General features: G+C 43.3%; 2 protein-coding genes across 12 annotated transcripts in view; both read left to right on the top strand.

Moving 5' to 3' along the window:
* The first annotated feature begins 87,473 nt into the window (after positions 1 to 87,473).
* Positions 87,474 to 226,365, top strand: EPB41L3 (erythrocyte membrane protein band 4.1 like 3). Of its 6 annotated transcripts, none has more exons than XM_065932543.1 (20): positions 87,474 to 87,683; positions 132,900 to 133,099; positions 136,389 to 136,586; positions 168,582 to 168,686; positions 170,161 to 170,203; positions 176,667 to 176,742; positions 178,854 to 179,072; positions 179,650 to 179,737; positions 185,370 to 185,522; positions 191,340 to 191,437; positions 192,421 to 192,596; positions 196,902 to 197,122; positions 206,290 to 206,343; positions 209,318 to 209,509; positions 220,126 to 220,509; positions 221,282 to 221,413; positions 223,048 to 223,146; positions 223,574 to 223,654; positions 223,929 to 224,045; positions 225,225 to 226,364. In XM_065932543.1, exons 2-19 carry the CDS (start codon positions 132,911 to 132,913, stop codon positions 224,037 to 224,039), a joined length of 2,619 nt encoding a protein of 872 aa, XP_065788615.1. In that variant the 5' UTR covers positions 87,474 to 87,683; positions 132,900 to 132,910; the 3' UTR covers positions 224,040 to 224,045; positions 225,225 to 226,364. The 6 variants fall into 6 exon arrangements, with proteins under 6 accessions (XP_065788615.1, XP_065788617.1, XP_065788616.1 ...); XM_065932545.1 differs by lacking the exon at positions 87,474 to 87,683 and adding an exon at positions 88,089 to 88,197; XM_065932544.1 differs by lacking the exon at positions 87,474 to 87,683 and adding an exon at positions 88,122 to 88,192.
* Positions 226,366 to 282,788: 56,423 nt separating this feature from the next.
* Positions 282,789 to 288,358, top strand: part of ZBTB14 (zinc finger and BTB domain containing 14) — a 7,234-nt gene continuing 1,664 nt past the window's right edge. The window contains exons 1-3 of one of the 6 annotated variants that reach the window (XM_065932542.1): positions 282,789 to 282,933; positions 285,134 to 285,217; positions 286,330 to 288,358. The exon at positions 286,330 to 288,358 is cut by the window's right edge and continues 1,664 nt beyond it. In XM_065932542.1, the coding sequence (XP_065788614.1) occupies positions 285,215 to 285,217; positions 286,330 to 287,676 (1,350 nt within the window). In that variant the 5' untranslated portion in view covers positions 282,789 to 282,933; positions 285,134 to 285,214 and the 3' untranslated portion in view covers positions 287,677 to 288,358. Of the gene's footprint in view, positions 282,934 to 283,701; positions 284,772 to 284,949; positions 285,218 to 286,329 lie in introns of those variants that run through there. The other 5 variants (XM_065932540.1, XM_065932541.1, XM_065932537.1 and 2 more) reach the window with 5 other exon arrangements.

Raw genomic sequence — 288,358 nt, 5'->3', positions numbered from 1 at the left:
GGGAGACGTTTTTGGTTGACTGGATCACTTCCTAGAGTGGGATTTTCATCCTTTTATATGCTTTTCTCCTCCGGTAGACTTTACCCAAGGAATTGTCCAGAAAGCGTGACTTCAGGAGGTACTAAGCGACAGAGGGAAGGGTGCGCATGAATGCCTGGGCGATGGCCCAGGAAACTCCTGTCCCAGTCTCCAGGGAGGCAGTGGGAGGGAAAGAAAGATCAGGCGCCCTCTGTTTACTTAAAAGGCCCGGGTGTGCAAAACGCAGGCCTTGTGCACGCACGGGCGTGAGTGTTCTCTGCCTGGACGCAGAATCAAGCAAGCACGTGGCTGACGCGCTGGGCCTTCCTTCAGGCCTGGGGGCTCGGTGGGCACCGGTAGGGGTGAGTGGCTAGGGGGTCGCTGGAGCCCGAGGTGCTCCGCGTCGGTGGTGCAGGTTGGGTGAGAAAAGACTCGGATCCCAGGACTTATCGTCGTATTTTAGCGCTTCGTGTGCACTCGTGTGAAGCTTAAGCGGAAACAAGCCTCCGAACACTTAAGAACTCGCATCCCCGCCGCTTCTGCCGTGACTTGAACTCTTTTCAGAAACTGCAGAGATTTAATACCAGCAAAAGGAGCCGAGTTATCGGGTCCCCTTCAGGCGCGCGAAGGGTTTGTGTCACACCGTCTCTCTCTTCTCCAATCCGCGGCCGACACAAAATTGCGCGTGTGTGTGCCCGATCCTTCCCTCCTTGCCAAAGCCCAAGCAGCTTTCAGCACTCGCGGGCTATAAAGCCGGGGGCTGCTGGGCAGGAACCCAGCACCGCGAACGCAGCTCGCGGACGGAGCGGGGCGGGGCCGAGCGCGGGGACCGCCCAGGCTCGGGGAGCAGCCAACCAGCGGCCGCGGAGGGCGGGTCGGCGCGGGCAGAGGGGCGCGGGCTGTCACAGGCGCCCGGCGCGCGCTGCAGGTGGCAACTTGGAGGTGCCGCCGCCGCCGCGAGAGGGCCCGGGTCTGGCGGCCCCTTCCGGCCTCCGAGAGCCCTTTCCCGCCACCAAGCCGGAGATCGGACGCGGGAGAATCCGCAGGAAAAAGCCGCTGCGCAGGGACCCCTGAGCAGCCCTACCTCTCTGCCCTTCTCTACTTTTTTTCTTCGAAGAAGGTTGCGCCGGGGAGCGGCGAACAGGCTCCGGGAGGGGCCGGAGAGGGACACTACCGGTGACCCAGGTGAGCGCCTTTCCTTCCCCTATCCCATCCCTTATCCCAGCCGGGCGCAGGCCGGGACGCTGGCTCGCGCGGTGCGCAGGGGCCGCGGCGCGGGCGCCTGCCCTTGGCTCGAGGTCGAGGAGGGAGAAGGCGAGGCAGGGGGCGAGGCTGGCCCGGCCGGGGGCTGCTTGCCCGGAACCACCCGGAATGCGCAGAGACTCCCGGTTGAGCACCTGCGGCGAGGGGTGGACGGAGAGGGGCTCAGCGGTGGTCGGAGGGCGGGCAGCCTGCTTGCCGCGGGCCGGGATCGCCCCTGTGCGCGCCGTTCGGGAGCCGCAGCGGGAGCCGGGCGCGGCGCCTCTGCGAACCCCGGGAGTGAGCGCGCGGGTCCGGCGAGCGCAGGAACCTTCACTCTCTGAGAGACCCGTGCTGCGAAGGATGTCATCCCTCCCGGCCCCGCAACTCCTCCGCCCGTCTCGCCTCCACCCCTCCACATCCGCGGCGCAGCCTATTCGGAGATCCGTGCCTTCGCCGGCGCGCTGAGGGGTTGTTGCCGTCACTCCCCTCCCTTCCCTCGCCCGAGTTGGAGCGCCCCGGGGTCCCGCTCCTCGGCCCCGACCGCCCAGCCTGCGCGCTGGAGGCGAGTGGGGCGGGCCGGTTTTCCGCGCCGAGGGCGGAGGTGGCGCGGGCTCGCTCTGTAGTGCTCCCTCTGTCCATACCACCCGCCCCTCCTGCAGTTTGAACCGCTGGCCCAGGGAGCGAAAACTCTGTAGCCAGATCCTCGCTCGCTCTGGGAAATTGGGGCCTCCAGGGATGTTGGAAACCTCGGAGAAGAGGCGAGAGCATCTGCCTCCATCTGGGCGTTTCAGACCCTGCTGTGAATTGGGACAGTGGCTCTGACCTCCGCGTCCGGGATCTGGCGTGGGGGTGCTGGCGGCCGTGAGCGTGTGTGTGTGTTCCTCCGTGAGGCAGAGGTGCAGGGGCCGGCTCCCCCTGCCCGGCGGAGACGCAGGGCCCCACCACGGTCTTCGCCAGCAGCGCGCAGCTGCATCCAGCAACTCCGCGCTGCTGACTCTTCTCCTCCGGCTCCAGCTGCCCGCCCCCACCCCCACTCCACCTAGGCGCGTCCGGGGGTGGCTATCATCTGCCCAGAGGGTGCGCCGGAGATCCAGTTTCTCCCGGGGCGAATGGGGAAGGTTTCCAAAATCCAGAGGAATGCCCCTCGCCCGGGTGTAGGGACCTCGAAAGAGGCCGGCGGCGGTGATTCCGCGCTTTGCTGAGGGTGTCGTGTCCCTCGGGAAGCCGAAGTTGGGGTCGCTGAGCCGCCGAACTGCCTTTGGCGCGTCCGGGTCGGAGGCGGAGGAACCGGCCGGCGGGGGGCGCGCTGCGCAGGCGGTGGGGGAGGCTGGGGACCAGCTGTGGAGGGCTCCCGGGGCCGCGGGTACAGGGGAGCTCGGCGCCGGTGTGTGTCCAGGGGGCGCATCCGGGCTGCGGTGGGCTCCGGGGACGCCCCACTAGCGCTGAAGTTGAGGTCGGGTTCGGTGCCGCGTGGGGATCGCCCTCGCGGCCGCTGCGGATCCCAAGCAGTAGCCACGCGGCGCATTCGGCCCCCAACTCCGCCCGCGGGCCGCGGCTTTCGCTTTTCATTCTGCAGAAGTGAAGCTTCTGCGCAGGGAAAGCCGGAGATGCTGGAGGCGAAATCCTCGCGGGAGCGAGGGCGGCGCCCAAAGACGCGGAAAGGGAGAACGCGGGTAGCGCGGTGAAACGCCAAAGATTCCCGAGGCAAGGCGAGGCTGGCCCAGGCCAGAGGTCGGGCTCCCGGCCCTGGCCGCCTCTCTCCTAGGGGACCGAAGGCTCCAGTCTCCCGCGCCCCCAGCCCCGGCTCGTGGTCAACTCCTGTGTAATCCCCTGCCAAGTGCACTGGATTAAGAGTGGGCGGGGAAGGGGCTAGAAATCACGAAATGAATGAAAGTGGAAAGGGCTGTAAATCCCAATTTTAATTCCGGCTTAAATCTAAACTCCATTTGATTAGAAACAGACTCTAATCTGGTCTGGATTCATTTCTGCTAATGATAGTTCCTGGAGGGCCGGGCGAGGTTCGTCCTCCCCAGACTGGAATTGTCCTCAGATGGAGATGGGCAGGGTGCACCCACACTTCTCTTACAGCAGGGAAGCGGTCAGTTCACGTTGGTTTGGAAGTGACCTTGCAGGCCTTCTCTTATCTGCCACAGGCATTCATTCCCTCCTGGATCAATTGCAGACGTTCAGAGACTTCATGACACAAAGGGGTTAAAATCCTTGCCTGTAACAGTAGTTTCCAAGGAGGGCTTTTTAATGGGCTCCTTAGAACTGCAGTAACCTCAGGGAACATTCTCAGTTCCGAGGAGCAGGGGTATAAAACCAAAATTGTGTAACTACGCTATGATGTCTACGCTATGATGTCTAAGTCCCCTTCAGGGAGGGTTCCTCCTGCCTGTGGTGTAAGTTGTTGAGGGCAGGGCTTTGTCTGATTCTTTTTTCTCCAGGCCGGGGAATATAGTATGTGTTCAATAAACACATATAGACTGGTGCTTATAATTAAAAATGTTGGCCTGAAAAAAAATTTTAATAATTTCGAGGATCAATCATTATTAAAAATCTGAATCTTAAACCAAGTTTTACAGTCATTTTGAGGCCTATTGTGCGCAGTTTAGTTACATTTTTTAAAAACCACTTGTGATTGATGAAATCACTTACAGAATGCGCTTAGGATGTTGCTGCTGTTTAGTCACTCAGTTGTGTCCGACTCTTTTGCAATCCTATGGACTGTAACCCCGACAGGCTCGTCTGTCCATGGGATTTCCCAGGCAAGAATACTGGAGTGTATTGCCATTTCCTTCTCCAGGGGATCTTCCTGACCCAGGCAGGGACCAAACCCGGGTCTCCTATGTTTCTTGCATTGGCAGATGGATTCTTTACTGCTGAGACACTGGCGAAGCCCACTTAGGATGTTAGGAAATCTAGAAATAACAGAATGACTGTTGTGTGTTTAAAGCCCCTCTGTAACAGTCTCAGATTAAATACCTCCAGAAATGGAGACCTCACTACTTTCACAAAGGTTCAATCCACTCTAGATAAACTCATTATTCAAATATTGGGAGCTCAAGGTTGAAGAGGACAGGGCCTCTGCCCTCACATGCTGGTTGGAAGGCCGAAAAGGAAACGTGATTTTGGTCCTGCTGTGTAGACATATGGGAAAGTTAAGAGATCTCAGTGCTTTGAGTGACAGCAGCAAGGGGCACCTGACTGAGGATAGTCCTGTGGTTTGGATTTGAAGGAGGAAGAGGAGTATATAAACAGACTAATAAGAACTTTCTCAGTACTTCCCTGGCAGTCCAGTGGTTAACACTCTGCCTTCCAATGGAGGGTGCCCTGGTTCCACCCCCCATCAAGGAACTAAGATCCCACATGCCATGCCGTGCAGTGTGGGAAAAAAAGAAAAAAATTAATTATATATTTAAAAAACAACTTTTTTGAAGATAGCCTGCCTATCTATTTCTTCCAGAGCCATCTCCTGAGCTGTAACACTCAGGCCTTCTCTCTCCTCCACGCCTACCCTTCCTCTCTTCTCTTCTTGAAGCCTAAGATTCTTCATGCTACACCTCACCCCGCGTTGCCAGCTCCGCTCACAGTACACTGAATATTAATGTGCTATCTCTGAAAATTAAAAAATGGGGAAGGGGAGCAAAAACTCAAGCAGGGGATGATTTGTGTAGGACTTGAAGTCAGAGCGGTTGGTGGTGAATAGTTCATTAAAAAGATCCAGGGAGCGGGATGAGTCATGGTCCATTCTGGGCAGCCACTTCCTGGTCTGAAAGGAGAGTAATCATTTTCACCTGCCATGCGGTGAGAATCCGTTTATGGCTCCTGCGTTATCAGAGATGCTGGGAAGGCGCCGGTGAGAGCGAGCACATAGAACCTAGAATTTTCCAATCAGAACCGGTTAATCAGGAATAGCAAGACCCACAATTAGTAAGAAAACAGGACTTTCCCTGGAGAGCTGCTGAAGGGGCTGGAGATGCTGAAAGCTATTGAACCATGATCTTCACAGTAAAGATGGAAGAAACGTCAATGGCTGTTGTACAGTTTCTGATTTATCATTTTGCCAGGGAGTCATTGAAACAGTGATGGAGAAATCAAAGTGAGGCTTTTTTTGGGCAGCTTTTGGTGTCGTGATGACATGATGTAGAAAGCAGGTCTGATAGATGGACCACCTGTGTTCTGGTCACAGGGCCCAAAGCTAATACCAGGGCTCCTATCCTGTTGGGATGCTGGACAGAATTCAGGACACCAGAGCTAAAAGTACAGTATCTTGGAATCCTCAGTAGCAGAGAGTGAGCGGCTAACTAGGTTAAGAGCCGTGATGTGATAGGGAATGGCACTGCATATAATCAGGGCCGATTAAGAGGGTTTCAGTCAAGTGGAATGAACCCAGATCAGAACGGGAGGAAAGATATGAATGGGCGCAGGAGCGCCTGGTAGTACTTGGTGCCTGGGGACTCGGGACCAGAAGGAGGAGGAGAGCTGTCCCATCTTGGTGGGAAAGCAAGGGCAGGGGGTGGAAATCAGAGCCCTCGCTGCCTCTCCAGTATGTTGTTATGTAAGGTCTCTGAGCCACAGCATCTCCATCAGGAAAACGGGGATAAGGATGCTTCCTGATGAGGAATCAGTACCATGTAAACCCCTCACATCTGGTCTGGTTTCTAGGTTAACTGCCCTGGCAACGAGCTTCTGGTGTGCTAGTCCAGGAATGTAGGCTGACTAGATGAATTATCACCAGGTTGTTCTCTTCAGCCTCCATCAGAAGTCCAGTCACATTTTCAGCTGCCAAGTAGCTTCCCCCATAGCTCAGTTGGTAAAGAATCCGCCTACCATACAGGAGACCCCAGTTCGATTCCTAGGTCAGGAAGATTCCCCTGGAGAAGGGATAGGCTCCCCACTCCAGTATTCTTGGGTTTCCCTTGTGGCTCAGCTGGTAAAGAATCTACCCGCAATGCGGGAGACCTGGGTTTGATCCCTGGGTTGGGATGATCCCCTGGAGAAGGCAATGGCTACCCACTCCAGTATTCTGGCCTGGAGAATTCCATGGACTAGATAGCTCATGGGGTTGCAAAGAGTTGGACACGACTGAGCAACTCATTTTCACTCACATTTTCAGCTACCAGGTAGATATTTTTACCCTGCTGTTCCACAGTCACTTGGACTCAATGGATCTCAATCTTTCATTCATCTGTTCCATGCTTCTCTCCCTTATACCAGTGTGTGCCCTCAGTCTCCAGGCAGGAAGCCTGGTCTTCATTTTCTTCGCCTTCCTCTTCTCACGTAGCTCCCCTGCAGATACACGGAAATGCCAGTAGTCATGTTGTGACTCCCATTGTCACTCCCTTCCCCAATCTCTTCCTGCCTGGACTGTTGTGTCGTCATCCCAGCCTACTCTCATCCCACCCCCTAACCTGGGCTTCCCACTCAGTCCTTTGATTGGACAATTTTTATGACATTGCCAAACCTCAAGTCTCTCCTATTTCCTGAAGGGCAAGCGCTCAGCCCTTTCAATCTGGTTCACAACCCTGTGTCAAACACTCAGTGTGACCTCCCACTGGCCCCCCGCAGGAAACACATTACACCTATCCCTGTTCGGTTTTTTTTTTTTTTTTTTTTTGCACACCTTGGTATGTGGTGCCTTAGTTCTCTGGCCAGGGATCAAACCCACACCCGCTGCATTGTAGGCAGAGTCTTAACCACTGGACCATGAGGAAAATCCCTGTCCCTGTTTTGAATGTACATCTCTAGGTTTTGTGTCCACATCCTTTGCTCATCTATTTCCTTCAACCGAGATCCGCACCCTCTGTATTTTCATCTTGAAATCCCACTGGTTTTTCAAGGTCCAACTCAAACACCACCTCCCTTCTGAAGTTTTCCCTGATCATGTCTCCCTTCCCCTTCAGCAGATCTATGCTTCTTCCTCACACAAATACCACATTTTTATTCTGTGGTATGTTCCTGTTGATTGAGAACTTATTCATCTTTGTCTTCATCACCCTCCAGAGTGGAGGCTCCATCACTTTTCATTGAATGATTGATTGTGTCGTGAAGTCTGGGAAAGACAATGAAAGAAGGATGCTTGAAACCCAGGTCAAGACAGTAGGAGGAAGAAGAGCCTTTATCAGGCCTTTGCAGACAAAGTGGAAAAGAGGCAGTTATCTGGAGGGTTCACAAACCACCCTCTACCTCCTTTTGGTCTAGTTACATGAGTAACTCAAGCTTTGGCAGCCAGAGGAACCTGTAGCATTATTGACATTCTTCATTGTAGACATCAGCTTCTAGTCATGTGAGTTGGACAGAGCTTTCCAAAGCAGGCTGGAGTGTGGGAAAGCCAAGCTGACAGTGATTGGGATGAAAGGAAACAGATATCCTGGGCAAGATGCCTGTAAATGCTGGATGCAACCAGAAAGAGGAAAGAGTCTTGGTCTGGGACTCAGGAATGTCTGATCTAGAATTCCTTTTAGGAAGCTTTTCATCTGATTCCTCTCGAGGCTCCTTGCTTTACAAGATATACATACTATATTATCAAAATCTATAATCATGCATGCGTTCATTAGTATGGGTAGTTGTTTGAATGTTTCTGATGGAGAAGAATGAAAAGACTAGGCCGATCCTCCTGTGTATACAATATGTTTGAGGACAGGTGGAAAAACAAGTTATTATAAAAAGCTTGCTAGTTTGCAAGTTCCAGGAACAGAAATGCTTCCAAACAGTCTTAAATATACAAGCTTTCAAACCTGAGAGGATAAATCCATCCTCATCAAATAGTTATAAACAGCCCATTGCACACGAGGAATGAACCAGTAGGGGAAAAAAAGGGCACGATCAGGTGCTGAGGTTTTGAATAGTCAGGAATGAGACACTTTATTAAATAATGTTTGAATTATACTCTCAAACTTCTTCTGAAATCTGAGCAACTGGATGATCTAAGTGATCAAGAGCTACTGTGTCTGTGCTATATAGACTTTAACACATGGTGTTTATACAGTTTGCATACATACATTACAAAATAGAAAAGATGTTGGTCATTCAGTGTGTGAGAATATTTAGCCACATGTTTGATTCCTATCTAGGACACTGTCCAAACTGGCTAATAGAAATGATAGTGTTCCTACATCACAGAAACAACAACAACAAAAGTACTGAATGGCATCTCAGAGACACAGTATTTTAATTACTACTCTGATAGTTTAAAAAAAAATCAGCATTTTACCATACAAATCTCTTCAACTCTGTAACCTCCTCGATATAAAAGTCCATTGTGGAAGATTCACAAGAACTAATTGAAATGCAAGCAAATAATTGTTTTTTAGGTTTTATTGACGTATAATTGATTTATACTGTTGCATTAATTTCTGCCATACAGCAAAATGATTCAGTTACATATATAAATGTGTGTGTTTGTGTATATATCCTTTTTCATATTCTTTCCCATTATGGTTTGTCTCAGGATATTGAATATAGTTCACTGTGCTATATACCCTGTTGTTTATCCATTCTAGATATAATAGTTTGCATCTGCAAATGGAAAAAGAAAATATTTTTTAAAACAAATGTGATTTCTTTTTGGCACTTTTCACCTTAAAAAAAATTTTTTTAACCAAAGTACAATTCAGTTAGGAAGATAAACTTGCCGCTTCTACTGCAAAGTGTCTCTGCGTTTTAAGATCAAATAGAAATAATTATTTTGTAGATCTACCTCCTCTGCATCATTCATGTTGGAAAAATAATGTCACAGACATTTGTCTCTGCACTAAAACAATCCACGACAAATTCATTTAGACTCTTTGATTTTGAAGTGATCCATACTGATCATGTAATAACCAAGATAATTAGGTAAAACTGCTCACCTTCTTTTTTCAACTGGGCAAAGCTGATCTGCTTCTTGAAAAAGCACTTCAGTTTACAGTGGATGCACAAGTAAGCCATGTTTCCCAGGCCAAAGAGCTTAATAACCGTAATGCAACTCACTCTATCGCCACCTGCAATCATGTTAGTTCTGAATAGAGTCAGATTTCGCCTACTGACCTTAGGAATCCCTGGGGATCACTCCCCGGCTTGTGAAACCAAATTCTTCTGGGCTGCCTGCAACTCCGCCATTTACACTTGCTTTTATTCAGGCCACCATGATGTCAAATGATGACATTTGACAGATGCACCCAAGGATGCTGTTAAACCCACCCTGACTTGAACCCAATAGAGAGGTGGCCAGCAGGTGACATGCTCCCCAGCTTTCTCAAAGTCTGGATTGAGTACAGGTTCAGTAGAAAAGTGAAGTGAAAATGTCAGTCATTCAGTTGTGTCCGACTCTTTGTGACCCCACGGACTGTAGCCCTGCCAGGCTCCTCTATCCATGGGATTCTCCAAGCAAGAATACTGGAATAGGTTGCCATTCCCTTCTCCAGGATATCTTCCCAACCCAGGGATCAAACCTGGGTCTCCTGTATTGCAGGCAGATTCTTTACCATCTGAGCCACCAGGAAAGCCCACAGATTCCATGCTAGTAGTGATTGGATCACTACTCAGCTGGCAGTATTATCCTCATGGCCCCATGAGGTCCAGCATTCAGCCCTTTGTCTTGGAGACACCAGCACACAACATGCCTCTTGGCAGATTCTGTGACTGAGGGGAAGTGGCTCTTTCACTCAGGACCCAGACAGAGGGAGCCGGGCATACTCTGTATCACACTCCAAGCCTGTTACAGGTTTCATGGTTTCATAAAATATCCCTGGCACATAGTAAATGTGTGAACAAGGATACCAAGCTTGTACACTTATGAAATTGTGTGTATGTGTGCACGCGCGCACACACGTACACGCGCTCAGTCACATCTGACTCATTGCGATCCATGGAGTGTAGCCCACCAGGCTCCTCTGTCCATGGGATTCTCCAGGCAAGAATGCTGGAATGGGTTGCCATTTCCTACTCCAGGGAATCTTCTTGACCCAAGAATCAAACCCACATCTTATACATCTCCTGCACTGGCAGACCGATTCTTTATCACTGCACCATTTGAGAAATCTTGGAGTTTATCAAATAAGCAATGGAGACCCATGGAAGGAATTTGTGTAGAAGAGTCATATAGGAAATTAGAAATAGAGGGGTTACTCTGGCTGTGGGTGGAGTAAGCTTGATGGCACAAAAGGACAGAAAGTTAGATGGACAACCAGGAAGCTTTTCCACCTTGCACCACACTCCTTGCTGACCTTGGACCTTGAATCTCTTCCGCTTTGATCTGGGTTCTTTCCTAGGAGGCCCCTAACATTTTCTCCTATGATTAGATGCTACAATAACAGAATCTAAAACATAGATATCTCATTCTTCAAAGGTTGGGTGACTTAGATACTTTCCTTCATAAATTTTATGAATCTTGGGGAATATTATCATATTTCAACATTATCTACATTATATTTATAAAGGATGAGTAACTGGTGCTATTCTTAGTCATTTGCTTTCTTGGGAAAACATATTAAAGATGAAAATGAATTAGGTAATTCAACAGTGAGTAATGCTGCTGAAGTGTATGTGCAACCCAGATGTCAAATCTTTTCACTCAGTGAAAAATATCATGATGTTTTGATGTATGTCTTATACCTTCAATATACAAGTATACACTTATCTTTCAGGTTATTTCACATAGTATTTTGTCTTAAGTGTAGCTTTGTCCACCCCCTAGATACAGTTAGGAGATAACTGTTTCATGAAAAATAAACAGTGATGTAATTTTCCAGATTGTGGGTTTATCAGCATTTAATTTCCCTGGATGACTGTTTATTCATCTTTAGGATGGAGTTACAGCTGCTCCAGCTTTCAAATCTACAATCTGAAAACATCATCATAGATTAAAAACCTTTTGTTTTCTAAACCTGATAGCATCACATAAACTTCATGATCGATTTTACATGTCTGCATTATTGAAACATAATTTTGGCCCAAGGAAGTGAAAATATCACTTTGCAAGGGTCTGCTATACAAAATTACTAAATTCACTATATAGTAGAAATTAACACAGCATTGTAAGTCAGTGACACTTCAGTAAAATAAACTACAAAGGAAGCAAAACCAAATACTAAACAGTTCTTTAGTAACAATAATAATAGTATTATTATTAGAATCAGAGGTAGTATAGTTTTGTTCTCTGGCTAATTGATCTCATTAGTCTGATGATGATGTCCTATTTTTCGGAACTGGTTCAACACTTTCTTTAACCACATTACCCAGAATTTCATTTTATTTTCCTCTCCTTTCACCTCTCCTCCTAGATTTGGATGGTCTCAAAGATATTCTAAGTAATCTTTACAAAGCCTGGGAAGATTATTTATCTGTGTGGTTTTCACTAAAATCTATTGGAGTGATCAACACAGGCTAAAGTATAGCACATCTTTCAGAATGCTTTCTCCTAGACTCCATTTGGCCTCAGGAAAGGGGGTGTTGATTACATCTGGCCAGCTTTTAGTCTAGTGGAAAGTCAAGGTCCATTGGGCAGGGTTGGAGTGTAGCAAATGGCTCTAGCGGTGAGCTGTTTGAAGCTTCAAAGAGCAGCTGGGCTGGGACTTCCCTGGTGGTCCAGCGAATAAGACTCCTTGCTCCCAGTGCAGGGGGCCCAGGTCCCATGCTTGGCCAGGGAACTAGATCCTGCATGCCGCAACTAAAGACCCAGCACAGCCAAATAAATAAAAAGAACAGCTGGGCTGAGCCACTGGTGACTTTCTATGGGAGTGCGGTTCACTTATTGCCTAGAAATGAGAAGATTTGGGAAAAGTGACCCTTAAAATTATTGCTCTGACCAAAAGTATAATTTTAACATGATTGAGAAATACAGTTGAAAAATAGGAAAAAACAAAACAAGGAAAATAACCATTTCCTCACATTATACTTCACTGTGTTGGATGAAAGTGAGTGCCGGGTGTCATGGATGAAATAAAGCAAGTCGCATTGTGTTCACAGAAAATTAGTCAAAGAAATATGCTCTTCTTCTTTCTCTGCCCATTGCTTCTGAATATTGCCCCAGACCTTGCCTCAAAAATAGCAACAACAGGGACTTCCCTGGCGGTCCAGTGGCTAAGACTCGGTGCTCCCAATGCAGGGAGCCTAGGTTCAATCCCCAGTCGGGTAACTAGATCCCACATGCTGCAACTAAGACTCGGCGCAGCCAAATAAATAAATAAAAATAAATAATAAAACAACAACAAACCCGACCAAAACTCTTATATTTTTCTGATAGTTTTATTGAAATATAATTGGTCTACAGCACTTCCCTGGTGTCTCAGTGGTAGAGCCAAGGCAGGGGATGCAGGTTTGATCCCTGGGTCAGGAAGGTTCCCTTGGAGAAGGAGCTGGCAGCCCACTTCAGTGTTCTTGCCTGGAGAATGCTGTGGACAGAGGAGCCTGGCGGGCTACAATCCATGGGGCCACAAAAGTGTCAGAGTTGTCTTAGTGACTTAACCAACAACATCAACAATTGACCTACCACACTGTGTAAATTTAAGGTGGACAGCATAATGATTTGACTTACATACAACATGAAATGATGACCCCAGTGAGTTTAGTGACCATCCAGTATCTCATATAGATACAAAATAAAAGAAAAAACTTGTCTTCCTTGTAATGAGAAGTCTTAGGATTTATTCTCAATTTTCATATAAACTATACAGCAACATTCAGGTCTTCACTATATGTATCATATTGTGCATTATATCCTAGTGTTTACTTATTTCATAACTTTGTACATTTTGACCACTTTCATGCACTTTCTCCTTCCCCCGCCCCCACACCCAGCTCAGTTCAGTTCAGTCGCTCAGTCGTGTCCGACTCTTGGTGACCCCATGAATCGCAACATGCCAGGCCTCCCTGTCCATTGCCAACTCCCAGAGTTTACTCAAACCCATGTTCATCGAGTCAGTGATGCCATCCAACCATCTCATCCTCTGTCGTCCCCTTCTCCTCCTGCCCCCAATCCCTCCCAGCATCAGGGTCTTTTCCAATGAGTCAGTTCTTCGCATGAGGTGGCCAAAGTATTGGAGTTTCAGCTTCAAAATCAGTCCTTCCAATGAACACCCAGGACTGATCTCCTTTAGGATGGACTGGTTGGATCTCCTTGCAGTCCATGGGACTCTCAAGAGTCTTCTCTGACACCACAGTTCAAAAGCATCAATTTTTCTGCGCTCAGTTTTCTTCACAGTCCAACTCTCACATCCATACATGACCACTGGAAAAACCATAGCCTTGACCAGACGGACCTTTGTTGGCAAAGCTGAGACACACCCAGCTCAGGAAACCACAAATCTGATCTCTTTTTCTGAGAGTGTTTTTGAAGCATAATTGACCTACAATGCTGTGTCTGTTCTTGGTGCACAGCATTGTGATTTGATATTTGATGGCATCACTGACTCGATGGACATGAGTCTGAGTAGGCTCTGGGAGTTGGTGATGGACAGGGAAGCCTGGCGTGCTGCAGTCCATGGGGTCACAAAGAGTTTTGTACAACTGAGTGACTAAACTGAACTAGTATACTACACGATGATCACCACAGTAAGTTTAATTACCCTCCTGCACTGCAGGCAGATTCTTTACTGTCTGAGCCACCAGGAAAGCCCCAACATATTGTACAAAGATTAACTACATAGTGATTGGTTATATTTCCCGTGGCGTAGATTTCATCCCTGTGACTGGTTCATTTCACAACTGAAAGTTCCTACCTCTTCACCTCTTAATAGCCAAGAGCCAGATTTTTGTGAGCCTGTCCTTTTATATAGAGCATATGAAAGTGAAAGTGTTAGTCAGCCAGACATGTCTGACTCTTTGTGACCCCATGAACTGTATCCCTTTAGGCTCCTCTCTCCATGGAATTCTCCAGGCAAGAATACTGAAGTGGGTTCCCATTACCTTCTCCGAGGGATCTTCCCAACCCAGGGATCAAACTCTGGTCTCCCATGTTGCAGAGCACATAGTAGGCATTCAATAAATCAAAGAATCCTAAAAACTTGATTTAGCATCATGAACCAGGATGCAAACTAAGCGTGTCTGCTCGTGTGTTTTCAAAAAAATTTAAGTGGCTAAGTTCATCAGAGTGATATTTTAAAGATCCTTGTCTCTGTTAAATTTCTCCTTGTATCTGCAGTGAGGGGTTTGAATTTCCCTTTAAACCCAACAGTCAGAGAGCTGTGAGCATGTGTGTTCTACCCAGGCTAAAAACATTGCGCTCAGTTCCAGGTGCCTACTTGTCTCAATGGTCCGATATGAAGGTCTGATGGTTTCCTGATTGTAGCCACAAGCAGAATTTGTCCTTGTGAGGTTGCTTGCTTGAGATTGATGGTATGGTTCTCCCCTATTCTGTGTTGACTCTTCTCTGCTCACACAGAGAGACACTGAATTCCTAAATTGGCTTTTTGAGGCATTGACCTACCAAAGTATCAGTTTGTTCCTGATGTGAAAGCCAGCATCAGAGATATGAACAGGATGAGGTCAGTGACCTTGAACATCCTGAAGCCTTTTATTTTTCAGCTGTGCCCACATGGGGAGAAGCCTGGCTTCAGAAGTCCTGTGCCCTTTGGAACAGGTTGAGCAAGGTTGCCAACAGAGTCTTCTTCTTTTTTTTTTTTTTTGAGCCCTTGGTCTTCTTTGAAACATTTATACCTCTCCCCACCCTCCAACCCCATAAGGAATTGGACTTCCCTGGGGGTTCAGCAGTAAAGAATCTGCCTGCCAATGCAGGAGACACAGGAGACTTGGGTTGGATCCCTGGGTGGGGAAGATCCCCTGGAGAAAGGAATGGAGAAGGGAATTCTCCCCTGGAGAATCCCATGGACAGAGGAGCCTAGTGGGCTACTGTCTGTGGGGTCAAAGAGTTGGACTTAGCGACTGAGCAGAAGCTCATGCCACAAGGAATGCATGCAGTCATATACTTTGACAAGTTCAGCACTCCTTTTCTGAGTTATTTTTCAAAGCAGAAGGCAAGCAATGATCATAGAGCCCTTTAATGGATGTAGTGTGTTTTGTTTGTAAGAGCACGGAAATGCTTATTTTCTTCAACCTCTGGCCTTTCATTCCTAGGGGTGAGATGATTAGATTGATAAAAGGCAGAGACCTCCTTTTTGAATATAGTCATTCCCCGTTTTACAGAAGAATCGTTTTTCCAAAAGTGCGTTTGTCAGTATTTGTTTGGAATTTTGAAGATATTGAAAATTATGGTTAGGTTTCTAGGCTAGTTCAGACAACTGTACTCAGTTTGTGTCAGGAGCATATGTTGGAATTATTAGGACCACTGGTGGGACTCAGACAGGAAGCCAGTGGTGCCTCATCATGGGGACAGCCCGAGGTGAAAATCTTTGAATTCATCTATAGCATCCCTTCTTGATTCTAGCATCCCTTCCTGATTCCTCATTCATCTTCTCCTGCCCACTTCTCTGAGCTCTGATGTCCACATACTTTCTTGAGTCTCATTTCTATGCTTTCCATTAAGCTTTCTTCCCCCAATACATTCCTTGTTCCTATTGTATTACCTTCTTTATTTCCCAAATAAAGCTATCATTTCCTTAGTTCTGCTGATCAATCCTGATACGAGTAGGAAAGCCATCTGATTGAATTAACTGTAATTGTATGTTTGTATGGGATTGATAACCCCATAGCCCTTTCGTGCTATTTCATTAAAAAGGAAAATGTCTCACAGATGGCCAACAGTCACATGAAAAGATGCTCAACACTGCTAATCAACAAATGAATGCAAATTAAAACTGCAGTGAGATACTACCTCACACTGGTCAGAATGGCCATCGTCAAAAAATCTGCATATAATAAATACTGGAGAGGGTGTGGATAAAAGGGAACCCCCTTACACTGTTGGTGGGAATTAAATTGGTACAGCCACTATGGAGAATAGTATGGAGGTTCCTTAAAAAGCTAAACGTAGAGTTACCATTTGATTTAGCAATCCCACTCCTGGGCATATGTCTAGAAAAGAAAACTGTGATTCAAAAAGAACCCCAAAGTTTATATCAGCACCATTTATAATAGCCAAGACATGGAAGCAACTTAAGTGTCCACTGAAGATGAATGAATAAAGATGTGGCAAAAAAAAAAAAAAAGATGTGGCAACATATATATATGATGGAATGTTATGAGGCCATAACAAAGAATGCAATAATGCCATTTGCAGCAACATAGATAGGCCTAGAGAGTATCATATTGAGTGAATTAAGTCAGAGAAATACAAATATTATATGATATCATTTATATGTGGAATCTAAAAAATAACACAAATGAACTCATTTACAAAACAGAAACAGACTTACAGACATACAAACAAATATGGTTACCAAAGAGGAAAATGGAGGAGGAGGGATAAACTAAGAGTTTGTGATTAGCAGATACACCCAACCATGTATAAAATAGATAAACAGCAAAGATTTCCTGTATTACACAAAGAAATATATTCAATATCTTGTAATAACTTAATGGATATATATATATATATATATATATATGTATAACTGAATCACTTTGCTATACCCCTGAAACTAACATAACATTGTAAATCAAGTACATTTTGATTAAAAAAAAAAAATAGACTGTCTTCTACCTCAAATCAAATACAAGGTGTTGTACTTACTTCAATTTGATTTTCACTTATTTTTTACAAGCAAGGTACTGATGCAGGCCATGAAAATAAAAGTGTGAATTAAAAATGGTGCTTATCATCTTACTGGGAGACAAATATATAAATGCCAATAAACATGATACAAAATGTTATGAATTTCTAAAGATAATTTTATTAAAATATTACATCTTATACCTCACGGGAGTGAAGCAGATAAACTGATAACGATAATATAGAAAAACAAGGGACTTCCCTGGTGTTCCAGTAGCTAAGACTCCACGTTCCTGACACAGGGGGCCCGAGTTTGATCCCTGGTCGGGAACTAGAGGGGCTTCCCTGGTGGCCCAAACCGTAAAGAATCTGCCTGCAGTGCAGGAGACCTGGGTTCAGTCCCTAGGTCAGAAAGATCCCCTGGTGAAGGGAATGGCCAGCCGTCCAGTGCTTTTGCCTGGAGAATCCATGGACAGAGGAGCCTGGTGGGCTACAGTCCATGGGGTTGCAAAGAGTTGGGCTCAAGTTAGCAGCCAACACTTTCACTTTAACTTTCCCCGGGGGTTCAGCAGAAAAGATTCCACCTGCCAATGCAGGAGACACAGGAGACCCGGGTTCAATCCCTGGGTTGGGAAGATCCCCTGGAGGAGGGCCTGACAGTCCACGCCAGTGTTCTTGCCTGGGAAATCCCATGGACAGAGGAGACTAGCAGGCTGCAGTCTATTGGGGTTGCAGAGTCAGACAAGACTTAGCGACTAAACAACAACGACAAAACAACATCCTAAGTGCATTCTTATAAGTGATTTCACCAGTCCCAAGTAGTTTAGACGTTAAAATTGAAGAAGTTTCTAGAAGTCAATCAAGTTACCACATCCAAAGCTAGATGTCAGGGGGACTTCCCTGGTGGTCCAGTGGTTAAGATTCTCCACTTCCACAACAGGGGTCACAGGTTCCACCCCTGGTTGGAGAAGTAGGATCCCATTTGCCATGCAGCGAAGCCAATAAATGAATGAATCAATCAATCAATCAATGAATAAATAAAGTTGTCAAAATCAGCTGTCAGGGAGGAGCGTTTCAACTAAATCATCATGAGATAAAGATTTCTATTTTTAATCTATTCATGAATCACAGCCATCTGTCTTCACTGTATACACGTTCCTTCAATTCTGTTTCTCTCTCTTTTACTGTAATGCTTACCTAAAAATTGAACAGCTCTTGGATAGTGGGTTGTGATGTGAAGGAAAAAAGGGAGGAAACCAAGAAACGAACTGCCATTTACTGAGCACCTGCTGTGCTCCAAGTATTCTGACCGAAGGGCTGAAAATGCCCTTATTTCTGACCTTTCTTACAGCTCTGCAGCGGTGAGCAAAGACAACAAAATCAAGGCTTGCCCAGGGCAAGTGACTCGCCAAGCCAAAGTCAATTCAAAAAGACAGACTATCTCTGTGAAATCATACTGGTTCCCTCTTTACTTTACACCCCTTAAAAAAAGAGAGATAGAGAGAGAAACAGGGAACCATATTCAATATCCTATGATAAACCATAAGGGAAAAAAATATTTTAAAATGTATAGAGGTATGTAACTGAGTCACTTTGCTATTCAGCGGAGATTGACACAGTGTTGTAAAAAAAATAAATTTCAATTTAAAGAAAGAAATAAATTTTGAAAGAAAAGTTTTAATTAGATCCACTCAGAAGTTTAACTTCCTAAGTGGCTCAGTGGTAAAGAACCCACCTGCCAAGGCAGGAGATGCAGAGACCTGGGTTTGATCCCTGGGTTGGGAAGTTCCCCTGAAAAAGCTAATGGCAACCCACTCCAGTATTCTTGCCTGGAGAATTCAATGGACAGAGGAGCCTGGCGGGCTGCAGTCCATGGGGTCATAAAGAGTCAGACACGACTGAGAAGTTTAAGTCCATGGGTTTTTTGCTCAGATGTCTTTAGCATTTTTTATAGGTCTGCCCTCCTCTCCTGACATTCTACCATCTCAGTCTTGCTGGAAGGCTTCAGCACCTTATCAGTTTTGTTTTGTTTTTTAAGATACAGACTATCCCCTCAGTGATGCTGTTCCAGCAGGCGTCCCTGGAGAATGCAGTTCGTTAAAAACGTTTCATGTGACCAGCCTTGTTGCCTGGCTGCATTCCATCATCTCCTTCACACCCATCTCCTTACCTGGATATGCCTTAGATCTGTCTTCTCTCACTGATGTTACTAACATACAATTATTTTCTTGTTATTAAAATCATAATCACGCTTTTGGTTGCTATTTATTCCTGGAAATTGCATATTAAGGTAATTATTTTTATCTTGCCGACATTAACAGCTCATAAATTTTATAGTCGTAAATATTAACCCCATAGCTGCCTGCTTCTAGCTCCTTGGTGAAGAGAGAAGTGAGGTTTGTTTTTTTCCCTAAGAGTTAGGGGAATGCAGAAGGGACTTGAGGATGGATAAAGCTTGCAGCAGCTTCTGAGGTGACAGGTACCAAAAAGCCAATAGGGCTAGCAGGGAGGGTTTGCAGGCAGCACAGAAAGGCTCACGTCCTCATAGCTCGGTTGATCAAGAATCCGCCCTGCAATGCAGGAGACTCCGGTTCAATTCCTGGGTTGGGAAGATCCCTTAGAGAAGGGATAGGCTATTCACTCCAGTATTCTTGGACTTTCCTGATGGCTCAGCTGGTAAAGAATCTGCCTGCAATGCGGGAGATCTAGATTCTATCCCTGGGTTGGGAAGATCCCCTGGAAAAGGGAAAAGCTACCCACTCATTATTCTGGCCTGGAGAATTCCATAGACTGTATAGTCCATGGCATCACAAAGAGTCGGACACAACTGAGTGACTTTCACTCGCTCAGAAGGCCTCACTGCAGTCAGAAAGGACCACCTATCCTGGAAGCTCTATTTCTTCCCGCCCCACAGAGCATCCTCAGAGCAATGACTCTGATCTTGACTCCACTGGAATGCGGGCTCCTCTATAAACATTTCCCACTTCCCAATTAACCATAAAGTGGGTTTCAAAAAATGAGCACAACACAGACATTGCACCAACCACAGAGGGGAAGTTATTCTTTTTGAAAGCAACCTTGAGATTCATTATAGGGTGATGAAGCTTTATGTTGGAGCTTTATAAATTCATCTTCTATGATGAATCATTAAAAGGTAGAAAAGTAAGCTGAGTGGTGAGTAATTCTTTACGTCCATCCCAGGTAGGGAAAGAAGCTGTAACTGCAGCCTCCAACATGTGCGGACCACACTGATCTTGCTCTTCTGTAAAGACCAGAATCACACACGTGGCCCCCAGGAGCTTCTTCTGCATCCTTCTCAGCCTCATCGTTTACCCTTCACCCTCCTGATTTCCTCTGTAGACACTGCGGTACCCAAATATTTTGGTCTTAGGACCTCTGTCCTTCAATCACTCTTAAAAATGATTGAAGAACCTTTGTTTATTCATGGCATACTTATTGATATGTACTGCGTTCAAAATTACAACTGAGAAAATATTCAGATATTTGTTTTTAATTCATTTAAAAATAGTAAATTCCATACCATGTGAATGTAAACATTTTTGAAATTTATGTTTAACTGGAGGTTAACGAACATGAATATTTTTATGAAAGTTACCTATATTTCCAGAATAAGAATAATTTAGGGTAAAGAGTGTTACTGCAATTCTATTTAATGTCCAGCTTAAGAGAGTGAATTCTTATATAGATTCCTTCTTCCCACTTAGAAACTGAAGGTGAGACCTCATAGACCATGTAGCTTCCAGAAACTTCCACTGTATGCAAAAGGCAAATTACTCTTTAGTATGACTAGGGAAAGGGCTTCCCTGGTGACTCTGGTTAAAAAAAAATCCACTTGCTGCTGTCCAAAAGTCTACAAGCAATAAATGCTGGAGAGGGTGTGGAGAAAAGGGAACCCTCTTACATTGTTGGTGGGAATGCAAACTAGTACAGCCGCTATGGAGAATAGTGTGGAGATACCTTAGAAAACTGGAAATAGAACTGCCATATGACCCAGCAATCCCACTCCTGGGCATACACACCAAGGAACCCAGATCTGAAAGAGACACGTGTACCCCAATGTTCATCGCAGCACTGTTTATAATAGCCAGGACATGGAAGCAACCTAGATGCCCATCAGCAGACGAATGGATAAGAAAGCTGTGGTACATATACACCATGGAATATTACTCAGCCATTAAAAGAATTCATATGAATCAGTTCTAATGAGATGGATGAAACTGGAGCCCATTATACAGAGTGAAGTAAGCCAGAAAAGATAAAGACCAATACAGTATACTAATGCATAGATATGAAATTTAGAAAGATGGTAACGATAACCCTATATGCAAGACAGAAAAAGAGACACAGATGTATAAAACAGACTTTTGGACTCTATGGGAGAAGGCGAGGGTGGGATGATCTGAGAGAATAGCATTGAAACATATATATTATCAAGTGTGAAACAGATCGCCAGTCCAGGTTGGATGCATGAGACAAGTGCTCAGGGCTGGTGCACTGGGAAGACCCAGAGGGATGGGATAGGGAGGGAGGTGGGAGGGGGGATCGGGATGGGGAACACATGTACACCCATGGCTGATTCATGTCAATGTATGGCAAAAACCACTACAATATTGTAAAGTAATTAGCCTCCAACTAATAAAAATAAATGAAAAAGAAAAAAAAAATCCACTTGCCAAGCAGGAGACGGGGGTTTGATGCCTGGGTCAGGAAGATCCCCCGGAGAAGGAAATGGCAACGCACTCCAGTGTTCTTGCCTGGGAAATGCTATGAACAGGGGAACTTGGCGAGTCAGTCCATGGGGTCACAAAAATGTTGGACGTGACTCAGCAACTAACAAAAACAACATGCCTAGGAAAATTGTTTTGACCTCATGGGCCTCCTGGAAGAGGCATAGGGACCTCCGGGAGTCCTGGACCTCACTTCAGGAATAGACTCATGGGCCTTCGGGGGGTTGAAAATAAGCCTGTAGGGGTGGATAATGAGAAATACAATTGGAAGTTGAAGTTGAGGCTACAGCATATTCTATTTCTACATTTCTTATCCAAGGAAGGAACTGAGCATTCCTGCTGAGAAGCAGACAATAAATACTCAACAACAGTCCAAAGCCCACTCTGAATTTTTCCTGCTTATTTCCCAAAGGTCTTTTCCAAACATCATTTCATTTCGTCTGTACCATAACTTGATGAGAAAACCAGGACATAATTCTCCTTTTCCACTCAGGGAAACAGAGATGTTTAATGACTTGCTCAAGCTTCCCCCAGTTCCTTTAAAGGACCCCTGAACCCACAGTTCAGATTCCCCAAGCCTCCCCCTACTCTGAGCCACCTCCCCTCACTGTGAGATCAACCCATGCACTCAGGGGCCAGGTTCATAGGGTGATGGAAACTGTGGGCAGAAGGTGAGTGAAACCAGATGTGTAAGCTCACTTCTGTGACAGTGATTCATATATACACCCACATATTCCCTTTCCTGATTCTCTAGGAAAGAAAAATAGTCAATATTATTTTTATCCACAGAGAGGATCAGCTGTGTCCTTTGGCCATTACCAAGGAAGTCTGCGTGTTCTGAGAAGAAAACACCATTCACTATTAGAACTAGGAGAGTGGATTAAACCAAACGCTACCCACAAGTCAAGTTCTTAAACTTTTTAAATATCCAGAGGACGTTAGGAAGACCTTGCAGGGGCACTTTGCAAGGTTCCGCGGACTCGGACGGATCAGGAGGGGGCTGTGGGCTGAGTGCTGACAGCTGGCTCCTCTCTGGTCTTTGCAGGCATCTGTCACACTTCATCCAGTGCCCTTTAAGTAACTGCTCATGTCCCAGACCTGCTGAGAGGAAGACCAGGTTTCTTGAGTATGTGCTAAGGCTGCTTTTTTTTCACAAACTGCAATATTTTTAACACTTTAGACTCTTATTCTTTCTTCTGAAGATTGGGTCTACAAGGGGTGACCAAATAGTTCCAGTAATCATTCTAACAATAACTGTTTTGTTTTTAAGTGTGGTAATGTACTGACGCACTAGAAAAGACCCTGATGCTGGGAAAGATGGAAGGCAAAAGGAGAAAGGGGCGGCAAAGGGTGAGATGGTTGGATAGTATCACCGACTCAATGGATAGGAATTTGAGCAAACTCTGGGAGATAGTGAAGGACAGAGGAGCCTGGTGTGCTGCAGTCCATGGGGTCGCAAAGAGTCAGACACAGCTTAGTGACTGAACAACAACAATGATATGCACATAACATAAAATTTAGTATCTTAATTACCTTTAAGTTCAGGAGTGTTACATCCTTTTGCACTGCTGTGGAGCTGACCCTGAGGACACTTTTCATCTTCCCATTGAACTTCAACTTCCTGTTTCTCCCTCCCCCCAGTTCCAGGCAACCACCATTCTATCACTTGCCTTCTTTAGGAATCTGACTACTCTAAGGACCTCATAGAAGTGGAATCACACAGTATCTGTCCTTCTGTGTCTGGCTTGTTTCATCTAGTATAATGTCCTCAAGGTTCATTCATGCTGGAACATGTGTCAGAATTTCATTCCTTTCTAAGGCTGAATAGTATTCCCTTTTATGTATGGACCACATTTTTTTTTATCTATTCATGCACTGATGGACATTTGGGTTGCTTCCACTTTTTGACTATTGTATACAAGCCTGCTTTGAACATGGATGTGCAAATACAACATTGCTTTCAGTTCTTCTGAGTTGATAATAGCTTTTAAAGTAGTGGGCTCCCCAGGTGGCGAGGTAAAGAATCTGCTTGCTAATTCAGACGCAAGAGAAGTGGGTTCAATCCCTGAGTCCAGAAGATCCCCTGGAATAGGAAATGACAACCTGCTCTAGTATGCTTGCCTGGGAAATCCTCCAGTCCATGGGGTCACAAAGAGTTGGACATGACTGAGCGACTGAACGCATTTGTAGTTTACATCTGTAAGGCAGAGACCCAGGAGGTCCTGGTAGACCCAAGGCTCACAGACTTCCTCTAGCATGACTTTGGCATGGCCTGGTCTTCCAAGGTGACTTCCATGTGGCAAGCCTGTGACAGATGCTCTGTTTTAAATGAAGCCTCTGGGGAGTTCCATTGGCTGGACGTTATGTTTCATGTGACTTTACCTTGTGAAATTTCTTCCCTAATGGAGCAACTATTATGGCTGATAGGATTGAAAAACAACATAGCCTAGAAATTTTGTAGCCATAAAATTTTTTTCTGGCCCCTATAAAAAGATAATAAAACTTATTTCTGTGGTCTTTTCATTGACAAATTCAAATTCTGTTCTACAGCTGTGACCTGTAGCACATTCTAAATGAAAGTGAAAGTCCCTCAGTCGTGTTCGACTCTTTGCGACCCCATGGACTGTACAGTCCATGGAATTCTTCAGACCAGAATACGGGAGTGAGTAGTCTTTCCCTTATCCAGGAGAAAGGGAATTAAAGCCCATTAAAATGGGCTATAATTTATGTTCTTAGAAAAGGGATAATTGGAGCTATTAGTCAAATGCTTGTGGGAATATGTAAATAATTTTACTGAGTTTTCTGATTTTGATTTTGAAATAGCCTAAATCTTTACTTGGCCACAGTGCCTGCAATGCAGGAGACCTGGGTTCAGTCCCTGGGTTGGGAAGATCCCCCGTAGAAGGGGATCTTCAACCCACTCTAGGATTCTTGCCTGGAAAATCCCACGGGCAGAGGAACCTAGCAAGCTCCAGTCCACGGGGTCACAGAGAATCAGACAAAACTGAGTGCCTAACACACTTACTTGACCATAGTCTCAAGCTCCTCCCCCTTTCCCCCATTCTAGTCCATATTGCTTTCATTATTTTTATGTCCCTGTGCGTTCATACAACTCTTTCATCGTCCCTTTCTGGAAACATCTGTTATATATTCAAATGTGGCTTGCATGTATTTTCTCTTATTTGCAACTTATTTGTGTTCTCTTGTCTGCTCGTTGAAAGGGTTAACAAGAGATCCCTTTGGGTCTGTCATGAATTATCTGCCTTGTTTTCTTTTTTTAAATTTCTATTGGAGAATAGTTGCTTTACAACTTTGTATTTGTTTCTGCTGCACAAATTATGTATACATAGACCCCCTCTTTTTCGGATTTCCTTCCCATTTGGGTCACCAGAGAACACTCACTAGAGGTTCTCTGTCTATACAGTAGGTTCTCATTAGTTATCAGTTTATCATAGTAGTATATATTTGTTAATCCCAATCTCCCAATTCATCCCATCCCCTTCTTTCCCCCTTGGTATCCATACATTAGTTCTCTGCCTTGTTTTCCTATAGCAACTTTCTCCTTAACCCGCTGTGTCTTGGCAATGGGGCAGTTTCTAGAAAGGAAAGAACTCTTACTATCATGCTCAGAATGGGGATGAGTTACCACTAGGTGTAGAATTACTTCTAACCTATGTTTTCTTCTCCTTTTTGCTCACCTCCCTGTCTTGCTGCCCCTCGGAACATGGCACGGGACCTGCCCATCATCTGGAAAAATGTTATCTCTGGGTGTGCGACACGGACGATGTGGGTGAGTCCTGAAATTAATGTTTAAGCTGTTGATTTCTCTCTGTGTTTGGAGAAGAAGAAAACTGCCAGATGAAATTGTTTGTTGGGAAAATACCTTTAGCATCCTGGTGCCCACATGCATGCACCCTATGCGCCTTCATGTTTTGCTCTTGGTTTCCTTTATTTCTGGAAGGAGGGGGTTTGTACAATTTTGAAGAATAGTTCTTTATAACAAAGTAATTTGAAAATATCCCAAACAGTTGGAAATGGAATTTTCTAAGGCTCTTGTTTGGCTCTTTCTATAAGTTATACACCACGGATATTCACAATTACCATTTGTGGCAGATATGTGTGTTTGTTTTTGTGATGCTGGCATTGTTTCTAATATAAAGGCACTGGAAATGGTACACTGTGGATGTATTTATATTCAGTGAGTCATGAATTTGACATGAAATCGTCCCACTTTAATTGGTTCCACTTTAATTGGTCCTCAAGGTAGCAAGATTCAAAACATCAAACTTTGTTCTTCCAGAAGGGGGCAGTAAGGATATACTGGGCACCCAGCTATTCCACCTGTGGGACCAGGGAAGGGAGAGAGGGTTGATGTCTGCTGGTGGATTTCTTGTTGTAGAATGGAGACCAGATGACAGGCAGGTTTTGAATACAAAAAGTAGAGTTTTAGTTACATTTCTTTCTAGTTATCAAGCAGGTGGGAAATAAGATCCGCCCCCCCCCCCAACAAAAGCCTTTGATTAGCATGATACTGTAGGAGTGGCTGGTTCAATAGTGTCTATCCATTTTTAATTTCTTTATTTTTAATTGGAAGATAATTGCTTTATAATATTATGTTGGTTTCTCCCATACATTAAGATGAATCAGCCATATATATATATGTCCCCTCCCTCTTGAACCTCCCTCCCACCCCATCCTACCCCTCTAGCTTGTCACAGAGTACTGGATTTGAGCTCCCTATATCACACAGCTAATTCCCACTGGCTATCTATTTTGCATATTGTTATGTATATGTCTCAGTACTACTCTCTCACTTCATCCCACCCTCTCCTTCCCTCACTGTGTCCACAATCTGTTTTCTATATCTGCATCTCCATAGCTGCCCTGCAAATAGGTTTATCAGTACCATCTTTGTAGATTCCATATATATGCATAAATATACGATATTTGTCTTTCTCTTTCTGACTTACTTCACTCTATATAATAGGCTCTAGACTCATTCACCTCATTAGAACTTCTATCCTTTTTTTAAAAAATGTCCCTAACCTGGCTGGTTCCTGGAAAAAAAGAAATCCTTTAGGGTATTCTTCTGTAGGAAAATCATTGTCTTGATCATCCATTGCACTTTCATCCTGGGTCTCCCTCTACACAAATTCCAAATAAATTTCAAACTGTCGTCTTAGCGAGCTGAGATGGCAGGATTTCACTTGCTGGGAGCTAATGCATGTTACTGTTACAAATGCATAATGCCATCTGTTATTTCTGGAATCTCTAAAGCTATATTGAATGTTAGCATGAAATTTGGCATGGATGTTTGTGAGATTTTCTATTCTGGTGTAAGTAATTTGGGAATCTTAATCTTAGATGATTTGGTTGCCTGTAAATATCCTTAGGATTACGTATCACTTGAGTTTACTCTGTTGAGCTCCGAGTTGTTGATTTGATGCAATTACCACCTAATCAGCAGTTTTGCCTTTTGGGTTATGCTATGATTTTCCAGTTCCACATCTAAAGTCCCCTTTTGGGATTCACACTCTGTTTTCCTCTGTGTATGTCTGTAGGTCTTTCCATCATCCTTCTCGTTAACGAGCGGTCCTCAACCTAGCACCCAGGGATCGGTTTTACGGAAGACAATTTCCCCACAGATCAGGAGTGGGATATGGTTTCAGGATGATTCAAGCGAATTGCATTTATTGTGTACTTTATTTCTATTGTTATTACATCACTTCCACCTCAGATCATCAGACATCAGATCCCAAAGGTTGAGGACCCCTATTGTAAACGATAACCTGCTGGACAACCATCCTTAAAATCTCACTTTCTCTTCCAATAATAATCAGTATCTAGAGCCTACTTCTTTTAAGTTAATCCTGTGCCACATATTGTGAATTCTTTCTTCTAGGACTCAGAAAGTGCGGAAGATAGCATTGTGTTTGTGAGATGTTCAGGGGATCTTCTGAAATCTCTAGTCCTAGAAGCAGCAAGATATAAGCCAGAGTGTTTGCCTGTTTTCTCACATTCGACTCTGTTCCAGAGCATGCGTGTCCTCATCAGTTTCTCCTTTTCTTTCACTTTCTAAGGTTCCCTTCTACTCTATTTAGGAATCTTTTGATGTGTGTGTCATTTGGGCTTTTTAAATTTGTTTTTGCTCCATTTATAGAGAGGGGACAGGCTGGGTCTGCAGCCTAGAGATTTGGTCGATCTGGGATCATTTTCTTAAAAAAAAAAAAAAAAATAGCCAATAGGCTTGTCACCTGACATGGTTTCCTTTCTGGGATGTGCATGATCAGATATCATTAGCATCCTCATTTTTGGCATCACCTTCATCACTTCCTCTTTCCCAGGTGCTGGGCGATGGACTGCACATGAGTCTCATTTAATCTTCATAACCTCATGATAGGAACTTACCTATCATCCGATTTCATGGATGAATAACCCGAGGTACAACTTACCTGTAAAAGCCACCAGGGTCCTAATCATAAACTGTTTTTGTTTAGATTTATTTCCTTTTAACAATTTTAATATACTTTTTGACTCTTCCGTACCTTCAAAAACAGAATTTTGGTGCATCTCAGACAATATTTTGTCACATACAACTAAATCTGTCTTTCATCTGTAAGTATATAAAACTCTCTCATTGTGCAGGGGGTAGGGGAATTAGAAGGGGTTATAGTAAAAAAAAATGTGTCAATTAGTAAGGTGATTTGCCCTATGAAAGAGATTTCTGTTTCTCGAGAAGTTGCTATCCTCAACAGTATAATATTTTGATAGAACTAATAGTGGTTTTGCAGGGAAAAAAGTCAAACAGAAACTAATTTTCCCCCCAATTCATATAAAGCCTTGTACCTACAAATTCCATTTAGATTTTCAACTCTTGCTTTTGAGGGTTATTGAGCTTCTAAACCTAACCATGAATACTTCTCTAATAGCTAATTTTCTGCTTTATTAGTCAGGGTAATAAGGCCCTTCTCAAAATCAGAGAGACATGAAAAGCAGAAAGTTATCTTGGTCAGCTAGCTCTTCCTGCTTGAATCTCCCAAGGGTCTCCATTGAGAAGGACAGGAGTTGATGGAGCCAAGCCATAGACATCTTGGACCAGAAGCCTGGGATTTCCAGTTGCCCAAGGTGTGCAGATTCTCATCATATCTTACCTGAGTTTTGCAACAGCTTGCCAAATCCTTCTTTTCATCTTTACGCCATCCTTCATCTGGCTCCAGAGACACATCCAAGCTATAAATCTGCCCATGTCTCCCTCTTGCTTTAAACACCCCGTGGTTCCATCTTGCTTCTGGTCCTGCTTCTCCACCATAGTTTTGTAACAGCCTGGTGAGCATTAATCATTTGTGTGGGTGTCACAGGTAAGGGACTGCTAATAATAAGTCTAAGTATTAGAGCTTAAGAAGTATTTATTTCTAAAGTAAAATAGGCTGGATTCAAGTTTATCTCTATGGCGTTATTGTCTGTACTCACTTTTATTCTGTACTATTTCATCTGTGTGTAAAATAAAGATCTGTTAATATCTATCTGTGCTGTGTGCTCAGTCGCTCAGTTGTGTCTGACTCTCTGACCCTCAAGGACTGTAGCCCACCAGGCTCCTCTGTCCATGGCATTTCCCAGGCAAGATACTGGAGTGAGTGCCCTGTCCTCCTTCAGGAGACCTTCCCAGCCCAGGGATCAAAGCTGCATCTCCCACATTAGCAGGCAGATTCTTTATCAAGAGCCAGCAGGGCAGTCTATCTATCTATCGATCAGATGCCATATCTGGCTATGTACTGGGGATTGTGTATAAAATCATCAGCCCTCCTTATTTGTCTCATCACCTAGTGGTTGCTGGTGTATAGCTAGTAATTCTGTTTATCAAGAATTTCTGTAGCACTTGTGAGTTGTAACTTTGTAGTTATTGACTGGGTCTATGTAATTTTACTTGTGGATAATTTCTAGGTAAGAAGGAAGGCAACTATCCCTCATAGCTCAGATGGTAAAGAATCTGCCTGCAGTGCAGGAGACCTGGGTTCGATCGCTGGGTCGGGAAGATCCCCTGGAGAAGGAAATGGCAACCCATTCCAGTATCCTTGCCTGGAAAATCCCGTGGACAGGAGCTTGGTGGGCTGCAGTCCATGGGGTCGTAAAGAGTCGGGCACAACTAAGCGACTAATACACACACACAAGAAGGAAGGCAAGGATAGTTGAAGAGAATCCCAACACTGTATTTATGTAATGAGGTTATAAACATTCTGACCCAAATGACAATAATTTCTGATGACCACATAAATATCAAAGTGATGATAAGGAGTAAAACTTTCAAGAGGACAAGTTATATAAACAAAAAGTTAAGATCTGTACATTTCGTGTGTTTGAGTAACAAATAATACAGTTGCTCTTCCAGAGTCCATGTTTATTTACTTTTTTAACATTACCCATGAAATGGAGGTTTAAAAAAGAGGGACAAAGTTCTTTTTTCAAAATAAAATATTTTGAAAAATCTTATGTGCTAAAGATTTTTCTTATAAAATGTTTAATTCTGTGCAGAGTAGATAATGTCAGAAATTACATAATTACACAAATGTTTATGTAAAGTGTCCATACCACCCTCCTACTCCTGAAATGTCTGTGCTGCTTTTTGCTTTATATTCCCAAGTAATTTTGGTGGAGGTGAGGAGTTGGAAAAATCTGGAAGTGTAGATTGCATGAAAGTCATCTCATGTCTCCTGTCTCCATCTAAAAAAAGGTCAAGAACAAAGCTCTTTACCATAGCCCGCAAGTTTTCCCTGATCCTATTACCACCTACCAGATGCATCAGCCAGGTGGCTTTTGGCTCCAGGCTTGTGTCACTTGATACTCCTGCTGTGTCCCATGTGTGTCCTGTCTTTAGCATCCCAGGGACTTGCATGTATCCATGATTTTTCTCATTTTCTCTCTCTTGCTTTCAACTCCTTCCCTTGTCCTTATCTAGTAATTCCTGCTTGCCTTTTACACACAGCTCCCCAAAGAATTCTGTCCTAATAAGCATCCTCTTCTCCCATCCTCCTTGGTATGAGAATCCATCAGATTCTTTCAGCACCTGTGTGTGTCTCCCTGTATCTTTGGATGCCATAAGGAGTGATGGATTTACCTATAAATGCCCCTGCTGTTTTATAAAACCAGAAAGAACTGAGACTTCCTCTTCAACAATTCCTTATGTCTAACACCTAAAGTCTACAGGGATGTCATGGGTTATTTCTTGAGGATAGATTGTGAAATGGACATTGATGACCCAAGTGTTTATTAGCAGGATATCCCTGAAACCAATGCCAAGGAGGAAGGCAGGACAGAACAGAGGGAGAAGTTGTGATCCGCACAAAGGTCTCGGCTCACCCTATGGGGACCCTTAGAACTGCGCTGACCTCCAGGTTATTTCCAATTAGAGCAAGATGGCCCGAGCACCCTTACCTGCCCCACTGGAAGGATGTATGACCTCAGCAAGGCAGCTGTCTTCAGTGGAGGCAACTCCACAAAGGGCTGACAGCTGAGAGCTGCTTTTTGACAGCACTTCTGGAAGCTGGACGATTATAAATCCTTTGTTCCTGGAAGGATATCATAGTGCCCACATGCTTGCATGCTCGGTCACTTTAGTCATGTCCAACTCTTTGTGACCTATAGACTGTAACCCGCCCGGCTCCTCTATCCAGGGGATTCTCCAGGCAGGAATATTGGAGTGGGTTGCCATGCCCTCCTCCATGGGCATCTTCCCGGCCCAGGGATCAAACCTGGGTCTCTTTCATCTCCTACATTGGCAGGCAGGTTTTTTTTACCACCAGCACCACCTGGGAAACCCCTCATAAAGTCCACTGTAGGGTTATCATGGTGTCCACTGTATAGGCTCAGAACTCTTGTGACATTGACTGGAGAAGGGCCAAATGCCTGTGAATTTGGGAAATTGGGGCTGAAAAGAGGAAATGAAACACGTGGGTGATTTCTATCTGCTCTATTAATAGAAATGGTTTTAATAAAAATGGATTTCTCTCTGAATAAGGAGATATGATTTTTTAAAGACCCTTTAAGCTCTAAGCCTTCCAGCCCTGAAAGCAGCAAATGCATTGTTTGTAACTGTTCCAAATAGTGAAACTTCTGCTGCTCATTCCACCAACATTTATTGAGTCCCCAAAAGATACACAGCATGATAGTAGCTGTTGAGGGACCCAAAAAATTGTTTAAAGAAAAAAACAATCAAATATCCAGGAGATTTCAACCCATTGGTAGATAAGGTCACAAAGCAGAGCAGAATGAAACTCTGGAGCGAGATGTTACATGAGCTGAGCCTTGAACCTCCAGAACCTTGAGTCTGACTCTTCCAGGAAATGGTAGCTTTTACTTTTCTACCCTCCCCCCCCCCCCAAAATATCTCATTTGACTTTTATAGCCTCTGCAACCAATGACCTCCATTTATTGAAAAGAGAGGCACTCTTATCAAAACCTACAGTGGCCAATGAAAACCGAATCATAACTCTTTCTTCTCTGTTCCATTCCCAGACACTAAAAATGAAATGATGCTTGTGCCTTTTAGCTGTGATTTCTGTGGGAAAAAAAAGCCCCCACATGTGGGGCTATATATACATCAGTTCCAGGGCTCGGCCTACAGAGGCCTATGGGTCTTGCTTGGTGATGTTCGCTTCTAATCACCTCTGAGGTTCGCTGTGGGCTCTTGTCCCCACTGGTGACTCTGAGCCACCTGTAGGGTGGAGGTGTGCCTCAGCTCATTTCCACTGTGTTTAAAAGAAAATGCCTTTGAGGACTTTCTTGGTGGACCAGTGGTTAGGACTTGTGCTTCCATAGCAGGGGGCGCGAGTTTGATTTCCTGGTTGGGAAACTTAAGATTCCACATGCTGTGCGAATCAAAAAATAATAATGTTAAATATTATCAAAAAATAATAAAAAAATGAAAGAAAGTGCCTTTTCACCTTGCTTTTATAGAGGATTCTCCCTTCCTTTTAGTGACTTCTATGTACATCATAGATCCTTTCTTTCCCTGCCTTATCTTTAATTACTAAGATGATGACAGCGTTGATGAAGAAGACATATGATTCTCTCTCAAAGGTTTAGTAAAAAGGAAAAAAAAATGAAGCAAACTGAATTACAATAGCAGAGTTCTCAATTATGCTTATGAGACAGTGTTGGTGATAAGGAAGTAGTTAAACATTACTTTACTTAGAAATTGTTCTCAGGACTATTACCAAGTGTCAGCAAAACGAACAACAATTGATCTATCAAGTTCTTTCCTCCTTGGCATATACAGAATGAGATTATTAGCTTGGCAAAGTTATTCTACAGTCTACTTTAGTGTGTAGCTTTCTCTACCCACCATTTTTTTTTCCTGATGGTCCTGAAGTCCCATATTTAAAAAATTTTAAAGCATCAGTTACCCAGTCTCCTCTGCTGACTCTTCTAAAGATGTTACCCTCGAGATAAAGAGAGGAAAGCTGAAGGGCTGTAAACCTGTCGAGTCTGTATTGATCCTTCCTGTTGAATTTAGCATCACTTTCCTGGTATCCATCGGGCAGGAAGTAGATACGAGATGCCCAGGTCACCTATCTTTTAGGGAATAATTTGAATATAAGTTTTACTCCATAAGACTCTATTATCATAGTATCAGTACTGGCTACAAGAGGGCAAGAGAAACGGGGAAAGCACAGGGTTTGGGGGAGTGTGTGAGTGTGTATTTTCTGGGCTACAGAGTGGATTTCACATTCTCTCCCATCTGAAAAGCTAGTTGGGAAACCCCAGTACATTGCAGCAGAAGGACAAACAGCCATCAACATGGAAACTTGGTTTGAAAATAAAAGCTTAATGTGCAATCTTACATGAAAGTTGTCACTTTTAAAGGTATCGAAAAAGGCTCATGTAGTCTGTCCAGTTCATCTAGTCTTTGTTTTAGTCAACAAACAGCTTGAGAACCCAAAGCTCAGATCATTTCTCTTCTTTTTAAATAAATCACCTGGGCCTCCCAGGTGGCCCAGTGGTAAAGAATCCGCTGCCAATGCAGGAGACGCATCAGATGCCGGTTTGATCTCTGGGTCAGGAAGATCCCCTGGAGTAGGAAATGGCAACTCACTCCAATATTCTTGCCTGGAAAATTCCGTGGACAGAGCTACAGTTCATGGGGTCGCAAGAGGTGGACATGACTAGAGATTGAGCACACATACCGTCATCAAAGATTATCCGCTGAGTGCTATTCTTCTTTACTCCTATTAATTTTGCTTCTGTAAATCATTTATGGTAGCAGAATAATTTGAACTTAGTAAATAGCTTGAAAAGGAGGGGATCAGCTTGCTTATGGACAATATGAAGCACAAACGTCGAAAAACATGATATTTGATATCTGTTTTTTATAGCGGTTCTCTTTAACGGGTATAAATTCCCGGTTCTGTTGATGCTGGAACTGCCTCCATGCCTACCTGACCCAGCCTGAACCTGACTCTTGGATTTTCTGAGGAAGAATTTATGTGAGGTCAACGATTTGTACTTGTTCAAAGGTTACCGTGCTACACAATTTGGCTGTCAGCAGAGCAGGTCTGTCCTGGCCCAAGACTGTGTATAGATCTGGAAAAAAATAAAATAAAAACAGACTACACGACATTTTACTGCCCAGTAAACTGACAGAATCACATAGGCTATGTCAGCACAGGCGCTGGGCAGTTGGGCAAGGGTTCCTGCGGCTCGTCTGAACTTTGTATTTTGAGCACGTGGCGTTGGAAAGATAGCCCCGGGGGAGCTGAACCAGCAACGATGCTCAGGAGATATTTGTGGGGCTATCATGGTGTTTTTGTCCAGCAGCTGTGAGTGATGACCAAGTTTGGCCAGTTATCTCTGAAGTCTTATCTCCTCCAGCTTGAGTCCATGGAGAGGCTCAAAACTAGACAGAGCCTATTTTTAACAGCAAGTCCTATAGACCCATAATTGAACGTGTGTGTGTGTGTGTGTGTGTGTGTGTGTGTGTGTGTGTGTGTGTATCGGTTCAGAAGTCACTCCTAAACCGAAGTTCAGATATTCCTATATGTCTGGTTAGGGCTTCCTGTATTTCTTAACCAAGAACAACGTAGAGATTTGAATGTATTTTGCTTTCGTTTTGATTTATTTTACTGCAGTCTAGTTGATTTACAATGCTGTGTTCATTTCTGCTGCACAGAACACTGATTTAGTTATACATATACATACATTCTTTCCCGTGATAATTTATCCCAGGATACTGAATATAGTATCCTGTGCTATTAATTTGGATATTTTGTCTTTTACTCATGATGATGTTTTCCGTCCTCCTCGTTATTAGTCGCTCAGTCGTGTCTGACTCTTTGCGACCCCATGGACTGTAGCCCACCAGGCTCCTCTGTCCATGGAATTCTTCAGGCAAGAATACTGGAGTGGGTTGCCATTCTCTTCTTCAGGGAATCTTTCCAACCCAGGGATTGAACCCAGGTCTCCTGCGTTGTTGGCAGATTCTTCACCGTCTGAGCCACCAGGGAAGCCTGATGATTTTTGAGGTTTGTCTTTTACTCTGATGTTTTTGAGTCTTGGTTTTCACAACAGTTGTGTCTCTAATTAGAATGTCATGGTGTATCTGAGGACTGTGCCCACTTTAGACACAGGAGAACATTAACATTGTCAAAATATTTTTACAAGTGTCCAGAAAGGATTTATTCCCCAATCCCTGTATGCCTTCTCCTCAAAGGAAATGTAATATTTGCATTGAATTCAAATCCTTACAGCTCTTGACTCGGTAACTTTGTACCTGGTACTTCTCCATAATAAACATTAATGATCCTATTCATAGTCATGGTTTTTATTGTTAGAAAGAAAAACTCTTTTCTGATGATACTGTAGATTTTAAAAGTGAGAAAATAAAAGTGCCTTTTGGGTTTTGCTTTCAATTGTTTTTTCTTTCCCTTTTTAAAATCATTCCAAATTTTGAACGTGGGGCTCCACCTAGTGTAAGTTTTAGGTTAAAAAAAAATAGTAGGAATATAAGGAAAGGCAAAAATGACCAGAATGGACTTCTTTATGATAAGAATGCAAAACAAAAGACAGTAATATTTCATAAAATGCTTTTGTGGTTCCAGATGCTTCACAGAATTTAGGAATGCAGAAGCATTCTTTTTCATTCCATCATTTTCCTCAAATTCTTACTTTTATACCTTTTTTTAAAAGCAAAAATACATTACAGATGCATGTAAATAAGGTTTTAGGTTGTAAACATTTTCTTTGCCTATGGTAAATGGATTTAGATTCAATTTTCCAGTGGTGTAACAAGACAAGAATCTTAAATAAAACAGTTTGGGATGTCTTCATAGTTGGTAAAGTTGATACCTGAAATTGCTTCTTTTTTTTCTTTTAATAAACAAGGACTTAAATTTTAGGCTAATATTTTAATTTAACACTTTCCATAATACCATCTGATTATATTTTGGAAAAAAAAATGTATATTGCATCCAGCTTAAAGATTGAGTTTTTTGTTTGTTTACTTGATAGTCACTAAGTGGAGTTGTACTACTGTCACTAACATAGGTTTTTTACAGCTTTGAGATGATCACTATAGTATAGTGCTCAGTGTCTTTATATTTTGTTCTCACAGAGGGGAATTTGCAGTGCTTATGTCTACTGTCAGTGAGTACCAACAGCAGACTGTATATACGTCTCTAAAGCACCAAGTACCAGACTGAAGTGACACATACAGGAAACTGACCTAGATTCACAATATCAACAGCCAAGAGATGCAGAGAGTTGAGAAATTCACTTGAGAAATATGTCCCCTCGATTGTTTGGATTTCCAGATAGGCAGCATTTGCCCTAGAACTGACCCGTGGTGGTTTCCAGGGGAATATTTCCCATGTGCCCCCTGCATGACAGGTGTTGTATATATAAGATGTATCTAATTTTCCTAACACCCTGTGAATTAGGAACACAGAGCTATTTTACAGAGAGAGAAACAAGCTCAGAGCGTCAAATAACTTATCCTGGGTTTGAACTCAAGTCTGTGTCTCTACATACTATGTTTTTTCTTCTGCATCATATTACTAAAACACATAAAACTTCTGAAGTCTTTCATGACAACAACTCTTTTTTAAGATTCCAACTAATGGCTGTTTTTATTCAAGACTGAATATGTGCTAGGGAGTTCCAAGAGGGTTAATACTATTGTGTCCTCAAGAAACTCAGTTTAGCTGAAAAGGTTGAGCATAAGTTGTTACTGTTGCTATTTAGTGTCTAAGTCGTGTCTGACTCTTTTGTGACCCCATGGACTGTAGCCTGCCAGGCTCCTCTGTCCATGGGGATTCTCCAGGCAAGAATACTGGAGTTGCCATTTCCTTCTCCAGGGGATCTTTCTGACTTAGGGATTGAACCCACCTCTCCTGCATTGCAGGTGGATTCTTCGCCATTGAGCTACCAGGGATGTCCTGAATTTCAGGGAGATGAATTCGCAGGTCCCAAGTCAGAAAAGAGGTTATAGGACAGATCTAGAATGTGGATCAGAGATCCTAGAAAGATGAAGACCAATGCATGAAAACCAAAACTGGCTTGAGGAGAGGCTGATGGCATTGAGGGCAGGGACAGAGGAATTAGGAACAAACAGGAGACTGAAGCTAGACCCCTGGCAGTCTCCGATGGGAGAAGACAGGTGAAACGCTGGTCAAAGCCAAGTCCTGTAGATCTTGCTATTATCTATGGTCTTATTTAGTTATAGTGAGGGTGGCTGGGAAAGATATTTCCAAATGCTGGAAAATATATTCCTTAAAAATAATTGAAAAAATAAAAAGCTTGGCTAAAGGTTTATAGAAAAACATGTCATTATTAGAACCCTTTGAAAGTGACCCCATGAAAAGAATCTTCTCTTTGCATTTTCAGAAGCATGACATAATGTTTTTGTTGCAAAAGAACATTTTAGCCACAACAATAAAACTGCCACAGAAATTTGTCATTGAGAGGAAGGGAAAAAAAATTAACAAAACTTTTCATCCTCTGCTTGGAATGAGCAGAATAAGAAATTCTTTTCTCTTCATATCCTCTATGATTTCAGGTGAAACTGTGAAACTAGCATTGCCAACTAGTCAGACACATTTTTTTGTGTGCTTGTGCTGGTCATCTACAGGCTTCAGAGACCCAGATGTCACCACATCTGTGACCCAGATGTGGTCTACTAATCAGAGGACCCCAGCATCAGAGTATGGTTAGCACCAGGGTCTCCAACTTGGCAGTGCTACTTTGGGTAGGTCACACCCAGCTTCTGAAGGTCTCCATCATGTATACAGCAGGAAATAAAAACTAGATCATTGGTTCTATGCACCGACAGCGTCAACATCACTTGGAACTGGTTAGAAATATGTTGTTGTATTTCTAACCAGTTAGAGGAGAGGCCCCTCTAACTTTCTGAAGCAAAACCATAGGAGCAGGACCCAGAAATCAGTTTTGACATGTTCTCCAAATGATTTTGTGCATTCTGCAGTTTTTGAGCCATTAACCTAGCTGATCTCTTAAGTTCTGTCTACTTTCAATGCTAGAAGATTCTAAGAGTCACGTGGCTCATTCTGGCCCTCAGGGAAATAGTTGTCTGGAGTCATCAGAACAGAGAATCATTTTTCTTTAATAAATATCCAGAAGACAGAAACTGCCATGAGTGGCTCACTGTGTTATTTAACCATTTCAAGCTGTTGTGCCTTATTGTTTATTCAAAATATATGTAGGACAGTGATTTTTTTAATTTATTTTTGGATTATGGTTACCTTAAAGACAAAAAGAGCTGTGAGGATTCTGCAGTGGGGAAGGTGATTGGGAGGGAAGGAGAGCCACATATTAGAATAAGCATGTAGTTGACACACAATTTTAAGTGGTTCACAGATGCCCTAACACTCATCCCTGGTACTAATTTAGACTTGGTTAAGAACTGACTTGGAAATTTTTCAGTAATTGTTAAGGAAAGTAAGGACATTTCCAGTGATTCTAAAAGAGAGACTCATTCAATACATTTCCTCCAGTTTCCATCAGTTTGTCAAATCCATTTTAAATACTTACTGATGGGGAAGGTGCAATTCTGAGTCCTGGGGTGGGATATATCCTATTCTTTGTGAGCTTTCACACTTACCTGCAAAAGTGGTCAGAACAAGTAGCAAATGGACCATAGATTCCTTCTGCCAGAAGATATTTCAGTGTGTTTGTGTTGGGGGGGGGTGGCGATTTTCAAAAGAGGTAGCACATGAATTGGTCTTGGAGATGAGCTAGATAGGCATTTGCAAGCTGAGATGATGGCAGGAAGGAAGGCTGGAGATCCAAGGTCGTTCAGGAGGCCCAATTGATGGAGAAGCTTTAAACAAATAGCCTCGGGCTCCTGAGTTTTCTTCAAGGGCTACATGGAAATTTCTAGGAGATGAAGTAGAATCCTTTCCTTCCCTCACTGATGTTAATACACACAGCTGTCAATTCTCTGCTTTAGCTCCAGGGATTCTCTTGGAAACAATTTCTTCCAAGTAATGATATTGGATCTTAAACAACTGGGCTGTTCTCCTAAAAGAGCAAGTTATAACCACAAGACATTTGCCCGTAAGACCTTTTTGGTAATTTTAAGCTGTGTTTTTACTTCAGCTTTCAAGAAGCAAATGGAGGTGTGCGTGCTCAGTCATGTCCAACACTTTGCAACCCCATGGACTGTTAGCCCACCAGGCTCCTCTGTCCATGGGAGTTTCCAGGCAGGAATACTGGAGTGGGTTGCCATTTCCTCCTCCAGGAGATCTTCCTGACCCAGGGATCAAACCTGCATCTCCTGCATTAGCAGGTGGGTTCTTTACCACTGAGCCACCAAGGAAGCCCTCAAGAAGCTAAGAGTTGGGTCATTTTAGAGAGCTGGTCACTAATCATTTGCTTAGCCTCAAAGTGCCTGTGTGAAATGATTAATTCTATGTACTTAACAGGTGCTCATAAGGCGTAGCCTTTTAGTCCTTTAACAAGATTTTAATTAATTCTTGCAAGAGTGATAATTTTCTACTCATTTCTTAGACCTTTCCAATTATAATGACAATAGTTGTGTCTTGATGACCTCATGTAGTGCTTCATTTCTTGGTTGTTTAATTTCAGAAGGAATAGGGCAGTGTGAAAGTATCTTCTGACTTGATTGAATTTTCATCCTTGGTATTCACTGCTAGACTATATTAGGACTTCATTACTGACAGAAACTGCTTACATTCCCTGCAAGGGGAACAGTTTAATCTCTTGAGGTTTGCTCAGATTGGTATCCATTGAGTTTGTGATGCTATCTAACTATCTCATCCTCTGCCATCCTCTTCTCCTTTTGCCTTCAATCTTTCCCAGCATCAAATTCTTTTCCAGTGTGTTGGCTCACTGAGCCAGGTGCCAAAGTTTTGGAGCTTCAGCTTCAGCATCAGTCCTTCCAATGAATACTCAGGGTTGATTTCTTTTAGGATGGACTGGTTTGATCTCCTTGCTGTCCAAAGGACTGTCAAGAGTCTTCTCCAGCACCACAATCCAAAAGCATCAATTCTTTGGCGCTCAGCCTTCTTTATGGTCCAACTGCCACACCAGTACATGACTACTGGAACCATGTCTGGTGGTTTAGTTGCTAAGTCGTGTCCGACTGGCAACCCCACGGACTGGGAACCTACCAGGCTCCCCGCTGTCCTTGGGATTCTCCAGGCAAAAGTACTGGAGTGGGTTGCCATTTCCTTCTCTAGGTGATCTTCCTGACCCAGGAATCAAACCCGGGTCTCCTGAATTGCAGGCAGATTCTTTACTGACTGAGCTACAAGGGAAGCCTGGAACCATGTCTACACAGGATGCTAAAAAATCAAACAATACAAGGTCTATGGTGTTGCCATAGCCATCATTACAATCAACTAGGGAATTAGAATTATTGCTGTCTGGGCCCCATCAATTAAGTTCATGTCTCTGAAGCCTGGGCCCTGGTGTTGGTTTTTAAAGGGTCCCAGGTGGTTCTCAAGTGCAATTAGAGCTGAGATCTGGTCTTCATGAGACCTGCGTGGTTGTCACATTTGGACAGTGATGTGATTGATGGAAAGATGTCAGCAGTTACAGCCAGAAGGTATCGGGTTTTTTTTCTTTAATGATATTGACTTGAAAACATCCAGAGACTCTTACATAAAGCAGGAGATAACATAGCGTATTCCCGGAGATATGACTTTCTAGGCCCCTTAAGTTACCCATGGCGATGGACAGCTGGGGTAGATGATGCCCATGTGGAATGAGGGTCTCTGGGGAGTGGGAGAGAGCATCACTTGGTCCCTGAGTTCTGTGTTCCTGCTTCCCCATCCATATGCCCCTCGCCGCCTCTCTTCTGGGCAAACTGGCTACCTGTTTGCTGCCAGTGCAACCTCCCTCCTCCAACACATTCCTAGGCTTGTGCTGCAAAATTAGACAGACCCAGAACCCCTGAGGGGCTTCCTGGCCAGCCCCGCCAGGATCCCCAGACAGCTGAGGGCCATTCTTGCAATGGCCAGTTGGCAGTCTATCTTGCTTCTCTCTTTAAAAAAAAAAAAATATATATATATATATATATATATATATAATTTTTTAAATTTATTTTATCTTTGGCTGTGCTGGGTCTTCATTGTTGCACAGGCTTTTCTCTAGTTGTGGCCAGCAGGGGCTACTCTCTAGTTGCGGTGCATGGGCTTCTCGCTCTGGTGGCTCCTCTTGTGGAGCATGGGCTCTAGGGTGCTAGGGCTTCCGTAGTTGCAGCACGTGGGCTCAGTAATTGTGGCTCCCAAGTTCGAGAGCCCAGGCTCAATAGTCATGGCTCACAGGCTTGGCTGCTCCAAGGCATGTGTGATCTTCCCAGACCAAGGATGGAACCGTTGTCTTCTGTATTGACAGGTGGACTCTTTATCAACTGGGCTTCCCTGGTGGCTCAGCTGGTAAAGAATCCACCTGCAATGCTGGAGACCTGGGTTCAGTCCCTGGGTTGGGAAGATCCCCTGCAGAAGGGAAAGGCTACTCACTCCAATATTCTGGCCTGGAGAATTCCATGGACTGTATAATCCATGGGGTCACAAAGAGTCAGACACGACTGAGCGACTTTCACTTTCACCAGAGAACCACTCTTAACTTCTCTTTTAAAGATTGGAATGATTTTTCTACTGTTTTTTGGGTGGCAAAACGTTTTAGGTAAATTATTGATCATAATAATCAAATAGCTCATTTCTCTTTGTTTTTCAAAAATGAGAGACAATGAGGAAGTTCATCATAGTTTGAAGCATTTTTAAGTCTAGACCATGCCTAGCTTAGTATTCTTTTATAGGCAATTATTTCATTTTTCTGGCAATTATTTCATTTTTCTGGGAAGGGGAAAGACATAAAAGATGACATCATGCATCTATTTCTTGGTGTTCTCCCTTTCCAGAAAATGACATATTGAAATCTTTTTAATGTTTTTATTTAATTTCTCTTTTCTTTCACTCCTGGCATTTCTTTTTACCCTATATAAAGGGCTTCCCTTGTAGCTCAGTCGGTAAAGAATCTGCCTGCAGTGCAGGAGACCCGGGTTCAATCCCTGGGTCAGGAATATCCCCTGGAGAAGGAAATGGCAACCCACTCCAGTATCCTTGCCTGGAAAATCTCATGGACAGAGGAGCCTGGTGGGCTGCAGTCCATGGGGTCACAAAGAGTCGGGCACGACTGAGCAACTAACATAACACACTAGAGATCAAAATAAAGGTGAGATTTTCATATAAGTTTTACCAAAGAAAAATGACAAATTCAAACTTTTAGCAATCATTGCAAATGCCAATTGAAATTTTACTTTCCTAATATTTTTTCCACTTTTTTTTCCTCTCAAGCAAATGATTTCTCATGTTTGCTCACCACAAAAGCTTTGTGGCCTTGGTTGATGTACTTAACAAGAAAATATTCATGACAAATGAGCATTGGATATATCCTCATGTCCAGGGCTGTGAGAAGATAGTAAGCATCGCAACAAATTTTTGTTGGATAAATGAATGGATCTACCATTTAAATTTTTCATTTTTGCTCAAGAGGACTTCATAGAAACTTTTCTGGGATGTACATACTCATATATTTCAAACTTAAAATTATTTTATTTCATCATAATAACAACATTCTTAGCTCACTCGCTTATAGTTGGAAAAAGGCCATTTCCACATTATGGACGGTATATTGAAAACATCATTATGCACACAACTTTTTTCTCTTTCCACTGCATCTTGAGGGCACCAATTCTAAAGTTGGAATTACTGGGTCTCAGGCTGTGGGCTTCCCTAGTGGCTCAGCTGGCAAAGAATCTGCCTGCAATGAGGTAGACCTGAGTTCGATGCCCAGGTTGGGAAGATCCCCTTGAGAAGGGAACGGCTACCCACTCCAGTATTCTGACCTGGAGAATTCTGGGGACTGTATAGTCTGTGGGGTCGCAGAGGTGGACAGGCCCGAGTGACTTTCACTTTCACTCTTCAGGCTGTGCTCAGCATCCTGACTCTTTCTGAAGATTGCATGATTGTTTCCCAAGTTATTGCACTCCTTTACAGGAATTCATAGGGCTCCTAGCAACTCCTGCCAACATTAGATTTATTATTTTAATTCGTGTTTCCCAGCTTGGTAAGTGTGAGATGGTACTTTATTTAAATGAGTGCTGTCTTCGTTGTCTATGAAGCTGAATATCATTTCAAAGTGTGTTATTTTAGTGCCTCTGTGTGTGAGCCGCATTTTACTCTTGTCAAATTGAGGTTAGGTATTATCTTAAGGGATTTAAGGAGGTATTTCTAAGAGGCTTACGTTCATAATATAGAGAAATTTATTGTGATCATTGCAGCTGTCTTGATTTTCATCTTAGTTCTCATTTTTGTGTCCTATGGAATTATTTTGTTTCATTATGTTAAAGCCACTAATAGATTATAAGAGTCAAACAAACTCTAGATGCCCTCCAGAATTAAAATTCTCTATCTCCTTCTCTCCCCATTTCCGGTCTCTCTCTCCACCTTTTAAGCTTTCATTGGTTGGTTTTACATCTTAAGGAAATTTCATGGATGTCACGTGAGGGGACAGAATCAGGAAGGAAAGAAGGACGTTTTAAAGGCTGTGCGTGGTCTGCACTGCCCGGGCACTCAACCCTGGGTGGTCTTTTTCTAATTATAAGGCCCATTGCTGTTTGATTAATTTCTAACTTCCCTGATTCTTCCTGATGATCCCTATTTCTCAAAGTTGCATCAAAGTATTCTTCTTACTAATTGATTTCTACAGATAGTGACAGATGTGAGTTACAGTTCATTTCCAAGATGTATGTTAAAGTCTGTTCTACTGAATTTTTTAAATGTTATAAACTCAAATCTGTAATTTATTCACATTTGCTCGGGACACTTGAACGAGTTCTTGCCATTGCTTCTTGTGGATGTAAAGGGCTAAAGAATTGTGAAGGTTCTGAAGATATTAAAAAATGACTGTAATTACCTAGGACACCAAGGGTTTGAATACCAACTGTTTTTCCAGCATCTGCCTATAAATATATCATGTTGTCAGGCTTCATAGAGCTCACTGAATAACCAAGCTGCCAAATAATTATCTTTGGAAATCATTTAAATGACCACACAGGAAATCCTATTTATCTTAAACAGCACCACACACAGAAAAATACAATGCAATGTAATTGTTGACATTTTAAGAATATTTAGACTCCTGATTCATAACATATGATCCTTGAATCTTTCAACTTCTCTGCCTAATATGGCCTGGTCAAATAAATGACTTAAAAATACATGACATATGCCACAATGCAGAACTTTGCTCTAGCTGAATTATTGAAGTACAAACACATTTTAGCTATGTTAGCCTCATTTGTGGATGTAGCCATCAGGACTGCCCCAGGAAGCAGGAGGCACACGCGGCTATGAATTTCAGCAGGGAATTTTATAGAAGCCAGCAAGAGATGTTAAGGCACCAAGACCAAAAGAGGAGGGAGCCGTAACCACCCCAGGCTGACATGGTGACGGGAGGAAGCTTTTTACAGCATTCACTGTGAGCGGAAGGGTAGGAGAGAATGCATCCAACAAGAATGGTGCCAACAATAGTTCCTTCCCACTTAGGTCCCCACAGAGCACTGAGTAGAACCCCCTGGGCTGTAGAGTAGGTTTTCATTAGTTACCTATTTTATACATAGCAGTGTGGTCAATCCCAATCTCCCAATTCATTCCACCCCCCACTTCTCCCCTTGGTATCTATATGGTTGTTCTCTACATCTGTGTCTTTCTGCTTTGCAAATTAGTTCATCTGCATAAGTCTTCCCTGCTGGCTTAGTCGGTAAAGAGTCTGCCTGAAATGTGGGAGACCTGGGTTTAATCCCTGAGACAGGAAGATCCTCTGGAGAAGGAAATGGCCACCCACTCCAGTATTCTTGACTGGAGAATTCCACGGACAGAGGAGCCTGGTGGGCTACAGTCCATGGGGTCACAGAGAGTCAGACATAACTAACTAACACACTTCATCTGCACCATTTTTCTAGATTCCACATATAAGCAATATTATCAGATATTTTTTCTCATTCTGACTTACTTCACTCTGGATAACAGTCTCTGGGTCCATCCACATTTCTGCAAATGGCACGGTTTAGTTCCTTTTTATGGCTAATATTCCATTGTATATATGTACCACATCTTCTTTACCCATTCCTCTGTTGATGCACATTTCAGTTGTTTCCATGTCTTGATTATTGTAAATACAGCTGCAATGGACATTAGGTGCATGTGTGTTTTTGAATTATGGTTTTCTGGTTATGGGCTTATGGGTTTATGACCAGGAATGGGATTGCTGGGTCATATGTAGTTCTGTTTTTAGTTTTTTAAGGAGCCTGCAGACTGAATGGTCCTTGGAGATCAGGTCCTTGGAGACAAATGCAGCCCCTGGGAAGCACATGGCACCATAGCCAGGAGGAAGCTGGGGGAAAGTATCCCAGCCTCTCTCTCCTCTACTTCAGTCCTGGTGCTATCTCCCAAAGTCAAAGTCAATCCGAGCAGAGGGTCAGGCAGCCTGAGTGATGTGGTAGGTACTAGGAGTAGACCCTCACCCTATCCCCGACTCCCTGGTATGGAGGCACGTGGAAAATGGATCTGGGTTCCTACAGGGAAATAATTAGCATGATAGAATTTTGAGTTCCCTTTGAGGAGATCTATTGATAAACACATTCAGAAGAGAAGTATACAAGAGAATCATCTACCTTTTAAATAGATCTGTACATGCATTGGGGCTTCCCTGATGGCTCAGTGGTAAAGAACCTCCCTGAAAATGCCAGGAGACTTGGGTTCAGTCCCTGGGTCAGGAAGACCCCCTGGAGAAGGAAATGGCAACCCACTCCAGTACTCTTGCCTGGAGAATTCCAGGGACAGAGGAGCCTGGTGGACTACAGTCCATGGGGTTGCAAAGAGTAGGACACAACTTAGCAAATAAATAGCAACAACAACTCTAATGCATAATGTGATAATTAATAATACAAAATAGTATTATAATATAGCTTCTTTAGAACCATTAATATAGAAAGAAATTCTTGTCAAATCTAGTGTCAATGTCCCAAGAGGAGACTTAGCGACTGAGTAGCAGCAATAGTATTTGCATTACTTGTTTCAAAGATAAATATTTAAGCTCTTTCAACATTATTTGAGTAGCAGGAATAAATCGAGAGATGATCATGTATTGGCAACAGCATCCACTCCTTGTAAATTACAATTGCAGACACCAATTGGGTGAATTTATAAGTCAAAAAACAGCAAAAACTGAAATTAAGCTACACCTAGCATGTTTATTTATTTTTCTCTTTCTTTTAAATTTGGGTTTGCATGTCTTTCTTCAAAAGTTTTACACAGTTCTTGAAAGCATAAAAGGGTATTTAATTGGGGGAAATTGCACCCTTCTCTACACAAGGCAGCCATTGATTGTACAGTAAGAGTCACAGAGGCCTGCAGTCCAGTTTTCTGAGTCATCGTTTCATGCTGGACTTAGTATTATATTCATCTTTTTTAATTCAAGTCAGCCTTCTCTTTGAAGCCGTGTGCCTTCGATTTTAATTTGCTACAGATTTTCACTTTGAAGCAGATGAAATACTTTGATTCTTTGGAATGTCTCACACTTGGTGGTTAGGAGTTATTCTCATATATTTATCGAATACAGTAACTGAAATTCTCCCTTTTAGGATGGGAAAAAGCATAAAATATTACTCAGGGAAGGTAATGAACGGTTATTGAACGCCTATCATGTGCCAATCTTTTCATCTTTCTCTTTGTTCTGTAGTCTTCATTTTATTTCACAAAGAAGTTTGGAATAATTTTTGTTAAGAGGTCACAATCTTTTCTATAGCTCTATGCAGCAGGTACTATTCATTTCACTTTTTTAGATAAGGAAGAAAGATCCAGAGAATTTAAGTAACTTTGTAAAGCTATAAATGAAGCAGTGTGTGTGTGTGTATGTGTGTTAGTCACTTAGTCGTGTCCGACTCTATGAAACCCCAAGTTAAACCTTGCTATTTCCCCAGTAAAAATAAGATGATCTACTAATATTAAACTCAATCCCAGAACAGCATCAAAACATACCTCACTGCTACTGCTGCTAAGTCGCTTTAGTCGTGTCCGACTCTGTGTGACCCCATAGACGGCAGCCCACCAGGCTCCGCTGCCCCTGGGATTCTCTAGGCAAGAACACTGGAGTGGGTTGCCATTTCCTTCTCCAATGCATGAAAGTGAAAAGTGAAAGCGAAGTCACTCAGTTGTGTCTGACTCTTCGTGACCCCATGGGCTGCAGCCTACCAAGCTCCTCCGTCCATGGGATTTTCCAGGCAAGAGTACTGGAGTGGGGTTCCATTGCCTTCTCCGAATATACCTCACACCCCCATCAAAAGCTTTCAGTCACACCTGTTTCAGTGAGATGTATTTTACCGCAGCAGATTCATTCAAGGGATTTTGGATCTGCCATGGAGAGGCCCTAGCTGAGCCTTAGTGACTGAATCTAGGAATAAAAGGCCTCAGCTTTTTGTCAGTTTATGCCATAGCCTCATTTCCAGTAACTGATGGGTAGAGAACCTATAGACAAGACATGTTCCAGGGCAGAAACATGCCAGATAAGCATGTGAGAATGGTTAATCTGAGTTTTCAAAGGTGTTTGTCCTCTAAAAAAAAAATACAAATGAACTGATTTACAAAGCAGAAACAGACTCATAGACTTAGAGAACCAACTTACGGTTGCCAGGTGGAAGACTGGGGAAAGGGATAATTAGGGAGTTTAAGATAGATAACCAACAAGGAGCTACTATATAGCGCATGGAACTCTGTTCAATATTATGTGGCAGAGCCTGGATGGGAGGGGAGTGTGGGGGAGAATAGATACATGTATATGTGTGACTGAGTCCCTTCCCTGTTCCCCTGAAACTATCACAACATTGTTAATTGGCTATGAAAAAAATGAAAATGTTAGTCACTCAGTTCTGTCCGACTCTTTGCGACCCCATGGACTGTAGCCCACCAGGCTCCTCTGTCCATGGAATTCTCTAGGCAAGAATATTGAGTGGGTAGCCATTCCCTTCTCCAGGGGATCTTCCCAATGCAGGTAATCAATCAGCTATACTCCAATACAAAATAAAAAGTTAAGGAAAAATACGATGACTCTTCAACTTTCAGCTGCTATATGATTCAGCCCATCAATTTAATAACAGCTTTGGGGGTAGAAAACACTGTCACAGTGAATATACAACTCAGTTTCACATCCTGATTTCAAAGATGTTGAAACAGTCAGAGAAAAAGCACATGTTAGAAATGAGGAAACAAAAGAGTTCCTGCTGACATCATTTTCGGAAGTAAACTTGTTCCTTGTAGTCAGTAAACTTGTTCCTGGATCCAGACGATACTCTGGGGGGAAAAGCAAAGAGGAAGAAGAAGAGCTGTTGATTTTGAATTGTGCTGCCCTGGATAACCCACTAAGATGGTGATTCTAATGGGTAAATGGGTCACGCCTGGGGCACTGTGTCTCCTGGGCTGGTTCCCGGGTCAGTACACTTGGATTAAAATCAAGGCTCAACCACAGTGTCTCTGAGATTCCCCAGGCTTCGTATGTACAGTGGGCAGGCAAATGCCTTTCTTGTGAGACTGGTGGACATTTGAAAGAGCTCGCCTCAGTGGGTTACCTTGTCAGGTGGCTGGGACTGTTGTATGTCTTCTACGATGGTTTTGTGACCTATTGGTCTCAGCCACCCTGCCTGGGAGTCACAGTAACTGAAAGAGTCAGAAAAGATTATTTACCTGATTCATCCCTTTGCCTGAATCTCAGGAATTCCAGAGCCCTGTCCAGATTCTCCCTGTCTATCCCCCCACCCCTTTTTTTCGGAGTATTTAAGGTGCATCTCATGGGTTCAGGGTCTTTAGTTTCCCAGTGGCATCCGCCACCTTCCCCTCTGCTGCTCTGGGTCCCTGCCATGACATCAGCAGCAGCTCCCAATTCCTGGGAGAGGCCAGCCACTTCTCCAGGGACCCTTCGCAGGATCTGCTGAAACTCCAGCATCAGTCCTGCCAAATTTCACGTCTGAGAGATAGTGCAGGACAGGGAAGCTGGCGTGCTGCCGTTCATGGAGTTGCAAAGAGTTAGAAACCACTTATCGACTGAACAACAACAGGGGTCCCCAGGGTCCGGCTTTTAGTTGGCACTTACACTTTCATGACAGTTCCTGTAATTCCAGGGGACATTTACGTTTTTATGAGAGGTTAGACTAAGTGAAAATCACCACTCAGGTTCGACTTCCTGCTCAGTCACAAACTACATAGAATCAATAAGTCATGTAACTATTGGGGTCTCAGTTCTTCCTTCCTAAAATGAGGGCTGGAAGAGCTTATTTCCTCGGTCCTTCCCAGCACTGATATTCTCCGCATTAAAACCATTTTGGCTGTTGTAAGAAAATATGAAGCCACATTTGTCGTATTTAGAAAACATTAGTCTTAGAGCCTCCTTAAACATATACTGTTTAGCATTTTAAAAGTAAGCATCTGTTTGATGTTGGGAGAAATTAACTTGTAGGCTCCAGATGTGATCCTGTTCTCTGTGGAAACATCTATTTAAAGCTCACGTCTCTAACCAGCCTGGAGGCAGCTGCCAAGATCTCTTATGTTCCTTTACCTGTTTTCTAGTCTTTGCAGAATAAAGATTTTGTGAAACTTTTCCTTCTCCATTGGCTTCTTTTCTTCCATGTTGAGAACTTTTTCTAGATTGAGATCATTCTCAATCTCCCCCTGCACTTCTTCTGTGATATAAGAGCAAAATGTAGTCACTGCGGACCCCCATGGTCTCGGGGTTCAGTTTGAGAGCAGACCCCAATGGTCTTTGGATCTGAAATCACACTGGAGGGCTTTCTACTGAGACACCATGAAGCAAAATTTTCTAGTTTGATGTGAAAACTCAACATTCCAAATCTTTACTCTCTTTTGCTTTTCTGTTTCTGCCTTTTCTATGAAAGGTTCAGTTCAGTGCAGTCACTCTGTCATGTCCGACTCTTTGCGACCCAATGAATTGCAGCACACCAGGCATCCCTGTCCATCACCAACTCCCAGAGTCTACCCAAACCCATGTCCATCGAGTCAGTGATGCCATCCAGCCATCTCATCCTCTGTCATTCCCTTCTTCTCCTGCCCCCAATCCCTCCCAGCATCAGGGTCTTTTCCAATGAGTCAACTCTTCTCATGAGGTGGCCAAAGTATTGGAGTTTCAGCTTCAGCATCAGTCCTTCCAATGGACACCCAGGACTGATCTCCTTCAGGATGAACTGGTTGGATCTCCTTGCTGTCCAAGGGACTCTCAAGAGTCTTCTCCAACACCATAGTTCAAAAGCATCAATTCTTCGGTGCTCAGCTTTCTTCACAGTCCAACTCTCACATCCATACATGGCTACTGGAAAAACCATAGCCTTGACTAGATGGACCTTTGTTGGCAAAGTAATGTCTCTGCTTTTTAATATGCTATCCAGGTTGGTCATAACTTTCCTTCCAAGGAGTAAGTGTCTTTTAATTTCATGGCTGCAGTCACCATCTGCAGTGATTTTGGAGCCCCCCAAAATAAAGTCTGACACTGTTTCCACTCTTTCCCCATCTATTTCCCATGAAGTGATGGGACCAGATGCCATGATCTTAGTTTTCTGAATGTTGAGCTTTAAGTCAACTTTTTCACTCTCACAGGTTGTTTAAAAAAAAAATTCAGTGGAGTCCATTTGAAGATCTAATTGGCTTTATTCAACGATTCATGAATCAAGAGGCATCCCATCTGACAAAGTTAAAAAAGCTCCAAGGAGCTGAATCAAATGGGAGGTTTTTATAAGCACATGGGGTGGGGAGAAAGAAAGAGCAGATTCCCTTACTTCCTTTGGGGGATGGAAAATGGGCCAGTAATCAGTGGATTACCTACTTCTTCTGTCCAGGCAAGTCTAGATGAACTGGTGTAAGATTACAGATCTGGGGGAAGCAGAAATTGCAATAAGGTTGGGATTTAAGTCTTGGTTTGCTGACGTGAGGCTTTGCACACATGACTCCATTTGGAGTCTCTATTTTTTAACAGGGTGAAACTACAACATCCTAAGTTTTTGGAAAGGTTAAGTGTTTGTGTTTGGAAGGTCTAAGTGACATTTGGTAGAATGTTTGTGTGTGCGCTCAGTTGTGTCCAACTCTTTCTGACCCTACAGACTGTAGCCCACCAGGCTCCTCCGTCCATGGGATTCTCCAGGCAAGAATACTGGAGTGGGGTGCCATTTCCTCCTCCAGGGGATCTTCCTGGCCCAGGGATCAAACCTGCATCTCTTACATTGGCAGGCAGATTCTTTACCACTAGCGCCACCTGAGTGGTTGATGGAATGTCCCAGAGCTAAATAATGAAGTGTATACCTGTGTTTGGGGGAGTAGGGTGTAGCAGTGATTGGGGGAAAGGGAGTTCCATGCACCTTTTCCCTGGTTCTCACCTATCTTAGAGATTCAGAGTTTGTAGAGGCTTCTTTGTTGTTGCTTTTTGAACATTTTTTGCATTTCTGTATCCCACTCCCAATTCACATACCCATCTCACTTACTTACAACAGCAGCAAGTACTGGAAATTGTAGCCTATTTACTCTTTCATTATTCTCTGGAGCCTCTAGCTTTTAAAATCCAATTTGAGAGAATGTTCTTATAACTGAGCCTGAATTCATAGGAGAACTTCACATTTAGACACTGTAAGGTTGTGTGTGTGTGTGTGTGTGTGTGTGTGCGCGCGTGTGTTGGGCGCTCAGTCGTGCCCAACTCTTTGTGACCCCATGGACTGTACCCACCAGGCTTCTCTGTCCATGGGATTCTCCAGACAAGAATACTGGCATGGGTTGCCATTTCCTTCTCCAGGGGATCTTTCTGACCCAGGGATCAAACTGGCTCTCCCACACTGAGACAGATTCTTTACAATCTCAGCCACTAGGTAAATGCCCCAAACTAAAAACCTCCAAAAGTAAGATCTCAGAAGCCAAATTTAGGAAGTCTAGACTCTCTGTGCAGAGAAGGCAATGGCACCCCACTCCAGTACTCTTGCCTGGAGAATCCCATTGACGGAGGAGCCTGGTGGGCTGCAGTCCATGGGGTCGCACAGAGTCCGACATGACTGAGGTGACTTAGCAGCAGCAGACTGTCTGTGAGTGAAGATAATAGTGAGTCTTATTTTTTATAATATTAATGAATGTCATTCATTAAGTGCTGGTTACATTCCAGGCTCCATCACCAACAATTAAGCAAAATTTTTGCTTGCTGTGTCACATCAAAAAGATTTAATAGATTTTCCCAAATTTAAAGAGATATGGTTACAAATATTGATGGCTTCACTTCCACTAAGTCGCTCTGTGAGGCCACTGGCAGGTATGGGCCTGACCCCGAGGAGGAGCAGAAAGTGAGATGCGGCGGGAGGCTCCGCTGCCCAGGGGTGTGAAGGACAGGCCATGGCGGGAAGCACGTGAGAAATCCCCAGCAAGGACTGGAACCGGGAGCCCCAGGATGGTCGTCATGGACCAGCTGCTCCAAGGGAATCACGTTTATTTTAAGCCAAGTTGCTTCTCATATGGATGATTCAGTGACATATGCTGGAAAAGGGAAGGGACACAAGGGTTTTTGAAAACAGTTAATGAGTCTCAAGTAATGCCAGGAAAACTAGGCAACATTTTGTGTTTGTGTCTGTACATATGAGTGCTTGAGTGTGTGTCTGTTCATGCATGTGTCTATACATGTGTGCTTATGAGTATGTGTCTTTTGTTATGAGTATATAACACACACATATATAACACATATATGCATATATAACACATGTATGCATATGTGTTAACGTGTGTGTGTGAATATGTATGTCTGAATACAGATTGTGCATGGGTGTATATTCATGCATATGTGTGTATGATGTGTGTCTATATATATGTGGATGAGTGTGTTTTTATATATGTAGTGTCCATACACATGTGTACAACTGTCTGCACATGTGTGTATCTATCCACATGAGAGTACAAATGGATATTTGTGTCTGTACTATGTGTATTTCCGTACATGTGTGTGTGTATTAGTATCGCCACCATTAAGAGCTTGGGCAATGGAACAAGAGACAACTGGGTTCAAGACTTCCATCATAATTGTACGTCCTCTGGGAAGTTTCTTGACCTCTTTTTCTTACAGTCACTTTGTCTTTAAATTGGAAACAATAATAATTCATGCCTCATAGATTGTAGTGAGGGACATGTCAAAAAGTGTTGGTAGTGCTCTGGCTGATAAGCAGATAACAGCGTTAAGTCATCAGGATCACCACCTTTATCATCATCTCAAGTCCTTGCATCCCAAGGACACCGAGTCTGTGAGAGTGAGACAGCCCCCTCCAGTTTGGGATGCTAGCTTTGGTTGGTCTGTGTGTTGTTCAAAAATGTCTGTTAGACTGGTGATACCTTTCTTGTCTTTCAACACAACCTGGGAAAGCTAAGTTGATCAGTTCTGGTTATGACCTCTACACAAGGTTACCCCATCCTCGTAGGTGAATGGGAGTCAGTTGCACTGTTTGTACGTCTCTAGTTGAAAGCAAGGCAGTGGTCTTTGGTCTGGTGGCAGTGGGGGCTTCAGAGTCTGCTGAACCTGAATTTGAGTCCTTAATGCAGCACTGTATGACTTGGACCCAATTTTTCTTTATTTGTTGGTTTTTTTCCTTGTTTCTTTGGGTGTTTTTAGGACCTCAGATGTACAAACTAGGCTTCCCAGATGGTGCTAGAGGTAAAGAACTCACCTGCCAATGCAGTAGAAATAGAGATGCAGGTTCAGTCTCTGGGTCGGAAAGATCCCCTGGAGGAGGGCATGGCAACCCACTCTGATATTCTTGCCTGAAGAATCTCTTGGACAGAGGAGACTGGCAGGCTTCAGTCCATGAGGTCACCAAGAGTCAGACACGACTTAGTGACTTAGTATGCACACACTTGTGTGAACTAGACTACTAGTAATCCTCGGTCAATGATACACTCCCATTGGTGTTTTCTCTTTATTTCATTGTTTTCTAAATGCAGTAAGACCAGTGAGGGGGTTTCCTAGGTGGCTCAGCAGGTAAAGAATTCACCTGCAATTTAGGAGACACAGAAGACCCGGGTTCGATCCCTGAGTCAGGACGATCCCCTGGAGGAGGAACTGGTAACACACTCCAGTATTCCTGCCTAGAGAATCCCACGGACAGAGGAGTCTGGTAAGCTACAGTCCGTGGGGTCACAGAGTTGGACATAACTGAGTGACTAAATATGCATGCACGTAAGGCCCATGAGACCACCTCCCCAAACCAAAGCCAGGATTTGACAGTGACCTTCATGTAACCATTGGGTCATTCCCTTATTTCATTCCAGCTCCACCTGCCCTGACTTTATCCTGAGTCTTGTGTTTGTTACTCCTTTTCTTTCCTTTCCATGCGCTCTCATTGCGTTCATAAGTAATCCAAAAAGGAAACTTTTCATTATAATTGTCTTTTACTTTTTATAAAGAATATAATGTTGCATGTAATCCTGTGAAACTAATTTTTTACTCAGAGATTCATCTACATGATGATACACTGTACTGCCTTTGTTTTGCTCTATTGTTTAATATTCTAATATGTGAAGCATTTCATAGTTTATTTATATGGTCACTTGCTGATGGGGCATTTGTGTGTCTTCAGAACTTTACTGTTGTAGAGAGGGCTGTTTTGACATTGTTGAACATAAGTCTTCATGCACATGTTTAAGAGTTTCTTGGAGAACAGTATGGAGGTTTCTTTACAAACTTAAAAATAGAGATGCCATATGATCCTGCAATGCCACTCTTGGGCAGACATCCAGAGAAAACCATAATTTGAAAAGATACATGCACCTCAACGGTCATAGCATTACTATTTACAATAGCCAAGACATGAAAACAACCTAAATGTCTGTCAACCGGTGAATGAATAAGGATACACACATGCAATGGAATACTACTCAGCCATAAAAAAATAATGAAATAATGCCATTTTCAGCAACATGGATGGAACTAGAGATTATCATACTAAGAGAAATAAACCAGACAGAGAAATACAAATATCATAGGATATCACTTATATGTGGAATCTAAAAAGAAAAAAGATACAAATGAACTTATATGCAAAACAGAAATGAGCCTATACAAATAGAAAATCAACTTAGAGTTATGAAAAGATAATGGGAGAAGGGGTAAATTAGGAGTTTAGGATTATCCTGTCCACAGTGCTGTACATGAAACAGATAAGCAACAAGGACCTACTGTTTAGCACAGGGAACTATATTCCGTACTTTGCAACAATCTATAAAGGAAAAGAATCTGGAAAAGAGTAGATATAAATATACGTATAACTGAATCACTTTGCTGCTCACCTGAAACTAACACAACATTGTGAATCAACTGTACTTCAATTAAAAACAATAATTGAAATGGGAAAAGAATTTCTCTTGGACAGATGTGGAATTGCTGCATCCTAGGGTGTATGAATGTTTAACTTTAGGATATAGAATCAAATGGTTTTCCAAAGTCAGTTGACCTAATTTTCACTCTCATTGGAAGGTAGGTTCACAGTCCTTTAACACTTGTTGGACGTTTTCATTTTTGCTAATTGAATGGTTATCTCACTCGAGTTTTATATTTCTCTGACAATTAATAATGATGAATACTTCTCACGCTTACTGGCGGCTGTGAAATGTCTCTTCCTATATTTTGATCACTTTTCTCTTGGGTGGTGATTTTCTTACTGGTGTGTAGGAGATGTTGAGCAAGTTACTTGACCATTTGGAGATCATTTTTGCATCTAAAGATGGGACTGATAGCTCAGTGTTCAGGGGTTGATTTTGGATTCATGTTTACATAACGTACCGTAAATACTGGCCTAGAGCACAATATATGATCAGAAAGAAAAGTTCTTGCTCGTTTCTTGGTCCCTCCCCACTGCTGGAGCCTCCATTTCATAGACTAGCTTTGTTGGAATTTGCCCCATCTGCTTAGTTAGAGAATCCCTGCTTATTGACCTGGCCAGTATAGTCCTACTAATATTTTTATACTTTAGAGATTAAGCAATTCAGTGAACTCAGACTCTCTTGGAAGAAAATGGGGAAAGAAAGTTAGAAGGGAAGAGCTTCAGTGGAGTCTTTGGCAAAATAAATGAGAAAAAAATCAGCATCATTATTCCATTTTGCTTTCAGTAGCCCTGTCGGTAGATATTTAAACTGTGTGTATTAATACTGCATGGGCTTCCCAGGTGGCTCAAATCTTAAAGAATCTGCCTGCCAGTGCAGGAGATGCAGGAGATGTGGGTTCCATCCCTGGGTCAGGAAGATCACCCGGAGGAGGAAATGGCAACCCACTCCAGTATTCTTGCCTGGAGAATCCCATGGACAGAGAACCCTGGTGGGCTACAGTCCGTGGGGTTGCAAAGAGTCAGACATGACTGAGCATGCAAACGCATTCATAGGGCATTGAAGAGACTTCCTTGGCAGTCCAGTGGTTAAGACTTTGCCTTCCAATGCAGGGAATGCAGGTTCGATCCCTGGTCGGGGAGCTAATATCCTACAAGCCTCATAGCCAAAAAAACAAAACATAAAACAGAAGCAATATTGTAACAAATTCAATAAGACTTTTTAAATGGTCTACATAAAAAATCTAATTAAAAATATGGCAATTGTGGGAAACTAAGGATTTCTAAAATGCTCATCTACATATTTACACTGACAATTTGATACAAAGCAGAAGGTTCTATGATGCCCGGGAGTAGGCGGTCCTAGGATGCCCTCTGTGACTTGCAGTGTTCTGTTTGCTGCTGCCGCTGAAGCAGCTTCACAGCGCTTTTCAGCGCGCTGCACAGTCATGCGGAGAAACTACAGAGGGGCCGGGCAAATGATTCGGAGACAGGTCTGAAGGACACCGTGGGATGCTGTGCAGTGACTGCTTCCTGCCCCTGGCTTGTTTTTTCGAGCTTTGAATTCAAGGAGAGTAGCTGGATGTGATCGGAAAACAATTGCCTTTACCTCCCTGGATATGTTTGTGTTTCATTGAGTCTATTCCTGGAGGGATAGAAGCCAGGATGCCCGCACTCGGGTCACTTTGAAACCGCTGCACTGCAGCATGCCATCCTTCATCTGCCTCTATCTGTGCTCAAAGTCCCTCTTAGGATTTGGAGGTAACGTTTTTGTCTTCCTAACATGAATGTGTGCTTGTGAGAAGTGACCATTTATCAAACTCTGAACAGGATAAATGTTGAAGCAAGTCCACTTATAAATTCAACCAGGGAAATGTGAAATTCTTCTTCAGTGCCTGAGGCCTCTGAAAATGTTGGTTTATTCGTGACTTTGTTATGTTGATTGTTCTCTAGTTTTTCTCTGGTTGGAAGGCTTTGCTTTTCAGTTTTTAGCAGGAAAACCTGGACGTGTGAACAGATGGGGTTTAGCTACAATGTCATCTCACCTTCTTAGTCTCTCTCTGCCAGTCTGATTCGTCAGAAAGTCTTTGCTCTAAGGACACACGCTTAGAGTTAGGAAACAGCTTTCGGTCATGATGGCAACTTCCATGGAAGAAGTGGTTAAAAGCTTGAATGCGCTCCAAAGAGAAGAACGCCACAGGCTTATGCTCAGGCTTTGCAATTCACAAGTTGTAATTCACTTTTCTTTGTGCCAAGAATTACACAGACTAGAATAGTCAAATATAACTTAAATTTATTCTGAAAGTAATAGTAAAACAACTTCATTAAAGCATGGATGATACCTACCCCTCAAAGGGAGGGAGCTGCCTGTCAGTCAAGCCAGGGATCTATTTCAGGCTGGGGAGTCTCATGTGTGACATCCTCAGTGGTTTCTGTGGGTCTTTTGTGGATCACTGGGAAAATGAATTTTAGCAATAATTGGTTTTAGAAGTAACTAATTAGCAAGGTATGTACACAGAAGCAGCAGGAAACTCAGAAAGGTTTCTCTGCGGGCTCTTCTCTTGTTGAAATCTTTTGATCTTGACATGCATTTTATCAATTGGGTTCATAATATTTCCAAAAGGGGCTGTTTCCTGTGTCACCCACCTCATCCTGAGAGACAAGGGGCTTTGACTGAACCAGAACCAACCCCTTTCCTGCCAATTACTGAGTTGCTCATTTCTCTTAATTCTTTCCTTTTCTCAGAGTAACTTTCCAGAACAATATTATTATCTGAGAGATTTTGGTGTGATATTTTGAATATTATCTGTATTTTGCACCACACTTTATTTTTATTTGAATGTCTGTTTCTGAACTATTTCTCACATTTGTTTTCAACGAATCCAGAAAGTTTTGCAGGCCTCTACAAAAATTAACCTTCTAGCATGGAAGTTACAGAGAAAACAGGTCTCCCTTAATAGAGTCATTTTGCTTCAAATGAACCTTTTAGTTGAAAATTGGTAGTTTTTTGCAACTTGCTATTCAGTTGCTCTGTCGTGTCCAATTCTTTGCGACCCCATGGACTGCAGCACTCCAGGCTTCCCTGTCCTTCACTATCTCCCAGAGTTTGCTCAAACTCACATCCATTGAATTGGTGATATCATACAACTATCTTATCCTCTGTTTTCCCCTTCTCCCCTCTGCCCTCAATCTTTCCCAGAACCAGGGTCTTTTCCAGTGAGTTGCCCCTTTGCATCAGGTGGCCAAATTACTGGAGCTTCAGCTTCAGCATCAGTCTTTCCAATGAATATTCAAGGTTGATTTCCTTTAGGGTTGACTGGTTTGAGCTCCTTGCAGTCCAAGGGACTCTCAAGAGTCTTCTCCAGCACCACAGTTCAAAAGCATCAATTCTTTGGTGCTCAGCTTTCTTTACAGTCCAGTTCTCACATCTGTACATGGCTACTAGAAAAATCATAGCTTTGACTATACTGATCTTTGTCGGCAAAGTGATGTCTCTGCTTTTTAGTGCACGTAGGGTGTGCCTGATTTCCTCCAGAACAAACTGACAACACTTGAGGAATGTTGTCTGCCTGGGAGTTTACTACAGACTCCTTGCCCAGGAGTTTTATTGGTGGCTGGTCCCATGGATATCCTCTACCACATTCCCATCAAAATTCCAGGCTCCTGGAGGAAAGTGGGTATTCGGCATAAGCCATATGGTTTGTACAAACAGTCTGGGCCAAGAGAGTTACCTGATCACTTGGAAGCAGAGAGAACTCTCCCCCCTAGTCCAAGTTCCCAGGTACCAGCCAAGGGGCAGTCCTACAAAGAGGCCTTTCTAAGGACAGCATATCAACCTTGCCATGCTCACACTTCTCCACATGGGATCTATTGAAGGTTATTGAACAGCTACAGTGACCTTGAAAACTGTGGTTCAAAAGATTTCATGGGAGTGGAATGGAGAGCAGAGTGGAGTAGTTGGTGAGACACTGGAGCCAGGAGATTGGAAATAACTTAGCCCAAACCTCAGATGTCAGTGTGAGAATAAAAAGAGGAGGGATGGTTGGTAGGAAGAATAAACAGGTTGGAGATAAGCAATGCAGGGATAGGAAGTGGTATCTAGGTCTGGGAGATGAAATACCCAGAAGGCTTTTTTCTGGTAGAGGAAGATTACTTAGATAGAGCCCCTGGATGGGAAGGGAGACATTCTAAATTCTGGATATATTGATATATATTATCTATATTATATTACAATGTATTATGTATCATATTTCCTACCTATAGGATGAGAAGGGAGACATTCTAAATTCTGGATATATTGATATAACATTTATTTATATTATTGCCTATCATATTTGTAATATTTTTTTGGCTTCCCAGGTGGCGCTAGTGGTAAAGAATCCTCTTGCCAATGCAGGAGATGCAAGAGACTCAAGTTTGATCCCTGGGTTGGGAAGATCCCCTGGAGGAGGGCATGGCAACCCACATATTATTTATATTAATATATATTATTCATATTATTATATCATATATATTATTCATATCATATACAACATATTGTGAAAGTGAAGTTTTTCAGTCATGTCCGACTCTTTGCAACCCCATGGTCTGCAGCCTACCAGGTTCCTCCATCCATGGGATTTTCCAAGCAAGAGTACTGGAGTGGGTTGCCATTTCCTTCTCCAGGAGATCTTCCCAACCCAGGGATTGAACCCAGGTCTCCCGCATTGCAGGCAGACTCTTCACCACCTGAGCCATCAGGGAAGCATGTATTATTACACATAATCAAATTATATGTATATTATACATTATAAAATATGCATATTTTACCACCAATGAGATACATTCAAGATATTGGTAAATTACATTAGAAAAATTGATTCTAACTTGAAATTCATGTCCAAGGTATGTTTTTATGTCATGAGTAGACAATGAGAGTAAATCACATAATAAAATAATTAGTGTTGAGAGGAAAATTTAAATTGTATTAGCTGTAACGGACACGCTGTTAACAGACACAATTTTAACCTAGAAATATTATTAATGTCATTTTAAAGTATTATATTTTAGGCAACTTATTCCAGCATTTTATTCTACTTACCAATCATTAACAATTGGAATTCCTTTACCTGAGCTGTCTAATCTAGTCTTGATTTTTTTTAAACAAAAATAGCTCTTGTTTTTTAAAAATTTGTTTGTAAGAAAGAAGTATTGTGTGAACAATTCCCTAGAGGTTTGTTTGCTACGACGTATAGATTTCTGGTTGGAGCTGATTTAGAAAAGAAACAGAGGAAATGGAGTCTGTTAGGGGAATGGGAAGTGATGAGGTCTCTGGTCATCGAACCAAATTGATGGAACAATGTATGTGTACACAGCTTCTAAGAAAAACTCTCTTCTCACTGATTATCTGGACAACATGGGCAGATGCCAGCTGTCTGGGAGAGTATCTGTGCTGTGTTGCCAGTCACAATGGCTTCTGAGAATCCAGTTATATTTCCTCCCCATAGTTTCTACCCTAAATATCCTGCTGCTGCTGCTAAGTCACTTCAGTCATGTCCGACTCTGTGCGACCCCATAGACGGCAGCCCACCAGACTCCTCTGACCACGGTATTCTCTAGGCAAGAATACTGGAGTGGGTTGCCATTTCCTTCCCTGGTAAATATCCTAGTCCTATTTATTGATTAGCATATAACTGCTTTTGATTAGACTAATAACCACTTTACTTAACCAGAGCAATGTTTCTACATTTCCCATGGCTTTTTTTCTTTTTTTAGTGAGGGTTCTCTCTCACTTGCAAGGGCGGAAAATATAGTAACAGGTTTGGGGTCATTTTTAGACCTGCCCATGTGGGGGAATACATGTGATGCAGGAGCTGGGCAAAGCTACTTCATAAATATGTCTTGTGGAGATGACATTCTTGTGTTATACAAATTGGATGTGTCAGGATTTTAAATGTCACTTTGGGATTTAATGTGAGAAATTCCTGACTGGCATTTCCTTGACTTTCCTTAGAAGTGACCCCGTAGTCACAGAAACTAATGCTCAGATGTGAGATTTTTCTCTTTCCTTCTTGCAAGTCCAGCCCCCACCTACTCCTGTTCTTCAGAACTCTCCCCATCTTCTTTGAATGTCAAGACTCCCATGAGTGGGGGGCGGTGGATAGATGGGGCATACTGAATCCTGTTTGCCTTCACAAAGTAGAGGTCTAAAAGCAGGAAAAAGACTTTGTTCTGAGAGAATAGCATTGAAACAAGTATACAATCAAGGGCAAAACAGATCACCAGCCCAGGTTGGATGCATGAGACAAGTGCTCAGGGCTGGTGCACTGGGAAGACCCGGAGGGATGGGATGGAGAGGGAGGCGGGAGGGGGGATCGGGATGGGGAACACATGCAAATCCATGGCTGATTCATGTCAATGTATGGCAGAAACCACTACAATATTGTAAAGTAATTAGCCTCCAACTAATAAAAATAAATGGGAAAAAAATAAATAAAAATTAAAAATAAACAGGAAACACACACACACACACAAAAAAAAGACTATGTTTCTCTTCCATGCAACTATTTTTCTTATTGCTAATCCTTAAAACTCATATCCCGTATTATTCTCAAGTACTTGAATTAGGCATCCCAATTGTTCAAACTGAATAAATGGTGGAGGAAGTCAGGGTTAAAAGACGATACAGGAAGGAAAAAGCAGAGCCAGGACCAGGTGAGTCTGAGAGGTATGTACCTTCATGCCTTGTGGATGAGGTAGGTTGCAGGTTTAACTCCTGCAGGGAAAGTGAAGAGGAAGACACGATTAGTGACAGATCTGAAATATCTTAAGATAAAAACCCCAGTTGTCCTACTCCTGAAACCTGAGAGGAGATTCTTCCAGCTGTTCTTTAAGGGTAATGTAAAGGACAAAGATTCACCAGCACCCTGTAACGGATAGCGAGACTCATATGGCTGTTGGTTAGGACTGCTTCAGTAGATGCTTATATACATGCCGCACAAACATACATGAGCAGAAGCAGTTCTAAACAGACCACCGATTCCCAGTACATTTGTTGTTGTTTCATTGCTTAGTTGTGTCTGACTCTCTGTGACCCATGGACTGCAGCACACCAGGCTTCCCTGTCCTTCCTTCACTATCTCCCGGAGTTCGCTCAGACTCATGTCCACTGGGTCAGTGATGCTATCTAACCATCTCATCCTCAGCCATTTCCTTTTCCCCTCAATCTTCCCAGAGTCACACCTTTGCATCAGGTGGTCAAAGTATTGGAGATTCAGTTTCAGTATCAGTCCTTCCAATGAGTAATCAGGGTTTATTTACTTTAGGATTGACTGGTTTGATATCCTTGCAGCCCAAGGGACTCTCAAGAGTGTTCTCCAGCACCATAGTTCAAAGGCACCAATTCTTTGGCACTTAGCCTTCTTTATGGTCCAACTCTCACATCCATACATAACTACTGGAAAAACCATAACTTTGACTATACTGACCTTTGTTGGCAAAGTGGTAGCTCTACTTTTTTAATATGATGTCTAGGTTTGTCAGAGATTTTCTTCCAAGGAGCAAGCATCTTTTAATTTCATGACTACAGTCACTATCTGCAGTGATTTTGGAGCCCAAGAAAATAAAATCTGTCACTGTTTCTACTTTTTCCCCATCTATTTGCCATGAAGTTATGGGACCGGACGCCATGATCTTTGTTTTTTGAATGCTGAGTTTTAGGTCAGCTTTTTCACTGTCATCTTTCACTTTCGTCAAGAGGCTCTTTAGTTCCTCTTTGCTTTCTGCCATTAGAGTGGTATCATCTGCATATCTGAGGTTATTGATATTTCTCCTGGCAATCTTGATTCCAGCTTGTGATTCATCCAGCCCAGCATTTCTCATGATAGAAGTTAAATAAGCATGGTAACAATATACAGCCTTGATGTACTCCTTTCCCAATTTTGAACCAATCTGTTATTCTACCTCCAGTTCTAACTGTTGCTTCTTGACCTGTGTACAGGTTTCTCAGGAGACAGGTAAGGTGGTCTGATATTCAGCCTAAGAGGTTAACATTTTTCTATAGACAAGAGGCAGGTGGAGGACATGGGGGGTGGGGGGGTGGGGTCTTTTCGGGGAAGGCCCCATAGGGTCCTGCTCAGCTATGCAAGGACAGAGTTAATTTTTTCTACTCAGATTTAAGGACACATCCCTAAATGGATGGTCACTGTGGCTTCACTCAGGTATGATACAAGGGAGGACCCACAGCAGGGATAAAAATCAACTTCAAACCAATATGGAACCTGATTCTAACTCAGGTTTCTTACCTTTATAGCAGTTATCTGGAAAAGTTAAAATTTTGGGGTAAGAATCATTGAACACCACATTGCCCAGAAATGAAATGCCATTAAAAACACATTATGTTTTGCCCACTGGAAAAGAAGTCCTAAAATGCATCATGCTAAAATGCAATTAATTACCCAAGAGCTATGAATCCTCAGGGGCTTAGCATTTGGTACTGAACAGGCTGAAAAAAATAAACTCCAAGAAATGATGCTTAAATTTTGATCACATTGCTGCTCATGTCAAAATAGAGTCTAGCCAACCTAGAGAACATTTGCATTCCTTTCTCTAAAAGAAGAATTTTTTAATAAGCAGGTCAATGTATTTGAAAATGGAATTTTATTTGACGTGAACTAATGGCTCAATGGTGAGGAAATTTAGAACCAATGTGTATTTCTGATGCCTCTTGGAATATTTTCAAATGTGTTCACAACCACTTTTCTCAGAGTGTATGACTTCAGAATGTGGAAAGTTTTCCACTTTACCCTTCAAAATGTGCTAATATAACAGAGAAGTCCATTTCAAAGCAATGCACATAATTTAAATTCTCCATGTGTACTGGACTTATATTCAGAAAGAAAGAAAGTCTCTAAAAACTTGGCATTTGATAAAAAAAATATACAGACTATTCAACACAATGAAACCGATTTTATTTCAAGGATTACGAAGTTAGATGGAAAATGCTGATAAGCTTGCTTTTCCATAATGACTTCAGTCTGCTCCCTCACCTCTGACATCTCTTGCCACATCTCTGTTGCCAGGCAACAGCAGAGAAATAAAACCTGTGTGAGTAAGGAAACTTCCCTACATAAGGAACTACATAAGAATGGCCTGTATTCTTGAAGCTGGTGAACCAGTTATTTAGAATTTTAAATGCATTTTTTATGTTAAAAATGTTATCAATAGCAATTCAGTGCCCCAGCCAGCTGCTATAAGTCTGTTTAACTCTTGATGCACTTCCAGGATTGAAAAGTAGCACCTTTTCTATCCAGAGTGAACAGGACAGGTAGTAAGCCCCTCGACCTCCAGACAGCCTCCTTATAAGAATTATAACAACTGTCCCATAACCAACAAATAATACTCTTTTTAAGACTCATTAGTAAGTCAAAGACAAATATCATATAACATCACATATGATGATATGTAGAATCTAAAAAAAAAAAAAAGACACAAATGAACTTATTTACAAAACAGAAATAGACCCACAGCCATAGAAAACAAACTTATGTTTACCAAAGGGAAAAGAGCAAGAGGGATAAATTAGGAGTTTGTGATTAACATATACATACTCACACTATTATACTTAGAATACGCAAACAACAAGGACCTACTGTATAGTACAGGAAAATATGTTCAATATCTTGTAATAACCTATAATGGTAAAGAATCTGAAAAATATATATATAACTGAGTCACTTTGCTGTATAACTGAAACTAACAAAGCGTTGTGAATTAACTATGCTTCAATTAAAAAAGAGTGAATTACCAAAAAATTCATCATACTAAATCCTAATGTTCTGAGTACAAAAAAAGACTCATTAGTGTACATTTTAGAAAGCTTGAATCATAAATAGGAAACATAGAAAAGAAAACAGCACTGATTACAAGTTTTGAAGAGGTATGTCTTCAGCTCTAAGCAAAGTTCATCTAGCTGCATAGCTGAACTTAGCTATAAAAGTACCACGGTTTTGGAGAAGGAAATGGCAACCCACCCCGGTATTCTTGCCTGGGAAATCCCACTGACAGAGGAGCCTGGTGGGCTACAGACCATGGTGTTGCAAAATAGTAGAGCACGACTTAGCAACTAAACAACAAATCCCCCATGACCTCATTCTAAGCAATTCATTTCAAAAGACCCTGTTTCCAACTAAGATCACATTCTGAGTTTCTGGATAAACTTTTTTTTGGAGAGAGACACTATTCACCTTAGTACAGTGATAGTCTGTGTGTCTCAAGGGAATTTATATTCTGCAGTTGCTGGTTGTAATGTTCTATCTATGCCCAATAGGTACATTTAGGTAAAATTTTGAACCAGTTCTAACATATGACTACAATTGTTCTTTTCTTTTATAAGTTACTGAGTATGATAAATATCAATCATGATTTAGATGTTTGCATTTCTTTTTAATTCTGTCAGTTTCTACCATGTATATTTTTAGTCATATTGGTTATATACAAATTAAAATTTTTTAGATATCCAGTTGGTTTTAATATTTTCATTAATAAATATCCCTTTAAGAGCAAAAAAGTACCACAATTTCACTATGCCTAAGATTTGGTATGAATTATACCAATATATTGCCACAGGGAAATATATTAAGAATTCCAACTAGGGACATAAGATAAACATCTTCCACTTAGAGGAAGTGAAAGTAAGCTATTGAAAGCTGTGTGTGCCTGGGAAATACACAGAGGAAAAGAAGCAAGGTTTTCACCTCTGGGTAAAAGAAATACACATCTCTGAGTTAGCCACCTAACTTAGTGTTAAGAACTGTGTAGTAAAACACGGTTGCCCCTTAAGAGGCCAAGAACATGTTCCCCTCTCACCCCTCCCTCTCATCCCTCAGGTGGGCTACTCATTCACAACGGGGGCATCACTAATCTGAGAACTATGTTGTATTATATATTACATCTCAGCAATGTTTTAATCTAATTGTTCACAAGCCCTGCTGACTCTTAATTGCTGTTTTGGTCATGCACCCAACAGTGACAGTGATTCCAAATTAGAAAGTGAGTGATTGGTAGTAAACATTTGATTAACTTCATACAATAAGTACCAATACTTGCTAAAAATATTGGGAGGTAGCTGGCCAGCCTCTTTAAAATGACACCATCAAACTAAAAACTGTTCTGCTCACCAAAACAAATTCTGCTGTTATTTTGTTTCATTTTTTTCTTTAGGTTGCCTCTAGATCTGAAGGGCTAATTTTGAGAATTCCTATTCCAGATTACTGAAAATTGTGCTAAAAATCTATGCAGTCCCATTAAAAGAAAACATTACCCAATCAAATCTACTGATTATAATCAAGATACATTTTATAAAATTGTATTTATGGAAAAGCTCCAATGTTTGTTGTTGTTCAGTTGCTATGTTATGTACAACTCTTTGCACCCCATGGCCTGCAGCACATCAGGCTTCCCTGTCCTTCACTATCTCCCAAAGTCTTCTCAAATTCATGTCCATTTAGCTGGTGATGCTCCTAACCATCTCATCCTCTGCCGCCCCCTTCTTTTGCCGTCAATCTTTCCCAGCATCAGAGTCTTTTCCAATGGGTTGGCTCTTTGCATCAGGTGGCCAAAGTATTTGGAGCTTCAGCTTCAGCATCAGTCCTTTCATTGAATATTCAGGGGTGATTTCCTTTAGGAATGACTGGCTTGATCTCCTTGAAAGAGCTTGCATAATCGGCACTAAACTCAATCTTTTCAATAGTTCCTCAAGTTTTTATAACTGAAAGCCTTAGTTTTCTTTTTCTCATTGTTCAGCTTGAGTTTCTTGTAGAATTTCTTAAGTTCAAAGCATGCTGGGGCTATGCCAAGGCTCTTTGAAGAAGTGGTAACACAACAACATATTTATTAACAACTTCTTAATTTGGAAATCCGGGGATCTGACAGTATGGACTTGAAGAACAAAAAACTTTACATGCTTCCTTCATGAGAGATCCTGGGAATGGTCTGTATATATATACTGCTAGGAACATTACTGTAACTTCGTTAGCCTCTCCTCTTGTTGACAAATAATCAGTATCACCCAGAGATGTTTTGCATTTAATCAGGGCTTGAGTATACCCCAGGGAGCACCCTAGCAAATGTGGAGAGACCTCTGGGAAATCTAGATCCATATTTTCACATCTAGTGTTGCGAAAACATTCTTTGATATTCAACAAAGCCTTTGCTTTCTCTCATATCTGACTGTTTTTCTTTACCATCTGGAAGAATTGGTATAAACCACAGTGGAAGGAGAAGGGCAGCTTTCGAGCATGGATGGGACAACTCCCTTGAGGACCAGTGATCTTCATATTTTTTGCTTGTATGTCACCTAGAAAAAGTTTGAGAAACTATGTACCCCTTGTCCATTTTTAGGCTCATATCTAAATGCTTTTACACTAAATTTTTTCATGTCAAATTTAAATGGTTATATCACACATAGTTTTAGCTCTCATGCATATATGATACTTTTCATAATCAAACAAGTACATCACTCTTCTATATGTATCTTTTAAATTCTATAGCGATCTTCCTGACCCAGGGATTGAATCCAGGTTTCCCATGTAACAGACAGATTTTTTTACCATCTGAACCACCAGGGAAGCCCCAAGAATACTGGAGTGGGTAGCCATTCTCTTCTCTAGGGGATTTTCCTGACCCAGGGATCAAACCTGGGTCTCCTGCATTGCAGGCAGATTCTTTACCATCTGAGCCACTGGGGAAGCTCTAGCAATTTCCTACTGGCCATCTATTTTACAAGGATGGGAACAAGCTTTTCTTTTGCAGATATTTTGCATCATTTCTTTTTGTCCTTAAACTTTAATTTTTCTTCTACTTGCTCTATAGAGTATAACCCTCATATGGTATTTTTATGCTTGAAAGTATTTTATTGATTACCTATCATAATTCTCTGCAAAAAAAATGGGTGTGTAAATTGAAATTTGAATTTCATTCTTCACTTTATGTGACAAAATATTCTATGTTTGACCTACTGTGCAGCACAGGGAACTATACTCAATATTTTATAATAACCTATAGGAGTGAAGAGTCTGAAAAAGAATACATATATTCTTTGCTGTACTCCTGAAACTAACACATTGTAAATCAACTATACTTCCAGAAAGAGAAAAAAAAAAACTGTTTTGTAATATCACTTCTATGTGGAATCTAGAAAAATGATTCAGATGAACTTACCTGCAAAGCAGAAATAGAGACACAGACATAGAGAACAAACATGTGGATACCAAGGAAGGAAGGCAGGCGTGGGATGAACTGGGAGATTGAGATGGATATACACAAGTGAGTGCGTGCTAAGTCCCTCAGTCATATCTGACTCTCTGTGACCCTATGCACTGTACCCCGCCAGGCTCCTCTGTCCATGGGATTCTCCAGGCAAGAATACTGGAGCGGGTTGCCAAGCCCTCCTCCAGGGTATCTTCCCTACTCAGGCGTCGAACCCAGGTCTCCCATATTGCAGGCAAACTCTTTACCATGTGAGCCACCAGAACATATACACACTACTATGTATAAAACAGTTAACTAAGGAGAAGCTACTATATAGCACAATGGACTCAGTGCTCTCTGGTAAACGAAATGGGAAGGAAATATTACTGGCTCTACTCTCGTTGGATGCATTCTTCCCTACCTTTCAGCTCACAGTGAGTGCTGTTAACAGCTTCCTCCCCTCCCCATGTCAGCCTGGGGGTGATACAGTATCCCTCCTCTTCCTGTCCTGGTGCCTCAACAACCTTTGTTGGCTTCTCTAAAATTCCCTGCTTGCTGGATACATCCACAAGTCAAGTTAATAGATAGCTGAAATGTGTTCCCTACTTCAACAATTGAGCTAGAGCAAAATTTTGCATTTTGGTATATGTCATGTTTTTCTTAGAAGTCATTTATTTGACCAAGCCCATTAGACAGAGAAGCTGAAAGATGCAAGTATTATATGTTTTGAATCAGTAGTCTAAAATAGTCTTAAAATATCAACGAATTGAACTGCATTATGTTTTTCTGTGTGTGGTACTGTTTAAGACAAATAGGATTTCCTCTATGGTCATTTAAATCATTTCCAAAGATAATTGTTTGGTGGCTTGGTTATTAAGTGAGCACCATGAAGCCTGACGACATGACACGCTTATAGGCAAATGCTGGAAAAACAGTGAGTTTTCAAGCCCTTGGCATCCCAGATATTTTGTAGAATGTCCCTCCATTTGGCTTTGTCTCATGTATGTGAAAGTGTTAGTTGCTCAGTCATGTCCAATTTTTTGCAACCCTATGGGCTGCAGCCTGCCAGGCTCCTCTGTCCCTGGAATTCCCCAGGGAAGAATATTGGAGTGGGTAGCCATTCTCTTCTCCAGGGTATCTTCGCAACCCAGGAATTGAACCTGGGTCTCCTGCATTGCAGGCAGATTCTTTACTGACTGAGCCACCGGGGAAGCCCCATGCTTCCCATGAGTAGACTGAGGTCATGCATTTGGGGAAGAACCTCCACAGGTGACATGACCTCTCAGTGCGTCATGTCAGGGAGCCTGTGACCTCTGTGTTAATTTTATTGACGATGTCAACTTATATCACCTGAGTTAAGGTGGTTCCAACTATAAAGAGGATAACATGCATCCTTCTGTAGTTAATAAATATTTGTGGGGAGATACTCTGAAACTTTCACCCCCTAATTTTGGCATTCATCCATGGATCTGGTGATTTTTCTATTTCCTTCATTCATCCTACAATTATTAGTTGGAATTCTTCTATAAGAGTTGTGCCTTCTCCTATTTCCACTTATTTAGTCAGTCATTTATTTATAATGGTATGGAGTCATGGGTATTTACTTGATTCCTTGGGTTATACTGCAGTATCATCCTTATTTCCTTTTTTTGCTCAAATTGTTTCAGTCTTGGCTCTTACGAGCTCCCATGTCCCTTCCATTGTGCCCCCCAACTTATTTTTAGGCACTTTCTTTATGGCTCAAAAGATGCTGCAGGCTCAGCACAAGAAGCACGTTTGTATGATTTTTAATTATGTATCCTACTTGAAAATTAAAATTTCTCCTTTGATATCTCATTCAGTGGATCACTAGCCTTTTAGAAGGATTTGCCATGTGTGGCCATAAGAAAACTGCAGAAGATAATACATTCTTTGTTCTTTCCCCCAATATAATGTCTTGGAAATTACCATGTAAAGTATGGAACGTAACATTTGAGTCACATAACAAGGGCTGCCATTCAATTTCCTTTCAATAAACATGCAGATGTTCCCCTTCCTGATCAATGTACCCGAACAAATGTAGATTTTTTTTGGAATGGTGCAGTGGGGTATCCTGCAGTGTTCTCCAGAACTTTTAGGATCTGCAGGCTTCATTCCTCTATTCAGATAGAATTTGTACTTCACCTGAGGCTCTGACTTCATTCAGTAACAGGTTGTCTCTTCCTACAGAGTGAATTAAGTTTGAAAAAGTTAAAATTAAAAAGTTACTCTTATCAGGCAGTTTGTGTTGCCAAAGTTGTTTAGTTTTTCTAAATGCTTCCCTGGGGGAACTGTTTCTAAACAACCAATTTTAAGTTAGGAATAAGGGTTCTTCATTCTTTTTTTTTTTTTTTCCTGTATTTATTTATTTATTTGGCTGCATTGACGTCTTAGTCGTGGCACTTGGGGTCTTCACGGCATCATGCGGGATCTTTGCTTGGCCCACAGACTCTCTAGTTCTGGCACACAGGCTCAGTAGTTGTGATACGCATGTGGGCTTAGTTGCTGCTTGGCATGTAGGATCTTAGTTCCCAGGCCATGGATCAAACCCACATTCCCTGTATTGCAAGGCAGATTCTTAACCGCTGGACAGCTAGGAAAGTCCCTGCTCTTCATTCTGAAAGTTACTGCATCCAGACTAGTATAGACTACGGATGTCCTCTTCACTCCTTCACTCATCAGGCAGTTGCTATGCAATTAATCAAGGGAACCCGTCTAATTTTAGGTTGAACTTTAATTAGCTCTTGTGCTATCACCATTTTTATTTCGCCCTCTTATACAGACACTTTAGATTACTTTCAGCATTTCTGAAACTCAAAGTTGAGGAAAAACCTGATCCAACACACAGAGGCCAAGAGGATTTGCAGGGGACATCTTGGGGTGGTCACTGGAGGTGCATATATTTTCGTATCTGGATGGTACAGTAGAGTTTGAGCCAAAGTTCAAAATAAGATGGCAAATAAAAAAATAGCTTACCTATAGAGGTAGGCGAAATAGCATGTTCATGCTTTAGCATGCATGAAGGCAAATTTTAAACTATAATATCTAATATTGTGATATAGGTGCAATATCATGAAATTTTCTCTCATCTTTTTGAAAATTGCTAATTACGTGGTAGGTGAAAAATATTTTATTTAGATCACAACCAAGACTCTGAGGTAGTTATTAAGCCATCAGTAATATTGTTTAGTATTCATTAGTTTTTCTAGAGAAGCAACCAAGTAAATACTGCCTGATTGATATGAACTGCAAGAAGGTTTCAAATCAATCCAAATAACCATGAATTTATAAACACTGACATCCATAGGTTCATTTGTACATTGATTGTTTGGAGCTCAGAAGACAGACTGTTTTCGAGGCTGGCTTCCCAGGTGATTGGATGGAGGTCTGTTTCATCCTTTCGAAGAATGGGTTGCTATTGTTGTTCAGTTGCTAAGTTGTGTCTGACTCTTTGCAACCCCACGGACTGCAGCACGCCAGGCTTGCCTGTCCTTCACTATCTCCTGGAGTTTGCTCAAACTCATGTCCATTGAGTCGATGATGCCATCCAACCATCTCATCCTCTGTCATCTCCTTCTCCTCCTGCCCTCAATCTTTCCCAGCATCAGGGTCTTTTCCAATGAGTCGGCCCTTTGCATCAGGTGGACAAAGTATTAGAGCTAAACTCTAGTATTTCAGTTCTACTGAATTGATGTTTTTTGCATGGCAGCTATGAAACTTTGCTTTGGGGATCCTATCTCTGGTGAGAATTCAGTTAGCTAGGATTTCACAGATGGCCCTATATAAGATTCTTCTGGTGTCCTAAGATGGGGGAGAAGCAGGGCTCTCTTGGCAATGGGGACTTCCTGTAGTTGAGGCAGGTCCTCCAGGTACCCATAACTTTCTCCCTCTTTGCATAAAATTGATGTTCTAAATTAGGAACCAAGGGAAATTTTTCTTCTCCATTAATTTGAAAATAGGGCTGTTAAAAGTCCAGACTTAATGATATGAGAACATCTCATGATAGAAAAACATCATCATCTATTCTCCTGGTCAACTTGGGAATAACTGTGGCTGCCTCGACTTCATAAAGATAAAACTGCTGCCAAATATTTTGAAGATCACAAAGTTCTCCACAGGAAAAAAAGAAATGTATATTCATCTTCATAAGGAATGCATGCCAAATTTTTCTTTTCTGAGGTACTCTACAGAAATGGGTTCTGGAAACTTTTTACTTTAGAAACTATCATTTAATTAATTTCAGACACTGTAATGTTGGCAAGGAAAATTCTTGTAAAGTTCAAAAAACTCAGACTTTATGTAGTCTAATTGAATTAAAGCTGAAAACTAAGTACATTTGTAGAATATGAATGTCTCTCCTGTGGTGCCTTCTCCCAGATAATGTGTTTCTACATCAATATGAATAATCAGAGCTAACATTTATAGTGGGCTTCCTATGCCTTAGACACACTAGGAAGAACTTAACATATTTGATTCTCAAGCAACCCTAGGAAGAGGGTGATGTGGTCATTCCCACTTTGCATTGAAATCACTGAAGCCTTAAAGAATAATTTACTGGGCTTCCCCAGTGGCTCAACAGTAGAGAATCCACCTGCAAAGCAGGAGACACAGGAGACATGGATTCAATGACTTGGTCAGGAAGATCCCCTGGAGTAGGACAGAGCAACCCACTCCAGTATTCTTGCGGGGAACATCCCATGGACAGAGGAGCCTGGCAGGCTATGGTCCTTAGGGTCACAAAGAGTTGAACATAACCGAAGCAACTGAGCACTAGAGATTCCAGAGTCAGGTTTAAACACAACCCTTTAACACCTAGTCTGTGCAGCTTCTATATAATTAAATTTAATGTGTAATTATTCTTCATACTAGCAGCTCAGACCCTCCCTGTAAACATAATGGGAGCTGGATACACCTCCCATTCTCTTACTCATTTCTGAGATTTTTGTAGGTTCATTTCTGCTTCCCATTTGAAAGGGTCTCAGAATGCTTCCCCCTGACACTGGAAATTTCTGTCCACTAGCAAAGCCCTGTTTCAAGGTCCCAGGTTCTAGTAATTCTGCATGGTTATTGTAGGGTTCTATGTTTGCATGGATTACAGAAATCTTGGCCATTATATGAAAAAAAAAATTTTTTTTAGCAAATGTATCAGAGAGCATTCATTCAAAGGAATGTTTTCTTCTTGGAAGGGGAGAGGAGAGCGCTGTCAAATAAATACTTCTATGCAGACAAGTGTAGTTCTGTCTGTAAGATCTTGGTTGTGACCTTGGGTATGGACTGAATTTCTCAGGTATCAGACGGTACAATATAGTTTTAGGGGTTTTCTGAATCTCAAGTGATACAGTGTATGTAACATACTTATCAAGTGCCTGGCAGATAGTAGGCTGTCGATAAATGATAGCTATGTTTGTGAGTAGAGATGCTTCTGTGGCTCAGAGTCTTTTTGGAACTGCTTTTTGAACTTCCTTCCAAACTAGTCCATTAAACTCTTCTAAGAACTCAGTTGAATGTGTTTATAGTTAAAACTCCAGGCTTGTGTCTTTCTTTTTTTTTTTTTTCTTTTGACGGCCAATGGCTCTGACCCGGTTGATCCCTTTGTTCATTAGTCTGGTGCTAAATCATTTTGTCTCCTTCAAAAAAATATATCTATCTTCAGCAACATGAGTATTTGCAGTTTTTGATGGAACTTCCAAATACTGACACATGCTCTTGAGAACGTCTCAGATAAGTGCTTTAAAAATGTTTCCAGCAATGGGGGCAAAATGGGGGGAAATGTGTTAGGAGCAGCACATGTGTTAATGCATAAGTTCTTGGCTATGAGCAGATATGACTTCCTGCATTTACCGCTTTCCATTGAGCAACAGAACTGAGTCAGATTAGCTAATAAGGGCTCCTTGCTGCTTCTTCCTAACTCCTCATGAACTGGATATATGAGTTCAACACACCTCCCAAAGGTTGAGGGCTTCAGTGGTGGCTCGGACAATAAAGAATTCACCTGCAATGCAGGAGAACTGGACTCGATCCCTGGGTTGGGAAGATCCCCTGGAGAAGGGAATGGCAACCCACTCCAGTATTCTTGTCTGGAGAATTCCACGGACAGAGGAGCCATTCTTCTTTACCTTATCAAGTGGGCTGGTTCTCCAGGGGCACTTAGCTCTGCCTCTGTATCTTGCGAGCCCATAGAGGTGAGATGGAGGGAGGGAGATGTCAGGAACCTGTGGGCTGCACTGGCCGAGGAAGCGTGGCCGAAAGGTATGAGTGTGAGCTGCCCTCGTAATCTCATTTAACGCCATCACCGTTCTATGAACCTAAGAGCTCACTAAGTGCTTTCTACATTGTCATCCAGTCCTTTCAATGGCCCTTGAAGCAGGTTAGTCACTCAGTTTAGAAATGAGAAAGCACATACAAAGAGATGAAGCACCACGACCCAAGCCAAGTCAGGGCTCTGGCGCATGGAGTCAGGGGGCTGACTCCCGGCCCAATACTCTGTCCAGCATGAGGATTCAGGGACAGACAGAGAGACTCCGCATCGGCCAGGCTTCCCCACGGTCCATCCCTGATGGCTGTACCGACAGCTCCTCCTCACCTGTTCTTTAATTCCTCTCCCAGGACTGATCACTGACAGGGAGAGAGTGAATGTGAACCAGTGGCGAAGCTCAGAGGCTGATGCTCTGGGCCAAGGAAGAATTGCATCATTCTCCCCAGTCTGTGGGCAGCATTTCAGGTGGAAGTGTTCCTGCTCCTGCCACACCACTGGGGGAAATAGCAAGGTTCTTGTACCTGCTCAGTCCCTGTGCACAAACTATACGGATGAATATTTAAGTGCCCATTGTGAGCCTTACCTATGTGTCCAAGATCCTAAAGACCTCGTGGAGTCCAGGTTTATGCATTTGCTTTTCCTTTGTACCCAGAAGTAGTGAGCCCCCCGCCACCACCTGTGCAGGTAGACACCTCATCATCATGGACCATATCATCTCCAATGACGAGAGTCTGGTGACGTTCATTTATCATAACTGTTCACCGAGCGTCTCCCACATGCCAGGCAGTGAGGAGCAGCAGACCTGGTTCCCCGACTGGGATTTCATTCTAGCGAAGGCAGACAGCAGTTCATCAGTCACACCCTCCATGCAGAGTTGCAACGGTGGCACTTTCAGAGGATCTGTGACCCAGTTATGGAAGCCAGGAAAGAGGAATGGAAAGTGGCTGGTCTGAACAGAGCAGAGGAAGGGCACATGGGTCAGGAGCTCCGTGAGAACTCAGAGCACTGAGGCTGCAATAGAGGGAGTTGTCCTTGCCCTGAGAACAGTGGGTTGTTCATGTTCTAAGCAACCCACTTATGTCTCTGAGTGCTCACCCTTGTCAGGGAAACGAGGCTGGAGAACGGACTGTTCCAGTACGGAGAGTGGAGAGGGGAGATGTGCACAGATCTGGGAGATTCAGGTAAAATGCAAAGGACTTAGTAATAGAGTGGGTAAAGGAGCTGATGGGGAGTGAGGTGCCAGGAAGACCCAGCGTTTCTAAGGTGCCTGGGTGGGGATGATGGCATCATTCACTGGGCCCTCTAGTGCCTGGTGCTAGGAGTTATTTCAGAGTTTCTTAGGGTTAATGTGCCATGCTACTCATACTGGAAAGTACAACTATGAAAAAAATATACCCACTTTGCTCACAGGGCTTGCAATCTACTGATGTGGGGCACAGGGAGTGATGAAGATATTCTGTCTCCTAAGATTTGTTTAAAGTATGGCTGTGGCATAAAGTTGGCAAGGTAATACACAAGGACACTTCTTTCAGAGTGGGTGGGAGGACTTAGACCTTTGTTGCCCTGGTGAAGGAAGAGGCTGGGGATTAGAAGACATTCTTGGCAGGTGAAGGATTGATCTGGTGACCTTTGAACAGGCACCATGAATCACTGAATAAAACCAAAATGCAGACCACATGGAAAAACACAGTACAGGCTTCAAGCCTGAAATTACAGAATGTGAGACTCATCTTTCATGGGCATGCCAAGTGCAATCAAAAGGAGTGAGCCATTTATCGGGAGCAAGTGGGATGAGAGTGATTTGTGAAGATGGAGGGGGGATTGTAACTTCTTATCCTCCAGAAGCCTCTTAAAAGTATTCACTGACTGATCATGGTGACATCTTTATAAATATCACCATGGCAACCATGGATGTGAGAAACAATTCTAGTCTGGACACTTCTGCTCCAGCTGACGCGACAACTCCCACTGCAGTGGTCATCCCCATTGTTTGTGCGGATGAGTAAGGAGGGTCCCACCTGGATCCTGTGACATTTTCTTTTGTCCTGAGAAGACAAGGGCTCATTAAATCCCCTCCTGATGTTAAGTGGCATTTGGAGCGGTGGTTACACCATTCTTGACTTTCATCATTGAGGATGTGGTGAGAGATGCACCCTGCTGGTGTCATCTGTGTTGGTTCAAGGTGAGGATGGGCAGCCTTTTAGGGTGGTTGGGAGACTCTGACCAGATCAGTTCCACCATTGGATCTGGAGGAAGTATGTTGCCTGTAACTCTGCACACATTTCAACCATACATCCATTCCTTCTCATATTTAGTTTCATCCTTCTGAATCTCTTTTTTCTGGTGTCCAACCCCGATCCCAGGCAACCTAACTCTGCAGTTCAGTACTTTCTGCCCTTCTAATCACTCTTCTCCTTAGAGTCCTATCTGTTATAATCCCTGCTCCTTTCTTCATTCTTTCATTCAACAAACACAAATTGAAAGCTTTCCCTCTACCAGGCACTGTTCTCTGTGGCCAAGACACCCAGGAATAGGATCCCAGAACCCTTGCCTTTGTGGGACTCACATTGAGAACGTAGGGGAACAGACATGAACAGTAAGGAAATATTGGGTGTGATAGATGCAGGGTGGGAGTGTTGGGTCAGTTTATAATCAGGTCCGCCATTTACAATCAGGCTTTTTGAGGACATGGCATGTGATCAGATTTGAAGAAGATGGGGTGTCAGCATATCAGAGGGAGGAGCTGAGCATGGACTGTGCCTGGCTTGTTTGAAGATCTGCAAAGAGCCAGAGTGAGAGAGACAGGATATGTGGTTGGCAGAAGAGCCTGGAACAGTGAGGGCAGAGGATGCAGGTCTAGAGGTCTTTGGGGGCTTTGAACGTGAGTGACAGGACCTGGCTTGTTTCATCAGGATCACAGTATCTTCCATTTGGACAATGACAACAAAAATATCAGAAAGGCAGAAGAGACATATATATGATGACACTCTTACAGGTACCCAGAGGGGGATGGTGATGGTTTGCCCCAGAGTGCTAGCAGTAGGTGTGGTGGGAAGAAAGAATGTGAAGTGGCTCAGTTGTGTCCGACTATTTGCAACCCCATGGACTGTAGCCTGCCAGGCTCCTCTGTTCATGGGATTTTCCAGGCAAGAATACTTGAGTAGGTTGCCATTTCCTCTTCCAGGGGATCTTCCCGACCCAGGGATCAAACCCAGGTCTCCCATACTGCAGGCAGACTCTACTATCTGAGCCACCAGGGAAGCTGGAATACACGGATTCCATGTGGGAACAACTTTTAAAATTTGTAGATGAAATTGCACTGAACTGATGGAATTCTGTAGGAACAACTGAGCACTGTGGTTAAGAGCACAGGCTCCAAAATAAAATTGTCAGGTAGTAGAAATGGTAATTCCTTAATTCCATGCATTCCTGCCTTCATAGCTAATTCAGTGTCTTCTCATTATCATACATTATTGTAGTTACTGTTTTTGAAAATCAAAAAACACTCAAAGAATGCCAGTTTCGTGAAATTTAACTAAATATGTGTGTGTATGTATGTATATGTGACTCTAGAGTTGGAAGCTTTGGGTCTAGCTTGGGAGTCAGACCATCCAAGTTTATATCCTGGTTCTACTGGTCATGGTTGTGTGACTTTGGACACATTGTTGAACCTGTTTCTGCCTCATTTCCCCCTTCTGTCAAATAGGGACAATCATAGGATCTATCTCATAAGGTTCTCATGATGGTGAAGCAAAGTATTCTCATAGACTAGCTCATAAAACAGTTGCTTCCACAAGGCAAATGCTCCATAAATTTTGGCTCTTAGTAAAAAATCATGATCACTGAGCTGGGCACATGGTGTAGAATCCCAATGTGTGAGCACCCCTGGGGGAAATCACTAACTTCAAGTCATAAAACATTAAGATTATATTTATTTAGACACAAGTCCCTACTAGACACCTCTGATCACATACTGGAATCATCCACCATCCAAGATACTCATGAGTGCACAAGTATATTTTCTCTACTTCATGCAGGAACTTGGAATAAAACCATGAATATTTTTTTCTTTGGGGTGTTTGAAGAGTTGTTGAAATTCTAGTCATGATATTTAGTGTTATGAGTTCTTTATGCCTGTTGTTAAATATGCCAGCATTTTATTGACACATTACTGTGAAATGGGCAGCCAGCTACAGTAATAAGTTTCCCCTAAAGAGTGTGAGTATCAACAAATCTGATAGCACGCACTGCCAAGGAAACTGAACATGTGTTCAAAAAACAACTAGCTTCACAGAGGATAATGGGTACATGCATGTTTAGTCCAGTGACTTCTGCTTGAAGGTATAAATAGGTGGCTACTTTAATTTTGATTTTCATGGTATCCTTCTTTTGAGGAATTCTTTATATTGTTTAATTTTGTGCTTTAGTTTTCTCTTACTCTTGTTTCTCAACTCTGCCTATCCTTAAAAACCACTTAAGAAATGTTTTAAAATATGCTCATCATTCCCCAGAGGTTCTGATCTCATTGGTTTGGGGGTGGATCTCAAGCATCAGTTATTTTTTAAGTATTTTTAAACTTTCATCATGAAATATTTCAAATGTACATAAAGTACAAAGAATTATAATAATGAGGCCACATGTATCTCTCATGCCTCCATCATAATGAACTTCAGTTGCTATTTCTTAAAATCTCCCCTACCTCATTCTTCCAATGCACCACCATGGTTGAGAACCATTCTCTCTTCTAAAAAGACAGAAAATGGAAGGAATATTTCAATGGATGTTGATATCAACAGAAGCTGAAATTTGTTCAAGGTCACACAACAATTTAAAAACATCATTCCATACTCCGTTCATCAAGATATAATGGCATTCATGAATATGTATGTGGTATGGCAAGGGTGTGCCTGCTTGATTTTGTTAAAGAATGGAATAGTTGGGAAATTTTCAGAAAAGAGCTTAGAAATATAACGGTTTCCCATTTATAATCCTTGTACCTTGACTCAAACCACGTCGTGGCCGTCCACTTAATGCAACTCAATAAAACATAACTCAGAGATAAAGGTCTGATGAGCAAGGGCGGGACAAGTGGATTAGAGTTGATGGATCAGAGAGGTCATGTAGGAAAGGAAACAGTGGTGGAAATTGTCTTCAGATTCAAAGAGAAAAAGCAATGAACCAATCACAGATTAATCTCAACCTATAAAACAGTTTTGTAGGCTATCCCATAGCATGTACGTATGTATATGGTGGTGGTGCTTTAGTTGCTAAGTTGTGTGCAGCTCTTGTGACCCCATGGACTGTAGTTCGCCAGGCTCCTTTCCAGGCAAGAATACTAGAGTGGGTTGCCATTTCCTTCTGCAGGTGATCTTCCCAACCCAGGAATCAAAGCCACAGCCTCTCATATCTCCTGCATTGCGGGCAGACTCTTTACTGCTGAATCAGCAGGAAAGCCGTGTGTGTGTGTGTGTGTGTGTGTGTGTGTGTGTGTGTGTGTGTGTGTGTGTGTGTGTAAAACATGTATATGTAATATATATACTGGATATCTCAATCAGTATATCTTAATGAAGTTAAGATTTGTGTTGCTACCTCAACAGTGAAGAATTGTGGGCAAGTTCTAGTTCCTGCATGGCAAACACTTGGAAAACAATTTGATCTTAGGGGTAAACAGGACTGTAAATATGATCTTGCCAAACTGTCCATCTGTAAGAGGAATCTCTTCTGGGGCATTACTGACAGATGTCATCTGGTATCCAGATGGAGACCCTTGACCCTGCCAGCTGGAGTCCACTGCTCATAAGCCAGCAGGTTCATATTAGGATTTATTATCTTTTATTGAGCTGAAATCTCACTCTTTAATATACCTTTAAAGAAAGAAAATATTTCTGATGTCCCTCATGTTGTCATATTTTTGTTACTTAAATATATATAGATGTAAAACTAGATTTAAATTTCTCAATCTGTAGGTCTCATCAACTATAAAACCAACTATAAAACCTTACAACTTGATATGAAAAATACAAGACCCATAAATTAACAACATATTAATGGCAACCCACTCAGTATTCTTAGGGCTTCCCTAGTGGCTCAGATGATAAAGAATCTTCCCGCAATGCGGGTGACCTAGGGTCAATCCCTGGGTCTGGAAGATCCCCTGGAGAAGGGAAGGGCTACCCACACCAGTATTCTTCCCTGGAGAATTCCATGGACTGGTGGGCTACAGCCCATGGAGTTGCAAACAGTCAGACACAACTGAATGACTAACAGAAATGGGAGTAATGATCTTGCTTTTCAGAAACAAAATCCCTCACTTTGTGCTTAAGGATAGAAAGATGTAGTGTCCGGTCAATTTGTCTGGTTCACTAGCTTTCACTGATCAGCACAAGGGATACCTGTCTGCATACGTATGTTCTAGCAAAAGGTGTGAATACTTTGAAGTTTCTATTTGCTGGGTTTGGGAGAGTCAAATCTCAAACTTAACCCAAATTGCCAGCAATTAGTTCTCCATTTCCCGTTTTTAGGAGACATCCCTTGGCAACTCTGTCAGGATGTTTTGTGCACTTGGAAATTAAGGTCAGAGTTTAGTGTTATTGCCATCTTCAATAAATGGGCATCTAATCCAATTATTGCTGGAACTGGGTACAGAACAATCTTTCATTGTTATTTATTACTATACTTACTGCGAATGAACTGCTGTTGCAAATTGACGCATACGACAGGATCCAGGCAATAACTCTTACAGCAAAATGTGGGCTGACTGTCACGGCAGAGCTTCCTTACAGTTCTGCTTCTCTATGTGGCTGAAGGAGGCTGGCTCTCACTTATCTCTGTCCCACCTTCTATAAAACAGCTATGCAAATAATACATCAACTTTGTCACCTGTGTCATTACTGCTGTATACTGGTGTCCTGCACCACTGGTCCCCAAAACCAAGTGTGATTTTGTGTCAGCTGGGGAGCTTGTTAAAAGTGCCAGCTCTCTGGCCCCACCCCAGGGGTTCCGGTTTGCTTATCCTGGGGCTGGACCCAAGAGTCTACCTTATTAACAAGCACACCGGGGGATTCTGATATAAGTGGTGTGAGTGCTTATAAGCTTTCCAAGATTATGGTTGACACGGAAATAAGAAACTTAAACTCTTCACAAACCACCTGAATTGAGAAACTCTGGTGTTCTCCTCAGATTTGCATCATCCGCAAATAAGCACTTCTTGGATGTTCTGACAAGCGCCTGATAAACATCTTGAACAGGAGAGTCAACAGCGGAGATTTTAAAGATGGCTTTGACCTATTAAGCAGCAGATTTATTTCAAGGGACACAGATATTGTAATGATGTTTTCACTGATGCCCAGAACATTCTGGAAGCTGTGGACTATTTTCAGGTTGTTAAGTATGCATGGACAAGGAGGCAATTGGAAATGGCAAATAAAAGTCCTAGAAAACAGGAATCAAATCAAGTAGCAACGTTGACATTTTCCTTGGGAGTAGTTATAGCCGCATACTCCTTAATTTACGGAGTTAACTATGGCCTGTTTGCCTAAAGTGGGGAATGTAAACCTGCAGACAGAGTCAACAAGCTAATAAACCAGACATCTGAATGTGTCATATTACCTTTTTTTTTTTCTTCTTCAGTTCATTCTTGTTAATTCCGGTTAGGATGAAATAGAATAGCTGGCTAGGATTATTTACAACTTTTCAGGAGACTAAGGGGCTTGCTGGCGTTTATGTCATGTCTTTTGGGGTGAAGTGGTTAAAATGCTATGTGTCTTGGCATAACCCAACAGTGATCATCTATTGGGGTATCAATATGGTCTCAGACAGTGAATTATTTGGGAGTTGGATTTCTTAATATCACAGATCGCCAACTTCCATTATTTATATATTGACATTATAAGCAAAATGCCCAAAGATAAAATATTCTTAATGGATTTTTATTTTTACTTAAAGAGAATAGTTATTGAGCATTTAAACTTTATAAAGAACTGAGGATTAGACTAACCCTTAAAATTTTATCATTAGAAATTATGCTATTTCTTTACAAGTGCTGAGATTACTTTCTAAAGTTTACTACAAATGAAGAAAGTAAAAAATTATTTAATAAGGGTATATTTTAAAACAATGAAACTTACATGATATGTATTAGCCTTGTCTTTTTGACTAATATTTTTGCAAGAGTACAAAGGTAGAAAGGAGGAAAATACGGAATTTTGATGAATAGGAATGATTTTTAAGAATCATGTGCTAGCAGCCCATTATACAGAGTGAAAGAAGTTCAAAAGAGAAAAACAAATATCGTATACTAACGCATACATATGGAATCTAGAAAGATGGTACTGATGAGCCTATTGGCAGGGCAGCAATGGAGACAAATATAAAGAAAAGAGATTTGTGGACATGGGGTGGGAAGGAGACAGTGGGACGAATGGAGAGAGCAGCATGGAAACATAAACAGTACTATATGTAAAACAGATAATCAGTGGGAATTTGCTGTATAATGCAGGGAGCTCAACCTGGTGCTCTGTGACAACCTAGAGGGATGGGATGGGATGGGAGGTGGGAGGGAGGTTCACATGGGAGGGGACATATATATACCTATGGCTGATTCATGTTGATGTGTGTCAGAAACCAACACAATATTGTAAAACAATTATCCTTCCATTAGAAATAAATAAAAATGTTTTTTTAAATAGCTGAATAAAGGAGAGGAGAGAGAATAAGTCTTCAACATCAAAAAAAAAAAAAAAAAAACCACCAAATGATGTGCTAGCAGGTCTAAACTTGCTCCCTCTCATATGTACATATTTTTATAGAGTTTGTGCTGCATTTGTACTTGCATTTTAAAATTTCGTTCTGCATCTGTGCTCTGCATGTACGCAGACCTCTGAAATGATGTATACAAACTCAGAACGAAGCATCTGGAAGCCTTGATAAGCTGTTAACTTGACACTATTCTTAGAACCCAGAAACTCTCAAATGGATTTTCATTTCAGAAGAATAAGCTTGTTGCTTCTGAATTATGCATTCATGCCTGGATTTCCCTTATTTATGGTCCCTGGTAATGCCATGGCTGAAGACTGTGTGTCCTCTTTTCAAGGACTTGCTATGCAATTTAGGTGCCTGAGATTATCATGAGCATAAAATAAGCCTCAGCTAGTTACTGCGAGGGTTGTTAGCATTTTATTTACTAGGACAACTGACGATGAGAAACAGTCAGCCGAAAGGACTGGAGGGCGTGAAGGTATTTTTAAACACATGCTTTCATAAAAGGTGGTCTAAGATCATGGATGGGGGTGCACACCTGTTAGAACGGCCGCATCTGCCAGGTTTGGTCAAGCCTCAGTGTTCTCCCAGTCCTCCTGCTGGAGCCCAACGTCCTGGTGGGTTCACTAGACAGACCCTCCATCATCTCTCCCTGGAGTCTTGTTGATGAGGCTGGTAAACGCTGCCTTTGCCTTGGCCATCAGACTGGAGTTGTCATCGCTCATCAGGTAGCAGGGTACCAGGACGTACCACGGAGTCAGCATGCTGTTGATACTCGTGGCTGAATGGAGGTTCATGGGAAATCCTGTCTCTACAGTTTGGGATGAGGTCACACACATACTTTGCCTAAAGTGAGCTATGTCCCTTTTTTCTGGACCATGGCTAGAATTCTGGATGGCCTGTTGGCCTGTAGTGATGTATCTTCCCTGTGTGCATGCATGCTCAGTCACTCCACTTGTGTCCAATTCTTTGTGACCTATGACTGTAGCCTTCCAGGTTCCTCTGTCTATGAGATGCCCCAGGCAAGAATACTGGAGTGAGTTGTCATTTCCTTCTCTGGGAGATCTTCCTGACCCAGGGATCAATCCTGCGTCTCCTGCATTACCCACTGAGCCACCTGGGAAGCCTGTATCTTCCCTACAAGGGAGCAATCTCAGGAAGCCCATTGTAGGGTAAGCCTCTCTCTTAGTGGAAGAGACCAGAACTAAGACCTGGGCTGGAGTCATGGCATGGGGTCATCCTTGCCTGTTTCATGGATTATTTCAGCATTTCCTGTATGAACACAGAAAATCTGGAATCTGAGTTCTCATGCCAAATCTGCACTCACTCTGGGACTGTATGAAAGGCATTTCATTTCCCAGAGAGTTATAATTCATAAGTGTAGTCTTTACATTATTGTTTTTACTCAGCAGGTATTAATATGTGATGGCTCAGTAAACACCATGCAGGAGACATGGGTTTGATCTCTGGGTCGGGAAGATTCCCCTGGAGAAGGAAATGGCAACCCACTCCAGTATTCTTGCATGGACAGAGGAGCCTGGCAGGCTATAGTCCATGGGGTCGCAAAAAAGTCAGATACTAAACAACATTAATATGTGATAGTGTCTTTTTATTTTGTGAAACCCTAAGTGCTTTTGAAACATAAGCATTTTGGAAATAGTCCTTTATTTGTGAGGAAACAGAACTGTCCAAGTGATAACTTAGTTCTTTATTCCATGTCCATTTATTCATTTAGCAAAAGTGTTCACTGCTTGCTTGCAATGTACCCAGTGAGGCACTGTGGGGAGACAGATGACTAGCAGCGGCTTTGGCATGATATTCACAAGGTAGAAAGAAGAGTGTTTATTACAGAGATACAAGCAAGTACTGAGGAGCTAGCTCTGTGATGCTCCTGAATTTTTGTTTGGCCTTTCTTTTTCTCCACGTGTGTGCTAGGGAAAACAAAAAAGAATAGCAGAGAGCTTTGGTCAAGCCCAAAGAGTTTCATAATAATTGCTTCCCAGGTTAACTATTAAACTATACAGCAGTATGGTTTTTCTCCAAATTTCGAATTCATGCAGTATTAGGATGAATAGTTAGGTACTTTTAATTTTTAAAACTAATATTTAGTATTTGGTCATTTTCTCCCAAGAAAATAGACATTCATACACTACTGCTGATTTTTTCCATCACTAGAAAGATCCAAGATTCATCAGTCAGGGAGAAAGCAGTTTACTTTCAATTAAAAAAAATTAGCAAAAGTACTGCAAGAAAATGAATGAAAATATGAAACCATCTGTATCTCCAGTGATAATGCCAATGCTGTGTATACTGTAAACAATACAATTTGTTCAAGTCCACTTTAAAGGAAAGTGGTTTAGTGTGCATATATAAAAAAGGAAAAGAAATCCTTTCTTTATTCACAGATCTCATATGCAACACACACCGCCATATGTTCACAGATGTTATATGTGTATATTATATCTCTAAACACTCTTGTGGCCCCCATAGGAAATTAACATAGGTCATCACCAAACACAACCAGTATTTGAACTGTCACCTTTGTCTGTCACTTAAAAGGCAGTTCAGGTCTTTGTTATCTCTGGTCCTCGGAACAATGCCATACTCGCCTCCCGTCTGCCCATCCTGTCTAGTCTTTGCAGAGTTATCAGAATATTTTTCCTATGACATGACTCAAGTCACATTTTCTTCCTCAAAATTTCCCAAAGCTGCAAACCTTCTACAGAATGCAGGCCCATAAACTCCATAGATACATAGGAACCACAGCTTTCCAACTGTTTCTAAGACAGTCTGAAAAATGCCCCTCCCTTTTCTTCTTCTCCATCAGGTTTATTACAGGACATTGCATGTGGTTCCCTGCACTGTATACCCCTCTCCCCTTTCTATTGCCATCTTCCCTGGCCTGGAAACACGGGCGTCACGGACAGACCCGGTCCAGAAGCTCTGCCGCAGCCATTTAACTGCACCACGTATCTGGCACTCGATAGTAAACGCTGTACTTGTGTAAATCCATTTTTCCCCCTCCCTGAATGAGTCGGTGAGCCCCAGAAAGGTGACTAGGAGTATTTGGAGAAGCCCTTAAACATTTTAATAAATGTGCCCTGGATACTTGGCTAGGGCTGTGATATTGCGAGACAACTAGGAATAATTTCTTTTGCCTGCAAACCACTCCCCCCACCAACCCCCGCCATTTCCGTGGGAAGCGTTATCAACTCGGACTTCCCGTTAGGCCGGGGAGACCACCTGTAACTGGAGCTTTAGGTTGGGGAGGGGGAGACGGTGGGGAGCAGGAGGCTGCCTGAAAAACACGAAGCCACGCTCAACCTCTAATTCAGATCTTCTCCATTAACTTAAGTCTTTCCAGGACACCCACCCGGTGCAAAACGCCGCCAATCTGACTTTTTTTTTTCTTTCAAAAAGGTGGGTGGGGGGAAGCTGCAGTCCCCAAGCCAGTAAATAACTCACCTGAAGGTCAGGTATGCCCTCCCCCCGACTCTCCCGGGGGTGTCTGGGAGGGGTGGGGGTGGGGGGCGGACAGAGAGCCCGGCAGTGATCGCCGTAGAAACCCGGAGGCTCAGGCGATTGGCAGCGGTCTGGAGGCGTCCTCCCCAGCCCGACCCCGCGCCAGGATGAAGAAGGCGGCGGTGGCGACGCGACGGCCCTGAAGTCCCCAGCGCCCCCTCCCCCGCGGCCGAGCCGGCTCCGGCGCCGTCCCTGGGCGTGCGCCCCGCCGCAGCCCGCGGAGCCTCCCGAGTCTCCTGCCAGGGGGCGGGGAGCGCGGCGAGCGCCCGCGTCTGCGGCTGCCTCCCCACGCCCGAGCCTCCGCGCCGCGCAGAGGACGCGCGCCCCAGCCGGTCCCCCCGCCGCCGCCGCCGCGCGCCCGGGCCCCCCGGCCCAGCCCAGGTAACTTTTCTGCCTGCGGGGCCGCGGGGTCTGAGGGAGGCGCGGGGGCGCCGGGGGCGCAGGGCTGGCCGGAGGCCGGGGGGCGGGCGCGTGGCAGCGGCGCTGCTCAGCCGCGCGAACCGCGGGTGCCTGGCACCCTCCCCGCCCGGCCTGCCGGGACCCCCGCGGGGACCCCCCCCTCCCCGCCAACAGCCGGGCCGAGCCGGGGCGCCGCGCCGGGGGACGTGCCCGCTCCGCCCGCCCTGCGCTGCAGCATCGCGGGGCGGGCGCGCGGCCCGAGCCCCGGCCTCCGGCCCGGGGGGCCTCCCCCGGAGCCCCGGCCGAAAGGGGCGGCTGGCCCCTGCTCGGTCAGTTTCCGAGCCCCCCCCCACCCGTCCCGGGCGCCATGTTTTGAGTTACCCCTCGGGGTGGGGTGGGGGCGGGGGCGACACTGCGGCGCCGCCCGGGGCGCGGGGAACCCTGCGCGCCGTGGCGGAGGGTCTGCGCGGGGCTCGGCGGGCGCGGGGCCGGTAAGGTGCGCTCGCACAAAGCATCTGCGCTCCAAGCGGCCGCCGCTTTTATGTAACTTGTCCGCTTCGCCGAAGTGGGGCGGGCGGCGGCCCCCGGACGGCGGCGGAGGCTGCAGCGGGTGGCCGGGGAGGGGGAGGAGGCAGCGTCCTCCTAACAGGGTGTGGAGTTGGGGTGCGGGGGTGCTCGGGCACCTGCGGGGCCGGGGACCCGGGGGCGGCGCAGCTCACCTGGCGCCCGCGAGGCTGCGCTGCCCCGGGAGACTTGTGCGCGGGCGGTGCTGCGGCGGCTGGGGGCGGGGAGGCCGGGGCGCGGGGCTCGGGACCCCGGGAGTCGGGGTCTCCGCCAGTTGTTGCGGGCGGGTGTTTCCCGGTGCCTGCCGCGGGGGCCCCCGCTGCCTGGGGTCTCCCCTCTTCTCTCGCCCTTCTTCCCCCCCACCCCCCCCCAAGTTCACGGCTTCTGCAATGCGGTGGGTGTGGTTACCTAGTCTGTTGCCCGCGAGGTCCTTCGCCGCGGGAGCGGTCTCTCCTCGGTTTTCAGATTTCCGGATCCCAAGTTGTCTAGGGTTTTTTTTCCTTCTTCAGTCCCAGCCCAGGGTTAAAGTTGAGATGGTTGCAGAACACAAAGAAAGATAAGGAGAACATGTGTTGTTAATTACGCCTGGAGGCCGGCCTGAGAAATCCTGAGAGGGCCAGGCAGCCCTGTCATGCGTCGCTTGCATTTCGTGTTTAACTTGGTGTTTCAGTCTTTTTTTTTTTTTTTTTAACATCAGTCTGGCGGAATTGTTTTTGCAGATATCCCGCTCGTCCGTTGGTTTTTTTTTTTGGGGGGGGGGGGTAGGGGTCCATTTTAAGGTCTCTGGGGCGGCCAGGTGTGCGTTGGAGTTTATCCTGGTAGCATTAACTTTCCTAGTAGAAGAGCCATCAGATCAGACCAAGCACTAAAAACTGTCTTTTTGAATTTTGCACTGATTTTTAATGTTTCAAACAAAAATGGTAAACCTCCATTTATGATCTGGGCACCCTAGACGCAGCAATTATACAGCAAATTGAGCAGAAAAGCCCTATTAAGGAAAAAGAGCGCATCGAGTTTGAGTAAACTCTGGGGAATGGGAGGTGATTCGTATCTTGGATCAAACAGCGTTTGTTAAAAATGCACGTTAATTTTGGTATCAGACTTTCAAAACTTTAGTTAGAGTAACAAAGTCATTTCGAGAGGAAATAAATTCCATATTGAGAAGCCTGACTTTAATTTGTTAATTTCAGAAGGCATTGATGAAAATAAAATAGCTGAATACTAAATAGCCTCATTTGCATTATGATTTTCTGGTGGTTTAGAAAAGCAACATACCAGATGCACCAGTTACTGCACACAGTTTATCGAGCTAATACACTTTAGGCAAATAATTTTGGCAGCGCAGAACGTGTTTTCTGAATGATTTATCAGTAGTGGGAAGAGTGACCGTTTTATTTAATGTGTAAACCCCTTGGAGGTGAAGGATTGAGAAGATGGAGGTCAAAGGTCAGTATCTTAGCACGCTGTTTACATTTCGTTTTAAGTCATTTCTTCTGTACCAATGCGATTTAGGTTAAAATTAAAAGCAGGTTTTGTCAATTCTTGTACAGTGCTTGGACTTGGGCCAACTTTGAATTGTGTTGAAACAGGACATCTGGGATTTTTTTTTTTTTTTTTTTTTTACTTGAGCAGAAGCTATCTTATCTATACCTTGGTCTTGAAACACTGGTCAAATGCACTAAAGGGCCACCCAAGGAGAAGGGAGGCAACTGTTCATGGACCAAGAGATGTGATAATGTCAGTATTTTGTGAATCCTTCCTTGATTTACAGTTTGTTGGATTATTAGGGCAGGGACATACTATCCAGTGTATTTAAGTTCATGATTTAAAAAAAAAAGCCTTAAAATTCACAAAGTAGAATTCACGTCCTCTCCAGTAAAATAGAACTCTCATGGAGAGAGATTACTGAAGTTCTCAAGTTCCTTGGTCATCTTCCCTCCCCAGCCTCTTCTAAGGATCCAACCACTGTTTTCCTGTGAACGTCAGCTTTATTGTGAAATGGAGACTGACTGTGGAAAACCATGACTCAGGTTTATCTCTGGCACCGCTTCCTTTAGAGAGATCTCTGATGGTATCACTGCAGCATCTCTGCACAGCTGCTAGCTTGTTGGGAATTCATCGGGCACTCCTGGAGAGCTCTGCTCTCATTTGATTCCTCTTGGCTGCAGAGAATTGTGTGCTCAGAAGCAGGAACTGGAGCCGTGAAGTCACTGCCCTGTCTGGTGTTGTGACATCACTATGGCTCAAAGGAAACAAGGGTGGGGCAGGCAACAGCAGACGATCTGAAGCATCTTGCTGCCGTTAACTTTGCCTGATCCATGAATGAGGCTCTCCTTTCTCAAGTTGAACTGCACATAAGGTATTGTTTGAAGCATGAGATATGGATGCAAACCTGCATGGGGAAGTGTGTTTCATAGATTAAGGAAGCAGAGCGTTTGTGTGTGTGCGTGCGCAGTAGTAGAAATTATTAACTCTTCCTCTTATTAAGGAAAATACTGTTAGTTTTTTAGGAGGGCCGTTGAAAAATCATTTTTAATTAACGGGGCAGAGAATAGAGTCCATGTATTTCTTACTCTTTTTGTACCTAAGTAGCATTCTTGCTAAATTCTTGGTGTAGGTGATTAGTCTTGTCTTTCAAAAGTGTGTGGTGTGGTGTCTCTCAAGATACAGTCGATTTCTAGGTAGACAGTGTTCTATCTGATGTATTTTCCAGTGATGTGTTTGCAGTTGGCAATTAGAAAAAAAAAATAGGGAAATGAAAGCAAGAGGTTTCACAATTGTAGAAGATAACCTGCAGTGATTTGGGGTAATTGATTTCTATGTAAGTTTTTGGTTTATGTGTAGACAATTTTATAATTTAGCACTTTTGAATTCTTTGAACTGAGCATTCTAGTGCAAAAATGATCCCAGACAGGCCGCACCTGAATTTGTGATAAATCAGTTTCCTGTTGTTGAATTCCTGAGTTGAATGTGATTTGAGCATAAAGGAGACCCACAGGACAGCTGCAGCCTGGGGACTTCTCGCCATCTCCTCAGTAAGATGACTGACCTTTTCTTATGTGAGGGTCTTATGTACGTGGGACCTGTGAGCAGTTCTCATTTAACCATGTCACTGTCCAGAACACATTGCCAACGCAAAAGGGAAGGAAAACAAACAAAAAAAAAAAATGAAGAATAGCCCAAATAGAGAAGTTGAAATTAAGTACCAGAACTGCAGCTGGATTCGTTGAAACGTCTTTGGTGTTGCATTTTTAGACTTAACCATGATTGGCTAAATTGCACACTTCACAATTGTAAGCTTCTATTAGTGCCAAACCCCTAATTCTTTGGTAATTTGTGGTACAGAGGAAAAAGCTGACAACTTAATTTTTAGATGGCTGACATTTTGATGCACTGTTCTTATAACCCTTCCTTACAGACTTAAAAAAAAAAAAGAAAAAGCAGAAAGGTTTGTATTCAATCTAGAGAACAGTTGGGATACTTCCTCTGCCTCATGTGCTGTTTTTTTCTCTCCACTTAAACTGAATGAATGCCTGTTGTTTGGAGGGACTTGTCTTCCTTTTGCTTGGAGTTTCATTTCCAGACCAGCACAGGTCTAAACTCGTAGAGTATTGAGTAAATATTTATGGAGTTGGATTAAGAAGTAAGGCCATATGTGACTTAGGCTTCACTATTAAAAACTAGTTGACAAGGCTAAAAAAGCATGGCCACTTCCTTAAAAGTGAGAATGCTCAGACTCTTGTATGCAGTTGTTTCTAACCGCATGGTTCCCTTCACAATGAGTTTGCTGCTCTGGCCGCAGCTCAGATTAGGTAGGTTCTAGAGGTTTTGTCTGATCCAAGAAGAGAATACTGTAGGTACCGTGAGAAAAAAGGACGGCTTCTTTGAGAGAAGATGGGCAGGCAGCCTGCTTCCCTTCCTGCCATCGCTAATTGGTGTCGTGGGGACATCAGTAGAGCAGATGTACTCAGAAGGGGAGAGGGATCAGATGGAGGGAGACAAAAGCTGAATGAGGGCTGGGCCACGATATTGATCTTAATGTTGAACTAAGAAGAGAAGAACTATTTTCTCCTTAAATTTTTTTTTATTTTAATGTTTTTAATTGGAATATAATTGCCCTATGATGTTGTGTTAATTTCTGCTATACAGTGAAATGAATCAGCCTTATGCATACATATATCCCTCCCTCTTGAGTCTGCCGCCCACCCCACTCCCCCATCCCCACCCTTCTAGGTCATCACAGAGCCCTGAGCTGAGCTTCCTGTGCTTGATAACAACTTCCCACTAGCCATCTATGTAGATCTCTCTTCTTTGGTCATTTTTTATGTATGTTGTATTTACATTGTCCAACAGTGACTTTCTCTGTGTTTTAGTCAAGCCCCACATTTCATCCTTTCTCTAAAACAAACCTTTTTTTTTTCCTTCACATTTGCACATCTCTGAAATTGGGAAATGTCTTACAATTGCTCTCAGCCATATGGCAGAGAGAAAGCTGGCAACTGAATTCATTGATAAAGACGCAGACATCAAAAATTGGAGATTGGGTGTCAGTTGATTGGAAGGAAATCTTGGAGCCATAATGGAGCACGCATAAGAAACAGCACGTCACCCACGAAGAAACATAGGTGGTATTTACTGTGTAAAAGCATAGATCATGGTAACTGAATCAGCATGCAATTTGAGAAAGTTGGATTTTGACCTATAATAGAATTTTTTTGAGTACCTCGGCTAGTTTATTTTGTTTCTCTTTGTGCATGCACAGAATATGTAATTAAATGTAAAAGAGTTCTCTAAATAACTATAAAATTAAAATTTCAGTGTATGAGTCACCATTTAATTGGCAGAGTGCTATGTATTGTGTTATTTGTTAGAATTAACGGTGTCATGAATTTTATGAGATAGAGTTTGTCACTTGGCTACGCAAATTTAAAAGATCCTCTATGATGTTCAGTGCTTATTCACATGCCCCCTTCTATGTATTTGGTAACTTAGGTGCATCCCTTTATAGGAAAAATCTATTGAGTGGTCTTCATTTTCAAGTTTGGCTTTTCTGTTTGGGTCCTTGGAAGATAGTTGGACTTTGACTAGTCATTGAGAAGACATTCCAGATAGAACACTCTGTAAGTTAGGAGGCCTCAAGGTAACTGGAATGTAGTCTTTACCCTGGGGAGTAATTGGAGATGAGTCTCAGGAGACAGTGTGGGGCCTTACAGTGAATATGAGACTAAAGAACATTTTGGACTTTGCTAGGTACTGGGGAGCCATTGAAAGTAGTGGAGTAGGAAAGACAGTGTTCATCTGGTGATCTGTGTAGGGTGTATTGCAAGAGCAGGAGTCTGGAGACAGATGGCCTTTTGTTAAAGGAGTAATCCAAAAAATTTCAGAAACTGTATGTAATGCTAGTTCCTCTCAGTGATTGATATTTTGGGAACTCACGACATATTTTTTGTGACCATATTTAGTTGAAGGTTAATTATTGCTTTTGGACTGATTAGGGTGGAAAATGAAATGTTCAGAAGATGGAATGATTTGCATTCCTATTTATCCTTCCAGCTAAAACCTATGTTATTTCAGGTATTAAGAATAATGCATACTCCCTGTAAAATATTTTCTAGTAATATCGAAAAACAAGCAGAAGAAACCGCACTGTCTAGAGGCTCCTGTGCTTGGTTGCTCACTCGTGTGCTCGTCTCTGTGGCCCCAAGAACTGTAGCCCGCCAGGCTCCTCTGTCCCTGAAATTTTTCTGGCAAGAATACTGGAGTGGGTTGACATTCCCTTCTCCAGGAGATCTTCCCGATTATGAACTCTCTTCTCTTGCATCTTCTGCATTAGCAGGCAGATTCTTTACCACTGGCTCCACCTGGGAAGTGACTAAAACAACAACAGTAACAATGTGTGTGTTGGAATCTGACAGCCCTGGGATGGGCTCCTAGGTTTGCTGTGTGGTTACTGTTGACTTGGGTCAAGTCTCTTGACTTCTTGAGTCTATTTGATCACTTACGAAATGGCCATAATGTTTAGATCCTGAAGTTATGAGGGTTAAATGATACAGTACATGCAAAGCACTGCACATAGTACCTGGTACATCACAAGTGTTTGGTTAATAGACACAGATTCCTGTCATTGTTTAGATGATGAGTCATGTCTGAATCTTTGCAACCCCATAGACTATAGCCCACCAGACTCTTCCCATGGGATTTCCCAGGCAAGAACACTGGAGTGGATTGCCATTTCCTTCTCCAGGGGATCTTCCCAACCCAGGGATCAAACTTGAGTCTCCTGCATTGCAGGTGAATTCTTTACCACTGAGCCACCAGGGAAGCTCTACTGGCTAGTGTCTTAATAAAGATAATACACTTAATAAATAAATAAAGATAATACACTTAATAAATATAATACACCGTAAATAAATAGTCCTAATGATTGTGAGAATGCTTAGCATGGAGGAGAGACCCTTGTCTGGGTTTCTCTATGGCTGATCCATCACTTACCACTTTTGTAGCCCTAGGAAATTAATATAAAATTTAAAAGGTTAAGGAAGTAGGATTAAGGGTTAGTTTTCTCATCTGTTAAGTAGGGATGATAATCATGTAATGTAATGGTCTGGAGTATGAAATGAATGTCTAATTGAAAATATGTGGCTCTTTAATACATCTTCAGTTGAGGTTAGTTTTCTCTCCTTATGATGAATAATAGAAAAATGGAATGAAGTCAGTGAAGCGGAGATGCTTCTATGAGAAAATGTGATCTGCTGATCAAACTCAGGCTGAGTGTTTTGGGCCTTACAGATGTTTTCAAAATATTGTGAGATTCTTAACTTTCATATGGGGGCAACAAAACAAGGCATCGACTTTGAATTTGAGCAAATTTGGGAAGATAGTGAAGGACAGAGGAGCCTGGTGGGCTACAGTCCATGGGGTTGCAAAGAGTCGGATACAACTGAGTGAGTGAACAACAAAAGCAGCAGCGAAGAAAAATGAACTCTAGACGGACTTCCAGGGGACTTCCCTGGTGGTCCAGTGGCTAAGACTCAGTGCTCCCAGTGCAGGGGCCCGGGTTCGATCCCTAGTCAGGGAACTAGATCCCACATGCCACAACTAAGAGTTTGCATGCTGCAGCTAAAGACCTGGTGCAGCCTAATAAATTTCTTTTTTTTTAAAAGGGAGCTACCAGTCCTTGGACCTACAGTTGCGATGCAGCCTAAGGGTCTTCAGAAGCTTTTCTGACAGTATGGCCCAGTCTCAGTAGAGATCCAGCAGGTCAGATGAGCTATCCGACCCCCATCAGATAGCCTTTCTACTTCTCACTGCACCTTCTGCAGGTGCCTTCAGACACCCATCTTGGAGTCACCGCTGCTCTGCTGGATGCTGTATTTTAAGCTGGGGGACCAGCAATACACAAATAGGATTTCAGATTGGGATGAATGTTCTGAAGTAGGACCAGGTCACGGTGTTGATGGGTGTCGAGGGCTACTTCAGATGCTGTCACTTGGGGATCTGTTACTTGTTAAGTCCTTCCTTCTTATTTGTACCCTTCCTCTGCAAGTGAGACATCAACCCTTAGATGGTGATCGGTGCCAGGCAAGAATTGCATCTTCAATAAGTGTCTTCTGGCCTCATACAGCGCCTGGCTGTGGTCCCATGCAGGCTCTGTCCATGGGATTCTCCAGGCAAGAATAGTGGAGTGGGTTGCCATTCCCTTCTCCAGAGGATCTTCTCAGCCCAGACATTGAGCCCAGGTCTCCTGCATTGTAGGCAGACTCTTTATCATCTGAGCCAAAAGGGAAGCCCAGCTACTGAACACATAGCTTTTACACTCACCAAGCCCTCTTTCTTATACCTTACCTTTCTCTTGATATGATTTTTCTTGAGAACATGCATTTTTTTTCTTTCTCTAAGTTTGGTTTCTTGAACCTTCCCACTCAGATGTGGGCTTAACCATGCATGAAACTAATGGAGCCTGTACTTAAGTTTAAATTCAAACTGTATCATCTTTTTCTTAAAGAAGGTTTCCCAAATTTGTAAAAGTGTTGGCGTTTATGAAACCTACACCTGCCTCTGATCTCAACCTGTATTAAATCCCCCCCTTTTCTGAATTCTTACTGTAACTGTGGTTCACTCGAACCAGAACTTTTACTGTGTCCCAGTTCATCTTCTCATGGGTGCACACGAAAGGTAGGTTCAGAAGCTTGGATTTGTGATTTGACTGAAAGGCTTCTGGACCTCTCAGAGATGTTAATTCTCATGTAGGAGCGTAAAACAGCCCTTCCTTCCTGCGGAATCACCTTCATTGTTGTTCAGTCGCTCAGTTGTGTTTGATTCCTTGCAACCCCATTGACGGCAGCATGCCAGACTTCCCTGTCCTTCACTGTCTCCCAGAGTTTGCTCAAACTCATGTCCGTTGAGTCAGTGATGCCATCCAGCCATCTCATCCTCTGTTGCCTGCTTCTCCTGCCTTTTATCTTCTCCAGCATCAGGGTCTTTTCCAATGAGTTGGCTCTTTGCATCAGGTTGCCAAACTATTGGAGCTTCAGCTTCAGCATCAGTCCTTCCAGTGAATATTCAGGGTTGATTTCCTTTCGGATTGACTTGATTGATCTCCTTGCAGCCCAAGAGTCTTCTCTAGCACCGAGATTTGAAAGCATCATTTCTTCAGTGCTCAGCCTTGTTTATGGTCCAACTCTCACATTTGTACATGTCTACTGGAAAAACCACAGCTTTGACCAGATGGACCTTTGTCAGCAAAGTAATGTCTCTGCTTTTGTCACCGTCATGAGCCAATGGTAATTTCCCATTTGATCCAATCCAATTTTCGAGCTGTAAGATATGGAGTGTGATGATAATCAGTAGTTTTTTCTTAGTGAGTTAAGGTAGCAGATATTTAATTGAAGGAACATCTTGGATTTTTTCCGTGCTCTGCTCCCGCTGTTCTGTGCCTTCATTCCTTCTCCTGATGATGAAGTACATCCTGAGGACTTGGCGTTAGGACTGTGCCAGTATCAGCGACAGAACTGGCAGGAAGATGAGCGGCAGCCGCTCTCTGGACTCCCCCAGGGCACAGAGCTGTCACTGCCTGTGAAAGGAGCATTGGGCTCCAAATTCTCCCCAAGAGGCTTACCACCCAGACTTGGGGCGTGGTCCTGGCAGAAGGGAGTGAGGTCTAACCCGAACCTGAACAGTTTCCAAGAATCAGCACATGGCGGAGAAGAAGGGGAGGGTCTGGTAGGTTCCAGAGTGGACCAGAGAGAGGATGTTTGAGGGGTGACTGACCAGCAGGTACAAAGGCCAAGGGGGAAAGGGTGCTTAGTCAGAAATGGTACATGACTCAGGGATGAGATTGGATCCAGGAAGAGCACTGGGGAGGTGACAGTGTTGCAGAGGTCCATGGGGTCCACAGGGCATCCAGGGAGAGATGTCCGGTAGCCTTCACGCCAGAGTGGTCCAGCTTCTAGATCAAGATGGGGACTCATTACAAAAGGAAGCTGAGGCCCGGGAGAGGGTGAGTGAATAGGGTGTGTGGAGAAGGAGAGGGATGGGGAGGGGGGGCACAGACACGCCTGGAATCATGTTTAGAAGGATCAGCACTCAGGGCTCCTGGGCAACCAGGAGCACCCAGGCCATCTTGTGCCTGCAACAGCTTTGGTTCAGCTGCTGTGACACTGGTGCCTCATAGGGACTCAGAGAGCAGGACCCATCTCCTCTGGGAGCAGCTGGTGTTTCTGGTTCCTTGCTTTCCTTGGTTCTGAGGATGGAGCGAATTGCTGGAGGTAGAGGTCGGGTGGGGGCAGCAGGAATTGGGGGAGCCCATGCCCCCAGGAATCTTTCCCACATATAGGTGAGGTGTGAATTACACACCTATGTATATGAGATCCTTTTGTCCACGGTGGTTTGTTTTTTTTTAAAGAAGTATATTGAGAAGCAAAGGTGACATTGCTAAAAATGCCTGCCTCCTACATAGATGGGGGGCTGTGTCTAAGGTGACACTGGCGACAGTTTAAAGCACTGAACATAGATTTGCCGTCTTCTATGCAGCCCTTGTCTGTGGACCCTAAAAGGCTCTAATGTTTGAGTGCCAGGAACGTGATGACAGCTTTTTCAGCCCCTTAATTTGTTTCCTGTCTCCTCATACCAGAAATGTTTCCACCAGTGGTAAGATATTCTTGATCACAGCTGATGAGAAATACTGGACAACCTTGTCCATTACATAGAGATCCATGTCAGGATGACCCATGGATGGGTCTTAACTCAGATCTCAGAGGACATGGAGATGGGATGAAGATCTCTCTTAGAATTGTGTGTAATATTTCTGATACCTGAAATAGTTGAATGATAAGTACAGTGACCACCTCTGTATCCAACATCCAGTTTTAAGAGATAAAGTGTTACCCCAAATTGCTTACTTTCTCTGCGTTCTCCTCTGCAGTTGTACCACCCTCCCTCGTCGGAGCAGCCATTCTCTGTAGCATCACTAAATTATTTGTGGTGATGTTCACATTTAAGCAACTTTAAACAGTGTCTTATACCTGTCCCTCTGCAGCTTTGTTCATCCTGTAGGCTCCATGACCTCCAGGAGCCCATGGTGTAGTTCTTGGGGGTGAAAACCGATGCTTTCACCAGAGTTCATGGCTTCCTCACCAGGCCTTGAACAGGATTGTGCTTCCCACCTCAGAGCATGGTGCAGCCCTGTATCTTCACACTCTGTATCCCTGGATTCAGCCAACCATGGATTGAAAAATACTTTTCAGAATGTTCTAGAAAGTTCCAAAAAAGCAAAAGGTAAATTTGTCCCCAGCAGCTATTTACATAGTACTTTCATTGTATTTACAACTGTTTACATAGCATTTCCATTGTGTTAGGTGTTATTGAAAAATATTTTTTAGAATGTTCCAGAAAATTCCAAAAATCAAAACTTGAATTTGCCCCCAACAACTATTTACATAGCATTTGCATTGTATTTACAACTATTTACTGAGTATTTCCATTGTGTTAGGCATTATAAGTAATATGCATGCTCAGTCACTTCAGTAGTGTCTGACTCTTTGCGACCCTGTGGATTGTAGCCTGCTAGGCTCCTCTGTCCATGGGATTTCCCAGGCAGGACTGGAGAGGGTGGCCATTTTCCTCCTCCACTGCAGGCAGATTCTTTACCTTCCATCAGGGAATCCCATAAGTAATCTAGAGGTGATTTAAAGTCTATGGGAAGATGTTCAGGGGTTAAGCAAATATTGTGCCATTTTACAGGCTTCTCTGGTGACTCAGTGGTGAAGAACCCACCTGCCAATGCAGGAGATGAGGGTCTGATCCCTGGGTAGGGAAGATCCCCTGGAGGAGGGCATGGCAACCCACTCCAGTGTTCTTGCCTGGAGGATTCCGTGGACAGAGGAGTCTGGTGGGCTACAGTCCATGAGGTAGCAAGAGTCAGACAGGACTGAGTGACTGAGCATATGCCATTTTACATAAGAGACTTGAGCTTCTGTGGAATTTGGTATCTGAGGGTGTCCTGGAATCAACCACCCCTCCCCAAAACAGACACCAAGGGTTGAGTGTCCTTGCTGCCCATCAGCCTGGGACATCCTGCCTCAGCAGGACTACACAGCTGCCATTGCACCCTTAACCTCTCACCGCCCCCCAGCACTGTCCCCCTGCTCTGCCTGCATTTTCTTCATATGAGTACGTATTTTACTTGTGAGCATGCCTCCCCCAACCAGAACATCTGCTTCATCTGTTCTAGGGTTTAACATCTGTTCTGTTCACCATGGACCCCAGCTTTGAGAACAGTGCTGGGCACGTAACAGGTGCTCAGGACCCAGCTAACTGAAGGAGTCATTCAAGATACGATACAATAGGAATTGGCCAACATTTTTATTGTGGACCTTTTAGTTGTGGTGGTTTGTCTATTATGAATAAACCTACATTGTGCATACATGCAGGATTATTTTCTTTTTTTAGAAAATAAACACATTTCATTATCAATCCAAAAATAAAAAAAGAAGATGTGAACTTACGAAGGAGAATTTTTGATTGATCCATCTTTAACCTTTGATTTAGTGGATACGGTTGTGTTGAGAGTGATTTAATGTTGAATTGTAAATATAGCTTTAGGAAGTGAGGGCCCCCTGATGGGAAAAGCTGGCCTGGGTGGCCCGAGGGATCTTGCCAAGAGGTGAAGGAGCCGGTGTGTGTGCACCAGATCCAGACCTTCCTGCTCTGAGCCATGAGTTCAGCCATGCTTCCCAGGGCGACAGTTGGGTTCCAGTCATTTTCAATTAATTTGGACTTGCAGTTCTTTATGCTCATTAGAGTATCGTAATTTTTCCCCTCCCCAAGAATTAGCACTTCCACATCATCTGTACCTTCCCAGACATGCCATCTGGCCTGCCCCCTTCTTTCCCTTCCATTATTAGCACAGTCAAAGGTAAACACGTTTTTTTCCCCTCTTCCTTATATTTTCTTGTAATTTGGAAAATAATTCGTACACCTCTCATTTTCACTCTTTGTATTCAGTGCTGGAAAATCAAACTGTGCTTGGTTTTCTGGGCTCTTTAATGAAGCATCAAGTCGATAAGTGAGGTTTTGATTAGGTGTGCATTCTAATTAAAGAAAAACAAATGATAAATTTCCACTTGGATTACCATAGAAAATGATTCCAGCATATAAGGATAGATACTCATGGTATCCTATCAGCAAAATCATTTATAACTTGGTTTTGAAGAATTTCTTATCCAAAAGAAAGTTTTCATGACTGCCCTTTTCTCTCCTTCTTTATAGACAGTATTTTTCTCTAAATCTGTGTATCCTGTCTAGACTTGGGGAGGGTGGAGACCTGAAATTTCTCTATCCAGGTATTCCAGAAGCATTGGTGAAATGGAATGGTCTCCCTCCATAGTGAAATTTGTTTTCCGTTATGTTCCTTTCTTCTTGATGCCAGCAATGACATGTTCTTGGATGAGCCTTTGAGATCATGATGGTGAGTTGAATGTGCCTGGTTGATAAAGGTGAGCCTTTTGAGTGGTAAGCAGATAGCAGCTTAGATATTCTCTGATAACCGAGGGCATGGCTAGCTTGCACCCCCTGCCCCCATCACCCCCTATTGTCATTCCTCCTGACCTACTTCCATGCATGACCACACGATAGTTCTGAGCAGGATGCACAGGTGCCCTGCCTCTGGCTTCTGTGGTTTTAGGAGGTCTGATAACAGCCATTACTCAATTTGAAGCCATCATTTCTCAGCACAGGCAGTCTGAATTCTGTCTCAGACCCGGATTAGCAAGTTGGATGCTCTGAAACTGCTTTAAAGGGTTTGTTAATTGTTGTTATGGCTTTATAAACGTGAAATGGAATTACCTGATAGAACAGTTTTGTTTCTTGGCGTTCTTTTGTCTGATACTAGGAAGAGGATGATGTTGAAAACCCGTTCAGTAGAAACAGCATCACCACAGAAGTGTTAAATCTGCATTGACTGTTTCTCCTGTGGAAGGAATCTTCTTGGGAGATGTCCTGAGTATTGGAGCTTCAGCTTTAGCATCAGTCCTTCCAATGAATATTCAGGGTTGATTTCCTTTAGGATTCACTGGTTTGATCTTGCTGTTTTAGCCTATTGTATCATTAATTGGATTTCACATGACCAGTTTTTAGATATTTCCTTTTTTTTAAATTTTTATTTTATTTTATTTTTTTTTCCATTTATTTTTATTAGTTGGAGGCTAATTACTTTACAATATTGTAGTGGTTTTTGCCATACATTGACATGAATCAGCCATGGATTTACATGTGTTCCCCATCCTGATCCCCCCTCCCACACCCCACCCTAGATATTTCCTTTTTAAAGAGCATTTTGATCGTGGAAACATTGGGTTTGAATTCCTGGAAGATACATTACGTGGAAGAACAATTTTATTATTTGTCTCATTTGATGGGCAGTGACCTTAATAACAAAATAATATTCTGATGGAAAATGTATTATATTATACTTGGGCCTTTTCTAACCACCACAGTTTAACTTCTGGGAGGTGCTTAGCCACCCTGACCTGGCTCCATCCTTGCCTTTGTGAGGCAAGCAACTTAGCTTGATTGTCTTCCGTGATTAATGCTCTGTGACTCAGAAACATATCCAACTTTTTCAGCTCAGAAATAAATCTGCTGACCTAGTTTGTTTGGCCTCGATCGCTCACTCCTTGATTTGAAGCCGCTTTCTTTGGGGGGCACCTCTGGTTTGACACATCTGAAACATCATTGGTAACTACCTGTTGTTAGTGTGTGGGGATGCCCAGCAGGAAGTAGGAAATGCAGCCGAAGGGCAGGGACAGGACCTTGCCTTGCCGCAAAAGATGAAGGAGTCCCGTTCCTGAGCTGTGTTTGAGGCTTTCATCCCTGAGGACATGGTAGGTTGGGCTGTGCTCATTTATAACACTTGGGGAGCACAGTGAAGGGGGTGAAACACTCCCTCCCAGTGTTCCCCTGAGGACCGAAGAGCAAAGCTGGGGGACAACTAACCACGGGGGGAAGGGACCAGGTATGCTCAGCTGAGTCCCCCTCAGTGCAGGGAAAGGAAGGTGAGTCCTTTCTAAGGGAAAAGAGAGACCATCCTGTGTGTCGGGTGGACCTCATGGTCGAAGCTAAGATGATCTCGTGGTCAGGTGCAGCAGTGGTCCTGCAGGAGCTCAGCGAAGAGACACCTGCAGAGGCTTCCTCCGACATGGGATGTCCCCAGTGCTCTGCGGAGCCTCCTTAGGGACCTTGGGCAGGGGAGACACAGCTGGTGGCTTCGGTACCTTCTCTTGACAGAGCCGGGCAGCGGTGCAGAGGCCCCACCCTCTGCTCTTAAACGTACGTGGCATTGGATTTGTTGTCTCGCGGTTCTTGGTTTTAAGTGCTAAGTGACTCTTTTGCCTGAGAATTTTTTAAAAGGAAAAAAATGGGAAACAGCCTAACATATCAGGAGTTCCTGAGATGTAGGGTGGATAGGAGAACAGGGCTGAAGAGGAAACGGTGTCTTCCTCAGCTGTCTCCCCTTCTTTACTGGGAGTTCGGGGCTGTGTCACCATCTTCCCAAGGACATCCCGCGGTCGTCAACATCTGGACCTACAGACGGGCCACGCTGCCACATGGTCGGGCTTTCCTGGCAACGTGCTGTGTGCTTTCACCAAAAAAAAAAAAAAAACTGTTGAGGGTTTGTTGTTGTTTCTGCCCTGTTTTCCTCTCTCAAAGCCTAGCGTGAGTTGTTCTCCCTGCAATTTTTCTCTCTGATCAACCCTATAATTTTATTGTAATAATTCTCTGCAGGCTGTCGCTCGACACACATTCGAGCAAACACGTCGCCTGCTCGGCTGCCCAACAAATGGGTTTAGACATTTGAGCCTCCTCTTACTCGTGTCAACTTTTGAGATATTTGTACCAAAAGGAAAAGCCCAACTCTTTTCATTTTAATCCTCATTTTTATCTGCAAATGCGTGTCCATGTAAAAGGGTATGTGTTTGTATTTGTTCTAAGTAGCGAAAGAATGTTGTTGTTCAGTCTCCAAGTTGTATCTGACTCTTCTCAACCCCGTGGACTGCAGCACGCCAGGTTTCCTAGCCCCTCACCATCTCTCAGAATTTGCCCCGGTTCATGTCATGTCATGGCATCATCGTTGATGCCATCTAACTCTCTCAACTTCTTTCGCCCTCTTCTCCTCTCGCCCTCAATCTTTCCCAGCATCAGGGTCTTTTCCAGTGAGCTGACTTTTCAAATCAGGTGACCGAAGTATTGGAAGTTCAGCTTCAGCATCCATCCTTCCAGTGAATATTCAGGGTTGATTTCGTTTAATGAAAGAATGGAGATACCCTAAAAGGTCCTTTCAGAGGGGACTAATTGCATAAATACTCACTCTCCTAGGCTGGGATACCAGGCAGTATCAAATACAAGGAGATCGTTTTCTTCACCTAATAAGGAAGCTGTTAAGTGATAGTATTCAAAACATGTTGCTTATTCATTACTTCATTTAACAATGATTTACTGAGTGCCTATCATTGAGTGCCAGGCGTTATTCTGGGAACCAAAGATAGAAATAGAAGTAAGCCAAGAAAGAAAATCCTTGGTGTCCTGCAAGTTATACTCTAGAGGTGAGAAGTAGAAAACAAACCATAAATTTGTTGGTGTTCAGTTGCTCAGTCTTGCCCAGCTCTTTGTGACCCCATAGAGTGCCGCCCGCCAGTCTTCCCTGTCCTTCACTATCTCCTGGAGTTTGCGCAAACTCACGTTGATTGAGTCGGTGATGCTAGTCATCCCTCTCATCCTCTGCCGCCCCCTTCTTCTTTTGCCTTCAATCTTTCCCAGCATCAGGGTCTTTTCCAATGAGTCAGCTCTTCACATCAGGTGGCCAAACTATTGGAGCTTCAGCATCAGTCCTTCCAATGAGTATTCAGGGTTGATTTTCTTTAGGATTGACTTGCAGGCAGTGACAACTGAAGTGAAGGGACTCTCAAGAGTCCTTCAGCACCACAGTTTGAAAGCATCAATTGTTCGGTGCTCAGCCTTCTTTCTGATCCAACTCTCACATCTCTATATTACTACTGGAACCTTTGACTACATGAACCTTTGTTGGCGAAGTGATGTCTCTCATTTTTAATATGCTGTCTAGCTTTGTCATAGCTTTTCCCCCAGGGAGCAAGTGTCTTTTAATTTCATGGCTGCAGTCACTGACCACAATGATTTGGGAGCCCAAGAAAATAAAATCTGTCACTGTTACCATTTTTTCCTCTTCTGTTTGCCATGGATGCCGCGAATTACAATAACATAGGATATTCAAGGTCTGATGAGCGTTATGGACATGACATAGCAGGGGAGAGGGGGCAGAGGAGGGGTGGACTGGCAGTTTTGAGAGCACGTAGCCCTCCGGGAAGCCTTCAGGGAAAGATGCAGTTGAGCAAATCCTGAAAGGAGGATGGGGCACGGAAGCCCGATGGTGTGGAGGGAAGAACATCCCAGGATGTATGTGCTCTTCACAGGTTGAATGCTGCTGGAGAAGAGCAGAGCTTAATCAAGGAGGAGCCCTACGGCTCTCCAGGGCCTGCAGACCACTGAGCAGTCAGAGAGGAAGGAGAGACGGGTAGCCTGGGGCCCGGAATCCGAGAGGAGCCAGTGTTGGGGGGTGGCGAGGCAGGGGCAAGGGGGCGTGATGACTGTCCTCTGTGTGGGTGATGGGGACAGCGCAGTGCAGAGCTGTGTGTCCAGGGGCTTCCGTTTTGTTTAAAGGCAGGAGCTAGTATCCATGTTGGCGTTTGATTCTGCCTGGGGTACTTCTGGGGGAATACCCAAAAAACTTGACATGTGTCTTCTGGGGAGGCCAACCCCCTGGGGCTCCAGTCAGGGGGAAAGGAGACTTTTTCATTTTAAAAATGATCAATTTTTAAGCCGTTTCCATTATGAGAACATTTGAATGGACAGCAAGCCTTTCCTTTTCCTCCTTGGCTCTGCTTTGAGGGGTTCTTCTTGTTGGATCGTACCAGACCCTCACGTGTCATACTCTGGGGTGTAGTGGGTGCCTCCTGTCATTCATTCATTGACTTATTCATTCGTTGACTCGCTCACATGTGCCAAGGACTGCTTGACATGTCTGGTGGTGGTGTTTAGTCGCTCAGTGTCGCTGTTTGTGACCACATGAACTGCAGCCCACTAGGCTCCTCTGTCCTTGGAATTTCCCAGGTAAGAATCCTAGCGTGGGCTGCCATTTCTTTCTCCAGACTTGTTTGGTGATGGGGCCATAAACCAGAGACAAAGCCACAGTGTTTGTCTTGAGAGCAGTACCCAGACTGCCTCCCCGTGCTCATTCCCGCTGAGTTTAAGGACTCCCAGGGGCCTTTGGGATTTCACTGAAATGTTCTCATGCTTATTCTGCTTTCAGACTTTCACAGGCCGTCCTTGAAGCTTGACTGTAATTTAGAACACTAGTATCTGTACAGAAAAGGCTTCCCGGGTGGCGCTAGTGGTAAAGAGCCTGCCTGCCAATGCAGGAGACTTAAGAGAGGCAGCTTCGATCCCTGGGTCACGGAAGATCCCCTGGAGGAGGGCACAGCAACTCACTCCAGCATTCTTGCTAAGAGAATCCCATAGAGGAACCTGGTGGCTGCGGGCCATGGGGTCGAAAAGAGTTAAACACAACTGAAGTGACAGCACACACGCACACGCATGCATCTGTGTGGACAACAGGACTTGGGGCTTTCAACAACTATTTACAGGTTACATTTTGGAATATGACAAATTGGCTGTGGGCAACTGCCCATACACTGGTTTTAACTATTCCGATCAGCAGATTTTGTTAAACAGTCTACTGTTGGTTATCTCTGCTTATGGACATTTGTAGTAGTATGAATATATGAATTTTGATGGCTGAATTAAAAAAACTAAAATCTATCATTAATTCTTTTGCTTAGGCACATCTTTCATTGTTATTGGAGGACAGTTGCTTTATAATGTTGAGTTAGTTTCTACTATACAGCAAAGTGAATCAGTTATGCATATCCATTTCTTGTTATTCAGTCGCCAAGTCGTGTCTAACTCTTTGTGACCCCATAGACTGCAGAACACCAGGCCTCCCTATCCCTCACCGTCTCTCGGAGGTTGCCTAAGTTTACGTCCATTGAATTGGTGATGCCATCCAACCATACATATATCCCCTTTGTTTAGATTTCCTTCCCATTTGGGTCCCCACAGAGCATTGAGTAGACTTCCTTGTGCTCTACAGAAGGTTCTGATTAGTTAGACAAATCTTGAAATGAATTTACATTCCCCAGCTTCCCAGGGCTTCCCAGTTGGCACTAGTGGTGAAGAATCTACTGCCAATGCAGGAGATGCAAGAGACGGGGGTTCCATCCCTGGATTGGGCAGATCTGCTGGAGAAGGAAACGGCAACCCACTCCAGTTCTTGCCTGGGAAATCCCATGGACAGAGGAGCCTGGTGGGCTACAGTCATTGAGGTTGCAGAGAGTCGGCGATGACTGAGAACGCACACACAGATTCCTAGGCTCTGATACCCAGTCTGGTCATATGCTGTGGGAAGGGGTTCCTGACTGTGCAGTGCTGAGCATTTCTGGTTGAGGGGGCCATGGAGTGAGAGGAACACTGACAGTTATTTCCATCAAGGATGGTTTTAGACCTCTTTTGGGGGACTGGAAAGAAAGAGCCTCAGTTTACAGAAACATTCATGTGGGAAGCAGCTGATAGTGTCAGGAACCAGCACAGACTTCCTAGTGCCTCCTTGACTGTGTGACTTCTGGTCAATAAAGTGAGAACAGGAGACCCCAGGAGTCTCTTACCCTCCCTAGAACACGGGTGGTCAGCAGGGTCCTTGATTGCATGGGAGGGCTGGTCCTCACGTCCTTTCTTTCAGTATCTTCTTAAAGTATCCTCTTGATTTTGTTGTCTTTGGCATTTCAGAAGCCCACAATGTGACAGAACCTTTGGTCTTAGTTGTGGTCTTGTGCTTTCAATTTGAAGAAGCTGGTAGCAAGTCCAGTTCTCAGCTGTGACCGGGTATCAGTCGCCCAGGAGGAGAGCATCCATAGTCCGTGTGAATATCCACCCCATAAGTGGGGCTCCGATGTGCTCCACAGACCAGAGGCATGTGTAGCATTCAAGATGCTTGTTAGTTGGAAGCATCTCATTGCCCTGAAGACCCTGCCCATGCCAGCTATCAGCTCTGGGGGCATCTCACTTTTTAAGGGCACTTGAGTTTTGGTCCATTATCACAGTCCTTTCTCTAGGCAAGGAAATAATGGTTTTCATGAGTCTGAGGATGACCCTGGGCACAGGCTTCCCTCTGCCAGGACAGCAGGTCCTTCTCCTTTGGGAAAATCTGCTTCTGTGCCTTTGTTTCCTGTGCATATTGGACCAAATCAGAGGGGTGGTGGGTGGTCCTCTGTGTTTGGAAAAAGTTACTCATTTCCTTAAGAATTAGGCAGCTTTTTGTTTCAAAGACTCACTCCAGTGTAAAGTTTGCTCCCCCTTTGACTTTTTGACTTAATATTCTCGTTTCTGACACAGTGAACCTGGACGATTTTGAAATAGGGTGGGATTTTCGTCTGCTCTCTCTTAGTTCCTCCTTGCTGTGCTGTGTTGGTTCATCTTGACAATGGTGCCTGGAAAGGAAAATTATGTAAAAGGCCCTGGGAGCTGTGGTGTCAGCTCCAGTGCCGATGCTGTCTGCAGTTTTGAATCAGAAGATCTCTCCTATGGTTTTGCACTTCCCCATTTTTCATGCTGAGTCTCAAGTCCCCACCCTCGTGACTGGCTCAGTGCATTTGAAAGCAGACCCTGCTCTTAGAACGGATCTGTTCATAGCTAGTGGTGGAAGGATTCCTGTTTGCTGCCCAGGCCAAATTCCAATCCGTGTTCTTCCAGCAGCTCTATCTTGAAGAGGACATTTTAGGGGCTGATAGAAAGCACAGCCTTCTCAGCGCCCCTAACAGCCTCCACTGAGGCAGCTGGGGAGTCTAATTATAGGCTGGGAAGCCCCTGAGGAATTACAGAGTGTTAGCAGAAGGCTGGCATGTAGATGACAGCTGTTTGCCTGGGGCACCCGGGAACCACAGAGCAGAGAGAAGAAAAACACAGTGTCCTGTCCAGCAGATGTTGGCCTTAGACACTTGTGATAATTACCCTCCTTGGTGTTAGCGAAAATGAATCCGTGGTCCGTCACCGTAGTGGTTCTGGCTCAAACCCTGTGCGCAAGAGAACACATCCCTTCCCTTGGTGGTTCAAAATTGTGTGTTTGAGACATTTGACTCTTCCGTGTCTTGTTGATTACAACATAGTGTAGGAAATCAACATTCTAGACCTGTAATTTGGAATGTCAGAATATTCTGGGTGCAGCTGTGCCCTGCCTACACTGATGGATTCTCGGACCTGGGAAATCCCACCTTCTTGTTGGAAGCATATGGTGTGAGAAATATTCCCTCTTTAAAAAAAAAAAACAACCCACCAGGCCCAAAGTCATGCCAAGAAAGTGCTAATGAGTCCTCGGAAGGAATACACTTCTCAGGCTTAGTGTTTTTCCTAAGAGGGTCATATGAAAATATATTGTTTCTTCGTAACTTTCTTTAGTATTTTGACATTTCTTGATAAAGATAAAAGGGATACGTACATTAATAACATGCGGTGCAAATAAGGCAAGGTTTGGCTTTTAAAGAGGAGAAAACTACTTCGGAAATGAAAGAAATAATTATTTGTAGGTAGACTATAATGCTTACGCATGGGCTTCTCTGTTGGCTCAGCAGCAAAAAATCTACCTGCAGTGCAGGAGATGCAAGAGATGTGCGTTTGATCCCTGCACTGGGAAGATCCCCTGGAGGAGGAAATGGCAACCCACTCCAGTATTCTTGCCTGGAGAATCCCATGGACAGAGGAGCCTGGCAAGGGACAGTCCATGGGGTGACAGAGAATTGGACGTGACTGGGCGACTGAGCACATATGCAGCCATTAAGGGAGGAAGAAAATGTTTTTCAAGAGTGGTCTTTTCATATAATGTATATTTTTTTTTACCATTTATGTAAAGACATACATAATGTCTTATGTCTTATACATAATGTCTTATGCATGTCTTATTTTGGTTATGTTGTTGACTTACTCTTACAAAAAGTGCAAGAACACTTATGCCATTTTTGATTGGCCTCAGGTATAAAGATATGTATTAACTTTTCCTGTTGTCTTCTCCCGGAAAGGGAAGGTGAACCCCGCACTGTAATCAGCGGCGAGGACTGTCTGAGCAGCTGCTCTGGCATTCTGTTTCAGTTAGGCTGAGGCAGGAAGGAAGAAGTGCCTCATACTGAAATAATCATCGCATAAGGGTTTATGTCAGCAGTGTCACTAAGAGTTGTAATTTAATACACAAGACGCACGGAGGGAAATGCTCATTTTCTTCCTCTTTTGTAACCTTGTAATTATGCTTTTGCCTCTGCATTAACCAAACCAGAGTCAATAATGACTTTTTTATTGAAGTGAGTTTCAAGTTTTAAAATGCAACTTTAACTTTGCTGTGTCTTTTTTTTTTTATCATCAGATTTGTTGTGCATGAAAATTATCTTGATTTTCTACTTGGCATAAACCATTATAACTATAGATGCTACATTCTGGACACACTGGGCCTAGGAATCTGAACTGTGAATGATAAATAACAGCTAATGTTTGAGTACCTAATGTGGACTTGTGTGTGCCAGACTGTATAAATCCTATGAATTATCACGTTGAATTCTCACAAACTGGCAAGATGGGCAGACAAGATTTAATATCCCGGTTTAGTAAACTAAAACTCAGAGAGGTTAAGTAACTTTCCCAAAATTACATGGCTGATTAATCATGGAGCCATCTGAACCCATGGTAGAGTTTATACCCTCTCTGTTGTATTGGGTCTTCATTAGAGATGGAGACCCATGAATGGCGTAAACAGTTGGGAAAAGTCTGACAGTTTTCTAGGCTGCCACCTTCAGTTTTATCTGGTCATCCCATCCTTTCTGTTTTCCTAGGTCCTTGCAACCCAGCACAAACATCCCTGGCTTTCTCTTGCCTCGTTACACCAGGCGTGCAGCCTATAAAGGCTCAGCTCTCTGAGCCTGTGCTCAGATGGTTAGGATAGGTGAGGCGCTGCTGCTTTAACAACCCCAGATCTGCACCTTAAAGATTCACTTCTTGCTTGAGCTCCATGTGCATCGTGCTTTGGCAGGAGGTCGTTACCCAGGGTAGTAACTGAGGGACCCAGGTTCACAAGGACATCCCGTCCTACAACATGCCTAGAAAGAGCTGACAAGCGTGACTTGGGAGAGAGTTCTGCCAACTGCACAACCCAGTTCCCAAACAGGAGCCCCACACATGCCATCCACTGATGCCCGGGGTGCCTTTCCTGATGTGTTATCCCTTGTCCCGCCACGTTCTATGGATCCTTTTTCTGTAAGGTACGCTCCTATCCCCTTGCCAGAAGCTCCAGCATTTTTACATAGGTGTGGCATAACCAGGCATGCTGTTTGGAACTTGGGAGCTAGAGGTGTGTCTTGCAGCTGCATTCGCACAGCCAGCCCTTTCTCACTCAGGTTATTGGTGGGAGAGTGTGACGACTCTGATTCAGCTTCTGGTGGGAGTTGTAAATGATGGAGGTGACGAGGAGAGCTGCTGCTCCCCATCCCAACTCATCTTCATCTCCATGATGCTGTGATTATTCAGGCCCTCATAGTTTGCCTGGATTGCCTAAGACAGTCTTCACTGGGCCTTGGTCTATTCCCTAATCCATCCTGCACTTTCTAACTGTATGATGCGTCTAATACACCAGTCTGGGCTGTTTACTCCAAGGCTTAACACCTCAAAATGTTTTGTGGCAGCCTGGATGGGAGGGAAGCTGGGGAAAGGATGGATACCTGTATTTTTATGGCCGGGTCCTATCACCGGTCAGCTGAAACTGCCATAACATTGTTAATCCGTCATGTGTGCTCAGTCATGTCCTACTCTTTGCGACTCTAGGACTCCTCCATCCAGGGGATTTCTCAGGCAAGAATACTGAAGTGGGTTGCCATTTCCTTCTCCAGTAATCCAAATAAAACTGTAAAAAGATACATGCACTTTGTTCATAGCAGCACTATACACAATAACCAAGACACAGGAACAGCCTAAATGTCTGTGGACAGATGAATGGAAGAGAAGATGTGGTTTAAACATATACACATGATACGTGTACTTAGAATGGAATATTGCTCAGCCATTAAAAAGAATGAAATAATGCCATTTGCAGCAAGACGGATGGACCTAGAGAGGATCATACTAAGTGAAGTGAGTCAGAGAGAGAAAGACAAATACTGTGTGATGTGGAATCTAAAATGTGAAACATAAACTTCTATGTGAAACAGAAACAGACTCAGACATAGAGAAGAGACTGGTGGCTGCCAAGGGGGGTTGGAGTTGGTGAGGGAAGGATTGGGAGTTTGGGATTAGCAGATACAAACTATTGGGTTAGCCCCAAAATTTGTTTGGGTTTTTCCATAAGATGGTGCAGAAAAACCCAGATGAACATTTTGGCCATCCCAATATTATATATAGGATGGATAAACAAAAAGGTCCTACTGTATAGCACAGGGAACTATATTCAGCATCCTGTAATAAACCATAGTGGAAAAGAAAAAGTAGGCCAAGTCAAAAATAAGGTGTCAGAGCCTCAGGGTTTCAGGATGCAGCATAAATTAAGAAATGTCACTGAATGAGTGGATAGTTCGGAATGAAGGGCGATTATAGAAAATGACTTGAATAATTATCTTACAAATGGAAACAAAGCAGAATAATGGCAGAACAACAAAAATCCTATTAGTGGAAATTGCCCAAAGTGCCTTGGAGTAGAAGGTGAACAGGTTGGTGCAGGTGCCCTGGTTTAAGCACATTCAGTTCGGGGCCTGCGACTGGACTTTTTGATCTCCTTCACCTTTCAGGTGAGCGTGATTCCACAGTAGCAAACTCTGAGGTTGGAAGATTAATGCCTCCAGTCCCATTTACATTTCCAGCTGTTCTTCTTCCTGCTACACTGAACTCTATTTCCTGCTGGTTCTCTATGTCTGGGTCTGCTTCTCGTGATGGAGAATGAGGGAATCCATGGAGAAAATAGAAAGATGAAAACAGGAATACTCTGCAAAAGTTCTACAGCAAACAGAAGAGATTTTAGTGGGAGGTGTGTCTTCTGCTATGGTCAGTGTTAATAAAATATTAGACTGTAGTGAATTGGTCTTGTTTTCCCCATCACCAGGAGGAGAACATAGCCTGCAAAGTGGTGTATTTTTCTTTTTTCTTTTTTTGCTTGTATTTATCATGACTTTTGGAAGCTAAATGAAGACAGAATATTTTTAGGACCTGATAAGGATTGTGTGTGTGTGTGTGAGTCGCTTAGCCATGTTTGTGACCCCATGGACACACTTTATTTGTACAGACCCCATGGACTGTAGCCCACCAGACTCCTCTGTCCGTGGGATTCTCCAGGCAAGAATACTGGAGTTGGTTGCCATTTCCTCCTCCAGACCCGATAAGGACTAGACTCCAGTAATTATGATTTCATAGTTATGGTTCCTAGATACCCAGAATACTTATTTTCATCATCTCCCTGGCTGATGGAGGGCATCATTGTCCCGTGTAACCTTTGTCTGAACTCCTTTTCCTTATCTCCCTCCTGAGAGAGTCCTGGGAAGATAATTATCTCCCAGACCCGGGTTTTCAGCAGAGTTCACGTAAGCAGGTTACTGGAAATGACAAGTGCACGGAAATGATATATGCGGCTGTGATTTTTTTGACAGACTAGCCGGGAGAGCGTTGAGCCTGTCCCTTAATTTGGTTTATTAATTATGAATAGATTAGCACTAGTGATCCTATAGAACTCTAAAGGAAGAGATAATATTTCTATAAGTTTCAAATAACTGCCCAAATCCTCTTTGGATTTTAACAAAATGTTCATTTTTTTTTAAACTCCCTAATATTGGAGTACATTCTAACCAGGAAATAGTAACAACAGGAATTGATCCACTGGTTTAAAAAGATGGTCCATTTTATTGAATGCTTCCTATGTGTGTTGAACTGTATTAAATGCTATTCTATATACTTTATTTTATATAATTCCAGCAATCATAAGATATATTTTATCTACATTTTGTAACTGACTAAAAATGGATTCCTAGAGAGTTTGAGTAACTTACTGCAATTCAGAGCTGGTAAGCAACAAACCTCAAATTTGACATTATCCGTTAGGTTTGAACACCTTAGATAGAGATCAGTAACTGTTCCCAGTTGGCAAAAGTGATTCACATGAGCTTATTAATGTCTCCAAAATATCTTAAGTACTAAGGTCGTTTTGCCTTTTTATGGTTAACCCCCTTGAAAGAGAGAAGACTCCTGTTGGATTGTCAGCGCTGGATATGAGGTGGCTGTTGTTCAGTCAGCCACTCAGGGGTGGATTATATTCTGCCGCTTGGACCTCATGCTGGTGTTCTGGGTGAGCTTCGGTTGTTCCGTGGTTCTTTACAAGTTTTGCCCTGGACGCATCTCCCTTCAGCGGAGCCTCATAAGGGAGACAGGTCTGGATGTGGGAGGGGTGGCTCATTCTTCACAGCACTTTTTTGGATATCATGGACATTTTTGATGTCTGGATTTTACACAGAAAGGAGTGCTCCTTTTTAGATAGATATGGAGCAGGTATCTTCTGCATGAAATGGGGGTCCTGGTAAGTGTACAAGACACTCTGCCCTTGAATAGCATGAGTTGGAAGTACTCAGGTCCACTTACAGGCAGATTTTTTTCAGTGGTACATACTACTATTTTGAGCTTTCCTGGTGGCTCAGATGGTAAAGAATCCACCTGCAATGCAGGAGACCCAGATTTGATCCCTGGGTTGGGAGGATCCCCTGGAGAAGGGAATGGCAACACATTTCAGTATTCTTGCCTGGAGAAATCTCACAGACAGAGGAGCCTGACGGGCTACAGTCCATGGGGTTGCAAAGAGTCAGACATGACTGAGCGACTAGCACAGCTCCTTACTACTGTTTCAGCCGAGGTTGGTTGAATCCAGGGATGCGGGGCCATGGATGCACAGGAGGAACCTGGTGTACGGAGGGCTGACTGTGGTTATGTGTGATGGGGCAGAGCCCCTGCCCCCTGCATTGTTCAAGGATCAGCCGTGCTTTTAACTCCAGCCACACTCTTGGGGTGTGCAGTGGCCTGGTCTCCTTCAGCCCCAGCATCCAGAATGCCCTGCAGACTCCAGGCACTTGAGGACCATCTTCAGAGGTGGACTTGAGGAAGAGGAGTGTCTCAGTCCTGAAGGCCCTCGTGTCCTCTCCCAGCTGTGGTCCAGAGGGGCCCTAAAGACGGAATACATGACAACAAACATCTGTGCTTCTGGGACACTTCCAAGGTGTCTCCTACAGATAACAGTGACTATGCTTTTTCTGGCCAAGGACCCGGCTATGTCTTTCTCCCACCATGGACTAAAGCTTCTTTTAATATTTATATTTATTTATTTATTTATTTATGGCTGTGCAGCCTGTAGGGTCTTAGTTCCCCAACCAGGGATCAAACCTGTGCCCCCTGTAGTGGAAGCATGGAGCCCTAACCTCTTGACCGCCAGGAAAGTCCCTGAAGCTTCTTTTAAATCTAGATTTTTACCTCCTGTTCTATGAGGAATAGTCCACATTGGGTAATTTCCGAAGAACATTCTGAGAAATTAATAAGAAAACAACAATCATGATAGCTATAGTGTATTGAGGATATACTACATGCCAGGTGTTGTATATACATCTCTCGTCCTTAAGGTGGGGAAGGCAAGGGCACCCCACTCCAGTACTCTTGCCTGGAAAATCCCATGGACGGAGGAGCCTGATAGGCTGCAGTCCATGGGGTCGCTAGGAGTTGGACACGACTGAGCGACTTCACTTTCACTTTTCACTTCCATGCATTGGAAAAGGAAATGGCAACCCGCTCCAGTATTCTTGCCTGGAGAATCCCAGGGACAGGGGAGCCTGGTGGGCTGCCGTCTATGGGGTCGCACAGAGTCAGACACAACTGAAGCAGCTTAGAAGCAGCAGCAACAATCCTTATGGTAACCTCATAAGATAGATGTTCATTCATTTAAAGATGAAGAACCTGAGATGAGAGGGGTGATGCCACCCAAGCACACACAATTAAAAGGAGACTTAACTAGAATCTTAGCCCAGGTCTGGTTTTCTTGACATTCAGGATTGGGTAAATAAGAGGGTTTTAGTCATGAGGGCTGTTCTTCAAAATAAAACGTAGATATATCTGTTACCTCTTCTGTTGGGCAACCAAGACCCTGACTTAGGGTGAGGACTCAGCAAATTTTGTGGAATTGAATTGAAAGCACAGGCTAAGGGCTAGTAAGTGTTCAGATTTCATGAAGGCAAAATCTGAATGAGGTCTCTGAATTGTAATCAGCAGGGTTTTTCTTCTTACCTTTTCTGTCCACCCCTCTCGTGTCTTTCAACTGTCCTCTCTTCATGGGGACCCCATTTCAATTTAAGGGAGGTGCTGCTTTGGAAAGAGGAGGAAGTAAGGTTTCCTCAACATTGAAGAAGTCAGGTGTTCTCAACCTTATTTCAGTCATCGTCATCACTAATACACGCAGATGATATTCTTTCCATCAGGTATTACTTAATAGTCTGGTGGAAAGAAGATTGAGCATGACTGAGGCAGAAGAACGTAACTGTTGTGAAACAGACCTTGAAATGAATCTTACTTTATTATTGAAGTGAAGATCTTAACGCGAAAACATGCAGTCTGCATGTATGTTTTTCATAAACCAGCGAAAGCAAAAATGACATGTACGTATGGGAGACGCGAAACACAGTAAGGTTACTTCTGCTTACACAGGCCAGAGTAAGCCAAAACTGATGGCCTTGACCAGGGCCAATGACCTGTTGTGATCTATTTGTCATTTCTGACTCCAGATACAGTTGTTCAGTAACTTTAGGGGCTTCCCTCATAGCTCAGTTGGTAAAGAATCCGCCTGCAATGCAGGAGACCCCCGTTCGATTCCTGGGTCAGAAAGATCCGCTGGAGAAGGGATAGTCTACCCACTCCAGTATTCTTGGGTCTCCCTTGTGGCTCAGCTGGTGAAGAATCTACCTGCAATGTGGGAGACCTGGGTTCGATTGCTGAGTTGGGAAGATCCCCTGGAGAAGGGAAAAGGTACCCATTCCAGTATTCTGGCCTGGAGAATTCCACGGACTGTGTTGTCCATGGGGTTCCAAAGAGTCGGGCATGACTGAGCGACTTTCATTTTCACTTTTCCCTCTGTAACTTTAGGGCTGTGAGTTTTCTGATTGGACCACTGAGTAACAAGCTTCAGTGTAGGGATCACCTGGGTGCTTATTAAAGCTGTAGAAATGCTAGCTCACTATTCTCATCCCAGTCTGCATTTTAGAATCCCAGAGTGACTTTTAAAAATTAAGTAGGCTTAAGATCTGCCACCAGGATTCTGGTTGGATTGGTAGGCGTTGAACCCAATCATCTTGTGAGGAAGATTCTCTGCACTGGTGGTTAATTCTGAGGACTATGGAAATTTACCAGAGCCCCAGATGATTCTGATACATATATACATGGTCTGAGTATCATCCTGTGCTCACCTTAAGCCTTCACTGGTTTGCTCTATCTACTGAACAGTGGCACCGGGTTATATTAGTGGCGGATAAATAGGCATATTTCTAAAGTGTTCAATTATTTTAGGATGAGTCCTTTTTAAAAAAAAATAAATAAAAAGCTAATTTAAGATATTAGGGTAGTCACCTAGTGAAAAGATTATTTTAAAGATGCGATAAACATATTTTTAAGGGACTTTCCTGTGGTCCAGTGGTTATGAATCCCTTTTGCAATGCAGGTGACACAGTTCCCATCCCTGGTCAGGGAACTAAAAGCCCACATGCCACAGAGCAACTGAGCCTACACACAACTAGAGAGTCTGTGCGCCACGACAAAGACCCGATGCAGCCAAAAATCCCACACATCTTTAAGAAGCAATGCTTTGGGAATTCCCTAGCGTCCAGTGGTTAAGACTTCACCTTTCAATGGAAGGGTTGTGGGTTCGATCCCTGATTGGGGAGCTAAGACCCCACATGCCTCAGGGCCAGAAAACCAAAGCATAAAACATAAGCAATATTGTAACAAATTCAACAAAAGCTTTAAAAATGGTCCATACAAAGAAATCGTTTTGAAAGAGAAGCAACGATATTTTGTTGATTTGTTTTCTTATGGTTATATAGATAATACTTTTGTACAAAATCTGAGAAAGACGGAGTCGACCGTCTAGAAATGATCTCTCAACATTTTGGTTTCTCTCTTACACACGTCTTCGCTTGGTGAGCCTAAATGTTGAAAACCACAGGCTTCATCCACCACCTCTCCAGGGTTAGTCATTAGCGCTACTCTCTCCAGCTGTGTGGCTTCTGTTGCTCGCCCATTCCTTCCAGCAGAAAGCTTTGCTTCCCTGCTGTCAGAGGACAGTTTAATCTGTCTTCCTCTGTCCTTTCATTTTTCCTACCCTACATCAGAAGCGTCTGTGGCTCAGCTGGTAAAGAATCCTGCTGTAATGTGGGAGACCTGGGTTCAATCCCTGGATTGGGAATATCCCCTGGAGAAGGGAAAGGCTACCCACTCCAGTATTCTGACCTGGGAAATCCCTTGGACAGAGGAGCCTGGCAGGCTGTAGTCCAAGGGGTCACAAACTTAGGGACTAACCACCACCAACAGTAATTTTCACAACCTGACCCTGGCAGAGTCTGCTTTGAGAAAACCCTTCTTTGTGTATAAAGCTGCCAGTTAGAGAGATTTATTTTGCTTTCATTTTCAACAGACAAGTGAAAGGATTTAAAACTAATTTCATTGTGAAAAGTGCAGTAATTAAAATTATCAACATTTGAAGTGAAGCAGGTTTGGCTGTGATTAAACCTTTTCTGGAAACCTAGACTGTAAAGAATGTAGGAAAATTTTTAAAGATGAACTTCGATTCAGCCTTTCTGTTTTTCTTCAAATTTATTTTTGTCTGTAGGGTTTTAAGTTAATCCCCATTGAACTGGAAATGTGTGGATTTAAAAATTGAAAGAGCTGTTTGTTAGCTTAGTTCCCTGTTAGAGAAAAAGCATATAAATAAAACAGCACACCTGTAGTCATTCAGTCTTGTTTTAGTACATTGGATGGGAAATTCAACCCCCCTAATTGGAATCTGGAGTGCTGGAGAAGACTCTTATTGAGAGTCCCTTGGATAGCAAGCGGATCAAACCAGTCAATCCTAAAGGAAATCAACCCTGAATATTCATTGGAAGGATTGATGCTGAAGCTGAAGCTCCAATACTGGAGCCACCTGATGCCAAGGGCTGACTCATTGGAAAAGACCCTGATGCTGAGAAAGATTGAGGGCAAGAGAAGAAGGCGGTGACAAAGGATGAGATGGTTGGATGGAATCCCTGGCTCAATGGAAATGAGTTTGAGCAAACTCCAGAGATGGTGAAGGACAAGGAAGCTTGGCATACTGCAGTCCATGGGGTCGAAAATAGTTGGACACGACTAAGCAATTGAACAACAGCAGATCAGAATCTTCCATTAACTGGGCTGTGTTTTTATCTGCTGAGTCATCTGGGGGGGGGGGGGCGGGCAGGAGGGATGGTGGCTGAGCCAGTCTCTCAAAGCTTTAATTACAAAGGATCCGAGGTGCAAATGGTGAACCTCTTCAGTGCTGCAGGCATCAAGGGAACAGCCCTAGAGTAAAGAATCCTCTTATCAGCACCTTCAGAAAACCAGACCAGACACTGTCCCTAAGCAGCTCATTTGTGTGCCAGGGAGATCTTTTAAGAACATTCTTTGTAGTCTCCTTCCATTGCTAGCATAGAGATAAAAGCTAATGCATTGTGGTAAGAAACAGAATAATTCAGTACTTGGCCTCACATTTGAATGGAAGTTTGCAAAGACTCAGCAACCTGTCAAAACTCCCAAATGAAGAAGGATCCAGAATGCCAGAGAAGCTCCCATTTCCTCTCTTGCAAGAGTTCTGAACACTTAATGGGGCGGGGGGCAGAGACTCTATGATATGGAACTGTGGCGAAAACCAAATTCTATTAATTTGGCTTTGGAATACAGAAGTGTCAAGACAGTGTCAGGATTAAAAAGGGAAGCTGGTCGAATTTAGCATATTCTACTCGGGAAAGAGCTGAGAGCTTTCAACTTGTATTCCTTTCTGTTTATGGCAATAAACCACAAAAACAGCCCCGGGTTTTAGGAGTCAGACTCGATTGGATCTGAGTTCCCAAGACATTATTTGTAGACCCGGGACTTAAGGCACGTCTGTGTTAATTGAGGCTGAGAGGTTCAGTCATTTGTTCACACACAGCCGATTGTTGCAGGGTAGGTTCCAGACACACAATAAAGCATGTCACAGGAGTTTTTTGGTTTCCCAGTGCCCATAAAAGTTACGTTTATACTACACTGTAGCCTGTTATCTGTGCAATGGCATTATGTCTTAAAAATATTTTACAAAACTTAATTAAAGACACTTTATTATTAAAAAGTGCTAACCATTATCTGAGCCTTTAGTGAGCCATAATAGTAATATTAAAGATCACTTATTGCAGTGTTGTTAAACTCAGGTTCAGCTGCACACCATTCAAAACCAATCATTTGAGAAGCAAGTGTCAATAGAAAGGAAAAGTGCTTTAAGCAGACAAGCCAGCCATCTGGGGAGAAGGTGGACTTGTGTTCACAGACCAACTATGAAGATTCTGCTCAGCCATGCTAGTGGTAGTTTGAATCACTTGTTGTTCAGTTGCTAACTTGTGTCCGACTCTGTGGGATCCCATGGACTGCAGCTTGCCAGACTCCTGTCCTTCAGTATCTCCCGGAGTTTGCTCAGATCCATGTCCATTGAGTCGGTGATGCTATCTAACCATCACCCGCTTCTCCTCACTTATATGGGAGGATGAGTGAATCACTTAGGTGGGGCAATTCTTCCGGGTTTCCTTTGGTCAGTCATCTTGTTCGGTATATCTCCAGATCCTAAAGAGGTACATGCGCCCTTTAGCCAAGATGAATTCCAGTGAAGAGGGCTCTGGGTAGGTTGGCATCACTCCTTTTTTACCTCCACAGCACCTTTCCGTTCATGTGTAGTCAGGAAGGTCTCCTTGACCTTGACTTCCTTGAGAGTGACAAATGTGTGGTCTTGTGTCTGGCCAGGGTTCAGCTCCTTCTCCTCTTCATCTTGGAGTATCTGTGCCCAGGGGACAGAATCTAGCTTTTCAGCCTGGGCCCATCTATCTCCTGCCTCAATCGCTAAAGTACTGACAACTCTAAAGAGAGACCTGAACCCTGGCTTCTTGGCCAGGTTCCCCCAGATACCAGAGGGGATGTTGTCCCCCACTGAGTGTAGAGGTTGCGAGTTTTAGCCATAACCTTTTCCCTGTTTTGAAAATGAATGGTTCTGAGGGAGAGAGACCCATTTCGAAAAAAGGCGGGCAGCTCTCCTGGGTGGTGGTTAACGGCGCAGAGTCTGACTCTGTTTTAATTTATTCATTCTCTTTGGTTCACACCTCATTTCTCACAGATGCAGAGTCAGATGCTGGGTAATAGAGAAATATGCTCCCCGTTTAAGGTGCCAAAGATATCTTTTTGCTAATAAGTTCTTCGTTGAGGCAGAATTGGCCAGAAGAAACACGCCATCTCCTTTTCTTTCCTATTTAGATTGTAGCCGTGGAATTCTGAAAAGTTTCAAACAGTAAAGTTGGACAGTATGTTGTTGGTGGCTTGTCCGTTTGAGGCCCTCCATGAACAACACTTTCAAAGTTGGAGCTGGTTAAAGTCTAGGCTCAAATGGATATTGGAGGCTAAAGCCACTATCAGTGGAAAGTCACAAATTGTTGAGAATCTAGAATAAGGGTCAGTACCATTCATATTTTCTCTAAAAGCAACAATGATCATTTTGTTTTCCAGAAATAAGTTGACAACCTGGTATAGAGTTCTAAGCTTGCAGTCGATTAGAAACTAAAATTGTGATGTTCTATATATACATATATATACACATACATACCTACACATATATAAAGATAAATTAAGTAGTAAAGATAAGTGCATAAAGACAAGAAAGTAGTAGGGAAAATAGTTTGTAAACCAAAATGTAGTGTTATAGAAGTTTAAATTTATTAATGTTTGATTTACATTAAGTAAAAGAATAAGGTAGCATTGTGGAATTATAGATGATCACATAAAATAATGACTTTGAAAAGCTGTCCAGTTCTGAAATAGGGACAGAAGGCTATGAGTAGGTTTAATTGCTGTCATTGAAGTGCAGAACTCATGTAGAAGAAAGGTGTCTTATCTGAAGCAGAAGTTCAGATTAAAAAAAAAAAAGATATTTATGTATTCAGGTGCATCAGGTCTTAGTTGCTGCTCAAAGGATCATTGTTGTATGAGCTCAGTTGCTCCAAAGTATGTGGGATCTTAGTTCCCCAACTGCCGATCAAACCCACATGCCCTACATTGCACAGTAGGTTCTTAACCTCTGAACTACCAGGGAAGTCCCTCAAAACTCAGATTTCATTGTTGGCCTGTGATTGTTGCTATATGACCCTTGGCAAGTATGACCTCCTGGCCCCCATCTGTCCCGTGAGGCACCGTCCACTGTGTACCTTGGGTTCCCTGTAAACAAGTTCATTTACTTACTCAAGTGCTACACCCTGTTAATTACAAAATAATGTTAGGGAAAGCACAGAAAGGTGATGAGAAATTACTGCAAACTCAGGAAGCTCCTATGCAAATTGAATCTTCCTTTGAGGAAGGCATAAGGCAGTATTTTCTAATATTGGCATAGAGGTGAGTTAAGAAGCAAATAATGCTGTTTGAATGGTGATCCACACACAGAAGATATAATGCCAGTTTCTTCTTTAGAAAGAGTGATTTATGGTTAACAGTAAATGAAGAGAATGTTGCTAAATTTAGCTTACTCGCTCAGACTTTCCAGGATTCATACTGACATAAGGGCTGTCTTTTTGCCCTTTCTGATGCATTTCATTGGTGGCTGAAATTTCCATTTTAATTTAATTTTTTGCCTATAACCCCAGGGCTTCTGCGGGAGCATCTTTGGCTGAGGGAAATGAAGTCGTGGTCAGTCCTGAATTCTATTTCAATGATAGGGAACACTAATGCATGGCTGTAAACAGAGCTAGTAGGAAACAGAATTCAAAGGTCCTAACTCCTAAAAATAAATAGATGTGCTTGGTACTTTCTTATCACAGGAAAGCTCCTTAAAATATTTCTGCTGTGCATTGAATAATACATTCAAATGCTTGTCCAATTGAAAAAATGTAAACATGTTGTGAAAAGCACTGTCCTATGCTTGGTAAGGTGGTTCTATATCCAACCTGGGCAAGAGAAGTTTCATGGGTAGTCATTAACCCTTTGATGGGAGCAGAAGTGTTCTACAAACTTACTAGCACCTCTTTGCTGAAAACGACAGCGTCTGGGTGATTGATAATCACGTTAAAATCTCATGGAGACTGAAATTCTTAGCCAGGTTATGTGTGAAATGAGCATATAGGTCCAGATGCCCTTTAGCTATGAGCTCGGTACCCGAATGAAGTCTAAGAAAGCCATGCTCTACGCCCAGGGCCAAAGCTTTTCCATGTTAATCTGCTTTTCTGGGAAGACTGGAGCTGTCACTTAGGCCAGAAGAAGACATTCATTACACATGCAGCCAGGCGTTGCCTCTCACCTGAATGTGTTTAGAAATGATGGATGATGACGTCGGGTTCCCAGAAGATCTCTTGCATTAGAGATGCGGCAGCAGCGCCCAGAGGAAGGACTGAAGCCTGACCTTTGCCTGTGGGTGGGCTCCCTGCCTAATGAATGCAGAGTGTGTGGTCTTCTCACCCTCAGGGGTCCCTGTGTTTATAGGAGACCTAACAATGCTAAGCGGTTGTGTCTCCCAGCTAGCCCGTCTCCCCTGCCTGCACAAAGCTCAGATCACAGCATCCTTACCCTAGAAGGCACCCCTGCCCCTCCTCTCCTCCCAGCATTTTCTCTCGCCTGGACTACTGTAACCTACTCACTGCTCTGCCTGCTCCCATCCTGGCTCCCTCACTCCGAACACAGCATGGTCGCTCTTTAAAAAAAAAAAAACACATTATTTTTGGCTGCATTGGATCTTCATTGCTGTGCATGGGCTTTCTCTAGCTGCAGCAAATGCAGGCTACACTCTAGTTGCGGTGCATGGGCTTCTCATCACAGCAGCTTCTCTTGTTGTGGAGTACATGTTCTAGAGTGCTTAGGCTTTTTTAGTTGTGATTCAGGGGCTTAGTTGCTCCCCAGCATGTGGAATCCTCCCAGATCAGGGATCGAACCCTGTCCCCTGCATTGTCAGGCAGATTCTTAACCACTGGGCCACCAGGGAAGGCCCTGAGTTGTCTCTTAAAAAGCATCAATAAGACCCTCTGACTGCTCCCCTTAAAATTCTCCACTGCCTTTAAAGTAAAACCCAGCTTCATACTCTGGCTTAGCAAGGCCCCAAACCCCACTTACATCGCCTACTTCATGGTGGCCCTCTCCCCACACCTCCTGAGTCCCAGCTCCCGACACCAGCGTTTTGTTCCTCAACCACGGGCTTCTCATTGCAGTGGCTTCTCTGTTGTGGAGCACAGGCTCGTTTCATCCTTAGGACCTGGGCGCTAGGCTTCTAGAATGCATGGTCCCAGCGCTTGTGCCTGATGTTGAAATGTCGCCTCCCTGGAGAAGCCCTGCTTACCCACCCAGTGTCAGCAGCCACCCACCCATTGGTGTGTGCTCCGACTCTCTGTGGCCTCATGGACTGTAGCCCACGAGGCTCCAGGCAAGAATGCTGGAGTGGGTTACCATTGTATCCTCCAGGGGATCTTCCCAACCCAGGGCTTGAACCCGAGTCTCTTGCGTCTCTTGGATTGCAGGCAGGGTCTCTGCCACTAGTACCATCTGGGAAGCCCCACCCAACTTTAGATTCACTCATCAAATACCATCTCCCTGTGGCTGACGTCTTTCATTTCTCTATCTCCTTCGATTAGAAGGCAGGCTCCCCTAGAGCAGAGACTTGTTTGTCTTCATCTCCTGTGTCCCCAGGCCTCACATTCAGCAAATGTTTGTTGAAGGGATGGATTCATGAACAAAACAATGATGTAGCCAGTATTTCTAACCTTAACTGATAAATGCCCAAGCAGAAACAAGGAGACTTGGCCGCTGTGTGCAGCCGTGTCATTTCTGAATGGACGGTATCCTTGGAAATATCAAAGCAATCTCTCAGACCCTTCGGGCCCCTTTCCCCACTGTCTGGAGTTCAGGAACCCAAGTTTGGGGACGTCCTTGCTTTTAACACAGTGATCGTAATGCAGGTGTACCAGAGCAGAGCTGAGATTGGTTGTTCTGCCACTCGCTCTATAGACCTGTCTTGCCAGCAGCTTCATTGTCTCAGGAACTCGGCCTCTCCTCCCATTAGTGGTGTCACTGAATTCTGTTAAAATCCTTTACCAGCACAAACCCCGTTTCCTCTAAAGGGGGAGCCAGCTGTTCCCTTGGTTTTATGGAAATGTATTTAGAGGACTATGGAAGCTACAAAATATCCTGGTATTTCAAAGATATATTGGAATTTTATACCCTGGCATTTCCCATCAGTTGGATTTCGAAATGTGGACACATGTGATAAAACGCACACTTCCATGATCACTGCATCTCTTTTCTTTCTTTTTTTAACTTTTTATTTTGTGTTGGGGGATAACCGGTTAACAATGCTGCGTTAGTTTCAGGTGGGCAGCAGAGACTCCGCCATCCCCGCCGTCTACATACACGTTTCCACTCTCCCCCAAACTCCCCTCCCATCCAGGCTGCCACATAACATCGAGCAGAGTTCCCTGTGCTACACAGTCCATCCTTGTGGGCCGTGCATTTTAAAATTCTGTTTTCTGAACTGTACTTGTTTATCTGCTCACACATAGAGCTAAGCATCTTTGACCTTGTAAGGCTAAAAAGTTGCTGAAAAAATTATTTAGGTTTTCAAGTGTACTCAGTAAACTAAGAGGGATTCTTTCAGCTGCTTAGGATTATCTGGGTAGTGTCTTGCTTTGGTGAATTCAATCAAACTTGAAGAGACTCAGATAGGTGATGAAGCCTTGCACTCGTCCTGTGGCCAGGAGGCTGGTTTCCCACAGAGGGTGAGCAGCTGCTGCCCCAGGAGTTTCCCGTTCTTGGAGATCAGTTAATCTCGGTCCTCACTTAGAGGACGAAATTTCCTTAGACCTCATAGTTAATGGGCTTCCATGGTGGCTCAGCGGTAAAGAATCCTCCTGCCAATGCAGGAGATGTGGGTTCGATCCCTGAGTCGGGAAGATCCGCTGGAGGAGGAAATGGCAACCCGCTCCGGTGTTCTTGCCGGGGAAATCCCATGGACAGAGGAGCCTGGCGGGCTACAGTCCACGGGGTCACAGAGAGTCGGAGACAGCCGCCACCGCCACCACCATGCTGTTCACGCAACAGTGTCTCGGGTTTCGGGAATCCTAGAATTTCAGCCTCTTAGAGCAGAGAAGCCAAGTTCTGTGAGGTCACAGACCTGTGGTAGAGTTGAGGGTGGTTGCTGTGTGGCTGTCTGCCCCTCAGCGTCCTGCTTCATCCTTGCTCTTATTTATCCCCATCCCCCTTTTGTCTTCCCGAAGTAGCCTGTGATCTTTGCTTGCTTCTAAAGCTAGTCCTTTAACTTGAGGTTGAAGGTTAGCGATTATCTTTCTTATGCAAGGTGACTTCCCATGAGCCTGCCCCGCAGGCTGGTGGACAACTCTCAGCTCGAAGCAGATTTCTTGTACCCTGGGCACCCTGTTACTTGGCTTCCCAAGGTAGCCTGTCAGACTGATCATTCCTTGAAGCAGGGGGCTGTGGCTTTGTTTGGGCGTGTTGGTCTTGTTTTGTTTTAAAAATTCTGAGCCATAGATTCCCAGTGCTGTTATGAAATCTGTCTCCATACTGATGGGACTTGATCATCCTTTCCAGGTTGACCATGGTCGTTGTGAAAGTGATTTTGAATTATTGTGTTGTTGCCATAAAAACTCAAACTTTCTGTTTCTTCTACAAACTTAGTCTGGCAGCTTCATAGGCTTTGGTCTCTTGGCTTATAAGATTTGAAATTAGTATGGCCCAAAAGCTTATTTGAAAAAAAAAAGAAAAGGTCAGAATTGTTCCTGCCACTGGTCCCAAGCATTGTTACAATTCATTCCTGTCAAGGTTTCATAGATACTTGACAGCGTCATAGTTGTTGTTAAGTCAGTAAGTCGTGTCCAGCTTTTTGCGACCCCATATGCTGCAGCACACCAGGCTCCTCTTTCCTCCACTGTCTTCTGTATTTTATAATGATCAGCCGTGCATTCCACTGTTTTGTGCTTTGAGGAGTGTCTGGTCCACTGCTGCCCCATCAAGGCCTTCTTGGCCTGTTTGACTTGACCTAATTTTGAGCTGATGTCAGTCATCCCTGAGGCTGCCAGAATGGCCTCTGTGTGATGGGATGAGGTCCCCTTAGCGAGGACCAGCTGGCCTCGCAGCGCCTGATCTCTGCCTGGCTGGTCTCATCAGCTCGCCTCACTGGCCACGTAGCTCTCGTGGTCCAGCCACCCCTGACCACGTGCCCTCACGCCAGGACATGTACACGAGTTCTCACGCCCTTCTGCTTTTGCCTCAGTGGTCACTGGTGCCTAGAAGTTTCTCAGGTCCTACTTCTTTAATTACAGCTCAAGAGGTGACATTGACAGGTGTGAAGGGGATTGGATTGGGAGTGAGGAAAGAGAGGTCCCCGATCCCCACCCTGAGCAGCTGGACAGACGGACACCTACTGACATGGAGAGATGGAAGTAGAGCAGATGGGGGGCTGGAAGAGAGCCGAGGGGGCTGGAGAAATGTTCAGTCTTAGGTGCCCCTGAAATACCCAGGGAAACAGGATGAGCAGTGGAGTTGTGTATGTGGGTCTGAAGCTCAGAGAAGTCAGAGAGTGAGGAACCTGTATTTCGGATGCGCCCTTGTGTTTGGACCTCTGATTCCAAAGACCTGCAGAACTTAGAAACAGGATGAGAAGATGAGGAGGATGGAAATGAGGCAGAAGGGAGGAGGAGGTTCGTGTAAAGAATTCAGAGATGGGAAGGGACTTGCATGGATTTACTGGCTTGTAGGGAGGTCATCGGTGAACTTGGTAGGATTTACTAGAATAATGGGGAACACTCTGAAGGGTGAGTGGGAGGGGGAGGGTGTGGTGACAGCATGGGGGTGAAGTTCTTTAGTTTTCCTTCTGTTTAAATTAAAAAAAAATTTATGGAGTATAATTGCTTTACAGTTTTGTGTTAGTTCCTGCTATGCAGCAAAGTGAATCAGCCACACGTGTGTGTGTGTGTGTGTGTGTGTGTGTGTGTGTGTGTGTGTGTGTGTGCGTACACATGCTAAGTCAATTCACTCGTGTCTCTTTGTGACCCCATGGACCATAACCTACCAGGCTCCTCTGTCCATGAGATTTCCAAGTAAGAATACTGGAATGGGTTGCCATTTCCTCCTCCAGGGGCATCAAACCCCAGTCTCTTGTTTCTCCTGCATTGCAGGCAGATGGTTTACTGCTTGAACCCTTTTTAAAAAAAATTCTTTCCAGAACATGACTATAAAGAAGAATAGAAAGGTAGGGCCATCCTGGAGGGGTGAAGATGGGGTTGCAGAGGGGTAGGATGCAAGGTCAAGAGCAGTTGTTCCGGTGTGTGTGGGTGTGTTTAATGGATAATGGGGCTTTTTTTTTTTTTTTTTTTTCCAATGCAAATAGACTCCTCTAGAGGAGTCATGGGATATTACTGTTTTTAACTTGCTTGAAGTTGGTAGCTTTAATGGATCAGTGGATAGTATTCAGGAGTCACAAATACTTAAGCTGAGTATGTATCAAGGTCTAGTAGCCTCTCTTCTGTACATTTATATTTGAAAGATAAAAGGGGGAAAAGGCTTATTTTCTTAAAAATCATTAGTCTTACAACCCCGCAGGCAGGTAAATGGTGTGAAGGGGTTTCTTTATTAAATGTTTTGTTACTCAGTAGGAATCCTGTTGTATATGTAAGGACAGAGATTTAAATGAAACGTTCTCCTGCAGGAAAAATCCTGCACAAAACTAGGTTTATGTCCTTTAATAAAATGTCACTAAATTTTCTTATCTGCAAGAGATGTAGGTAGATTTGAATGCAGAAGGTAATGTGGCAGTCAGTTAGATGATGGAGAAGTTAGAGATGCTGCTACTTCTGGAAAGTGGAAAAGATGAGGATAAACTGACTTTTTTCTTCTGTAGAGTAAAAAATTAGAGCTGAAAAAGGAACAAAACCTCAAATGAGTGCCAGTGACCGTTTTTTAAAGGAGAAATGAATCAGGAATTGGGAAGGATTTCATTCACACCTGTGCCATGCCTCCTTTGAAGCTAATTACCATTTCTTTGGGTAGTCATGGAATAAATACAGCCTTGAAAAGAGGCATCATGGAATACAGTTTATGTTTCTTGAAAAGATAAAGAAGGCTTCTCTTGCCATCATCCCAGTGCATGTAGTGAAAGTCCTTATACCAGTTTTGAGGATTTAGAGTTTCTAGGATTCCAAATTTTTTTAAGCTGAAGCAGAACACAGTTAACAAGGTAAATTTAATATAGAGAAAACGCACAGTTTAGCCAAAGCTGAGCATAAGCGTTTTGTGTCACTTTCTGTTTGTGATCACAGGTGATGCTGTTCCTTCCCGTCACTGAATGATTGCTAATTTTAGGTCATACAAAATTAATCCATCAGAAGAGAAGGGAGCATTGGAAAATAGTCATCTTTAGTGAGTTGGCAAGGATAACGTGCAATTTTAATGGCAGGGGTCATCCAGGAAAGCAAAGAATTGAGTATAAGAAAAAGAAAAACCAAAGCACTGTAAAAATCATGCAAATCTAATTCTAAAGAATGTTTGGCACTTGGGTTTAAGATTAGAGATTTACATTATAGAATTATTAAACTAATGACCTAAAGTAAGAAGGCGAGGGTGGGATGATATGAGAGAAGAGCATCGAAACATGTATATTATCAAGTGTGAAACAGAACTCCAGTCCAGGTTGGATGCATGAGACAGGTACTCAGGGCTGGTGCACTGGGATGACCCAGAGGGATGGGATGGGGAGGGAGGCGGGAGGGGGGATCGGGTTGGGGAACACATGTAAATCCATGGCTGATTCATGTCAATGTATGGCAAAAACCACTATAATATTGTAAAGTAATTAGCCTCCAACTAATAAAAATAAATTTAAAAAAAAGAAGGACCATATTAAGAAGCTTTGATGTTAGTTGTTTACTATTGAAAAATCAGTTTATTGCTCACTTATATTGGCACGTGAATAGGGAAGGAAGACTATTTTAAAAGTTTTGAAATTGAATTTTCAGGTTGAGGCCATTGATATAGTTTACTCATAGGTACAGTTTGATCTTATGCCCTTTCAGATATTGGAATTAAATATTGATTCTAGTGAGATTCCAGAATTTTAAAACCTTACATTTTTAAAGTTTCTTACTTTACTCTCAACAGCAAAGAAATTTTATTTTATTAAAATTAATTAAAAAAAACAGCAATGATTTATATTTCTTGTATTATATATTTAGTGTTGGGGGAAATGGTATGCTGAGGAAATATTTGACAAGGACGTAGGATTTTATTTGAAGTGCAGTTCTATGATATGTGATATAGCATATATATATGTGATTATGCCATATATAAATATGTAATATATGCCAGGTCAGGTGTTAGTTATTCCTAGGCAGAAAATAATAGTAGGTTATTTCACTGTTTAAATAGCCAATAGGTGGTTCCTGGGCTCTGTCCATTTTGCATTTTTATTCAGCCTTTGTGAAGCTGGCTCTTTGCCTTAGGGACAAGACATGGAATTAAAGACAGAAACCAGGTGCTGAATAATTGCATGGCTAGAATAGTAACAGTCAAAATTGGGATATTTCTTTACGAGTTTTACCTTTCTATTTCATGTAGAGTGAATCCCAGGCTAATTTTATGTTTAGAAAGATTTTTACCTTAACACATATTTGAGAAGATTTTCAGCCCAGACAGTGAAGAATCTGCCTGCAATGCAGGAGATCTCAGATTCGATTCCTGGGTGAGGAAGATCCCCTGGGGAAGGGAATGGCAGTTCACTCCAGTATTTTTACCTGGACAATCCCATGGACAGAGGAGCCTGGAGGACTACAGTCCATCGGGTTGCAAAGAGTCAGACTCAACTGAGCAACTAACACACTTTCAAGTCTAGAGTGCATTCATATGAGCTGTATATACCACAGTTACATGTGTGGGAAAAAATCCTTACATTTAAAAAATAGTAAGGAAATCCGGAGAAGATGGTCAAAGAGGTGGCAGGGGGTTACAACATATTTATCTCTGCTTCTAAACCAAGAGCAGGGCTTGATTCATATCTGGTATTCTGTGAAGGTTGGGCAAGTTGAATTGACTTATTAGAATGATTCCTCCCCTTCTAAAAGGAAGAATTCAGCTATAGTCTCTGAATTACACAATCACCACCTCTCCCTCCCCCTCCACTGTTTTTTCTGTAGATTTGACACATTGTATTATAAGCTTAAAAATGAGAATATCACATTTGCCTTCGAGATTTGCTTGAAAATCTAAAATGTAAGGAGGAAAAAAATGTATTAGTTTTATGTAGATCCCTGGGTGGCCCTGCACTTGGGCTTGGTATTTACATTTTCATGGTAACTGAGCACATGCCAGGTTGACAGGTCTTTTATTCAGCAGGCAGAATAGCTGGTGATGGTTAAAAGTAACCTAAAATAGAAATCACCACATTTAGTTTATAAAGATAGATTAGTATTTATAATGTTTCCCTCTTCAAAGTGTTAAGCATCTTCCAGCGTGTGTTGTGAGAATGGGAATTAAATGGTGGTTTTACTATGGTGTTTTATTGGGCATACAAATTCTACACCACACTAACAGGTGTATTATTTGCTTAAAGTGTTACACGAATTCTTTGCTTGAGATATTTTTACCATAAAGTTAGGATTAGGAAGGGAAATTATATGATGATCTGAGATATTCATTTTTGAAATATTTACCACACACCTGAGATGAGAAAGTGCTTAAAATGACATGGTGACCAGTGGTCTAGCAGCTCTCTTGCTTAGAGCAAAAAAGGGCTTTAACTAGGGCAGCATGTCTATTAGTAAGGAAAAGGTAACAGCAGGGAATAGCTTATTTCGATGTGATCATGTTCCGTTCTCCCATTTGGCAAATGTGGAAACTGAGGCACAAAATACTTGTGTCTTGTAAAGTAAATTATAAGAACATAACGGTTATATTTTAGAGTGTCTTTTTTAGGATGTAAGAGCAGATTATTCTGTATCAAGGTCTGTTGTTTGAGTTTCTGATGGAATATGAGACAGACCTCTCCTTCAACACTCAAGGGAAATGAGGGGGAGCTGAGAAGAAACCTTTGAGAGTGAACTTGGGATGAGCAGGAGAGGGGATGCCCTCTGGCTTCCCTCTGGGCGTGGCCAGGGCTGGTGTGGTCCAGTGTGGGACAGGTCTGGCAGTACTTACGAAGCCGCTGTTGTGCTGTGGTCCTTTATTCAAAAGGACATAACAGTTATGGGACATCACAGAGGAAAGGTGTTTGTTCCAGGAAGAATGGATGGATTCAGGGCTGTGGAGGGGCAGAGCAAGGCCCCTGGGGAGGAGGAGAAGATTGAAAAATTGTATATGCTTCCATTATTAGATCATCCCTCCCAGGGACTAAAATGTGTCTTCAGCTGATACTGCAAATTCATGTTTCTGAAATTAAACATATCCAAGTTAGGTAATTATTAGGATGGTAGTGTCATTCCTCTGTCATCTGTGGTGAAAATCTAATAGGAGGAAAACCCGTGATGGCCCCAAATCAACTTGACTACTAGTTAAATGTTCATTTTGCGCCTGCGAAGGGCACCCTTGCCAGTGGTGAACTTGACAAGGCCCCTGGGTCTGTGTTGGGCTCTTAGCGTTTCTCCCTCTTCCGGGTGCTGGTTCCCCGAGTGATAGGACCGTCCCTTTCTCTGCCTGCAGAACAATTGACCATGACCACCGAATCGGGATCAGACTCGGAATCCAAGCCGGAGCAGGAGGCCGAGCCCCAGGAGGCGGCGGGGCGCGAGGGGCCGCAGCCGGGGGCGCAGCCGGGCCCCGAGCCGGCCGCCGAGGAGCAGCCCCAGGCGCCGGAGCAGTTCGAGGAGGCGGCCGCCCACAGCACGCCGGTGAGAAAGGAGGTGAGCCCGCATCGCCCCGTACCACTGGCATTCCAACCCAGAGCCATGAGTGAATGTCTGCTGAGCTTTTCCAGGCTTTGCTCTGACCTGGGTCTCTTAGCACTAGCAGGAACTTGGGGGGTGGGTGGGGAAGGGATCATCTGCTTGTCCTCTTCTGTTCTCCGGGCAGATGGACACTTAAGCTGTTTTAAGGCTTTAAGTGAATGACATTCCACAGCCTTGCTTGGTAACGCCTTCCTTTGATGAAGGCACTTCAGCTCACACTGAAATCTGGACTGCGGGTCCAGGGTTTTATCTGAGTTTACAGGGAGGCTAGACACCACACTGGCAGCTCTAATTATGCTCCCAGTTGTTTATTTAAGCCTCTGGTGGCTCAGACAGTAAAGAATTCGTCTGCAATGTAGGAGACCTGGGTTTGGTCCCTGGGTCCGGAAGAGCCCCTGGAGAAGGGCATGGCAACCCACTCCAGTATTCTTGCCTGGAGAATCCCCGTGGACAGAGCAGCCTGTTGAGCTGTAGTCCATGGGGTCGCAAAGAGTTGGACATGACTCAGGGACTAGGCATGTACACTCTGGTTCAGAACTATTCTAATTTTTCCCTGGGGGCTACTCTGACCCTAAGGTTACCAGCTGTCCCTAGTAGGTGTTCAAGCTGCTCTCTTTCTCTCTCCCATGGACATATCTGTTTTCAACTCTGTTACCTAAATGTGTTTAAGTTGTCATGGATAATGTGATTATTCCCTTTAAAAGTTTTCCTGCAAAATATAAAGCATGATTTATACTTGGGCCTTGAATGAATGCATATTTAAATTTTTTTACCTTCAAAACCTGGGATCAGTATGTTTTAGGATGCTGACTCATGGGTTAAGGGAATCTGGGAATCACTACACATGGTTGACCTTTTAAAGGTTGAAAGTGTCTGTGTCAAGCCAGAAATTCTAGAGGATATCAAAAGAAGAGATATGAAGTCCCCATGCCTTTTTAAAAACACAACACATAATTATAACATTAAACTATGTGTTGACGGCCTGATTATTTTATTTCTTTTCTCATAGTATTTAAGTTCTGCTTTTAAACTCTATAAAGAGTCATGTTGGAACTTTCCTAGCAGTCCAGTGGCTAAGACTTTGCACTTCCAAATGCAGGGGGTATGAGTTCAGTTCTTGGTCAGGGAACTAAGATCTTGCATGCGGTGTGGTAGGGGGTCAAAAGGAAAAGAATAACATTTATTTTTATGCTCTGTCTGATCTCAGACATTTTGTGAAGGGAGCTGTGGGTTATCCTTTAACTTCTGTCAGGTGGAATCTGAGGAGCAGGTGTTGTCATCATGGTTTTCCTTCGCTTTTCTTTTTGTGTAGACATGATGGTGATAGGGTTTTGTTCGTTTTCAGATCTTCAGAAATTTTAAATTATTAGGCTGGATTTTTCTGTCCTCTTCACTCTGAAATGAAATAAACATGAAAGTGGGAGAAGAGTTTCTGTACCCAAATATAATTAGATATACATAGTTAATAAATGGATTGACTTTCTATATTCAGATATTTGAAACTAAAGAGAAGTGACTCTAAACCACTTTTCTTCTGTGGTTATCTCAAGTGTTTTCCAGAACTCTTTTCAAGTCCTCTGGACATGAGCTTCCTCATTTACAAATTGGAGAGATCAGAAAAGATAATTTTCTAAGAACATATCTTTCTTTGGACTTTTCAGAGTGTATTTGCAGACCAGTAGAAGTGGTGGTTGGGCCCATGGGTTGAATATGCATTGGTGGTGATCTAATAGAAAGAAGAGGGGTAGAAAAAGTCATTGGAGATCAGGGCACAGGGAGGTTCCAAGGGGACTGACTCAAAGGAGAATGTTACTGTTCTGTAGGATCGCTCCCTCTTGCATTTCTGAGTCTAGCTTGGACTGGACTGTTAGGCTTTGAAAGCAGATTAAAGCCTTTGAACAGATTTGATATTTACTTATACTGGCTCATTTACAATGGAGAGTGGGGGAGCAGACTTAAAGGATTATTTTTAATTAATTTCAGTACTACTGGCTTGATTGAATTGAGTTAGAGCTAAGTCAAGTATTTTAAAAGCAGTCGTAAAATAACTGAGAACATTAATACTTGAAACTCTGTAGACTTTACAGTTTATAAGATACCTGATATGTTTATGGAGCAGTATGGGTCATAGAGTAAAGGACCTGCCAAACAGCTTGATCCAGTGAATGAAAGAATACATTTGATTCAATCTTAGATGATTTGTTTACTTTTAAGTCTTACACTATCCAGTGCCTTTGTTTTTTTCTAACTTAAGTATAGTTGATTTACAATGTCATATTAGTTTCAGGTGTTCAGCAGTGTGATACAGTTATACACGCATATATATTTTTTCAGATTATTTTCCATTATAGGTTATTACAGGGTATTGAAGATAGGTTCCTGTGCTGTGGTCCTTGTTACTTATCTAGTTTATATATAGTAGTGTATGTTAAGTTGCTTCAGTTGTGTCCAACTCTTTTTGACCCTCCAGGCTTCTCTTCTCTGTCCATGGGGATTCTCCAGACAAGAATACTGGAGTGGGTTGCCATGCCCTGCCTCCAGGATATCTTCCTGACCCAGGGATTGAACCCACGTCTCTTATATCTCCTGCATTGGCAGGCGGGTTCTTTACCACTAGTGCCACCTGGGAAGCATGTGTCTGTTAATCCCAAATTCCTAATCTGTTCCCTCACCCTTTCCCTTTTGGATAACTATACATCTGCTCACTATGTCCGTGAGAGCCAATGCCTTTTTAAAAAGTCAGGAGACCGAACTTCCCTGGCAGTCCAGTGTTTAAGACTTCGCCTTCCAATGAAGGGGGTGCAGGTTTGATCCCTGGTTGGGGTGCTAAGATGCCTCAGAACCAAAACATAAAATAGAAGCAGTATTGTAGCAAATTCAATAAAGACTTTAAAAATGGTCCATATCCAAAAGAAAATCTTTAAAAGTCAGGAGCCCTTTGTACCCTCCTTTGCTTGGGAGAAACTTGATGGCATTCACTAAGAACTGAGCACTTCTTGTATAAATACTTGAGTCAAACTGAAGGAAAGCCCTATGGGTACATTTAGATGGCAGAAATTATTTAGGTGTACCTGTTAGTATTATTTTTGTGTATGTGTATCCATTCCTCATATCCTAATTCAGGTGTCCCTTATACCGTAGGAAATAGAAGAGCCCGTTTACACAGTGTCCTTTGATTGCCTGAGCAATGCAATATTTATTTTCTGTCTTGCAATGAAAACTGTCCATTGTTTGCTCTCCACAGGTCACTGACAAGGACCAGGAGTTTGCTGCCGGACCTGCCAAGCAGCTCGAATATCAGCAATTTGAAGACGATAAACTTTCTCAGAAATCATCTAGCAGCAAACTATCTCGGTCTCCATTGAAGATTGTCAAAAAGCCTAAAAGCATGCAGTGCAAAGTGATACTTCTGGATGGATCAGAATATACCTGCGATGTAGAGGTAAGTGTATATTAAAAAAAAATTTTTTTTGTCCCAGATACTGAGAGCTGGGGCATATTGGTCTAAAGCATGCAAGATGCCTCTTTGTTTTTTCAGATTTCTGGAAAATTACTCAGACCCAGTTTCTAAATACAAAATTATTTCCAGTCTCTCTCACAGGGGATCAAATTACTGAAAATACTTGTAAAGTCCCCAAAATGTTACAATCAAGAGAAAAATGTGATCTTCCTTTTAAAAAAAAAAAGAAGAAGAAGACAAAATATCTAATACTTTCCATGGTAGGAAAACCATTTTGGAGGCCTTAAAAAATCAACTTTTCTTTAATATCCTGGCTGTGAGCTGTCACTGAAATGAATTTTACCTTTTCTATTTGCATTACTTATGACTGGGTTGTTAATTGGAGGAAACTTACATATTTCTGTATACAGGAGTGGTAGGGTGATTTGAATGGTGAATGTCCTTTTCCTGCTTGGAAAATGAGTAGGATCTGCAGCTCGAGTGTAAAAGGGTTTTAAAATTCACATCTGCATCTCAAGTGTAAAAGCGTATGCTCCTCTGTGCTCTCTCTGTAAAGAAAACAAAAAAATTCCTTCGAGAGAAAGGGCAGGTGGAATGACTTTTATCGGAGATGTGTGGCCAGACCAAGTTAACAGCTGAGAGCAACGTGGGCTGTTGAGAGCGATAGAGACACGGATGGTTGCTGAGTATCGCGAGAGCGCAGGCTGGACGTGAACTCAGGCGGGAGCTACAAGTCCGCCGGTCCACAGCACACCACCCATCGCATCTTCTGCCCCAGCCGCTGAGCTGGGAGAGATTATGATTTTAGATTTAATATTTTCATTTAAAGAGCTGTTCCTCTGCCTCCAGCCGCCTGCCCTTGGTCCTTCGCACATCCCTCCGCTTAAACGCCGCCCACCACATGACTCCCCTGGCCCCCTCTTCTGCCAGGGCTGCGGAGAGTCTGTACCTCTGTGTGTGGTTGTGCATTTCAGTTCCTGTTTTCTCATGACACAGCCAGCACCCAGCCCACCTGATGCCCATGTTCTCTGCCTGTAACCCCTGCGTCGATCCTTATAGTCTGCACAATGCGCTCACGCACCAGTGCTTTTCTTGGAACAGAAGGTTCAAATCCATTTCACATTGATAACATGATTTAGGGTGGGGATGGGGTTGCATTACCAAATCACTACAGATTACAGGGACAGAAAAAAATTTTTTAAATAAACTTAAATCAGAAGTGATTTCATTTATCATGTTAATTTAGAGAATTTTTGTCTTCCTGTAACCTGACAATTATTAGTGGGTTGCTTAGTGAAGTGGGCTTGTTTGTCACCAACTGGTTGAATAGGAAAAATGGGTGGGGAGTTAAATATGTGTTCTGAGGTTTGCCACACACAGATCCATTTGTTGCAATTTGCCTGCTGCTTCTGATTTTGCCTAATTTCTTAGCCCAAAGTATTCAATTATTGATTCAGATGTTTATTCTGGAAATGAGAAGATCCAGTAATATACTTTTGCCTGAGCTTTGCTATGAAGCTTAAGGCACTTTTGTAACCTTTAGCAACGTTGCATTTTTCCTATGTGGATCCACCTTCTGGAAAAATTTAAGGCAAGAGAAGTTTTTTTCTTTATCTTGAGGGTGAGTCTTTCAACTGAATTATATTTATATAATAGAGTACATAGGATTCCCTGGCAATCCTCTAGTGAAGACTACCAGAGTTTTCTAAAGAATAGTCTGGAAGAAAGTGGATAGTGTTTCACACAGGGAGAATCCCAGCAGAAAGCGTAGGTGCATCTGTGGAAACCAGTAGCTCTGATGGCTTCCACTGCCTTTTCCTGTTCTGAGATTCATGGAGAGAAGAGGCACAAAACTCTGGAGAAGCAGGATTACCACCCCTAACCCCTGTTCCCAGCTGGAGCAAGTGAATTAAGAGTAGAATGCAGGAGACAGTAAGAGGAATAGCCTGTTTGGTTTTTTTCTTTTCTTTTTTTTGCATTGGATAAGACCTCAAACAAGGCACTTTATTTGAATGAAATCTCTGTTCCTAGCTGTTTTTCCTCCCTGGCTTGTTTAATGCCTTGAACGTTTCACCATCAGAATCAACAAGGCTCAGTTGGCCATGACTATGTCATGAGAATTTATAGTTGCCAGCAAAAGACCCCCTGCCAACACACACACACACACACACACACACACACCCCTTCCCTGTACCTGGTTTCCAACACACACACACACACACACACACACACACACACACACACACACACCCCTTCCCTGTACCTGGTTTCCAACACACACACACACACACACACACACACACACACCCCTTCCCTGTACCTGGTTTCCAACACACACACACACACACACACACACACATACACACATACCTTCCCTGTACCTGGTTTCCAACACACACACACACACACACACACACACACACACACACACACACCCCTTCCCTGTACCTGGTTTCCAACACACACACACACACACACACACACACACACACACACCCCTTCCCTGTACCTGGTTTCCAACACACACACACACACACACACACACACACACACACACACACCCCTTCCCTGTACCTGGTTTCCAACACACACACACACACACACACACACACACACACACACACACCCCTTCCCTGTACCTGGTTTCCAACACACACACACACACACACACACACACACACACACACACACACCCCTTCCCTGTACCTGGTTTCCAACACACACACACACACACACACACACACACACACACACCCCTTCCCTGTACCTGGTTTCCAACACACACACACACACACACACACACACACACACACACCCCTTCCCTGTACCTGGTTTCCAACACACACACACACACACACACACACACACACACACACCCCTTCCCTGTACCTGGTTTCCAACACACACACACACACACACACACACACACACACACACCCCTTCCCTGTACCTGGTTTCCAACACACACACACACACACACACACACACACACACACACACATACACACATACCTTCCCTGTACCTGGTTTCCAACACACACACACACACACACACACACACACACACACACACACACACACCCCTTCCCTGTACCTGGTTTCCAACACACACACACACACACACACACACACACACACACACACCCCTTCCCTGTACCTGGTTTCCAACACACACACACACACACACACACACACACACACACACACACACCCCTTCCCTGTACCTGGTTTCCAACACACACACACACACACACACACACACACACACACACCCCTTCCCTGTACCTGGTTTCCAACACACACACACACACACACACACACACACACACACACACACACCCCTTCCCTGTACCTGGTTTCCAACACACACACACACACACACACACACACACACACACCCCTTCCCTGTACCTGGTTTCCAACACACACACACACACACACACACACACACACACACACCCCTTCCCTGTACCTGGTTTCCAACACACACACACACACACACACACACACACACACACACCCCTTCCCTGTACCTGGTTTCCAACACACACACACACACACACACACACACACACACACACCCCTTCCCTGTACCTGGTTTCCAACACACACACACACACACACACACACACACACACACACACCCCTTCCCTGTACCTGGTTTCCAACACACACACACACACACACACACACACACACACACCCCTTCCCTGTACCTGGTTTCCAACACACACACACACACACACACACACACACACACACACACCCCTTCCCTGTACCTGGTTTCTCTTCTTTTGATGGTACAAGGTAGCTTTTTCCATTGCCCAGCAGTGCTGCAGCAGAGGAAACCCAGCGACCCTGAAAATCAAGATACAAGAAGCCTTTGCTCTCTGAAAACAGTGACGTCATAAAGTGTGCAGTTCCCGCCCCCAGTTTTGATGGGAGACCCTTTTCAGCTGTGCTGGATTTTTCAAATTTCCCTCCAGTAGCAGCCGTAGATCCTTGTAACATTGGGTGTTTTTCCATTTGAGAGATGTATTTCCTCAGTTATTTTTTTCAAACTCTTCATCTTAACTATCTAAACTATAGAAAGAACTAATTACACAAAATGTAAGAAAAAATCTGATGATCAGCAATTTGATATGCATATTTGGGCAATGTTTGCAGGCCACAGGATTGTCACATTTGCCAACAAAATCACCAAGACTGCCATTCCCTTCCTGTCATTTTTATTGGACCTTTAGAGAATACAAGCTACTTCCTATGGCCAGTTTGTCGCCATCATCATTGCTGTTTAGTTCTTGAACATGAATTTTAAAAGAGAAAATAAACAGAAGTACCGGTCACAACAATAGAGGAAGCAGTGCTTATCATGTTTGTTTTATTTTAATTTCACTCTCATTGTTTCTGGGTTCTGTGGGCTCATCTGAGTCTGATTAGCGTACAGTGTATTTTCTGATGACCATCCAGTTAGAAATGTTTCCTCTTACTTGACACCATTCTCATCTAGTCTGACTTGGTTTTAGGAAAATAAATCAGACATGGTTTGAACTTTGAATCCATATTTCATCCATATTTTAAGTCATTTTCAGGTGTAGTTTGGTTTGTTCTCCATAAGAAACCCAACGGGTGGAGGAGTCCCAAGCTTGACCTCAAAAGTGGCAGAAGGTAGACCTTGAAGGCAGACTTCGTTTTTCACAAGGTCCCGCTGTGTTGCTGGTTTAGTCGTGAGCAAGACCAAGCGCTTGTGAGCCCCAGGTAATCCCACATGGGGCTGGAATCCAGGGGACGATGCCCATAGGTGAAATAACTCTAGCCTCTCTGGAGAGATCTTTGCATCAGATTTGGGCAAATACAGAAGGTACTTAAGTGTAGCAGTAAAACCTTAAAAGCCTGCAGCTCAGACATCCCCCCAAGTTTGGCCATGCCCAGAGGCCTGCAGGTTGATGAACTCCATGACTGAGTACCACTCGGATCCTTCCGAAAGCCAGAGTGTTTACTCCAACATGCACTTCTTGCTACCATTCAGAGATGCTTCCAAGGGACCAGGGAGGATACAGGAATATTTTGCCCTCTGTCCTAAATGTGCTTTTGTCACCTTCTAACTGTTAGGAAGGAACTGTTTAAAAAATTTCCAAATACCCTATCTTGCTTGTAATCCAATTAACTTTCCATACCATGCTTCTGTTTCATGTATTATACTCACTGGGGTTTAGCTGGAAAAACAAAATCACTGTCTGAATTTTCCATCTTCTCTAGGTTACATGATTAAAGTGCCTTTAGAAGTTCTTGAAAAAGTGTGTGGTAGTTACTCAGTAGTGTCTGACTCTTTGCAACCCCATGGACTGTAGCTCCTCCACCAGGCCCCTCTGTCTGTGATCTTCTCCAGGCAAGAATACTGGAGTGGGTTGCTATTCCCTTCTCCCAGGCATCCTCACAACCCAGGAATTGAACTCATGTCTCCTACATTGCAGGTAGATTCTTTACCATCTGAGGCACCAGGGAAGCTCTTAGAAGTTCTTAATTGGACTACAAATAGAATTGCTATCACACAAAAGGTTGAATAGAACACCTGTTGCCTTTCATGGAAAATGTAGTTGTTAAAAAATAAGAATTTTTTTCAAACCAGTACGAGTATCATTCACTCAACTACTGTATAATTCAGAGGTTTTGATTCTGTGTAATTGTGTAAATTTGGATTTAACCTCTCAGTGGGTTTCTGTTCAACTATTTGTTTTACTGCATCAAAGCACCTGTTACGTGCTGTGACCACGTGGCCCAGTCTTGCAGCTGAGCCTTCCACCCTGAAGACCAGTGGGCTCCTGACCACAGAAGGACTTTAATAAATTCAGTTTCCTTGTGCAGCGACTCTTTGAGCGACCATAGGAACAGTGACACACGAGGACTGTTAACAGGCATCTTCTTATTTACCTGACATAGTCAGCGTGCAGTCTTCCCGAGGTGTTCAGATTTGACTTCTTGAAGGTTTAGGAGAAACAAACTCTTTTACTAAAAGTGTTAAAGCTTCTCCTAGGTTTCATTTCAAAAAGTAACAGGGACCACAGTTCCCAGTCACACAGCTCCAAGCTGATTCAGGGTCCCAGGACAGGAGTCTCTGCCACTAGTTGAGCTTCTTTAGCCTCCTTCCTAGAGGAGGTCCTTGATTACAGCTTCCAAACATCTCCTGACATGTTGTCTCCACCAGGCATCTCATTCACATCTCTGTATTTTGTAGAAAACATCGATTGATTTGTACATGGCAGGTACTGAAACAGTTTTTAACAAGGGGGTGCATCATTTGAGTCTTAATTATGGTTTGTCTTGATGAGGTTTCTTTTTTCTGGTTTACAACCATTTCAGTCCCTGGAGCTGACATCACACAGCATGCAAAAGATGGCAAGGAAGACCTTGATATAAAGCATTTCTTGAGGGCCTGCAATGTTCCAGGTACTGAAAACCAAATGAGGCAAAGACTTCAAGCTTAGACAGCTCTTCCTCAGGAGTCACACAGTCTTAGATCTGGAAGGATCATTGGAGATGACTTTGTCTCCTGTCCCATTTCACCGAAGAGGAAATGGGCCCAGAGTAGTTAATGTTATGCCTGAGGACACACAGCCTAGGAAGGACCATGAAGTCTAGGGCCCAGGTCTCCTGCCCTCTGCTCCAGAGCTCTCTTTGTTGTCGTTCAGTTGTTCAGTTGTGTCTGCCTCTTTGTGACCCCATGGTCAGGAAGGCAAGGAAGACCTTGATATAAAGCATTTCTTGAGGGCCTGCAATGTTCCAGGCACTGAAAACCAAATGAGCCAAAGACTTCAAGCTTAGACAGCTCTTCCTCAGGAGTTACACAGTCTTAGATCTGGAAGGATCATTGGAGATGACTTTGTCTCCTGTCCCATTTCACCGAAGAGGAAATGGGCCCAGAGTAGTTAATGTTATGCCTGAGGACACACAGCCTGGGAAGGACCATGAAGGCTAGGGCCCAGGTCTCCTGCCCTCTGCTCCAGAGCTCTCTTTGTTGTTGTTCAGTTGTGTCTGCCTCTTTGTGACCCCATGGACTGCAGCATGCCAGGCTTCCCTGTCCTTCACTGTCTCCCAGAGTTTGCTCACACTCATGTCTGTTGAGTCAGTGATGCCATCCAACCGTCTCATCCTCATCTAAGAGACAGGTTGAGTTGATGGAAAGGATGTTATCTTCTCAAGACTTCTTAAACCTAATTTCTCAAAAGGACCACCAAGGCCTTGCTTCTGGCTATACTATCATGAAATAAGATGCCCTGGAAGATACCTGCACCCCTTTGTTCATAGCAGCACTAATCACAGTAGCCAAGACATGGAAACAATCTAAATAGCCATTGACAAAGGGATGGATAAAGAAGTTGTGGTACATATATGCAGTGGAATATTACTCAGCCATAAAAAGAATAATATAATGCTATTTGCAGCAACATGGATGGACATGGAGATTATCATACGAAGTGAAGTAAGTCAGACAGAGATACAAACATGATACCACTTATATGAGGAATCTTAAAAATGATAGAAATGAACATATTTACAAAGCAGAAAGAAAATCACGGACATAGAAAACTTATGGTCACTAAAGGGAAAAAGAGGGGAGATGAATTAGGAGTTTGGGATTAAAAGTATACCCATTACTATATATGGGCTTCCCATGTGGCATGATGGTAAAGAATCCACCAGGCAATATAGGAGACACAAGAGTGGCAGGTTCGATCCCTGGGTTTGGAAGATCCCCTGGAGAAGGAAATGGCAACCCATTCCAGTATCCTTGCCTGGAGAATCCCATGGATAGAGGAACCTGGTGGGCTATAGTCCATGGAGCTGCAGTTGGATACAACCTAGCAACTGAAACAAAAACAGCAACTACTACTGCATATAAATTAGGTAAACAAAAGCACCTACTGTATAGCACAGGGAACTATATTCAATATCCTGTAATAACCTGTAATGGAAGATAATCTGAAAACATTTTTTTTTTCAGTTTGTGTTACATGAGAAGCTAACACAACTTTGTAAATCAACTCTACTTCAATTGAAAAAAAAAGATATTCTGTGAAGAGTAGAACTTGGAAGCAGCACTTTTTAATTTTGAGTAAGAAGGGGAAAACAACTGGGGAAGGGCCTTGCAGAAGCTCTTCAACGTGGGGAAGGGACCAGAGCTCCAGCTGATCTCCACTCCTTGCCAGAACGTAGAATGACTGGGAGCCAGTTGTACAGTTGTTGCGTGTGCTACTCAGAGTGGAAAGGCAAGTCTGATCTGGGAACCTCAGCATCCTTTCTGGAGAGAAACACTTTCCACAGTACAGTGATCTTCCCCCCCAATTTTCCTGATCAATTGCCAGTTCATTTCATAATTACAGCATTTCCCCCATGAAAAACAGGTTATAATTTTCAAGATTATGGCTCGTCTCCCTTTCTTTATCGTTTAAATTGATGCCTTTCTTTTCCCGGCCATAGTCTTGGCTCTTCGGGAAGTTTAGGGAGAACGCTACTGGCATCAACCACAAAATGAGAAAAGTCTTTTCAAAGTTAGTTCATAACCTGGGAATATGTCTACATGGTGGATCATCTCTTGAATTTGATGCCACTTTCTTTGTTGTTGTTACCTTCAATGTCAGAGGCGGGTGTTTTTGACTTTGTCCCTTCTTGGACAGCAGAGCTCAAGTCTTGTAGCATAGGAGGTTCTTAAGGTCGGAGGACGGTGTGAACTCTAGTTCAGTCCTGCACTCACATTCCAATAAAGTGCAGAGGTAGGTTCTGGAAGCTTGGAGGGCAGTGATATTAAAGTCCTTGTCTTAGGGGCACAGTAAAATAGTCACAGAAAACCAGCCTGTACGCAACTTCGTGGTGTCCGTCCACATACCAGCTGATCTGGTCTTAAGTGCACACAGTCAGGCAGCAGCTTGTGTCAGGATTTGACTGCCATGTACGCCTTACAGTCCAGCGTCCAATTGGCACAGGAAGAGAGCTGAATATGAGGATCTTAGTTTGAAAACCCTTGTAATTTAAAAGGAGATAGCCAACTGTTACTTCCCTGGTGGCTCAGTGATTAAGAATTCGCCTGCCAGCGCAGGAGGCACAGGTTGGATCCCTGGGTCAGGAAGATCCCCTGGAGAAAGAAATGGCAACCTACTCCAGTATTCTTGCCTGGAGAGTCCCATGGACAGAGGAGCCTGGCGGACTTCAATCCATGGGGTCACAAAGAGTCGGACATGACTGAGCGCACATGCACAGCACAGCTTATCACCTAATAATATATTAAACACTGGAAAGCATTTATTAAATCTGAGAAAGTGAATTTCATCTTGACTCTCCCTTTGTAGCCTTTTTTTCCCCAACCTGGAAAGAAAATTATCAGTGTTTCCATATGAGCTAATCATTTATCTGACAGTTGGGGAAATGCTGAATGATTTTATTAAATATGAACAGGAAGTAACTGCACTCGACACCCACTTGTGAGGACTAAGACATTGACCTCAAACAGGAAATTTGCTTTTCTCACACTGCCCAGCTTGAACCTGCTGAGATCAGACAGAAGATGTGGCTAAGGGTCTGTTGCTGTTGTGCCAGAAATCAGTAGGTGTTTAACAAGCCTGAATATGAGCTGAAGATAATTAAACACACTCCATTTCTGGCACTCAGCACTAGCTTCCTCTCATGAGCCAGTTCCCACTTTATGGTGAGTGAGGAGGCGGTGGTCCTTGGCATTGGTGATGAACTCCTCAAAGTGTGTAGGAAAGTCTGTTAGAGGAGGTGTCTGACTAAGTCACCCACTTTTCCTTCATGCTTGATCCCTTCAGAAGTCCCTTCACAGTCTTTCTAGTTCCACTAAGCCTTAATTCAGTGTAGTTTCCCGTTTCTTCCTTGGTAACTCTGAGTAGTGTTATTTGAAGAGGTTTCTTTACTATTTGTTTGTGTGTTTTTTTAATCGGAGTTTAGTTGCTTGACACTGTTGTGTTATTTAGCAGAGTGAATCAGCTGTGCATACATGGTGTGTGTGTGTGTTTGTGTGTGTGTGAGTCGCTCAGTCGTGTCCAACTCTTTGTGACTCTGTGGACTGTAGCTGGCCAGCCTCCTCCATCCATGGGATTCTCCAGGCAAGAATACTGGAGTGGATTACCATTCCCTTCTCCAGGGGATCTTCCCAACCTGGGGATCAAACCTGAGTCTCCTGCATTGCAGGCAGATTCTGTACCATCTGAGCCACCAGGGAAAACCCCATGCATATATATTATATGCCCTCTTTTTTGGATTTCCATCCCATTTGGCTCTTTACCACAGAGCATTGAGACCACACAGTTTGAATGTCTTAAAAATGCAGGTTTCCCTGGTGGCTCAGCTGATTGAAGAATCCGCCTGCATTGCAGGAGTCCAGGTTTGGTCGCTGGATCTGGAAGGTCTGGAGAAGGAAATGGCAACCCACTCCAGTATTCTTGCCTGGGAAATCCCATGGATGGAGGAACCTGGAGGGCTTACAATCCATGGGGTGGAAAAGAGTCAGACATGACTTAGCAGCTAAACAAGAACGACTTAGCAGCTAAAGAAGAACAACAGCAACAGAATGCAGGTCGCCCTGTATTTGCCTTTCTCTAGCAAGCAGAGAATAGGGGAGTCTTTGTGAGCCTGTTATCCTTGAGGAGTTTTGTGATGTGCTGGGTTTTAATGCAAATAACCAGGGGCAATAGGAGCAACTCAAAAAAAGGAAAGAATTGGAAATCTACTCAACTCATTTCCATGTCATGCTGAGACAGATTCTCTGCTTTTGTAGGGAACTTTCTCTCTTGCCTGAAGAAATTGGGAGTGGCTGTTGGAGGCTTGTTTCTTAGATTCTTCTTTCTTTTTTAGGATCTAGGTTTTGAAATAGGGCTGATGTATAAAAAGCATGACTCCAAATCTTTAGCTGACTGTAAATACCTCCCTACGAGCAAAGATTCCTCCGCAGTGGTTCATGCTGTTAAAAATGGTATGCACGTGTCCAATCATATTTTTGGCAGATATTTATTATTAGAATGTGTTGGCTGACTTTCCCTGCAGTGATATTTAAGTCAAGTAGCATTCACTTATTTTATTTACTTATTTTTAAATTTCCAGAATAATTCTTATTGTACTCAGGATATTTACACAGTTCTCTTTAGAATTTTGGCAGATACGCAGATGAAAAAAGCACACAGGGAGAATTTGAAACGTCAGGAGCAGTTGAGAGTGGAAAGGGAAGGCCAAGGGCCCGCCAGGAAGGATGGGCTTGACTTGCTAACAAGGTTGGGTATTTGCACATACTGGTTTTCTCTGCGTGTGGATGCTCAGTCTTGCCTAACTCTTTGCGACCCTGTGGACTATAGCCCACCAGGCTCCTCTGTCCATGGAATTCTCCAGGCAAGAATACTGTAGTGGGTTGCCATTTCCTCAAGGGACCTTCCTGACCCAGGGATTGAACCTGCTTCTCCTGTGTCTCCTGTACTGCAGGCGATTCTCTACTGCTGAGCCATCCAGGAAATTGATTTTCTAGCTGTATAACACATTACCATAAACTTGGAGATGTAACACATATCATCTCACAGTTTTGGCTGGATTGTTGCTCAGCATCTTATAGAGAAGTCATGTTCTTCACTGATTGTATCTTCGTCTAGAGGCGGGTCTAGGGGAAGGAGAAGTCATGTTCTTCACCGATTGCATCTTCGTCTAGAGGCGGGTCTAGGGGAAGGAGAAGTCATGTTCTTCACCGATTGCATCTTCGTCTAGAGGCGGGTCTAGGGGAAGGAGAAGTCATGTTCTTCACCGATTGCATCTTCGTCTAGAGGCGGGTCTAGGGGAAGGAGAAGTCATGTTCTTCACCGATTGTATCTTTGTCTAGAGGCGGGTCTAGGGGAAGGAGAAGTCATGTTCTTCACTGATTTGTATCTTCGTCTAGAGGCGGGTCTAGGGGAAGGAGAAGTCATGTTCTTCACCGATTGCATCTTCGTCTAGAGGCGGGTCTAGGGGAAGGAGAAGTCATGTTCTTCACCGACTGCATCTTCGTCTAGAGGCGGGTCTAGGGGAAGGAGAAGTCATGTTCTTCACTGATTGTATCTTCGTCTAGAGGCGGGTCTAGGGGAAGGAGAAGTCATGTTCTTCACTGATTGCATCTTCATCTAGAGGCAGGTCTAGGGGAAGATGCATCTATGTGCTTTCTGGTGCTGTCAGTGGAATGCATTTCCTTCTGGTTGTAGGACTGAGGTCCCCTCTTGCTGCTGCCTGTCAGCCAGGGACGACTCAGGGCTGCTGAGTTTGCTGTCAGTCCACAAGGCTCCGTCCGTCCCAGCAACGGAGAACCTCTCTCACCTTAGATTCCTCTACATTCAAGTCTCTCTATTCCCTACTTTCTGCTGCCAACTGGAGAAAACTCTCTGCTTTTAAGGGCTCAGCTGATTAGGACAATGTTCCTATCGAAAGGTCACTGGTGCCAGGTAGTGTAACCTAATTGTTAGATCTACTCTGTCTGAAACCCCAGGGATCAGGCAGAGTACATCTAACAATTAGGTTACACTACCTGGCACCAGTGACCTTTCAATAAGGAGATAAGATAAAAGAGATAAGGAATCACAGTAGGTGATGGGCGCTTCTGAGGGGTTTTGCTTTGGGGAGCTAGTTGACCATTTGTGTTTTTAAAAGTTACTTCTACTAAATAGTAATTGAAACAGGAATGCTAGTTGGCAAGAGATGCTGAGGACCAGAACCAAGATGGTGGCCAGTGGGACAGAGGGGAAGGGATGGATTTTAAAGAACTACCCTGAACATGAGCAGACATGATTAAATGGATGTGTGGGTAGGGATGCAGGGCGGGGAAGAGAGGGTAACTGATAATGGCATCCACGTTGGTAGACAGTATAAGAAGAAAAGTGTGTGGGGGTGGGGAGACTGAGTCTAATGTAAACCTATTGAATTTGAGGTCCCTGGAATATGAAAGTGGCAATCGGCTATTGCAGTTGGATACATTGTTTGACCTTTGGAAGAGAAGTCAGGCTGGTAGGCACTGTGGGAGCCGGTACCATTTACAGTGAGTCACACAGAGGAGTGAATGAAATGGTGCAGGTGGCCAGTGAACGAGTGGGAAGAACATCAACAGCAGAGCTCTGGGCAACACTGACTCTTCGAGTTGGGGTGGCAGTGGTTTGTCCCGCTTCCCCCACCGCACCGGTAGGTGCTCCTGTACGCTCGGCCCCGTCTCTTTGGGCCGTACCCCCAGCCTAGGAACTGGATGTGCTAGACCCCATGGGGACATTACAGCAGTGATTGTGATTGAGCGTTATTGTTGTTGTTCAGTCGCTAAGTGTGTCCGACTCTTTGCCACCCCATGGACTGCAGCACGCTAGGCTTCCCTGACCTTCACTGTCTCCCAGAGTTTGCTCAAGCTGACGTCCATTAAGTCGGTAATGCCGTCTAGCCATCTCACCTTCTGTCACCCCCTTCTCCTTTTGTCTTCGATCTTTCCCAGCATCAGGGTCTTTTCCAGTAAGTCAGCTCTTCTCATCAGGTGGTGAAAATATTGGAGCTTCAGCTTCAGAATCTGTCCTTCCAATGAATATTCAAGGTTGATTTCCTTTAGGATTGACTGGTTTGATCTCCTTGCAGTCCAAGGGACTCTCAAGAGTCTTCTCCAGGACTATCATTCAAAAGCATCAGTTCTTCAGTGCTCAGCCTTCTTTATGGTCCAGTTCTCACATCTATATGTGACTACTGGAAAAACCATAACTTTGACTAGATGGACCTTTGTCGGCAAAGCGATGTCTCTGCTTTTTAACACGTTGATTAGGTTTGTCTTAGCTTTCCTGCCAAGGAGCAAGCATCTTTGAGTTGTGGTTGAGTAGTGGGTCTCCTTCAAAAAGGTTCAGGAGAGACTCTCCACAGAGAAACATTCCCGGTATCACTTTGTAACTGCCTTCAAGGCATGGCACCACCAAAAGCAGAAAACAGGAGGCCGTGGAATGAATGCCCCGGGTACCGTCCATGGAGAAATAGCGTCCTTCACTGTGATTGATTCTTGTTCTCCCCACTGTCCAACGCCAGTTCTCCCTTTATTTCTTTAATGTGGCTTTTTTTTGCTGTCCTTCGTACACTAGAATTTCAGTTACACAAAGTGATAAGAACAATGACGTTACATTTCCTCTAAGGAATGACTGATCCCTGTTTCTTGGAACACTTGAGCAAGACAGGGGACTTCCCTGCTGGTCCAGTGGTTTTGACTTCATCTTCCAATGAAAGGGGTGCAGGTTTCCATCCTGGTTGGGGAGCTGAGAACCAACAATCCTCAGGGCCAAAAAAACCAAAACATAAAGCAGAAGCAATATATATGTAACAGATTCTTGCAGTAAAGACTTTTAAAATGATCCACGTCAAATTAAATAAATCTAAACAAGACTGTTAGGACTGGGCTTCCCAGGTTGTGATAACGGTCAAGAACCCACTTGCCAATGCAGCAGACGTAAGAGACATGGGGTTCAATCCCTGGGTTGAGAAGATCCCCTGGAGGAGGAAATTGCAACCAGCATTCTCCAGTATTCCTGCCTGGAAAATCCTGTGGACAGAGGAGCCTGGCAGGCTACAGTCCATGGAGTCGCAGAGTCAGATATGACTGAAGCAACTTACCACACAGCACATTAGGACTAATTTTACGTTAGCATACTGTGTCATCTTGTGATCTTTCAGCAACTGTGAAGGGGTGGTGTTATTCAGAGAGTTTTTTTAACTCTTTAAATCTCAAATTAGAAAACAATACCCTCTTCCCGCCCCCCGCACCCCACCCACCCAATGCCTAGTCTCCTGCAGTTTTCCAGTTCAGGGTTGTGATCATGGCCTGCTGTTCATTTAGGAATTACCACCTCCTCCCACGTCTTCCCGCTCCTCTTGGTCTAGGGCAGATGGGCATCTAAGCTGAGCCCAGGTTCCTTCTCTCAAGGCAGTTTTCCAGTTCAGGGTTGTGGTCATGGCCTGCTGTTCATTTAGGAATTACCACCTCCTCCCACGTCTTCCCCCTCCTCTTGGTCTAGGGCAGATGGGCATCTAAGCTGAGCCCAGGTTCCTTCTCTCAAGAGCTGTAAAACCACGGATTCTTTTCCTCTTCAGTTCTGTGGTTTGTAATGACCAGCCAACACACTTTCAGGTTTTTATTTGCTTCTTCTAGACTAGATCACAGATTTTTAAATTATGGGATTCTCATTGGAATGCATCACAGTTCTATCAAGAATGTTAGCGTCTCATAACCTGGTATGATATCCCTGGTTGGATGCCTATTGTGGATGTTTTATCTCTAGATAAATGGAATTTGGGTCTTCCTTTTGCTTGTCCTGCCAAGACTCATCTGTTTTGTTAGTGTTGCCTAGTGACTGTTTCCTGTGGTTTGGTTCCAGGATGTGTCTACAAATGGCAAATTTCAACAGCCAGATTAGATACTAATTCATGAAAGATTTCGATCAGTGGGGGTTTCTTCTCCTCGACAAACAAGGCATCTTTACTGCATCGGAATGTATGTGTCCTGTGTGACAGACAGCTGTGTGTAACTGGTATGCACATTTGGGGTCACTTTCCAATAAGGGTGAAAGAAATTCCAATCTCGAAGTCATATTTGCACTTAGGAATGCACTTTATTCATCCCACTGCTGCTTGTAGGCATGAGTGATGGTATGCGGACGTACAGTGAGCACAAGGAATTGGTTCTTAGGATGGTGTTTGGAAGGAATAAAGAGACTTGTTATTTCTTATGGAATGCCATGGTGACAGCAAATAAAGTCACTAAAGAGCCGCCACGTTCTTTGGGGAAGTGCCCCTAGACTGAACTTGTCAAACACGCGGGATGCTTTTCAAGGATTACCCGAAGCAAAATGCTTCAGTTCATGTCTCCAGTTATTCCTTAAAAAAAAAAAAAAAAGCACTGTCCAAAATATCATGTTTTGACAAGCTTCCTTAATAATATGAAGTCAAGAATTCATTATGATAGGAAAAAAAAACCCCACTCAAATTCTAAAGGTACTTTGTTTGAAAAATACATTTTATTTTAACTTGGGGTTTCTATGATGTATACTCAGCCATGTTCTTAAGGTGTTTTACAGACATATGTACAGGCTTCCCACGTGGCTCAGCGGTAAAGAATCTGCCTGCCAATGCAGGAGACACAGGAGACTCGGATTCAGTTCCTGGGTTGGGAAGATCCCCTGGAGAAGGAAATGGCAGCGCACTCCAGTGTTCTTGCCTGGAGAGTCCCATGGACAGAGGAGCCTGGCGGGCTGCAGTTTATGGGGTCACAAGGGGTTGGACACAACAGAGAACACACACATATAGAGACATATCTGTAATATAATGAGAAGGAAATAAATAAACAGAAAGCAGGACTAAGAGAAAATGAGAAGAAGGTGGGAAGAGATGAATCCATAAAACCCATGTTTTGAAGGCTCGCCTCACAGTGTCCACATGATAAAAATACCCCAGTTGTCCACTGGATGCCTGCTTCTCCCATTAACATTACTCAAATCAATAAACCAGCAGGATTTGCCACCCCGATGCAGGAACTATAAAAACACGTTCTCTGGGACCTGGTCCTGGAGGAAGGGATGCTGGAGGAGCGATCTGAAGGATGCGGGAGGGTGTCGGGGGGACCCAGAGTGTGAAGGTGGCTTGTACAGACTTCGTTTGGCAGAAGGAATCCTGGGGGGTGGGGAGGGGCTGGAGGAAGGTTGTGTGATGGATGCGGGGGGTCAGGGGCTCCTCCCCACCCTCAAGGGCTCTGACTGCGCCCTCACGCTGCCTGGCGGTGCTGTCGGAACTGAGTCCGATAGCCGACTCTTCTGGTCTTCCTACGTGGGTTTATTCTCACAAAGATTTTGGGGGGATATAAAAGCACAAGTGAAAATGCATTTGATAACATCTTGGAGTAACCTCGGAATTTCACTTCACGTCCCCCCTAAACCCCTCAGACCCCAGGCATCCTGCTGCCCCACAGTCCTGGTTAAGCCAGGAGGGAGCAGGCGGGACTGGCTCCAAGGATCAGCCTTCAGAGAAGGGAGAGCAGGATCACCCGAGTCCTGAAGAACTTCTCAAGTCCCTCAGCCCCAAACCTCCCAGTTCAACCCCGAACACTAGTAAGGTCCAGGAAAGATGGCTCCTTTCGGGTGAGCACAGGAAAATAAGCAGAATCATCTGAACATATTGTAATATTTGGCTTTTTGCTTGAATAGAATGGTTTTAATTTTCCTGTCAGTGAAAGAACGTTACAGGCTCTTTGTTAGGGCAAAAGGCTGTACCTACTTTGAAAGCCATTCGTCTTCTGGATTCAGTTCGCCTTGTCATTTCAGTTTTTTTGTGATTGTTATTTGGTGACCATTTGCTAATGCAATTCATACTTTAAAAATAAATATAACCGCAGAATGCAAAGAAATCACCGTCTGAGGTTCAGGTGTCAGCAGAGTGATATTCTCTCGAGGTTCAGTGATCTCTTAGGATGGCTGCAGGGTGAGGGGCGACCTCGTGTAACCCAAGAGGGCGGGGTGGGTCTGGGTCTAGAACGGTCCTGGCCTCTCTTCTGTGCAGAGCTGAGCAGGCTCCACCCGCCCCTGCCTCCAGGAGCGGGAGCTGACAGGCCAAGGGATTAATGCTGGCTTTTCACGATTGCCAGCTCAGGAGCATTAAGCCAGGATGTCCCTGATCCAGAGCGGATGGTCCAAAAACCGTCCTGACCTTGGGCGTATAGACCTGGCGGTACCCCAGGGAGTCTACACGGGCTACTGCTTGTGTCCAACAGAATGGAGAACATAGGTATATAGGATCAACATGTTTGATGGTTGCAAAGACTTTTCCCCTGCATCTACTGCATTTAAATGCTAATCTGAAAGATGATATGCTTTCAGTGAAGGCCAGACTGATCATAAGTATAGTTGAAAGTGGGATCACCTATCCTGTTTTTTTGCCAGACATCTCTATTTTCATTATAGGTTTTTCATAGGTTACACAATTATTTTAATTTAAACCCACAATTTTACTGGTGAAAGGATATAATTGCATTTTTGAATTATGAGAGTGTGTGCATGCATGCTAAGTCACTTCAGTCATGTCTGGCTTTTTGTGACCCCCTGGACTGTAGCCTGCTAGGCTCCGCTGTCTGTGGAATTGTCCAAACAAGAATACTGGAGTAGGTTCCCATGCCCTCCTCCAGGGTATCTTCCCAACCCAGGGATCGAACTCACATCTCTTACGTCTCCTGCATTGGCAGGTGGTCCTTTACCACTAGCGCCATCTGGGAAGCCCCAAATTATGAGAGTAGTTTATGTAATAACCCTGAAATCTTCCTCTGTGTGCTTGCTCACAGCCTTGTCCTGTTAATAAGAGGAGACAGTTGGTGAAAAGGACACCGGTTCACTTAAGATCTGTTTATTTAAAGCACTGACTGTTATTATTCGGGTTTATTCATCATTGCCTTAGCAGTGATTCCCAGCCATTTTGGCACCAAGGACCAGTTTCCTGGAAGATAATGATCCCATGGACTGGAGGGGTGGAGATGGTCTCAACATATTCAAGCACATTACATTTATTGTGCATTTTATTTCTATTGTTGTTATATCAGCTCCACCTCAGATCATCAGGCATTAGATCCTAGAAGTTGGGAACCCCTGCTGTATAGGTTTGAAAAGTGACCATTCTACAAATTTATACTTGCTAAATGTATAGTATGAAAAGTTATATTTTCACTGTCAGCATCTGCATTGCCTCCAGGTCTTTACTTGACCAAATGAGTTATAAATAACAATTGGGGATTTTGTTTGATTTTTTTCTTATTTTTGGAGAATTGTCTTGGAAAGTAGTCATATATGGATGTGAGTTGGACCATAAAGAAGGCTGAGCACTGAAGAATTGATGCTTTTGAATTGTGGTGCCGGAGAAAACTCTTGAGAGTACCTTGGACAGCAAGGAGATCAAAGCTGTCAGTCCTAAAGGAAATCAACCCTGAATATTCATTGGAAGGACTGATGCTAAAACTGAAGCCTCAGTACTTTGGCCACCTGATGCAAGAGCCAACTCCATTGCAAAAGACACTGCTGCTTGGAAAGACTGGGGGCAGGAGGAGAAGGGGGTGACAGGATGAGATGGTTGGATGGCATCACTGACTCAATGGATGTGAATTTGAGCAAACTCAGGGAGATGGTAAAGGACAGGGAAGTCTGGCGTGCTGCAGTCCATGGTGTCGCAGAGTCAGACACGACTTAGTGACTGAACAACAATGACAATTCCCAGTAAATATTTCTCCAAGTCCCCTGTCATTCTGAATTAGAGGCTGTGGTTCTTTTTTGTGATTCAGGTTTAAAAGTCTGTGTCTCTCCCTCATCCCTCTTCCCCAGGCTTCCTTCTCTGCATTCACTTGGCACTCATTGGCTTAGTGACTTGAATCCCTAGCAGATTAACAGCAGGAAATGTTGTCTGACAGTTCACTGCCAACATCTCATACGTGTGATGTGAAACTCTTTGTACAAAAGCGATCCCAGTGTTTTTGCTGGCCAAGAAGAAGCGTGCTTCACCGGGAAGCTATTATCGGCCACGGTACTCGGCTCTGAGCACAGAAGTCTCATTTCAAACAGAATGAAATGGCTACAACAAATGAAGGCAGAAACAGATTGTGGCTGAAAGAAAAAGATGTCTTTCTAAAAGCAGTGGAGGAGCTTCACGTGCACGAAGGGGTTCTTGTATATGTGCTGAACGTGTTTTTGCAGAGAATTTCAGTCAAACCTAGGTGGGCTCTCCGCCTGTGAACTCTTCCTCCTTGCTCTGGCTGCGCTGCAGGCTTTATCTGTGATAATTCGTAACTCTCATGTTCGGCCTAGGATGTCCCTAAGTGTGCCAGTATACCCAGTGCATGTTAAAAACCGCTTTGGGTTTGTGTTTGCACAGGGTAATGGAATGTTCCCTTAGTTTTCTGATAATGATACTATTTTCAGCCATTTCCCGCTTTGACCTGTAGAGTGAGATTTGTTTTTCACGAGAGATAGGGGGTGATTTCACTGCAGATGAAAAGGCTTCAGTGGTATGTCAGTCTCTCCCAAATTTAAGCATTAGAAACTCTGAATTTGGGGGAAAAAAAAGGAAAACAAAAAAAGAAAAACAACAACAGAAAAGAACCCTGAATAAATTGGATTCCTTATGATAAGGGCCAACTGATAATCAGCAGCATTGATTGGTAATGGCTTCCTCTGGGCTAGGCAATCTGTATGCTTTCCTGTGTTTCTTGTTTTTTTAACAAATGTTATTTCTGTTTTATTGAAGAGGATGGAAGGTCTGCATTCAGTGCTGCTATGAAGGTTCCTTGGTCATCAGGGGGTTTTATGTTTGTTTGGGGTTTTTTGCAGGAGTGAGGGGCTTGAGGTACATGGGCTCATAGTTCCCCCAACCAGGGATGGAACCCACACCCCCTGCAGTGGAAGTGCAGGGTCTTAACCACCGCCAGGGAAGTCCTTTCCTGTGTATTAATTAATGCAACAGTCTTATGAGTAAGGACCAATATTATTACCATTTTTTAAGGAAGGCAGTGAAGTTCAGAAAGCTTCAGTGACTGTCTCATCTCACAGCCAGCTAGTTGTAGAGCCGGGGTCCAGCGCTAGGGCTCTCTGATGAGCCTCATTTAGAATAGAATGGTAGGGAAACAAACTTGAATTGTATAGGAATCATATCTTTAAAACTGCATCCTAAAGATATTTAAATAATGCTTGATGAATTCTAATCTCTAGACAGTTGAGACAATAGACAACTGTCTAATCTCTAGACAGTTGGGAAAATATCACTGTTTTGTTTAAAATCTAAGCTACACCAGGAAGTGGTTTCGAGTTCCTATTTTCACAGGCCTCTCCAGATCGTCACTGCTAACTGAGCCGAGTTTAAGAAAATGGCAGAATAACTATTGATGGACTTATTAATGTGTAAAAGAACTGTCATGGTTTTCTGAAAAGCTGATTGCCTGTGAATTTAAAGAACACACTAGCGAGACACATAACGTCTAGGCAGAAAAAAGTTCATCTTTGCCTCTCACATCAGCCCTCCTTGGATTTGCTGTCTGGATCACACTTGGGATTTAGGCTTCCCTGGTGGCTCAGCTGCTAAAGAATCCACCTGCAATGCAGGAGACCTGGGTTCGATCCCCAGGTTGGGAAGATCCCTTGGAGAAGGGAACGGCTACCCACTCCAGTATTCTGGCCTGGAGAATCCCATGGGCTGTATAGTCCATGGGGTTGCAAAGAGTTGGACATGGCTGAGCGACTTTCACTTCACTTCACAGAGGCTGGAGGTTTCCATTAAGTCCTGCCCCTCAGGGCATGGATTCTGGCAGTAGTGATGGGGATAATGGCCTTCCTGCTGTGCTTATTAAACTTGGCATTGAAAGTACACTTGAGACAGAAAGCCCCAAATGGAAGTAAATGTACACAGGGCTGCTGGGGCCAGGGAGCGCTTCTCAGACCCTCCTGGCCTCGGAGTTCTCTCAGGTACTTAATTCTGTTGTCACAGACCAGACACCGTCATCATCTTTTATTCATGAGTTGACCACAGACTCTTGCTATTTTCTAAGTGTAGATTTAAATTTAAAAAAAGAAAAAAAAAACCACTTAAATTTCAGGACAGACAGTGTTAGAACATTTTTCTAACAGAAAAAGGAAAACCGAGGGAGAAATGACTTACATGGAGTCCTGGTGTCCAATGTAGGCTCAAGCTCCAGCCAGGTCAGTTTGTGGAGCTCTTCAGATGCTCCTAAACACCAGGCAAATGGTGATGCCATCATTTAGAAATTAAGAGAATTCCATTTGACCTTTAGAAGTGAGGAGAATGGAGAGGCATTCAGTGAGGAAATATGCAATTACAGAAGGAAGCATGAAAAAAGAGATGGCATTTTGCAACAAGACTAATCCAAGGTAATGGGAGGAGAAATTCCTCCAGATTCACGCCAGGAGCACTTACTAGGCACATATGTTGAATGTTTTTGGTGTTTAGGACATTCTGTGGGGGACATTAAAAAGAGTGACCAGTTTCCTGTCCTTGGGGGGCAGAAATGCAAGTTCACGAAGTGCCTCAATCCATGGGAAGGTATAATTTGCAGGAGAAAATCAGCATCGGTTTGAGGAAGATACACGGTGGAGAGATGGAAGTGCTGATAGGGCTGGTGCACCCTCAAATTTCAAAGCAGCTGAAATAAAGGTACGGAAATGTCAATTTCTCTGCAAGTTCTCAATATCGTATGTATTTCCTTGTATTAACACACGTGGTTTAGCCTAAGCTATAACAGACCTAAAGAACATATTTAAAAGCAGAGACATCATTTTGCTGAAAAGGTCCATCTAGTCAAAGCTATAATTTTTTCTAGTCATGTACGGATGCGAGAGTTAGACCGTAGAGAAGCCTAAGTGCCAGAGAATTGACTCTTTCAAACTGTGTTGCTGGAGAAGACTCGAGAGTCCCTCGGACAGCAAGGAAATCAAACCAGCCAATCCTAAAGGAAATCAATCCTGAATATTCATTGGAACGACTGATGCTGAAGCTGAAACTCCAATACTTTGGCCACCTGATGCAAAAGGCTGATTCATTGGAAAAGACCCCTGGGAAAGATTGAGGGCAAGAGGAGAAGGCGGGCAGCAGAGGCTGAAATAGTTGGATGGTGTCACCAACTCAATGGACATGAATTTGAGCAAACTCAGGGAAATAGTGAAGGAGAGGGGAGCCTACTGTGCTGCGGTGGACACAACAACTGAACGATAAAATGTAACAAGACTTTTTTTTAAGCAACAGTTTATAGAAATGCACACAGATCCTGAGGAGCCTTAAGGATGTACCTGCAGCCTTGGTGCTTCCCCTCCTCCCACCCCACGTCCCTCTTCTAAGAAGTAGGGACCACTGATGAGCTATACTTCTCAGGCAGGGCGAAAGTCTCTGCCTCATTTTCTCTGTGATTGTGCAGCTTAAGAAAATAAGAACTGCAGCCCATCTTCTCAGGCGAGGACATTATACTTGACTTTACAAATTTCTCTAATTTCAGCGTTTAGCCTTTCTTGCAGGCTGATTCATAGCTTTGAGAGACTGAAAGAAAAGACAAATTCTATTGAAGTCTTGTGCTGAGATTTAGTACAATTTGGGCTCATGTTTGGGAGCACAGATCAAGCCACAATTTCCAGAAACTTTTAGGAGGACGTGTGCACAGGTGTGGGCTTCCCAGGTGACACTGGTGGGAAAGAATCAACCTGCCAATGCAGGAGACACAGGTTCAATCCCCGGGTGGAGGAGGGCATCGCGACCCACTCCAGGGGTCATATTCCTGCCTGGAGATGCCCACAGACAGAGGAGCCTGGCAGGCTACAGTCCATAGCGTCACACAGAGGCGGAGATGACTGAAGCGATGTCGCACGCACACAGGCACAGGTGTGCTGACTCCTGGTCAGCTACCAAGAGCAGCTCCTCCCTCCATCCTCTCCCAAGCTCAGAGCCCTGTGTGTGTTTGCTCCTTCTCGTCTCCTCCCTAACGTGCTGGGCAGAAGGTGAATGCTTCTGCTAAATCAAGACATTTCCTAACCCACCTGGGGTTTTTAGTATGGTATCAGGTTCTTCAGTTAAAGTCTATATGTTTTGGCTTTCCCAAGGGAAAATGCCACCACTTAAAAAAAAAAATTCAACAAACTCGAAAGCATTTTTATTTTGTGTATTTTGTTCATAGTTTTCAATGCAAGTTCATTCTTTGGTTTGTATATTGGTTGGTTTTTTAGTTTGGTGGTTTAACATTGTTTGTTTGTATCATTTTATTTCAGCCTTTGGTTGGTTTTTCATTTCTTGAGAACTTAATGTTTTTTAAGAAAATTTGTTGGAAAGAATATCTTAAGATTTTAAGACTGTGTTTTGTATGTAAATAAAGTTTATTATCATGTAGCTATCAGTTTGGATCTAAGAGGCTTGAAAGAAACTGGTATGAAAAAGTTACACATTTCCTCAAAAAAAGAAACGTTGCTTTGGAGTCCTCCTATTTAAGAGTGTAAATTGTAAACTTAATTTAAGTGTACCTTTCAACCATACCTGCAAACGAGATCTTGAAAACCTACAAAGACCGTGCTTCCACCTTCAGAAATTCTGATTTCTTTTTTCCTGACATGGGTTCCTGGATATTGGTATATTTTTACTGCTCCCAGGATCCAAGGTTGAAAACCCTAGGTTAAATTATTGCTTCTGCAACAATAGTTATGATATGCTGGCAAGAAAAATTTTATGTAAATTTTCATCACAGTACCTTTTTAATCTCTTGATGATATTTGACCAAAATGAGGTCCCATAAAAAGTGTAGGAGGGACTCTCCTGGCAGTCCGGTGGTTAAGACTCCATGCTTCCAATGCAGGGGCATGGGTGTAATCCTTGGTAGGAGAACTGAGATCCCATTTGCCACGCAGCATGGCAAAAAAAAGTGTAAGTGGCTTGATAGCATGAAGAATGTCTTTATAGTCGGTCGGGATAAAAGGTGATGCACAGACAGACAGCTGCAATGTAAGGTGGAATGTGGAAAGTACCCTCTTGGTACCATAAGTGCTCAAATGTCCAGAGATGAGAGACATCACATTTGGCTGGGAGGACAGGAAGTGCTATAAAGAAGTGGCACTAGAGAAGCGTTGTGAAGGATGAGAGCTGACAGCAAAAGGCCAGGCAGAGCTTTTTGGGACATTTAGAGCTTCACTAAGGGTAACATCCATAATGGACTGAAACACATCAAGCCTCGTTTACCCCCATGAGTTAATAGTGGTAACATAAGACAGAAATTCTAATTGGTGACTTTTGGATGATGCTAGAGACCTGACTTGTCTTGAAATTGAACAGAGGAGAAGGTGCGAGTGTTGATCCTGGCTTCGTCAAACTGTGTCACTGGATAAATAATTTTGACAAAGAGACTCTCTTTGTAGACATGCTCCAGCTGATCAGTGGGGGAGCAATGACGAGAATTAAAATGTTCCCATCTTGCCATCTCAAATCGGTGGGTCTAGGGCAATGATCATTAGTGACTGTGCTTCCCAGATGGCTTAGTGGTAAAGAAACCGCCTGCCAATGCAGGAAACATGGGTTCAGTCCCTGGGTCAGAAAGATCCTCTGGAGAAGGAAATAGCAACCCACTCCAGTATTCTGGCAGGCTACAGTCCTTGGGGTCACAAAGGAGTTGGACATGACTTAGCAACTAAACAACAACAAAATATTATGAAAAAGGCAAGAGTCACTGAATGCCTCCTGATGAAATCACACAGCATCTTTTTTAGAAAACAGTCAAATAAGAATTCTGGTCAAGCTTCCAGAGTTTACTGTCAGTTTACAGGAAATACAAAAGACAGAGGAACATGTTAAATTACACCATGGAGACGCAAACAGCAAGTCTAGACTGAGGGAACTCTGCAGGCAAATGACCTGATCTCCAAGACAAGTTAATTTCAACAGGAAAACCAGGATAAATGGAAAACTTGCAGATTCAGAGAGACTATGGAGATATGACAGCCTATTGCAATGTATGGGCTTATCAAAGAAAATGAAAAGAAAATCTTTGAAATCATTTGGATAAATTAAAGTATTGACTACATATTTGGTGATAGTATGGACTGATTGCTAATTTTGTTTAGATGTGATGAAGGCATTGCAGTTATATTTTTTGAAAGAGCAGAGTTACATGCTAAAATAAATAGAGACAAAATTATTTGCTTAGATGCTTCCAAATAACTGGGGGGTAGGATGAGGGGAGCAAAACTCAGATGAACCAAGGTTGTGATCTTCAAAAGGCATTTGTTAAAACTGAGTGAGAAGTATACAGGGTTTCATATGCTGTTGTCTCTACTTTTGGAACTGTTTGAAATTCCCCAGTCCTGAAACATTTTGAAGTTTATTTTCAGAACTTGTTCCTCTAATCAGAAAAGTAAAAGTGAAAATAAACATTTTAATATAAACTTCCCAGGTGATGCTGGTTGATAAGCTATACCTTGAGAACTAGTGTTTTACAGACATAAAAATCTTGGAGTAACTTTGACTTCGGGAAGTTTCATTAATGTTGCGGAAAGACTTGTTTCATCTGCTGTGTTTGAGTGGTGGTGATGGCTGTATCTTCATCTTCTCTATTAGAAACCCAATTTTAAGAAGGAAAGAAAAGGGTGGAGAGAGGGCAGTCCATCATTGGTTTGTTGTTGTTTAGTCACTAAGTCGTGTCCAACTCTCTTGCAACCCCATGGACTGTAGCCCACCAGGCTCCTCTGTCCATGAGATTTCTTAAGCAAGAATGCTGGAGTGGGTTGCCATTTCCTTCTGCAGGGGATCTTCCCAACCCAGGGAGTGAACCAGTGTCTCTTGTGTTGGCAGGGAGGTTCTTTACCCACTGTACCATCTGGGAAGCCCATTGGTTTGTAACTGCAAAGCAAGCTCAGCATTTCATGTTGTTCATATGTTAATAGTGAAGGATTACATGAACTGCGAATGCATTTGAGTCAGAGACATGACTTAACAACTCACAGGAAACAGCAAATGAGATTAAAAAGTGTTTGTCTCCAGTTAAGTAAATTGTCCATTGATTTTAGAATCAGTCAGTTCAGTCACTCAGTTGCGTCCGACTCTTTGTGACCCCATGAATCGCAGCACGTTAGGCCTCCCTGTCCATCACCAACTCCCGGAGTTTACTCAAACTCATGTCCATTGAGTCGGTGATGCCATCCAGCCATCTCATACTCTGTCGTCCCCTTCTCCTCCTGCCCCCAACCCCTCCCAGCATCAGGGTCTTTTCCAATGAGTCAGCTCTTCGCATGAGGTGACCAAATTATTGGAGTTTCAGCTTCAGCATCAGTCCTTCCAATGAACACCCAGGACTGATCTCCTTCAGGATGAACTGGTTGGATCTCCTTGCTGTCCAAGAGTCTTCTCCAACACCACAGTTCAAAATCGTCAATTTTTTGGTGCTCAGCTTTCTTCACAGTCCAGCTCTCACATCATCCAGACATGACCCCTGGAATTTTGGAGCCCAAAAAATAAAGTCTGCCACTGTTTCCACTGTTTCCTCACCTATTTGCCATGAAGTGATGGGACCAGATGCCATGATCTTAGTTTTCTGAATGTTGGTTTTAAGCCAACTTTTTCATTCACCCTCTTTCATCAAGAGGCTCTTTAGTTCTTCACTTTCTGTCATAAGGGTGGTGTCATCTGCATATCTGAGGTTATTGATATTTCTCCCAGCAATCTTGATTCCAGCTTGTGCTTCTTCTAGCCCAGCATTTCTCATGATGTACTCTGCATATAAGTTAAATAAGCAGGGTGACATTATACAGCCTTGACGTACTCCTTTTCCTATTTGGAACCAGTCTGTTGTTCCATGTCCAGTTGCTTCCTGACCTGCATATAGGTTTCTCAAGAGGTGGATCATGTGGTCTGGTATTCCCATCTCTTTCAGAATTCTCCACAGTTTATTGTGATTTTAGAATAGCTCTGTCCAAAAAAGCATTTTTTAATCTACTGAATTCGTGACTCATTATGACAACATATAAACACACCCTATGAAAATTAGGTGCCTAGATTTGATCACTTCATGAACATCCTTTCTTTGGGAACCAAATATTTAACTCTCTAAAAGTTCCAGGTGGCTGTTGAGCTTTAGTCATATTTTAGATATTATTACCCAAAGATACACATGATGTCAAACATGTAGAAATAATTGACTTGAAAACTTCAATAATATGCTAGAAGAAAATCATCTGCGTAAAAAGAGTCAGTGTAGGGGAGGTGAGAGTGATCACAGAGGGGATCCTGTGTGGGGCTGGAAAATAGTCCTGTTTTGTGTCCTGTCTCAACCCCAGCCACTGCCAGGGTCTTGCCCTTTACGTGTGCGGAAGCCCCGTCTGGGCTCTGGGGCAGCGAGCTGTGATCATAGTGATGGTGACCATGAGCACAGGGGCCCTGTAGCCTTGAGCCCGTGATCACCTGCCTTCTCGTGGAGTCTTCCGTTCTCACTCAAGGATGAGCAGGAGTGAGAGGTGAGAGGCGTTTCTGGTGTCATCCTACTGGCTGGGGGCTGTGCTGAGATTTAGCAGATCGGAATTTCATTGTTTACAGGTAACCGTCTATAGTGAAAGTGAAAGTCGCTCAGATGTGTCCACCTCTGCGACCCCATGGGCTATACAGTCCATGGAATTCTCCAGGCCAGAATACTGGAGTGGATAGCCTTTCCCTTCTCCAGCAGATCTTTCCAACCCAGGGATTGAACCCAGGTGTACCACATTGCAGGTGGATTCTCTACCAGCTAAGCCACGAGGGAAGCCCAACCATCCATTGTAGGAGAGGTCAAACTAGTCAATCCTAAAAGAAATCAACCCTGAATATTCCCTGAAAGGAACTGATGCTAAAGCTCCAATGCTTTGGCCACCTGATGTGAAGAGTTGATTCATTGGAAAAGACCCTGATGCTGGGAAAGATTGAAAGCAGGGAAAGGGGATGACAGAGGACAAGATGGTTAGATGGCATCACCAGCTCGATGCACGTGAGTTTGAGCAAACTCTGGGAGACGGTAAAGGACAGGGAAGCCTGTCATGCTGCAGTCCATGGGGTTGCAAAGAGTCACACTTGACTAGCAACTGAACAACAACAACATTATATAGTAGATTCTAAACAAACCATCTTGGTTCTTAGAGCCAAAACAGACAGAAACAATTCCCTTTAAACCCCTCAGTGTTAAGAATGGACCACTATGTTATTGTCTTAAGAACTGTTTGTTAATGAAAGAAAAAGAAAGTAATTTTGCCCTGAAGCTGGTTATTTCTATGTGGAAAACAAAAGAAAGGACAAACTAATATGAATATAGAAATTTGTGGAAAAGGAAGCCTGAAAAGAATTTTGTGTGTGATTAAATTTAATTGAACAAATGCATTTTAATACTGTATTAAAGGTGTAAAATAGTGGAAAACTAAAAGGTATATGTTTGTATGTGTGTATATAAATACATAGTGTCCAAATACGTTTAAGAAAAATGTCTAGTCTATTCAAGAGAAAGCTGTGGGTCATTGTTGTTCAGTCGCTAAGTCATGTGACCCCATTTTTGACCCCTTGAATTGCAGCACGCCAGTCTTCCTTGTCCTTCACGATCTCCTTGAGTTTGCTCAAATTCATGTCTATTGAGTTGGTGATGCCGTCAAGCCATCTCATCCTCTATCACCCGCTTCCCCTCTTGCCCTCAATCTTTCCCAGCATCAGGGTTGTTTCCAATGAATCAGCTGTTTGCATCAGGTGACCAAAGTATTGGAGCTTCAGCTTCAGCATCTGTCCTTCCAGTGAATATTCAGGGTTGATTTCCTTTAGGACTGACTGGTTTGATATCCTTGCTGTCCAAGGGATTCTCAAGAGTCTTTTCCAGCAGCACAGTTTGAAAGCATCAATTCTTTCGTGTTCAGCCTTCTTTTTTGGTCCAACTCTCACATGGGTCATTAATAGAAATCAAATGGTGAGGAGCCAGAAAAGTAAGAACCTGTTAGCACAGTGGTCTCTGCCTGAGCCAACCTTTCCACCTTTTAAACAAAAGGAAGAAGAGAAATAATTAAAACAATGCCCAAGGCTGCCTGCAGCGTGTTGAGAATAATTCCTCCATTGAGGGCCTGGCTGAGGTCCTCTGGGTCAAAGAAAGTAGAAGTTTCTGTAGAGGAAAGTTTGGTTATTTGTGTTTTTGTTTTTGCTTATTGAGAAAGTACTTAGCCAGACACTGGTGTTTATTTGTGTGTGTGTGTGTGTGTGTGTGTGTGTGTGTGTGTGTGTGTGTGTGTTGTGTATATTGTGTTCTGCTTTGGAGATCCAACCAGTCCATCCTAAAGGAGATCAGTCCTGGGTGTTCATTGGAAGGACTGATGCTGAAGCTGAAACTCCAATACTTTGGCCACCTCATGCGAATAGTTGACTCAATGGAAAAGACCCTGATGCTGGGAGGGATTGGGGGCAGGAGGAGAAGGGGACGACAGAGGATGAGATGGCTGGATGGCATCACCAACTCAATGGACATGAGTTTGAGTAAACTCCGGGAGCTGGTGATGGACAGGGAGGCCTGGCGTGCTGCGATTCATGGGGTCGCAAAGAGCCGGACACAACTGAGCAACTGAACTGAACTAAAGCAGTTAGGCAATAAATATGATTGATATCTAAAGAAAGAGCAGGGTATTTTTTTTAATTGTTTACTTATTTGGGCTACACTAGATCTTAGTTTTGGCATGTGGGATCTAGTTCCCTGACCAGGGATTGAACCCAGGTCCTCTGCATTGGGAGTGGGGGTTCTTGGCCACTGGACCATCAGGAAAGCCCCAGAGCAGGGTATTTTAATGTTGTGCGTGTGGTGAGTTGCTTCTATCCTGTCTGACTCTTTGCAACCCTGTGGACTGTAGCCCGCCAGGCTCCTCTGTCCGTGGGTTCTCCCAGTAAGAATACTAGAGTGGGTTGCCATGCCCTCTCCAGGGGAATCTTCCCAACCCAGGGATCAAACGCACATCTCTTGTGTCTCCTGCACTGGCAGGCTGGTTCTTTACTACTAGCACCATTTTAGTACCAAGGATGTTTATCAGCCCCACAAGGAGCTGTTTGTTCTCCTACAACAAAAAGGCCAACTGAGCCCTACATTACATGTTCTGCCTCTTGTCAGTCACTTAGACTGATAACAGCTGACGTTTATGGGATGCTTGATGTGCATAATCATTGGATCAAGTTTGAATGCTTTTGTTCTGGGAGATAGTGAAGGACAGGGAAGCCTGGCATGCTGCAGTCCATGGGGTCGCAAAGAGTCAGACATGATTGAGTCAGTGAACAACAACGCTGCAAAGAAGTAGATGGCATCATACCCATTTTACAGAGGGAGAGAGGTCTGCACAGATGTAAGGGACATAAGGAAGATTCAGAATTAGGTTTATCTGTTAAACCGACACAGGCACCAGCAAGACTGCCTCTCTCATCTGAGTCCTCTGAGCCTCTGTGCTCTTATCTCTTTTAAACTGGAGATCTTACCAAAGGAAGCGTCAGAAGAACCAATTTGTTTTTTCGTGTGTGTGAAAACTTTATGATTTACTAAGCATTTTTCAGAAGTAATATGCCATTATTTACAAATACAAGATTTAAACTAGCAGGCAGCATTTTGTTGTCATAGCATTTACCCATATCCGTTGAGTGTTAAGCAGTTTTGCTAACATGTAATTTATTTTCATACATTATTAAACTTTATTCAAATATAACATTGATTATTTAGCTAGCTATAAACCAGGCTTCACTTTTCTATCCTAAATTTATCTTTTCTCCTAAATAGTCATGCTTGAGGGGGCTGAGTAATTTCCAATATGTTTGCAGTTGCACAGTAATACATACCACTTACAGATCTTCTGAATACTTTCTCTTTTGGCATGCCCATTGTTTATCAATTTTCTTATTTTTCTCTTACTGCATTAAATCTTAGAGACAAATATGCATAATGTACGAGATGTGAAATGTTGCTACTATGCAAACAAAAAGTAGTTTAGCTTAATTGCTGACGGTTAATCCATCTCAGACTTCAAGGCCAAGTTGAAAGGGCTTTGAAGTCTTACATGAAAACATGATAGATGCTGTGTATCACCATAAATTAAGCTGATGGATTTTTTTTCCCCAGATGATTGCCTTTTTCCAGGCATGAATACTGGAGTGGGTTGCCATTTCCTACTCCAGGTTATCTTCCCAACCCAGGAATCAAACCCATATCTCTTGTATTTCCTGCAATGGCAGGCAGATTCCTTACCACTGCACCATTAGGTCCACTCGATTCAGCCTTTTTTCTAGTTAAAAAGGAGATGGTGAATTGATCACACCCACTCATCATTTACTGAACAGTTAGAACAAGCAGCATTTTAAAGTGTACCCATTTTAATCATGGCAGTTGAAGAGCTTTTTTGGTAACTTGCTTTTCTGTTTTGTTCTTCATAGAAACGCTCCAGAGGCCAAGTGCTATTTGATAAAGTCTGTGAACATCTGAATTTGCTAGAAAAAGACTATTTTGGGCTTACATATCGAGATGCTGAAAACCAGAAGGTGAGTGGTTCAGAGCAATAGAGAATCTTCTGGCTTCAGCTGCCCTTCACTGCAAAAAAGTGAACTAAAACTGAATCGGTAGATTGTATTCTCCACCCACCCCTCACGCCCCTCCACCTCACATACACTGTGTGAGGCCCTAAATGCTGTTTATCACCTTATTTCTTCATGACGGAAATTATCAACAACTTCCTTTAATCTTGAGTCTTTTGGAAACAGTCAGTGTGTCTGCTCTTCATGCTTGAGTTCTTTATGCTTCCAGAAAAGCATTGTATATAGTGCTTTGGGGAGGGTGTGATAATATTTCAGTGGATTTGAGCCACTGAGAATCAAATACATTGATACACAGAAAACATGTTCACTGGATGCTGTTAATTCGTCTTATTATGCTTTCATATTCTTGCCGCATCACAATATGAGATGTGTCTTGTCTTAGGTATCCAGTCTACCTCCGTAGACTCTTAGAGCTGATGCAGCCTCTTTAGGCCTTTTCCTCACTTATCCTCTCAACCACCTGAAAAATGAGGAAGAAGAAATTGTCTCCTTAATACTGGAAACTGAGCCACCACAATCGTGTTCATAAATGTTACTTGTTTGGTTGTCATTCTGTGACTCATACTTAATCTTAACTGAATTCACTGGACGATGTCTTAACTTCATCATTAAATGCCTGGGTGTTCTGATGAAGAAAATCATAAAGTCTCAAACAAGTGTTTGTTTGTGAGGAATGCATTCTAAGAAGGTGCTTTAAAATCTATAATCACAGAAGTCACTACGTGGGGGCTGACCATCTAGGACATCAGTGGAGTCACGTTACACATAGCCAACTCTACATCTTCTCACGTTCTGCATCTGCAGATTCAACCAACAGAAGATCAAAAAATATTTTTTTAGAAAATTCCAGAATGTTCCGAAAACAGAATTTTTAATTTGCTGGTGTACCAGCAGCTCTTTGTATCGCATTTCCATTGTATTAGGTGTTAGAAATAATCTAGAGATGACTTCAAGTATATGAGGGGATTGCATAGGTTGTATACAAATACTGTGCCATTTCATGTCAGGGACTTGAGCATCCCCAGATTTCAGTGTCATCTGGACCCTGTGACCAATCCTCTGAGGGACTGGGGGATGGCTGTACCTTCAGTTTTTTTCTCCTAATTTGTTTGAACATAGAATCCGCCATCTTTTCTCCTCTGTTTCTATACTAGCTTGAATCCCTGAAGGCACTTGTGAAATAATTTTGTCCAGTCTCAATCCTGCGCGCACACACATCTTCTCATGAGATAAGAGCCGGCGCCCTCTTGGGACGAGTGAAGGCAGCTGGACGTATTAGGGGCAGGACCCAGCTGGGGGCCCTTCCAGCAGCCGCTCCCGGTTCCCTCCCAAATGCACTTAGCACGTGTCTCTACCCACTCAACACGAAGTCATTTCTCTTCTTTTCTGATTCATATTCAGACTCTCACTTCTTTTTCAGAACTGGTTGGATCCTGCTAAGGAAATTAAAAAACAGATTCGAAGTAAGTTCCTTTGGATTATTTTGTGTAGAAATGGGAGGAAGATTTTCAAACCATGGGCTTATCTGAATTAGTACCTCATACCCACGTGGCTGGTGTGGATACAGTATTTTGAAAGACAGATTAAGATCTCAAGTTTTATATTTGGCAGATTTCTCTGGCTCAGATACCCATCACCCGTTATGAATTATTACAACCTGGGGAGAAAATGACATGACTTTTGACCTAGTCCCTTGCCTGTACACAGATGTGAGATATGATTTATCAGTTGGTGCCCCTGTTGACAATCATTTTAAAGTCCCAAACTTAGTTATTAATGTTATATTATCCCTAACCAAAGTGTGAAAGGCAAGCAATCAAGCTAGAAGTAACAGTCATTTAATAACAAGTCAGACTGTATTTTATTATCTGATGATAGCTTCTTTCCTTAGCCCCTAATGGCAAATTAAGAAATGCACATTTCACATTTCCTAATGGACAGAACAACTACAGGAGCAACACAGAAAGTTTAAAACAGGTAACTAATAAGTATTAGACAGGGTGCTAAATCTTAGTAGTAATTAAATGCTAATTAACATGAGACATTTTTTCACCTATTCAGTGAAAATTGCACTTGTAGCATAGGGAGTTGGGAATGAAGAATTTTTTTTATTTTTAACGCTTTTCTATAGCTGTTGCTTTTTGCTATGGATAAATGGTAAAAGATAGATATACTTTATGGTTTCAAATAACTAGTTACTTTTTTCAAGCAGTTCATTTTTTATCAATAAAACCTAGTTTAATTTTCCAGAGCAGAAATATTAAAATTTTAATAATTCCCTGCACTGGCAATTTTGTACTCAGTTGGGAGAAATATAACCCTTTAAGAAGACACTTTTTGTCAGTATTTATTAGAATTTAGAAGGTACTTATTCTTTGACCCCTAATTTTACTTGTAGAAGTGTTATCAGTGTATGTGTTAGACAGGAGTATGTGCATATGTGTACATGTAGGAAAGTTCATTATAATACCATTGGTATAGCAGAAAACTGTTTCAACTTAAATATCCATGTATAAGGAAATGATTAAATCGATCATGAAATAGCCATATCTTGAAATACTAGGTAGCTATTAAATAGAATGAGATAGAATAAATATAGTTTTAGCTCTCATTAGTGAGACCTTAAAGAAATAAATCATATTTGTTTAAACAGAATTATGTGTAGGGACTTCTCTGGCAGTCCAGTAGCTAAGACTCCACACTTCCGCTGCAGGGGGTGAGGGTTCAGAGAACTAAGATCCCCACGTGTGGTGCGGTCCAGTGCAGCAAAACAGAGTTATGCATGTATATAGGTATGTGGATTATTGGGAAGAGCATGAGTGTTATTAACAGTAAATGCCCCCCAGAAATGCCCTGCAGGGTAAGGGGTTGAGAACAACTAATTTTTTCTTTAATCCTTTTCTGTAGCTGTTGCTTTTTACTATGGATAAATGGTAAAAGGTAGATATACTTTATAATTTCAAATAACTAGTTAATTTTTTCAAGCAGTTTATCTTTTGTCCATAAATCTAGTTTAATTTTCCAGAGCAATTGATTCTATTTGGAGACTAAATTTAAGACCAGTTTATTAATAAGAGCATCATTCCCATCAAAGTTTTCAACAGTTTACTATTAAAAGAGAACAGATCTTTCTAGTGCCTTTGAATGTGCTGAGACCTCCAAATACCCTACGTGCAAATAAAAAGTAATTAGTAGTAAGCAGTTTGAAGTGGTTTAATGCTAGGTAATATCTCAAAATAGTGAATTTTTCCTTAGATATTAGAGAGCCTGATGAATTATTTGTACAATGAAAACATCTTCACCATATTTTTGAGAGGAATTTAGTGTCATCACTAACAAGATACTTGATAATGAAGTAGTTTGATAGAAGTAAGTTGGGATTGAAACCAGGGAAAGCTATAGATGTGATAAATAGGTGAAAACACACCTTTATCCAGAGAGGTCCAGTAAAAACTTTAAGATGATGGATATGTTCTGAGAACCGTTTTATGGAGTTATTAAAAGCAGATGTGCTGAAATATGTCTTAGCATTTTGTGTGCTTTATTTAAGTTCTTTGTAGTCACCTAATTAATAAACTACTATTTCATACTTGGGTGATTTATAGTCACAAAACACTTTGAAAATGTATTAAATGTTCAAGGATAAATCATAGTACTGTTGCAGGAAAGAATGTATGTATCAACAGGTAGTTTTTTTGCTGTTAATGGAATTCTTTTTTTTTCTTTCTCTCTTTATTTCCCATGTATCCCTTCTCCTACCTTTCTTTCTAAGAGACAAGCTAAAGGGACAATCAGACATGAGATTTAAAGGAAATTTTCCTCATGTAGATTAGACAGTGTTTGTGACAGCAACATAAAATCAAGAGATAATCGTGCAAAGGAGGCACAGAAAATTGGGAATTTTTGGAAATGGAATTTGGTGTTTTTGTCTATATTTCTCATTGTTTCCTGTGTACTAAATACCTTCTTTCCACCAAAGTTACATTCTGTTAGTATCAAGGCAGAAAAGTATTATCAGACCTCATGTAATTATTGTACAATCACCTTCTCTTCTAAACACACATAATAAAAGGATATTTCCATTATTTTTATGTTGTAGGTCCACAGTAGTTCTCTAGCATGAGATTTTCAAGACAATGGCAATGTAGCTGATAGAGATTTTAAATCACAAATTTATGAGAAATAGAAAATTCTGAGCCTGTAGACTTTATTCTTATAAAAAAAGTCTTATTCCAGTCATCTTTTACGCCTAACAGATCTAAAATTTCTGAATCTACTATCTTAGGGTATAGTGTATTTACAATATAGTGATTTCATGATATAGAATATATGATAATCATTTATGCTATAAATGTAGTATATTTAGACATTTTAAGATTTGGCAGGCATAGAAGACTAAAGTTAGAATTTTTGCATAATAATGAATTCTCTTTAGTTTCACAGTTTTCTAATTATCATAAATTTGTAATTTAAAAGCCTATATCAGTGTTATAGAGTGTCATTTTTATGCACTGAGACTCTTCCAATTCCGAAATCTCTAACCAGAGTCATCATTTGAGCAGATTCAGCCTTACAGGCCTATTTATGGCATAACCATAGCTTCTCAGTGATTTGTTCCTACCAAACTGTCTATGGGGATATGTATTTCAGTTTAAATCTGCCTTGCATATTAATTTCAAATTTTATGCCTCATTTCACTGAATTTTTTTCCCTTGATTATGATATAGATTATATTTTCTTTAAGCTTTTCCACTTTTCAAAATAATGTCCTATGAGACCTCATTGTCATTTGAGTTATAATCTTTAGTTCAGTTCAGTTGCTCAGTCATGTCTGACTCTTTGAGAACCCACAGGCTGCAGCATGCCAGGCTTCCCTGTCCATCACCAACTCCCAGAGCTTGCTCAAACTCATGTCCATTGAGCCAGTGATGCTATCTAACCATCTCTTCCTTTGCCACCCCCTTCTCCTCCTGCTCTCAATCTTCCCAGCATCAGGGTCTTTTCCATGAGTCAGCTCTTTGCATAAGGTGGCCAGAGTATTGGAGCTTCAACTTCAGCATCAGTCCTTCTAGTGAATGTTCAGGATTGATTTCCTTTAGAATGGACTGGTTTGATCTCCTTGTGGAAATCAGAGCTGTGGAGTGGAGTAGAGTGGAGCCTAGGGATTGGCATTTTTACCAAGCCCCTCAGATGCTTCTCAGGCCCACAGTCCTTTGAAACTCACTTTCCTGTAATGAGGATTTTTGCATTGAAATATCTTTCTTCTATTTTTATTACCTCTTAGTTTCCAGCTTAGAGTGTTTACCCTGAATTTATTATGAGTTTGTTTAATTGCATTGCTAAACGATTCATTGGATTCACTTTGAAGTGGATGAAAATTATAAAAGAGCAGTAAATCCATTTCCCATAACTAATCCATTAGCTTTCATTCCAGTTGCTTGGGGGCGAGCCAGCTCCCATTATGAACTTCACCATTGGCAAGTGTTCTGTTTTAGCAGGAAGTGAATAGGAATCAATAGGAGAGTAAAATCAAACCAGATTATTTTTAGAATAACAGGAAGACTTTTTCGAGAAAAGGGGGAAAAATAATCACTAAGAATACATTTGATTGACAGATATGTTATGACTTGTAACTCTTAGAGCCGGTGTTTTGGGAATATTTTCTGGGTGGTTTAGAAATGACATGAAACACCCAGTAATACCTGGTCTTATAACTAAGTCCTTTATAAGTCAACTTAAGAGGGATCCCTGCCAGGTGGAAGTCTAAATGTAATATGAGTAATAATGTCAAGAACAAACCATTAATAAATGGACCATGCCATTGATGACAGAAACAGAGGTAACCTATGCAGCCTGTGCTACTCAAGCAAGAGAATAGTGCAAAGGATAGAGCTGGTGCATACTTATCATGCTGTCACTGTTGTTTTTTGTTTGTTTTTTTTTTTTCATTTATTTTTATTAGTTGGAGGCTAATTACTTTACAATATTGTAGTGTTTTTGCCATACATTGACATGAATCAGCCATGGATTTACATGTGTTCCCCATCCCAATCCCCCCTCCCGCCTCCCTCTCCATCCCATCCCTCTGGGTCTTCCCAGTGCACCAGCCCTGAGCACTTGTCTCATGCGTCCAACCTGGGCTGGTGATCTGTTTCACCCTTGATAGTATACTTGTTTCAATGCTATTCTGTCAGACATGCTGTCACTTTTCTTGTGAATATTTGGGAAGAACTCTGGGAGAGAATGGAGCTTCCAGGAGTCATGGAATGAGGAGGCAAGGTGGGGTGTGTTAGAAGTCTAGGAAAGAGCTTCCCTGGTGGTTCAGTGGTAAAGAATCTGCCTGCCAATGCAGGAGCCAGGCTTCAATCCCTGGCCCGGGAAAATCCCACGTGCCGAGGAACAGCTAAGCCCCTGTGCCACGCCTACTGAGCCCGTGCACCCCAACTAGAGAGTAGCGCTCACTCGATAAACTGGAGAAGGCCCACGTGCAGCAACAAAGACCCAGAGCAGTCATAAGTAAAATAAAGAAAGAAAGTCTCGGAAAGTGTTTGAAGCATAAGGGTGGGACTGCAAGGACACGAATCACAGAGCAAAAGGAAGAGTGTGGCTCAGAGGAAAGGCCTCCAGCACCAAAGCCGGGAGACCCAGAGGCTCTTCTCTGCAGCCATTCAGAGCCAGCAGACCCTCGCGGTGTGCTCACTGGGTGGAGAGAGCAAAGGAAAACAGTTCCCAGCCCAGGAGCACCCAGGCCTCAATAATGTACCACGTTAAAAGGTCAGACGGAAAGAGCAAGATGAAAATACGTGACAGGCTGACCAGAGAGAGAGTAAGTGTAGAGAAGAAGAAAAAATGGTTTGTTTTTTTTTTCCCACATTTAAGGTAATAAAGCCAGTTAAGTGTATATAAGTAGTGAAAGTATTAAGTCGCTCAGTCATGTCCGACTCTCTAAGACCCCTTGGACTGTGACCCACCAGGCTCCTCTGTCCATGAAATTCTCCAGGCAAGAATCCTGGAGTGGGTTGCCATGCCTTTCTCCAGGGAATCTTCCTGACCCAGGGATCGAACCTGGGTCTCCCGCATCACAGGTGGATTCTTTCCCTTCTGAGCCAGAGAGGATGAATCAAAGGCAGAGCTCAGGGAGGCTCGTGATGTCTCACATATGTGTGTAGACTGGCCCGAGAACAGGTGCCAGTGAGCTGAGGTCTGGTTGACCCGCTTCCCTACTGGAGAGGCCAGAAGAGATGCCAGAGGAAGAGGAATGGCAGCCTGCAGTGAGCACCCATCCTGATCAGGGGATGATGAGGAGGGGTGGGTTTGGGGATGCACAGAAAATACCCCCCATGTCTCTTTAATCAGAAACTTCCCCGAGTAAGAAGAGAACTTTCCGAATGACCCATAGAGCAGATCATCCCTTAATATGACAGCAGACCTTTCCTGTAAAATAAAAATATTTTGAACAGTCCCTTGACACGTGTTATTAGGGGATCTGATCTGTACAAATGAAGCAGACAAGACAAGGGTAACGGGTTTATCTCTGCAGTGTTGGGATGTGAGCTCCCCAGAGCTTCAGAGGATGGAGCCAGTCAGCTCCAGACTTGTCTGTTGAGGCCTTTCCGCACCGTTTACTATTTTCCCCTCTTCTCAAAGCCTGCCTTCACCCCTGAGAAAGGGAGCAAGTTTAGTCAATTTCCTTGCTGGTTAGAAGCTCTAGTAAAGGATTTGATGGGAGAAAAGATTAGAGACTGAATGAAGTTGCCGCGTTACCTGCGGATTTCACTGAACAGAAAAGTCACCATTTTCCAGGGATTATTCAGAATTGCCAGTGAGGTCGTGCCTAGAGTTAGGACAGCTCTAGCTATCAGTTAGTATAATAAGTACAAACGGATTGTCTGCAATTTTGTTATAAATTTTTTCTCTTCTCTCTAGGTGGTGCTTGGCACTTTTCGTTTAATGTGAAATTTTACCCACCAGACCCTGCCCAGCTCTCTGAGGATATCACCAGGTATTTGAAAGTTGGCTGTGAAAAAGGCAGTCATGTTGGGGGCTGTGCTTCTCTTAACTTCCAGGGAAAGGAGCAGGCTTACACCTGGTGAACCTCTTAGTCCTCAGCACCCAAAGGGCAAACAGAAGACAGCTGAATGGAAGCAAACATCTGATAAGAAGATTTGCCCAATCATATCTGTTCACAGTTGAATCTTTGGTGTTAAGCTGATACTTCCCACTGCCTGACCCTGGTGGGGAAACACACGGATGCTGTCATCCTCCCACTGCAGTCAAATTGGATGGGATTCAGCCTGAAATAATATGGCAACTCCTGGTGCTCCTGCTTTAAAACTTGGAAATGTGTCTTCAGATGCGTATGCCTTTGTATATAACCAGTCTGATACGTTGGTGGCTGTTTTGTGTATTTGTGTATGCATACACACAGACTTGCACACACACCCAAATACACATAAACACATGCACATTTAAGAGTTTACCTTCCATGCCTTCAGAATATGAGGAAAGTGATTAATTTGTTTTGGGGAAAGAACGTTTAGAAAGGAATATCGGTCTGGCCCAGTGGCTGAGCTTTGAGTGAAAGGAAGAATCTTTTTATGAAGTGGTCTTGGGTTTGCTGCATGTCTTTTTAGGCCTCTTTGAGTGCTTTCTGCTTTGGAATCCCAGGTTTTCTCACTGTGTTTTGTAGTAAGTTTATAAGCAGTCAGAGTGATACTGCACAGTGTGGCTGTACATCCTTCTTGGCAAGCTTTTCAGGAAAGAGAAATTACCCAAAAAGTTTCAGTCACTTGCTATGATGAAAAATAATTCCATGTCAGAGAAGAAGAAAAACTAGTTCCAGAAGATTTCTTTTATATTTACATTAAATCAAAGAACAATTTTTAATTTCTTATTTATATATACATTCTAGTAATGTTGAGGGACCATTTAATTGTGGCTAATTTGTGGTTAGACAGCCTGGGTATACTCGGAAACAGAATCTAGTGCATGATTCCTTTCTATTTATGTCATGTTTCTTGTTGTTCAGTCGCTAAGACCTGTTCAACTCTTTGTGACCCCACGGATGGCAGCACGCCAGGCTCCTCTGTCCTCTACTTTCTCCTGGAGTTTGCTTAAATTCATGTCCATTGAGTCAGTGCTGCTGTCTAACCAAATAGAACCTGTGAAATTTGTAGAAATTTTTGTGTCTAGATTACACAGCATTTATATCATCAGCTTTTAAAGCCATATTGAGAGGGGGCCTTAAGACTTAATCATAGCCCTCAGCTTCAGCAGATTAGCAGTTTGTTTCTTATGTGAAAAGTGCAAGGTATATTTTATTATTTATACTCATATGCTGGACTGTGAAGAGTATCATTAAAATTCATCAGTGTTCCCATTTACCATGGAGTCTTCTGCAATTAGTATTATATCCATAACTCTTAGAAGCAAAATTACAGGAGATAAAAGTCAACTATTATTGGAGATATTTAATATTGGCAAAATTATACCAAAGGTGTTCTGGATTCCCCCAGTTTAAAATTGTTTACTTTTAGTGATGAGATTTTAAGTGCAAATTCTTCAAAGTTAGTCTTCATAACAGTTTAATAAGTTATCAACATTTTAAAAAATGAGACTTTTAACACAGGAGAAGGCATCCACTATAAAGAGACCCTCATTTCAGGATGCAGGAGGTGGCAAGCTGTGTTTGTGATGGCACAGCCACTGTTTGTCTTGGTCCTATGGCAGGACCTTTCATCTAGATAGCAAAATGAGCCTTCCTTTAGGCGTTGGGGCCTCATCATTATATTTAAGAGCACTGTTTTAATATTAGAATTGCCTTCCCCCTGCCCAGAGAGCTTGACCTTCAACATCACCTTAGTGTTAGAGGAACAGTCCGTAGGTTTCCTTTACATGCATCATGAATGCATCTGTGTTTGATGACAAACATGGAGTTGCCTCGAGATGCCCTTAAATATTACATTTTGTGGCCAAGTGTATTGTGGTATGGAGATCCAAATAGAGATGCTGGACAGTGTATCCCAGTGGGTCGTTCTGCGGGGAGAGGTTGCTTGCTGCCCACCGGGGCTGTGTCTCCTAACTGACCTTCCACCCGCCCTCTGGCCCCGGAAGGTACTACCTCTGCTTGCAGCTGCGCGACGACATCGTGTCCGGCAGGCTGCCCTGCTCCTTCGTCACGCTGGCCCTGCTGGGCTCCTACACCGTCCAGTCGGAGCTGGGCGACTACGACCCGGACGAGTGTGGCAGCGACTACATCAGCGAGTTCCGCTTCGCCCCAAACCACACGAAAGAACTGGAAGACAAGGTCATCGAGCTGCACAAGAGCCACAGGTGAGCGCCAGGGGCCCCGAGAGCATCCTGCCTGAGCTGTGCTCCGGGGGTGGGCGGCCCCTGCCCCGCCTGCTTCTCCTGGGACCTCCAGGTTAATGCCTTGAGGATGGGACACAGTGGAGTGAGGTTCTGGGTCTGATACATTCTGGGTAGTTGGAGGTTCCGCTCCCACTTAGGATGTCCTTGTGCTGTTTCAGCTAAAAGTCATTTTTCTGATATTCTCCCCCCTACCCCACCTCCCTTAGAGCACAAATCAGTGTCTCTCTGGGAACTTGCACGTGAGCTAAGTGGGAAATATTACAGCCCCACCAGGTTCAAAGTCTTCCCTGGTGGCTCTGGGAGTAAAGAATCCGTCTGCAATGAGGGAGACCCAGGTTTGCTCTCTGGGTCAGGAAGATCCCCTGGAGAAGGAAATGGCAACCCACTCTAGTATTCTTGCCTAGAGAACAGAGGAGCCTGGGGGGCTACAGTCCATGGGATCACAAAGAGTTGGACATGACTGAGCAACTAACACTTTCTTTCACCAGATTTATTAAAAAAAAATGTGTTGTAATTAATACTTTTCATTTCTTATCAGAGGAATGACGCCAGCAGAAGCAGAGATGCATTTTTTGGAAAACGCCAAAAAACTCTCCATGTATGGGGTCGATTTACACCATGCCAAGGTATACACTTTAACACTCCAGACTTTCTGATTTCATGGAAGTGTGTACAAGGCCCAGTTGTCACAAATGTTGTGTGCTAAGTTGCTATGTGCACCCTTGTTCTATACGTCCACCAGGCAGTCAGTAAATTCTTGTTAAATTTTTAAAACTCTCTATAAAGTTTGGGCTTCCTTGGTGGCTCAAATGGTAAAGAATCTGCCTGCAATGTTGGAGACCTGGGTTCGATCCCTGGATTGGGAAGATTCCCCTGGAGAAGGGAATGGCAACCCATTCCAGTATTCTTGCCTGGAGAATTTCATGGACAGAGGTTATAGTCTGTAGAATCACAGAGTCGGACACGACTGAGCTACTAACACTTTTATTTTCATAAGGTTTAGATGCTGTGACAAGGAATCAGTGCTTTGAAATAGGAGGATTATTTTGGAGTTCAAGTAAAGTTAGCCAGCCAGGCTAAGTCAGCGGGTGAGTTGTTGAGGCTGTATCTTGGTTCCAGGGTCTCGGGAAGAGAGAAGTTGGGGTTGGCAGATAGGCAGGTTAAGGGTGGGGAGAAAGTACTAGCTGCTTTTACTCCCTGCCACACTTTTCCTGGAATCTTTGTATTTTTCAACAGTGTGAGAGTGAGCATTGGAATGTTAGTCTGTTATCTAACAGCTATGAATAGCAGCTCTCCTGAAATCTTGTATCATCAAAGCATAGAAGATATGGTAGGCTCTTAGAGATGGATTCTGGTCCTTCAGCAGTGTTGAAGAGATCCATGCTTGAAATTGGGGGGCAGCTGCTTTTGACTTGGATGGATACAATGACATCCTCCTAGGTGGGGACATGCCTTGACTTCTGGTGGACAGAGTGATATTGTCTCACGGTCCAGACCGCACAAGAACGTGCACGTAACAGGCTTCCAGGCGAGCGAGCGTCTTATACAGTCAAATTTGGGGCCAATAAATGAAGAGGGTTTTGGCAGGCTCTGTTCAGGCAAACATCTCAACAACTGCTGGGGACCCCTGGGAGGGAAATACATGATCTTTCTGTTGATGCTGCATTTGGGAAGCTGATGAGTTTAGAATGAGTTTGGAGAAGATAACAGTGAGGAGCAAATGAGCGCCATTCTGACTAGGTTTGTCTGTGGATCATTTGTACATCACTCAGGATGGGCAACTTCTGAGGCCCGAAAGCCCCAACACGAGCAGGATCTCTGAGACTTGCTGGGGCTTCACGGGGGGATGCTGGTACCGCAGAGCCAAGAGCCCTGACATTTGTATGTAATTACAACCACAGGAGTAACTCTGTTTACTTGCCAGTTAATTATTACAGGCTTTCACTTACTTAGCCCTCAGATCACATAGCATTTTATAGTTTTATGTCAGCTATAAGGTAGGATGAGGAATTAAAAAAGAATACAAGGACACGCACTAAGATTATCTTTCTCAGAGTTTTTCCCTGCATGGCCAAAAGATAAAGAAATAAGACAAAAATGAAGGTAGCTTAGAAATTGGAGTGAATCAAAAGCTATTTTTGATACATATGATGACTCACTCACTACCCAGGGAGAATAAATAAATGAAAGGTGAGGGCCTCTGTTTAGGAGAAGGGCAGCTCAGGATGTGTCACTGTTCCTATCGGGAAAAATGAAGCCACTTAACATGGCTGTAATGACTAAATTAAAATAGATGGCTGGTTTTTCATTCGATAATGTGATTTGAAATTAGGCCAATTAAAAAAGAAAGAATTAAGGAAGTGCCGGTGCCGCCTGTGATAGGATTTCATCTGAATGCTAAGTATAACAAACGATATGGTTATGGACTTCATTTTCTCCTGCAGCCGCCCTCCATCATTTCAAGGAGGAAATTTACTGAATTACATTAAAGCTAATTTCCGGTTATAAGTGAGATGCTTCTCTTCTGTGGATAGTATCGAAAGGCCCTGAGTTTTAGGACCTAGTTAGAAATTCTGAACTGTGACCTTGGACTCAACAGCTCTCAATGAAGAATAAATAACCTACATTCGGTGAAGGTGCCTTGTTTTGGAAAAACCTGTTTTTAATACTTTGTTTTTTTCTTTAAGAAGACTTTCTCTGCTTGTTGGTCATTTAACATCACTCTGAATAGGCTCTGTCAGAGTCATTTATTTCATACAAGATTCAGAAATGTAGATATAAATTCATATTGGACATCCTGTGGACCAGGAGATGATAAAGGATGGGGTTGGAACAGTGCTTTTATTTATTTATTTATTTTTTGGAACAGTGCTTTTAGATTGAGGAATATTAGATTTGTTTATTTTAATTGGGACAGACTGAGACTGTCCAGGTCTTTCATCAATGCTCCCTGCTAAACACACGTCCCCAAACACATGGTTATAGCTTTCGATACAGTTTGTCAAGTTACTGCCTCAATGCTATGGACTGCAGCAGAAACCTAGATACCAAAGTGAAAGTCGCTCAGTTGTGTCTGACTCTTTGCGGCCCCATGGACTATACAGTCCATGGAATTCTCCAGGCCAGAATACTGGAGTGGATAGCCTTTCCCTTCTCCAGGGGATCTTACCAACCCAGGGATAGAACCCAGGTCTCCCACATTGCAGGCGGATTTTTTACCAACTGAACCATAAGGGAAGCCCCTCGATATCAAAAGTATCCTTTTTTTAATCAACAAGAACCTATTGGATAGCACGTGGAACTCTGCTCAATGTTATGTGGCAGCCTGGATTGGGGGTGGGGTTTGGGGGAGAATAGATACATGTGTATGTATGGCTGAGTCTCCACGCATCACCTGAAACTGTCACAGCATTATTAATTGGTTATACCCCAAAACAAAAAGTTCAAAAGAAAAAAAATAATAATCCATTTTTTGGTTGCTGTGCCTTTAGTGAAATGGAAACATTCATCCAATTTTAAGCCCTGCTCATTCCTGACATTTTCTTTCTTCGTTTGCTTTTTCTTCCAACCCATTCATAGTAGCTTAACATGTGCTAGGCAGGTGCCGTGCTGAGCACATAGGTCACTGAGATAAGCAGCAGGTTCTCCCCCAGCCTGGTCGGGGGGAGGAGGCGGAGGAAGGGGAGTTTGGGGCAGCACACTTGCCCGCGGTGTGCTGGCCGCAGTGATGATATGGGGCCACAGGAGAAGTGAGTGTGTGTTGGAGGCCCCACGATTAGTTTCCCACCTTCTCATGGTTCGGAGACACTCATGAGTGATGTATAACCGATAATAATTGAAGAGGTTGTAAATGTCCAAAGGCGTGTTTCCTACACTAGTTCTTTATCACAAAGACCGTGGCTCAGGAGCACTTATTCCAGCAGCCCTGCGCATGCACACAGGTCTGCTTGAGGCCTGAGGGGTCACCTGGGTGGTCCCGAGAGTAGATCACCTGGATCTAAGCATCAACCATGCCCGCTATGTCCGGTGTCAGGTGAGAGCTCTTATAGTTACAGCCCTTGATAAATGGTGGGTGGTCTCTGGCCTCTGAATTCCCCTGAAATCTGATTACGTTGTCATATCCTGCCATCAGTTCCTTCCGCCTCTCTAGAGTGAGGTCGTGTCTAATGGAGCGATACGTTTCCAGGGAGAAATGTTTCATTTTAAGTCAATTAGATTGTATGTGTAACTTCACCATGCCCAGAGAGAGACCAGAATACTTATTTTGACTCTGGAAATGTTCCTTCTGTGCTTTGTACTGGCGGGACTTAGGATGTCAGTCCACCCACCCCCATACGGATGAGTCAGAAGCCCCTGTTTGGATTCTTTTGCGTGTTCTCTCCCCACTTTGCTGGGGCTGCAGTGACTCAAAGTGAGACAGCCCTGACAATGACGTGTCCCCAGACCTCAACTTTGCCTCTCCGTGACCCTGTTTTCCAACAGCCAGTGAGAAACGGGTGGGGGGCCCACCTCACACACAGCCCCGCCTTCTGGACTTTGTCCTTAGCCCACATAGGACACCACTGATACTCACTTCACCCTGATCTCACCTGAGCACAACATTGGGGGAACACAGACGGGTCGTGGGGTGTCTCCTGAGCTTCACATAACATCTCTGATGACCCCCGGGACCCCTCATCACACCTCCCTAGGAAATGACCTAAAGATGTAGTATGCAGGTAGCTAAAGCAAGTGCAAATACAGCACGATCCCCCCCTTTTTAAAAAAAAAAAAAAAAAAAGAGGCCTAGGACTTCCCTGGTGGCCCAGTGGTTAAGACTTCACCTTCCAATGCAGGGGATGTAGGTTCAATTCCTGCTCGGGGAGCTAAGATCCCCACATGCCTCGCAGAGAAAAGCAATAATGTAACAAATTCAATAAAAGACTTTAAAAAAAATCTGCATCAAAAAAAGTCTATTAAGAACAAACCTATACATATATATTAAGTGCATCTGTATTTTTTGTACGGGAACCAAGTGATTAAGTGAGGACCAGTGGGCGTTGAGTGTATGTTGGGGGCCTGTTGGGGAGGAGGTGCAGACTTTAAAAAACTATTTTATACTCAAATTTTATAATGGTATATTTAAAAAAATCAAGGCTCTTTTTAAAGCAACAAACCCCAAAACACTCACAGTAAAGGATGGGGCCTGTCTGCTAGTGTCCATATTGGTTAAGTACTGCCCCTGGAAACAGGCTGCTCATATTCAGCTGGGATGGAAATCTAACCTTTCTGTGCCTTGGTCTTCTTGCCTATAAAGTAGGAATAATAAGAGCAACTAGCTCAGAACAATGCTAGTGAAGATTAGTAATGTATGTAAAGTGGTCTGGCCAGGCCTGGCACCCAGCAACGAGAACCCAGGCTCTGAACACCACTGTGATTAACACACCTTCACCTGGGTGACCTTCTCTATGTGCAGTGTGGACATCGCAAGTCCAAGATACCTGGGTGAACAGAGTTTCCACCAACAAATCTCCATAGCAATGAATATATTCATCAGAAGGCTATTATTTAGTGGTAATGTGTTTTAAATGGCTACAGTATTTTTCATACTTAAATCTGAGCTACAGGCAAGCCTTTTATAGGTTCCAACCTGCAGGCTTAAATAGTGTACCCAGCCATAAATGGAAATAGATGAGTTGCTCATCCTTGATTTTTTTTTTTTAATCTTGTCTTTTGTACTGGGGTACAGCCGATTAACAATGTTGATAGTTTCAGCTGAACAGCCAAATGAAAGTGAAAGTAGCTCAGTCGTGTCCGACTCCTTGTGACCCCATGAACTATGCAGTCCGTGGAATTCTCCAGGCCAGAATACTGGAATGAGTAGCCTTTCCCTTCTCCAGGGGATCTTCCCAACCCAGGGATCAAGCCCAGGTCTCCTGCATTGCAGGTGGATTCTTTACCAGCTGAGCCACCAGAGAAGCCCAAACAGCCAAGGGATTCAGCAGTACATAGACACATATTACATTTTAACTATCTTTCTAGATGACCATTTTTGTAGATGCATTATTTTTCTCTATGGCTTTGATACTCTAACTTTGTCTTCTAAAAGATAGCATGTAGTTGAATCCAATTTAGGCCTCTGTTATCATTCATTGATCTCTTTATTCTTGTGCCATGTATCACATGATGCAATTGCATTTCATTTAAAATATACTTTGATACCTGATAAGCCTAGGACTCCTTCATTACCAATCCTTGTTTCTCGTTGCTGTTTTTCAGGATTCTGAAGGAGTCGACATCATGTTAGGAGTGTGTGCAAGTGGTTTGTTGATATATCGTGACCGACTTCGCATCAACAGATTTGCCTGGCCAAAGGTTCTAAAAATTTCATACAAACGGAACAACTTTTACATTAAGATCCGGCCAGGAGAGGTAAGTAGACCCCAGTTTGCATGTACATTGGGAAGAAAGTTACCAAAGAACCAACAGAAAATTTTTCTAAAATTTTTTTAGTAGAAATTTACCTGGCCACCAGCTTTATTAGGATAACTTTGTGACAGTAGATAGTCAATAAAAGTATTTGATATAAATCTTTAAGAAGAGTTCAAAAATGAAAATTCATAATTACATTGTTATTTGCACCCATGGACTTTATTTGTGGGTTACCCTAGTGTAGTGGCTCAGTGGTAAAGAAACCGCCTGTCAGTGCAGAAGTGGGTTCTATCCTGGGTCAGGAAGATCCCCTGGACAAAGAAATGGCAATCTACTCCAGTATTCTTACCTAGGAAACCCCATGTACAGGGGAGCCTGGCGGGCTTCAGTCCATGGGGTCTCAAAGAGTCAGACATGACTTAATGACTGAACAACAGCAGCTCTTATTTGTAAACTATTTAATAATAAAATAAAAAATAAAAGTTTGTCTATTTAATCCTAAACCAAGAGGTTTCAAGACTTTTCTGATAAGAGTAATGAATGTGAAAGACAAAAGAATGATCAAACAGAAGTTTAAATCCCCTGCTCACGTGTTTGGAACATGGCAGGACATAGTGAGTTATAGCTAACTACCTAAGAGAATTTACTGTAGGTTTGTCCAAAAAACAGTAATGCATAAAATCTTATCTTCCCTTTTTATTGTTTTGTTCTAATTTTTCCCCACTGCATACATTAACTGAATGATTTTTTTTTCCTTTTGCATATTTTAGTGTAAAAGCAGGATTCATAAATAATGTTTTGTATTTTTTTGTGCTGTGGTAGAAAAGACACTTAGTTGCTAAATCTTTGTGAATTAAGAGTAGATTTCTTCCCCATCTGTCCTGTTGTGCTGTCTCTGCATCCTCTGTCTTTGTCCTCCAAATCTGATAGCATCCTAAAGGGAATAACATAGAGATAGTGTGCTTCAAAGTGTAAGAAAGATTAGAGCAAGCAAAACTGGGTATAAATTATGCAAGTTCAGTAGCCTGATACATTTCTCCTCTTTCGTTTTTCAATCAGAGAGACTAATGAAAGAATCAGAATTGTTAACTAATCTTTGCTCCTTAGGCAGAAACATCCGTGATTAACTTACAGCCTCCTTAGTGGTTCCATATCTATTTCTTGCCAACATTGTACTTGTTCAGTCACTAAGTCATGTCTGACTCTTTGTGATCCCATGGACTGCAGCATACAGGCTCCTCTGTCCTCCACTATCTCTTGGAGTTTGCTCAAATTCATGTCCATTGATGCCATCATGTCTGGTGATGCCATCTAACCATCTTATCCTCTGCCATACCCTTTTGCCTTCAGTCTTTCCCAGCATCAGGGTCTTTTCCACATAATATATAGTAAATATCTGCTGTTATCTCATAACAGATAATATATATGTCCAATTTCTAATTAAAGTAGTTAATATAATTGAAGTAGCCCTGATTTCAGCTAAGCCCTGATTTCAGCTAATCTAGTCTCTACATTTTCTGATAGAGTATAGAATTACCTCCTGTCTTAGAAATCAACTTCTCCATGAGTGGAAAATGCAATTTCAGGCATCACTATATGGAGTATAATGGTTACAGTAGTTCATAATACTATACTGTATATTTGAAATTGCTGGTAGAATAGATCTTAGAAGTTCTTATCATAAGAAAACAAGATTATAACTCTGTGTGGTGATGGATAATTAATTTGCCTCATATGGTAGTCATTTCACAAAATGTACAAACATCAAAACATTCTGTTGTACATCCAAAGCTAATATAATGTTATATATCAGTTTTGTTCTCAAAAGTTTAAAGAATCAGACTATAAAGCTGGCAATGGTGTTTCATGTAAATATAGAGTCAAACTTGTATTTGAAGACTGAAATAATCTACAAGCTTTTCATATAAATACATGAAATTAAAGTCATTTTTTATATTTCCTTAAGACTGCATGTTATGACCAAGATATATTTGATTTATGAAGCATTTATTAAGTGAGCATCTATCTATTGCCAAGAACTGTGTTGGGCCAGCTTCCCAGGTGGTGCTAGTGGCAAAGAACATGCCTGCCAATGCAGGAGACATAAGAGACTCGGGTTTGATCCCTGGGTCAGGAAGATCCCCTGGAAGAGAGCATGGCAACCCACTCTAGTATTTTTGCCTGGAGCATCCCTTGGACAGAGGAGCCTGGTGGGCTACATTCCAAAAGATTGCAAAGAGTCAGACACAACTGAAGCGTGAATATTCACAACCCTGAATATTCATTGGAAGGACTGATGCTGAGGCTGAAGCTCCAATACTTTGACCACCTGATGCGAAGAGCCGACTCGTGGGAAAAGACCCTGATGCTGGGAAAGATTGAGGGCAGGAGGAGAAGGGGATGACAGAGATGATTGGATGGCATCAGTGGACTCGAGACTGAGCAAACTCTGGGAGATGGTGGAGGACAGGGAAGCCTGGTGTGCTGCAGTCCACGGGGTCGCAAAGAGTGGGACACAACTGAGTGACTGAACAACAACTGTGTTGGGCATTGAGGATAGAAAGATAAATGTGACCTCGTTCCTGTCCTGTAGGGAGTTTCTGTTTCGCAGAGAAACAGGCTGAGACAGTTGGAATCACAGAGTCATGATCCAAGTGTGATAATACTCCATAGATGAGGAGTGAATGTAGCGTTGTCAGGGGCCAGAAGGGGAAGCCGGAGCAATGCATCAGGAGACCACCATGAGCCTTGGGAGCTTTAAACTGGGATGTGACATACTCGGTGGATATTTTGGGATAAGATTCAGTGACTTAGTAATGTGATATGATGGGACATAAAGTAGGGCGGAGGCTGTGGGAATAGACTGGAAAGAGCACATTGGAGAGAGAGAGATGTCAGAAGCAGAGCCCGTGGGTCCTGCAGACAGGAGGCAGGAAGGATCAAAGGAAGAGAGAAGAGAGTCCAGTAAAATCAGAGGGCTTTGGGTTTGCATGAGCGAGGTTGATGGTGATGATATTAGATAAGAAAGAAAAGTGGGGAGAGTTTCAGAAAAAAAAAAAATTGACATTTCTTGGCAACAGAGTTTTGGGTGATGGTGATCCTTGCGTAGTAAGAAATAAAAAATTTGAAGAGTGTCTTCAACTGTATAATACATTTTATTCAAGGCCTTAGGCCTGGAAGAAATTACCGAAGAACAAGTAATTCTTGTTCAACGAGGAACAAGCTGGGGAAAGCCCCTAAAACAAAAATTATGGGTAGCGCCACTTTTTCTTTGGCCTTTTTGGCTAAGAGCAAGCGTAGTATAGGGGCTTCCTTGGAGGCTCAGTGGTAAAGAATCTGCCTGCAAATGCAGGAGCTTCAAGAGACACAGGTTCAATCCCTGGGTGAGGAGGGCATGGCAGCCCACTCCAGTATTCTTGCCTGGAGAATCCCATGGACAGAGGAGCCTGGTTGGCTACAGTCCATGGGATTACAAAGAATCAGAAACTGAGCGTGCACACGCACATGTGCGCACACATGCATAGACACAAACCACTTTTAAGGGAGAGGTTGGCAGAAGAGGACCAGAGGCAGATGAAGAAAAGCATCCAGAGAAGAAAAGAATGGCCAGAAACAGTCATGGTTAATAAATAAGGGAAATGAGAGGCAGTGGATGTGGTTCACCAGCAGAACCAAATGGGGCAGAGGAGCCTCTCGAATGAGAACAGAGAAAAGTGGGTTAAACTTTACAGTAAGCTCCAGTTGAGACAGTAAGAGCTCAGAAAGGAGTGAGGACCTGGCAGGTGGCACCCAGCTGAGGAGTGGACTAGAGAGACTTCTCCTCCTGCCCCTCAGCCCTGATCCTGGTTCTGCAGAACAAGCTCAGAGAACGTCCTCCCCGCCCTGACTTTTTACAACCATATTTATAGGCTGAGAAGAAAGAATGAGAAGGAATTACTGGTGACACAAAGGCTCCGAAGAAGTTGAAAGCAGTGAAGCACAGAGAAAGATAAACATTCAGAAAGTGCTGGGCCCTCTCTCATCTTTGTGCTGAGGAGACTCTTCTGTAAAACCCCCGCCCTCAGCATCACAGTGTGTGGTCCTTCAGCATAGCGTGTGGTCCTTGTGAGATGCAGGATGAACACGTGGAAGATGGTTTAGTCGAGGTCCCTGGTCCTCGGCCTGTCAGTTGACTGGGTCCACTGGACGGGGTGAGTTCCATGACCACCCCATGACCATCAGAGAGAGGGAGAATTTGGGGAAAACAACTGCATTTACAGTCACCCTTGATGTTCCTCCCCATCTCCCCTGCCCAGTCCCACTCAACGAACAAGGAAGAGAGAGGTCCAGCATAATGAAAGCTCACATGCCTTGCACAGGACCCCTCCCTTGATTCTTTGCCATGGAATTTCCTTTTGCTGGTGATTATACCAGTGGTCTGGTGGGTTTGAGCTCTTTGGGGAAGGCTTTACTGTTTAAGATGATTGCCCTCTGGTGGCCTGATGGATCCTGTCTTCAGAAAATTTTTTTTTAATTGTTGAGTATTTGCCATAATAATATTAAAATCTGTTACTCAGGAAATTAGCTATTTCACTTTGGAGTGAATGTCATCTCAAGTCTACATACTGACAAATATGAAAATGCCTTCTCCCAATCTTTGATCTTATGCAGTCAGGCCTTCTCATCCCAAGATTCTGCATCTGTGGATGCAACCAATCATGGATCAGAAATACTCAGAGGGAAAAAAAATTCCAGAAAATTCTGAAAAGCTAAAAACTTGAATTTTTTGCAACTGTTTCTATAGCATTTTACATTGTATTTCAACTCTTCCCCTAGATTTACATTGTGTTAGGTATTATAAGTAATCTAGAGATGATTCAAAGTCTGTGGGAGGGTTGCGTATGTTATATGCATATACTAGGCTCTTCTATGTAAGAGACTTGAGCATCAATGGGTTTTGTTATCCAGGGAGGGCCTGGAACCTATCCCCTTGGATCTTGAAGGACGACTGTGTATAATGTTGGGAGATGTTAGCATCTAACATAATAATCCATGTTGTTGTTCTTGTTCAGTCGCTCAGTCGTGTCTGACTCTTTGAGACCCCATGGGCTGCAGCACTCCAGGCTTCCCTGTCCTTCACTATCTCTCAGAGCTTGCTCAAACTCACGTCCATTGAGTCAGTGATGCCATCCAACCATCTCATCCTCTGTAACCCCCTTCTCCTCCTGCCCTCAATCTTTCCCAGCATCAGGATCCTTTCCAATGAGTCATCTCCTCACATGGGGTGGCCAGAGTATTGGAGCTTCAGCTTCAGCATCAGTCCTTCCAATGAACAAATAAAATTGGCGATGTCTCATACCAAGTCATCAGATACATAGAATATGTGCATATTTCTAGACCAGATACAAGGAGAGACTGTCATCCTGAGGCTGCTGTAGACTCTAAATGTTTTATTCCTTTCTGTGTGTTCCAGCTGAGGTCATGATGTCAGAGAGAAACCATGAAAATTAGGCTTAAATGATCAGGACAAATTGGTCTCTGGAAGGAATACAAATTCTCTCCTTTTCTGCATTTAGTTTTCATAAGATTAATCCTTATACATGAAACATTTACTACATGCATAATGTGGTTGTCTGTACCTGCAGTGTTTTGAGATTGATATAAGATTTTTTTTTTAAATGAATGAATGTGTAGAGCATGAAATCTGTATATAGCAATTGATTTAGGGAGTAGAGAAAAATTTATGGGTAGTATTTTTATTTTGTATGTTATTTGCTTTCATGTTATTTATGACTCCAAACTTCACTATGCTCTCCAACATTTTTTTTTTTAATTTAGTTTGAACAGTTTGAAAGCACCATCGGGTTTAAGCTGCCAAACCATCGAGCTGCCAAGCGTTTATGGAAAGTGTGTGTAGAACACCATACATTTTTCAGGTGGGTTTTTTCCTAAGGAAGTAGAGTGATTGGAATCACCTCACTGAAAAAAGTGGTTAGAAAGAATACGGCAGCAAAATTCTTTCTCTCTTTCAAGTTTGTTGCCATCAGATTCCTTGATAAATCCTAAAGACCTTCTGACTAAATTTGAAGGGTTTTTCTTTAGCTGTCTGATAGTTACCTGTCTTATCACCCCCTTTATTATCTTTAGTGGCTTTCCCTATTTTTAATAGGATGTCCATTTCAGATGACCAGTCCATTCCTTGCTATTTCAGTAACTTTTCAATAACCTCAACTCCTCTGCTCACACACAGTAAAGCTGTCAGATTTACATCTACAAAATAACAGATTATCACCGTTCACCGATATCACCTACTTAATTGCTCATTGGGTTTGTAGAACCACAGACCGTCCAGTTCCATGGGATGGTCAAGTTCACCTAGTCCCAGCTCCACCCCCCATTGCGTGTCTGCAGCATCCCTAGTTGATACTCACTGTGTGAATTGACTTTTTTTCTTACAAAATCAGATTCATTGACTTGCAGGTTGGCTCTTAAACCTGTATTGCACAGAGCCCTTTACCTTTCAGAACAGAGTAAGTAATTAGCATTCTTGGGGCTTTTCTAGTGACTCAGTGTTAAAGAATCCTCCTGCCAATGCAAGAGACACAATTTTGATCCCTGGTCCAGGAAGATCCCACATACCACAGAGCAAATGCACCAAGCCCATGCACACAACTATTGAACCGGTGCTCTAGAAGCTGGTAACTGCAACTACTGAAGCCCGGGTGTCCTAGAGCCCATGAGAAGCCACCACATGAGAAGCCCATGCACTGCACCCAGAGGGTAGCCCCTGCTCCTCACACCTAGAGAAAAGCCCACACAGCAAGGATAACCCAGCACAGCCAAAAGAAGTAAAAAGACGTTAGCATTCCTAATGTATAGCTTAATCATCTTTCCGATGTTTCTCCTTTAATCTCCGTAGACTGTTGTTACCAGAAGCGCCTCCGAAGAAGTTCCTCACCTTGGGCTCCAAGTTCCGTTACAGTGGCAGGACACAGGCCCAGACCAGGAGAGCCAGCGCGCTGATAGACCGCCCAGCCCCGTACTTCGAGCGCTCGTCCAGCAAACGCTATACCATGTCTCGAAGCTTGGATGGAGGTAGGCACCGCTCGTAAGGATCGCTGGCAGCCAGCAAGTAGTGTGAGACCATCACGAGCCTTTGATGGGACATCATTGCTCTAGGATAGTATGGAATGGAAAGCACTTGTTAGTCCTTGACCAAATGGAAAGTTTTAACTAACCCCTAACCTCAAAAAACCTTTAGGGACTTCCACTGGCTATCCAGTGGTTAAGACTTCATGTGTCTACACAGCAGGCACAGATTCCATCCCTAGTCAGGCAACTAAGTTCCCACATGCCACATGGCATGGGCAAAAAAAAAAAGATGCCTCTGTGAGTCCAGTGTCTGCCGTTCTACACTTAGCTGCTCAGTCGTGTCTGACTCTTTGCAACCCCATGGACTGTGGTCCACCATACTCCACTGTCCTTGGGGATTCTTCAGGCAGGAATACTGGAGTGGGCGGCCATGCCCTCCTCCAGGGGATCTTCCCAACCCAGGGATCAAACCCGGATTTCCCGCATTGCAGGTGGATTCTTTACTGTCTGAACCACCAGGGAAGCCATGGTAGATTTATGTAAAATCACACAAAAAAATGGTATTTGGAGAATGAGGCAGCTTTCATAAGTTGGCACCCTGAATTTGGAGAAGGATGCTCTTATTCTTCAATATAGGAATCACATACTTATATATAATTTGCTTCTCTCACCAGCAGATCTTAAATGATTATCAGGTTTATTTTAGATCATTTGGTTCAGAAAGAAAACTGCATTAAATGTATCTCTTGTTCCTTTAGAAATGTCAGCAGTGAAATGTGACTTTTATCTGTCAGTGAATAATAGCTTATAGGAAGGATGACATTCAAATAACAGTGAAGGGCTCCAAGTGACCTCCTCCTGGTTTATATTAATCATTCCAGCAGATGGGCTGGGAGGGTGGCTGTAAACATCCTCCATCTTTAAGTCAGGTGTCTGAGTGTGATGGGGAAAGAATCACTCATCACTTAAGTAACATTTTTAAGGCATAAAAGGGAGTCTTTAGCAAGTTTCTGCCTCATGGGGCAGTTTTCTGTGGCCATGTAGAGTTACACACAGGTGTGCTTTTCTGCTCTAAGACATGCCAGCTAAAGTCAGAACATCTGTATCCTCAGAAGTGAGATCCACAGGGCAGGGGCCGAATGTGATCGCCGTGCCAGGTACAGCGCTTTGTGCCAGGGACTTGAGTATCCACAGCTTTTGGTTGTCCTTGGAGGTCCTGGAACCATCTCCTCCAGACTCCAGGGGATGACTGTGAGGCTTGACTTAGGCCCCAGGCCTCTGTCTCCTAACCCAGAGCTCCTGGACGTGAGATGTGTTATAGGGACCTTGTCCAGGACACATACAAAGTGATGTTTCTAGCATGAGTATATGATTTTAATAATAAACAAAAGCATAAATAGAATCAAAAGTTATTATTACCGATGCCTGGGATCACCTCCCCCTTGACCTTCTCTGCCTTCAGCTCACCATAGAGTCTCAGTCCTTCCTTCCCTTTTGCCAAGCCCTGACATGGCTGTTGGGGTGACATACTCTCCAGATTCCTTGACTTAAAGGACTATATTGCATTGGTGTTGTTAGAAATCCTGATTCTGACTGCAGAAGGAGATACAAATGTGAATGATGTGAGATAAAGAATCCTATAATGCTGCATCTGAATATATCTGTCCGTGGAATTCTCCAGGCCAGAATACTAGAGTGGGTAGCCTTTCCCTTCTCCAGGGGATTATCCCAACCCAGGGATCGAACCCAGGTCTCCCGCATTGCAGGTGGATTCTTTACCAGCTGAGCCACAAGGGAAGCCCAAGAATACTGGAGTGGGTAGCCTATCCCTTCTCCAACAGATCTTCCCAACGCAGGAATCAAACCAGGGTCTCCTGCATTGCAGGTGGATTCTTTACCAACTGAGCTATCAGGAAGCCCAACAATATGAAGTCATAACTTGTAGCTCTTAATTCTTGGCTCCGTCTGCTGAAGGGGCGAAGAAGCCGTGATATACAACAGCTGAGCACACTGAATGCCTACATCTTACTTCCCCAGCGTCTCCCCCGCCACCGCCTTCTGTGCTTATGCCTGTGTGGGTATAGAGACAGTTAGAAAAATATATACCGAAGAGTTTGCAGTGACAGTGGAATAAGGAGGGTGCGCAGTGAGCAGACTGAAGAAAAGAAGGGAAAGTCTGTGTAAATTGACTTGCTGCCATGACCAACAACTCCTTTTGCAGTTTGCAGATTCTAATGATGTGAATAAAAAGAATACACATAAAGTGGAAAAAGACTATATTGTCCCAATGGAGTACTTTATAAAAAGTTTATAGAAATTTTAAATAAGTTTATAGAGGGAGTCAAACTTGTGTTATTAGTGCTCTGTTCTTCATATAAGTTCCATTAGTGAAGTGGGAAGAACGCTCACCTGGTGTGGATAAATCCAGACCCGCGTCCAGACCCTTGCCTTGGACGGCAGTGGGTGAGTGGCTGACCATCTGCAGGTCCCAGGGTTAGGCGCCATCTGTGAGATGGCATCACGGCCGCCTCCGGCAGAGTCGTCGCAAAGAGTGAATAAGACGCTGGTGAAAGCGGTCTTTTTCCAGATGTGATCCTGATACCTCAGCAGGTATATTGAGAGTCATTCTTTAGGCGCTTGTGAGCTGGCCTAGGAAGAAGGTCAGTTACCTTTCCCTACCTTCTGGAAGAGTGTCCCATTTTTAGAATCTCTGAGAACCAAACTTTCGGGAAACACTGTTTACTAGGACGTTCGAAGTTGAATTCTGAAAGTTCACATTCGCAGTGGCACCTTCTCCCTGTATCGTCTCATCTGCTCTTCTTTAAAGCCTCTGTGTAAACGAGCGTGTGTTCTTCAAGTCAGTGTTGGAGGAACTCGTGTAGAATCACGGCTTTTTCCCCTGAATGCCCTCCACGTGGTTCTGTGATGTGAACCCAAGGGGACACATTTGCTGTGAACGCTGTTTTCCTTGTGACCCTCTGTGTGATGGTGATTGCTGAGAAGACAGAAGCCAATTGTGAAGCCAGCGTACTAATTCCGTGCTGTCTTTCTCTCTCCCCCTGCCCAAAAGTGACGCTAGTATGTGTTGTCTCTCCCTCTCTGGGGTCCTGCCAGTTCTCGTATGTTTTCTGCGCTGCTGCGTGGGGGACCACGGCTGCATGTTGGAATAGCTACTGCTTTTTGCAAGGTCGCATCTTCTATGAGAAAAGCCTAGCAAGCCTTTTTAGGAAACTGTGTCTCATACAAGCTTTTTCGTCAGTAGATGGATATGTAAAATATCTTAGTGAAGATATTTTAGTGAAATGGTTTACTGTTCAAAGGATTTCAGAATTTTTTTCATACATTTCTGTTTTTAACTCCCAAAAATATGAAAGCAGATTAAATTTTGCCTGTGATTTGAAAAGCTACCTTTCTAAATTTTAGTAATTTTATAGTACCTAAAACCTAAAAGAATGAGTAACAAATTTCAAAAATATAACTAAATCAGGTATCTCTTTCACTAAGACATTTCAGCTGGGAGGAAAGGCTGGATCTTGCATCTCTTACGTTTGCATGCTTAGTAGTTGCATGAATTTCATTAGCAATGTTTGTCTTCCTTTCCCCAAATAGCAGAGTTGAATGAATGTATGCACATCGTGGCAGTTTTTTTTTTAATGCAGTAAAAATTAAAACATTTCTGCACTTGAGTTGAGCAGAGTTGCCATCCGCATTGCATCATCTCTGCTGAGATGGCTGCTTTTCAGTATCACTTAAGTAGCTTTTATATTGTAGGAGAGAGAGACTTTTCAACCACTAATAACAATAGAGGTAGTAGCAATAGTAATAATAATTTAAAAAAATTCAGTGCTCCTCAATGACTGGCACGTCCAAAGATGTGTTCAAAGTCAAGTGTACTAGGGCCGTTGTCTGTCTACTGTTAGTTGTGGAACTTGCCTTGAGTGCCGCTGCCCAGCCGGTTTACTCTGTGGGAAAGAGGCTCGGCAGTCGCTCAGTAGCCCCCTCTTTCCACTCACATCCACCCTCACACACATGCTTGCCAGAGAGCCTGCGAGTGGATGAACACTGCTGGTGGCTTTAAGAGATGAGCATTGAAATCACGCTTAGACGCAGTTGCGGGTGACAGAAATATGAAACTAGTGTTGCTTAGATGAGAATACCTGCAACGCTGATGTGTCTTTTGAAGAGAAACCTGGTGCTTTATGGGTTTTTTTTTTTAATTTTTTCCTGTAATAGGACAATGGGTGGCGTCCTTCCTTCTTCTGACTTAACTATCTCGGACTTTATTTCTCCGATTGTATCTGCTTTTAGCGTCAGTGAATGAAAACCATGAAATATACATGAAGGATTCTGTGTCCGCTGCAGAGGTTGGTACTGGCCAGTACATCACCACAAAGGGCATGTCTCAGACCAACTTGATCACCACTGTGACTCCGGAGAAAAAGGCCGAAGAGGAGCGGGACGAGGAGGAGGAGAGACGGAAAAAAGCAGAGGAAGCCACGCCGGTCGCTGCCATCCGGCACGAGGGAAAGGTACATCTCCCCTCTGCCTCCCAGGGCTCCTGCAGATTCCAAAGAACTCCTGAATGGTGCTGAGAATCTGAAGCAGGAATGTGTGCATACGACTTAGGCTGGCTCATAGCTCAGCGTTAGTCACATTCATACTACCAGTCTTTATTATTTCTTCTGTCCACAGTTTTCCTCTGAAAGATCCCTTTTTAACTTTTTGAAACTTCTTATTGAACAACTTAGGTGCTATGTAAGACTTTCAACAGCTGTCCTGTCTGTAGATCTTAAAAGTACATTTGTGGCATATTAACATATTTGTTAATGTTTGGGCTTACAATTCAGAACTGCCGCTAAAGCTCTTTTCTTTGTTTCTGGCCCCATTCTCCTACCCAAAGGCTGTGTATTTACCTAGATGTACAGTATTGATTTTGCCATACTCTTGGCTGCAAGTAACTAAGTGACCACAACCTGCGTTTTCATACACTGTTTTCTCTCTTAGTCTTTTGATTTTAACCTCATCATCAAAGTAGCCAGTGGATATATTTTGGAAAAGGGTTAAGGCAGAAGGTCCCAGGGGAGACGGAGGGTGAACTTGGCAGTCATTTCTCTAGGGTGCTTGATTCGCTGAATTCGGTCACTTCATTTCATCTGAAATTCAATTTATTTAAAAAAATAAACATTATGATTTTTTCTGGAGCTCCAACACTACAAAGCAACTTTTTGAGAAAATGAATGTCAAAAAACATGTAGATAGCATCTTTCTGGTTTCAGGTTATGTATCTCACAGAGCAGCTCCCATAAAACTCAAAAAAACACAGTAGGAGGTTTATATGTATTAATCATGGAAATCCAGGAATGTACAGGGGGAAAGGAAACCACAGAATAAAAATGCTGTGTAACAGAGGTGATGCTAAAATTGGGGTAAATTTGATTCAAAAGTGCTCTTTTGCAGGTGGGCTCTTCAGATGTAGAAGCTGGGGTGGGAATCTCCCCTGGGGCTCTGTAGAAAATACTCCTTTTGGTAAGAACTCAACAGTGACTTCTGAATGGGCAGACTGGCAAATGTATCATCATTCTGTTTATGATAGAACATCCCAGTGACCCATTGTACAGCCCTTTTCTTAGGGTAAGATTAGCTTATTTCCCAAACTCAAAAATAAAGACAGGACATAACAGCAAGAACATCTGGCTCACTTTAGCTACAAAAATGTGCATTGTTCTGAATTTCGTTTTCACACACCTCCTCCTTTTCAGTTAAGGCGGGTTTTAACTAGGTCTTGATCAGATGATGATAATATACTTGAAAACCAGCGCGTCCTATGATTTCTGGAAGTCGCCCAGGCTAACGCTCCACTTTCAGGGATGTGTAAACAAGATGAAAATGAAAGTGTTAGTCACAGTTGTGTCTGACTCTTTGTGACTCCGTGGACTATAGCCCACCAGGTTCCTCTGTCCATGGGATTCTCCAGGCAAGAATACTGGAGTGGGTTACCATTCCCTCCTCCAGGGGATCTTCCCGACCCAGGGATCAAACCAAAGTCCCCTGCATTAGCAGGCAAATTCTTTATCTTCTGAGCCACCAGGGAAGCCGAATAAGATGCAGTGCCCTATAAAAGTAAATGACTTGTCCTTTGCTTCCAAAATGATCCACTCCTACTTTATTGATTTTAAAATATCAGGGATTTGTTTACATGAGATGGAGCCCTAAGCGGGTGTCAGTTGGTGCCGTTTATGCCACCGAAGGATAGAAAGACAAAGGAGACTGCGGCTGTCAGGGCCAGAGCACCGTGACCCAAACGCCTTCTGAGAGGCTGGGGCCCGAAGCTCCTGCCGCAGTAACTGCATGCTGTCTCCACCGCCACCCCCCACCCCCCAGCCCCTGCCTCTGCAAAGCTGTTTTTAAAAACCACTCTTTAAAAAAAAATTAAAAAACAAACTCTAATCAGCAATGTAAAAGATTAAGCTGTAATTTCATTTTTCTCCATCTTCAGAAAGGAGCACAACACTCTTTCTATTTTTTTAACCAAAATGAAGATGTGTTACTGAAAACAGTACTTAAATGACTGGTCCCTGATTCCTTTGAGAGCATGTTTCCCCACTGATGATCACCGCAGGTGACGGGACAGCCTTCTGAGGGCGGACGGCGGTTCTTAACTTTCGCACTATGCTCAGTTCACTGAGATTTGTGCAGGGTCTTGCGTAAGACGCAATATTTAACGTCAAATGTGTGTATTAGGAAAAGACATACTTGTCTGGTATCAAAACAGGCACTTCTGCATTGTAGTAGATCCATGCTATCATTTTATTTATGCATTTTCTTACCCTCTGCCTCTATATTTACCAAGTCGGAGTTGGATAGCCCCCACAAAGCAAGCTGAGTAATGTCCATGCTATCAGGACACTAGGCAAAAACACACATGTGCGTACACACCTGCACACACACACACACACAGTGGAAGTGTGGTCATCTTCAGGCTCCAGGTAACCTTGTCTTGTAACTCCTAGGTGGCGGCAGCCTCTACAGTATGCCCAGGTCCTGTTTGGCCTTTGCCTGCTTCCTCTCCCCCAACCCGCCGCCCACCCCGCTGCCTCGCTCAGCAGTCCCCCACCACCTACAGAGAAAGATGGCTGTGGTCACAGAGACGGTGGGGCCAGAGAGGATGTGAAGAGCCTCACATGCCCACATAACCCTGCACAGCCCTCGCCGGGAGCAAGCTTATGGTGATGCTGGCCTAGATCATCCTCTTAAGGACCCAGACTAGGCAGATGAAACGCACCACCCCTCTGCTAAGAATATGCAGAAGACTGGGAGATTGTGTCTTTCTATTACTTATGGATCACAAATGATACAGAGTAAACGCTGATAAACCATATCACAAGAAAACACAGTGCTTTTGGCTAGTTAGCTTATTGAAACCACTACTTCAAGCTCCTGCATGTACACCATGGGTAAAGGGAGCCGGAAGAGAAGTTTTCAGAAGAGCCTCGGTTCTTCATGAAGACTTCGTGTTCCTACTGTGTCCACTATGGATTCCCCTGATGGGAACTGCTTACAGATAGGAATGGGGCCAGAAACTTCTTGATTTGGAAACCCACCTTGTTTTGGCTATCATCGACTGACCAAGGAAAGGTGATGCTGGAGATATTGCTTTAAATGACCACAAATTGGATTCACTGTCATTTTAATCCAGTTGAACCCTCATGACAGACCTGGGAGCTGGACATCAGGAGAAGTTATTGAAAGTCTTGGTTTTAAGTTATCAGAGTTATGTTTTCTCTCAGCATCCTAACCATTCATGGAGCTGTTAGTCTAAAAACAAGTTTTGAATCATATGAAACATGTAGATATTGAGATTTTCTGTATCTTCCCCTCCAATCTTTTTTTAAAACCCACCCTATGTTTGGCTTGAGAGTCTAATGGGGAAAATGATGGCCCTTCATGGGAGTGTTGGCATGCACTTCGAATGCTTTAAGATTCATGAATGACCCCAGTGCTGAAATTCTTGTTTTGACGATTTTTGATCGGTACCCATAAGAAAATTAACTAATTGCAGTTTTCTTTTTGTCCTTTTGCACCTCTGTTTGCTACTTTCTGTCTCTCTCGCTGTCCTTCACATCAGTCACCTGGGCTTGGCACCGATTCACACCCCCCGCCCCCCTCATCAGCCCACCGTCCCCCTGCATCCCCCACAGGGCTCCGCAGGAGGTGTAAGGAGAACGGGCAGCCCCCACCAGGGGTCGAGCCGGCCCGAGACCCCAGGCACCAGCACGGGGAGCCCACCTCGGACCCTGACGGCCGAGGGAAGCCGTGCCCGGGGGACCACGACGTGGCTCTCAGCTACAAACCACAGCCGGGCAGAGGGGCCACCCTGTTTTCCTTCTCCCTGCAGCTCCCTGGGTCCTTCCCCTCTCTCCTGGATGACGATGGCTACCTGTCCTTCCCCAACCTGTCCGAGAGCGCCCTCCTGCCCCAGAGCCTGCAGCATTACCTCCCCATCCGCTCGCCCTCCCTCGTGCCCTGCTTCCTCTTCATCTTCTTCTTCCTGCTCTCCGCCTCCTTCTCAGTGCCCTATGCCCTCACTCTCTCCTTCCCTCTGGCTCTGTGCCTCTGCTACCTGGAGCCCAAGGCGGCCTCCTTGAGTGCCTCACTAGACAGTGACCCGAATGACAGTTCAGAGGAAGAGGTGTGTACCTCGGCATAGCACACACGTCCCTGTCGTGTTCGGGGCTTCGGTCCGAAACACTTGGTAGACGGCTGCTGCGATAGTGGTCCTCCTTTCAGAGCCTCATTTACCGTCTGTGCCACTCTGTGCAGAGGTTTTGTGTGCCGGGGATGCGCCCCCCCAGCCCCGGGGTTAGGCACAACACCATGTGGATGCAGCAGGCTGAGCCTGGCCAGAAGTGTGCTGCCACCCGCCAGCTCCCGTGAGTGGGCAAGGACTCAGCCAGGAGGCCATTGGATATAAACAACCCGTTCGCTCTGTAGGAACTCAGGGTCAAGTAAAGGCTCTGTTTAGTTACCATTCAATAAAGGAAAGGACACAGAAGACAGATAGAGTAACTTTTCAGCTAGACGAGGTGAGGTACCAAAACGCGTCCTGATGCAGTGATGCTCTGTGCTGATACGCGCCAGGTAAAGGATGCTCCATGTGCGGGGAAAGGGTGCTGCCCCTGAGAGTGCATCATCACCATCAGGGTGGCTTTGCAAGGTTGTAAATGCCTCTCTCTCCTCCCTGGAGGTTCTGAAATGCCCCCACCACTCTTGGACTGTCATTGCCAGACCGTCCTTGTGACTCCCGGAGGAAAGTCCAATCCTGTGGGTGTGTTGAGTCAGAAAGATGGGCTGGAGCCGTTTAAAACACCCAGTGATGTCGGTCATTGGCAGGCAGAAACAGGAGCAGAAACAGCTGAAGTTGAAAACAGCGGTTTTCAAACACAGTCGGGGCGAGACTCATTTTAGGTTTCTATACCCCGTAAAATAAAAATGAGCTGAAATTCCTTGAGCACAAGCAATGCCAGATCAGGTACTGGGAGGCAACCATGCTGTCAGGCCAGCGTGAGCCCCAGATCCACCCACGTGAGGACAGTCTGGTGGATGAGCCTCAGGCTGGCAGCCAGGAAAGGACTTGAGCCTTCCACCTCCATACGTGAAAGCGGGCTGACCCCCATCCCTCATCCGAGCCACTGGAGGAGGCGACGTGGTAGCTGGTGGTTTTCGCTTTTAATTGCTCCCCTTCCCACCACTGCAGGGCACGTGAACAGCCCAGCGGTTTCCCTTTGTGCAGCCTTCAATAGACGCCAGGGAAAAGCACAGAAGCTGCCTACAGGCCTCTGGCTGACACCCCTCCTCCCCCGCCCCCAGCTACACCTGCCCCCGGCTCCTCCAGCAATTCTCTTCCCACAAAACAAGGGTTTTGTGGCAGGAGACAAACTCGATACACCTAGCAGTTAAAAAAAAAAATCACAAAGTCAAAGCAGCACTTTAAAAAGAAAAGAAAGTCTATTCAGGTCTGTGCTCAGCTAGAAATGATAATTCCAGCACACCTGTGAGTGTATAGCATTGCGAGGTGTGTAAGCATCTATATTTAGTGGTATTATGACCATTTCTTTGCAGCAGCAGGGAAAAAATGGTAATGACCCGAAAGATGTTCTAAAGAAAAGTTTAGGCTTTCAATTTGATATTGCCTAAGAGCCCTTTGCAAGGTTCTTGGATCCTATATGACTTAGATCCAAATCTTATCTGTTAGAGAACTGTTTTCACATATGGAAAATATTTTAAGAGAAAAACCACTCTAAATCCTAGGCTTGAATATCTGTTTCTCACAGTAGAAGCATTATCAAACAATGTAGGTCTAAACGTACAGCCTTTAAGAACACATTATCATCTACAAAGGCTGTTTGTACTAGTAACTGGTTTCCAACCCGGACATCTATTCCTTTAGCAATGGAGTTAGTCATCCAGCTCACAGAAGGCAAAAAGATTGCCATTTTATGTTCTTCTGCATTGTTAAATAACTGAACTTTTATGTAGCCAACCACACAGATCTTGTGCCTAATCCAGGGTATACATCTTGTTGTAATCAGTGCATGAAAATTAATGTTCCACTTGGGCATGTCTGCGTTACGTCAGCAAAACAAATCACAGCACTTACTCCTCGCAAGCTGGTGGCAGCGTGGCTGGCGTGTCATAAACCCTCCTTGTTCCTGCAAACCCCTGAGACCGTGAACCAGCTCTGGCCTCGGCAGCCTTCCCGGCCACCCATGACTGCCTCCTGCCACATGACCTTGTATTTGGCCATCTGTTCAGTGTCGCCTCTTAACCCCAAATGTTAAGAGCTATGTGCTCTGGTTCATGCTGAGCTAGAAAACTCAGATGTAGGTCATTCAGTTTAAAAAAAAAAAAAATCACCATTTGTTGACACGGCCTGTTTTCTTCCCTGGGCCTCAAGCACTTTGGCAGCAAAACCGGGTGACTTTGTAACATACAGTTCAGCTCTGTCACTTTCGTTTTGCAAAATCACTAACGACTGGAACGCTTTTTAAATATTTTGTCATCCTGCTTACATTTGTTGCGTGTGGCCGAGGCTTCATTAGTCCCAGCCCTTCTCAAGAGTGAAATCCAGTGTAGAGAGTTGTAATCCTTTCAAACTATAGAGCTGTTGGTCATTTTTTTCTTTTGTCCTTCTAGAATTTGGCTCAAATGAGGAGGGGCTGAATACTAAATCATCTACATCTCTCAAGAGATATAAGATGAACTTAGTTCACCATAATTATGTGTCAACTTGTGAAGAATTTTTTGATGATGCCAAAAAAAGGAGATGGATTAAATCTGGAGGAAAAGATTGATCACCTGATTTAACATTTTAAATGGTGCACCATACATTTTGCAGTTTTACTTAGTCACGCTCAGTTGCTCAGTCTGTCCAGCTCTTTGCAACCCAATGGACTGTAGCCCGCCAGGCTCCTCTGTCCATGGGATTCTCCAGGCAAGAATAGTGGAGTGGGTTGCCATTTCCTTCTCCAAACAATTGCTGTAAAAGTTGCTTATTCAGCCTTTATGACTTCAGTTTATTGATCAGGTACTGTGTTTGTTGAATGACTGACTGACTAGGTTCAAAGGAATTTAAGGGAACTTAGATGTGACCTAAGCTACTATTTATTTGTGTATACCTTGGAAAAATAATAGCAATAATTGGGAAACGTTGGGTTAGCCAAAATGTTTATTCAGATTTTTCCATAGCTCAAGTGAACCTTTTGGCCAATCCAGTATTATATTCACATCAATATTTATGATTTTATAGGCATTTTTAGCTCTGAGTCTGTCAGGTAGTGTATAAAGACTTAGTATCAATTACCTTATACAGTTAGGGCTGTTAATTTCCCCATTTTCCAGAAGGAAATGGGAATTAAAATGTGAAGCACTCCTCTCGTGCCACAGAGTTAAATAGCAAGAATTAGAGCTGGTATCATTCTGACATGAGACCCTTCCTTCTTATTATTAACCGTGGCAGTAATTCCAGTGCCAAGATGCTTGGAATGCTGCTGAAGTGAATTCTAAAGCCATAGGGGAAGTAACGTAAGTGGGAAAAGAAATACTTTCAAGAACCTTTGAGGCCTTTGACACAACTAGTTAGCCCTCTGAACCAAGTCGTCCTTACTTGTTCTCGAAAGCCTAAGCTTTCCTTGAATTGTTCCGTACCTTTCAACAGCAACCTGCCTCTGTCTTCCTAAATCAAACCGGCCTTGCCCTAGACTGTTGGTTGGTGAAGCCATGCTAATGCGCCAGCAGGGATCACCTGATAAGAAAATTAATAGCCACCCCCCTGCCAGGCGTTGCCACGATGGTTGGGTCATGACAGCTCTCAGTGTGGTTTCTTTACCAACCTATTGGAAAGGGTTTCCTGCCCCGCTTAGGCACAGGAGCGGGTTGCCAGGATGGAGACCCAGGAGCACAGGGCAAGCATGAGTGACAGCTCCTTTTCTTTCAGGAATATAGGAAATGAAAGCTTGGGAGCAGGTCAGACAGTCAAGGCGGCCAAGAGTTGTGTCAACTTAACCATGTCCCAGCCCTCCCTCTTGATAACCCATGTTCTTTGCAGTGAAAGATCTAAGAGGCAGATTCACAGCCTTCGAACCCCGAGTTTTGATGGTCGTTTACAAATTATTAATCACACAGCTTCATTCAAGGGAATTTTAATAGTTGCTAGTCACGAAGGGAAAGTCAGTTGATATTGTGTAAGACGTTTAGGTCTGTTTCAATGGCCGTGGCTCTTCTCTCCTCCAGAAAAAAAAAAATTAAAAGTGTTTGTTCTAAACCGTAAACGTCTATAAGACGGATTAAAAGTCAGTCCTGAAATTCCTATTGTAATTCTCCCGTGAAAGCCTGGGCTCTGTAAAATGCTGTGCTTTGTTTTATTCGTTTCCAACTAAATGTCTCTCTCCCTCCCTCTCTCCTTATTTTTCATTATTTGCTTCATTTGAATGTTTATTTTGGAACAAGATATCAAATTCCATACCTTTATATACCTCTTTCTATTGGAGGGTGGGGCAAAATAAATAATATATCGTCTTTAAAATATCTAGTTAGCAATGCTGCTTGAGAGTTAAGTTACACTTTTCATTTGTAACACACAGACCGGAGTCACTGGCATGGGCTTTTTAGAATTAAAAGGTAATACAGACAGCCTGATGGTCTTAGATGGATGCAAATTGTCAAAATGATATAAAAAATGAGGGGCTGAAAGTCCAGTGACTATTATAGTAGCTTTTTATTTAAACGTACATGTTTATTTACCTTTCAAATGTGACCCATTACACTAGAATTTTTTTTTAAAATATATAAACTGCGATTGTATTTGCATTGAACGTTTTTAGATCTTTCCTGGGGTTTCTGTTAAAAGGGCGGGAGAGTGCCACGGCAGCAGACACGGCACCCTGGCTGACGCACGTCCCGCGGTTCAGGCAGGCTGTGTGCCTCTGGTGTCCCTCTGAGTGTCTCTGCTGATGGGACCTGGCTCTGGGTTTCCTTTGGTTTTTGTTTGCACCTGCGTTCTTGTGGGAAGGTAGTGCGATTTTACAGGGCACAGGGAGAGGGACTGGGCTCTCGGACCCGGGCACGCCCGCTTTGACCAGATGATTTGTTTTCTCTTCCTGCCTTCCTCCTGGAACCTGATCACCTCTGCCATCCACAGACGGACAGTGAGCGCACAGACACGGCAGCTGATGGGGAAACCACCGCCACTGAGGTTGGTGCTATAACCGAGGGGCCTTATGAGTGTGCTCTGAGGGCCAGCTCAGTGTTTATTTAGCAGCTTGCATTTAGCATATTGGCATTTAGAGTGGAGAGAAATGCTACCTTTAATAATAAGAGTTAAAAATATTCTGCTGCCTAGACCGCTGGTTCTCAAACTCTGGCCTGCATCAGAGTCACCTGGACTTTTCTCTAGGTGAAGGTCTGGGGTAGGCTTGAGAATTTACATTTCTAGCAAATTCCCAGGTGACAGTGACTCTGTCAGTTGTGGGGTCACATTTTGAAAACTCTTGGCCAAACTGATAATACGTTTTAAAAAATGTATTCCCTTAACCCGAAAGTTTATGTATGATAGCCATAATGGGAGGGGAAGTCATGGGGGGAGGGTCACAATTAATTTAAGTAGCTTGTTGACTGAATACAAATACATTTTAGAATTCCAAGTGGTCAGAATGCTTATTAAAATTATAATACCTCTCAACTCATTTTTTTGGCTGGATATAGTCTACGTTACTCAAAAGAAATGAATTCTCCAAGGAAGAGAAAATTAGCAAATTACTGTTAGTACTTTATGGGAAAAAAAGAAAAATTATCAAAAAAAAAAAAAAAAAAGAAAAATTATCACATTGACCAGTTTAGGAGAGAAACTGTGCTATTATTTAACTTTATTAATTTTTAGGGTTCATTAAATATTTATATGGCTTGTTTTTTAAATCTTCTCTATCAGCAGCTAATTAAAATATTTGTAAAAACAATATTTATATATAGTAATGGCAATCAAGATGTTCATTTCCTAAAGTGCTAACAGAATTTATTTTTTACTTTGCTATAGTGTTTATATTAGGTTGTTTTTTACATTATCCAATCATAATATTTTCTAGTTGGGTATTTAGGAAGAACTAAAAAGATTATAAGTTGTATTTACACATCATTTCATTGAAAATATGTTCAGGAAAACATTTCAAAATGGAGTTTAATTGTTTTTTTCCTTTGGAAATGCCAGAGTTCAATTCAAAGCTTGGAAATCATCATTTTTTAATTTAAAGATAATACTGGAACATTATTAGCCAGTTTCTTTTAGGCAGTCACACATAAACTGATTACAGTGTAATGATTTTCTATGCCAAATATCCCAATTGCATCTTAATTTTGTTAGAATTAGTTACAGGTAGCTACTGATACATTCAACAAATTTCATTGTAACCCTAATGTATGCTATAAATGAAAAATATTTTAGTAATACTACTTTAAATTTCTCTAACAGTTTTAAAATTTATTTGTATTGATTTGAAGCATGCAAGTGAAGACATGTAACATAGATAGATTACGCATTTTAAAAATAAAACGAAGAGCTATGAATCCACCACCATTGTAGAGTCAGCATGCCATCAGCCCTCTAATACTTTTTGTAAATACGTCCTCTTCTTTTTTCTGGAGCTGGTTGTAACAGTAGTTACAGAGTGGGGCGTTCAGGTTAAACAGTCTGGTTCCCATTGAAACTCAGACAGACTCACCTTGGAGGCAGCCTGCTCCACTTCTCACCCTGGGCCTCCTCTTGTGGTTGATTTTGGACTTGAGGGTAGTTTGTTTATTTATTTATTTTAATTTTCTTAGTTACCCAGTATCAGCCCTCTCCTCTTCCTAAATTTGTTTCAAAGTACATGGGCTCAACAAATTCAAGGTTTAAAGAAATTTTTTGACGTGAGAACCTTTGTGTTAAGTTCTTTGTGCGTGACTTCTCTAGTCTACAAATTGGGGATCATAGTAGATAACCTCATAGGATTATTTTGAAAATTGACTCAGAGAGAGCACTCCTCATTGGGTATTCATAGCCGTTTGATGAATCTTAATTTCGATGTGGCCGCTCACACTTCCTGAAGCATTGCTAATGTAAAGACATCCTGACAAGTCCTAGCTGTCACCTCCCGCGCAGGGTGTATGCTTGTCAAACTTGGAAGTCTCCAAGGGAAGCATGCAAGAGCCACCAAGCACGGAGTCTTTTGCTTTCATTGTCTTATTAAGCTTCGTAATTTGTGTGCAAGAACATTGTGGTTCACATATAAGAAAGAAATGTCCTCTAATGTAAGCGCAAACAAGTGTCCCCGTGTAGCTGGCTTATCTAGACCCCGTCCTTCGATCTCAGAGTCAATGGCATGGTAAGACTTTTATCTCCCGCTCTTTCTTGATGCTGGCAGTCGGACCAGGAGGAAGATGCAGAGCTCAAGGCACAGGTAGAAAACTCAAAATGGAACAAAAGCCAAAAAAATTAAAAAGCAGCGTGTGATAAGTCACTGTTGGTCTCCGGTGTTCAGATCTTCCAGCATGCCTCCGTGGCGGTGACCGTGTGTTGCTGCTGTGCGCAGGGTGGCACTTGTTTTCGTGACTTATCATGTCCCTTACTTTTCCTTTCTTTTCCCCTTTTTTCAGAATAGTCTGATTAAGCGAATAAAGGGTGAAAATGTGTATGTCAAACATAGTAATCTTATGTTAGAGGTTGGTATTGGTATATACCAGTGCATGCTCGTGTGTGTGGGTCCTCCTCCAGGGGCACACCTGTGGGCTCGTTCCATGATGCATGAAGGGCGTGTTCTCACCTGTGACTACGTGCGGTTGACTTCTCTGCTTCCTTTGATTCCTTCCTGTCTCCCCAGATGTGGATCCCCTTTCCTGTGTGTGTATTTATTTTAATTCTCTGGTCCTGTGTGAATTACACTCTTTACAGTTGACCTTTGAAACTTTTGATTTTTATGCTTGCGTGATGTAGATTTTGTTTTCCCTCGCTTTTCCTTGGAAATATCACATTTTCACCGAGTGTTTGCGGTAGTGTCATGAACCCTGATCAGAATTTTTTTTTTTATTTTGACTACTAATGAGATAACGACTTTACTTTTAAAAAGAGAGCGAGCACGTGCAGAAAGGAAATCAAATGTAAAACATTGACTGTTGGATTCTCTATGTTCTGAATGTAGGAGCTAGATAAAACCCAAGACGACCTGATGAAACATCAGACCAATATTAGTGAGCTGAAAAGAACCTTTTTAGAAACCTCCACAGACACTGCCATCACGAACGAGTGGGAAAAGAGGCTTTCCACCTCCCCCGTGCGACTAGCCGCCCGGCAGGAGGACGCGCCCATGATCGAGCCGCTGGTACCCGAAGAGGTCGGTATTCAGGCATCAGGTTGCACTCATCTTCTGTTCACTAGCGTCGCTCCTCTGCAGGGTCTTCAGGGAAGGGATCTGGAAGACTTCTGAGTATAGAATCTCACCCTTGTCTGTGTATAACCTGTAAAATGATTGAGTGGCCAAGGAGTGAGTGATCACATCCCATGGTGCCTTGGAATGACCAAGGACACTCTTGTGCAAGGCTGCTTATTCTAGATTTCACGGCTGAGAGACTGACCTATTGTATGAATGAACTGTCACTTTTTCTGAATGTACTTCCGCTGCCTGAAGAAATGCCTTGAAGGCTCATACATACTTCTCATCACTTGCAAGATGAGGCCTATTGAGATGGTTTAATGTTTGACTGAACATTGTTCTGGAGTTGATAACATTTCAGGACCTATTTTCCTCTGGAAATACTATACCAGGCTTTTACTGGTATTTGACTTTTAATTTATAATATATATATATACATATAGTTTTTTAAAAACTGGTTATTTTAACTGACTTATATATAAACATTTATATTATGATTTATAATCAGTTTTAATTTTTAAGAGGGAAAGTAAAGGCCAGATTTTTGTTTATAACATACATATATATATAGTTTTTAAAAACTGGTTATTTTAACTGATTTATATATATAAACATTTATATTATGATTTATAATCAGTTTTAATTTTATTTTTAAGAGGAAAAGTAAACACCAGAGGTCTTTTTGAGTAAGAGCTTTCCACATAGAACGAATACTCTCTTTAAATGTTCAGCGAGAGGATTCAGCTGGTGTGACTTCAAGGCTCCCCTGATGTAGGACCCACAGTGGCAGTGGTACTACTCTGACTGTAGACTATTACATGTCATCTTTCTTTATCTGTCTGTCAAAAGAAATCATTTTAGAAATCAGCTTCTTTCTAGCATCACGTTGATTAACTTTTTTCTTACCAAGATTCCTTTCTTGAAAGACATTTGTCCAGGAAGATGGGATAGAACAGAATAAAATTAAAACTTAGGCCTTTATGGGAGAAAACTCCTTTTTAAGCAGGAGTCTATATGTGTTCTTGCCTGGAGAATCCCAGGGACGGCAGAGCCTGGTGGGCTGCCATCTATGGGGTCGCGCAGAGTCGGACACAACTGAAGCGACTTGGCGGCAGCGTCAGCAGCTATATGCAATGCTTAGATATTAGTCATTTTCTAAACTTCCTTTGAAAGCCGTTTATCTAAAGTGACCACAATCATGACTTTCTTGACAGTTCCAGTCCCACTTTTAAAAAATGACCAAGGTGTATCTCCATTTCAATCATTTTGAAAAAGGCCTTTTTATGCAGAATAAATGAAAAGTCTGGTGACCAAAATATTCTTGTACCATTGATGGTGGTGGTGGTTTAGTCGCTAACTCATATCCGACTCTTGCAACCCCATGGACTATAGCCCGCTGGGTTCTTCTGTCCATGGGATTTTCCAGGCAAGAATACTGGAGTGGATGGCCATTTCCTTCTCTGGGGGATCTTCCCGACCCAGAAATCGAACCCACGTCTCCTGCATTGCAGGTTTCATTCAGATTGTTTAGAGTTTCACAACAAAAAACTTCAGATTTTCCAAAATATTGTAGTTCCTGCATTAAGACTGCCATTCATGAGTTATGGTCAGATCAGTTTTATCACCATTGGTCAAGTTTGATTTACCCTATTTCTTTTTTGTTATTAATTTTATGTTTTTTTAAATTGGAGGATAATTGCTTTGTAATATTGCATTGGTTTCTGCCATACAACAGTGTGAATCAGCCATAAGGATACACATGGCGCCTCTCTTTTGAGCGTCCCTCCCACACCCTACGCCACCCCACCACTCTAGGCTGTCACAGAGCACCAGGCGTTCCCTGCGTTATACAGTAACTTCCCACTAGCTATTCTACATATAGCTTACCCTATTTCTATGAGGGCTGGAAATAAGGAAGGACACATTGGCTCTGAAGATGACAGATACAGGATTAAGTTACAAAAGCACAAAATAAATTGCCACTGAAAAAGCCAAGCTTCTCTTCCTCTGCTATCACTTAAGGACTTGGGAGGTAGCAGGCTCTCTAGGTGGAGGTTCAGGTAGTTTGCTTGGAAAAGTTAGAGTGGTGATAATAAACCAGGGACTGTAGAAGTCTAGGCCATTAGACTTGTAAAAGAACTTTTTCTCACTTATTAAATCCTCTAATTCTTGGAGAATAACATTGATGATCCCGGTTGTGTCCAACTCTTTGCGACCCCATGGACTATAGCCCACCAGGTTCCTCTGTCCATGGGATTCTCCAGGCAAGAATACTGGAATGGGTTGACATTCCCTTCTCCAGGGGATCTTCCTGACCCAGGGATCAAACCCAGATCTCCTGCATTGCAGGCAGGTTCTTTACCGCCTGAGCTACCAGGGAAGCCCATTGATGAATCCAAAGAATGTTAAAGACTTGAAGAAGTGATGGTTTGAAATACTAAACTTAACATGGAAACAGCTGCCATGTCCTTTTTGATGCAGAGAAACTGCAATAGACCTAAGAAAGGATTTTTTTTTTTTTTTACAAAAGGATTAAAGGAGGAAAGACGTCCTCTGCAGAAGAGCAAGCACTTGGGTTCCGTAGCCCAGGCATCAGCAGCTGACTTAGTAACTGCATTGAAGTATCTGTTGAGCAATTATGCAGATGGTGTACCTCAGGGCTTCTCTACCACCCAGAAGGGAAAACACTATAGGAAGACTTGCTGGATGTAAAGAAGAGCTTCTTAAAAACAAGGGTTATCCACTCTGTTATCAAAGGGGCTCTGAAAAAGCAGCTCTAAGTGGCCTCAAGTCCCAGAAGAGTGGTCCTTCCTGGGCTGGGCAGTCAGGGCTGTGCCCACTTCCCTCGCCTTGGGGGCTTCCATCTGACATTCCAGTAGGCTGACACCCAGTTTGCACTCATTTGAGGGCCGTGTAGACAGCCCTAAGAATAACCCTGCAAGTTCTTATCCTCCAAATTTTTCTTCATTTCTGTATTCAAACTTAACATGGCTTTCATTATTGGTTGTGTGAAAAGCACAAAAGATAATTGTGTCCTCCCAGCCAGCTAGGCATATGCAAAGTATATTTGTTTAAAAACACGTAAACAGAAGATATTCATCTTAGAGGCAAGATATTTTTCTAGATAAATTACTCATTTGATCTTACCCATTCATTTAATGTATCTCACTTTAAATTAATTAAACAGTAATTCGCCAGTTTTAGAAAGAGGTCTAATTATTTCTAAAAGAAGGTATTTAACTTAATTTTTTTAAGTGACATCTGAAAGTAATATTATTTGTGTCAGAAGGGTAATGGAACTTTGATTTAGTGACCCTAAGCTTAGTTGGATTTTTTTTTGTCAATCTCAGTGATATAAGTGTTGTTTTGGAAAAATAATATAATGACCCCTGATTTTTAATGAACCATCTTTTTTCTTTATCTATGGTGGTCGAACCCTAAGTAAATCTATTTTGCTACCAATGTATGAACAATTAAGAAAATTAGGAGTTGGAAATATAATAAGCTAGTAATGGGATCATATTCTTAGAATATAATGTATGTTTAATGTAAAGTGTGAATTTCATTACCAGTTGTTTCACATTTCAAATGTTTGAGTTCATAGCAGATGAGGCCACGATGCCCCAAAGAAGCAAATGATAGCAAATCCTCCTGAACTTTGTAAAACAGACAAACCCGCACATAGAGCCCATGGAATGGAGGGTAGATGGATGAGATGTGAAGGGTGTCGGGTACATCTTCTGTCCACAGATATGTCCCATGGCAGCCTTTTTGTGATGCAGTCACAGGCCTAGTCCATATCAGGGGAATAGTGAAAGTGTTAGTGGCTCAGTTGGGTCTGACTCTTTGCAACCCCGTGGACTGTAGCCCACCAGGTTCCTCTGTCCGTGAAATTTTCCAGGCAAGAATACTGGAGTGGGTTGCCATTTCCTTCTCCAGGGGATCTGCCCGATCCAGGGATTGAACTCTGGTCTCCCACATTGTAGGTGGATTCTTTACCGTCTGAACCACCAGGGGAATATTCTTTTGTGGTTATTTGAATACTGAGAATTTCCACATTCTCTAACCACAATGCAGTACAGGTTAGCACTTACACATTGCCAGTGCTGTCCCCTTTTTTAAGGTGACAGGCAGTTTTACTGGTATATAAGCTTAGCACAATCAACCCTCCCTATTCATGGATTCCAGATTATGCACATTCACGTACTCACTGAAATTTATTGTGATCCTAAAATACTAAACATTTTCAAGATAATTTGCAGACAGGTGCGAAGTGGTAAAAAAATAAATAGTTACCCAAGGCATTCCCAGATAAGGTTGAACAGGTAGCAAGTTTCAGATCTCATACTGTAAGCAGGTGTCCTTTTCATAGCCTGTTGAGTGCCCTGTTTTTGCTTTTTTGTGTTCTTATTGGTGATTTTCACTGTCTAAAATGACCTCCAGGCATAGCACTGAAGCGCTCTCTAGTTCCCAAGTATAGGAAGGCTGTGATGTGCCCTATAGGAAAACATGTGTGTAAGGTAAGCTTTGTCCAGGATTAAGTTACAGTGCTGCTGACTGTGAGTTCGATGTTAATGGATCAATAATATATATTAAAGAAGTGGTCTTTAAACAGAAACACACATAAAACAAGGTTATGCATTAATCAGTTGATGAAAATTTCATGACCAGAGGCACCCAGGAACCTGACCCTGTCTTTCCTCTAGGAACCGTGGTTCAGCACTCACTAATTGGGTGTTCATTGATTCGATATTCACTAGTCCAGTGTTCATGGATTCAGTGTTCACGACAACTTTATAGACCATAATTGTCATGAATACCTAGAATCAACTCTCTTTATGCATTTTTCTGCTTTCTTGTCCAGGTTTACTTTTACTATTCGGGTCTCAGATGGCCCTTAAATTGGGCCAAAAAAAAAAAAAAATGCACTCACCATGGATCATCTATAAATGCTAGAGAGAATCATCTTTATTCTCTGAATCTGACTTCTGAGACCTTCCATTTAGACCTTGGGGTGCAACTCTGGATGCATTTTCCAATCACCTACAAGACTTTTAAACTACTGATACCTGGGTTCTGCATCAGAGTCTGATTTAATTAGAGGTGCACCTTGCACATTACTCTTATGTAAAATCTCTCCACATAATTGTAGTGCACAACCAAGTTTGAGAACCCCCAACCCAAGCAGAAATGAAAGTCACAGCTCCATAGAGACCCTTATGAGCGAGTAACAGCTCTGTGAATTTTGCAGGCCACTGTAGGGCCTTGTGTCCCAATTATGACACAGACATGAATGTTTAAGTAACTAAATGAAATAGAATGTGCATCTGACTCTGTCTTGAAAGTGAAGTCGCTCAGTTGTGTTCGACTCTTTGAGACCCCATGGACTATAGCCCACCAGGCTCCTCCATCCATGGGATTTTCCAGGCAAGATTACTGGAGTGGGTTACCATTTCCTTCTCCAGGGGATCTTCCCTACCCAAGGATCAAACCCTAGTCTCCCACATTGCAGGCAGACTCTGTCTTAACCCCTAGTAAATGTCTCGATCATCAGCTTTTCTTTATCAATACATCTTCACTTCTCTTTAGTCAGACTCACTGGGTTGGAGTTGATCATACATAGGATTAATGGTAGCATTTGTCCCCTCATGTTACCCTTTTCTGTTATAGGGTATGCACAGTTCTGAATGCAGACCATGTGGACATTTTTAATTATAGGCACAGACGTTTTTAAAATTAGTTGATGTCAGATAACAGGCTATGCTGAAAACCACTGTTTTCCTGCTGCTGGGTCTTTTTTTTTTAAGCTTTCATCCTAGGAAAAACATTTAGCTCAGTGATTATAATTAGAAGCCTAGTCTTGGTATTCTGAAAAGTACCTATAATTTCAACCTTTCCTTCCTGTTTCTTATTTCTTTTGGAAAAAGAGGCTCTGATTGAAAGTTTAAAGCATAAATCCACATTTAATGATTCCACAGGGTACATTTTGTCTCTTCCAATATCTTTCTCCAAAATGGGGCAGGACAGGAATTTTTTTTCCCCTTCAAAATGTCTTCTTTGTTCCTTATTTAAAAGGAGCATCTGAGAGCAGTGCTATCAGAATCTGTCAGCAGGCCCTTCTGGAGAACATTCCAGATGCTCCTCTATAACCTCTTGCAGGAAAATGATTAGAGTACTGAAAGCTTTGTAAACACATACATAGGAATTTTAAATACCTCTGATAAAATTATACTACTTAACAAACAGCAAGTTTTATTTTCAAAGTTCCATTCATCTAGATACTTTGAACTCTGTTATTATTTTTAAATTGCTTTACCCAAATGTCCCTTCTGTCACTATTCTGTGGAGTTTTATTAGCTACCGAGCCTGTGCAGAGAGACAAGCTCAGTAATTAATGTATTGTCCCTTGAATTATGCCTTTTTAATACTAAAGAAAGAAATAAAAATAGATGAAAGGAAAACACCTATTTTAACATAGCATATGTAATGTTTTTCTTACGTTTATGTGTTAAAGACAAGTACGATTTGAAATACTTAATTCTTCACCAAGATATTCTGAAGCTGACTTTTCAGAATTACTCACCATGTTATAGAAGTTCAAAAAAGCTATACTCTTGAGTATATTTTGTGTTTATTTGTAGAATAAAGACCTCAAGCTAGGCTGGGTTTTTCAGATTAGTAGGTAATGCAATGATCCGTGTGTATTTCCTTCTTCTGCATCAGGCAGCTCTTTAGTGCAGAATATGATCAAGAATTTGTCCGAAATGGAAGGGAGGATTTATTCCTAACTTATTTTTTTTAATTAGCGTTTTCATTTCCACAGTATTGCAGATGACAGCCATATAAACACCTATTGAGACTCCAGGAGGTCCTTTATTCCACTCTTGCATGTTCTATGTTTGTAGAAATGAGAAATGTTTGAGTTCTAAAAACACCGGAAAGTCACAGAATAACCGTTACACTTTGGAAGTAATTATTCAACTTTGAGATTAATTTTCCAAATTAACAGACAATAATTCTGGGAAAGAAAAAGAACGACTATTGTATGTGTGGCACAAGAAACGAGCTCTCTTCCTAACTTGCTTTTTTGGAAACTGTCTGCTTCCTCCTCTTCCACCCAACCCCCTTTATTCAAACAGACTGAAGAAGAAAGGGAGATTTCTGAAAAGGTTCTATTTTTGCAGCAAGGAAGCTCTCCATTCTTTGAGTCTCAGGTAAAAAACAAACATTAAGGAATCAGAGGGAATTGCTCTTCAGATTTCAGTGTCATTCAAATATCTTTAGTATTTTCTTTCCCTTTAAAATTTACCTTGCTTGCCACCAAGGTAGGTATATCATTTTTGCCTAGATTCCGGGGAGGGAAAATACGGAATTTTCTATTTTAGTTATGTGTTAGCCATCATTTCTTTGTGGCCTTTGCTTCTCAGTGATTATGTCTGTGTTTGGTCATTGAAGCATTATGATTATAGTTTGTAATGATATTATTGAGCCTTTTTACTGTCTCTTTCACCCATAGAGCCATGATAATTCAGATGACCTTGATTGACTTTGAAAGTTCTGAACTTTTATTGGTTTTCCCACTAGCCCAGTGTGATACAGAAAATTCAGGAAGGAGACTCAGCAATCTCTGTGGTTACCTCTCGTCAAATCATTTTCCAGAAAACTGTCCCGTCGACCCTAGAGGTTACTTTTCAATTCATTTCATTTAATCCAGCACCAGTCTGTAGATGGATCTGTAATCTTCTTTCTTAAGCCCCGCCCCCTCCAATTCTAGCTTCAGGTTTTCGGACAAGGATAAATAAGAAAGTAAAAAACATCCGAGATCAAAATGTAAACCAAGGCACTCCCCTCCCTGCTCCTGGCTTGGTTTCTCTTCCCTCTGTAACCTGTTAGACTAAGTTACCTGCTAACCTCTGCATAGGCTTCCCAAATACAGAAGTTTCATAACGCCTATTTCTTCTGCCTTTTTGGAACTAACACTAAGGAAACTGGCAAAGAAACTCTTGAGACGATGAACTTTGATTGTAAAAAGTTCAGAACAGTGTGCAGACAAGTATAGCCTATTTTTTAAGAGGCTCTGACCATGTGCTAACAGTGGGAAATAGTTCATTACCGTGCCTAGAACACAGGCGCACTCAGTATTTATGGATGACAAGTGCTAGAGTGGATTCCAGCACCCATATAAGGAAATATAATTCACAAACACGGAAAATGATTTTCACAGAAGTTTGTGGAAATGCTAGCGTGTACTCTGTGAGAACAACAGATGTGAAGTGCAGTGTTCTATTTCACATGGAAAACAGTCTTTTCTGTGTCCATCTGAGTAAGGCTTAATACCTTGTACAACAACTTGGGTTATATAATAATCTTGAAATACAAAATGATCAGACCTTGAGTACAAGATCAGATATATTCCTTGTAAAATTTACCACTAAAGTATTTCAAGAAGTCTGAAATTGCAGGTCTACAATAGACCGTACTCTGAGTTGAAGGCTAGAGTTAGTACATTTCAGATGAGAAGAGATTGCAGCCGTAATTAATAGATCACAACCCCTGCCCTGGACACTCACCTCCCAGACCCAAGTGTAGCTCTCATCTAGATTGCCTTTTTTTAAAGGATTCTTATTTTAGAAATGAAATACCATCAGAATTTCTAATTTAGCTTTTATATTTCAAATATAGGGCACAGAGGATTGGGTTATTGTAGACAAAGTGCCCACTGAGGTAGCTGATGGTGATTCGAAAAAGACTGTGACGTACAAGGTGGTGACCTTGAGCAGTAGAAGTGGTGACATCCCCGCCGACCTCTTAGGATCAAGCACCATGGAAGTGCAGAGCTTCGAAGACTTGGCCCAAGAAATGCACTTGAAGGAAGAGAACAAGCAGAAGATATACACGCTCGGAAAGTCCTACGACACCGTGTCCGGAAAAATTGTCACGATGACCGGAAGAGGCAGAGAAGGCGAGAAGGTGGTGTCGCCCTCCACTGTGGAGCGGGGGCTGGCCGAGTCCATAAAGACCCCCCTCGTCCTGGCCGAGTTCGAGGTCCTGGGAGCTGTAGCCGAGGACAGGGCCAGGAGTGGGGCCGAGGTCCGCACCCCAAAGCGGAGGCTCTCAGAGTCGCTGGCCCCCATCAAGGAAGCCGAGTCCCGACGGCAGAGCCCCGAGGACGATGCTGTGGGGAAAGCCCAGGTGCCCGGGAGGGATGCTGGGCTGGAGGGCCCGCGTCTGGGCCAGCCCGAGGCCGAGGCCTTGAAGGTGGGGCCCTTTGGTCCCCGCAGGAAGAGCCTGTCTGAGTGGAGGTACTCGCAGGAACCGGCTGTCACCGTCGCCACTGCCCGTTATGTCGTCACCAAGTCAGCCGCGTCCCGAGTCGTGGTAACCGGGGCCGCCTTCGGGCCGCTGTTTCCGATTCCAGCATGACCGTTTGCAGAGGCAGCCCTTCCACCCCAGCCTTTCCGTTTCTCTGGCTGTTTGGCTTATGTTGAGAGCCGCCAACCCGAGCTTTTTGGTTGTTTTCATGGTTAAAGTCACCACGCGGTCCGACGTGCGCCTTGAGACACCTGCCGTTTTATTTCAGCTCTTGTCCCCGAGGTGGGGTGGTGCTGCCGGCCTTGCGGGGCCAGGAAAGGATCCGCTTCACCCAGCACCGCCCCAACCCAGGAACTCTCTCCGCTTTCCCGAACCAGAGCCCCTGCTCACCCCGATGACTGGCTGTTTTGAGTTCCCTCCCTTTCTGTAGCTCCCGCCATCCCTCACCCTGGGTCCCACGCCCACCATTGTGTCTCACCGGCTGTGAATGTGTACATGCCCACGTGTGTCCCGACCACTGTGCCTGACTCTCCATTTCTCTATTCACTCAGACCAAACAGACTTCTGGTGAAAAGCTCATGGACGGCTCAGAAATCCTCAGCTTGTTAGAGTCCGCGAGAAAACCGACAGAGTTCATAGGCGCGGTCACTTCCACTTCTCAAAGCTGGGTGCAGGTGGCCGTTTGTTTCCATGCCCCGTGTCTCTGCTCTGCCTTTTTGCCTTTTTTTTTTTTATGCCTTTTTGATGTGTGTGTGTGTGTGTGTGTTTTCTATCCAGGTGGCTTTGCCTTAAATACCTGAGAGGGTCTTCACTTCCACCCCTCTGTGCCTGCCCCATATATACATCACATATCTTCAGTTCCATTACAAGAACATACTTCAGATGTTCAGAAAGTAATCTTGCTGACACATTTTAACAGCATTTAATTTTTAAAGCATCTTATGTCATCTGTTAGGTCTGAAGAAGCCGCCGAGACCGATAAGCATGTGCTCCAGTGCTTTCGTTTTGTTTTGATTTTTAAACTGCATTTTATACCACGCTCTGTTTATTTTGCAACATCCCAGAGGAGCAGCCCAAGTTTGAGTGTGTGTGTTGGGGTATCAGAGATTCTGGTAGGGGGAATGAGAGTTAAATTATATTTTCTGTAAGTGCTGCTGGGTATAAGCACAGGTACCCCAGTGAGTAGCTTCTTTTGTGTTTTTGCCTTTTGACCTTTGCTTGGTGGAAAGTCATGCTGACACCACAATTTTTTTTTTCCCATGCAGAAAACAGAAGCCAAGACGGAGTCCAGTGATATAGAGACGGAAACAGCCCAGCAACCCCAGCCGCCTAGTGTGGAGAAGGTTGTGCAGGAAACGGTGTTGGTGGAGGAGAGACATGTGATGAATGTGCATGCGAGCGGGGATGCTTGTTACGCAGCCGGAGATGACGCGGACACTGCAACCCAGGCAGCACCTGCTGATGCTTCTGGTGCAAAAGGGAAGGAGAGCTCAGCTCTTACTGAGGGGGCAAAGCAGGAGAAAGGGGAGGTGGCCGATAAAGTTGTTGTGGAGCAGGACGAAACGGCCACTGCTTCCTGTGAGCCAGAGGAGGAGCAGAGTGCAGCCGTCCACGTTTCAGAAACTTTGGAACAAAAACCTCATTTTGAGGTAACTAATAGTTAATATTCCTTGTAGCACTAAAGTTAAGTCCCTAAAATTTAGTTAAGTGTAAAGGCGGGGCTACGTGTTCATAATTTTCTAACTTTTCCAAGAGCAGTTTGTTTTTCCTCTTAACTGCCTTCTTGCATGGCAACTGTGGGTCTCCATGCTGGTTTCCATCTTTGGGATCACATGCAAACACAGATAATGATGATTAATAATCTACAGTTCCAGGAAATGGTTCTTACTCTTGTAATTACTGTAATTGGCGGTAAACCTGGGAGATGCATGGCCAGCCAAGAAAGGCGAAAACTTGACAGATCTATTTCTGATCAGTGTACTTATCCAGGCTTGCCCAGGCACCAAGTGCTGGCATTTATTCTTTCTTTTCTTTTATTGAGATTCCAGAAGTCTATGTAGGCAGGGGTGGTTCAATGTCTTACTACTTGCTCCTTTTCTCTATGAAGTTATTCAATAAAAGGCTAATTTATGGTTTTTAATCTATTAAAATTAGTTCTTGAGATAGAAGAGAGGGAATATAAAAATGTGGATGTTTTTTCAGTTCCCTTCAAAATGTTTTCCTTTACCTGGAACATTCCATATGAATTCTGGGAGACTCACATATACCTGTCGTGTGCCTCATTCCCCAACTTACCCCCATGTAATACATAAGCGTTTACTTCATACTAACCTGTCTTATATATCCACCAAGAAGGGAGGGGGAAATGCATGTGTCTGTGCAAAATTTAAGAACCACTCTGCCTCCTTCCCATTGGTATAGTCTTCAACTGTGAAGACAGAAACCATCAGCTTTGGCAGCGTTTCACCAGGAGAAGTAAAGCTAGAAATTTCTACCAAGGAAGTACCGGTAGTTCACACAGAAACAAAAACCATAACATATGAATCGTCACAGGTAAGACAGTCTATGAAGCCCAGAGCCCTGGCACCTGTTTCACCCCACGCGTGACTTCGTGCACCTAAATGTAATTAGTGAAAGTGTTACTCAGTCATGTCTGACTCTTTGCAACCCCATGGGTTGTAACCTGCTAGGCTCCTCTGTCCATGGGGTTTTCCAGGCAAGAATACTGGAGTGGGTAGTCATTCCCTTCTCTGGAGACCTTCCCAACCCAGGGATTGAACCTGGGTCTCCTGCATTGCAGGCAGAATCCTTACTGTCTGAGCTACCAGGGAAGCCCTAAATGTAATTCCTTGATACTGAATCTATGAGAAGACTCAGAGGACCCAATTGTCTCTATCAAAAACAGTGCAATAATTGTAACTTCGTTACTGATCACGGAAGAGCAGGTGACTTAAGCAGGTCTTCTTCACGTCTCAAAATGTAGATGCGAAGTGAAAGTCGCTCAGTCGTGTCCGACTCTTTGTGACCCCATGGACTGTACAGCCCATGGAATTCTCCAGGCCAGAATACTGGAGTTGAGTAGCCTTTCCCTTCTCCAGGGGATCTTTCCAACCCAGGGATCAAACCCAGGTCTCCCCACATTGCAGGTGGATTCTTTACCAGCTGAGCCACAAGGGAAGCCCAAGAATGTTGGAGTGGGTAGCCTATCCTTTCTCCAGCAGATCTTCCCGACCCAGGAATCAAACCGGGGTATCCTACATTGCAGGCAGATTCTTTACCAACTGAGCTATGAGGGAAGCCAAAATGTATAAAGAGGCTCAGAAATCTTATCTCCCTCACTGTTTAGATAAGGAAAAGCCCTAGCTCTCCGAGCCCCTGCTTACACTTCTGAAGTCCTGTGGGTTTTTTTTGTTTGTTTGTTGTTGTTTTTAACAATAGTGACCATTTAGTAAGCCTATGATGTGCCACATACTCTACAAACATCCCACATAAATCTCATAAATAAGGTGATGGTGGTGGTTTTTCAGTTGCTAAGTTGCTTCCAACTCTGCAACCCCATGGGCTGCAGCACAGTAGGCTTCCCGGTCCTTCACTCTCTACTGTCCTGGAGTTTGCTCAGACTCAACGTCTGTTGAATCAGTGATGTCATCCCACTATCTCATCCTCTGTCATCCACTTCTCCTCCTGCCTTTAATCTTTCCCAGCATCAGGGTCTTTTCCAGTGCGTCAGCTCTTTGCATCAGGTGGCCAAAGTATTGAAGCTTCGGTTTCAGCATCAGTCGGACGTCCAGTGAATATCCAGGGTTGATTTCCTTTAGGATTGGTTGGGTAGAATTTTTTTTTTACTTTTAATTTGGCCACCCAGCACAGCTTGTGAGATCTCAGTTCTTCTTTCAGTGATTGAATCTGGGCCACTGCAGTGAAAGCATCTAGTTCTAACTGCTAGGCCACCAGGGACCTCCCAAGAAGGATTGTCTTATATTTTTATCTTTTGAAGTCCTGGTTTTTAATGATAGTTTACAGCAGTCATGTTTGGTCCAGTCTAGAGTCAGCAGCAGCTTTCGGGACTAACAGGGAAGCATAGTGATTGTGCAGATAACTAAGTCATCACCACGCTCTCAAGCAACAGAGTCCTGGAGAGGTAATGCCAACATTCAAGTGTCGTGTCTCCCGCTTGGCTTGCTTAGGTCGATCTTGGTGCTGACTTGGAGCCGGGTGTGCTCATGAGTGCGCAGACCATCACCTCTGAAACCACCAGCACCACAACCACCACCCACATCACCAAAGTAAGTGGACTGGGAACAGATCCAGGGAGGTGTCCGTGCAGAGCCCCCAGGTTGCACTGCGCCTGCAGGGACTTACATGAATACCAGGATGCCAGGCACTGCCTTGGCGCTCTCACGCTGCTGTGTTTCTGATGCCTCCATCCTCACCTGCCGAGTTCTGCTTAGGAGCATGCGTTCCAATGCCCTTGGCATAGCCCTTAGCTCCATTGCTAAGTGCTCCAGATGCTCCAGAAACACCAGCCAGCCAAACCCAAAGGAATCGATTCTGTCTTCACTTCTGAAATTAACAGTTGTAAATAACTGCCATAGGAGTCTGTTTCCATTTTTAAAGAATGAATGAAGCTACTTAAGGCTGAGTTAGCATTTTCTACCATTTCCCCCGGTCAACAGGGCTGATAAAGTCATAACGCTTGTCTGTTGCTTTCAGACTGTGAAAGGAGGCATTTCAGAGACGAGGATTGAGAAGCGAATCGTCATCACTGGAGACGCGGACATTGACCATGACCAGGTATCTTGTGCAAGAGAGTGTATACCCTGGCAGGGAACCACAAGAAATACCAGCTGGCCCTACTTTGCCCAGAGCTGTCCTCCAAGTCCAGCCTATAGTCCGAACAGTTTTCCAAATTAACTTTCCAGCACACAATGTGTGAGCCCCTTGGCAGTCGTGGTACCCCGTTTGTGAGTTGTGTAGATAGATCTAGCTCATGAGTCTCCTCCTTGCTCTGATCATGCATGTTCCACCTCCTTTTTGTCTCTGCCCTCCTGTGATTTCCTGGGGATAGGCGCTGGCTCAGGCAATTAAAGAGGCCAAAGAGCAGCATCCTGACATGTCAGTGACCAAAGTAGTGGTCCATAAAGAGACAGAGATCAGCCCGGAGGATGGAGAAGACTGAGCCCAGGTAAGAGGCGGCTGCTGCTTCTCCAGGCTTGGCCTCGGCTGGCGCGTGGCCCGGGGCTTCCCTCTCTCCCTCCCCTCACCTCCTCCTTTTCTCCTTTTGCTCTCACTGGCATTTGCAGGGCTGGGTATCAAGAGGATGGAGAATTGGTTTACGGATGCTGGTTTGTTTCAGATTTACAGGCTCCATACTATGGACTTTTGATGTCCCCCCTGCCAGTTAGAGGATAAAGAGAAAGCAGAGTCTGCTTGCATGGTCCTGCACGTCTTCCCTTTTAAATCCGTGCTCCTCTCATTAGCCAGGTCTGAAAGGTCATGTTTGTTGGATTTCACTGGCCACGTAGCCTAGTCAGCTCTAATATGGTTTTGTTCTGAGAGGTGCAATTTGTGTGTTCCAAAAACTAGGGAAATAAAATGACGCCCATTCTGATGGCAGCATTATCCCATTGTTAGCTTCCTCTTCAACTGTGTCTGGTTCTGGCCTGTTTGTGCTTTTGTTGTGCTTCGTTTTACAATTTTAAACCAGAGCACTCACTCTCACTGTGGATGTCATCTATTTTCCTGTGTTCTTTGGGATATGTTTTTTTCCCCCTGAATGTAGCAGTGTGTCTCAGGAGGAGGCAAAAATGCAGTCTTGTGGTCCTGCTTTCCTTCAGGAAATGCATGCCTTTCCAGCTGCTGTTTGGCCAGCATCACAAGCAGACAGCATCTCCTGTGTGTGCTCAGACTTGTCATGCATAGTAACCCACCCGTGAGAACTTGATGAACCCTGAACATCCTTGGAGGGCTTTGAATGCTGAATGCAGCTCCTTGCACACTTGGTTATGTAATAAAAGTCTCTTAAATGCTCTACCTGTGTAACGGAAGTTAGTTCTCCAACATTGGTTTAAGGAACCTAGATTGAAAAGTGGCCTTTCTCAAAGGAAGAATATAAAAATCACTCATCATATTCAAATTAAGAAGGAAAGCAAAAAAAGAAAAAGTTCTTCCATGAGGTCAGCCACTTGGGTGATGATGAGGTTATTCTCAGAAGAAGCCTATCCATGACATACACTGGTGTTTTACAGTGTTTTGTCCAGAAGAGCATTTAATAACCTTGTGAGACACTTGACACCTAACTTCAATCTGAGGGAAACGCTCATATATTTTCAAATGCATAACTGATCAAATCTCTCTTCTACAGGAATAACCTAGGCTGCACACGAAGCCAGTCATGCAAACCATTAGGAAAAACCAGAGTCTATATGGCGTTCCCTCTTCTAACCCACTGACTTGTATCTGCCCGTGGACAGTTTCAATCCAGAAGAAGTGACTTTGAGCATTTAATAAAGACACTGGCAGAGAGATCTTCCCATAATAAAGCAATCTGAATCAGCACCACTAAACCGATATTGCATGAAGCAACGATACAATTACAAAAAGAGCAGCATTTTTACTTTTCACACCGTGTCTCAGTTTTCAGCTCCACCTGCACGTTCATAACCAACAATAGAAACCGTGATCTCATGTAACACATAAAACAGTCCATGCCTTTCATAGCTGATGATGATTAAAGTCCAAACAAAGTTGCAATTTCTTAGGTGACAAATCTTTTGTTTACAAATCAACGAAGATCACCCTAAACTGCTAGAAGCTGTCTAGGTCCACTCTGTCGGGTTTTCCCCAGATTAGATGTGCCAATAACCGAGTTTATTCAGTAAACAACTTGAATCTTGTTATTTGTTTCCTCTGGTTTATTACTGTCACCCATCAGCGGTAATGACTCTCCGGAAATATTTAATGCTCACAATCCTGCTTTGTGTAATCTAATTTAATTCGTTATAAGGTAGTACTGATTTTAGCATATTAATGTGATTTCTTCCTTGTCGTCCGCTTTGGTCCATGTTCAATCTGGAAAGCTTCCCAGGGTACCCTGACGAGTCCTAAATATGTAAAATGTCATTATTTTGGAAAGAAAACCTGTATTTTTGTTAGTTTACCATAATGATGAAACTTCACTCCAGGAAAACTCGTTGGGCTTCAGTTGCTTTTGTTTTCTTTCTTCAATTCTCCTTCCTCGTATTTTTTTTTTAATTAATTTTTCTTTTTTTACTTGAAAAAAGTGTTTTATTTCCAAATCTGGTCCATATTTACAATCTAGTTCAGAGCCAAGCCTTAAACTGTACAGAATTTCCACTGTAATTAAACTATTTAGCATTGAGTTATAAATAGCCTTCAAGAAGATATATTCTCCATTTCACTGTCAACTGCATCGCACAGCCCCTAGTGAATGTATGTTTCCGCATAGCAAAATAAAAATGGTCAATGCATTTAAATCTCTGATTCTCTACGTGTAATACTTTCAGGATCAGACGGGTTTGGCCCAGAGCTAACATTTGCATGACATCAAAGGCCTCATTCATCTGAGGATAGAGAGAGCCTGTCTTTTTTCTAGGATAAAAAGTGCAGAGAGATGGTGAACAAAATTCATGTAGATAAACTTTGGGTTGCCTATGGAAGCCTGGAAAAGTACGAGTATCACAGAACCTTGTTTTCACAGTTTATGTTTTTCTGTTAGAAGGGAGGCTCTGCTGAAAACCCGGTGTTTCTGGGGGCTTTTAATTCTACCAGAGACACACCTCTGTCTCTCCTTAGCACCAGAGCTGAGCAGATGAACAGGCTGGTCTGCAGGGCCCACGTGTGTTCCCGCGGCTCATTCACATCAAGCTCCTCAAGTGCCGAGGACTAAGAATCAGACTTTCTGTTTCCAGTTCCCCACCTAACGCCTGAGTGTATCCCCTGGCACGTCCTCCCTCACTTCCCAACTTAAAAAAACTCTTCATTAAATTTTTTTCCAGAAAATTATTAATATATTTGACCACATTTATTGTGTTACATTGCTCAGTCGTGTCTGACTCTTTGCAAACCCCTAGACTGTAGCCCGCCAGGCTCCTCTGTCCATGGAATTCTCCAAGCAAGAATACTGGAGTGGGTTGCTATGCCCTCCTCCAGGGGATCTTCCCAACCTGGGGATCGAATCTGTGTCTCCTGCATAGGTGGGTGGATTCTTTACCTGGGAAGCCCTATTTGACCACATATCTTAGTCCTATTGAGGGAGTCAGATTCTTATCATTTCTCTCTGAAGTTCTCAGTCGGTCCTTACTGTCAATACTAAGTGTTCATTTTAGGAACTGAAGCATCATTTTAATTGTGCTTGAAGCCAGTCCAAAATTGTCTTGACAAAAGTTAACACTTTACTAATAGGAAAATGGCAAGTGGTCTCCCAAAAATGACAGCACCTGATCTGCTGACTTGGTATCCAAGTTGTACCTTTGTTCCTGGTTTTATTTATTTTTCTGAAATTTTTATTGAGGTATAATAATTTTCAGGGTACAATATCATGATTTCATATTTTGTTTGTGTTGTGAATATAAACCCACCGTAAATCCAGTTACTGCTGTCACCATACACAGCAAAATTTTTTTTCTTGTGATGAGAACTTTTAAAGTTTACTCTCTTGACTTTTAAATATATGTTAATAATATGGTATTAATTATTATAGTCACCATGCTATCTGTGTGTGCTGTGTTTGCCAAACCTAGAATTTTCATGTTCCTCTGCCCTCAGCAGTAAGGGCTTACTCATTTTTACAAAATTATACATTGTCAAGGAAACTACACATTTTCAGCTTTCTTTTTCTTCTATCATGCTTCTCAGACTTTTTCCAGCTTCCTTCTACTGTTCCAAATCACTGTCACATACATGGCTGTCTGCTTTCCATTGCTTTATAACATGACAAACCTAGGGAGCTTATTAAAAAGCAGAGACATCACTTTGCCGACAAAGGCCCATATAGTCAGAGTTATGGTTTTTCCAGTAGTCTTGTATGGATGTGAGGGTTGGACCACAAAGAAAGCTGAGCGCCGAAGAATTGATGCTTTTGAATTGTGATGTTGGGGAAGACTGTTGAGAGTCCCTTGGGCAGCAGGGAGATCAAACCAGTCAATTCCTAAAGAAAATCAACCCTAATTAGAAGTAACTGATCGTGAAGCTGAAACTCCAATACTTTGGCCACTTGATGTGAAGAGTTGACTCACTGGAAAAGACCCTGATGCTAGGAAGAATGGAGGGCAGGAGGAGAAGGGGATGACAGAGGATGAGATGGTTGGATGGCATCATCGACTCAATGGGCATGAGTTTGAGTAAACTCCAGGAGTTGGTGATGGACAGGGAGACCTGACGTGCTGCAGTCCATGGGGTTGCAAAGAGTTGGACGCAACTTAGTGACTGAACAGGGTGTTTAAAAGACCCTAGCTATTACATTTGCAGAAACTGAAGAATTCCACTCCGGTTACCTACTTGCCTCCCAGAAAATAAATGCTTGCTTCTCAATTTGCTCAAAAATTCAGGTCCAGGGTCATAAGAAAACAGGAATTTATGAATGTCTCAAACGAGCAACAAAACAAGTTACAAACCTAAAGGCATTGTGGTCCAGCCTACTGGTGACCTGTGTGCAAGCCTGTGTGTCTGCACACTCAGTCATGTCTGACTTTTGCAACCCCATGGACTGTAGCCTGCCAAGCTCCTCTGTTCATGGGATTTCCCAGATAAGGACACTGGAGTGGGTTGCCATTTCCTTCTCCAGGGGATTATTCCAACCCAGGGTCAAACCTGAGTCTCTTGTGTCTCCTGCATTCTTTACCAGCTGAGTTACCCAGGAAGCCCCTTGTGGTCCAGCCTACTGATGACCTGCAGTTCCATGCTAATCACACAGGGATCTGCAGAAACATTTGTTGTGGAGGTGCTGAGTCCTCCAAAATCTTCATGATGTTTTCTCTGGAGTCACAGAGCAAATGGCTAAGACCAGGCAATAGCCCTCCTTCCATGCTTTCTGCCCAGTGGAGCCGGCGCGAAGCTCAGCCTGGGTGTGAGGCACAGCCTTCATGGACACCTCAGGCTCCTGCAGTGTTGGGATTAATGGACGGAGCTGCATTGGTGCTGAAACTTCACTGCCCCAGCGAGAGAGAGGAGGGCAACGCTAATAATGTGGGGGTTTCCTGCAACTTCACTCTCCTGGAAGAATTTTCCCATCCTCTATTCCCTGCGCATGTGTGCAAAGTCACTCAGTCGTGTCTGGCTCTCTGAGACCCTCTGGACCGTAGCCCACCAGGCTCCTCCATCCGTGGGATTCTCCAGGCAAGAATACTGGAGTTACCATGCCCTCCTCCAGGGAATCTTCCCAACCCAGGGACCGAACCCACATCTCTTATGTCTCCTACGTTGGCCAGCGGGTTCTTTACCATTCGCACCAGCTAAGAAGTGCCCTCTGTTCCCTATTCCTTTCTGATTTCCCAGACCATCATGCCCCTTCTGCTGGGCACTGTGTGAGTTCATGCAACTTGTAAGGTTCTTCCATCAATTTTTTTAAACAATTAATTCATTTCCTTCATTCTTTCCAGCACATCTATTACATTGTATTTTCTAAATCAACATTAATCATAGCTATTTTTTGAAAACCAACATGGAATCTAGAACAGGGCTCTAAAATGCTCCTAACTTACAAACGAGGATTATAGGTACCTCCATGAAGTTCTCCCTTATCTTTCTCACTATGGTCAATTAACCAGTGTCAGAAGTGTCTGCTGTGACTTGCTGTGGAGGTGGCCTCATATTTGTTTGTTTAACTTATTTTTTTAATTGAAGGATAATTGATTTACAATATTGATTTGATCTATACACCTCGTGTTTTAATAAGCGTTTACTCACTAAGTAAAATTGGGTTATTCCATTTTTTGGTAAATACACTTTTGTGGCAGGTCATTGGTGCATGTAAAATTGTATTCTCAGAAGTGACATTTCATTTTGCCAAATCGTTTGTTATCAGAGCTGATTAATTCTGAGGGAGAGCGATGGAGTTATGCTTCCTTGAGAGTGTTAAACACGTGCACACCCACAATAGCCTCTTGTGTTTCTTTGAGATAAGTGTAATCTTTTAAGGGATTGGACACGTTCTTGCATTGCAAGCTCAAGGGAGAGCTCATCAACCAAGATAATATGTGGGTTTTCACAGCACCCCACACAACAAGGAGGAACCAGAGTATTCTGGGGCTGAATTTCAGGCTTAAATACTCTTCTTGAATAATACTGAAATCTAAATGATCGCTGAAGACATGCAGTGACAAAGAAATGCACGTTCTAATACACTATGATTTTACGATAATCAGCCAAAACACCACTGTAAGTCTAAGCTTTGGAAGGGTGCAAAGCAAAAGCCACTTCTCGTGGGAGTGTCAGTTGCAGATTTGCAGTAGAATCAGTGAAGATGTGTATTTTTAAATTTTTCACAAACCTTTGACCCAGCAAATCCACTTTGGGAAATTTTTCCTAACTCCAACACAGACGTTAATAGACGTTAATGTACCAGTCTATTTAGCACAATGTTATTCATAAAAACCAAAATGTTTAAACAGTAAATATTCAGCAGAGTGGAAAATTTATAAATAATGATATTTTCCTAAGATGGAAGACTGTACAACCCCCGAGAATTGTAGAATACTAACCTGATAGAGGAAGTAATCCTAGTAAATGTAAAAGTAGGTAAAACAGTTTATACATGATGATGCTGAGCAGGCAGACATACTGTCTGTGCATGGAAAAGACAGAAACATCGGCCACAATGGTACCAGTGATTTTCAGAGGAGAGAACATAGAAGGATTTTCTTTCTTCTTTGTGCTGTTATATTTTTCCTGTTTCTTCAAGTGTCTGTCACCTTTATTTTATATATATATATATATATATTTTTTTTTTTTTTTAACCGTTGATTTGGAAAGAGAGAGATGCAAATGAGAAATTTGGAAAACTGACTTTTTCCTGGAACTTCAAAACCATCATTACCCTCACCAAATGTTACCGAAGCTTTGTTCAACACTGATTTCTTTAGCCGTGTTCTAATTAGCATGGTGATAGATGAGTTTCTATTACAGATAATGAAATTATTTATAGTAACACTCCATGTGAAATCTTTCCGAATGAATAAGTTTGCGTTGTATGAAGACATATTTGTGATTCAGGAAGTGCATTTGCTTTTGATGGGCAGTAATTTAGTATACTGTGTAAGTAATTTTTAAGTGTTACCACAGTGTAATTGAAAGATAATGCTTCTCTGGGTGTCCTTAATTTTTACTTTCCTCTGCAAAAAGCTGTCTCTCACCAGTGCTGTCTTTCTTTAAACAAGCATGGCCTAAAAAATACAAAATAAAACAAAACACATAAACACTGGACTCAGCAACCCTGCATTCCACCCCTTTTTGTCACCTTAAGGCAATGACTTGAGCATTTGGGCCTCGTAACAACGTAAAAGAGAGCAATAGCCAATTACAAAGGTTGTTATAGTGAAAACCCTTTGGTTCTATGACAGTCAGTACCCAATAGAAACACCTGAGAATGTTCTTTGTAAAACAGAAAGCAGCAGTTTGATGTAATGACCTGATTTGTCCTCCACTTCCCACCACGCTGGGCATCCCTTATTCTGTACATGAGAACACAAACTGATTTATCTCAGGAAGAGCAGATTGCTTTTGCTTGTGAAAAAATAGCCCTCTGCTTGGGCGGCAAAAATCTTTTCTTATTAGGATTCAAACAATGAGAAAGACCCTAGCTAGGATCCTTCTCCGTATCCAGGTCGACATTCACTTTGTTCAGAGGGGCAAAAAAGATGCACAGTGTGTGTGATGACCCTTGTGGTGAGTTGATATTGTCCATGAAACCATGGCCATGAGGCAGCCAGCACAATGCCTCGCAATGTTCAGCATGAAACCAAAACTACACACACACTGATCCCAAGATTCTGACATGGCTTGTTGGGTAAGGTGTGAGTGTGTAAGGGTGTGCACATACTGGAAGATTTGCTATATTAATTTTCTGTGTTGGGATTTTATATTTGCAAGGGCCCTTTTTGTATGAATAGAGAGTTGCTAAGTGATGATATAGAATATGCTTGAGGTGCTGCGTTTCCAATACCTTTCCTAGGGATGCTCCCTGAGGACTAAGAAGAAATCCATAGGCAGCTCAAGCTCTGTGTTTTCCAGAGCAGTGGTTCTTAAGCCTAAACACATTAAAACCACTTGGGAATTTGTTTTTAAAGATGCTACAGTCTGAGCTTCTGGAGCATCTGAGTTCTGGTCTGGATGTGGAGCTCAGCATTACTATTTTTTAAGAGACTGCAGATGAATGCCATGGATGGCCAGTGGGGGATGGGGCGCTGGTCTCAGGAAGAGACCTCAGACCCAGCATGACTTGGGACACATGGAGTTTCCCAGTGACTCCTTAGGTCTGGGGTCAGACCTGAGAATGAGTATTTCTAGCACGTTCTCAGATGCTGCTGATGCCTGAGGTCCAAAGATGGCAGGCACTGGGACAACTTCCGGTTGTTCCTGGTAGAAGGAGCAAGGACTTAGGACCGAGAAGAGCTGGGTGGCAAGTTTCCTGACCTACAGTGATCCATCTCCTAGAAAAGGAAAGTAACTTATCCACATACAAATTATTGTGGAGATTTATTGAGACAGTATTCTCAGCATCACTTAGGGAATGTTTCTAGTGCTGAATAAACCTAAGGCAAGATTATGATCTCCCCCACATACTGGGAGCCTGTGACAGAGGGGATGGCCCCCTGAGCTCTAAGAAGCAGGATGTTCAAGTGATGAAGGCAATACACGTACCGCCTGTAGTCAGAATGGAAATATTAACTCCAGTCCAGGAAATTGTAGGGCAACAAGAATTGCCTTGGAAATACTGATAAGAATCACCAAAATGACAGAGTGTACAAGGAGGCACCAAAAATAATTTTTAAAATATTGCAATGATGCCCCACAAAGTGCTTTGCCATTAGTTGGTTATAATCACCCAACACAGGCTCGGAAAGCCTTGAAATAAACTACACTAGAGAAGAAGGCAGTCACAGCCACTCAGAAGGATACTCGTAAAGAGGTGAGCAGGCCGGTGAAAGAATCAGTCTGCAATAGATGTGATGGGAGGTGCCGTAGTGATGAGTGACGATTGTTTAATCCCTGAGTTGTGTCCAACTCTTTTGCGACCCCATGGACTGTAACCTGCCAGGCTCCTCTGTCCATGGGATTTCCCAGGTAAGAATAGTGTAGTGAGTTACCATTTCCTTTTCCAGGGAATATTCCCGACCCAGGGATCGAAACCTGCATCTCCTGCATCGGCAGGTGGATTCTTTACAACTGAGCCACCTGGGAAGCCCGAGTGACAATTAGCCCAGAGGAGAAAGAGCATCTCTTGAGTAGGACAGGAGAGGCGACTTTGGAATTGATCCTTAAGGTACTTGGAGTTCCTCAGATCTCAGACAAAGGAGGTGGGGATGGAGGGTGAAGAGCAGGACTCAGGAAACAGAAGCTTCTCACCAGGAACGGTTTCTAGGCCTGGCACTTGATGCTTCCAGATCGCCATCTGCCGCCGGTTCTTCCTCCGCTCTGCTAACTGTGGGAACGTTAACCTACATGACAATTTAATGGAGACCATCAGGGGTGTAAGGAAAACATCCCAAGAGATGATGCCAGTACAAGTGCCTGAGCGTCACCAAAGGACTAATGATGGCAACGTCCGACCCCAGGAGGAGCCGTGGCTGAAGCCCAAGGCGGGGCTGTAGGGAGAAGGGTGGGGATGGAGGGGGCAGTTTCTAGCTTGGAGCAGGTGATGGGGGTTGTGGGGAATCTCCTCTCTAGAGGCGGTAAAAGAAAAACAAAATGTACGGCAGTGTTCGCTCTGGGGACTGGCTTAGGATATCCTGCGAGAAATTTGGAGCTGGGTTGAATTTCTTCCAGCTTTATAATTCTAGATTTATATAAGTGGGAGCTTGCCATGTAGGGAAAGTTTAAAAATAGGAAAGCATGTTCTTCAAGTACAAGGAGAATTATCAAAACTATTTTAAAAGATAGAACTAAGAAATTCAATGGAATTTTTCATTTAAAAATTATTGTTTTATTTTTTATACCTATTTCTCAATTACCAGAAATAGGTAGGACATACAGTCTGATTAGTTTATGCCATCCTCCATACCTGACTTAAAGCCTGACAGTACTGTGTGATATACTTAATACTAATAATACTATGAATAATTTCTCCTTTGAGAATTCAAAACACCTTTTCACATTATTCCATGTATCAGAGTCTTCATATATTTTTCCTCACTACACAGTGTTGTGGAGACAGGAGATGAAGGAAATGACCCTCACTGACCTCAGGACAGATTGTTAAAGTTGCTTTTTGGAATAAATTCCTTGTAACAGCCTGTTTGTCACATGACTCAAAAAGTACAATATAAAGTTTATATGCAAACATTAGGTGCTTTGAATTTTTAAAAACTTGAATTTAAGGTGGAGGGGAGTTTCCTACAAAAAAATACAGAGGTGATCCATTTGAAGCATGACATTACCCCCCTTCTGTCTGGAGAGAGAATTATCAGATCAGGAGTGTCAGGCGAAACTGAGCCAGCTTTAGGTCTTACTGGTATTGGCTGGGATGTTCTGTTGGATTCTAAAATGTAGTGAAATTTGGCACAGTGGTAAAGAATCTGCCTACCATTGCAGCAGACACAGGTTCAATCCCTGGTCTGGGAAGATCCCCTGGAGAGACATGATAACCCACTCCAGTATTCTTGCCTGGAGAATCCTATGGACAGAGGAGCCTGGCGGGCTACTAAGTCAGACACGACTTAGGGACTAAACCACCATCCTTAGGAACAAAGACATCCTCAAACATCCAGGGAGAGACAGCTTGACTTGCTTGTGTCGAAATCATCTCTCAGCTTTCTTTAAGTCCTTTCTGAGAAAGTGAGAGTTTTCCATCCATCAGAATTAGCAGGTGGGAGTTGATGGAGGAAGGGGGTGGGTTGGAAGATGGGAATCGGGAGCAGAGGGACAAGCCAGCACAGCCTGGGTCTGTACTTGGAGTTACCTAGCAGGAATTAAAGAGGCTGCCGCAAACCCAAGACCAGGTGACAGTCACAGGTAAGAGCACGTGAACATCGGCAGGAAATATTGACCAGAGACGGCGTGAGCTTGGAAGGTTGAGGAAGTCAGGCTTCCTCCTGGACAGGCAGAATCCAGGAACTTACCAATGACTGGCTGCTCTGCGTGTAGCTGACTTGAGAACTCTGTTATTGGTACATTTGCTTGTCATTCCCCTTCCTTCTAAAAGTGACCTGGCAGGAGTGGAAGACCAGGGGGAGGCAGAAGTCCAGCTGAGGGTGCTGGGCAGTTGGGTACCCATTAATAAAGGGCTGGTGATAAGTGGATGTTGTTTAAGAACGCATGACTAATGTCTAGCTGTCATTCCCTTGCCATGCTCCATGAGATGCCCCTGCTGTGCCCAGAATGGCTTCTACAGAATTTTTTGACAGGTGCTCTGTTTTGTAAAGAATGAACACCTGACTTCAGCCCTTACAGACATGAAAAAAGAAAAACTCAAGCACCATTTATAAGGCCATGCACCATGAGAGGCGACTTGTAAGTCACCCCTCCTACACACACACAACTCAGCCCTTTGCCGACAGCTCAAGTCATCTCCCGGTGCCCACCACACCTGTCTAGGATGGCTTTTCCAGAAGCTTCCCCACCCTGTTGATTTCACTTAACCCCATCCATAAGCAGGCTTTCATTAATGTCTCGGTCATCCTCTTCTGCGGGTGCCATTTGTTTCCACAAGAACACTTGATCTGTACAACCAGGTCTGTGATGCTGGGCAGTTATTTAAGCTCTTTCTTTCACATCTTCAGGTGGAGAGTTGTAAAGGGCTCGTCTGAACCATGTCAAAATGACAGTATGTGACCAGCTCTGACCTAAAAAAAATGGCAATGTCATTTGCTGTGAGAATGACTTGAATATAACACAATTCAAATAGTGCCCAACAGGCTGTAAGCTTTCCCTTCGAGTTATGATGCTCATGGATGCGTCCTACATCACTTCAGCCATGTCCAGCTCTTTGCACCACTATGGGCTCTAGCCTGCCTGGCTCCTCCAGCCATGGGATTCTCCAGACAAAATTACTGGTGTGGGTTGCCATGTCCTCCTCCAGGCAATCTTCCTGACCCAGGAATTGAACCTGTCTCTTACGTCTTCTGCATTGGCAAGAGGGTTCTTTATCACTAGTGCCACTTGGCAAGTCCCTGTGATGCTCAGATGCTATAAATGATTTCTCTGCCCCACGACAGCAAGTCTGTGCTGCCTCCTCTTCCCCAATCCTAGGTAGACACCACTCAAGTGGTATAGGGCTTCCTCACCTAGCCCAGAGGCGAAGTCAGACCCTAGGAAGGAAAGGTGCTGCTTTTCAACTCCATGGCCCTGTTCTAGTCTCACCCACCAGGGATTTCCACACCCACCACCTGCTCCTCTAGCGCCAAGGGCTCCTGGCATCTTGCCACAGAATGTCTTCATAGAAATGCTCTGCCTCACAGGAGGGTTCCATCACTGTTAATGAAACTGTTGGTGAGCATCGGTTAAATCCATTTCACCTGTAACCTCACTAATTGTGGCTGGACAAGGTTCGCATGTCCCCCAGCTGCATAGAGCCTGAACAATGAGCTGTTTGCCCCAGTTCTCTTCCAGGGTCTTGGACCAGCTGTGTCTAGCTGGAGCTGAACTGGTTGAGACTGGATAGGACCACTGACCCTCCATCTGGGCATGTGAGAGGGTCCCGAAACTTGGTGACCTCTTGACTTCAGAGGGTGGAAAACTCCACCGTCAGACCGCGCCAAGCACCTCCCTTCTTAATGTGCACAGGCCTGTGGCTGAGCTGCACCTGCGCAGAACCAGGAGGAACCACCTGCTTCTCATTACCTTCCCAGCGATCCTCATGCTCCCCGCACCTGGGAGGTCAGCTCAGACCAGGAACACCCTGGCCCCTTTCTTCTGGGAGCTGCGTCTGAGACCTTGTTCTCTTTCTGCGTTAGGCTGCCTTGTGCACAAGTCCCCTCTCTGCTGCAGAGCTTGGGGGCTCAGTGTTCAGCCCGCTGGGCATGGGGCAAAAACGAACCTCATTCCTTAACAGTAATCCTCAACTCACCTGCAGTTGCCCTGGTAAGTGGGGTTCTGTGCGCTGGCCTAGAGGCTCTAGAACCTTTGTGTAATTTCGGTATTTGGGAACTTATGTTTTGGATTTCAAACCTTTTACAAATAAATGTAACTTGCAGGACTTGGGGGAAGGGCTGTTGAGCTACATGATTGACTGAATATGACCCAAATCTAGAACAGAGCTTAAGTTTTCCAGGAGAAGGGGGTGATTTTCCCTGACTAGGAACACTCCAAATAGTTTAAAACATACATGTGGGCCTGTTTGATGCCCCAACTGTCCTCACTCTAATTCTTTGCAGCTCATTTGTTCTAAATCTGTGCTTCCTATGTAAGCTGTCACTTCTAAATAACATCAAAACCTCTCAGAGGTCCCTCTTTAATGTCTAGACTTGTCATAAAACTTCTGCATCCTGCCTCTCAATACCAGGTCCCAGCCACGTCCTAGGTCCTTTTCACCTTTGAGTTTAATTTAGAGCATGTTTATGAAAGTGAAATATTAAAGAACCGAAGCAGACCTGTAACTTTGAAAAATTAAGACAAGTTAAAGGTAAGCCTCTCTATCCCCTGTGAACTTCTGGATAATATGCTGAAGGACAAAGGAGGGTAAGGAGGTGGTGTCTTTTTGGGGGGAGGGGGCCTTAAAAAGGGGAGGGGACACGTCTCTGGTGGCTCAGTGGACTAAGAATCTGCCTGCCAATGCAGGGGACACAGGTTCTATCCCTGGTCTAGGAAGATTCCACAACTACTGAACTGGTGCTCTAGGGCTCGTGGGTCACAACTGCTAAAGCCCCGCAGCCCTAGAGCCCATGCTCCCCTACAAGAGAAGTCATAGCAGTGAGAAGCCTGAGCACAACTAGAGAAAAATCAGTGCACAACAAAGACCCAGCGCAGCCAAAAATAAAAATTATAATTTAAAAAGGGGACGGGGGATTTTCCTGGTGGTTCAGTGGTTAGGACTCCACGCTTTCGTTGCTGAGGGCTGAGGTTCAATCCTTGATTGGGGAACTAAGATCCCACAAGTGGCGGCATATCACACCCCGCCACCACCACCAAAAAAAAAGAAAAGAATGGTACTGTTGAGGCCAACCTTCCCTAACTTTTGTGACATCCACTGTCAGTTTCCCTCCAGGCACACTCTGTTGGCTGAGCATCCTTCAGGGGTCCTACCATTGGAAAGATCAGTGATTTGCCTATTACATTAGCAAAATACATTAGGGATGAACTCCTAACAAAGAAAGCACTGGGCTGATGGGGCACATTAATTAAAGTGGAAACACTTTTTCCACACTGTTGATAAGAGATGGAAACCCACCACCCCACTTGTACTCTGGGTATGGGGTGAGTGGAAGGAAGAGAGTACCAGCAAATGTTAATTCAAATGGAATTCAACAAACGTAGTTCACAGGGTTCTATTCACAGCTGGTGCTGAGAATGAAATTATTGCTGTTGTTGGTTAGCTGCTAAGTCATGTTCAACTCTTTTGCAACACCATGGACTGTAGCCCTCCAGGCTCCTATGTCCACGGGATTTCCCAGGCAAAAGTATGGGAGTGGGTTGCCATTGCCTTCTCCAGGGGATCTTCCCAACCCAGGGATTGAACCCAGGTCTCCTGCATTGGCAGGAGGATTCTTTACCACTGAGCCACCTGGGAAGTGTGGAATGAGGAGCTGATAAATCAACTCACCCAGTTACCTTTTTTTTTTTTTTCATTTTTTCCTGTGAAAACTAGTTTCCCCCTTATCAACCTCTACATTTTGCATTGTTAGGTACTTGTGTACTTATAATTTTGATTTTTTTTTTTTACACAGAGAACATGTGTGAATTTCCAAAGTCTATCTTAAACGCAAACTTAGCATACTCTTACATATTTTAAGAGTATATAGTTTTGCATATATAAGGCAATTCAAATAGTGGTATATAATTCCTCTTCCTAACTCAGAGAAAATACCAGTACCGGATTGTAGAGCCTCCCAAGGCATCTTCTGCCTCATGGAAATTTAGCCCACTCAAATATCACATGCATTCTAAATTTAAACATCATCAGATTTGTATAACATTTCACTTTCCTGTGTATTTGTGACAATGTTGTAAGACACTGCTACATTTCAGGGGTCATTTTGCTCTACTTGCAACAGTTTTGTCAGGAGGCTTGAATTCATTTGGAGGAATGCTTCCTAGTTTGATTTCAGAAAAGTTGTCATCCAGTATTGAGCAGCCAAAGGATACAGGATATTTGGGGACCAGAAGGATGCTTAGTGAGCTGCCTCCTGACTCTGTGGGGATGCTCCTCACTGCCACCCTGAGTCTAGGTGTTCGTAAAACTCGGGAGACTCTGGGTATGATGACTTCAAGGTGTTTTTTCGTTAGCCTCAGCTGTTGAGCTGTATTTTAACTCATTATTCACTCAGGGGATTTTTGCAGAAATTAATGCCTGTGGCTGGTGAATTGTTAAGCAAGTGAATAATGAAATGTCTCTGGTCAATGTTCAGGTAACAAAAGACATCTTTTAATATGTTGTCTCTAGTCGATAATATGTTGAAAGTTAACTCCGAACTGCTACTCAAGAAGTGTGGCTTAGGCTTCACTGGTGGTCCACTGGTTAAGAATTCACCTCGCAATGCAGGATACACTGGTTCGAACCCTGGTCTGGAAGATTTCACATGCCACGGGGCAAGTAAGCCCCTACATAATAGTTACTGAGTCCAAACACCCTGGCACCCATGCTCCGTAACAAGAGAAGCCACTGCAAGAAGAAGCCCACACACTGCAACTGGAGACTAGCCCCCAATTGCTACAACTAGAGAAAGCCCATGTGCAGCAACAAAGACCCACCACAACAAATAACTTTTTTTTTTAAGTGTGATTCAACTCTGAGGAATGTCATTGCATTTTTTTTTCTTTTCCGTTGCCTTTTTTAAAAACCGCAGTGATCACAAGTCATTTCCAATCTAGGATAACTGCACACTCTTAGCAACCTAAAGAGTTTGGAAGGAAGCTCAGTGGTATAGTTACTTTTAGATGTTTTTATTAGTGTGCCTGAGATCATGGCATCTGGTCCCATCACTTTATAGCAAATAGATGAGGAAAAAGTGGAAGCAGGGACAGATTTTATTTTCTCAAGTTCCAGAATCACTGCTGACAGTGACTGCAGCCATAAAATTAAAAGACGCTTGCTCCTTGGAAGGAAAGTCATGAGAAACCTAGACTGTATTAAAAAGCAGAGACATCACTTTGCTGATGAAAGTCCTCATAGTCAAAGCTATGGTTTTTCCAGTAGTCATGTACAGATCTGAGAGTTAGACCGTAAGGAAGGCTGAGCACCAATGAATTGATGCTTTTGAATTGTGGTGTTGAAGAAGACTCTTGAGAGTCTCTTGGACAGCAAGGAGATCAAACCAGTCAATTCTAAAGGAAATCAACCCTGAATACTCACTGGAAGGACTGATGCTGAAGCTTCAATACTTTGGCCACCTGATGCGAAGAGCTGACTCATTGGAAAAGACCCTGATGCTCAGAGAGATCAAAGGCAAGAGGAGAAGGGGATGACAGAGGATGAAATGATTGGATAGCAGCACTGACTCAGTGAACATGAATTTGAGCAAACTCCAGGAGATAGTTAAGGATAGGGAAGCCTGGAGTGCTGCAGTCCATGGGGTTGCAAAGAGCTGGATATGACTTAGTGAATGAGCAACAGCAAATTAGTGTGCCCGACTTTATTCCTAACTGTTATAGCAAATCACAGTACATATTGTTTAATTTCACATTCTTACACCGTGACGGGAACTTTTAATTAAAAAAAAAAAAAAAAAGCACCAAAAAAAAAAAAAAAAGCATCTACCACAAGTAGTAGAATAGTTATATAACAAGAAAACTTACCCTGGAAACACTTGCATAGCAACTAAAGAGCAATTAGTAGTGCATCTGCTCATATAATCCTAGGACATTTTTAAAATAAAATTGTTCTTCCAGATGACTGTACCTTTTAAACAGGATTTGGTTATGTTTTATTCATATTTATGAACAATATAGCACCTTATCCCATAATGTGTGTCATTCTGGCAGTTTTAGATAGTTTAGTCAGATATTCTAAATAAAAATTAATGTCCACTTAACATCAGTAGTAATAGATACTCCGTTGAGTTCTGAAATATTTTTCTAAAACTCTCTGAAAATGTTTGTCCTGGTCTGTAATGTTTAAGATCAATAGAGTGAACACGCAGAACTCTACCATTTTTTATTATGTGCTAGATCTTAGGTATTTCCAGTGCAATTAAAGCATCTGTAGGAGCTGTCCATGGTTTTCTGTTTTATAAGTGCAGAGTAACATTTTCATACTGTCCATAGGGTTCTCCAGGCAAGAATACTGGAGTGGGTTCCATTTCCTTCTCCAGTTTTTCTCCAGGTTTTTCCAGTAGACATGTATGGACAGGAGAGTTGGACCATAAAGAAGGCTGAGCACCAAAGAATTGATGCTTTCAAACTGTGGTACTGGAGAAGCGTCCCTTGGACAACAAAGAGATCAAACCAGTCAATCCTAAAGGAAACCAACCCCAAATATTCATTGGAAGGACTGATCCTGAAACTGAAACTCCAATACTTTGACCCCCAGATACAAAGAGCAGACTCACTGGAAAAGACCCTGATGCTGGGAAAGGTTGAAGGCAAAGGAGAAGGGAGTGACAGAGGATGAGATGGTTAGATAGCATCACTGACTCAGTGAACATGAATTTGAGCAAACACCAGGAGTTAGTGAAGGACAGATCCGCCTGGCGTGGTGCAGTCCACAGGGTGGCGAAGAGTCGGACATGACTTAGCAACTGAACAACAAGGTCTCAAGACAGTAGTTTCAAATGTCTTGGTTTCAAGGACAATTTCACACTCAAAGATGAGTGAGAACTCAAAGAGAGGTGTTTTATATCAGTTATGTCTACTAATGTTTATGTTATTAGAAGTGGAGAAATGTTAAAATATCCATTTTAAAATAATAAATCCATTTTGTGTTAATAGATGAGATTTTTGTTGAAAAATGGTTTATTTTCCATAACCAAAAGGTGAAAACAGTAACATTGTCTTACATTTAAGAAAAATCTCTTTAGTGTCTAGAATAATAGAAAAGCAGATGAGTTTTAATATCTGCTTTAAATTCAGTCTGTTGTGGTGTGTTATCTTGGCTGAAGTATATGAAGAAAATTGTCTCACATGGAAGTGTAGTTGGAAAAGAAAAGAATATTTTTCACAAAATTTTGAGCATTGTTTAACACGACACTAAACTCCACAAGTGATTTATGGGGACTCTGAAGCTGTTATCAACATTCTTCTCACACTCACACATTGTTGCACATTGACTTGTATCTCACACTTAGGATTTAAATTATGATTGTAATGAGCTTCCCTGACAGCTCAGCAGGTGAAGAATTCACCGGCAATGCAGGAGACACAGGAGACATGGTTTCAATCCCTGGGTCAGGAAGATCCCCTGGAGAAGGAAATGGCAACCCACTCTAGTATTCTTGCCTGAAAAATTTCATGGACAGAGGAGCCTGGAGAACTACAGTCTATGGGGTCGCAAAGAGTTGGACACAGCTAAGCAACTGAACTCTATGATAGTAATATGATGCATCAGTCATTTGGAAAATGTTGGCTTACTGGATTACACAGATCTTTTAAGCACCAACATATTTCATTATGTAATCCCCCCAAAACCTCCTTCATTCATATAACCACTAATGTCACAATACTTAAAAATCTTTGAGGGTTAGAAAACTGAGAAGCTTACACTGGGAAAGACAAGTTTTCCATTATTCTAATTTTCACTTGAAAGGTTGACTTTTGAAATTGACAGAAATAATTTCAGTTGAAGTATTTTTCCTTGAAGTGGAAACCTCTTTTGGTCTTTGAGAAAATATCCGCCAAATCAGTAAGCCTGTTTAGCTATGGTTAGTATCTCAGTCATATCCCATAAAATAAACTGTTAGTTGGACTTGTAACCCATGGACTTTTTTTTTCACTGTGCCACATGCAGGATTTAGGTTTCCCAATAAAAGATCAAACTCTTATTTGCAAACTGTGCCCCCACTTTTCATGTACTTCCAATGTCACCATCAAAACATTCAAAGACATATTAAGAGCCAAGATTCAATAAAAGTAGTGGTTTTTATGGCTTCCTCAAGGGCATTTTTAGTGAAAATAGCATTTTTAAATTTTAGGGGGTTTTTTGTTTTGTTTTTTATTGTAGGTGCACTCTGTTGAAAACAATGGCTGATAGAATAGATTTGCCCCACTGGATTTATACTAAAGGGCCAGCTGTTTTACTCACTAAGGCTTTTTTGCACCTTCAAAGCAAATGTCAACACTGAAAATGGAAAACAACATCTCAGTGTTATTAGGAAAATAGTTTGAGCTGAAATTTCTTGGGCACCACCAGGGATTTGCAGACCACACTTTGAGTCACTGTCCTAAACAGTTACAGAGTCATAGGTCATTGGATATGTGAGGGACCCCAAATAGAATCACAGCTTTAGAAGAGATCATTCAGCAAAAGGATCTCCGTGTTGTCCCACATTTTCAAATAGTACAGTGTTCTCCAAACTATAAATATGTAATACCTCTTCCATTTTACAATACTAGAGATGAGTATTTGCAATCAGCTATTTTTCACCCAATGCATTCTACCCTATATATAAGTCAAATTTAATCCCATCACTTTTGATTCTGTTTTCAGTAGAGATGGAGGTTGGTTAGACCACTTTCCATAAGACCTGTTTGTAAAAGCATGTGAAGTGGGTTCTCCCTGCCTTCTGCATGTGTTTAATCATAATCATTACAGGTTTGCTTTGACAACCACTTTTATCCCCCTTTTGACCAACACGTCTTCCACGTGACCCTTTTTTAGGTGCACCTGTCGTTCTTTGCTCTAGCCCTGTTGTTGTTAGTTTTGCTAACCTGGACTTCCCTGATGTCTCAGATGGTAAAGTGTCTGCCTACAATGCGGGAGACCTGGGTTCAATCCCTGGGTTGGAAAGATCCCCTGGAGAAGGAAATGGGAACCCACTCCAGTATTCTTGCGTGGAAAATCCCATGGCCAGAGGAGCCTCATAGGCTACAGTCCATGGGGTCGCAAAGAGTCGGACATGACTGAGCAACTTCACTTACTTTCTTTGCTAACCTGAAAATGTGTCACACACCTTCCCCCAGCTGACTACCTCCATTCTCTGCCTTGTGAACATCTAGCTTGCAAATGCCCTTCACGTGGAAAGCTTCTGAGCAGTTGCCAGCACGTAGTCAGAGTATTTCTATTGACAGCAACGTGTGGGTATAGAATAAAGGGAAGGAGTCGGGTTGTGGGCTAGAGCAGCCTCATCTGATAGAACTTTCTGCAGTGACGGACATCTTTCACATCTGAGCTGCCCGTGGGGGTAGCCACAAACCACTTCGGGCTATTTTGTACTTGAAACATGGCTACTGTGATTGAAGAACTGCATTTTAAATTGTATTCAACTTTAAATAGCCATGTAAGTGCAGTGATACCATATTATATAAATAAAACCCTACTTTAAGTATCTCATTTTATTAGTGAATTGAATGTAATCCTTCTTAACACTGTCTGTGTGTAGACATTACTTTTGCTCACCAGATGGGTTCTTCTTTATTTCCTGGGCACCCAGGGGAGATCACTGCCCACCCCTCTTGCGGGAAGGCAGGATCATGTGACTACTTTTGGCCAAAGTGCTGTGAGCAGGTGACGAAGGTCACTTCCAGGACCAATACTTACTGCTTGTGCATGGCACACCTCATTTGTCCAGCTGTGGTGATGGGAGTGTCCCAGATGATGGAGACTCTGTGATCCTGAGCCTCGAATAACTGGAGCTGAACCCTCCACCCCACTAAACCCACATGGAATATACAACATGCATAGGAAATAAATGTTTATGTGTTAAGCCCTGGGAAATGCAGATATCCTTATTACCACAGCATAACTTAGACGTTCCAGGCTGATGAGTTCGCATCAGAATCACCTGAGCAAATTTTTAAATCACCACTCCTAGGACCCACCACAGTCTGGGGTCAGGGCCCTTGTGTTTTGGTTCAAAAGACCTCTCCAGGCGAGTCTGATGCATGCTCGTCTAATGAAGAACAAGAGCTGAAAGGTGACATCATTGTCACTTCAGATACTACAGAAATGAGGTTTAGACTGCATGCACAAGTATTCAGTCATGTCTGACTCTTTGCAACTTCATGGACTGTAGCTCATCAGGCTCCTCTGTCCTTGGAATTTTCCAGGCAAGAATACCAGAGTGGGTTTCCATTTCCTTCTCCAGTCAGGTAAATTGTGCAAGGTTGTTTGGCCACTGAGTGATGGAGATGGAACTTGAACTGCTCTTGCCCTGGACAGTGCCTCCTTTTCTCTTATCAGAGATGGGGGTGGTGGACAGAGCAGAGTGGAGTCTCCTGTCTTCTTAACTGAATCGGTTAATGCTTTTCATCTTATTAACAATACTTTTCCAAATAGCGATAAGCTCCACAGAAGCCCATTTAATCCAAAATATAGTTTCAAGAGTTTCATACACTGTGGAATAGGCTGAGAGTCTAACTTCTACTTAATACGTTTTGTTTCCATAGGCAAGTGTATTCCAAGGTTAGCTAATATATCTAAAATGGAAAAAAGTAATTTAAGATTTTATTTTTGATGTGGATCTTTTTTGGTCTTTGTTGAATATTACAGCATTGTTTCTGTTTTGTTCTTTGGTTTTTTGGCTGAGAGGCGTGTTGGATCTTAACTCCCTGACCAGAGATTGAACCCACACCCCCAGATTTGGAAGGCAAAGTCTTAACCACTGGACTGCCAAGGAAGCCCCTAAAATGAAAGTTTTTAAATAAAAAAATCTGTTTGTATTGGAGAATTGGTTACGGGTAATAAAAACAGCATCATATATTGCCCAGTTACTAAAGAATATTCTTAGTAACAACTACTCTACTCATCATATATTGTCTGACTTAAATGTCTTTTCTTTTTTAAGTGTTTATTGAATTTGTTACAACATTGCTTTTGTTTTATGTTTTTATTTTTTTGGCTGTGACACATGTGAGATCTTAGTTCCCTGATCAAGGATCGAACCTGCTTTGGAAGGTGAAATCTTAGCCACTGAACCACCAGGGATGCCCCCTGCCATAAGTGTCTTTATTTGCCTTTTAAAATGGGGAGACTTGGATGTTGGTTATTTCATTTATTCAGCAAATATCTATCACATATCTGTTATGAACTGGCACTGGGATGTGTGTTAAGTACAGAGAGGTAAACAAACACACAAAAAAATACCTGTCCTCGTGAAATTTACAGTTTAGTGGGAGATGTAAACAGAAAGCAAATACATGGTTAAATACAGAATTACAAATTGTGTCAATTTCCCCAAAATTGGTATCTAAATTTAAGGCAATTCTATTTACAACCCCAGCTTTATTTTTTTTTCCTTTGATGGAGAAGGTTTTGTAGTATCTTGATCATTTGTCTGTGGAAGAATAAAAGACCAAGGCTAGCCAAGAGGAGAAGGAGTTGGGTGAGGCTGGGGTGGTGCAGTTTACACTGGGTGTTAAGTGTGAATCCTTGGAAAGCATTGAGATAGACTTAGAACCCAAAGTGTTAGTCGCTTCAGTCATATCTGACTCTTTGTGACCCCATGGACTGTAGCCCACCAGGCTCCTCTGTCCATGGGATTTCCCACTCAGGAATACCGGGGTGCATTGCCATTCCATCCTCCATGGGATCTTCCCGACCCGGGGACCCAACCCAGGTCTCCTGTGTTGCAGGCCTATTCTTTGCCACCTGAGCCACCAGGGAAGGACAGGAAAGGGTTGATTGGTGGGGGGTTGGGGGTGGGGATAAAGAATGCCTATAAAAGGGAGGAAGCCCTCAGGCCCTGATGACACTTGACCCCTGTGGAAGGGAAGCTGACAGGGCAGACACCAGGCAGTCGTGACCGCCGCATCCCAGACAGCCTGAGGGTGGAGAGCTCGGGGTGGAGCAAAACTGCCACAGCTGTTGGCATCCCACCCTGGGTAGAAGTGACCAGGCCCTGGCGCTTCTGCCACGCCAGCTCAGTCACTGGCTGGGGGCTTCCTGGCTTCTACGCTGAGCCCCAAGCTGCTCTCCAGCTCCTCCCAGCTGACCTGCGGGGTTCTCCTGCAGGAGATATGAGTGGGCATGAGGGGCCGCCCCAGGCCACGGAGCAGCACCCAGAGTGAGTCACCTCCGTCAAAACAAGATGGTGCCAGGGTCATAACCAGGACAAAGTCCGTGGGACAGAAGGAGCAACAGACAACACTGGTGAGTGAGAATTACTTTATGAAAAACGTTTAACCCAATGGGAGGAATGGTTTGTCTTATTAACAGTACTGGTGGTGTTGTAGCCACGTGTTCCAGGAAACAAACTCACTCAGAAAGACAATGCAGATAGTGGAGTGCAGTTTATTATACCAGTGGGCCCAAGGCAAAGTCTCTTCTTAGGCAAGGACCCCGACCAGTTTTTGTGAAAACCTTATATACCATACCTGGAGAAGGAAATGGCAACCCACTCCAGTGTTCTTGCCTGGAAAATCCCATGGACAGAGGAGCCTAGTAGGCTACAGTCCATGGGGTCCCAAAGGGTTGGACACAACTGAGTGACTTCACTTTTCACTTTATATACCGTAAGTGTATAAAGTTCCCTGGAACTAGTCTGAACAAAGGAAAAGAAAGATACAATCAAAGTTAACCTGTGATTCGTATGCCTTAAGCCTAGGTAGTTAACAGTGGACAATTATCAATAGGCCTGTGTCATACTGCAATAAGCATAATAGAATTTATGATTTTATTCGGTTACACAGATAATTAGGATATTCTTTTAGACCAGTCTAAGTACGAGCCCTGGGGCTCTTCCACTGGGGGGGTGCATGGAGGGGAGGGCGGGGGTATGTGCGCTGGCGGGGGACAGGTCTGGTTTTCCAGTTGGTATGTTTCCATAGATACTGGGCATGTAGCTCAAAGTCCACAGTTCGGCCCAAGATGGAGTTCTTTTTTCGAGATGGGGCCTATTCTGTTTCCTCCTTCAGTGTAAAGAGCTACCTTTCTAGAAGATAAAAGTTGGCCTCCAACTTAGCGTAGACAAAAATTCAAGCCAAAGGTACAACAGCTGTAACTGGCATTAACAAAATCTTTAATATAAGAAATGCCACAAAACTTTAATCCAACAGCAAGGAAGACTTTATTGTGCATAGCTGGAAACCCAGAAGCTATCTTTTAAAAAAGACTGTAGAATATTTAAAATCTTTGCTGAGAAAAGAAACCATAAATGAAGTAACTAGACCACGCAAAGATCAGGAAAATCTTTTTTAATTCAGGTAAGGGATTGGCTCATGGTAAGGAACAGCTGTGAAGTAAGGTTGATGTCTATAAGCCAGGAATGAAAATCAGTTTTGTGTTTCATAGCCAAATAACACACCTACACTTTCTATACCAGTTTGGTGGCTCAGATGGTAAAGAATCTGCTTGTAGTGCAGGAGACCTGGGTTTGATCCCTGGGTCAGAAAGATGCCCTGGAGAAGGGAATGGCAACCCACTCCAGTATTCTTGTCTGAAAAATCCCAAGGACAGAGGAGCCTGGCAGACTACAGTCCATGGGGTCACAAAGAGTCGGACATACTGAGTAATTAACACTGAGCTAGCTGTAGGACCAATTCTACGGCCTGAAAGTCTTAAGCAGTGATCGAGGAGAATCACTCTCCAGTTTCTGATTTCCTTGAATGATTTACAGCTGTGGAAAAAATCTGAGCCTCACTGCAGTGAAAGCCAAACCCCCAGCACAGATGTTCCTAGCTGCAGGAATCTTCTATGTTAATGTGGGTGTTTTGCATTGTATCCCTTTAGAATATAATGGATGCCCCTGAACATCTCTTAGACTAATCCCTTAACCCTCTGGCAAAATTGTCATTTACCTTGGAACGTATAGTCATTTCCTGGATCAGGGCTGAGGTTCAATGAAAGAAGGTTAATTTCCAGGAAATGAAATACAGAAAGGGAGACTTCAAGTAGATCAGTAAAGGAACTTGTTTTCTTTTTTTTTGAGGTTTTCTTTGCTTGGCTGTTGTTCAGTTGCTTAGTCATGTCTGACTCTTCGTGACCCCATGGACTGCAGCACGCTAGACTCTCCTGTCCTTTACCATCTCCTGGAGTTTGCTCAGATTCCCTTGGCTACAGATTCCAATAATGCAATGTCTTTGAAGTGACCCATGTTTGGTAGATGCTCAGATGGCCTGGATTGATAGACTTTACAGGGTCTCAATTGCTAAGCCACTCACTGAAGATGCATAAGGAAGATTTATTGAGAGTCACTGAGACAGATACCTAAGGGTCAGAAGTTCTCTGTAGCTCATTCCCATGTATTTTCCCAAGCCTTTGATAAACACAGCAGCCCTCCCCTGGACCCCGTGGACTAGCGCATGATCCGTCTCAGGACATGGTGACACCATTATAATCTCAGTTTCTTCTGTCTTTACCTCCAAGGACAACGCATCTGTAAATTTACTATTGCGCTATATATCAAAATTACTTTGACTAGCCCTCAGTTTGCTTCTTCAGGTTTCAAGGGATACCCCTTACCTTGGTATGACAATATTTGTTGACTAATTCATGGGTTTCCTGAGTGACTTGGGAAAGAATCTGCCTGCCAAACAGGAGATATGAGTTTGATCCCTGGGTCAGGAAGATCTCCTGGAGAAGGAAATGGCAACCCACTCAAGTATTCTTGCCTGGGAAATATCACGGACCGAGGATCCATGGGGTCACAAAGAATCGGACATGACTGAGCAACTAAACAACAATAATTCAGGGTTATTCTCTATCTATATAAATTGCACATACACACAAACTCTAAGACCATCAATATGCATTTTCAATAAATTTGGAAATATTCATGGGACTAAATCATCTTAGTATCACAACCCCTCTGGACATCAGTGTATAACAGTTGTTTTCATTAGATTTTTCTCCCTCTGAAATTTGAAAGGGAAATAAATCTTATCCATTATCTGTGACGATTACAATGACAATAGGAATAGTGATTTAATTTCAATATTTATATGAATACATGACTATGCTTGTATCATTCACAAGATTTATGAATAGTACATCCTGTTGAGGCTGGAATAATGCGAGGCCTAAAGGCACAATTGCGTGTTTAATTCTAATTTCTTTCCAGGAGTTTTAATTGACTTTACAAGGAAGTGCTTTACAAGGACTTTTACAAATTGTTATAAGGCAATGTAGGAGGATGGAAAGAAAACTACCTCTGGGACTTCTAAAACCTGGGGAATATTGCATAATGCAGGGCCTCAAGGCTTTGAAGCGCTCTGCCATTTAATAGACAATTCAGTTTAGTTGGACAGATCACGTCACCTCTCTGGACCTTAAGATACCTTCTTTGGTAAGGAAGACTGAGCTGGGGACTAAGGAAGATGCTGCAAGTATAGCCCTTGCGATGTGGATAGTACGCGGTAGCTTTTCTTCTCAGTTACTTCCATCCTGGCTCCATCACTGTGTGATACTGAGCTGGTCACAGCCTGCAAAGGCATTTTCTCTTTATTTAGTTAAAAATGTTGCAGCTAAAGAGTTAAACTCTAAATTCCCCTTCAACACTGCATCTTAAATTCTTATATCTGAAATGCAATTTTTTTTTTTAATACCACGTCCATCCTAAAGGCACTCTGTAAGATTCTTTTCTGTTAAGTCTTCCATGACCAACACCCATCCCCACCATCCCCATCCACATGCCAAGAAGAGTCAATCCCGACTCTTTGCATGCCAAAGTCTCTTGTCTCTTAAGGTTAAGAAATCTTAAGGCCAGAGGTGGTTTCTTCCTCCTCTTTGTCCCAGTTGGAAAAACTCTTAACATGAAATGTCTTCTAATGTAATCATGTCATATTTTATAGATGATATACTTTTAAATACACCCTACTCAATGTCATGTTTGACTTTTATGCTATTGAAAGAAATGAGGACAGAGGTAAAAAAATGCACCTCTGGGTCTTTCTAACCTTATCCTTAAACAATGTACAAGTGACTCTTTAACAGTATTTCTCATATAGGTTTGGGCTCCACTAAATTATTTTCACTTCCTGTGCCAGATTCTTTATCTATCAATAGAGTTCCTATTCCTTTGGTGGAGGGCAGGGGTCAGACTTTGAATGTAGCTTCCACTTGACTGGAGACTTTAACATGACCTGACACTTGTCATTGACACCTGGCAATGGAAACTAAACTCTTCTCCTAACCCAAGACTAGGCAAGTCTTTGAATGGAGTGATTGTGGCATCACCTCTGGCATCAACATGGACATCAACCTAAAGAAAGTCACCTGAGAATGCTAATCTGAATATGAGAAGCGATTTGCATTTCTCCAAGGGTCCAGAAAGACATTCAGAGACTTCTGGTTTTGCTTTAATACAATTTCCCTTTGAGCTTGACTTACGCACTACAGATAAAATCTTACATAATTTGATATTTTCCTTCGGGTTGTAACCTGTAGGTGACAGTCAATATTATTGAATAAACAATTCAACCCTGGAATATTGCACGACAAGTCTTGTGACATTTTGAGCATGGGTTGTCATTTTTCTGGGGCAATTTGTTATTGAACAAATTAGATTTCCCAAGAACATGGCCATTTCTTCTTCTAAAGTGATTAGACACTTGCTGAACTCGTTTTACCTCTGCAAATCTCCGTACATTATCTTTGTTGTCCTCAAATCTCACAAGTCATTAGGTCTGGGTTTGTCTGAATGAAGAGTTCTCTAAAGTAAACTTGAAAGCTCCAAGGCCCTGGAGCAATATTTCTCCAAGAGACAGTCTGACCACCTCTGCAGATGTCCAAGGCTTTTAGTGGGTGCAATAGTTCTGGGTTCTGAGGCTCGTGTGATAAAAGGGCTCTTAGGGGGATCCTGAGTAGCACTGGCTTTAGGAGGTCACACCTTTTACATCAAGATTCTCATTGCTGTCACTCAGGAAGGACTTTTCTTAATAAAAGTCATGGGGGGGGGGGGGCGGCTACTGAGTAATTCGGTAAGTGACAGCTTTTACCCTGAAGCAGACTTATAGACAGGTAAACAGCGACTCACCCTGAGCCTGTACCACATAGGGGTGAAATTGACCAGGTGAAGAATCAGGTTGTCATCCTCTTTACATCATTAGAGTTTGATCCTACTCTAGTCTATAATCACACACAGCGATAGGGAGAAGCCCATGTGCTAGACACAGTGGGGCAGTGAAGTATACCCCATTTTGTCTACTGGGGGAAGAGTCTGGCCTTAGAGGTTGGACCCTGGCCCTCACTGATGGCTGCTTGTGGTTTTCCTACCGTCTTTAGAGTCTCATCTGCCTGAGGAGGAAACACACAAAAATATGGTGTATGTGAGCCAAGTACATAAAGATGTTTCCTGGTTCATTCAGACAGTGCAATTCCAAAAAACCCAGGTGGAGGTGATGATAACTTCAGTCATTTAATAAGGCAAGTTTTTGTCTTTGAAATAACTGATCTATAGAAATGGTCAAATTAGACCCTGTCAGATTATTCCTTAGAACACATTTAAAAATGAAGTGCTATATAAATGAAGTGGAAATCACTTTATAGCAAGAACAATTATTACAAGCTGGCCTATTAAGAACCATCTTCCATGCCTCATGTTGGTATCAATTGAGTGGATGGGAATTTAGTCGTGCCTAACTGATCATAAGGAGATATCTGCATGGAGTCATTTTCTTTCTTTGCCATCAGAATTCAAGAATTAAACTACAGTAGCAAGCAAGTGGGCAGGAGCATTTTAAAGCAACTCAGACTAGTTGAAAATGTGATTTACTTGAAGAAGTGACCAAGAAAAAGCTTAGGACTTCCCTGATGGTCCAGTAGTTAAGAATCCGAATTTCTAATGCAGTGGGCACAGGTTTGATCCCAGGTTGGGGAATTAAGATACCACATGTCACAAGATGCAGCCAGAAAAAGAAGAAAAAAAATCATTTGTACCCATTGTCAACTGGTCTGAAGCAGATATGAACAGGATAAAAGCAGAAAAAATATAATCAAATGAAAGAGTAAAAGATATGCTGTTGTTCACTTGCTAAGTCGTGTCCAACTCTTCGCAACCCCACAGACTGTAGCACGCCAGGCTTCCTTGTCCTTTACCGTCTACTAGAATTTGCTCAAATTCACGTCCATTGAGTTGGTGATGCTATCTAATCATCTCATCCTCTGCCTCCCGCTTCTTCTTTTGCCTCCAATCCTTCCCAGCCTCAGTCTTTTCCAGTCAGTTCACTCTTTGCATCAGGTGGCCAAAGTACGAGAGCTTCAGCTTCAGCATCAGTCCTTCCAATGAATATTCAGGATTGATTTCCTCTAGGATTGACTGGTTTGATCTCCTTGCAGCACAAAAGATAGGTTGATTTGGAATAATTCTAGCTTTTGAATTTTACCTTGACAGGCCCCGTTGGTGCTACAGCAGCTTTTGATATTTCTCAAAAGCAAAAATCCCCTTTATTTAGCCTTGAGTCCACAGTCAAGAGACACGCAGGCAGTAGCCATCTGGCATTCCCTTTCACATCCAGTCCATGGGACTCCCTCTGGTTTCTGGGACAGAATCCTTAGGAAACCAATTGGATGGAAAAGCGAAGAAAAGAGCTCCAGAGCCCCCAGAGGGGAAGAAAGGCCTTTGATGTCCCAGGTGGACTTGAACAAAAGACCCAGGTGTGCTGAGGAGAGGATGCTTGCTCATTGGAGCCCAGGGACAATTGGGGACTTAGTGAGACAATGAGACATGCATCCTTCACCTGCTGCAGGCACACCTTCAGTACTGGTGAAGCAGGAGCGCTGATGCCAGAAATATCAGTACTGCTCCTCTAGCAGAATTTAATTTAAATTTAAAGCAATTAAAAAAATTTTTTGTTGTTGGAGTATAATTGCTTTTCAATGTTAGGTTAGTTTCTGCTGTAGAATGAAGTGAATCAGCTCTATAAATACGTATATCTGCACCCTCATGAGCCTCTCTCACCCCTCCAATGATTCAGCAATTAAGATTCACTTGTCATGCCAGGCACTGTCATAAATCCTAGAACTCTAAAGAGGAAGACCATAGTTTTTGTGCTCCAAGAAGTCATCGCCTACTGGGGAAGGTAGACATAAAACACAACAAAGGATGGAGTGGATAAAGGATAGTGAACCATAGTTGAAATAAATAAGAATGAAGGGCAGGAGTGATCAAGGAATAGGCAGGGAAGGGATTACCAAGGAAGAGGTGCTTAAAGCTGATCTTGAAAGATGGGTAGAAAGGCTTCCAAACACCTCGAAAAAGGAAAATACACGAGACCTTGGCTTCTTTGAAAAAGTCTGCAGAGTCGTATGTTCCTGGAGCATAGGCTTCATTAGGCTTCCCTGGTGTCTCAGCGATAAGGAATCCATTTGCAATGTAGGAGACATGGGTTCAATCCCTGGGTTGGGAAATGCCCCTGAAGGTAATGGCAACCCACTCCAGTATTGTTGTGGGAAATTCCTTGGGCAGAGGAGTCTGGCGGGCCAAAGTCCATGAAGTCACAAAAGAGTCGGACATGACCTAGTGACTAAACAAACAACAAAGCTTCATTGGTCAAGGGGTGACAGAGAGGTGGGACCCAGAACTTGGAAAACCTAGGAAGTTGTACTGAACGATTTAGACTTCTCTTACACGACTCAGCCAGTAAAGAATCCGCCTACAATGCAGGAGACCCCAGTTCGATTCCTGGGTTGGGAAAATCCCCTGGAGAAGGGATAGGCTGCCCACTCCAGTATTCCTGGGCTTCCCTGGTGGCTCAGCAGGAAAGAATCCACCTGCAGTGCTGGAGACCTGGGGTTGATCCCTGGAGAAAGGATCGGGAAGATCCCCTGGAGAAGGGAAAGCTACCCACTCCAGCATTCTGGCCTGGATAATTCCATGGACAGAGGAGCCTGGTGGGTTACAGTCCATGGGGTTCTAAAGAGTCAGACATGACTGAGTGATTTTCACTTTTTTCTCTACATGCCCTGAAATGTCATGATTTAAAGAGTTGACCTCAGTGTGGTGTGTGACAGGCAAATTGGAAACAAACAAGACTAGCGTTAGAGAGGCCAGCTGGGAGGCTGTGGATAATGACCCATTTGAGCCTGCGATTGGGGGGTGGGGGGTGGGACTGAGGGATGAAGGAAGAAAGATGTCTAGGAATTCCATCACCGAATTTCAGGATGTACAGGGCTCCTGCCACCAGGAGTTCTTGTGGATGAATGTACGCATGTGGGTGCGGGGGTGCTGGGAGCCAGTGGGCAGAGCAAGAACTACAAAGGCAACTCAGGAAGCTGACCTGGCTCTCACCCGCCCCACTCCGACCACAGCTGCTTCACACCCTCGCCTCCGCTCAGACTTCAGCCCACCCACCACTTCCCTTTGGTCTCCACGCTATTTCTGCCAGGGTCATCAAAGACCTCCCAGTCACTCATTCTCTGCACATTTGACCCCACTGCAACCTCCCTCCTTGAGATGTTTGTTTCCTTAGCAACCACATCACCCACTTTTCTTGTTTCTCTTCTGTTTCCCTGGCTGCTTTTCTTACTTGTTTGTAAGTTTCCTTTTCTCTCTCTAGAGTTTATCCTCAGCCTCTTATTATTATTTTGGGCCACACCACGAGGCCCAAAGTAATAGGGTCCTAGTTTATATAGGACCCAAAATAATGCAGGGTCCTAGTTTCCCTACCAGGGATCAAACCTGTGCCCGCTGCAGTGGACGCTCAGAGTCTTAACCACTGGACCACCAGGGAAGTCCTGCCTCTATTTTCTTTTCTTCTGCTTTATTTTTTCCAGCTTTATTGAGATGTAATTGACACACATGTATGTTTAAGGGTACAGTGTGATTACATATGTATACATACTGTGAAATGATGGCCACAACAAGGTGAGTTAATGCCTCCATCACTTCACATAAGTACCACTTTTGGTGTGTAGGAGGACATTTGGAACATTTTAGATCTACTCTCTTGATAGCTTTCTAGTATGTAATATAATATTGTTAGCTATACTCTCCATGCCTTGCATTAAAGCCCCAGAACTTAATCATCTTACAACTGGAAGTTCGTATACTTTGACCAAAATCTCCCCATCTCCTCTGCCTCCTGCCCCTTGTAACCACCACTCTATACTCTCTTTCTGTGAGCTCAGCTCTTTTAGATTCCACTTATACATGAAATTGTACACTGTCTGTCTTTCTCTGGCTTAATTGCACTTAGCGTAATGCCCTCAAGTTTCATCCATGTTGTCACAGAGAGCAGGATTTCCCTTTTTTTTTTTTTTTTTTAGTCTGAATAATATTCCATTGTGTGTATACATGCCACATTTTCTTTATGCATTCATCTGTTGATGGACATGTCGGTTGTTTCCTTGTCTTGGCTGTTGTAAACAGTGCTGCAGAGCATACGGGAGAGCAGTTATCTCTCTCTCTCTCTTTTTTTTTTTTTGCAGTTATCTCTTTGATATCCTATTTTTGTTTCCTTCAGGTGTATATCCAGAAGCAAGACTGCTGTATCTCATGATGGTTCTGTTTTTTTATTTTTTTGAGAAACCTTCATACTGTTTTCCACAGTGACTGCACCAATTTACATACTCAGCAAGAGTGCACACGGTCTCCCTTTTCTTCACATCCTTACCATCACTTGTTATGTCTTGTCTTCTTTGTAATATCCATTCTAATAGGCATCAGGTGATATCTCACTGAGGTTTTGATTTATGTTTCTCTAATGATTAGTAATGTTGAGCATCTTTTTCATGTGCCTTCCGGCCATTTGGATATCTTCTTTGTAAAAATGTCTAGTCAGTTTCTCTACCCATTTTTTTTCTTTTTAGTTTATTTTTTTATTGAAGGGTAATTGCTTTAGAGAATTTTGTTGTTTTCTGTCAAACCTCAACATGAATCAAGTATATATCTGATTAAAAAACGGGCAGAGGTCTATACATATACCTCTGCCCATTTTTTAATCAGATTGTTTGGGGTTTTGCTATTGAATTGTGTGAGTTCTTTATATATTTTGGATACTAACCCTGTAACAGTTTGCAAATGTTTTCCCCATTCCATAGGTTGCCTTTTCATTTTCTTGATTGTTTCTTTTGCTGGGCAGAAATTTTTAGTTGATGTAATCCCCTTATTAATTATTGCTTTTGTCACCTCACTTTTGGTGTCATATCAAAAAATCATTGCCAAGATCCATATCAGGGAGTTTTTTCCATATGTCTTCTTGCAGAAATTTTACAACTTCAGGTCTAATATTTAAGGCTTTTATCCATTTTAAGATAATTTACGTGAGTGGTGTAAAACAGAGATCCCATTTCTTTTCTTTTTTTCCTGTGATTAATTCTCCCAGCAGAGCTTCCCAGGTGGCTCAGTGGTAAAGAACTCATCTGCCAATACATGAGATGCAAGAGACACAGGTTCCATCCCTGGGTCAGGAAGATCCCCTGGAGGAGGAAATGGCAACCCACTCCAGTATTCTTGCCTGGGATGCATGGACAGAGGAGCCTTGTGAACTACAGTCCATGGAGTCTCAAAGAATCAGACATGACTGAGCACACACACACACACAATTTTCCCAGTATACTATTTATTAAAGAGATTGTCCTTTCCCCCATTGATTACCTTGGCTAGCTTGTCAAATGTTAGTTGACCATATATGCAAGAGTTTATTTCTGGGTTTTTGATTCTATCTTATTAGTCTCAGTTCAGTTCAGCTCAGTTGCTCAGTCATGTCCGACTCATTGTGACCCCATGAATCACAGCACGCCAGGCCTCCCTGTCCATCACTAACTCCTGGAGTCTACCCAAACCCATGTCCATCGAGTCAGTGATGCCACCCAGCAATCTCATCCTCTGTCATGCCCTCCTCCTCTTGCCCCCAATCCTCCCATCATTAGGATCTTTTCTAATGAGTCAACTCTTCACATGAGGTGGCCAAAGTATTGGAGTTTCAGCTTCAACATCAGTCCTTCCAATGAGCAGATGTCAGTTTAATGCTAATACCATACCTCACTGCCCCCAATATTTATGCCCAAAATATTTCAGGTGGAAATTGGAAACATCTTGCCTATCATGAAAGTACTCCACAGAACACTCGTCAGGAAAAGCAATTCATAAGAGAAAAGAAGAAATGGAATTCATTGGTCTTACACCACACATCCTATTATGAGAAGCATCTAGCCTGACAGAGCTGACAGACAGCCTCCTGAAGATTCAGTGTAGTGCAGTGAAGAGATGGCATTCTGTGCATGAGATGGACGTTACCAAACAGAATATGCTTTGAGGCAGCACCCCATGTGTGATGCCATTTCTCCAACTGCCAGCATATGTGGGTCTGAAAATGAAAAAGCGGGTCTGGGAGTGGCTCTTCTCGATATCAAATCTAATGAGCCACTTCCAGAATTTTTGCTTCTGATTCCTACACACTTGGCTTCTGCTGATTTCGCTCACAGTCTTACCTCCCAAGGGAGGGATGCTTCCACCAGGAGACACCGTAGCAGGACGTGTTTGGTTAGAAGAACAGACTGCCGCCTGGCCATCTAAGGTTTCTGGGTCCCTGAACTAGCAGAGACCAGTTGGGGAAATTCATTCTGATCATCAAGTCAGTGAAACTTTGATTTCTGCTATGAAATGACATCAGTGAATAAAATCTGGACATGAGAAGACTTTCCTGGGGCACTTCTTCCTACTTCCCTGTCTATTTGTACAAGTTAACATGGACTTCCCTTGTATTTCAGTGGCTAAGACCCTGTGCTCCCAATGCAGGGGGCCCAGGTTTGATACCTGGTCAGGGAACTAGATCCCACATACTACAACTAAGACTGATGAGAAAAAAAGATCTTGCATGCTGCAACCAAGACCCAGAGGGACCAAATACATAAATAAAATAAATATATTTTTTAAAAGTGAACAGAAAACCCCTGCAACCTAACAAAGATAGAACTATTAAGAATTTGAACCCTTCAGAAATGAAACTTAAATTTACTTCACCAAGTCAAAATTCCCAAGTGGTTTAGGTCCTGGCCCTAAGGGCCCAGGAAACATGGAATTGTTAGAAAAAATGAAATTTAGTATCAACTATAACCTTTCCATCAGTAATAGAAACAATGATTGTAGCAGCTAGGCATATTTTTTTTCCTTGTTTACAAGAATTTGCATATTTTGAATATTTTTGCCTTCATTCTCATTTTGTATATTACTGGGAAAAAGAAATTTCATGATTATTGCCTTTGCAGTTTAGTCTTTGTATCATAGTACACTCATGTGGGGGTTGTAATGAGCTAGAAAAGCAATTAAAGACACCCAGAGGGCCTTCACTGGTGGTCCAGTGGTTAAGACTCAGCACTTCTACTGCAGCAGTATAGTTTCAGTCCCCGGTTGGGGAACTGAAATCCCACATGCTGAGTGGCCAAAAAAAAAGAGCACTCAACACCCCGAGTTGAATATGTAACTGGTGGGATTTTATACCTCTCTTCTTTGGCTATAGGTGATGTCTTACTTAGTCTGCTCAGGTTGCCATAACAAAATACCACAGCCTGGGTGGCTTAAATAAATATTTACTTTCTCACAGCTCTGAAGGCTAGAAGTCCATTGTCAAGGTGCCAGGAAATTTGGTTTCTGATGTGTGCTTCTCCTAGTTTGTAGATGGCTGCCTTTCACTTTGTCCTTTCATGATCTTTCCCCAGCACAGGCATCAGGGGATAGAGAGAGAGATCTTCCTCTTCTTATAAGGCCACCAATCCTAATGGATTAGGGCCTCACTCTTGCGACCTCAGTTCAGCTCAGTAGCTCAGTCATGTCCTACTCTTTGCAACCCCATGGACTGCAGCACACCAGGCATCCCTATCCATCACCAACCTCCAGAGCTTGCTCAGACTCATGTCCATCAAGTCACTGATGCCATTCAGCCATCTCATCCTCTGTCATCCCCTTCTCCTCCTGCCTTCAATCTTTCCCAGCATCAGAACACCCTATCTCTAAATACAGTCACACAGGGTATGAGTCTTATAACATGAGTTTCGAGGGGGACATAATTCAGTTCATAGGCAATGAGAACAATTTCATTTGTACAAGAACATCTTGTTGGGAAGAAGTTATTATTATGGGAAAGTTTAAATAAAATTAAAGCATGTATACAGACAATACTGCTAATAAACATAAATGTAAAATACTAAACCAAAAAAAATAAGTAGATCAAGTCCAAGTTATATAGAAACAATTCATCACTAACAAGTTGGATTTATTCCAAGAACATAGATTGTTTTAACACTTGAGAAGTAATAAGTACAATTCATTTATCATAATAAAGAAAAGATCATATATGGTCATAAAAAAGATAGAAGTACATTTGATAAAACAACATGAAAGCTCAATACTTTTTGTAAAGTATTAATAGACATAGCTCCCTTAATCTAATAAAGGGTACGAAAAACCCTATAGTAAGCAATATACTTCATGGTAAAACAAAGTTTTTCCTCTGAGCTGGAAACGAGACAAGGTTCCCAGTCTTACCACTTAACACAGTAATGTGTCCTAGCCACCACAGCGAGGCAATAAACAAACAAATAAGTGAAATAAACAAAGGGTATAATGATTGGAATAATAAAATAAATGTTCTTTACAAATGACATAATTATGCAAGCCAAATACAAAATAAGACACAATTAGAATTTAGCAAGATCATCAGGTGCCCAAATATGTTTCTTCCTACCTTGCAGTAAACAGTTAGAAAATATGATTTTAAATGACTTAATTCAAAATAGCATCAAATATATGAAATTTAAAAAAATAAGTCAAAAGAAAAATGTGCAAAACCATCATACCAAAAACTAAAGAAAAATTATTGAGACCAAAATAAATGGAATGACATACTAATGGATTAAAAATTCAGAAAAATTGATATAAGACATGAAATTCATATAAATGGATTAAAGTTAAGGAAGTCAATTCTCCCTAAATAGATTTATGGATTTAATAAAATCTCATTAAAAAAGGCTAGCAATTTCTTTTGTGTAAAACTCACAAGATAGTTGTAAATTTTATTTGAAAATCCAAAGGGCCAAGAATACTGAAAAAATATTGAAGGGGAAAAAAGGGGGGCTTACTCTAGTGGATAAGAAGATTTATTATAAAGCTACAGTAATTAAGGGAGTGTCATTTCTCTGCAAAGATAGCCAAATATACCAGATACAACAGAGGAATAGATCAGAGAATCTACAATCAGTGCTACACTTACATAGATGATTGATTTTTGAAAAAGGTCACACAGCTAAGCAAGGTGGGAAAAATGACCTGTTCAATAAAAGTTGTTGGGATGATTGGATATCCAAACAAACAAAATGAATCTTGACCCCGACACCACACTACACATTAATCAATTTAGTTGAATTTTAGATATAAATGTGAAAGGAAAATATAATACACATTTTTAGTATGACATAAGGAAAGCCTTCTTCAACAGGGTACCATAAAACTCATACAGGAAAAGTTCAGTTCAGTTGCTCAGTCGTGTCCGACTCTTTGTGACCCCATGGACTGCAGCCCACAAGGTTCCTCTGTCCATGGGATTCTCCAGGCAAGAATACTGGAGTAGGCTGCCATGCCTTTCTCCAGGGGATCTTTCCAAACCAGGGATCAAACATGGGTCTCTTGCATCTCTTCCATTGATCGGGTGATTCTTTACCAACACCACCACCTGTAAACAGGAAAATGTAAATTAAAATAATACATTGTACATTACACACATATACATCAGAAGAGCTAATTTTTCTTTTAATTGGAGAAAAGAAACAAGAGAAAATGTGAGAATGTGGAGTAACTAGAACTCAACTACTGTAAGTAGTATAAAATGGTGGAACTTTGAAAATCTGTGTAGTAGTTTTTATTAAGTTTGGAAATTCACATTCACTATGTCACTAGTTTAAGCAACACTGTATTTGTGTCTTGATTCTGTTGTTCAACACTGAGTCTGTGAGATTCATTTATGTAATTACTGTGTACTGTTCCATCATCATCTGTCTTGAGTTTCTGAGGTTGCTTTGTTCTCAGTTGACTATTGATTACCCACATCAATTCTCCAACATGTGGGGAGCAGAGTAATAATCACTCCTCCTCAGCCCCAAGCAGAAAACTGACTACCTTCCGCCTCCTACCATCCTCTTTTGAGCATTATCTGAAGCATAAGGGCATCTTCCCCTTTGAAACTGAGCTAAAGACTCAAAGAACAGAAAGTGAAGTACAAATAAAGTTCAGGTATTGGGTTGACCAGAAAGTTTGTTTTCCCATATGATGTCACAGGAAAAACCCTAAAAGAACTTTTTGGCCAACCAGATACTTTAGAGGCCAGGCATATGAAATTAGGGTAAATCGAATTGTTTAAGAGAAAATCATGGAAGCAGATGATTGAACTTAAAAGACATTGAAAACTTTTGCTGTATTCCAGGTACTGGGCTAGACCAACCTACCCTGGGACATCAAGAAAGACTTTTGGTGGAGAACACACCAGAACGGAGTCTTAAGCCTGTGTAGACGCAAGTCAGCTGACGTGGGGAGCAGAAGGGCAGTGAGAGAATTCAGCAGATGGAGAAGCATGTGCAGAGGCCCTGGGTGAGTACCAGCTTGAGACATTTTGAAGACCACAGGTACTCATTTGGACAAAAATCGAGAGTACAACAACAGTGGCTGGATCAGTGCGGTATGTTAAAGGTGGATTTCAGAAGGCCTTGAGGGCCACAGGACAGAGCTGGGCTGTATCCTCTCAGTTCTCTGGAACCTCTAAAATTTTCAGTGCAATGTTATGGTTGGTGGTGATGACAAACTCAGATCTGCCTGATAATGAGGGTGATATTGCAGAGGTCGAACTGATACAATTCACTGATCAACTACAATGAAAGTGAGAGAAATGGTGAATTTAAGGGTGGGGCTGAGGTTTCTGATGTTGGTGATAAAGCAACTGCTCCTCCCTCACATTGAGGAGGTTGTAGAGGGTTTAAGAAGCTGGAGGACTAGTTCAGTTTTGGGAAAATGAGAGCTAGAAAGTTGCAAATTAATCTAACCAGGGAAGAAGAGCTTGAGACACTACATGGGAGAGATTAACATTTAAGGGAAAGAGAGATCATAAAAGACAACAGAAAGGACATTTCAGTGTAAGTGCTATTTTAGGCCTGAGGGCTAGAACATGTCCACCAGCTTCAGCAATAAGGCAGTGATGGTGTGGGGTGGCTGGGGCAGAAGCCAGGTACAAGTGAGTGAAACATGTACACTATCTTATGTAATATAGACAGCCAGTGGGAATTTGCTATATGATTCATGGAACTCAAATCAGCGCTCCCTGACAACCTAGAGAGGTGGGATTGGTGGGAGGAAGGTTGAAGAGGGAGGGGATTTATGTATACCTATGGCTGATTCATATTGATGTATGGCAGAAACCAACACAGTACTGTAAAGCAATTATCCTTCAATTAAAAATAGATAATTTTTTTAAAAAGTGAGTGAAAGAAGGAATTGGAATAAGAAAGTGGACATGATGGTTACAGACCACCCTTTCAAAGAGCTTAACTGAAGAAAGGAAATGGCCATCAGGACAGACAAGGGAGGTTTTTTTTTTTAATATTAGATTATATAAGCATTTTATGCTGAGAAAATCCTCAGTAAAATGGAAGTTACACCCCCTGGAAATGGTAGTTAGTGGAGGTAATCAGTGGAACATCGTCTAGGGAGAGACCCTTCTTCTACTGCGACAGGAAGACGAGAGCCTTGCAGCAGCAGCGAGTCTGCGGAGCAGGGGCCCAGGGTTTCTCGAGTCTCCCGAAGCCAAGGGAGAACATTTGCTGTGTGAGGTGGAGGCTGCAGGCTGTAGGTTGGGGGTGGCACCGACCTTCTTAGTAGCGACACTTTCTCCCATGCCTCTTACCAGCCTGGGGGCAGTGATGCAAAGATTAGGAAGATTTGGGCTGATGGAAGATGAGGGCTTTGCCAGGGTAGATTTGTGGGGAGAGGTGGACAAGGGAAGTGAAGGTTTGGAGTAAAGGTAATTATTGCTAAATTAAGTTTCTTTGGAGCTTCATAGGATAGGACGCTTAGTCTTGTTCAGGTCCATCATTCTATAAAGGGAGAGGCTGAAGAATTTTCCAGAATCAGAGCTCGTTGCTGGTAGAGTGGTGTCCAAAACTTAGAACCTTTGACCCTGTGTCTTTTCTACTGCGCCCATTGAGGGGTTTTCTGCCCTGAACACTTGCCCACTGGCACTAACTTGCAGGGTGGATCATTAGAACAGGTCATCAGGCATCTGGAGAAGGCAGGTTTGCTTCACCTCTGACCTTGCTTTTGAGCATCACTGAGTCACAGGTTGCTCCATGCAGACATGGGCTGCTTGGGTTTACATGTTCACAGGTGGAAACCTTTTCTCTTTCTGCTGGTTTCCAGCAGACACCAGGAAGCACAGGGTTAGTACCATAGGGAGGGAAACTGGGAAAGAGACAAGGCCATCCTGTGTGTCTGCATCTCTATTCCCACCCTGGAAGTAGGCTCATCTGCACCATTGTCCTAGATTCCACATATACGCATTAACATACAGTATTTGGTTTTCTGACCTTTTTTCATTCTATGTGATGGACTCTAGATCTATCCACATCTCTACAAAGGACCCAGTTTCATTCCTTTGCATTGCCATCTATACACTACCATGTGTAAAGCAGACAGCTAGTGGGAACGTGCTATAAAGCACTGGAAGCTCAGCTCAGTACTCTGTGATGCCCTAGAGGGGTGAGGTGGGGGAAAGGTGGGAGGGAGGTTCAAGAGGGAGAGGATTTATGTACACATATGGCTGATCCACTTCATTGTACAGCAGAAACTAACACAGAATTAAAAAACAATATAATAAAATCTCGAGGGAAAAAAGAGACAAAGCCAGTGATTATAGAATGCCCCCACAGTGGAGAACTTTTCTTAACTTTCCTCCAGTCACCTCGTCATCTTTTCTGATGCCAATTCTTTTCATTGTACTTTGAACATTTCCCCTTTGATTTTACTGTCTATTTTATTACAAGAAGAAACAGTCATTACTGGGATGTTGGCTTTTGTGAAACAGCAAGGGATGGGCTCCTTGCTGACACTGTCCCAGAGATTTCAATCACCAGCCTCTTGATCGGAGGCACTGACAATGTGTCATTGAACCTCTGATCCAGTCATTTTCAGAGTTGAATGTCATGTCTCTTTCTCAATGGTTATCAGACTAATTCTGAAAAAAGAAAAGGGCCCACTACCAATTAGAATTATTCTTCAATAGGGCAGATATATATATTTCAAATACTTAAGTTTAGTTAAAATTATATAAGTGATCTCAGATCATTATTAAAATTCATTTGCATTGCAACAAAGGAAAGGTATCCTTGAAGTTGTTAATTCACTCAGTCATGTCTGACTCTTTGCGACCCCGTGGACTGTACAGCCAACCAGCCTCCCCTGTCCATGGAATGATTTCCCAGGCAAGAATACTGGAGTGGGTTGCCATTCCCTTCTCCAGGGGATCTTCCTGATCCAGGAATTGAACTTGGGTCTCCTGTATTGCAGGCAGATTCTTTACCATCTGAGCCATCAGGGAAGCCCACCCTTGAAGTTACAGATCCCCAAATAATATGAGCTAAGAATTCTACACAGACCTTTAAAAATAAGACCATGACTATAGGAACAGGGCTGAACACACTATTTCAAAACTTACACTGGATTAACATTTTATTTTGTTGGACATCATGACTCAGGCTTAGAGTTACCACATTCAGCAAATAACAACACAGGGTGCTCAGTTAAATTTGAATTTCAGATAAGCAACAGATAATTTTTAGTATAAATATGATGCACACTTACATATCTAAGGCAAGTCTCCGCCTCTCTGAGCCTCAGTTTTATTTATCTATAAAACAGAGGCAAGGATAAGGTAATCTAAGGCTTCCTTTACCTTTGACATTCATGATTAAAATTGGAAGGAACATTCTTATGTCACTTTCCCATTTACCCAGATATGTCCAGATCTCTGGGGCCAGCTGCTCAGAAGGTCACAATAGGTAACCCCAGAGTGAAAGTGTTAGTTGCTCAGTCGTTAGTCTGACTCTTTGTGACTCCATGAACTATAGCCGGCCAAATCCTCTGTTAGTGGGATTTTCCAGGTGAGAAAACTGGAGTGGGTAGCCATTCCCTTCTCCAGGGCGTCTTCCCGACCCAGGGATCGAATCTGGATCTCCTGCATTGCAGGTTGACTTTTTAACCGTCTGAGCCACCTGGGAAGCCCCAGCCCCTAAATCTGATTGAAATAGCACTGGTGACACGGACCGGAAGGGGCTAGCTCCCCCTTCTGGACACCTGCCATCATGAAACAGTTCCGCAGTTCCAGGGACTCAGTCTCAGATCAATTTGAAATTACACGGATTCCAAGTTTACTTGAAGCCCATCTTTCCCCACACCTACCAGAGACACATTAGAACTTAAGAATGCCCATCCTAACTTTTGGATGCTTCTTTACCTGGAAACACAGGTTCCAGGAAGCCAGGCACATAATAGGAACTCAGTAAATGTTTATTTAATAAATGAGGGAATGGTAGGATAACCAGGTACACGAGGTTCACACACCCTTCCATGTGTGTCTGTGGCTCTGGATTGAAAGTATCTCTGTATTGTTCACCATCTTCTAAATGTAAGTCTTAAACTTGCAGACAGGCTTCCCTGGTAGCTTAGTGGTAAAGAATCCACCTACAGTGCAGGAGACACGGGTTGGATCAGGAAGATAGATCCCCTGGACAAGTAAATGGCAACCCACTCCAGGATTCTTGCTTGGGAAATCCTATGGACAGAGGAGCCTGGTGGGCTACAGTCCATGGGGTCTCAAAAAGTTCCACATGACTTAGTGACTAAATAACAATAACATAAATTACCAAGCGTTTTGCTTCAGTAGGAGACTCTGGGTACGTTAATAGATGCTTCATCATGTGGATACAGGTAAATATTATACTTAGAGGATGTGTATTGAATTCGTCTTAGCCCTGTTTTCCCCTTAGTCTCTTGGCCTTCACTGCAATGCACTGTAATTATGAAACAAGCACATAATCTAAATGTACACCCAAGGCAGAATGTGGTCATATCAAAGGAAAGGCGTTTACATGTGTGGATTACCTTCACTGTGGCAGGCACTGTGCATATAAGGAATTATCATTAAAAATGGTCTAGCAGCGAATGGATGAGAAAGCCGTGGTACATATACACCATGGAATATTACTCAGCCATTAAAAAGAATTCATTTGAATCAGTTCTAATGAGATGAATGAAACTGGAGCCCATTATACAGAGTGAAGTGAGCCAGAAAGATAAAGACCAATACCGTATACTAACACATATATGTGGAATTTAGAAAGATGGTAACGATAACCCTATATGCAAAACAGAAAAAGAGACACAGATGTACAGAACAGAATTTTGGGTTCTGTGGGAGAAGGCGAGGGTGGGATGTTTCTAGAGAACAGCATCGAAACATGTATATTATCAAGGGTGAAACAGATCACCAGCCCAGGTTGGATGCAGGAGACAAGTGCTTGGGCCTGGTGCACTGGGAAGACCCAGAGGGATCGGGTAGAGAGGGAGGTGGGAGGGGGGATCAGGATGGGGAATACATGTAAGTCCATGGCTGATTCATGTCAATGTAAGACAAAAACCACTACAATATTGTAAAGTAATTAGCCTCCAACTAATAAAAATAAATGGGGAAAAAAATAAATAAAGTACTGAAAACAAACAAACAAAAATGTTCCAGCAGTTTGGTGAGGTGATTTAAAAATTATTTATTAGTTTATGGCTGTGCTGGGTCTTCACTGCTGTGTGGTCTTTTCTCTAGTTGGGGCGAGTGGGAGCTACTTTCTGGTTGCGGTGCATGGGCTTCTCATTGCAGTGGCTTCTCTTGTTGCGGAGCACAGGCTCTAGGGTGCATGGGCTTCAGTAGCTGCAGCTCCGAGGCGCTAGAGCAAGGTCAGGAGTTGTGCACAGGTTTTGTTGCTCCATGGCATGTGGGATCCTCCCAGACCAGGGATCAAACCTGTGTCTACTGCATCAGCAGGCGAACTCTTACCACTGAGCCACGGGGGAAGCCCTCTCTTTTGCTTGGAAGAGATTTTTTTTTTTTTTTTTCATGCCTTTAGGTCACACAAATAGTAACAGAATTCAACTTCAAACCTAGGTTGATAAATTCTAAAGCCCATACTGTTTTCATTGTCTGAAAGAAAATGCAACATTAGGCAAAAGGGTATGTTTGTCTAATGGAACTGGTGAAAGGAGCGGAAGAAAGGACAGGAACTACAGACATCAAATGAAAATTAGAGGATTGTGGTATTTTAACAGAACGAAACAAAAGGTTACATTTGCTTGTCCATCCCAGCAACCGAGGTCCTTTTGTCAATTGTCAGACACATTGCCTCTACTTCCTAACTTCATTTGTTTTATTTGGTTTGTTGAAGGGAGTACAGAGAAGGGGGCATGGTCAGGGAGTCAGGATTCTAGCACCCTCAGAGCCACTTGGTACCTTTATCATCCTGGTACCTGGATCATCCTGGACTTCATCCTGGATGAAGTCATTAGCTTCCCAGCCATAACCTTCCCAGTTATTCCATTTCTAAAATATCAGCTCTACCAACCCATTACCCTCCCAATAGCATGCTGTACATACAGGGGACCCACGAGAAATATACATGTGAATGTTAATTTCATAGCACTGTACAAAAATTGTAGTGACCATCTCAACTAAAGGCTACGGAGATGAATATTTGTTTTTATAAGACCAGCAAGTATGGCAGGAAAAAAAAAAAGACTTGGGATGCATGACACATTCTAAAGATCATTTGGATTCCAGGTCAGTCTGGCTGCTGTGGTGACTATAATGATTCTGGGTATACTCGATTACTGTCCTTTCTACTCGGCAGGGGAATAAATCTTTTTATGATTCTCAATTGCATTTAACACCTTGACAATAAAAATGAGAAATTTCGCATGAAGCGTTGATTTACTCATGATTAGAGCTATAGCAGTTCAGACCAAGTTACTGAATTTGACGGCTGAAGAAATATAAGCATCCAACAGTGGGTTGTTCCAAGTGAAAACAACTGTGCTGCTTTCAGAAACATTTGGCGAGAGATTTGTGTGGGGACAAAATAATAGCAAAGGCCAAAAATGAACAAATGACAAGCTGGTTATCAATGGATGCTCTGTGGAGTCATAGAAGCTGAAAGAGAGATTTCTGGCTGTGATTTCAGGGTCATAATTCCTTCTTGGGACTGCATGCAAATTAAGGAAGAGTTGGCATGATGTGACCATATCAAGGAATTTATGAGTCAGCATAAATAAATAAAAATGCTGACTAGGAGACTAAGTAATTGCCTCTATTTCCTGTCTAACTGCCTATTCTTAAAGTTCTATGAGAATCATAAATAATGAAATCTGAACAGTATGAACACATGCCCACAAGCTGGAAGTTCAAAATAAAGTCAGCATTCTGCATGAAGATTTTTAAAGATAAGTTATCAAATATAACCCATTCCATGGACTGTTATCTACTAAAGAAGATGTCATAAGCTCCCTCTTGTCAGCAGATAAAAATGAAAGAATTATTTTTAGCTTAAATCTCAGGCACTAAAATATTTTCAGCTTCCGGAGACCGCCAGGATGTTGTAAGGTACATTCGGAAATTTTTGTCTTTGGAGGATAGATTATCTGGGACCAGAAAAGAATGTGTCCCCTCTTGAATTTCACACATTCTGAAACTTACTTCCCCTAAAATACAGATATGTATTTCCCTTTGAAATATGGGAAACAAACTTTGGCAAACAGACTTCTTTTAAGGGATATTAGAAATGAAGTGACACTTACATTGTCTAAGCCACTATTACTCAACTTACTATGGTCATAGTCATGATGACTCTCTCTTCTAAAACATTACCAGGATCCTACCTAGTATTTAATCATGAACTTATTAATCTATTCAGGGTGACTATTTCTGTAGCTCCAATTTGCTACATCTTTTTCTTTTTCCTTCAGCAGCTAATTCCTTCGTGCTGGTATGGTGAGAACATTTCTCTCTACCATCTCAAATTTCTGTCCCCACTTCCCTACCATGAACAAATGACAATCTCTCTGAGAGCAGGATTATGTCTATCTTGCTCATAGCTCTGTCCTCAACCCCTTATGTATAGCAGGTGCTCAGTGTGTGTTTCTGCAGAGAATGACTGAATTGAAACCTCTTTTCTTTTTTCTAATTGAAGTGTAGTTGATTTACAATGTTGTATTAGTTTCTAGTACACAATAAAGTAATTCATTTATATATATTATATATTCTTTTTCACATTTTTACTATAACTTATAAGATAATGAATATAGGTCCCTGTGCTATACAGTAGGTCCTTGTTATTTATATTTTATATATAGTAGTCTGTACCTGCTAATCCCAAATTCCCAATTTAACCTCCCCCACTCTGCTTCAGCTTTCCCCTTTGGAAAACATCAGTTCAGTTGCTCAGTTGTGTCCGACTCTGCGACCCCATGGACTGCAGCATGCCAGGCTTCCCTGTTCATCACCAGCTCCTGGAGCTTGCTCAAATTCATGTCCATCAAGTTGGTGATGCCATCCAACCATCCCATCCTCTGTCTCCCCCTTCTCCTTCCACCTTCAATCTTTCCCAGCATCAGGGTCTTTTCCAATGAGTCAGTTCTTTGCATCAAGTGGCCAAAGTATTGGAGCTTCAGCTTCAGCATCAGTCCTTCATGAATGAATATTCAGGACAGATTTCCTTTGAAAAACATGTTTTTTTTCTATGTCTGTGAGTCTGTTTTGTAAATAAGTTTGTTTGTATCATATTTTAGATTCCACATGAGTGATATCATACAATATTTGTCTTTCTCTGTCTGACTTACTTCACTTAGTATGATCATCTCTAGGTCCATGAACGCTGCTGCAAATGACATTATTTCATTCTTTTTAAGGCTGAGTAATATTCCATTGTCTATATATACCACATCTTCTTTATATAATCTTCTGTTGCTGAACATTCAGGTTGTTTCCGTATGTCGGCTATTGTAAATAGGGCTGCAATGAACATTGGGTGCATGTATCTTTTCAGATTAGAGTTTTCTCTAGATATATGCCCAGGAGTGGGACTTTTCTAGAGTTAACGTATGATCCAGGAGCCTCTTTTCAATGCACTGTGAAGGCAAAAGTAGAGGGGACCATTGTAAGGAGAAATTCAGCAACTGTCCCAATGGTCTGAAGAGAGCAAAATTATTTCAGCTTAACTTGGGAGAATCTCTTCCATGTTGTCAACATCCAGCAACCTGAGGCTCCTGTGAAAGCTTGAGACAAAAACAACAGTTTAAAGCTTTCTATTCATGAGAGAGAAAATGAAACTCAGAGGCAAGAAAATCAGCTTTTGAGTTAGGGCAGACTGGTATAGTGGTTAAGAGATCCTGGAATGAGGTGATCTGGGTTCAGATCCTTGGCTGGCCATTTGTTAGGTGGATGATGTTTGACAAATTCTTTAATTTCGATGTGCTCCAGTTTGATCACTTGTAAATGGGGATGCCTACCTCTTGGAGTGTTGTAAGGATTCATGAATGAATACACATGAAGTGTTTGGAAGACTTCCTGACTCATGACGACTACTGTACAGGCATTCACTGTTTACATTATTATTATTTACCCTCAAGAAGCCAGCAAGCAGGTCTGCAGGACCAGGTGACCAGAGATTGTTTCTAGGCTGTACCAGTGACTAGCTCCAAGTGCTGGTGCTAACATCTCTAGTTTTTTGTCTTTTCATCTGTAAAACGAGGTAGTAGGCCACATGGAAGGACTTCTGGTTTTCAAATCCTGTAACAATTTCTCCCCTTCTAAAATGGAAATGCACAGGGGCCATAACAATGATCAATGAGTGTGTACGTATCACACACATGCAAAGTGAATGTATCAGTACAGGGTGTATTCAGTACTCTATTCATTATGAAAACATTTGAATATTAATTTCCAAGTCTGATAAGTCCTACTTGCTCCTCAAGTTTAAAACTGAGTGAGCACAAAAGGAAATGGAGGATGAGATGTTGGATGGCATCAGTGACTCAATGGCATGAGTTTGAGTAAACTCTAGGAGATAGTGAAGGACAGGGAAGGCTGGCATGCTGCAGTCCATGGGGTAGCAGAGTTGGACATGAGTGAACAACAATAAAAGGAAATAAGGCAACTATAAAATCTTGTGGATAAAATGGATTGCCTGCTGACCAGCAGTTCCTTCTTTCTCCTCCCCTCTCTTTGTTCATTTCTTTCTTCTCAAACTTTTCCTCCTGTTCTCACTCCAGCATCATGGGTTCCTATACCTGGAAGCATCTGTCTCATTCTTGATGGCCCCATAATTGAATACATGGCTGTTCTTTTTTGGAAATTGGATTGTTCATTTATTTCTTTTTATTCTAAAGTAAAATATGATCTATTTGTCTTCAGTGGATAACTGTAGCCGAGAATGGAGATATTTAGTAGACTGGTAAAATCTATCATAAATCTAAAAATGCATGCAGGACACATGGCTTATGGGAAAAGCATAAAATTAATCTTCTGTGGTCCATGTATTATGCGGGCTTCCCTGCCCACTCATCACTTGAGTGAAATTAGAGGCCAACGTTTAGAAAACTGGAATACATATATATTTATTTATTTAGAAAATAGTGTGTATGTTCACTCAGTTGTGTCCAACTCTTTGCCACGCCATGGACAATAGCCCACCAGGCTCTTTTGTCCATGGGATTTCCCAGGCAAGAATACTGGAGTGGGAAGTCATTCCCTTCTCCAGGGGCTCTTCCCAACCCAGGGATCAAACTTGGGTCTCCTACATTGCAGGCAGATTCTTCACCATCTGAGCCACAAGGGAAGCCCCTAAATACAGTATAGATTTTTCCAAAAAGGTCTGTTTAGAAAGATAAACAGTTTCCCTCCAAAGCTGAGGACACAGTAGGAGAAACCAATGACATAATCTGTCAGATCACTTCCTTTTCCTATTACAGAATTGGCTCAAATATTAACTCTGAAAAGATTTACGTGTCTTGATGAATTTCTTAGGACTCTTGTTGAATTGTTCCTCTTTTAACTGGTGATTGAGACTCTGACTTTTATTGATATCAGATAAGAGAAGCATGGGAAAATATATTAGCTTATTCCCTAAGCATAAAGATAGTCATGGAATATTTAGGGTCATCTGTTACATTTATTATTTTACAGTTTGAATATTGTAGCAGCTAATAGATTAACTGGCTGAAATTCATGCTCAACCTATTCATCCCAAAGAATTTAGAATCAAAGTGGTATCTAGTTATACAGACAAATCTGTGTGAGTCGTCAACTAGATTAAGAGGAGCAAATGAACTTTCTACTTACTCCACTTGACCTTATCTGCTGTCTCATTTGTAAAGCATGGAAGCTGAGGAATAGCTCATATCTGGAAAGAACTATGAGCCGATCATGAAAGATGGATGAGGTCTGTAGAGATATTAACGTGATGGAGTGAAGAATTCCACTGAGATGTCCTTATCCATTTAGTGTCAACCCCGTCCTGCAGAGCAAATGTTCCCTACTTTGTCATGCCAGAAGTTAAGCACTGGAGCCTGAAGAAGGAAGCCAACAGCAGACTCTGTTCCAGGAACTGTGTTAATATCTTAAAAGAATCATCTTATGTAAATTTCTCGACACTCTTAATGTCCCTGATTGGCCCCTTCCTCTTTGCTGATTTTCATGGGTGGCTGTACCTTCTGATTACCTGGAGAGCTGTTGTAACTCCAGATCACTCAGTCTACACCCCAACACAATTAATCAGAAACTCTGAGGGTGAGACCACAGGGGAAGTATCTTTAAAGTCCCCCAGGTGATGACTGTGAGCAGCCAAGATTGACAAGGACTGCTCTCAGGCATCTGCTGGACTCTGGTCCTCACCAGAGGATGTGGCTCCCTGTACCCCTCTGGACAGTGACTGCTCCTGCCTAGAGCTGAGAGGTGCCCACCTTCTCTTCCCAAACCTTTCCCCCTCGCTTCTCCATAGAAGCCCATAGCTGTGACTATCTGATCATCTAACCATCCAACCTACTACCCCTCTTTGTTGCCATCATGATCTACGCACCACTGTCACTTCCCCTTAGAAGATTTTAACCCCAGGAATCTGAAGCCTTGCTAGAGTCCGCCTGGAAGAATATGGCCATCATTAAATTAGAGTGTTTTGCCATTTCCTCTTCAACAAACATTAAAGAAATGGTGGCAAATTGTTAACAACTGGTAAATTTGCATGCTAAGTCAGTTCAGTCGTATCCGACTCTTTGCAAAACCATGGACTGTAGTCTTCCAGGCTCCTTTGTCCATGGGATTCTCCAGGCAAGAATATTGGAGTGACTTGCCATATTCTCCTCCTGGGGATCTTCCAACCCAGGAGTCAAGCCCACATCTCTTATGTCTCCTGCATTGCCAGGCAGGTTCTTTACCACTAGTGCCACCCAGGAAGCTCCCCTGTAAATCTGGATAAGGGTAAAATAAACATCCGTGCAGAGGGAAATGGCGACCCACTCCATTATTCTTGCCTGGATGATTCCATGGACAGAGGAACCTGGCAAGCTACAGTCCATGAGATCCCACGAGTTGGACATCACTGAGCGACTAACACACACAAAATAAATATAGAAATTCTTCTTACTGTATTCTTTCAAAATAAGAAGCTACCCAAGAAAAGATAACTCAATTTCCATATAATTTGAAACAAAATAACATTTATCACACTTGGATTACTAAATAACATGAGTTAAAAAGGAAGTCATAAAGAAACCTAAGAAATACATAGAACTGTATATAAGTAAAACTACACAGACAAATATGTTAAAAAGGGAAAAGCAGTCCTGATGAGGAAATGTAGACAGAGCTCTTTGAAATAAATGCATCAGAAAACAAGCAACCTGATTTATGTCAATGTATGGCAAAAACCACTACAATATTGAAAAGTAATTAGCCTCCAACTAATAAAAATAAATGGGAAAAAAAAAAAAAGAAAACAGAAAGAAAAAAAACAAGCAACCTTATCAGCAAGTCAATTTTTTTTCATTCTGGTTCTCCTACTGCTTGGCTCTTGATGCAGGGGCAGCCATGCAGGTGCCCCCAATTTCTGGTTGAAGGATAGAGAAAGGAGCCCCAGCAAGGCAGAAGTTACCAGGCAGCCACAGAAAGAAAGAAGTCCAGGAGAGCAATGCCATAAAGCTGTTTATAAATCCTAGGTTCACCTTCGAGCTGCACGTGGAAGGATGTGATCCTGAACTAATGATTGCCGCCCAGGTCCTACGCTGGCCAATGCATGAGAAGACTTGTGACAAATCCGAATAGCATCCAAATATACCAAGCAAGGGGGCTTCCCTGGTGGCTCAGATGGTAAAGGATCTGCCTGCAATGTGGGTAGACCCAGAGTCTGTCCCTGGGTCCGGAAGATCCCCTGGAGTATGAAATGGCAACCCACTCCTGTATTCTTGCCTAGAAGATTCCATGGACAGATGAGTCTGGCAGGCCACAGTCCAAGGGGTCTCAAAGAGTCAGACTGACTGAGCACACATTACCCAGCAAGCACCCTCTGAACGTGTGTTAAAAACTGACCAGAGCTTAACCTAGCTGATTGTCTGCTAAAATTTAAAGAAAAAGAAATCAACATTTTCCCATAGGATTTCACATGGCCCAGAGTCTTGTAACAGCATTTAAAATGCCTAAGACACAATCCAAAATTACTGTGTATGAAAAGACCCAGGAAATCTCAATTCACTTCTAAAAAGACAGTCAACAGAAAGTAACAGTGAGATGACAGAGTTGCTGGAATGAAGTAACAAAGACTTAGAGGCAGCTTTATTAAAATTCTCCAACAAACAATTAGCAACACTCTTAAATACAAAACTATTAAGTCTCAGAAAAGAAAGAGAAGACTAAAAGAAAAAAACGTAAATTTTAGACTGAAATAAACAGATGAAAAATCTCACTGAGTGGGCTAACTAGCAGATTGGAGATGAAAAAGGGGCAAATCAGTTAACTTGATAGAGCAATAGAAATTATTCAATCTGAACAAGAGGGAAACAAATGTTTTTTAAAATTAGAAGTCTTATAATCCTAAGAGAAAAAAATTTTTTAATCCAATACCTATGTCATTAGAATCTCAGAAGAGGAGAAAGAATGTGATGCTGGAAAAAAAAAATGTGAATAAATAATGGCCAAAAAGTTCTCCCAGTTACAGAAATTTATAAACTTACAGATTCAAGAAGCTCAGTAAATCCCAAATCAGATAATCTTAATAAAATGCATCCCCAGAAATATCATAATTAAAATGCTGAAAACTAAAGGAAAAAATCTTGAAGGTAACCAGAGAAAAAGAATTACCTACACAGAAAAACTTTTTGTTTTGAAATAATAATATATATGCAGAAGTTATCAAAAATATAAAGTGTTCCTATAAACCCTTCACCCAGCTTCCTCTAATGTCAACCCAAGAGAACCAGGAGAGCATCCTCTGGATGACCAGCTTCAAGAGGAGGAAGACAAACGCTGTCTCGGTGGGAAGGTCTACCCAGGGTAGACCAGATTCCCCACCAAGTTCAAGCCTACAGGGGAAGGATCCTTTCATTCAGCCAACTCCATCTTCTTTTTAACATCAAAAACATTTTTTATTGGGGTACAGCCAATTAACAATGTTGTGGTAGTTTCAGGTGAACCTTGAAGGGACTCAGCCATACATATACAAGAACCCATTCTCCCCCAAACTCCCCTCCCATCCAGGCTGCCACATAACATTGAGCAGAGTTCCATGTGCTATACAATAGGTCCTTGTTGGTTATCCATTTGGAATATCGCAGCATGGACATGACCTTCCCAAAGTCCCTAACTATCCCTTCCCCCAGCAACCATAAGTTTGTTTTCTAAGTCTGTGAGTCTCTTTCTGTTTTGTAAGTAAGTTCATTTGTATCATTTCTTTTTAGATTCCACATATAAGGGATGTCATATGATATTTCTCCTTCTCCATCTGACTTACTTTACTCAGTATGACATTCTCTAGATCCATCCATGTTGCTGTAAATGGCATTGTTTCATTCTTTTTAAAGGCTGAGTAATACTCCATTGTATACATGTAGCACATCTTCTTTATCCATTCCTCTGTTGATGGACATTTAGGTTGCTTCTGTGTCTTGGTTATTGTAAACAGTGCTTCAGTGAACACTGGGGTGCATGTGTCTTTTTGAGCCATGATTTTCTCTGGATATATGCCCAGGAGTGAGACTGCAGGGTCATATGGTGGCAGCCAGTCCATCTTTGTGCAACACTTTTTCCCCATGGGCAAAGCAAAGCTTGCTCTCATGCTCCTTACCTTGGAAGATGTTCGGAACTTTTTTGATTCACCCCTCCCACCTGAATGGTTGCTGTTAGCTTAGGTTCTCTCTTCAGAGGTCAGGTATGACAGAGAAGTTCCAAGGGGCAGTTCCTGAGGATACCCTGTTCTTCTCTTCTTCTCGAAAATGAGAATAAACTCCCCAGAAATTCACTCCACCAAGGGAATTCCCTGGCCCAGCATAGCCAAAATGGGCAACAAGAAAAGTCCATAGCAAGGGCTCAATTAAATCTTGTATCTACAAAGCTGGAAAACAAGAGTGAAGTATCTTGTAAGCAGAACCATCTTCCAATAAGCATATTTCTGAAGATACAGACCTATATAGCAAGGTGCCTTTCCCCTCTTTCTACTGAAGAAAACTTTTTTGTCCCTTACTTTTATTGCTGTTAATTAAGAGATTATACAGTGGTTCAAGTGGAAGCCTGATATAATTAGAATTCTTAGAATAATGTTTTATAACAGTAGATTGTTTAAATGTGAATCTTATCAATTAATTACTTCCATTTTATTCTATTTCTAGGTAGTATAATTCAGGTATTTTTGTTCTTAACAAGACCACTGAAATCATCCAGAAACACAGCAATAATAATTTTTGATCTTTCTTCTAAAATGAGTTTGAGCTTTTTCTCTTTTGGTTTCATTGCTATCATTTAAGTGTTTATACAGTAACTCCAGTGAAAACCTCATAGGAACATAATTCTTAGGATAATGTTCTATAAATGTGTATTCTGTAAATGTGAATTTCATCAGTAATTAGCTTTATTTTTATTTGATTTCCAGATAGTGTATAGTATTTCCACTGTTGCTATTAATAACAAATTTCTTCTCTTGATCCAGAAATAGATCAGTGTTTTGTATCTCTGCTAATTCAGAATTTTCACTCATTTCATTTCAAAGCTGTTAAGTCCTCATATAGTCATTCAGATAGAAGTTTGATCAGAATCTTTTCTTAGGATAGTGTGATGAATGTATTTCATTCGAAAGTAAAATTTCATGAGGGAATTATTAACTTTTATTTCTAGATAAAGAAAGATAGGATTTCAGTTGCTGGTGTCAGAAAATCATTTCCCATAACCTGAACTATGAGAAAAGTTTTACATGAGCAGTCACACCAGTGGAGGTATTTGAAATTCAAAGTCTACATCTGCTTTCCATAGCCTGCATTTACCCTAGTTATACGATTAACATATTTACCCAAGTAAATGTTAGTTTACCCTCTGATGGCGCTCAATGTGCATAGTATAAAATCCACAGCCCTCACTGTGGACGGCAAAGCCCCGGCTGTACTGAACTCTGCTCTTCCACTGACCTGTCTCATACCCACTGAGCTTTGGTCACTCTGTCCTCCCCTAGAGCCTCAACCCACCAAGTCTCTTCCATCTTTTCCTTCATGCTATTCCCTGTCAGCCTGAAATGCTAGCCTTCAACCCCAAAGATGCCTGTCTCCCTCACTCTTCTGGTCTCAAATATCCATCTTCGAAGAAGCTTTCACTGAGTTCGCAACCAGACTTGAGTCCTCTGTTTCATGACATCCTGAGCTTTGTACCTTTTTAATAGTAGCATTATCAGCATGTGCAGTTGTAAAATTACTCATGTGATCATGTTTGAATGTGTGTTTCCATACCTCCGCATCATCCGGGATTAGGTCTGCTTCCGATTCATGTACCGTGTGCAGTGTTTTCCAAGCAGCAAGGGGAGAGTGCTCCTGGTACTTGGCGGGACACTTTTCCTTGTGCAGGTTTTACGTTTGGCTGCAATGACCAAGCATAAAACACAGCCTTCCGGCGCCTAAGGAAGCAAGCGTTTCTTTCTCACTCATGAGTTTGTGGATGAGCTGTCGCCTGCCTGAGCTTGGCAGGGCTTGGGTTTCAGGTCAGCTTCCTTCTCTGCGGCCTGCTTGTCATTTGAGGGCCCAGGCAGAAGAAACAGTGGCAACCTGGGCCCAGTCCTCACAGAAGACCACACAAACCTAGGCGGGAGAGGGGAACACAAGCCGCTTCTCAAAGCCTCTGCTCAGAACACATGGCGCCCACTTTTCTGCACATCTTCCACTGATCAGAGGGCCCAAGGTCAGTGTGACAGAGAACCAACTCCATCTAACATCACCCATGTCCCTTGGGGGCTGTTCCAAAGCCATTCTAGGCCCTGGCGCCCCAGACTTCTGCCTTACAATTACTTTTTTAGATTTTTATTTATATTCGGATATACTGGGTCTTCGTTGTGGTGTCCAGGCTTCTCACTGTGGTGGCGTCTCTTGGTGCAGAGCCCAGGATCCAGAATGCAGGCTTTGTATGGGTTCAGAATGTATGGGTTCAGTGGTTGCAGCTCCCAGGCGCTAGACACAGGTTCAGTAGTTGTGGCACAGTGCTTAGATGCCTTCCCAGCCCAGAGATCAAACCCATGTCCCCTGCATTGGCAGGCAGATTCTTAACTAAAGCACCAGGGAGGTCCTGGCCTTACAAGCAGGTTCCAGTTAGGAGGCAGCCATGAGCACCCTAGGGGGAGGAGCAGTGTGTTCCCAGCATAGTTGTTGGCTTGAGAGTCCCACAGAGTGACAGCATTCGGAGCAGGAGAGGCAGAAGACTTCCTTCAAGGGCCTCAGATCTGTGAGTTTCAGAAAGGTCCTGAGCCCACACCAACCCCACAGCATGTCCTTGTAACTCCCTACAGTACTGCCTGAGTCATCACCTACCTGTCAGCCCGTATTTATGGAGGGCCTAAGGGATGCTGGGAGGCGCCGAGGTAAGGTTGCCGTGTTAAGGCGAGGTGCCAGGTGTGGGTCAGGCACTTCCTTTGTAGCTTCCCCTCCTCCCTCCTCCAGCCCACAGAATTTCCTCTTTCGTTTACACTCATCCCATGATTCCCATGCAGTAAGGGCTAATCGGTCAGAGCCCAGGCGATGAGCACAAAAAAGCAAATGAAAAAGCAGAATGATTAATGCAAAATCAAGATGTCAGGGATCTGTCACTTGAGAACTGCATTCTGCTGCTCAAGAACTCTTCTGAGCCATTTTAATTGGATCAGATTAGTCAAATCCTGAAAGACTTTACCTAGCCATATGCCAAGAGACAGTCTTTACATAATAGATAGGTAATCAATATATGCAGAATGAGTGTATAAAGCTATGCAATTAAGTGGTATGGAGGGAGTGGTTACATCAGATGAACCCTAACTAAGAGAGCTATGCCCACACACTGCTAAATGAAATGACAGCTTTATTGCTTGATAACATAATCCTATGATATACTGCTTTTGTTATCCCCCTATAAAACCACAGACAGGATTGAAATGTAACCTTAAAAGCTATGGGAAATCCCAAGGACAGAGGAGCCTGGTGGGCTACAGTCTGGGGTTGCAAAGGAGTCAGACACCACTTAGTGACTAAAGAAACACATAACCTGGCCCAGCGTGGCATCAGAGGGGATGTGGGCCGCCTAGGGATCTAGTGTGGACCTGACCCCTGGTGGTTCTGGTTCTGTTCTTGCCATTGAAACCCACTATCCAGACAGACTTGGCAGGTCACTTAACACCATAGCGCTAGTATTTGAGCTAATCACCTAACTGAGCATTACTCCATTTAATCCTCACAATTTCCTGCTCCTATCAGAGAACAAGAAGTGAGGTTTAGGGAAGCTAGATCATATACCCAATATTTGAGCTGAGTATGTCTGACTTTAGAACTGGTCTATTCTACCTCGCTTCATTCAACAGACCCACTAACCCTCAGGCTTTTGTGAACATCAAAAAGGATGTGTATAAAAAGCACCTTTGGAAACGTTAAAACCGACATCAATTAGTACAACAAATCACCTCAGGACGAACAGAATTTCTTTGGAATTAAACACAATCATAATATAATTTCTTCAAGGTGTATGATGGTCCCGTTACAAGCATTAATTTTTGTAATTATCGCACAAGCCCACAAGGATGGTCCTGCTCTAATTTTTAGATGTGAATTACGAATGTTTTGGCGAAACACTGTTAAAACAAGTGTGATAAAGCTGCACAAGCGACACGAGGGAGCCGCGGCAGCGTCCAGCTTCCTGTGCATAGATGAGCAGAAAACGGGGGAGCGGGAGGGACTCCCCAGCACCGTCACCGCGAGGGAGGGGAGGCAATGATGCTCCCACAGCACAGGAGTCGTTACTCTGCTCAACAGGGATGTAGAAACGGCGCTGAGTTATCAGAGTTCTCCGAGCGAGCTGCAAAAGAAGCCTCACCCAGGGGCTCCACCGCCAGGGATGGGCTATTCGGCCTCCAGCCCCGAGACGTTTCCTTGCGAGTTTCCGGGGAGATGCGGGAGCGTGGGCGCGTCCCTGACTGGCTCCCGAGCTTTGGGTGTGTGTATGTATGAGATCCCTTTCCTCTCTGGGACTGGGATCGCCCCTTACAGTCCAAATGAAAAGATACCACCTTTGCATCTCTTCTGCAAACCCTCACTGAGCGCCTATAACTCGCCCATAGACAAAATGCGGCGGCGATACCCGCTAAGACCCAACGCCCGCGAGCGCGCGTCTCGCTGTCTCCGGCGAGCGCGGAAGGCAGGGTGCCCGGAACGCCCGTCCGGGACTCGCGGGCGAGCCCCGCAGCCGCGGCGCCCGCCCTGCGCGCGCCCGAGGGCGGCACTGCCCACGCACATGCACACGCACGGGAGCGCCGGGCTCCCGCGTCCCCGGTGCCGCGCCGGCGCCGGGCGCGGGCGGGAGCTCGGGAGTCCGAGCGGGAGGCGGGAGCGGCAGGAGGGGCGGGTGCCCGCGAGTGGCGCTCGTGCATTCGCTCCTCCGCTCCTAAGCCCCGCCCCGGGCCCGCCCACCCCCTTCTCCCGCGCGCGGGCTCCGCGCGCCCCAACCCGCGCGCGTGCGCGCGCGTGCGCAGGTCAGGGCCCTCCGGGGGCGGCCCCGTAGACTCCAACGAAAGCGTCGCAAGGTCCCGGATTAACCCTTTCCCCGCTCGCCCATTTAGAGGCCCGGTCGGGTTCCGTGCCTGCGCAAGCCGGCGGCGCGCCTTCCCCCTGGCCCGCACCGCGCATGCACGGGAAGGGGGGGGTGCCGGTGGGGGTGTTCGCGGCCGGCTAGACATTCTGTGCCCGTGCAGGAGGAGGGCTGCTACCATCAGGGACGTGCACGATTTCCCCCCCACCCCGCCCCCTCCCCAAACTCCAAAAAAAAAAAAAAAATCCAAAACACACTGCCACCCACCGTGCCCCCGCGCCCCGCGTCCATCCCGTCCCCGGCCTGCGTGCAGCGAGCGCGGGGAGCCCACGGCGAGTGTCTGTGGCTGTGCCAGGCTGCAGGTAAGCGCGGGCCGGGGGTGCGGAAGGGGCCCGGGCCGGCCGCGAGGCGGGCGCGGGGGCGGCGGGCGCGGCGGGGCTGCCCGGAAGAAGCGCGTTCTCGCCGCGCTCGGGGGCACCCGTCAGCTCCAGGAGGTGCGGGCGGCCCCGGTGGCGCGGCTCGAGCGGGGCCGGGCGTGGGGCCGGGGCGCTCCGGGGGCCGCGCAGGCCGGCGAGCGGGCTCGGGCAGCGGCCAGGCGGCGACAGTGGCGGCCCCGCGCGCGCGCTCGCCGAGCCTCGGCGGCGGAGTTTATGGCCGCCCCCGCTCGCACCGCCGCAGTGCACCGCGATGGGGGTGGGGACGGCCCGGAGCCCGGCGCCGAGCGCGGCCCGCCGGGCGCCGCCCCTCCGCGCCGCGGGCCCCGCCGCGCCGCCCCCCAGCAGCCCGCGGAGGAGGGGGCCGGGACCCCCGCGCTCGCACTCCCGGGAGCGCCCGCGGAGCTCGGGAAGCCGGCCGCGCGCCGCCCCCGCCCCCGGCCGCGGGAGGGCGGGGGAGGGCCCGGCGCGAGCCGGCCAGGGAGTGCGCGGGGCGCGAGCTCCGGGCTCGCGGGCGGAGCGGGGCGCGGCGCGGCGCGGCGCGGGGCTGCGGAGCCCGGCCGCACGCCCGCTCCCGATCTCCGCCGCCGGGGCCGCCGTGGGTCCTCCCTCTCGCGCTAGGAGCCGCGGCCCTAGCCCGCGCCGAAGAGCCCGATTCTAAAAGGGAAAACGGCTGGTGCTCCGCCCGGCTTCCCGGGCCGGAGCTTTTGTTCGGGAAGGAATGCTAGCCGCTGGATCCCGTTCCCCACCTCCCGGGCCGAGCGGGATCGGAGAGGTTCTGGAGGCGGCCCGGGTCCTGCGCTCGGTTCCCTGCTCTCTCCCTATCCAGAAGCGGCGAGCTCTCGACCGGGAAGTGGTGCCGCCGCCATTGTCGCGGCGGCCCCGGGGTCGGGGAGGCGGCCGGCTGGTCGCCGCGGCTTCTGTAGGTTCGCCTTAGCGGGGCCCCCCGCGCCGGCGCTTTGGAGAAACGACATGCAGGGGCAGCTTCGTCCAGGAGGTGTGGTTGGGGCGGCATCTTGCCCTCCACCTGTAGGGATATTGGCAACGGGGATCTTCCCTTTTGACTCACCTGAACTTAGCAATGGGAACATCTCAACAGAGGGGGGAAATGGAGATCTGGAGAGAGAGTGGGGCCAAATAACACATAGGCTTAAAAAAAAAATCCAAGTACGTTGCCATGGGTACTGTACGCCTCTCCTGTGCCAGGTCCATGCACCTTTATCCCACAAGCTCCAGAGAGACGGCTACAGGCTGGGGTGCACCCGTAGAAATTATTCTGCCCAGTCCTCGTATTTGGCAAATAAGAAAACAGCCTGCCACTTTAGGCAGCTTAATGATGTTTTTGCTTTTCTGTAGACGGTTTTCAGGACTCTGGTTCTGCCACACTCAAGTTTGTGTGATCACGGTTCAGTAGAGAAGGCTTGATGTTTTTCAGGATGTTGGTCTGCAAAATGGAGTTTAAACTGGAAATAATTTAGAATCCTTTGAGCTTCCCTGTAGGGATAGAGGCAGACACACCTGGAGTTCTTTAATGCAAGCTTCAAGACCAGAGTGATTTAAGTAACTATACTACATCATACAGAAGAGTGGATAGAAGTAAACAGCTACTGTTCTCTCTCCCCCACTGTTAACTGTTGAGTATATGTACTTTTCTTAACTTTGTCTATATATATCGATGGAAAAAATATATAGTCTATGTTTATATAAGCCAAGCAGAAAAAAATGTGGAAGGCTGTGAATCCAGCAGGAAATAGTAGGGGAACGAGGTACTTACCAGCTTTTACTCTATCTGTGCAGCAATCAAAATCCTTGCAAATACAGATGGAGGCTTTGTGGGGGGAATCCCTTAGTGGTTCCCCAGCCCCTCGTTCCCATTCCCGTCTCACACCCCCTCCAGGCTGCTAGTGCTCCAGCCCTTACCTTTTCTCCTTCATATCTGTTCAGAGCTGAACCCGACGCTGCCAGCCACCCTCCTCTTTGTTCCCAACCTGAAAATGGGTACAGGTGCCAGTGACAGGACAAAAAAGGAAAGTTTCTTTTTAAAAATCAATTTTTGAAAACATTCTTGTTTACAACTGGGGATAGGGAAAGAGCCAACTTTACTCTTGTATGTCCTTTTCTCTTGTAGGACTGGCGTGCCCCTGATCAGAGTTATTCTGATCCGAAGATTTTGGTGTTTAAAGCATTAAGATAATAGCCTGAGTTGTTCATGGTAACTATGACTTTGCATATTAAGTCTTTAGAATATTATTGGTGTCAGCTTTAAAATGTCTCTCAGTTATGTATTAGCATTCTCTAGGGGACTAGGTATTTTCCTCATACTTATGCTTGGTCGAATAAAAGAAAAGCAAGGTTTTTGAAAAGAAACACACAGGATACATTATTTTAAAAAAGATCACTTCTTTAACACGTGGCAGATGTCTTCCCTGCCAGTTCTACATATCATTTGCTCATAAAACCCCCGCCGCACTTGTCACATGCATCCAGTTCTGATGACACTTTGATCCAGATGACAGATAGACTGGCATCCAAGGGGGAATGAAGCTGCTTGTCACTGTCTTCCCAAATGTCATCTGATTCTCTGAGAGTCGTATTAAACTTTGCCCCTTGTTCAGAAGTAGCTCAACACTGGTGTGAAAAAACTAGAGGACAACACTGAATGGAGTGTTCTGGAAATGACTTCCCTCTCTGGGTCTGCAGGAGTGATCTGTCTCTTCCGTCAAGGAAACAGAACCTTGAGAGCTGCTAGTTATTTTACTGAATCTTCCTCGGCATGAAATTAGACATAGCAGACGGCACTGGCGGATGCTTGCCAGAGATGGATTCTTAAACCTTGAAGCTGAGTTGTTATTACCTCTAGTTATCAGGAAGCACTGGTTTTGGAGCTAGAGTGCCTGGATTTGCTAGAGCTAGAGCCCTGATGGTCCACTAGATAGCTAGAATATTGGGCAGGTTCCTCAAGTCATCCGTAAAGTAGGGTAATAACAATGCCTATCTCTGAAGGTCCTGTGATCACTGCCTTTGTGAAGACATGAAAAGTGCATAGCACAATGCCAGGCACGTATTGCACGCTCAGTAGGAGTTGTTGTTATTATGAGTAAGCATACGCTGAGTACAGTAAAGATAGTAGAAGGAACAGTGTGGAAATCTCTAAATTTGGATCTGTTTTTTCTCCTCCTGTTCTTGAACCCCTCCTGACAGTGACTTTTCTGAAATTGTTAGGAACCAGAAAGTGGTCAGAAAATGAAAATCTCCCTGAAATTCTTATAAAAGTACTGTTCATAATTACCAAAATTCTTTTTCTTTGTAAACATTTTCTTGTAGGAGTTTTTCATCAGTATGTCTGAAACCATTAAATATAATGACGATGATCATAAAACTCTGTTTCTGAAAACACTCAACGAGCAACGCTTGGAAGGAGAATTTTGCGACATCGCGATTGTGGTCGAGGATGTGAAGTTCAGAGCGCACAGGTGTGTCCTCGCTGCCTGCAGCACCTACTTTAAAAAGCTTTTCAAGAAACTTGAGGTAGATAGTTCCTCAGTAATAGAAATAGATTTCCTCCGTTCCGATATATTTGAAGAGGTCCTGAATTACATGTACACGGCAAAGATCTCCGTGAAAAAAGAAGATGTTAACTTAATGATGTCATCCGGTCAGATTCTCGGCATCCGATTCCTGGATAAACTCTGCTCTCAGAAGCGGGACGTGTCCAGCCCGGACGAAAACAACGGCCAGTCGAAAAGCAAGTACTGCCTGAAGATCAACCGCCCCATTGGGGATGCTGCCGACCCCCAGGATGACGACGTGGAGGAAATCGGAGACCAGGACGACAGCCCCTCGGATGACACGGTAGAAGGCACCCCCCCGAGTCAGGAGGACGGCAAATCGCCCACCACGACGCTCAGGGTGCAGGAGGCCATCCTGAAAGAACTGGGCAGCGAGGAGGTGCGGAAGGTGAATTGCTACGGCCAGGAGGTGGAGTCCATGGAGACGCCCGAGTCCAAGGACCTGGGGTCCCAGACCCCGCAGGCCTTAACGTTTAACGACGGCATGAGCGAAGTGAAGGATGAGCAGACCCCGGGCTGGACCACGGCGGCCAGCGACATGAAGTTCGAGTACCTGTTGTACGGGCACCATCGGGAGCAGATCGCCTGCCAGGCGTGCGGGAAGACGTTCTCGGACGAGGGTCGGCTCAGGAAGCACGAGAAGCTGCACACGGCCGACCGGCCCTTCGTGTGCGAGATGTGCACCAAGGGCTTCACCACGCAGGCGCATCTGAAGGAGCACCTGAAGATCCACACGGGCTACAAGCCCTACAGCTGCGAGGTGTGCGGCAAGTCGTTCATCCGCGCCCCGGACTTGAAGAAGCACGAGCGGGTGCACAGCAACGAGCGGCCCTTCGCCTGCCACATGTGCGACAAGGCCTTCAAGCACAAGTCCCACCTCAAGGACCACGAGCGCCGTCACCGCGGCGAGAAGCCCTTCGTGTGCGGCTCCTGCACCAAGGCCTTCGCCAAGGCGTCCGACCTGAAGCGGCACGAGAACAACATGCACAGCGAACGCAAGCAGGTCACCCCCAGCGCCATGCAGAGCGAGACCGAGCAGCTGCAGGCGGCGGCCATGGCCGCGGAGGCCGAGCAGCAGCTGGAGACCATCGCCTGCAGCTAGAGGCGGTGGGGCCGGGATGCTCAGCACCCTTTATCCGCATCCCGCATCCCGACCCATGAACGCCAGCCTCCGCGTTTCGGTGAAAACTCACCGAGAACTTGTACTCGCTGGACATAAGGCAGTGCCTGGTTGGGTGTTTCGAAAACTTTGCAAGGAAATAACCGTTCCTTGGTTCTGACCAAACTGTTTCACTGTCCCGTCTGGTGTCTTGTATTAATGTTGCCAGTGAGCACCCGGCCCCCACCGCCCCCCACCTTTTTTTTTTTATGATTTCTGATTTTAATTTGAGAACTCCTGGGCCCAGTTCAGAAGTGAGAGACTTCTGTCCCTTTTTAAAAGCCCCCCTCTCCGCCTGCTGCGCCAGGGAGTGCACCGCACAGAGTGATAATTGAGTGGACTGATTTCCTGACCATCACCATTCTGTGTGACTTACGGGTCACGGTGACATTTTTAAGAACTTTAGTAAAAGTACTTCGTGTAGACGCAGGAAATACGGGTGGGTGGTTGACCAAGAACCCTGCGTGCACAGATAGGAAAACAAGTTCTGGAAATGCAAAATGGTGTCAGATTTATATATTTGGTTTGTTAATTTTCTATCACTGTTTTTCATGGTTTTTGTGGACAAATAATGGTTGCTTTGCTGAAGTGTTTCTTCATCCTTTTTGATTGCCTGTACCTGCCC

Source organism: Muntiacus reevesi, chromosome 4, assembly GCF_963930625.1.
Source record: "Muntiacus reevesi chromosome 4, mMunRee1.1, whole genome shotgun sequence".
NCBI classification, from domain to species: domain Eukaryota; kingdom Metazoa; phylum Chordata; class Mammalia; order Artiodactyla; family Cervidae; genus Muntiacus; species Muntiacus reevesi.
The sequence above is the reverse complement of the archived record's forward strand: the minus strand, read 5'-3'. Positions and strand labels throughout refer to the sequence as shown.

Excerpts from the sequence above, each read along its gene's own strand:
- EPB41L3 (XM_065932543.1), top strand. The coding sequence starts at position 132,911 with ATGACCACCGAATCGGGATCAGACTCGGAATCCAAGCCGGAGCAGGAG. Across the intron at positions 197,123-206,289 it reads CCATCCGGCACGAGGGAAAG|ACGGACAGTGAGCGCACAGA; the intron begins GTACATCTCCCC and ends TGCCATCCACAG. Across the intron at positions 209,510-220,125 it reads AGCCGCTGGTACCCGAAGAG|AAAACAGAAGCCAAGACGGA; the intron begins GTCGGTATTCAG and ends TTTCCCATGCAG.